At 38.2% G+C, this 288,358-nt stretch overlaps 1 protein-coding gene across 4 annotated transcripts; it reads left to right on the forward strand.

Annotated features, from left to right (window-relative positions):
- Window positions 1-37,939: 37,939 nt before the first annotated feature.
- Window positions 37,940-236,127, forward strand: PDGFC (platelet derived growth factor C). Of its 4 annotated transcripts, none has more exons than XM_041738030.1 (7): window positions 37,940-38,900; window positions 150,926-151,121; window positions 182,764-182,944; window positions 224,007-224,214; window positions 229,096-229,124; window positions 229,210-229,313; window positions 234,550-236,127. In XM_041738030.1, the coding sequence occupies exons 1-7, from the start codon at window positions 38,783-38,785 to the stop codon at window positions 234,560-234,562; spliced, it is 849 nt and encodes a 282-aa protein (XP_041593964.1). In that variant the 5' UTR covers window positions 37,940-38,782; the 3' UTR covers window positions 234,563-236,127. The 4 variants fall into 4 exon arrangements, with proteins under 4 accessions (XP_041593964.1, XP_041593962.1, XP_041593961.1 ...); XM_041738028.1 differs by having other exon boundaries at window positions 37,945-38,369; window positions 38,560-38,900; window positions 229,096-229,313; XM_041738029.1 differs by having other exon boundaries at window positions 37,954-38,102; window positions 38,560-38,900; window positions 229,096-229,313.
- Window positions 236,128-288,358: the final 52,231 nt, after the last annotated feature.

Raw genomic sequence — 288,358 nt, forward strand, 5'->3', positions numbered from 1 at the left:
GTCTTAAAGAAATCTGCGATTGTCACAGCCTTGCCTTGTTTTTGCCCCCAGGCTATGTCATGAGTATCAATTAGCATTTTGGCTCAAGAGATTTCTCATTTTCATCTTGACTACCTACAGATGAGAAACCATTTCATTCTCTAGTCCTCTAGATTTCCTTTGACTCTCTATGTTCCCTTGCAAACCACAGAGATCCTTTCTCAGCTTATTCTTTCTTATAGCAGTTTTATAAGCGTATCAAATGACAACCCGCTCCAAACACTAAATATCTTAAGTACATTCTCAGCCTCCTAGCTATTTTCATTCAACAGTTTAGCTAAATATTTCCTTATTGCATAACATGGGTGGCCATTTTTCTGGATTCCTATAAATTTCCTTGCCACACACCAATGAGACCCAAGCCAATGCTAGAACTATTTATGTATTTGTTGTTATTGTGGAAAATGGTTCACTTCTAAGTGCTGATACCTCCATTTTTAGCTTCAAGAATATTATGTTCCATTGTAAAAAAAAGGAAAAGAAAAATTTCAAAATCTTAATGACTTACACTACAAATACTCAGACTTTGTTCATATTGCTTGTTGTTGGCTGCAGGCTGTGTCCTAAAGCTGTGTTTCAGGTTGTGAATTGGATTTAGATGTGCTTCACAAGTTGGTGGAAACTTGTCTTTTAAAGTCCAGAATTGTCAAAATGGCGCTCCTACCATATTCTATTAGTTAAAGCGAGCTACACAATCAGACCCAGAACTCACAGGGTATAGAAATACATTTCTCTCAGTGGCAAGAGAAAAGACTGAATATTTGTGGAAAAAGAATATAATTCACCACAGTTAGTAAACATTTATTGGCCTTACTATGATGTGAATCAAGGAAAGGAAAGGATGATGTCTAAGCAATCATACTATATAACTAATGATTAGATGGAACAAATACCCTCAATGTGTCTGGTATTTACAAAATAGCTTTAACACACTAGCTTTAATTTTGAAAACAAGCTGAAACATCTCCTTCTTGCTCTCTTCTTCTGTACATATCCGCAGTAAGTGAGCATGCTCTAAGGATATTTAGATCTAGTACTAAACAAGCTATGTGTGACTTATAATTAAATTATGAAAAGTGTCAGTAATTTCTTTATCTATAACGTCAAAACATATAAAAGTGAATTTATGACCCCTTTGGATAAACTTCAATATCATTAAATCACCAGGGAGCTGCACTGAAGTATATTTAGCAAATAAGTTGGCTTCTAGTACTATCATAACATTGTCAGTTGGCCTGTCAGCCAGGTTTACCCCAGCTTTCCATTTGAAAAATAAGAAAAAAAAAAGTTTTTCTATAACATGACCAAGCAGGCATAAAGGAAAACATCTACCACCCATTCTCCATCTTCTCCTCTCAGCATCAGTAGTGGAGAAGCGGTTGGAAATTTTCAGAATTGCGTGAATTTTTGACCTTTATCTTTCAAATAATATTTACATATGAAGGTCAAGCTTAGAGCAGTCATCCTGAAGCTTATGCCAAAAGGGAAGTGTGAACCACGGTAGAATGTGCTTTTGTGGTGAGGAATTTAGCTTATCCATTCTCAGCACGTTTAAAAATCTCACTCAGCACCTGATAGTCATTGCAGAATGTTAACAGATCTCGGGTGCTCTGCAATAAGCAACTGTATCACTGTCCCTAGCTTTGTGCCTGTGTCCTAATATTTAGTCATTCTATGACCATTATGCATCCGTGTGTCAGAACTCCCAGCTGCAGGGATGAGAGTAGAAGATTCAGTGCATCTAAAGGAGTTTTAGGCCAGCTGCTAATGCCCATTTCCCACCTGCTTATTTTATAACAAGCTCAAATTTATAAGCAGGGTTATTATGTACAACTACTTTCAGGGCCAAGAGTGGGGCCATTTGTTCCAGAGTCGAGACTGTCTCCTCAGTGTCATTTCATTCAGTCATCACAGAAGTTCGACCTGCACTTGAATGTAGGTCAGAAGATACTGGAGTGAGTGAAGGATAAAATAAATGGCATAGAATTTTAATTCTCAGGAGGCATGTTTTCCACCCAAAGTCTCCTTTTGTTCATAAACTAAAGTTGAGTCTAACACTTAAGGGATCTAAGACCCACATAAATTAAGCCTGGATTCTCAGGTGTAGACCTCAATTCCCTACTATTTTCCTATTTTTACATTAAAAATAAATGAAAGAGGGTATCCCTGGATGGCTCAGCGGTTTAGTGCCTGCCTTTGGCCCAGCGCGTGATCCTGGAGTCCCACGTCGGGCTCCCTGTGTGGAGCCTGCTTCTCCCTCTGCCTGTGTCTCGACCTCTCTTTGTGTATCTATCATGAATAAATTAAAAATCTTAAATAAATAAATAAATAAATAAATAAATAAATAAATAATAAATAAATGAAATAATTAAGTGCCATGAAGTAAAAATTTAAGAACCATGACATGCCTATTAGTATGGCTAAAATCCAAAGCACAGACATCCCCAAATGTTGATAAGAATGTGGACCAAAAGGAACTCTCATTTGTTGCTGATGGGAATGCAAAATGGTACAGCCACTCTGGAGAACAGTTTGGCGGTTTTCTTAACATATGATCCAGTAATCTCACTCCTTTGTGTACCTGAATGAGTTAATTTATGTCCATGCAAAATCTGCACATGAATATTTAAAGCAGATTTATTCATAATTGTCAAAATATGGAGTAAATCAAGGTGTCCTTTAATGGGTAAATGGATAAATAAATGGTGATACATCCATACATTGAAATATCATTTGGTGATAAAAAGAAGTGAGTTATCAAGCAATGAAAAGACATGAAGAAAACTTAAATGCATATTGCTAAGTAGAAGAAACCATCTGAAAAGACTACGTACTGCATGATTCCACCTATATGAGATTCTGGAAAAGGCAAAACTATGGAGACAGTAAAAAGATCAGTGGTTGCCAGAGCTTCAGAAGGAAGGAGGAAAGAGGAGATGGAATTTTTGGAGCAATAAAAATATTCTATCTAATCTTGTAATGGTGGCTGCGTGTCATCATACATTTACAACACGTCACAATAAAGAACCCAAAAGTAAACCCTAATATAAAGTATTGAGTTTAGTTAGTAATAATGTGCCAAGATTGGCTAATCAATTACAACAAAAAATTAAACACATCTTGCACAATGTAAAGTCGTGTACACTAACACAAAATGTTAATAATAGGAAAACCTGAGGAAGAAAGAGTTATAAGCAAGCTCTCTGAATTTTCTACTCAATTTTCCAGTAGACATAAAACTGCTTTAAAAATTAAATCACATAATAAATTAAAGAGTTAATTAGGTTACGACATATGGCATCACAAATTAAAATTAATCAAACTGACTCCAAAACTTGTACATGAAACTAATTTCATTTTGCATTGCTTCTCACTGATAACAATCCCAGATACACTCAGAAAAGTTTTTAAAAAGGTGTGAATACTGACACAGTATTTGCTGTGTGTTTAAAAGCCATATACTTTTAAAATATAGCTTGTTTTCTGAAGAACTGCATATTCAAGAAAGTCAGCATTCTCTTTTAAGATAATTTTGCAACCGAAGACATCTTTTTTTTTTTTTTTTAATTGAAGTATAGTTGACACACAATGTTACATTAATTCCAGGTGTATACAACAGTGGTCTGATAAGTCTATAGACTTGCTATACTCACCGCAAGTGTGGCTACCACCTGTCACCATGCAATGAATGCTATTACAATACCGTCAACTATTCAACTATATCCCCGATGCTGTGCCCGTCATCCCTGTGACTTATTCATTCTATACCTGGAAGCCTGTACTTCCCACTCCCCTTCATCCACGAAGATCTCTGTAAATAGATACGCCTGTACTACTTCCTGTCAATGCCTCAGTTAAAGGTACCTCTTAATCTCTTGTCTAGAATACTCATTTATTTATTTGTTCACCATATCTTGAATACTTAATAGATGTTAGGCATTGTCCCAGATATTACGGTAAATATCTAGAGATGGAGATAAGTAAAATAAGACCTCTGAGTTCAGGGAGCGTGCACAATCTAATGAGACAAAGTGGGTTTGATTCTATAATAAACAGTATCAAAATCACAGCAGCTTAACATAATGAAGGTTAATTTCCAGCCTCTATCACAGCCTCATATGGATCAATATGTGTGTGGTAGGGGAGGGGAATTGTTGACCGTGAGAGTTTTCTGGGCAGTGACTCAGAAATTCAGGCTCTTTCTATTTAGTGGCTCCATTAACTTCAGTGTGTGATCTTTAAAATCGCCATAAAAGAGGAAAAGGAAGATAGAATGTGGAAAACTGTATAGGGGGTTTTATAAGCAAGCCTACTAGTTATATACATCATTTGGTCCCAACCTAATGATAAAGAAGGATGGAAAATAGAATCTACTTGGCCAGAAAAAATGAAATGGGCAGAAAAAGCACATAGTGTTCTCTCTGTCACACAGACATACTTGAAAATATTTATAATACAATGTTGGTAAGTGATATAACAAAGATATGTGTAGACGGTTATATTTTATTTAAAAGGAAGTTTCCAAAGACTATAAATTAAAACTCACATAATTCAGCTAATTTTCCCGTAAAAAAAAATGTAAGTTAGAGAAAGTGTCTTCTTAAATATTGCAACTCTCCAACTATTTTGTCACCTTTTAGCTTGAAATTTCCTTTTCATATTCTCAAACAATGTCCAATATTTTAAAGTTTCCTCTATTAAATGAGTTAGCAAGATAGGCTGTGCAGTTTGGCCTTCTCCAAATTTCCCCCATCCAAATTTCATTCCAGAGTTTGGGGACACATTACTCAGCGAATGCAGTAATGCACGACTATAGATGACCTCTATTTGACACTGATAAAGAATACAAAAATATCCTACATAATCATTTTATATGATAAAATACCACCCTGTAACCCCATATCAGCCATAGACAGTCTGAGGCCCATAAACAAATTCATATAATAGTGGCTAAATATGTGTGAAAAACATCTTTTTACCCAGCCAAATTGGTGCCACTGTGTGGCAATGTTAACAGATTTATAATTACCTCCATCTGATAGCTTTCAAAGTAAAAGATCTTGATGAATATTTAAATTTTTTTAAAGATTCTCAGTAACTCAAAGTTTATTATAAGTTTATTAGCTCAAACTTTATCAATATTTTAACTATTTAAAAATCACATGATAAAGCTTGTAAACAACGTGACCAAATTTATGAACTTTGTTTTTTTTTTTCAATAGCCTTATAAGTTACAGACCCATCTGTTATAGCATTTCTATCCTTAGCCCTTTCCAACTCTTCCCCAAGTTATCCTTGGAGAATTATAAAGGAAAAACACAAATCTCATTGTGTTATTCCCTTAAGAAGCCTTTAATTGTTCTTCGCTCGCTCCACTGGCTCCACCTCTACAAGAAGACAAAGACCAAACACCACAGATTTTAAATACTATTTCATGACAAACATTTAATGAAAATCTACTAGATGCCAAGTATTTGGGAGAAGCAGAACTTTAAAACTCTTTACAATCTTTACAAAACACACTCTTTCATCTGTATTTTCTGCCACTAAAAGCATCTTTGGCTCCAACATACCTAGCAGCTAGTCACTCCCTGACCGCAAGATTTTTGCTCATATCTCCTCGCCTTTGAACATGCTGTATCAGCCAGGGTTTAGTGTGGTAGAAAGATATTTCAAGCAGAAAGGGATTTCATGCAGGAAATTAAATGCTTACAAAGTGATTAGAAGGGGTGGCAGAGTAGAGTCACAGGTCTGCTACCGGAGTGATGAGTTCAAAGGCACACGATGCTGGTAACTAGAACCAGGTATGCTGATTCTCTAACTGCCTTTAGATCTACCAGACGCTTGGATATTAAGTCTAGCTGCTACAGACCTTTCTTTTTTTTTTTTCAAGATTTATTTATTTATTTTAGAGAGAAGGAGAGAGAGAAAGAGTGGGTTGGGGGGGGAGGAGGAGGGAGAGGCTGAGGGAGAAGGAGAGAACCTCCAGCAGACTCCCTGCTGAGTATAGAGCCCTATGCAGGGACCTCAGGACCCTGAGATCATGACCTGAACTGAAATCAAGACTCGGACGCTCAACTGGTTGAGCCACCCAGGTGCCCCTTCGACTCTCTTTATAAACTCTAACATCTCTATGACACTATTTGCTAGTTAAAATAACAGCAAGAAAATGGCTTTTACTAGAAGAGCCACATTCCAAATTTCTAATGAATGCATCTAATTAGCATAACCTAATTGCATTCAGACGAGGCTACCAGGAGGTCTAGGAAACGGGTTTTAGCTCTCTCTCCCTGTAATTCAGGCATGCACATAGAAGGAAGGAGGAAGGGATGCCGAGTCAAATCCAGAATGAACGATGTCTACTGTCTGGATTGCATTCCACCCCTCTTCTTTGCTGACCACAGTTCCCACTCCCACATCCAGCTCTAGTATTTCCTTCCGTGTGATGAGATACGAGGCTATAAGTCAGGACCAGAGCACTGCTCAAGTCCTCAGGGTACCATTTTCAAACAAGGTGCTGAATACAAAGAACATACAGAAAGAATGTGCAGGGTCTGAGTCAATGGTGCCTCCTGAAATTGTTCACCACAGTAGCTCTGCTATGAACCTGACTCTTGTCTGTACAAAGATGATTTTGTTGTGACGTTTTGCTCTCTGTTGACCCCTCTAGACTGTATTTTCAGAAAATAACACCTGTATCTTGCTTTTATTTTAATATTCCCCCTTTTTTCATACCCAGAGTATAAAAGGCACCTTAAGAAATGTTGTTTGAAGGAGCGAGTGACTAAATAAGCAAACAAAAAACATTTTCGTCATAGATTTTTTTTTTTTTTATGTGATTTCTGATGCCATCAGGACAAAAAGAAACTTCTGGCAACCTTTGTGGAGGAAATGTTTTGTGACATCTTAAAACAAGTAAAAGGTCCCTTTTGATCACTTATTTTCAATGAGTTCAAGATGATTATCTGATAACAATACATATACACATAATTTGAATTTTAAGAGTAATCGACTGTAAGTTGTGTTTGTGATTTTTTTACTCTATGTGATCTATTAACTACTCAGGGTTTTTTTTCCTATTGAGGGTTCAGAATTAACCCTTAACAGGAAACAAAGGAGGTACCTTAACGTCATTGGTATATGTTCTCTGTAGAGTTTTGTCATTGTTGTAAGGAACATAAACTCATGCAAACAATTTAATGAGAACTGAGTCTCACTGTGGGAACGGGCATGGACAGGAAAGGAAACTGAAGGGGGCAACAGTCAGGAGACCATGCAGCTCCGAGGATGATCTACGCTCTGGCTCTCCCTCCCTTTCTCTCAGGCCAAGCGGCTTCATTGCTTCTCTCTTACCCTCTGTGCATTTACACTTTTCCTCTTCCAACTTTTCATAGAGTAGCTCTCCTTCTATCTCTCTACTGGCATTTTTCTTCCTCAGAAGTTTGACTTGCCTGAGATTTCCCAGCTCTGACTAGATCCTAGTAGCACCTCTCATTGTCGGGTCCAGGCAGTAGCTACTGCGGTCAGGTTCTCTTTCCCAATCAGCATCCTTGGACAAAGACTTCGATTGGTCCCACTTACCTCTTACTGCCAGGCCGCAACATAGGAAGTTTCTACATCTGAGTTTTGAGTTGGCTTCTCTTAGAGCTGCTGCTAAAAACATTCTAAGTATTCCAGGAGTGTTGGCCTATCCCAAACCAATTGGAAGATTTCTTGTAACTCCTTAGGCTGTCATGAGTTATTTCCCGCATAAGGAGGTTACTCCATTTATTTGTTCCTGGTGATTTGGGGTGTATACAAGTGTTTTACTTCTATATGGCAGACAGTATTGAGGTCTCCAAATTGTAGTAGCTACCAAGAATTGGGAAGGGTTTGAGATTGTACCTTGCAAGCGAAGTTAGATTGCCACAGTTTCGTAGATGCACAGAAGACACTACTCACTACCCTGAATCAGAGTGAGGGCAACTTGATTACTCACACCAATAGCAATAACCCGAGCATCAGCATTCCTTTGCACCAGTTCCACAGACCCCAGTTACCGCAGGGCTTCTTGATGCCCATACACACAGGGGGGTGTGTTACAGGAAAGGGTTCTCTGGCTTAGCACACTCTAATCTTGTGTAAGATTACAAGCAAATCTACACACAACCTTTGCTCAGGAGAGAGACATTATCTTCATTGTTATAGTAGACAATAAACAAACCAGCCCTCTGTCCCAGAGGGAGACAGTATCTCTATATTCCAAGGCTGTTTGCTATACAAATATCTGTGGAAAGATAACCTAAAACAAAAGCAGTCAGTGCCTCTGCTTATGAGGTACTCAAAACCTTGAGAGATGAAAGAGAGAATTTTCTCATGTCAGTAGCTTACTCCTTCAACCCCAAAAAGGAATGATTTCTCATCAAAATTCACGCAATCAACTCACAAGCTCAAGTACATTTTATTTTTTAATTGTTATCAACAGGCATTGCTCACTTTTTTCTGGAGTTGGTAATAAGTTATAATTATAAGCTGATTGCTATGAGATCAAATTATTATTGTATTCATCAATATTCCATTCAATAGAAAATATAGATTTGCATTGAAATCTTTCTCTTTTTTGGACAATTTTTACAATGTCTTTGGATGAATGTTTATTAATCAATGTGTTATATGAGTTTAAGTTTACATTTTGTTTTTTATTCCAGGATTTTGCCAGACTTCTTGGAAATATATTAAATTAAATGAGACTAATCTATAGTACTGGCTTACATGGTCCATAAAAATAAAATTTCATTCTTAAGTTGTTTTTTTCAATGCAACAATGTCTGATCTTGCCTGATGCAATAAGTATTGCCACTGATTCATATTAGCATTTTGCTATAGTTCATTGCCAGAATGTAGTCACTTGGCCCTAACTAGCTGCGAGGAAGGAAGAATGTCCTTACTTTTTCCCTAAATCACAATGTATCCAATGAACATTAAGGTTGTTATTACTAAGACAGTAAGGGTGGAATAGATATCAGAATACTACTAGGGATCTCCACATTAGTGCCTTCACTTTATTTTCTAAGCTATTGCGATTATTTTCCTTAGTTTCCAAGAATTTGTTTAGGCACCAGCCCTCTAGTTTTTTCCTGGTTTCTACTCCATTACCTCAACCTGTTTTTTTCTGTTTCAGAAGAGAATTTCTGGTGATTCTTTTGGACATCTGCCTACTTCTGTTCTGGCTTCTTCCCAAGACTGCCTCTCAAATCACAGTCTCAACTTGGCTCAGCCACTTAGGCCTATAGTCAAGTGATCTAGGCCCCCAACCCTAACTCAGTCAGTTTCTATTCAGACCTCAACTTAACACTCTGACTCCGTCCCTTTCCAAGAGGAAAGATTATCTACTAATCATCTAAGCTTTTATATTATTAACTAGAGTCTTCTTTCTTAAGCCTTTTCTAAATTTTTCACAGGGAGAGGGTTTTACTCTTCAGACTAGTTGCTCAGTGACTACATTTCATTCATTCCCTTTTTACCAAAAATTTATAGAGTACCTTCCATGAGATGGGTATTGAATAGCAAAGGATTCTTTTTCCTCCATATTGACATGTGTGGTTTTTTGTTGTTTTTTTTTTTTGTTTTGTTTTGTTTTTTGTTTGTTTGTTTTTTTACAAAACACACAGTTAGGATCCAGCAGCGAAAGTGGGTTAATAATAGATAACTTTTTGCCTATAAGAGACACTTTGCCACATAAAACAAGGGATCACTGTGTACTTTCACAAAGTTTCCTGGTCTAATATTTCAATATTTCAAGACAGTTATAGCATATTTCCTTATTTATCTCCCTAAGTCTTTCAACTCCTAAGTTTCAGTTGTTGGCAGGTATACTCTGGCACTTTCCAGTGGATATTCTTACACACCTTCCAGCAGGAATTGCTTCAAAGAATTAGCCTATTTATTGTTACTGATTATGCAACACATCATTTTTGACAGCTAACACTACTTCCTGGAATTATGAGAACACATTGTACTTAACTGGCAACTGGTGGAAAAGTATAAAAACAATTGCCCAAGAAAAGAGTGTATGATAAATTAAGAACAATTTAAAGTATTTCTTATATAAATGATACCTAAATATATTTCAACAATCCAGAGGATCCAGTGTCAGAAAATATTTTTGGAAAGAATAAGTTGACTTAATATAGGCCCTTGGTTTCAATAAGATCAAATTCCTGGCAATGAGGTCAAATTCTTGGCAAATCACCAAATGTGTGAATTTTGATATGATTTTACAACCAAACATGGGGAACAGAAGGTAACAAGTGGCATTATCTGCTAAAAGAGGTTTAATTTTATGATCAGAAAATCTAAAAAGTTAATTTGTAATTTCGTAATGCTGCTCTATGATACAAATTTTAGAAAATTAGAGTATCAAAGTGTACATCATTTAGAACCTTGAGAATTCTTTTTCCTCCTTTGCTTCATCATCGAAGCTCTTCAGATGATAATTTTTACTTTTTTAGCTACTTTTCCATCACTTGTTTATTTTTGTCATTCTTATAATTTGGCATATAATGAAGCACCTGACTGTTCAGTGGGTAGAGCATGTAACTCTTGATCTTGAGGTCATGAGGTCAAGCCTCACATTGCGTGTGGAGCCTATTTAAGAAACAAACAACACAAACAAACAAACAAACAAACAAAAACCACTTTGGCATATAGTTTTACTACAAGTATCAGCCAGAGTAAGATAAGCTTTGTTAAAAAAATAAAATACCCAAACTGTGATGGATTCACACACATACACACAATGTATTTCTTCTCTGTTGAAAGCCCAGTGGTTCTCAGAGAAACTTCCTTCAAATGAGTCAGGGATCCAGTCTGGTCCTATCTAGGGGCTCCAGATTCCCAGTGTACCGCCCCCACAGTCACAGTAGTTGAAAAGGTATGAGTTGGAGAATCATGCAACAGACTATCATTGTCTCAGCCCAAAAGATACATGTAGAAGTTATTGACGTTATTTCTCCTCACAGTTCGTTTATCATAATTAGTCACATAGTTTTGCCTATTTGTAAGAAGGCTGGGAAGTAGAGTACTCCACAAATTCAGAAAGATGATAATTGGATACTGAGAAACTTTAGCAAGGTCTACTAAATATACCACATTATTGAAACAAACTTCACTGTTTGCTATTAAATACAACTAGCTTTCCTAATGCCTTTTATTTTTATTATCATTTTTTTCCTATATTTATTACTTGTGTTTCAAACTCTGGAAACTCAGAAATCTTATCCTTGTCTTTCTTTCTTTTCTTTCTTTCCTGCTTGCTTGCTTGCTTGCTTGCTTGCTTGCTTTTTTAAGTAGGCTCCACGCCCAGCATGGTGCCTAACACGGGGCTTGAATCCACAGCACTGAGATCAAGACCCAAGTTGAGATGAAGATTTGGCTGCTTAACCAACTGAGCCACCAGGTGCCCCAAATTACTTTTTAACCCTTGACAAGGTTAAATACATCTTTAAAAAAGAAGAAAAGAAAAAGAAAAAAAAACACCTAGTTGTTTGGCCTTTATGGTCTGCATGTGAAGGAACTCCTCTAGATTCTCTTTCTGACTCCTTATCCTAAATCTGCTCACTGTGACTTGGTGTCTCTACTGTGAAGCTATCTACTCTCGTATTCAGAAAGGTCACCGAGAACAGAAACAGCTCACTGTCTACATTATTAAAAATGTGCTATTTCTCAAAAAAAGAAAAAAAAAGGTGCTATTTGTTTCATTATCTTCATTAGCATTTTACTTTCTCTGTAGACTCTTACCCAGATAAATGATGGGCTTATTCACTACAAAAATTTTCTATCGTCTTTCCAATGGAAAGCATTAAATGTTTGAACCCTAGGATTCTTTGAATTTCTCTTTTCAAAAATCCTAATCTTGCTGTTTCTGGCAATCCTGGACTGTCATAGGTGATTCCTACCCAGACCTAATCAAGTCCTTGTGTTGAAAGACCCATCTTAAGCCAACTTCCCATTGTCAATAAACTCTGACCTTACCTCCACCCCCCCGCCCCCCGTACCCCGGTCTGAGACACTACCAAAGCTCTGTGGGGGCAGTGCTCTTCCTTACATAGTAAGTAATGAACTCAATAGCTCATTTTGGTAGTATTTGGGGAGCCAGGAAACTATTTCTTATCTGGTTTCTTTCCTTTATTTCATGAATGTAGACTGAATATCTGTTTTAAAATGTCTTATATTTTTTATAATTTTAACTTTGCTGCTGACTCCATCTATCATCATCATCATCATCATCATCATCATCATCATCATCATTATCATCTTTGGCTCTACATTTTGAGCCAAGAGTCAGTCTACTCCAACACCTACCATTCCACCACTCTGGCTGTCAGAACTCTAACTCGAATCTACCTTCTTAGAAACCTGCTTTTCCAAGAGGACAGGGCAAAACATTTATTTGCATTTAATATCCTATCTTTCTCCAGGTTATCTGTGATGGATTGAATAACGTCTCCCCAAAATGCATGTCTACCTGGAACCTCACAGAATGTCACCTTATTTGGAAGTAAGTTATTTTGCAAATATTGAAGGATCATGAGAACTGGATCAGGGTGGACCCTCAAGTCCAATGTCATAAAAAGAGAAGGAGGTGCTCAGAGACACAGAAGAAAAACAAAGCAGAGGTGACAAGAAGACAGAGGCAGAAATCAGAGTGATGTACTCATAAGCCATGGAACACCAAGGATTGCCAAGAGCCACTGGAATCTAGGAAGAAGCTAGAACAGAGTCCATCCAGTCTTTAGAGGGAACATGGTTCTGATGATACCTTGATTTGGGACTTCTGACCTCCAAACAGTGAAAGAATTTTTTTCTAGCTTACCAAGTTTGTGGTAATTTCTTAAGGCAGCCCTGGGAATCTAATACAGATTTTTACCTAAATCAGAAAACTTGTATTTATCTTCCTTTTTTTTTCTCTTCCTTATCCATTTTCACCCCTAACTTACTTCCATGGCAAAAAATTGCTACCAAGTCCTATAAATTTTACTTCCTAGTGGCATCGTCTCTTCAGTCTTTGCCTTTTATAGTCTTTCTCGTAGCTCTGCCGGAATAAATCACAATATTGTTCTTATCATGTAAATAAAAGTTTCAAGAACTTCCCATTATTCTCTTTTGCTTATGAGTTACATAAAAATCCTTCAGCTTGACGTTCAAGACTCTTGAGTGACCTAGCAATATTTCTAACCATTTTAATCTAGGATCCATTCTTTTTGCTTCCTTTTCCAAGAGTATTCTGTAGCCTGTCACAGTTTCTGGGAAGGCAATCTTCCCATTGAGTTGTTCTTTATTCTTCTGACCTAAAATATTAGCTCACTGGAAACATTCCAGTTTAATTTTTGCCTATAAATGAGTTATATTTTGTCTTGTAGATGTATTCATACACATCTTCCCCTTACCCTGTCCAACCCAAATATAACTTCTCCTCAAACAAATGTACACTTTTATTTACTCTTATTTGTCATGGTTAAGGCTTATGAATTAAGTCGGCATTTGTTGAATTCCCTTGAATTTTTTAATGAGTTTGGAGCTGATAAATCCAGAGACTACGTAAGGTTGAAACCTTTTTTTTAAACAATTTTATTTATTTATTCATGAGAGACACCGAGAGAGAGGCAGAGACATAGGCAGAGGGAGAAGCAGGCTCCATGCAGGGAGCACGATGTGGGACTCGATCTCAGGACTCCCCCACCCACCACCACCACCACACCCTGTGCCGAGGGCAGATGCTCAACCACCGAGCCACCCAAGGGTCCCTGTAAGGTTGAAAACTTGATGGGGTGGGGGCAAACTGCTAACATCAACCTCATTTGGATACCCATAGAAGGGCAAACATGGTTTTGATCTTACTTTTTTTTCTTAAGTAAACTAAGGCTAACTTACTTCAGTGTTTATTGAGATTTCCTATCAATCCTTGTAAACATGAAAAAAAAACTTCTTAAAAAGCTGTGTGGTAGTTCTCTGATGATATAAATGTTAAGTTCTATATCATTATTTTCCTTAATTAAAAAAGAATAGTATCTAGAGCATGAGAAGGGTAGGCAAAAATTTGTGTTTCAGTTGGAAAAATCTGCATTGCTGAGATTCTAGAGGACAACCTCTGGGTTATCTGATTCTGATCCTAGAGAAACTATGAAAGTTATTTTACAGCTCCATAAGTTGCAGATAACTGATAGCAATGTAAAATCATTTTTGTCTATATACATGCAAGTTCTGTCCTGTCCAGCAGGAATTCAATTGACAATCCTCCACCATTATGGGAAATTTTGCTTTCACTTGCACAATCATTTCAATATTCCTGATCTATAAATGTGTCCAGTCTTTGTTTTTTGTTTTTTGTTTCTTTTCTTTTGAGCTAGTTATATCTGCCTGGTTTCCTCACTGCTTCTGAGTTTTTAAAAAATATTTTATTTATTTATTTATGAGAGAGAGAGGCAGAGACACAGGCAGAGGGAGAAGCAGACTCCATGCAGGGAGCCTGACGTGGGACTCAATCCCAGGTCTCCAGGATCACGCCCTGGGCTGAAGGCAGCAATAAACCGCTGAGCCACTCGGGCTGCCCTGATTCTGAGTTTAACGAAATCTTTAACATGTACTCATCTTTATATCTGCATGAGAGTCATGATGTTTCTCTTGTTTGAAAATTAACGTTTAAAGGAAACAAGTCCCTGTTTCATCCTCCCTAATGCTGTCATAAATTCCAGCCCCCATACTATAAACAGGATATTGAATAAATGGGAACTAACAGAGAAGGGACACCAAAATAATAAGGGAATTTCAAGACCTGCCATACAGCAGACATTTGAAATATTTGGGAAAAATTTAGGTTGGAGAAGAGAAATCTAAAAGGGAAATGATCATTCTTCCCCTAAAACTAAATGGCTACCTTGTGGTAAAATGACTGGTCAGGTTCTATGAGTTTTCAGAGGATAAATCTGAAACGTGGAGTGAAATTCACATGGAGGTCAAGTTTAACTTAAGGTAAATCCAAACTGGCCAATTATAGAATTATACAGAAATGGGGTAGTCAGCTTTGAGATGTAGGGATTTCTTTGTCTCCAGGGATATTCAAGTAGAGTAAAAGGATTCTTTTACTATTAACTAAATTATTGGCTATAGAATTGGAGTTGATGTCCTAATGGAGAATTTCAACCCAGGGTCATTAATTTTGTGATTCGATTTGATCTTTTTTGTGTTTGTGGATTGAAGCTCCTGGAACCCTAGCACCATCCTAAATATGATCTCCTGAAGCCACCATCAATCATCTTTTTGTAGTAGGATGTTAAGGGAAGGTGAAGCTTTTCCTATTATCTGGGAGTTTGGGTTCAGGTCCCAAAGCTGAGGACAAAGCATAAGAACCCTTGATGTGGGTGGTTGAGAAACTTCTCTGTGAAGAATGAAGTGTTTGTCAGCTTGCCAGAAACATGGAAATATATCTCTGTAACCACCTGGGTGCTCACGAAGCTGCAGAAACTCAAACCTTCTTTCTGAGCACAGTGGCAAGGTCCTTGGAAGTATGTGATCCCTGTGGCTTGGGGGTGAGTGGTTGGTTGAGACAACGGTGATTGATTCCTCTCTGGGAGAGTCAAAATCTAGGACTGGAGTGACTTGAAAATCAGAGCAAGGATTGTGGCTGCCAGGGAAGTGGCCAGTCTGTAAAGAATTTGGTGGGCAAGAAAAGTGTAATATTTCTCAAAGCCAGAGGCAATAGCCTGGAAGGTAGCCAGGTGTGAGTCATAGGGAAAGAACATTACACCAGTGACTGCTCCTCTGTGAATACTGTTGGGGCAAGAGTCGAGTGGCAATTGTAAGGGAAACATTAGCCAAAAAATTCACTGCTTGAGTTAGGAAACAGTACAGTGTTGGGGAAGGGGGGTGGAGATGGGAATGTGGAGTTCTCAGGCCCAATAGGAGAGAAGCATAATTTGGGCATTTGCCATGACAGAAGGCCCACATTCCATATTGCAAGAGCAACAGTTCCTGAGGAATGTGTCCTTTTCTTCTCCTTCCTCCACCTCTCCTCATCCCGGGGAGCCATCAGCAAACATGGGAGAGGAAAGAGGGTAGTGGGGGGGGGCACACTGGGGTAAGTGTGAAGCAATCTGCCATCCCCCATGTTAAGCTGCCGAATTCCTGGGGCTGGTCTGAGCTGAGACAGGGAGGAGCTGTGACAGATCAAAATTATGACATTATTGGATTGGAGAAACATTTCCGTAACTAAAACTGAGATTGTAGTAATAGATGGAAGGCACCAAAAGGCCGAGGCCTCTGTCCAATATATGGCGCAGAAGCAGAAGAGAGGAGCCCAAAACGCAAGTCCATGGAGCTGAGGTGGAGGAGCAAAGTTGTTTCCGCTTGCACCCCATCAAGTATAACTAATTTTATGACCTGCTTTGGGTATCAAGGCAAAGTTTTCTGTCCGAACATAAGCTACCCTTTCTTGGTCACTCTTTGCAGGTCAGTATAGATCTGGTAATAAAATGTGCCATGCTATGATTTGAATTTCACAACAGATGATTAACACAACGTTCACAGATTTAAATTGTTGAGAAAATATCAACATCATAAAAGAATATTTTAAAAGATTGTTTGAAGAGGAAGGAAAGGGCAACACCTGTTTAGCAAAATCCTGGACAGCACATTGTTGAAGGTGTTCCAGACGGAGATTAAAATTTACTTTTGAAATCTGATTTTCTTTTAAATCGTCCATCTAGAATCGAGATGACTTTGAAATTCTCCGTTCTGACTCCTCTTCCACCTCCTCCCCCATCCTGGGAGGATCAAGGAGGAAGAGAGGAAGGGACAGCCAAAGGCCAAGAGGGCCACTAGTAAAGGAATTCACAGAACCTGAACCCACGGGAAAACAGATTGAAGGGGAGTTTCAAGAAAGGACTTGCTGTAAGTCATCCCCTCTCGAACAGAGCCCCCAGGCCTGGAAAATGTGAAAAGAAACTGGAGCACTCAAGAATCTGTGGATCTTTCTGGATTTTTGTATGGGCCGAAAGATCTCCCTGTTGCCCTTGATGGGTCTATGATTTAGTCTTCACATTGCGACTGGAGCACAGCATCTCCTCTTATCCAAGACCCCCAGTGGATGCCTGAAACCAGGGCTAGTACCAACCCCTAGATGTGCTATGTTGTTTCCTATACATACATACCTGTGACAAAGTTCAATTTGTCAGTTAAGCTCAGTAAGAGATTTATAACAAATAGAAAAACTAGAACAACATGCTGTAATAGAAGTTATGCGAATGTGTCTTCTCTATCAAAATATCTTATTGTGCCCTATTCCCCCTCCCTCTTGTAAAGATGTGAGTTGATAAAATGACTTCCTAACCAGATGAAGTGAGGTGAATGACATAGACGTTGTGATGTAGCGTTAGGATACTCTGGACCTTCTGATGATTTGGTCATCTGCTTCCAGACCCAAGTGTCTGCAGATAGCTGAAACCTCTGAAAGTGAAATTCAGGGTGGGTGGGTGGGTGGGTGGGGGGCGCTGCTATATCTTCCTAAAATACCATTTGAATCAGGTCATTTGTTCTACTCCTTCTTGCTCCGGGACAAAATCCCAACTCTAGATGAGTCATGCAAACCCTGCTTACTGCTCCACTTTAATGATGACCCCTCCCTTTCCTTAGTCTCCAAAAGCCAGTAATTCCACATATCTTTTTTTCAATTCCCTCAGTGAGCCATATTCCCTCTTGCCTCCAGGTCTTAACATATGATATTTCTTTCTGATCAGAATTCTCTCTTGCTCTATATTTACCTGAATATCTCCTGTGAGTTCTTGATATCCCTGCTTAAAAGTACCTCCCTCTGGGAAAGTCATCCTTGCCACCACCCCCGTCTAGGTTAAATTGCCTTTCTATATTCTATGGATGTTAGCTATTTCTATCAAAATTCGGTGCGTTATGCTACAGTGGCTTGTACACATGCTTGTGTGTTCCAAGTGCGCTCAGATTCTGTAAGAGCTGGGATTTTTGTCACTGGCTGATCCTTGGTTCCTAGCATATGCCTGGCACCTATTAGACACTCTGTAGAGCATCAGTAAATAGGTGAGTATCAAAGTTTACTGGGAGACACATTCAATTATTGAAACTAAAATTAAGAATTAAACTTATTGTCTTCTGAAATGGAACCAGTGTTGGTTTTCCAACCCTTCTACAATTCTAGAGTAGAGTTTGATCTCAATATTCTTTGGATCAGTTACAAGGACCTTCGTTGGCGTTCCAGCAGTTGTTCATATTTCTCTTTTACAGAACTTCAACATTTTGCTATAAAAATGTAATTATGAATGTGTTCCCCCATGAGTCTCTCAGTACATAAGAAACAACATATTTTCTTCATTTTAGTGTTGGGTGGCCCACATTATAAGCCTTCAATAAGTGCTTGCTAATGTTTAATGGAATCTCTTCCATAAAATAATCATTTCAGAGAAGTGATCCCTCTAGTGGCTAACCTACCTCAGTACATATTTTTATTTTAATGAACTTTTTAGTTATGAACCAACTGAGCACAATATGTAAAATGAGAACTACATTTTGATCTATCAGTCTTGTTATATATGATATTAGAATTACTTTATCTTTTGTACACCTCTTTGTTGGTAAGAAGGGAAAGATGTGGAAAGAACTTATTAGTATTTTTAAAATATGAATTCACTGCATTCTAACATTTACTGATTAATGTTCTTTTAATATATGCCTGATGAGCAATAATCTTCTTTAACAATTAACAAATGTTCGTAAGCATTCGTGGATATGTAAGTATGTATTGTAAAATAAAAAATATTTACCATCAAAAAATTAAACAAATGGCTTTCCCCACATTACCATGGATGGTAACAGGGAACATGATAGCTCAATGACATACACATCCTTGTTGGAATCTATTATATTTTGAACATTCATAGGATTTGGCCTATAACATTTGACTTGGTGCCATGAGCTTCCAAAAACACCATACTTTTAATCTTCTCCTATTTGTGTGAGTAAAACCCACCAATTATCATTTGATCCAAAGCTACTCTTTGCATTTTTTGCATCAGCTACACTGGGATCGAGGAGGTAATAAAACCCCAATTTGCATACTTGTTACATGTACTTTCAAGAAATGCTTTTCTAGTAGATTCATGACATAATAATAATTTACCTTCTAGTTTATACTTAATAATCTATGTTCAAAAGTGAATATGGCTAATTTAGGTTTTAATAGTCATCTACCCAAAAGTGCTCTGCTAGACTCAAAAGACCCGTTGGGATATCAATCACCTATACCCATAAGGCTGACGTTACTCAAAACATACTTTTTAAAGCATCATATTTGAATATTAGCTTACATGTGTATGCATTTATTCACTTAGCAAACATTTAATGAACATCTGCCATGTGCCTGGTTTTGTAACACAGTCTCTCTCTCTCAAAAATTTGGGGATTAGAGTGGGTGGTAAAAACATATAAAGAGATGATTATAACACAATGTGGTAAATGAAGAGATGGAAATGTTCACAAATCCTTGTGGGATTACAGAGGAGAGTCATCTCTCTCAACCCAAGGGTCCGTGAGAGTTTCTAGAGGGAGATCATGTCTGAGCTGTGACTTCATATATAAATGAACATGAGCTAGGGAGGAAAAAGGGCAATTAAAAGTTGGTAAGTAAAGGTATGAAGGGGACAAAGAACCTGATGCAATGGGAGAAAATGCATGCAGTTTGATATTGCTGGAACCTGAAGCCAAAGCAGCAGTGCTCAGAAAGGAAGCAAAACAGGCTGACAGTCTGATGGTGTAGATCATGCCACCATTTTGCAGCAATGAAGAAGAGCTGACTGGTTTTAGGAAGGGAAATGACGTGGTTAAATTTGGAAAGAAGTATGAATTTAAGGAAGTCCAGAAACAGCAAGATCAATTAAGAAGCAAGTGAAATAGCTCAGGCAAGGATCATGAAGCCTTAAATAGAACAATAATAATAGGACCGGAAAAGAGAGGATGAATTGGATAAATATTTAAAAGACCAAATTGGAAGTATCTGAGCTATGAGGGAGAGAAGAGAAATTGAGGTTGCTTTCTTAGACTCCAGCCTGGTGATAGATCAGCTATAAGAATTTATTTTACAAGTGATAGAAAACTCATTTCAAACTGATTTTAGAAAAACGAGACTAAAAATTTTAGAAGTAGTTCTTGCTTCAGGCACAAAGCTTTGGATGATATGTCACTGAGGTTTGGGCTCTTTGTCCTTCCCTCTGGCCTGTTTTGAGCCACACCCCTCAAGTGCATTGGCCAACCCACAGCTTTTCCAGGATCCCTTGGGCTTCTCCAAGATCCAGTAACAAAGATTTGCCCCTGGTCCAGCATGAGACCTCCATGAATCTGCTTCAGCACTATGGCCAATTTAGGTGCTGTACAAGTTGTTAAATATTTTGAATAGCCCCTTTTCATATAGGGCTCACGGCACATATTAATTTTATATTAGACATATGTAATAAAGAATGCTTTGTTATATAAGATGATACTGCTGATTAATCAGATTTGGTGAATAAGAATTGGCAAAAAACTCTGGATGCCCTAGTGAAAAACATGTGTGCCAGCCCAAAAAGCTTAAAGAGATTGTGGGCCTGGTGTGTTGGTGAAGTTTTAGGGATCCAGTGATCTGAGTCAGGCCATGATGTTCTCTCCGTGGTCCTGGAGATATTGTCATAGTCTCAATCCCCCTAGAAGCAAGCCCCAAAACAAGGGTTGAAGTGCAACGAATTTATTTGGAAAGTGATCCCAAGAAACACCAGTAAGGCAATAGAGATGTTAGACCTAATAAGGATATTTTACAAGCAAATTACCATTGTGTAAGTGGCTTAATTCCCTGAAACTCTAGCAAGGCGATACGTCTTGAACTCAAGCCTGTGTTGGTCCGCTCAAGAGGCAAAGGAACTGGATTGTTTATACGCCAGCTTCCACTAGTCATTGGTTAAGAATTGTTCCTGGGAGGGGAGCGGGGGGAAATTCCCCAGTACTTCTGGCTTTCAAGCAGTTCTGACCACACCGAAACAGTCAAAAAGTTGCAGATGCTGGCAGCTTGAAGTTCACCCTGCGAAGGCTAAGAGAAGAATGAGGCACGCCTGAGATCTACTCATGCCCCCGACAAGTTCATTCTGTCCTGTCACTACTTCTTCAATGTGGTGTCTGATGACAATTTATGTTAAAGAAAATTACAGCAGAAGGATTTGTAGAACCAAGTACAGTCCCATCTGCAACTCTCAGGATAAATGATTCAACTGATCTTTATCAACTACTTCCTTTACCTCTCATTCTAGATACCTCTCACCCACAACTCTCACCTCTGGTGATCCTGTTTGTTTTCCCTGTGGAAAGATCTCTGAGCCAGACCTCATCCTCAAGGGTTGGAGTCCCCTGGGGACTATTCCCTTGTCAAACGGTAGTTGCTGTAATTGCCTGTTCACTGCTATTATGGACCATGGAAGCAGAAAAAGGCATCAGAGTGTATCTTCTGAGTTCCAAACATCACCCCTCTTGTTCCATTATGGAGTAGCAATCCTATCTCCTTATGATAATTAGTGTCAATTACTCTACTTTTTCTTTATTCTTTTTTTTAAAAAATATTTTATTTATTTACTCATGCGAGACACACACACAGAGAGAGAAAGGCAGAGACACAGGCAGAGGGATAAGCAGGCTCCACACAGGGAGCACAATGTGGGACTCAATCCTGGGACTCCAGGATCACGCCCTGGGCCGAAGACAGGTGCTAAACCACTGAGCCATTCAGGGATCCCCTTTCCTTATTCTTAATATGTGGGCATGATGAACCCAAAAGAGATCAGGAGGTGGTTACACTTTTGCAGAACTCTTAATGTTGTCTCCAGTAGACTATTTCCCTTGGCCAAACACTCAAGAACCAATATCACTAATCCAACAGAGCCCCTCTTATTCCACCCTGGATTCTAAAACCATATAGTCTAGCTACTTGGGGACAAAGCTCCATATAATGGCCATAGTTTAAAGTATTCATGGCATCTTGAAGGTCACAGCCTCACCCCTACAGGATATCTAATTCAAAATAACACTGTAGCTACATCTTTATGAGATTTTTCCAATATTTTATCAGACCCAGAGCTTCCAGATTGTTCTATATATGGCAAAATCAGTGAATTCCAATATCGTATGTCTATTGTCTCACCTCATTTACCTCAAAAGGGGTCCCTTGGATGAGGGTGATGTTTTGTACAATGTTAGTAAACCAGACACTGTGAGGCCTTACTAGAATGACATGAAAATCAACAAGGATCTGAAGAAGGTCCAAATGATACTATCAATCACCTTAACTAATAACTACAATACTTCAATGCACTTCTCCAGTTTGAACATTCACCTACAGAGACCATTTCAGGAGGCCACTGTTGCATTAACACCAAATCTAGAAAAGATATTCCAAATAAAGAAAACTGCAGTTCACAGACACAAAATTTTTTAAACAAATTCTTTATAAATTTAGTATCATCCAACTAAAAGTGACAACACATAAAGAGAAAAATACAGCCTGACAAAGTAGGATTTATTCTTATAATGAAAAGTTTGGTTTAACATTTGAGGATTTATCACCATCTTAAAGGAACATAAGAGAAAAACTATGATTATCTAAATAGATGCATTTCATAAAATTCAATGGATTCTTAACAAATTCAGGATAGAAGAGAACTTCCTCTACCTGATAAAAACTCATAGCTAACATCATATGGTGAAAGTTCTGAATGCATATTCTCTGATTATGGTCATATAGGGTCAAGGCAAGAATGCACCTTCTCCTTACTTCTATTCCACATTTTACTGTAACAAGACAAGAGAAAGAAATAAAAGGCATAGAGATTAGAAAGAAATAAAACTAACTTTATTTATAGATGAATATTATTTTCCTAGGGTTGCTACCCCAAAGTACCACAAATCAGGTGGCTAAAGACAGCAAAAAATATTCTAAAGCCTAGAAGTCCAAAATCAAGGTGCATGGTCCCTCTGAAACTTCTAGAATGAGGATTCTATTTTGTCTGTTCCTAGATTCTGGTGATGTCGGTCAGTCCTTGACATTCATTTTCTTTCAACTCCAGTATCTGCTTCCATCTTCACATGGTGTTCTCTCAATATGTCTGTGTCTTTACATGGCCATTTCCTTATAAAGAATCAATTAGATTGGATTAAGGCTTACCCTAATGACCTTGTCTTAAATTAATTAAGTCTGCAAAGATCCAGTTTATATACAAGGTCACATTCCCAGGTACTAGGGGTTTAGACTCCAATCTATCTTTTGGGGGATGCATTCAACCCATAATAAGATGATATGGTGTGTACACAGAAAATCATAAGAAATTTACAAAAAATCTATTAGACTTCACAAGTGAATTTACCTAGGTCAATAAGATCAATAATCAACAATTAATATTTTATTTACTAGGAAATCAATTGGAAAAATAAATTAAAAATGCAATTCAATTTATAATCATATTCAAAAATTAGGAAATATTTAGGGGAAAATTTCACAAAATAAGTACCAAATCTATAGACTAAAAACTACCAAACATTGTTGAGAGTAATTAAAGATGTGGATAAATAGGAGGTAAAATGCTCATGGATTGAAAGACTCAATGTCATTAACATGTCAATGCTACTAAAATTTAGCTATAGATTTAAAGCAATCCTAATCCAAAATCCAGCAGGGTTTTTCAAAGAATTTGACCAATTGATTCAAATTATGTATAATGGTCAAAGCAATTTAAAAAAGAAAAAGACCAATTGAAGCACTTACACTACTAGACTTTAAGATTTGCTACAAAGCTGCAATAGTTAATAGTGTGGTGTTAGCAGGATAAAAATATAGATTTGGGGAACTAAATGAAGAATTTAGAACTAGACTCACACATATATGTTCAATTGATTGTCAACAAATGTCCAAGGCAATCCAATGGGAAAATAAAATCTTGCCAACAAATGGTTTTGGAACAATAAGATATTCATAGTGGGGGAAATTTTTTATTGTTTTTTTTTTTACCTTTGTGCCAAATGTTAACTTGATGTGGAACAAAGACCTAAAAATAAAAACCTAAGCTATAAAAGTTACCGAAGAAAACATATGAATTTTAGGGGGTGGGACACAGTTCAGCCCATAACATTTATGGAGATACTTCACAAAAAAAAAAAAAAAAAAAGGTATAAAGGGCCAATGAAAACTGATCAACATCATCAATCATTAGAGAAATCCAAATTAAGGCTACAGTAAGCTCTCACTACATCATCACTAAAATGCCTAAAATTAAGAATATTGACAATACCAATCATGGAGCAACAGGAACTCACACACTGATGGTGTTTTTATAAAATGGTACAACCACTTTGAAAAACTGCCAATTTCTTAAACAAATATAGATTTACCATGCAATCTAGCATTCCACTGGAACGTATTTTTCTAATAGAAATGGACATACATGGTTTAACAGAGAGTTTTAAAACATACATGGTTTAACAGAGAGTTTTAAGGAATGTTCCAAAATAAATAAATAAATAAAGGAATGTTCCATAGTAGCTTTATTATAGTAAAAAAAAAAAAAAAAAACCTAGGACTTTTCAAAATGCCCATCAATAGGTGAATGAATAGGAATAAATAATAAACAATACATAAATAAGTATAATGATGCAATAGAATATCATCAGCAATAAAAAGTAATAACCCCAAAAAAGTAATAAACCGCTACTTATAACAGCGTAGAGGAATTTTAGAAAATCATCAAGTAGAGTTCATGAAGCCATAAGCAAAAGAGTAAATACAGTATGATTCCGTTTATACAGAATTTTAAAGAATGTGAACTAATCCATAGTGACAGAAAGCAAGTCAGTGCTTACCTTGGAATTGGGATAAAGGTGATGGAAACATTTCATGTCATCAATGTATACATCTGACATGACTTACCTAATTGTATGCTGAAAATGCACGCACTAATTGTATATAAATTATGCTTCAATGGATTTTTTAATTTTTTAAAGGTTTTATTTATTTATTCATGAGAGACACAGAGAGAGCGAGGCAGGGACACAGGCAGAGGGAGAAGCAGGCTCCCCGCGGGGAGCCTGACGTGGGACTCCACCTTGGGTCTACAAGATCACACCCTGGGCTGAAGGCGGCTCTAAACTGCTGAGCCACCCAGGCTGCCCTCAATGGATTTTTTTTTTTTAAATTAAAAAGCAATCTACAATGAACTCTGCAGCTCATTCTATTCTATCTTCTGTCATTATTTTATCATCAAAACTGCTTTTGTCAAGGTCACTGAATTTCCTGTTTCCAAATTCAATAACTTCCATGTTTCCAAATACACTATACTCATTTTCTATTTTGACTATATTCTATCCGTTAGTTACATTCCTTACCTCTGGCCACTGAATGAGTTCTTTATTCTCAGCGCTGCTTGCATCTCTTGTTTTTTATTACATTTCAAAGAATTGGCTTTTCCTAGGCCCCTTTTTTCAATTGTTCTTTACCCGAAGTCTACATATTAGAGATTTGCAGGGCTTCACCTTGGGTCCTTTTCTTCTCTCAAGGCACTCCAGTTGTCTCTCAGAACCTAGCATAGTGCCTGATACTCATAGTTAATATGTGTTGACAAAAGGGGTAAATAAAAATACTGAAAATACAAGCTCAGAAAGTATCTGCATGAATACCATACTATGATTCATGATCCGGAAAGGAATATCTTCCTAAGATGTTAATAATGACACTTTAATCAAGTAGGTACTACAAGACAAATTTATTTGTCTCCTCATTCTAAAAGTGATTGTGGTCAGCATATTCAAATAAGATATATCCATTACATATTCCAATTTCTTTTTATGATTTTTTTTTAAGTTACAGATGACAGGAAAAATCAAATAAGTGGCAGAGCTATGACTCAGCCAGATCGAGCTGTCTCTAGTGCTTATGTACTTAGTAATGATTTAAATATTTTTAGAGAAAAACAGAAGTTGTGGTCTATTATCCTTAAAAACTCAGCTTTTTGTATTGTCATGACTATACATTTCTTGAGAAGAAAATTAGGAAGGATATGACTTTGAATGGATTTTAAAATTGGATATCTCATTCTCTACAATAATTATAAAAAAAAAGGTGGATGGTAATATTTTAAAACTATGCATACATGACGGTTGCTCTCCTTTAAAATATGTCTAATAGTTACCATAGTAACGGATGCGGAGTCTCCTCTATGTGCCTCCTGGTGTTATCAGTGTGAATAATAACACAATATTAGATTCATAGGAGGGCAAAGAACAAGTCCAAAGCAGCACATCATAAGTTTTAACTAGAGATTTTTTTTTTTGGTTTACATTTAAATATAGAGAATATTAACATTCATTATTATATTATTATATAATTATAAAGGAAACATACCCTTTTGTATCTAGAAAATATTCATATTAATGCAAACATAATTTGCATATGTATAGAAGAATAGACAGATCCATCAATCAATATCCTTTTACAGGGCTATGTGGGGTGCAAACAACATAGTCTTGCTCCTGCAGAACCACCAGTACAGGCCAAAACAGAAATTGGCCAATGTCATTTGGCAGCTCAAATTCGTATAAAAAGATGGTGAGCAAAGACAATATTAAAATCCTACCTTGTCAACAGTTGAAGAAAAATTTGGAAAATAGATTTTTCTAAACAAATGGAAATTTTAAGTATAAGAACTTTGTCTTCCTCCCTTGAGAGCTTCCTTCCTTTTTTCTTTTCCTTCCTCCTAAGTTTCTGTTTCTTTGTTTCAAAGATTTTAAGATCTTTTTAACCTCATCTACACTCTTTCTCTGGCCAGAAATGTCTTTTGAGCCCCAGATAGAAAGGTTTTTAAGAAATAAAAACTGCTTTAATGGGATATCCAGCTAAGTGGTACTTCTCTGGACTAAAGTTGTTTTTCTCCAAGGGAAAAAAAAAAAAAAAAAAAAGATTCTTTAAGAAGCAGTTCCCTTCCTACAAGAACAAATGTATGAGAATGTGTATATTTTTCTCTAGTAGAAATAAAAGAACCAGATTTGAATCAGAAAATGCTCAAAAGGGAAAAAATCGTGAAATCAGTCAGGTAAACTTTCATTTTTCTAGTTATGGAAGCTGAGGACCTGAAAAGTTAACTACTAAAGTTCCATGTCTAATTATAGTAGAATTTAGAATTTCTACTTGTGAGTTCTTATCATTGTATCATATGTCCTACAATAAATTTACGTTGAGGAACAGCAATGGCTGTGTCTTGAAATATTTTAAAGACTTTCAAATTAAATTACTAATGAAGGCTCATTTTTAGCTTCAGAAATTTATGCTGTCTTTCTTCTATGAAAATTTGTGCTTGCTCGATTTCATGAGGGACCTTTAAACGGAGCAGTGGTTGAAAACTATCGTGTCAGCTGCAAATGCATTTAAGCGTATGAAAAGTATCAGATGAACTCTACCAAGGATTAAGGAGATATCATAAACAGAATTTTTATAATCACAATAATTAGAAGCAATTTTATGAGCTTAAAGAATCATTCAACTAAATATCTTTGAGCTCATTAAGGAAGTTTATTACTATTGTGATATGAATTAAGTAATTTATTTCATAAGATAAAATCTCAGAATATATGCTGCTTTTGAAGTCATATATTGGTACCAGATAGGAGGGAAAAAAACATCCCACAAAGTGGCATGCTTGGTTCAGTCCATGGCAGTTTCTTTATTTTTTTATTTTATTTTTTTTAGTTTCTTTATTTTTTTATTTTATTTATTTTTTTTTAGTTTCTTTATTTTTTAAGATTTAACTGAGAGGTGAAGTCTCAGATTTCATAGCAAAAGTAATTGCCCAAAGCACATGAGATGAAAAATGAATTTTCATTTTATTAATTTACTTTATATATGAATATTCATAAAATAGCAATACTTCATATCCAGGCAGTAGCAGTCAGTGATTATTTCACGACCACATACTTTCACAAATACACATATTTTAAATCGTAGTATATACACTTTAAAAAGAAAAAAAAAAGATTATCATTTGACGTCATATTTTCAAATTATGAAGACGATACTTCATAGAAGTTATTTTCCAAAATGATGACATCTTGGATATAACAGATTGGCTGTTAAATAGACACAGGTTTGTGAACCATCTGTTAAGTAAAATTTCTCTATCAGAAAGAATTAACTCTATTTAAACCAGTCAGGCAACATGAATTTGGGCTGTTTGCCAGGCCTTGGAAATAACCTTGTAATATTGGAATGAATGTGACTATAGTATTCATGAAAAGACTGATTGTGCATTTCTCCCAGTTTGGAAAATGCCTACCTGGTCTTCTTTCCAGCTCATCAAACAAAACAAGTTATATGAATTTATTTTTACTTAGGTGTGAGTTTAGAGATTAATACAGCATGACTCCTGTTTTTCATAATTTAGTGCTTCCTTTTACAAGATCCCCAATTTTGACTGACAGCCAAGCAAGAAAATGAACTCCACATGGCTCCAGTCACCCTAATTATGTCAGAAGTAGCTGTTCTTCCTCTATTTTTCTTTTAGGAAGATTTATCTGCATTTGGGTGTATCCGCATGTGGGCACTTCACATTTTTGTTGATTTCGCTCACCACCCATTCAAAGATGTGTTAAACTTGAAAATCCACATATATAGTGTTAGATACGGCAGTGAGGAAGCAGGGCTGGGATGGTTAGCAGGTTTGTTTTTCTTTTTTAAAAGAGAATGCAAATTCCTGCCAACAAAGAGTTTATAATAAATTGCAAGGAAGGTATATCAACAAAACTAGAGAATGTAACCATTTATGTTGGACAGCGAGGTTTAAGATTTGTCTTGGAAAGTTTCTAGAAGGATGAGAGATGTATTCCTATGCTCTAGTTGGTGATGGCAAAAAAGGGAGAGATGATAGGTAAAGTCTTGTTTATTTAGTCAAAAAATGATTTAGTGTTATTTTCATTTTTAAGGCACCATTGAGTATAAAATTTCATATTGAAATAATAACCTTTTGGAGAGAAAAAAAAAGGATAGTTGCTAAGTTTCTTTTGACACTGAATATAAGACATGTCAGGAATGTTAAATAAACTGTATGCTGGGGTGGTGCAGTCTGTTACAGCGTCTGACTCTTGATTTCGGCTCAGGTCGAGACCTCAGGCTTGTGAGATCGATCCCCACAGGGCTGCATGCTCAGCCCAGAGTCTGCTTGAATTTCTCTCTCCCTCTCCCTCTGCTCCTTTCCTCCATGCTCACTCTTTCTCTCATTCTCTCTCTCAAATAAAATAAATAATCTTTTAAAAAAAGAAGAGGAAATAGTAAATAGAAAAAAAATTTAATTTCATAATTAAGAAAGTCAATGACATAATGGATGACAGGTGCTGCATGTTTAAAACATCCAGGGCATTTTACCAAAGGCTTTACACACTTTGTCTCATTTATTTCCCACAGATTCCTGAGGTAGATTCTATTAGTAGCTGTTTATAGTCCTAGTGATCTATTAGGTGACATTAGGGGACAGCAGTGAATATTAGGTCTGGCATACATTTCCTTAAATGTAATAGCTAAGATATTAGCTTATGTCTCTGACTTCAGTGCTTAGATAAGGACTGCGAGTCTATACCGCCTGCAAAAATTGGTTGAACACTATTAGAGGCAAAGTGATGGGCAGATGCATGGACTCCTGAGTTAGACTCCTCACAGTTCAAGTCCAGCTCTACCACTTTTCCACGCATACGGTCTTAGGCAAATTGCTTAGCCTCTGAGCATCTTACTTGGTTCTTCTATGAAATCTATTAAGTGTACCTACCCCCCATGTTCATTGTGAGGACAAAGGAATGAATAAACTTGAAATTCTGAAAATAGTGCCTGGCACCTGAGAAGAGTTAGCCGTTATTATTTGCTAAGTGCAGTATAAGTGTTGTGCTAAAGGGGACAAGAAGAAAGGTGACAAAGGGTAGAATAAGTGCTATATTGGGTTATGTATCACTGGGGAGGGAAAATTTAAAAAGAAGCAAAGACGGTAAGTACCAGTACATAAACTGTGGTGTCGGGAACTGCAAGATGCTCGAAGAGCGTGAGACCTGAGCACGTATGGAGGCCAGAGCCTGCCTAGAGGAGCATCGATCTTACCCTGCAGGCAAAGGACAGGGGGACGGGCTGTGCGCAAAACTTTGAGAACGGAGCATCAGCTTTGTGTGTTAAGCAGATCAAGTGGGTAATCAGTTGGAGGAGAGCTTGAAGGAGCTTAAGAGTAGACTAAGCAGAGGGCAGTGGGAAAGCTTCTGTGTGCCGGGTAGATAATTCCAGAAGAGAAGGATTACATTTGAGGTGGGAACAAATGCAAATGAAGATTGATGGGGTACACAAAATAAGGGGGAACCCCCTGAGTGCCGCAATAATGTATTTTCACTTTACTTTGTAACTTCTTGGGCCAGAGAGCATGCAATATGTTCCCGACATTAATGATGCTGTTTTGTAAAGTGCATGATAATCTCCAGGTTAGTGGTAACAGAAACTGTCTCCTATTTATAATTTTCACCTTCACCAAAAAATACCCAGTCATGTCACTAAGTGTGCTTCTCCCTATTATTGTCCTTCAGGAACTTATTTGAATACACGTTGCGTGCTTCTCTCATCAGAGGTTGTCAGAACCAGCAACACGTTAATGATCATTTTATGGCAAAGTTTTATTGCTAAGAAAAAGGGCAACAGATTATTTTTCCTTCGTATGGTTTCAGAAGATTCATTTCTCATTTCCATAGCCACTGAGAGGGGCATTCAGTCTGAGATGGGGTGACATTTTCATTGACTAAATGCTTAGTACGCTTGGGGCACCGTACAAACTCAGAATGATTTACTATTTGTTGTTGGCAATAGAATTTTAAGTTATGTATTTATGACCGGGATTGTGTGGAGTTCTAAAATAGACACCGAATGCTTAATATAAATGTAAATTTAATAAGTTTGAAATGCATTTTTTGAGACACTACAAATTTTGCGTTGCGCTAGATGAGATGGGGGGCATGGGAACATAAGGATTACGATGGGTTCTGTTAATATTTACTCAGAGAGTTGTTGCCGGTTGATTTATCAATTGTTTAATAAGCAGTACAGGATCTCATTGCAGACAACTTCCTTGTGAATATTCCAATTAAAAAAAAGTTAATAATGTGACATCAGCTCCACACGATGTAAAACAGAAGCAGGCAGGCTACTATAGTTCACAGAATAGCTGGCAGTTAATTCCTATAGCAGAATAGAGAGATTCTCGGGGATGAGAAATGTCTTTCCCTTGACAGGTCTGAGAATGTTGAAAACGGAAGTATACCGACCATGATAACAATCTTCAAACAGAAATCTAGGGAGGCAGAAAGAAAAAAGATATTAGGAAGTGCTTTGAATTCTTAAAATACTATTTTTTACGGATTCATAGTAGTATAATTTGCCTCAATAAATATGAATAATAGTAGTAATAGTAATAGTAGTAATAAGTAGTAATAGTAGTAATAACTTAATAATTAGCTGATTCTCACATTAATCTATTTTTATGTGTGTTTAAAAAGCAGTTTGTAAAAAAAAAAAAAAAAAAGAAGAAGTAATTTTTTTTCCTTCTTGCTATCCAGTGGAATAAAAATGACCACCAAGAGGGTCTTCCCACAAGGTATAGCCTTCAGCTACAAATAGAATTTATCTAAGGAATCAGAATTTCATTTGAAGACTTCTGCTTGCCTGAGGGCTTAGCAAGTCACTAGTTAGTTCTTGTGGCAATCTTTCTGCTTTGAATAACTCCAACTAATCTAAAAATACCGAGTAATATTATCAATGAAAACGCAAATTTGCCTCACCTTATGGCTGAAAAAAACAGCCACAGATCAGGAATTTTAAATTAGGAACACATGGAGGGATACATAGAGGAATTTTGTAAATAAGAGGGGCCTGGACTCTGAGGTCTCTGGTTAATCAGAAATTGATTCTTCAAAGGGAGCAAATGGGAAAAGTGTATTCCTTCCCACCCCTGATGCCTTAATTCAGTAGGAATCATGGGTAGGAAAGGAGGAATGGTAATTCATTCCCTTTGTCCTCAAAGACAGGGAGATGGATTCTCTAAATGACTGCCCACAGATGGTGCAGGACAAGGCGTTAGCTGGATGACTAACTTTGGCCAGGATAAGCAGGATGCTCACGCTAGCCCACGCTCTGGGTGGGCTTCCACCCCAGGGCTAGCTCCCGCTCCTTCAAGTGACCGGTATTCACTCTGGCTCAAATATATTTAACTTAGGCTGTCCCAGAAAGATAGCTGTGAGGTGTCAGTGTTCTCAAATTCATGGGAAAATTCATCTCCATACCCATCCTCTACCTCAAATGAAACGTAGGGGAAGACAGGGGCGCCTGGGTGGCTCAGTTGGTTAAACATCTGCCTTCAGCTCAAGTCATGATCTTGGGATCCTGGGATCCAGCCCTGAGTTGGGCTCCCTGCTCAGTGAGGGAGTCTGCTTCTCCCTCTGCCTCCTCCCCATCTCTGCCCTCTGCTCCTGCTCTCTCTCTCATTCCCTTAAAAAAAAAAACAAAAAAAACCAAAAACTTTAAACAACAACATAGGGGAAGGCAGCCATTGTGGAGAAAATGTAGAGGAGAAACATAAGAAAGCTTCGAATAAGAATGTTTTTGCCCCAAATCCAGGGCCTAAATGTGTCAAAAGCCCAGGAGCAGAACTGGAAGACCTGCACCAAACAGGAACTGTACTTGCCATTGACAGTGTCACTCTTGGAAAACTAGTCATCCTCTTGGAGCTTCAGTTTCTTTGCAATAAAATGGGATAACTCTGACCTTCCTCGAAGGGTTGGTGGGAAGATTAAATGAGAAAATAGATTTTAAGGTGTCAAACAGTTCCTGGGACGTGATAGGTGCTTCAGGAGTAAATATGAACCTGGATAATTCTCTCCTTGTTTTATTTTCCTTGGTTGGCTTTGGTTTAACTATGAGTCTTTCGAGCTGTCCGTACGATGGGAACATGCTTTTTACCCTTCGTGGAGGACGAGCGAAAGAAGATTCAGATGATGAGAAACGGGAGAAGGTGGTATCAGGGGGGCTAAGGAGAATGTCAAAGTAAATTGTGCTGATAAAAATAAAATCTGGGAATATAAAATGAAGCCTTACAACGTTGCAAGGTTTTAGGAAAGAAGAGGGCAAGCACTTTTCTAAGTGTAATACAGATCATAAAGAGCAAATAGTGATAATCATAAAAGAAAAGAGTAAGAATATCTCTTGAATTGTCTTGAATTTTAAAAACAATTCAGGGGGCATTCGGGTGGCTCGGTGGTTGAGCGTCTGCCTTTGGCTCAGGTCCTGGGATCGAGTCCCCCATCGGCCCCCCCCCCCCCCCCCGCAGGGAGCCTGCCTCTCCCTCTGCCTGTGTCTCCGCCTCTCTCTGTGTGTCTCACGAATAAATAAATAAAATGCTAAAAGTAATCAAATAAAAGCAATTGAGGGAACTTTTAATATTAGATTAGTTAAGCCACATTTTCCTTTCTGCTGACCACTGAAACTTTTAAACTGTTCCGTCAACTAGTGTATTGAAGCTCTCCACCTCTTTTGCAAAGTCTTGTGGTCAAGGAAAGGTCTGCATTCGAAACAATGATCACAAAGTGAAAGGATCCTTCTCCCATGACCTTTGAAATAAGAGGGTCACTATCTGAGAAAGGAGGATCTGTAACTGGGTCATGACCTCTTAACTATGATTTGTCGCAATGTGGACAGCAGCCTTCATATCCTGTGCATGATTTCAAGACAGGGAAAAACGACATCTTATCGAGTGGAGGATATGACCAGACATAGCGTTTGGTTGCTGCTCCCATTTTAGGGGATGCCCCTTGCTTTCAGGATGGTTTCACGTTCTACCAGCGTGACTCCACAGAGCAGTCGGAGACTGGCCATTGATTCTTGGCTAATTACTAATATTATTTCCTCATTATTTAAAACTCGCTTATATATGACCACTAGTTTTCCTTGCCTTGGAACCACACTTTGCATCTCTGGATGTTGTTATCATTATAAGAAACAAATATTACAAACTAAAATGTCGATATCTACACATAATTTACTTCGATTTCTTGAATTCAGTAAAACTCCGGATACTTACATCAGTTAGTGATTTCCAGACTCTTCTTTGGGCCCCTCTGTATATCAGTGCAACGTGGCTTTTCGAACTATAGCAATAACGGGTTATAGAGGACTACCTTGACTGGGCAAGTTTCGGGAGAAGGACTCTTTTTATCATCTCTAGCCAGCCACCAAGACATCTTTAGGTTGAGGCTAAGAAACAGTTGTCACAGAAGCACAATTCAGTTGAACAAGTTTTGCGATCACTACCTCTAATAGCTGGGAGAACCAAAGAGTTCTAAAATGGTAAGAGGATTGAGACAGAATCCAGTGTAAATTCATCAGGCAAAGAAAAGGGACAGAGAGGATTTCCAGATCAAGGTTGTACCGTTTGGTCATGGCAAAGCCAAACCAAGTCCTTGGTGTCGCATCTTCCAGTGAAACGATCTTTTGTTGTGGTGGTTCAAAGGTTCCCAGGGCTCGCCTTTCTTTGGGGCTGCTTCTGGCTACTTGCTCCCTCTGAATTCCGAGTCAGACAAGCACTTCTGAGATTTTGAAAAAAATCTTTGCAAGCTCGATCGTGATTTCAAAAAGGAAACAACAGCTTTACTTCAATGGGAAAAGCCCCAGAGGGTCACCTAAACGCCAGTTCTTGTCACCCGTTTCCTGTGGCCGCACACCTCTAACTTCCAACCTCCCAATTCCCTTCCCCAGAAAAGTCAAAATTAAAAAGAGTGGGGCCTTAGCACGACCCTGTTCCATTTGCCACAGCGAGTAAGTCTTTCTGAGTTTAACAATTGTTATACTGGGAGGTAAAGGGTGACTGTTCTAAAAGACTGGGATTTAATAAAGGTGTGCTTATGATTTTTTTTTTTTTAGGCTGGAAAACCAGAGTATTACTATATCCTGGATCTCTAGAGACAGCAAGAGCTATCTCTACCTAAGATGGGTAGTTGGAGAAAGTGGAGAGAGAAAGAGGATGACTGTAAGTGAGACTACTTTATTATTATTATTTTTTTCCAGAACAATCTTTATGTCTGTGTTGATCTGTGGCCAGTTACTCTCTTACTAACGCTACCTACCTCGAGCCCCTGGTCTCAGTTAAATGTATACGTAAGTGTCGCTTGTGAGCCATTCTGGAAACTTGGTGGGCATTTAGGTAGATCGGAGATTCCTGAACTTCGGAAACTCGTGCTCAGTTATCTGCCACGAACATGCTGAAAATTCAAGTTCTGGGAAAAGGTGTAAAATAAGGTTGTACCTATATCTCTGTGTACGTGAGTGTCTGTGTGTGAGTGTGTGTTAGGATTGACTCAGAAGACGAGAGAGCAAGAAAACTTGTGACAACTGATGTTCTGAGGCAAAAATCCATCCCCATGGTTCTGTCCTCCTGGGTGTTACGTGACTAGCCAAATGGGCAATTCGCTTTAAATCTTACTCCACTTAAACAAAATGAATAGCGACACCCCCCAACCCCCCTAATGATCACTGTTATTAACCAAGTACCTTCTACTGTGTTCTTCAACGGGAATTTGTAGGTACCACCGTTTCTGCGTTCAGCCTGAATGGGCACTCCTTCCTAAGGTTAAAGAAAACACGAAAACCACAAAGAATGTTTGCAATTATTTTCTCTTGGTTGGCGGAACAGATGCCTTTCCTTAAGGAAAATGCCTTAGGCCAAAACAAAGCCATATTCATTCAAAATATATTGTTTAGTAATTGTGCAGAGTCTGGATTACATAAAATTTACTTGCAGTGCAAGGGTCCCACTTTTTCTAGGAAAGGTTTATACCCAAAATGGAGCAGGAAGACAGGCAGAGGATAAAGTGTTAAAAGAATCGACGATGCCCAGGGCAAGTGCAGTTCAAGAAACGGCAATGCAAGTGCACTGAGAGGAAACCAGGCAATGCGACCGTGATTTTGTCTAGGGGTCACGCAGGAGCACCTGGCTGGCTTTATTTATAAGGTGATTGTCAAATCAATCTGTGGAATATGGATGAGGTGAAACGCAGGGGTAGGGTATTATTCTAGATCGTCTGTAACTTTTCAAATACAACCCTCATGCTCAAATTCCAGGGAGAACGTAAGCGACTCCAATAAAGAAACCTGCCAGTCACTGAAGAGTGTTTATTTATTATCCCCCTGAGCCAGGCACTGTTCTAGCCAATATGAAATGATAGAAAATAAAGAGTAGTCATCGCCCTTATAATCTCATGAGAGCAAATGGATTAGGTCCGCAGACACACACACACACACACACACACACCCTCTATGTGGGTGGTCAAGAAATGTCAACTCTAGGGACGTTTAACAGCCTCATTTAGAAAAGTCCTGATTGGAAAACCCAACTTACGGAATGAGAAAAACTGGGGAGTAATCAGTTTTATTGCAAATAGATTCAAACACGCTCATAAAGCCTGTCTTTTACATGACAAGCCTCCTTACCTTATTAAAATTGGGAACACCGCCCCTCTCCCTTACAGATCCCCCAAAACATTTCTGGAACATATTTATTGTGCAAATATGGATTCACACTGGTGTTGAGGAGTTGCCCAACAAGCCTCTGTCCGCTAACCTGTAGATTCTCTAAAGTCCAGGAGTGGGCCTTGTCCCACCGCCTTGCTCCCTCGCACTGTGAAGGTGGAAGTGGCAGAGGGGTGAGAAGGAAGGAGCAGGGTAGGTGAGCCAAGACGGGCTGTGCTTATCAGAGCTTTTGCGAGGCACAAGGAGAGGACCCAGGACCCAGGACCCAGGAGAGGTGTCGGTGGGGGTCCCGACGCAGCGGAGGGCTGGGCCTTCTCTGCAGGACTTGGGGCGCTCAGCTCCTGGCTGCGTTCAGCAGGAGTCGGTGCCTTTCCCCAGGGTCCCGGGCAGCTCCCCGCAGGGGGCCACGCGAGGCCGGCCCGGGGCAGCCCGGGGGGGGGGGGCGCTCGCGACCCCAGCGGGACCTCAGCTGTGCCCCGGGGCCGCCTGCTTTCTCCGCACCCCGTGGAGCCCCGGGAAGGCCCCGGTTGTCCGCGCGGGCTCCTTGCGCGGGAGGTCGGCGCTGCTTCTGCTCGGCTCGCCGGGGACCTGCCCGCGGTCGCGGTAACGCGGCCCGAGAGGAGGCGCAAGCCCGGCGAGCACCGAAGCTCTGCGCCCCCCTCCCGGCGCCCGGGCCCAGGGCGCAGCCCCAGGCGGCGGGAGCTCCCCGGGCCGCGCGCGCCGAGCCCAGCCCAGCCGGCCGGGGCCGGGGTCGGGGCCGGGGCCGGGGCCGGGGCCGGGGTCGGGGCCGGGGTCGGGGCCGGGGCCGGGCCGGGGGCTTTACTTTTGCTTTCTGCATCCCGCCTCGGGAGCCGCGGGCTGACCCTGGGCGACTCTCCCGTTCCTCGGGCGCAGAGGCTCCCGCCAAGCCTTCGGGGACGGGGATCCCCTCGGAAAGTGACGACAGTCCCGACCCCGGGGAGGGGGAGGGGGGGGTGGGGGTGGGGGTGGGGGTGGGGGCGCGGAGGGGGCGCCGCGGGAGCTCCGGGGCCCTCGGCCCGGCCCGGGCCGCACCCCCCGCCGCCCGCCCCGCTCGCTCTCCGGGGCCCGGGCCGCCCGCGCTCGGGGTCCCGCCGCGCCCCCCGCCCCCCGCCCCGCGGCACCTGCTGAACCGCGGGGCTGCCCCGCCCGCAGGCGCCGACCCCCGCCCCCGCCCCCGCCGCGCCCCGCCCCGCCCCGCGCGCTCCGCCCGGCCCGGCCCCGGCCCCCGCCCCCGCCCCCTCCTCGGCCGCCGCCGGCGGGGGAAGGTGGACGAGGGGAGGGGACGCGCCGCAGCCCGGGGCCGCCGGGCCTCCCGCCGTCGCTGCCCCGCGCCCAGACGCCGCGCCGGCCCCGGGTTTGCGCGGACCCGCGGCGCGGGGGGAGGGCCCGGCCCGACCAGGTGACCCGGGGGGCGGGCGGCTGCAGCCACGTGCCGCGCCCCGCGCCCCCGGAGCCCCCGCGCCCCCGCGCCCCCGCGCCCCCCGCCGCGCCGCCCCGCCCGCCGCTTGCCCTCCCCCCGGGGTGGGGCGGGGGACCGGGGCGCCCGCGGAGCGCATCCATTGGCGGCGCCGTCATTGATCCGAATCCGCTCGCCGCCCGCCCGGCCCCGACCCGGCTCCGCGCGACCCCGAGCCCCGGCGCCCCGGCCCGTGCCCCGAAGTGACAGGTGCTCCCGGCGAACTTGCGGCGACTCCGCGCCCTCCGCCGGCCGCCCCGCGCCCCACCCCGCCCCCTCCTCCCTCGCCTCCCCACCCCCACCCCCACCCCCACCCCCACCCACCCCCCCCCACCCCCACCCCACCCCCACCGCCGCGGCACGGCTCGGGATTTGTCTAAACCTTGGGAAACTGGTTCAGGTCCAGGTTTTGCTTTGATCCTTTGCAAAAACTGGAGACGCCGAAGAGGGCCCCGGGAGAAGGTCCGGGCGGGACGATGCGGGCCGCAGCCGGCGCGTCCCCGCGGCCACAGCAGGCTCGGCGCTCCCCCCGCGGCGCAGCCTTCCCCCGGCGGTGGTGAGACGGACTCGGAGTCGCCGCTTCCCCAGGGCCCGCCGCGCGCGAGCTCGCCCCGCTCGGCCCAATGCTCCTGCTCGGGCTTCTCCTGCTCACACCCGCCCTGGCCGGCCCCAGACTGGGGGCTCGGGCTGAGTCCAGCCTGAGCAGCAAACTGCAGCAGGCGAGCGGCAAGGAGCAGAACGGTGAGTCGGGCCCGCGCCCCTGCTCGCCCTGGCCCCGCGGGGTGCGCGAGTGTCCCGCGGGGGCCCGGGGCGCCGGGAGCTGCTCGCAGCCTGGGGAGCGGCCCCGGGCGGGACCGGGCGGGCCGGGCGGCGGGAGGGCTCGGCCGCCGCGGGGAGAGGGCGCCCCGGGCGCGACCGCGGGCGCCAGGACCCCCCGCTGCCCGGGTTCGGGGTTCAAGAACTGCCCCGGCCCTGAACCCGAAATGAATGAGTCTTGGCACGTTGCACTTTACTCCTTCTCTCTCTCTCTCTTTTTTTTTTTTCCCTTTTTCCCGTGGGGAGGGGAACAGGGGGGTGTTGGAGGGGATGTATCAGCCGCGTTCAGTGAAGCGCTCACCGTGGACGAGGCATCAATTAACCAGTGAGTAGGTAGGAAATAACAGAGGTCAGGAGGCCGCGTGGACCCCTCCAAGGGGAGTTAAGAAATGCATCTCTCTGGCGCGCTCTCTCTCTCTCTCCTTTTTTTTTTTTCCCCCCAAATGTGCCTTTGTACTCCCAAAGCCCTCACCTTTCTGGTGTGTGTTTTTGTATGTGTTGGTGAATGACTGCTATTTTGTGTGTGCTGGAAACGACCTAATCCTGCATAGGAAATGAGAATTACTTTCAGCTTTCAAGTGTACCTGAAATGTTTAGAAAACTCTCAGATGCGAGTTCCCCTGGGCTGGGATTGCACAGAGCTGGAGAAAGGCTCCTTTCATAAAGCCGGGGCAGCTTCAGGGTGTGTAATTTGCTTAGCCTCTGAACCCCATATGATTTACATCATTCAATTTCTAAACTCTTTTTCTCTTGATCTGCCATTATGAAGTCATTTTCGAGAATACTTTGTAAATAGAAATTTTATACTGCACACGAAACCACAATGTTAATGTAGGCTGTCTAAAATTAGAATATTAAATGCCCTGTTTACAAGCGGTGCTCTTAATGTGACTTGAAAAGCGATGTGCATGGTTTTCTTTTTTCTTTTCTTTTTCTTTTTGGCTGCTTTGTATGCCATCTACTCAGGATGCAAGAATGCTGTCACTTTATTAACCAGGGGGAACTGAACACAAGCAGCATACCTAGAAAATCAGAATGGTGTGTGTGCTGCGGCTTTAAGTCACAGCAACTTTTCCCTTCATGTATTGGGGCTGCGTTAAGGCTTCCACTTTGAATGTGAGCTCTCTGTTCATCCCGAAGAAAGCGCAGAAAGTTGTGAAGCGCAAGGATAGATTAAATAGGGACTCCCGGAACTTTTGTGGCCGTGATTTGGACGTGTTGTATGTGCAGCGGATACACATGATCACGTTTATCAGCCAGTATCCATGTAGTCGCTCCTTACAACTCGCTAATGTGATGGCACATGGCACCTGCAGGCTGCTTGAGCTGCTGATCAAAGGGCAGCCTGGGGATCTATCTCTAATCACAGGAGCTGCAGAGGACTGGGGGAGAGTGATCAAAGGAGCCCCAGCACCAGCTGTACCCTGGCAGGAAACAGATCAGACCAACCTTTGTTCTTTTTCACGTAAAATAAATGTCCAGCTCAAAATACTGCTTCTTCCTAGACAGGCTTCTCCAAAATGACGATGCACAATATTCGTGGCCGCACACTTCTCTGTTGTATTGTTCCTGTGCCATTATCATTTCTAACTTCTGCGCTGTTTTTATCAAGCCTGTCCTGGCTTCTGTCACTTTTCCCATTTGCGACTTGTGCCTCTGGTCGTCATACTTTCTTGTGATCCACCGACCGTCATCACTTTGTAATGGGCCCCCGAGAGAGCTCTCACCGGGTCATTGGCCACTTTACTGAGGAGGTTCACACCCTCCGGAGAGGTGAGTTCATTAAGCCAGGCCACACACACTCTGTTACCATCGGAGGCTGGGCCATTTCCATTCCTAAGTTGCCTGATGCTAAAAATAGCCTGGCTGTTTCCTAATCTGTGGGTAGAGGATTGGGCTATGTTTAGCTCTTGGGAGGGTTGGCAGCAGGAAGTAACTGGAGGTAGAGAACTACTCACCTTGTAGTTTTTAGCCTCAGGAGAAGTGGGACTATCCAACACCAGGGGGCACTATAGAGCTATTTTCCTGCACATGCTCAGGTTGATTTTTCTGCTTCAGGTTTCCAAGATTTGAGGATAACAGGTAGGTCCCAAGAAGATCCTGGAACTTCTTTATCTTCTTTTTTTTTTGGGGGGGGGGGTGGAGGAGTTCGAATTTTTCATTCCTTTATGTGGGATGTTTTTGCCCTTGTAATGAGTTCTGATTGATTTTTGATTGCACTCATGGTATTCTCAGTTTTGAAGATTGCCCGATTCTGGAAGTACAAACCCTTCTGGAGATGCCACACAGAAACGTCATTGGCCCAAATATGTGCATTGCATCGTTTTATGAAAGGTCTTCGAAGTGCCAAATGTCCAAATCGATCTGTTTATTGTGACTACTGGAAGTCATTCTGGATTTCAAAGACCTCTCCCCAGTGATACTGTCTTTTCTCTAGTAGTCTAAGTCCTCAGATATTGAGGCAGTCGGATGCCAGGACTGCCTCATTTCCCTACTAACTTGGTGTCCCAAGAGGAGCTGAGCTATGAATACATGGAAATTGATGGCTATAGCCAATGCTAGATATTTGGATTTCGGTTGGATCATGGGAAGGTGCTTCCAAATTCATCTTGAGGGATCAGTGTCATTTATCCTGTTGTTATTCATTACGTGGTTTTGGGCCTAATACTCTTTTGCAGTTCTTGCCGCTTTGCTGTGAGAATAGCTTTATCCTCCAATATTACATTACCTATGTGTCCTTCGTTCTTAACCTGAGTTCTAACCCCCAAGTCTCACATGTAAACCAAGGGTCTCCAGGTGTAACTTAAAGATGGAGATAAAAGATTAGCACACCGACTCATGTAGGGTTCCTGGCCTATACCTCCTGTATGACCATGGGAAAAATGGCTAGTATCTGTGTGCACGCCCTTAGAGGATACCGCCTGCCATAAGACCGGTAGGTTCTGGGATGGAGCTTCTGAGTTGTAGCGGAATGAATCAGACGCATCACAAAACCAAAAGAAGCAAAGCTTACTTTATCGATGGCACTTAGCCCATATAGACACCACTCCCAAAGTTGCTGATGGAGTTAGGCCTCATCCACACCGTATCATTGGTAGGTCATTTTAATTTATCCATAGAGCCGAAATGTGCTTACTGTTCTCATTTTTCTTTAACCATCTTGAGTGCAGACTTGGAATATTTCCCTATTACTTAGGGCTATCCTAATGAACATCATTTACCGTATGTGCTCTTTGACTCAAGAACTTTTGTGGCCCTGTAGGGCCATTTACCTTGGGGACAAATGGTCCTCTAGGAATGCCTTTCTGAATACACCTATCTTGTGTTTGTGGCTACGCTGTCTGTCTTTTCTTCTGGGGCCAGCTTGCTCCTCCTCCTGCCATGTGCCTATGCCTAACAAGCCTCTCCCCCTACCCTTTCTAGGGCATGGCTTCAAGAAGAGAATAGATAATCACGATCCTTCAAATGGTGTCCAAGAATAAATAGGATCTTATCCAGCGCTAAAGGGACTTCGACGAATTAGTCTATAAGTTGTAGTGCGTGACCTTTGTGATATTTATTTTGTTTAGGGGCTTTTTTTTTTTTAAAGAACTTCCTCCTTGTTCTCTGCTCAGTTTCAGACTGTTGAGGAAATTGAAGAAGTAAAGTGCCATTATGTAATGATGAACATTGTCTTTCACAGTGACAAAAAAGCCCCATTCTGTGTTTTGGTAACATTTCCCTCCTACCAAGTGTTATCTTTTACAGTTAACCTGATGTATTTTATATTCACCTTGAAAAGATGATGATCAGGTCTGTAGGAAGCTTTAGGGACTAGCACGTTATGTGTTAAAAAGTTTTAAACAGAGGCCAGGATCTGACACTAAGGGTTCCCCAGTGGTGGCACTTTGTAGACTTCTATCTCAGGCACCAACATCTTAGCTTTGTCTATTCTTATTTCATCCCTCCTGACACTTATTTTTTCAGATCTTCTTTATATTCCCTTCCGCTTCATGTTTTTTTTTTTCAACTTTTATAGTGCTAAAATTCTGTTTCATCTACAAACTTACACAGTTTTTCGTGGAAACAGAATTCTAATCATAATGCGATGTGTTAAGTAAATAAAAATGGAATCAATGCATTCATAACGTCCATACTGCCCCCCCACCAAAAGTTTCCAAAATTGCTAAAATTTTTCCCATAAGTTTTTATTTGTGTTAACCAAAATGATAGAAGTCGTAAAAGTCCTTTTATCTACTCCATCTAGGTTTGATGCTTCTGATTGTTTTATTTGGAAGTACCATACATAGCCAGAGTGTCTCTATACAATGCTGTGTGATTTCTATGTGACTCATTTATTAAACAGTCTCTCTGTGTTATTTTTCTCTACCACTGCCTCTGTGATTTTTTTTTTGTTTTTTTTTTGTTTTGTTTTTTTTGAATCTCTCTTATTTCCTGAGGACACCTCTAATGGTTGATTTTCAGTTGGTGTGTACCAGTACTACCATATAGATTGTTAAAATACTGAAATATTCCTGATGGGTTGGGAAGGAGCCAGTGCTACCCTTTTAGGACAAACTGACCATCATCTATGAATCAGAAACTACACAGTTAATGTTTGATAGGACATCCAGGATACTACTCAGGATACTACTCAGGATGTCCAGGATACTACTCCAGGATACTACTCAGGACGTCCAGGATACTACTTCCGCTCTGCTGGCCTCCTTCCTGGTTGATCCACATGCCTGCCATATTGATTGGTCACCATCTTCACACCTTTAGCCACTGACAATTTCAGTTATACTGAGGTCCAGCTCTTCTCTTTTCTCCTCCCTGCTTGGCAGCTGAGGCCAAGCTGAGGCTTAAAGGACACGGAGTAAGGAAAGGATGTGGCCTTTTTTAAAGCCTCCTTTTCGCAGCTTCTTTTGATCTATCTCGTCAAGGTTGGTGCCTGGGAAGTGTGACGAAGCAGGGGGATGCGACTCACATGGCCTGGGATTGCAAGCCTTGATCGGTTCTTGTTTCTGTGGGCAACACTCATGCATGGGCAGCAGCTAACTGTCATCTAAATTAAATGGATCATCTTCTCATGGATCTCCTTTTCTGACCCCTTGATCTGAATTAGCCAGCCCTCACTATCACATCAAGGTTAATTAACTGCATAGTACTTATTACCGCTCTTTGCTATTCTTCTTGATATTCTACAATCAATTAATTGTAAACCTACCCCACTCACCATTCCCAGAGTATATAAATTCCCTGAGAGTGTGGACCTTGTCCGTCTTGCTGTCTGTGGGAGCGTGAGCCCCTGGAACGGGATTGCACATAGTATGTGCTCAATAAATATTTGTTGGATGATTCTGGATGTCAGGCCTTATTAGAATAAGACTATGGTGTTGACTACAATAGTAGTAGAGCCATCCTTGAGGATGTCCTTTTTGGTCTTGGAACTTCTACACTGACATTTTTCATAGGAAGGTTAAACTGGTTTATTTATTGGTTGTGATGTGTTATGCTAATCGGAGTACTACCTTACAATCTTGGATAATATGCCATGCTGTCAGGTGAGCCTGTAACCAAGTAAGTGGGTATGTTTCCTAGAACGGGTGCTGGTCACTTTCTTAAAAGTGCCATTGCTGTGCATACATACCTCTGTGTTTTCTCAAGATGGGGTGCTGTGCGATATGAACCAAGGATCTGAAGAATGGTAGATTTTAGGTGGCTGAGATGCCTCCAAAAGCAGTGTGCCTTCTATCTTATGCTTGTGGCTCACAGTTGCATAGGCTAGACATTAGCAATAAATATGGTACGTGAAATGGTAGGACTAGAAGGATCCTGGGAGCCTTGTCCTCACCGATGTGCAAAGTGAGACCTGGAGAGCTGAAGTGACTCTGTCTAGGTCACCATTTAGTGCAGAACTATGAAACCACCAATGTGGTCATGTGTCTTCCCTTATGTAAAGAACCAACGGGCAGATGGAATTCTAGTTGTAACATTCTGATTCTTCGTATAAAAGCCATTCTTTATTATTTCTGGGGGTTGCATGCTTTGTGGGTTGTAAAGGGAGACGGGACACCCTTGATCCTGAAACACACTTATAAGAACATTAAGGAAACCAATCTCAAAATAATCACATTAATTAAATATAACAGATAATCTGACTGATATATATATATATATATACATATATATATATATTATAGTATATCTATTGGGAAAGAAATTGGAGAGTTTGGGAAATAACTTGAAATACTACCTTTCAACTTGTTACTATTACACGCCGAGACTTTATTTTAAGAAGGTATACTAGGTCCATAGATAGATGATGTTTACCCCAATAGTTTGGTTTATTAACTGATGATGATGAAGTGGATGGTTGACATTGGAATGCTTGGGTCCACAAGGGAGGTTTCTTTTAAAACAATGATTTTGAACATTTCATTTCACTGGTAAAAGTATCCTAGGAATGAGTAAATGAATGTGGCTCAGTGGGCTCCAGAAAGCACAACCTGTTATTTTTTTGACTGTATATAATGAGTGACCTTATTTTTGTATACATTATAATATATAGGATATTTTATTCAGAGGTTCAAATTTCTCTTCAAAGTCAAGAACATCAGGGAGGAAATTCATAGCTGTGAACTTGAATGGCTTGCCTAAAATAGGATTAAATGACCAAAATTTTATCTGTGAAGCTTCTAAATATGAGAACAAAAGGAGCTATAAAGATTATAAACCGGAGTTCTACTAATTACACTTATCATTAAAGTCATGTTATTAAGAGTGATTTTTTTTTTTTTTTGGTAGCATTAGCTCATTTTGTCTTTTACTTCAAGAGAATACATGTCAAATTGAGCTTAGCCAATTCTGTCTCTTACCTGACTTCACACTAGACTTCATATGCCATCTTCAAGCACTTATTTCCATTCTCCTGGTGACTGAACAGCCTCTTCCCTGGACATTTGACTTTTCTCTAAGCCAAGCCATCTTTGCCAGGCTGGCTTCACTAATTTTGCTTTCTTGTCAAACTATGTTTGTTTGTTTCTTCTTTCTTCTTTCTTTCTTTCTTTCTTTCTTTCTTTCTTTCTTTCTTTCTTTCTTTCTCTTTCTTTCTTCTTTCTTTCTTCTTTCTTTCTTTCTTTCTTTCTTTCTTTCTTTCTTTCTTTCTTTTCTTCTTTCTTCTTTCTTTTCTTCTTTCTCCTTCCTTCCTTCCTTCCTTTCTTCTTGTTTTTTTTTTTTTTTTTTTTTTTTTTACCCTATTGGAAGGTAGTTGAGCCATTTCTCAATCAAATGAGGTATGTATTGGGTTGTTGCAGGGAGGAGGGGATGGAGGGCCTGTGTTTCTGAGGGAAACCAATATCCCCCACAGCAAGAAGTACATTGATGGTAAATGCAAGGATCTAGATTTGCCCTGCTGCTGCTTGCGATGTGTTCTGATAAGATGCCAGTGAGAGCTCTCAGGAGAGACACAGGAAGGGAGGTATTGGGATGCCTTCTTTGTGGGTGGGTAGACGGGCCTAGAGATCTCTCCGTGGGTCTCTGGTTTTGTAGTGCTTAATAATGACACCCTAGGAGTGCCTGTTAGTTGCCACACTTGTGCTCAATGTTTGCACACAGCTTATCTTTATAACCTCCCCATGAGGTATAAGGGAAAACACCAAGGCTTCACTAGCTAAGTAGCTTAGCCAAGGTCTCAGAGCTGGTAAATGTTTGGACCTCGGTCAGACTCCAAGCCAGGACTCAGAGTCACATGCTTCTTCCTTCATGAGTTAAGTGGTCTAATGTTTTATTAGAACATTGTTTTTATTCAGCAAATATTTATACGCATCTGCTCTTGGCTAAGCTCTGCACTAGGTTCTGGATGCACAAGGAATAAGATGCAGTGCTGCCCTTGAGAAGCTCCATCCGAGAACGAGAATGATGACAGATCCTCCTTTTAATCTCATGGGCTGCTAGTGCTGTGCTCAAAGTGCTCTGGGAACGTGGAGTGCCTTCTTTCGCTTCAAAAATCCTCTGTTGATTGACTAAGTGGTTGACTCTGCCTGGAAGAGAAGAGCAAGGAGAAAAGTTCTCCCAGGGGAGGTGACATAGCTTGAAATGAGTCTGGGAGAGGAAGAGAGGGGAACGTTCTAGGCAGAGGGAACAGCCTGCACCAAAGAATAAGTACAGGCATGAAGGGGCATATCCTGTGGGAGACCAGAAGACTCTAGTGTTGAATATGAGCAGAGGCAAGAACATAGTGGAAAGGCCCCGATGCTGGTCGCAGTGGCACTTAACAAACAGAACAAAAGAAAAGGTGGTCTGTGTGTTTCTGAGCTAGTGAAAACCCTTTATTTTCAGTTTTTTTCGAAGCAGACATGTAGTAGAAGAGGCCTGCTCTGGGGTGTGTCGTTGACTGCTTCTTGGTGCAGTTTTGTCCCAGTCGTTAGGGGTGTTTGGCGGTTCAGAATTGGCTCCAAGGGCAGGCTGGACAGCCTCAGTTACACTCAAAGAAGCTAAGCCTGCGTCCACACTACTCTCCCCGGCCTTCTTTATGTAAACAAAGAGCTGTTTTCACACTTCATTCACAAAATGGAAGGCATGCGGAATGAGGCTGGGTGAGGGATCAGGAGATTGTGGTGAAAGAGGCAGCTCCCAGCACGCTGAATTAGTGTAAGGAAGCTATTACGTTGCAAGAGGCGAAGAAAACAGCCTTAACACTTTTAAGGGAAAGGCTTTCACATTTTGCGGAAAATTAATTCCTGTGAGGCTACCCTACGTTGAGTGACTGCATCATTTCTCTGGTGAGGCTCATTCTGGTCCCTTGTAGACAGAGCTAGGAATATTTTGTGGTATTTAAGGACTCGAGAAGAAGGAGTTTCCTTCGTGAATGTGCTTCCTAGATGCCATGGCATTTTTTTTTTTTTTGAAGCTATGCTGTTTGCATTCTAGGAAAGCCTTGTTTGTGAGTGGGTACTATTTTAGGCTTTTCAATGTTTGCAAGATGGAGATAGGCTTCTGTGCTTAAATATGCCCAGCTGGCCATTGCACCTGCCTTTTGAGTCACTCCAGAGATCAGAAACCATTAACAACAGAAGTTGGACTTACGTGGTACTTATCTCATGTTGTTTCTGGCAGTTATTTTTGCTGGGTATTTATAAGGACATCTGTCTTTTAAAGAGTCGTATTACTTATCCTTTTTTTTTTTTTTTTTTTTTTTTTTACCACTAAGGAATAAATCACAGCTTGTTTCCCATACTGCCACACACATTCATAGTCTGAGGTGATTGGAAATGCAAATTCAGAGTCGTTAAAGCATTATAATTTCTTTTCCTGTGGCATCAGGCGATATTTGAAATCAGTGTACTAGAAGGAACATTTGCTTAAAATGTGATTAAGATGCAAACAGATGAGAAGAAAGAAATATTCAGTTCCTTACTGGAAATTTCTTACTGGGCTTGGAAATAAAGGGAACCTGCGGTATGCATTTCAGATTTATCATACTTTAAACCAGAGATGTAACAAGTAGGGTGCACGTTGTTTAAGAACACAGGAAAACAGCTTCTGATGCTTTCAAATTACTCGATGGAAATATATACTGAAGACTCCTTACTAGACTGAGATTTACCATCAGATTACTCATTCAAAGGACAGAGCAAATTCAGCTGTATTTCTTGTAGTGGTTCTGGGATATGTAAATACTATAACAATGAGAAGAACAATTTGATAGTGGACGTATGAAAAGCATTGCTTTGCACATCCAGAGGCAGGGCACATCTCCTCCACTGGAACTATGTTTATGTTGCAATGGTAATAAAATGGGTTCCCATTACAGAAGCAGCGATGTCTCTGAAGCCTTTTGTTCCTGACTTTACGTTTATTTATAAACAAAAGTGCACTCTGTTTGTGGAGGTCTACATGAAAATGAATCGCCTCTACAAAACCGTGGACTAGACCTCATGGTGTTCTGCTGGTTTCAGATGCAGCTTTACGTATATGGAGATACCTATGATGGGCTCAGCTGTATCTTTACTTTGTGTTAGTCACTGCAGGCAAACTGTTTGGCTGTTTCTAGAAAAATCAATAGTCTAAAAATAGCAGGTGTTTCCCAGGCCAAAACCTGACTCAGATAGCGAGAGATGTTGACAGTCTAGATACCTTAACTGATAAATGCCAAACCTTGAAAAAGTAGTTTTCATCTGTTTTCTCGTGAGAGCATTAGCAGGCTTGGGGCTTAGAAGCAAGAAGAATGTAAAATAAGGAATCAAATGATGTCTATGTTTATTTTTTAGAGAAGCTTTGCTTTCACGGTATAAAATCTATCTTTAATCTGTGCTGATAACTTTTAATAGGCATCAGTTGGGTACCCCATTAAACTAACTGCTTTAAAATGGTTTCCTTTTAGAACCAGCATTTACATCCTAGGAAATCAATTAGAGCGTATGGATTTCACATTTCCCTTGCAATCTTCGTTTACAAGCATTTCTGAATGACCAACCTACCATAGCAAAACACTCAGAGGTGCAAATCTTCTGGACAAAGTGCAAATGCCACATTTACTTGGAAAAATGGAAAAAAAATAAGACTTGTTTAATATATCTGCCGAACATTTAAAACTGCAGAAAGTACAGGAAATACTTTTGGTGTATGGGAATGTGTGGTGTTTCCAAACTACAAACATTGTTTTGAAAATTTCCCCGGTAGTGGTGAATTATATGAGACCACGTCCATCTGAGGAGAGCTTGTTTAACTGGCTTGTGGTTCTGGGGCTCATTCAAACACTCTTAAACAAAATAAAGGGAATGGATGTAATAACTTCTTTATGGAAAGGCCGTAAAAAGGTACAGGGCCATGTAAACAAATTGGGTCATTTACTAGATGTTTTAAGTGATAGATTTGTAATCCAAATTCAGGGGTGTGTATTAGGTTTTATAGGACCGTGACCATAGTCTACTCTAAAAATGAGATAACAAACTTATTTGTTTGTTTGTGTGTTTGCTTTTCTTTAGTGCATGGAAACCCTCCATTGCCATGTTATACTATATTCTGAAAACATAAGATTTTGAGCACTTGTATTTATAAGTTTGTTCGACTTTGGAAAATAGTTAGAGAGCCATGCGTGAAAAGTTGAATTGACCTGTTTTTTGGTAGCACTGGGTTCTGTTCAAGGAAAATAAGATGATTGAAATTGAAATTTTCCTTCTGGGCTCAGACATGTCTAAACTAATTGTAAAATAATTGTTCTGGCTTACAAGAGTAGACTCATAACTACGACTATGTAAAGTAGAAATCCAACAACAGTTATGATTTACAGTGACTGTAACTCTGCCAATCTTGTAATAAAACCGCTATTATAACCAACCTACTGTGACATTCATTTGTCTTACTTGAGACGTAGGTTTAAAAAAAAAAAAAAGGCCTCTCTCAAGTTGTCTCCCTTTAGAGAGAGGGGCACTTTATTACTTTAGGTATCAATTTACTTTCTCTGAAATGGGTATAAGGGCTGTGCCAGAAAAGTCCAACAAAGCGAGGAGGGGGTGGGAATGTAAGCGTGCATGGTGCTGTCTGTGCATTGGTGGTGATGACTCGTGGTGGTGGAAGCCAGAAATAAATTTGGAAATTGAAGTGAGGGAAGGAGACGAAATAATTTCTATGTTGATACCATAACATTTATTCATTCTGTGACTTCTCTCAATCAGGGTTGGCTCACTTGGCCATAAAGGAAGTAGATTGTGTAAGAAACCTCAGTAAAACTCAATGAGCCTTTCTAAGTTTTGCAAACTGATGGCATCATACCCTACTGGCAACTTGTAAGTGTTACTGCTGGAAGTTTGGCAGCGGAAATAACTGCTCCAGCTTCACAAGCCTTAAAAAACAAGGGACAATGGTGGATATTATAGTTTCTGTGTAATTTGTGACTTGCTATTTCTTTCTTTCTTTCTTTTTTTTTAATGAGTAACTTAGGGCGAGGTGGCCTGAAGTCTATGAAAACCCTAAGCCCTGCTTTCAGTTGGGTTCCGTGTGACCTTAAAAACAACAATTCACATCTTTTTGCCTTAGTTACCCTCCCACCCCTTTTATATAGCACGGAGTTCTGTGTGGTTATATAGGACCTAAATGAAAATGCGTGGCACTGAGGTGAGTACCACAACGGGACACCAGTACCTGCCTGGCACCGTGAGGCGCACTGAGGGATGTGACACTGAATCAGACTCAGCAGTCACTGCCTTTGAGTAGTTTAGAGCGGAGTGGGGTGAGAAGACATGTAGCTCGCTGTAATACAGAATAAAACACACTGCTCCGTGGGAATTGAGGGAAAAGCAAGATTATGTACAGCAAAGCCATTAGAAAACACTTGGGAAAATTGTCAGGGGAGGCTTCTGTTCTGAGCAAAAGCGCCTGGAAAGATGAGTGACCCATGTGCATGCAGAATTGAGGGTACAGTGGGGTGGGTTGTAGGAGAAAGGGGGTAGAGGAGGGGAGTCTGGGAAGAGCCATGCGGTGAGCCCAGTGTGATGTGTTCTGAGCGAGACCTCAGAAACAGAGTCAGTGGGCAGGTGATGAGAAATCAGAGACACCACAGGAGGGGCACTGATGGAGTACTTAGCCTTGAGTAGCTAGGAGAGGGAGGGATTCTGCGTGCTTCAGTGTAGACGCCTTGTTGGACTTCCCACCCGGCGATTCGGGCACCCAAGCCATGGACAGAATCTGAGTCCTCAGGGTGTAAAGCAGGTGGAGACAGACTGAAGGTTGCTGAAGAGTGAAGAATACAGTTAGAAGGAAAAGGAAATCCCACCTTTGGGATTTCCAGAGCCATGAAGGTGGGGGTGAGGGGGGAAGCAAGAGAGAGAAATGACAGAAAAGAGGAAGAGGGGGAAGTAAGGAAAAAAACAGGAGCAGAACTTTAAGGTAGATGGAGGAGGGTGCTGAGGAAGGAGAGAGAAAAGTCAAAGAACCCGGCCTGCAGGGTGAAACACCACAGAGGTTCAAGACAGTGGGGGTCGATGGGTAAAGAGCTTCTGATTTCTCAATGTTGACCAAAGACAAAAACGAGAACATGGAACCTCTTGAGTGTAATGCGGGGCATGGGTGTGGGAGCAAGGATGGTGACGGAGGAAAGTGAAGAAGTGAGACATCGAGTTTTTAAGGCTTTGGGGTAGGTTTTGGTTTATGAGGGAAGGAGGCAACGGAGTGGCTCCAAACTGGAGGAAAAGAAAGAGGAAAGAAGCCCTTTTGTTTACTTGTTTTGATGGGTTCGAGAGAGCTCTAGAGGGGGCGACACGGCTAAACGTGTGACGAGAGATGAGGCTTCTGGGCTGGAAGTGTCCCTCCTTAGCTGCTGGAACAGCAGAGCATTGGCAGCATGGGCGGCGCGTGACAGGACTGAGCATCCCTGGCAAAGAAGTGGGAATTAAAATTTTGGAGGAAGTGAGCCTTGAGACGGATTTTGACCCAGTGGGAAAGTGATAGGAGAACAGGAAAGCTGGTAGCCGTGGCTCCCTGCGGGGGGCCGGAGAGGCCCCTGTGGTCACGTGCTGGCCCTGCCTGGCGAGGCCAAGCCTCGGTACCAGGAGACGCGCCGTGACCGAGGTGGTGTTTGTGCTGGGTCCGTCCACCTGGAGACGACGAGAAGGTAGGTTTTGGGATATGGAGAGGGACGAAAGAGTGGGGCCGGTAGGCCGAGATTTTTGGGGGCCCCCAGCAAACCCTAGTGATAGGGAGGGAGTGGCACGTGGAACACTGCGTGTTAACAAGACTCATCGAAGCCAGAGTCGGTAGCGACTTTTAACCTGTTCTCCAGCTGCAGGTGTGGAAAACAACCAGGGGGCTCCAATTAAATGGTCCTTTCAGTGGCCCTTCCTTTATCTCTCTGGTGCTGATGTCCCTCAAGTGTGCCCTGAAAACCCATAAAAGGTAAGGTGGGGGCACCTCTGCGCGCCTCTGGGATCTCTGCTGTGGGAGCTCCAGCATCTGCTGCTAGCCCTGCATGGGGGGGTTCGTTTTGTGTTGTTTCCAACAACTATTAAAGCCGCATAGAAAACTGTCGCAGGTGGGTTCAAGTTCCAGTTATCGCTTGCTCAAGAGAAGCACAGGCCTCAGTGTGTGGATTCCGCACTCCCCAGAGGGGCTGTGCTCCCAGGACGTTTGCAGGCTCAGTACTGTCAGGGGGATCTTCTGTGTTCCTGTGATCATTGGCAACATGGACCTGAAAGTGGTTTGTTGGAGAACCACGGCTATGGGGCCTTGATCAAAATACAACTTTCCTTTTGCTGCTTGTGAGTTTTATTGAGCAGGGGCGGTCTTCCCCTATCCCAGGACGGAGATTTCTGCACCGCATGGCTTTTCAGTTCACCCTTAGGAGACCCCGGGTTCTGGAGTGGTGTCAAGTGGGAACACCCTATGGTTCAGAATCAAGACTGCCCAGCCTTTTGGAAATTAAAGCTCCAGATGTGACAACTCTGGACCTCTTCGCCACCTCCTTACTGTCGCTTCGGTGTGAGGGTACCTGTCCTGTTTGGCCCGCGGTGCCATTCTAGCATCTAGTTGCCCGCGTTTCGAGAACTCCCTGTGCCTCACAGCTGGGCTTGCTTTCAGAGCTCCAAGTCTGAGAAGGCGACTTCAGATGGATAAGTCTTTGTTCTGCTTCAGCCTGATGCCTTCACAGACACTCCCAATGTGTGATGCAGAACATGAAACAAGCACAGAATTCTTGTCAAGCTAATGAGTGAGAACAGTTCTATTTTGTGAGTGGAATAATTATGTTTGTAGTTCCTGCATTCTCACTGCCATCACCCTAGGTCAGGTGCAGGTTACCTAAACTGTGGCACAGTGTCCTTATTCTCCCTTAGAAGGCTTTCCCCCACTCCCTCCCACCCCTGATAGATCATGTACCTCAACCCCCATGATGGAGGTTGAGGCGGAATAATCATCCTGTAGCAGAGCTCTGGTTGTGTTCCCTCAGTGCTTCTCAAACTTTAGTGTGTACACGCAGCATATCACTTGGGGGCTTTATTAAAATGCAGGTTCTGATTTTATGGTTGTTGGAGGGGCCAGAGAATTTGCATTTTAGCAAGCCCCCAGATGCTGCTGCTGGGCTGAGGAGTAACAGGACTTGGAGTAACAAGGGCCTGGCTGGGTGTTCTCAAGGTCGGCTATGATCTCACCTCAATCTTTCCAGTAAAGAGATTGCACAAAGCTGATCTCTTATCACCACAGAGATGACTCCCTGCCTCTCCCTGGCAGTTCTTCTAACCAAGGAGTCAGTGCAACCCAATAAACATCAAGCGCCTTGTGTTCTAGTTACCATGGCACATCCTGCAAACAGATCAACAAGATGTAGCTTTTTGAGTACTTGATGTCGACAAACCAATGTGGCTTTTCATACGCTAGAGATCTGCTTACGATGCTAAAGGAACCTAGAGATGTTCCGCATCCTGGTCATGAGAGGCTTCTCATGAGGCCATCACTTGAGTTGGGTCTTGAAGGAGAAGGAGAATTCCCTACAAAGGAAGAGGGTTCTAAGCAGAAGGCATAGACGTGTAAGAAAGCATGAAGTCTACTGAAAAATCAGCTCTGTTTGGTGGGAAATGCCATTGAAAAGATTATTCAGGGATTGTGAAGGACTCTGACATAAGAAGGGGAGTGTCTAGATGTCATGTTACAGGTCCTAGGGACGGCTACATGCTTTCCACACCAGCTCCTAATGCTCAGGGCCTGTCTCCCCCCCCCCCCAATTTTGTATTCTTGTGTCTGTCTGTGCCAGATCAGTAACTATCCACTGAATGATCCGATTTAGGTTTTGTATTTTTGCTTTCTTTGCTTTCAAAAAAAGAAAGAAAGAAAGAAAGAAAGAAAGAAGAAAGAAAGAAAGAAAGAAAGAAAGAAAGAAAGAAAGAAAGAAGAAAGAAAGAAGAAAGAAGAAAAAGAAAGAGAAAAAGAAAGAAGAAAGAGGTACATCGGGATGATCGTAAAATGCAGAGAAGCTGCAGGAGGCAAGGACACCCATTTGAAGGCCTTGGTGATAGCTCAGATGAGTACGTGGACCAGTTCCCTCATGTGTCCCTCCCTCCCCACGTTCCAAGCCCGCATGTACTCAAGGTCCGACAGGTGCCTCCTCCACCAGCCTTCAAGCTCTCCCATTCTGGCCTGCCGCCCTGGCCTGAACTCCCAGTGTGTTGCAGAATTTACCAGTCTCTCCCTTAAATTCTGGTTCTGGAGGTGTCTTTTCTGTCATAATTTTCAAGTGCCAGAGAGTAAAATGTTGACTCATCTTTAGCTTTAGTGTCCCATTAGGTGGTAGGACTTTTAAGTGAAGTGAAAACAGCTCACTTAGACCCAACACCGCCAGTTCTGTTGTAGTGTTGGCATCTGGTCTCACAGGCCCTCCGTGATAGGCTCTAAAGAAGTCATACGCTTTATTTCACAACCGAGGGATGTAACTGATGTCTGGCTTCATTTTGAGGAACTAGAAGGGAATACACTGGAAGGCCTCTTAATCTTTCTGCTTAGCCTGAGTAAAATGAACGTACAAAGAACCTTATTAGCAAAATTATAGTGATGACTGCTTAGAATGTTATTTCCTCAACAAGAAAAAGAAACGTACCATTTCCAGGAAAATTATTTTTAAACAGGGAACTTTATGATTAACGTTTATTACAGTCAGAAAAGCATGACTATCAGAAGCCCGTGTTCAATAGCTTTCACTTATTTTTGTTTCGAATGATTTCCTCCTTCTGTTCTTTCTAGTGAATGTGAGATTTATTCTCATGTGCCTTCTTATTTTCAGTTTGGTTTTCCTTTTTTTTTTTTTTTTTTCTTTTTTGCTTTGGGGTTTCGAGATTGACAACTGTGATTTCTCCCCTGGAAGGCAAAAATCTTGAAAAAGTCATTATTTCCAAAAATCACTCAAAGAATGTGTTTTTTTTTTTTCCCTTGGAAATAAAGTCGATTTTCTCAGCTCTGATCATATGAGATTATGGGCAAGTAGTCCTTAGTTCTGGCATGTGGACAAAACAGAAGCAGCCCCTGGAGAGAGAGAGTTCAAAATTCATGGCAGTAAGCACATGTTCAGTATGCCAATATTTATGGTGTCACAACCAAATTAAAACCATACCCTCTGCTATTTACATAAGGACGGTACCCAGACTGCACAGGGTTATTTATGCCCACGTTTCTCAGTAGATTTAAGGCAACAGAGTTGTTCGGGACTCTTAGAGGCCTGACTCTTTATTTTCACATTCATTTTATATGTCCCTGTGAGGGAGAGTGAGTTGTCTTCACTTATATTCCTTTTGAAGTCATCCAGAATTAGCAGGGGTGACGTTTAGCAGGGGTGAAGACTGACTTTGTGCTTCCAAATGCAGTGGATTTGCATCCTGGTATTAGTTGCTACACTGGGGGAGTTAGATGTATGGGTTCCTGACAGTGAACACTGATTGTTTCTTAGATAGAGGAGGGATTTTCAATCTTTCATTTCTAGTGTCTTACTCATGCTATCAGACAACCGGGGTTTCACCCATTTGGAAAAAAAAACCAGACATCATACTTTTGGTAAGAAGACATATTTTATGTCTTTTTTTTTTAATTTTATGTCTTTTTATGGCAGCTTTTAAAGTAGCACCATCTGGCAAGATTTTCAAGGACAATAAAGTTTCGGAAGCATTGTTGAATATACATCTCATTTCTCTGCTTTTACAAGACAAGGATTTCTAGAAATTTAAATCATAACACGTGATGCACTTGCACAGCAACGTAAGGGACAAAGATAATGCAAAAGCTACAGTGGGCAGCAGGTTTGGTAGGAGCCAATGAATCCCATTTGCTGGTGGATGTGACATCTGAGTGTGAATGCATTCTTAATGACCTTTTTGGAAGTCCTAGATTCTTGCCACATTCCTTCTGATTCTCCTTCAGCTGAGACTCTAGTCTAGCAGACAGTCTGGACAAGAAGCCAGTGTGCTAGATGTCTTTGGTAGATTGGCTGTTGGGCTTTTTGGGAGGTGGTCATACAACCATCAAGTAAGTCATCAAGTGGAAGTTTTCCACTACTGGTGACTGCAGGTGGCAATCTTTTGGGCAAAGCAGGAGGCTTTTCTCATTTATAGGATAAAATATATATATATATTTATGAGTAACTCTCACATGAGCAAATGAAGCTTGACTATGTAAATCTTTCTTTTAGGATGGGATGAAATCCAAGATATCTAAGAAGTTATTTTATTTTTTGAGTCCAGTAATTTAAACATTGTGCTTAGGCTCTGTTCTTGGTACTCCAAACATTTATTATTAAGATTTCCTTTGGTGTTTCCTTAAAAAGACAAAATTCACATGCTTTCTTTGCAAACTATTGTCTTAAACATACACAAAACAGAAAGCAAGCTTCACTATTTCTTTTTTTTTTCACTATTTCTTTTAGACGAATTATTCAGTTGTTTTTATGTCCACGAATTTTTAAGTGATCACAGATATTTTTTCACTAATGTTTTCATGTATTGTTTTGGTACTGGAAAAAAAAAACCTGTGTAAATCCTCTGTGTGTTTAAATCTAGGATTTAATTAGATTAATAAAAAATACTGAGGAAATTTCTTTGGTCGTATATTAGAAAGTTGAGGAAGATCACTGGCTTTTGCAGTTCATTAGTGGATCAATTTATTGAATGTTTAGCGTTAGGGATCTCATTTATCAGACAGTGCCTTGAGCATTGGGGAGAATTGGCGTATGCTGTTTACATTCTTGTCTTGCTGCCAAATTGATTTTTCCATTTTGTATGTGACTTAGGTCTTTGTACTGCAAGAGATGCCAGGTTAAAGAATAGTTTCTATCTTAAAACATGATTGGATTGTTCTAGCGCTTGTCAATAGTTTTGGTGAATAAACCAAAAATACACTTTCATTTAAATGTTCTCGAAGATATCTTTTTGATTCTCTGCGTAGTAATGAATGTTGGTGACTACCTCAGCGATAACTGACAATAAATACTGTATTTCCTAAGAAGCTTGGCAGTATCCTCGTATGTCTGTGTGTAATAACTAACCTATAATTTAGGCTAACTCCATCATTATCTTGTGACTTGAGATTCTTTGTTTTTGACTGTTTCATGATTCCTCTTATATTTTATGGAAAACACCTTGTTTATTTAAGGGCAAGTAGGATGTTGGTAAAATGAGCTATTTAGTAAAAGCCCTTAGGAAAAAAGTTTTAATTATTTGAAAACCCAGTATTTTAAAATCCAGCAGATTTGCCCTTTTGCCTAAATATATAATGTCTTATGTTGTAAACAGGGCATTTTTTGTTTCATTTCAGTGTGCATGTTAAAACAGGTTACACAGCAAATAAGCTAATGTGACCAATCATTGTCATTTTACTTTTTTTGGGGAAGGAAATCTGAAGCAGAAGAATATTCCTGGAGGAAGGATTTTTTTTTTCTACCAATTTAGATATTTCACTGACAGTCTCTTTGCCCCTAAAATTTGTGCTTGAAATGGCCCAAAGATTTTAAGTGTGGTGCATTTTAGGGGCCTGAGTACCTCTGTGGATTTAGGAATGATTCGCTTTGAACCTTGGTGCACTGAGCCTGCAGTAGAAACAAGGATTTTAATCTTTCCAATGAGACGGAGCCTGGATCTCCAGGCCCAGATTTTGGCTAAATTGAGAAAGACCTTTCTCTGACTGGATTAGCATCACAAAACTAAGGGGAGCATCAGGTATAGAGGCAGAAGGGTTGGCTTCTTTTTATTATCATATATCATTTGAGTTGTATATGATTGTATATGATAGGTTGATATCACGGTACTCAACCTGAAACCACTCAGGAGTCCTAGTTAACTTATGCCCATTTGTTATGACATATCAATCAACATTTTCATTTTGACATTTTTGCCAGTTTTTATCAGTTTCTGAATTTTTTGCATTTCACAGAATTGTGAAGTCATTTAGCAATTTAACAGTTATGCACATTTCGAAGATCTGTATATTTGTGAATGTTAGTGGGATTTTCCCAATTAAGCACTGCTTTTCAAATGTCCTATTAAATTGTAGGGGGGCAGGTTGGAGGGGGAGGCAAAAAACAAAACCAAACCAAACTTTCCCTCTATCCTTTTAGGTTCTGCTGTGTGTGAATTAAGCTGATGAAAGACAGATTAATAGGAGAAAAGGCACAGAGATTTTGTTAATATTTTAAATTTTATGTGCATAAGGGCTTTACAGAAGAAATGGAAAACCCAAAGTAGCAATTAGATTTGGGAGGTTTATATACCATTTTAGCAAAGGGCTTTAAATTGTGGGAAAAATCTATTGGCTGATAGATATAGGGGGGCCTGTGACTCTTGAGCTCAGTCGGTGGAGCCTTGTGCTCAGTCAGTGGAGCCTGTGACTCTTGAGCTCAGGGTTGTAAATTCGAGCTCTCCGTCGAGTGTAGAGATTACTTAAAAATAAAATCTTTAAAGAAAGAGAAATTTATGGGGGAAACTAATGGGAGATAAGAGTTATTTTAGTCAGGTCTGTTTATGCAGACTCGTCTCTCTGTCTCCGATGATAAGGGTACCTCTCCTCATCGTGGTACGGGAAAGGGGCAGGTGGGGGGCAGTTTATGCCACCTTTGCAAAAGGAAATTTATGCTCTGCTTTTAGGCAGATAAGAGGAGGGCAAAGAACTTTTCCTGCATTTGCTGATACTCAGTTGCCTTAGCTCAAAATAATCCTTGTGCCAAAGCGGCACATTTTGGGGTGGCATGCTCTATATCCCTTTGCAACCACTGGGTACAACAATTGGCTTTTTCTAATAGCATATGCGGCCCAGGAAAAGGGGCAGAGCGGGTGCTGGTGGCGGGTGGGATGCTGGTGCTCCTGCACCTCTGAGCAAAATTACTTTTGTGTTGTGATCGGCTCCAAACGTTACTTTTATTTTCTGATCCCCTCCTTCTCTTCCTGTAGGTAAAGCTGAGCGTTACAAACAGCATAGCTGCCGCCAGGACAGGACTGGATCTGTACCATCCCAGATCCTTCCCTACCCGTGGTGGGAAGGAGGGGCAAGGAGAAGCAGCTTCTCCATCCTCCTCCGTGGCATTCTTGATTCCCGTAGAAAATCAGAGGTCATTCTAGTAATACCCCGCTAGGAAATGTGCAGGGTTATGACTCATTTTATTTTGACTTAGCACAGTATAGAACATTTCTTGGCTAGCAAAGAATTCCTTTTCAAACTGCCAGTCCTCCCCAACACTTCTGAATAGGTAGTTCTCTCTTTGCACATTCTTCTGGGTTTAACTGCTGTGTAACCTCCTAACCCCTCATTAATAATTTCCTGAGGCTGGTTTGTTATAAAGAAACATTGCAGCATAGACAGTGTGTGAGTGAGTGTGTGTGTGTGTGTGTGTGTGTGTGTGTGTGTATGTGATTACTCCTTAATGACCAACTCAAATGGTAGTAATGCTCTGAAGGGAAAAACAAGTGAGTATTAGATTCCTTCCCATTAGTGTGCATGTAAATCAAGGAGATCACACCCTTAGGCAGAAGGTAATGAATGCGTTTAACTTCTCTTCATTATTCAAATTAAATGGCTCACTTTCTATATTGTACACACATTTAAATGGCTTGAGGATTTAAAGGAATCATCATGAATCTTTCAAAAGCTTCTTAATATTAGGATGCCAGAGAATAGATCTGTCTCCTTGTGCTTCTTAACAAGAACAAGAAATCACAGAGGAACTGAGTGTGTTTAGAGATGGGCATTTGGGTTTCCACTCCTCTACGCTGTAATCTGTTCTCACCTTTCTCAGATTTCAGCTGCACATACCATCAGTGAATTTAACACTGGTCCTGTGGTGGCCAGTAGACCAATAAACCTCCCATGTGAGAAATGCTGTGAATTATACAAAATTGTTGTTACTCATGGGATATAGGATGGTGATCAAAATGTTGTCTCCTCCTGGGAAAATGCTCAGTCCATACTGTTAAGTGAAAAAGTAGGGTGAAAGTAGCATTTTAAGTGTTTTTATGTATGCCCACAGAAATGTTTCCATGTATGTAGAAAGACTAGAGTAAAGTCTGCTAAAACGTTATTAGTATTTTATCTACAGGGGCTGTCGGGGAGCAGTGGGGGATGCGATATTTTACTCCCTAAAATGCATTTAGGATTTGCTAAATTTTCTATAATTATTTTCTATTACTGCTATGCTAGAAACAAAGCTGTGCAGTTTTTAAGCTTAATTTGAACAACGAGGAAGGGGGGCAAATGCAAACAATAGGTTTTTCTTCTGTTCTCAAGGAAAGCACCTAAAATGCAAGACTCGTTTTTAGGAGCCTAGGAGATGGTGTTCTGAAAGGTGGCCTTTTGGGGTTAAGATGTAAGGTTGGCTCTTAGTTTTATCCCAGAGGCTAGCTATGGACACACAGTCAAAGCAATAAGGCTGTTGCGGCCGTCGGTGAGGAGAGCCATCTCGACAATTATCTATGTTGTTTTTGGCACTTTGCAAGAAATGTTGTTTTCACAAGACCTAAGAGTTTTGTCTGGGAAGAAAGAAGATAGCTGCCAACATTTGGCACCATATGGGGTTTTCTTCTTCTCCCTCCCGCCCCCCCCCTTCTCTCTTTTAAAGCTTAGTGTATAGACTGTATATCCTGCTCTTAAGCCTTAAAGATCAAGAAAATATTATTATTTTTTTTTGTACACTTGTTGGAAACATCTGGACCATGCCATTAGGTTACACACCCCAGGGTTTGTTTACAGACAAGTGTGTGATATAAACCATGAAAAAACTCCCCAAATCAAACCCCTGCCTTCCTTTGCAGCTGCATTTCTATAGTGCCCTATGATCCAAGATCTGTATTGACCGTATAGACTCTTGCTAATCATATTAAGTCCGGTAGATTGAGAAACCACACATTACTTGCCTTTCTAAGTACAATGTGTCCTTCAGACATACCAGCAACTGGCCCCTTATTGAAATCCGGCAGCTTCCGCTGGTACTGCATTAACCCTGGGGCTGCGTGCTCTCTTGCTTTGCAGTATATAAACTCATCTGTTCTGTGACTGCCTTCTAGAAAATTAAGAATAAAAATTATTTCAGGGGCTCCTAGGTGGCTCATTTGGCTGAGCATCCGACTCTTGATTTTGGCTCAGGCCATCATCTTGGGGTCTTGAGGTTGAGCCCAGCGTTGGGCTCCACGCTCAGCTCAGGGAGAGTCAGCTTGAGATGCTCTCTCCCTATCCCCTTGCCCCTCTGTGCCCACCCCCACCCCCACACACGCTCTTGGGCTCATTCGCTCTCAAATAAATACATAAATCTTCAGAAAAAAATTATTTCAAACTCCAAGTATACAGCAGGTAGGAAATTCTCCTCTAAGGGATACTGTTTTGTTTTTGGAAGAAATACTGTATCTGTATTTATGAGACTACACTTTCAGTTAAGGGAATGGAAAAAAAAAGACAATAGAGAAGACTGGTTTTTATACCTGTGATTGAAATTATACCTCAGCTGAGGCTCTCTTTTGGGATATCACCCCTCATCAGTTCATCTCAAATATAAGTAATGAAATAAGTAATAAAAACCCAAATAAGTAAAAAACACAAAGTAACAGAAAGCTACATAAATGCTTTGTTTTCTGAATCTCAATTTTTTTTTCATACTGCCCTGATCCTTCTTTGTCATGCCTTCATTTAGATGTTCCATGTCTTATTAGAGTTCCATGTCTCAAGTGAAAACTTCTGTCTGCAGCGCCTGGAACCCCTCAAAGTGCATTGACCTCTGAGACTGGGGCCATCTCAAGGGAGAACTCTAAATAAAAGGGAGTTTTGAGTGGGGAAGTATATTTGGGGCTTCGAGTCGGGAAGGAAGTGCCGAAGCAAGGCTCTGTGCAAACCCTGAAGGGTAGGGGGTGCATCCCAGGTGGAGGATTGGCCAGGCTGCAACTGTGTGTCTACACAGATCCATAATAGGAGATCCCTAGTCAGGGGCTTGTGTGCGTTCCCGCAGTTTTTTTCCCCATTGGTCTTCTGTCCTGTTTACTTCCCAGTGGCAAGAATCCTCAGAAATCCAAAGGGCGATTCCTTTTGTCCATTCTGCTGACCTCCTTTCCTTACACAGTTTAAGATTCCTGATGATGACTCATTACCACTGTGCTACTAGGGAGTCTGAGCAGAGTGATGCACATGCACATTTCTGCTTCCAGCCTTCTCAGCGTTGGAACAGACGTTGTTCTGGCTTTCCACCCTCTTCACCAAAGTAACTCTAAACATTATTTCAAGCATTCGGAGATAAACCCAAATATGTCTTTTTAATACTTTTGTTCTGGAAATTTTCAGGGCTCACAGAGTCTTTAAAAATATGGGGAACATGCTCTGGGAGCAGGTTCAAAGTATGGTCTCCTGGAGCCCTTCTTGCCTTGTTTTCTCAGAGGTGAAGTCATTTTCTTAGTCATGTAGGTCTTGGCAGCAGGACTAGAACACAAGCGTAGCCCTCAGTTCTGGGCTCCGTTGGTCTCATCCTGGCATGCCTTGCAATTCAAGTTGTCTTGATGATAAATAGGTGAACTCTTGAGAAAAGGCAGGAGCTCTTCCTTCGGTGCCTTGGCAAGTTTTAAGGTCACTTGTTGCTCAGAAAAGGGATTTGTTGCTTTAAAGCATACCGTGCTCACTAAATGAAGAAATCATAGCAAGGCCATTTGTCAAAGCAGGTAAAAATCTTGCTCTGGCATACTCTAATTTTCATTGATAAACAAGTGAAATAATCTGGGGTGAAATACCGTAGAGTACACTTTATACATTTCTGATTTATACATTTTGTATTTCTGGGTGGTTGGTTTACCATATGCTGTGAAACCAGAGCTAGTATTTTTGCTTCAATCTGAGAACGTATCTGATACTCTAGATGGTAGATAAGGAAACGTTTCAGCATCCCACTTGAAACTTCTTGATTTTTGAAATTATTTTCTCTAGATCTTCTTGGTCAGAGGTGAAATAATATTAAGTAGTACTTTCTGCAGGACTCATAGCGTTCCTTTTTTGCATATTCTGCAGGCTGTTTTAATAGGTAGGACATGACCTATTTTATCCATTTCCCCATGAATTTAGCAAGTGTTGCATAGTTTACAAGAAGAAATATCAAAGCATCCTGTTGTTGGGATGATAAATATTACCAACCAACTATGAGAAGCAGTCAGAATATGAATTCTGATTTCTTGGTTTTTAGCAGTTGATTTGGGTTGGATGTGGCTAGCTTGTGGCAGAGGCCTGGAATCCTTCTGATAAGAGCTTAGGGGTTTCTGGAGTCCTATTGAACTCATGAGTGGTTATCATCACAGAGAGTGGGACAGTATTGGATTTTTCAGGTTAGAATTGAAACTAAACTGCTGAGTCTGTATGGTCATTAAAATTCTCAAGGTGCTTTTTGCAAGATTATGAGCTGTTAGGCATCCTCCTGGCCAAATGAGTAATTGCTCTGTCAGTCGGCCCCTGCAGTTTCAGCTGCACAAGGTCATTGCATCCACTCCTTGAACTGTACTGTCACATGAAGGGAGAATGGCCTCTTAAGGGAGATGGGACAGTCTCTTTCATTAACAAACTCATGAATTTATCAGGTTTTTTTCTCCCTGCTTTGAGAAAAGAGAGGGCAATTGTTTAGTTTCTATGAATTAGGTTTTTTTTTTTTTTAACTTTTCTTTTACATCTCTGGTTTCCATTTAGATTTTCTTTTTAATTTTTTTTACTTAAATTCAGTTTGCCAGCATATAGTATAACACCCAGTGCTCATCCCAGTAGATTTTTCCCAAAGGTTTTCTTTGTGTTTTTATTTTTTTATTTGTTTTTAAAGATTTTATTCACTTACTTGACAGAGAGAGAGAGAGAGAGAGAGAGAGAGAGAGAGATTAAGCACAAGCAGGGGGAGCTGCAGAGGGAGAGGGAGAGGGAGAGGGGAGGGCTCCCAACCAAGCAGGGAGCCCGCTGTGGCACTGGATCCCAGGACCCTGGGATCTTGATCTAAGCCAAAGACAGATGCTTAACCGACTGAGCCACCCAGGCGCCCCTCATTTATTCTTTCAACAAATATTTACTGAGCATCTATTACGTATGCAGCAGAATGCTAGACAGAGGGGACAGCAACGAACAGAACGTCCAAGCCTCTGTCCTCCTCGAGTTTACATTCTAGCTGACAAAGCATACATAAATAAGGTATTGGTATGATAGGACATGATCCTGTGTCTTGGGAGAATAGGGGGTGGTGTGGGGGGAGAATACTGTTGCAGTTTAAAACAAGTCCTGGAGGGGCACTAGGTGACCTCTTTGAGGCGGTTGACATCTTTATGGCTTTGGAAGTGGTGGGGGGCAGGTGCTCAGGAGCTCTTGGTGGGGCGGCCCACTTCCTCTTCACATCACAGGCTTCTGGCCGCAGAGGATGGTGCAGGTCTGGGTGGTCCCTGTGCCTGGGGATCCTTTGCCAGATGCTGCAGGGGGGCGGGGAGGGGGGCGGCATTCTTGTAGACAGTGGCCCTCTGGTAGGAGGTGGTGGCTTTGGCTGATGGGCTCCCTGCCTGCTCCATCAGCCCATTGGAGCCTCCGGTCAGGGTCAGGGCCTGGGCTGTTGCCTGCCTGTCCTCTGCAGGGGGTAATCCTACGCGCAGAGAGAGTGCACCCAGGTGACTCTGCACCTGGGGCTGAGGAGCTGGGGTAGAAGGCCTTCCAGGCAGGGCCGGGGGGAGCCACCAGCCCTCGGGGGGGTGCCCCCTGGATCCAGGGCAGCTGGGTAGCTGGATGAGGCAGGCAGAGGAGCCTTGCATTTTATAGGGATGATGATCTCGCTTGCTTGGGGTTAGTCCTTGGGAAGGGAACAGGTGCCACCAGACTGGCTTGGACCGGCTTGGAGTGGGTAAGTGGGCAGATTCGGGCTATGTTCTGCAGTTGTCAGAAGTGCTGGCGGACCAGATATCAGGAATGGGGAGTGGATCGTATGGAGCAGGCCCCAAACTCTCACCTGCAGGTCTGGACGGGCGTCTTGGTCTTTCTCTTGTTGTTTATGTCTTGAAAGTCTTCAGGCTGCCGTCCCCTGTTCTAACCAGGCACCAGTAGACGTATGAATGGATTGTGACAGGGAAAGGCTGCAAAAGATGTAAGTTGCTGATGGATTTAATTGTTCACTTTGAATAATGATAAGCGGTCAATGTATGTGGGTTTAAGATCAATAAAAGGGAAGGAAGCAAATGTTGTATTGATTTGGAACAATATTACCAACTGCTTAGCTAAGTGGAAGAATGGCTTTAGAAAACAAACAAAAACAAAGGCAGGTTATACTACAAGAAGAAATTCCATTTAATAATAAATATAGTTAACACTTAAGTGCTTACTCTACACCAGACCTGCATTAATGTATGCTTTACGTATATTAACTCCTTTAATCCTCACAAAAAAACCTATGAGGGCAATTACTGGTATTATTCCCAGTTGAAGGAGAATGTAAGCCATTTGCCAAGGTCAAGTGGCTGATCAGGGGTTCCAACAAAGGCTGTCTGGTTGCAAGGTGCATGCCCTTAATCGTTACATTATACTGCTTCCAATAGCTGCTTTAATTTGTTAGAAATATAGCTCTAATTTGGTTAGATGCTGAGCAGGCTTGCTTAGCCGAGGGTCACTTCTTAAATATAGAGAAGTAAACGAGGGCTCTCTGAGTACCCTGGAGTTTTTGTCTTGCTAACACCACATGTTTATTTTAAGGGGAAGTCTGGGTGTTTGGGATGAAAAGAATCCATAGAGGAAGAAAAGGCAGAGTGTGAAAATATGACTTACTGAAGTCTGCAAATGAGGCTTTTAAAATTTTTTTTCAAGATTTTATTTATTTATACATGAGAGGCACAGAGAGAGAGAGGCAGAGACACACAGGCAGAGGGAGAAGCAGGCTTCCCGTGGGGAGCCCGATGCAGGACTTGATCCCAGGACCCGGGGATCACGCCCTGGGCCAAAGGCAGATGCTCAACCGCTGAGCCACCAGGTGCCCCTGGAACTGGCTTTAAATCCTGGTTTACCTACTTGTTAGTTACAGTATCTTAACTTAGTCACTCAACCTTTCTGAGCACCTACGTCTCCAATTTGTAGAATTTTGAAACCAAGAGCTACCTACCTCCTAGCACAATGTCCGGCCTACTTCATAAATTTTACTTTCTTCACCCATCTCTCCCTCCAGATTAGCTAAAAATTTACACAGGGGTTTCTTAAAAGAAATTGCATAGGATGAAAAATAGAAAAAACTTAACGTAGGGAGGCTAGCAAAATAATATGATGTGCCTCCGCAAGAGAACATTGAAGAGATAATCTGCGTGCATTTACTTTGATCAGTGCTTGTCAGACTTGAATGTTTATTTGAACCTTCTGGGATCCTGTTAAAATACAAAGTCTGCTTCAGCAGGCTTGGGGTGGGGCCTGAGCGTGTGCACGTCTCCCATGCTCATGTGATGCTGATGCTGCTAGTCTGTGGATCACACTTTGACCAGCAAGATTTATCAAAATAGACTTACGAAGCCTGATGGGAAGTTAAAGTGACCAACATCCACGTCAGTATGGGTGCAACAGTTAGCCTGAGCTGTTCAGAGATGAAGTAAGGGAGCTGTGTCCCAGGTGTATTGCAGTCCCTGCTGGGCTGTGCTGTTGATCCATCCAGCCCCCGGAGGTTGAGCCAGACTTGCATTTCATCTTACCCACTGCTGCCAATTAACCTGAAATAGAAGTGGGTAGAGCTCTGAAGCATTATTGGTTAGAAAGGTTCCTGGGGGAAGTGATTGAGTCTCTCTGGACTAAGCACAGGTGGTTTTAGGGGGGAATTCACTCACTGCGAGGAGGATCAGAGTAGATGACTGGTAATGTTCACTTTAGCCTTATGATGACTATTTTATGTCAAACACTTAGGGCGATGATCTGAGATCTTTAGGGTGTGTGTCTAACCCATGTTACTAAGTAGGAATATAGGAATTTCTTAAGAGTTTTAGAAAGAAGCCATTCTTCACTGTTTTCACAGGCATATTCACTTGTTTGTTCTGTACTCATAATAGAGTAATTATTCACACACACACACACGCACGCACGCACACATACCAGGTATTGTACCTGCACTGTGCTGTTCCTTTAATTCATTGCTACCAGCAGTTTTTTGGGCCCGAAATGGTCACGGTAATTTGTGCACTTCTGTTTCTCAGACATTTTCAAACTTTTGCCTTCTAAGTTACTAAGAAATGTAAACAGATAGGGCATTGTTATTGACCACAGATACGTTCTTCTTTATTCCTCAGCTTTCAAACAGCTGTAATGTTACTAGAAAAAAAGTGCCTATTTATGGAAATGTGTTTTCTCTCCTCCTGCTGAAACTTAAAGGCTTATTTTAAAGTATTTCTAGAGCTGCCACCTGTTAAATGATAGGGATCTTATGCTTTGTAGATATTTTTATCACGAAAGAAGAGAAGCTAGAAAACTAAAGTACATTCGATGTTGGAAAATGTCATAGACTTTTTGAATCCTGTCTGCATGGAGCCCGTGGGCCCTCCTATTCTGGCCAGCCTTCAGGAGTGCCTGTGAGCACAAAGGAATGGCATGTATTTATACTTGTGTAAATAAGATCCTGTATACTTTCCACTGAGAACATGCAGGCAGCCCTTTTATGGTCATCAAGGGGTTTTCCCTCTGGCCTTTAGGCAGACCACAGGGCTAGGTGCTCAAGAGTGTATTTTTGATATCGTACAGAAGAATGATTTCACAGCCGGTTTCCCCTTATACAGTCTTAGAAATGATTTTGTCATACATGTCTTTATTCATTAAGAAATCATCCAGGAAAGTATGAAGGGTTTTTATAGAAAATGTCCAAGTTTTCTTTTTTAAGTTACCTCTAGGTTCAAATTTTAGTTTTCTTTAAGGAATATATGGTATCTTATTTTGTCACATAAGCAGCATCAAAATTTGTCTTTGATGGAGAGGCTCGTGCATTCACCTACCCCAGAAATTATTAACTAATCTGAAAGTTGAAAGAAGGGTAATAAGTGGGTCGTTTTAGAAAACAGCATTGAGGTGCACCTGGGTGTCTCAGTCATTTAAGCATCCGACTCTTGATTTTGGTTCAGGTCATGATCTCAGGGTCGTGAGATCGAGCCCTACATGGGTCTCTGCACTGAGCGCGCAGCCTGTTTAAGATTAAGATTCTCGGTCTCCCTCTCCCTCCTCCCCTCTCCCCTCCACACCTGCACATGCACTCTCTTTCTCTCTTTCAAAAAAAAAAAAATCTAAAAAAAGAAAAGAAAACATCATTGAGCAAACACATATTTGATATTCTGTTTTTTTTTTAAGATTTTAAAGTTCTCTCCATACCCAACATGGGGCTACAATTTAGAACCCCAAGATCAAGAGTCAGACACCTCTCTGATTGAGTCAGCCCTTAGCACAGTTCTCATGAAAGATGGTTGGATGTCCAGCTTTGAATCCAAGATTTTCTCTAGAACTACAGAATAGAGTCTGTTGAGAGGCATTAATTTTTCATGGCTTTTGGCCCTCATCCATTTTCTCATTTGTAAGAAAACAACTTCATTTTTAGTCATTGTCCATAAGTTGTTCAACTACTTGGAAAACATTTTAAATAGCACTATTTGTAAACTTGTCTTTCACTCATCTCAAAGCCCTCTGTCCATCCCTTCAGGTCTTGGCTCCCTGTTAAGTCACTATTCGGTGTTCCTTGCGGGCCAACTAAGTGCTCTGCTGTTTGTCTTCAGTCTTCTTGGTCTCAAGATCCTTTTCCTGTGAAAACAATTGAAGATACCAAAGAGCTTTTGTTTGTGTGGATTATGTATCTATTAGTACTTATCACATTAGAAATTAAAACTGAGGAAGTGTAAACATAATTATTTATTAATTCATTTAGAAATAGCAAACTCATTTAGAAATAGTGATAAACGTATTAACATTAACATAGTTTATGAAACAATTATATTTTCTGGAATAAAAACAATTAGAACAGTGGCATTGTTTCACATTTTTTGAAAACCTCTTTAGTGTCCGGTTTATTGGAAGACAGATAAATTCTCATCTCTGCTTCTGTGCTCCCTCTACTGTGATATCACATACTAAGTAATCTCAGTAAAACTCGACTGCATACCTATGGGAAAATAGTTTTGATCTCAGAAACCCCCACCCAAAGGTATTGTGGACAGACTCCCAGAGGTTCCTAGAGCACACCTTCAGAACCTCTAGTCTACGGTGTAGACCAGTGTACAAAATGACACCAGACCTGTCCTTTGGGAGCTGGAGTTTGTTCTCAGTACTGAGCAATTTTCCTTCTTAATTAGAACTTCTAACGCTTTTACTCAGTGAAGTCTCCAAAGGGCAGAGTTTCTTTGTTTTTATTTCTTACTCATTGGTTTATTTTTCTGGTTTACCCTATTAAACATTTATTGAATGGATAAAATGACCTGTTCATAATGCTGAATATATGTTTTTTTTTAATCCTGTGTACTAGCATAGACATGATGAGATTCCGAAATCTTAAGGAAGGCTGGCTCTAGTCTCCCAGGATTAGATGCATACTTTTTGAACTTTTTCAGGGTACCTGGGGATATAGACTGAAGTACTTATTTAGGAAAGAAAGGCTAGCTTCAGACCAGAAGTTAGTTGATTTGATGTAATAATGTCATGGCTTCTGTTGCAGTTTAGTGACTGCAAATCGATAATTTGACTCTTTAAATGTGTATTTTTAGTTCTTTACACTATTCATCCCTATAAAGGCCTTTCATATGTGAAGTAACTATCTTAATTGTTGTTAATTGTTTTAGATATAATGAGGGAATGAGAAAATCAGTTATTTTTCAATGGGATTGTAAGTAGGGAACGGTGCTTCTAGAAAGTAGTGTTGCAGAGCAACTGCAAGTGTTTACCAGTTTGCAGTAAGCTACTTTCTTTCCGGTAAGCCACCAAAAGCTTTATAAGTTGTAAATCCTAGTAGCAGTACTATCTTTATTCTGTTTTCTGTCAATATGAAACTGGGACCCATGTTAACAGTGTTATATCATATTGGTAATATCTAAGAAGTAAACTTTGTAGTGGCAGGATCAGAGTTAGGAATCAAAATTATTATTTAATAAGTGCCTGAATTAATATTTCTTAGAAGGAGTGTCAGTTCCATTTCTTCTGAAGATATGTTGATGTCATAACATATTTTTGAAAGGTAATTTATTTTAAAAAGCTACAATTTAAATATGCAGTGATAACACATTTTCTTCATATATTTCACTTGGCTCATAAGACAGCTCTGAAGTGAATTCCTCATTGCTATTTAAATGAAAAATATCTTTTCTGATACATGAGGTTTGTACAGACTCATCTTTTCAAGCCCTCTTTTATAAGCCTAATTTTATTTTTTAGGTTTATGAAGGAAGATCCAGTAAGTGAGAATAAGACCTTGCTGATTATAGGATTATTTTTCATGTAGGGCTGAACTTACTTGTTATTTCTTGTTTCTATATATGACTCATTGAGTTATTTTCCTAGTGAACTCACATTGTTCATGATGTCATAATATTACAAGTTTATGCACATGTTGTTTGTTGTATAGTATAATTTAAGACAATACTTGGAACCAGAAAACAAATGTAACTTTAAGTGGTGATGTGGTAACGACAGTAGAGATTGGAGTAGTGTGTGTGACTTGGTGTATATTTGAGCTTAAATAATGATATACAAATTAAATATCAAGTGATCTTTAATTAATTAATTTTGTAGGCCTAGACTTCATTCATCCAAAGGCTGAAGGAAAGGCCATTATATGACTTGGGTAAATTTGTGGGCCGTACTGAATTACAAATCCCAGATCCTGAGGGGGTGGTATTCTGTACTGTTTTTGACATTTATTTAATAGAAAATCTAATATTTGATAGTAATGCAATCGTTACTTCAAATCAAATTTGGCCAAAAAATTTAAAACCCATTATATCTATTCTAGTGTCTAGAATATTTTTCTAAGCAAAAAGTATCATCAAATAAACTATACTTATGTTAATAGTTTACTTATCTCATTTATAATTCCATTTTTTTCTTTTAAATAAAAATGTCTAAAATGTACTTACAATAACTACTTTTAATACTTTGTTACATAGGATTTTTTAAAAGATTTTATTTATTCATGAGAGAGAGAGAGAGAGAGAAAGGAGCAGAGACACAGGCAGAGTGAGAAGCAGGCTCCATGCAGGGAGCCTGACATGGGACTCGATTCTGGGACTCCAGGATCACGCCCTGGGCCAAAGGCAGGCGCTGAGCGGCTGAGACACCCCAGGATCCCCTGGGTTACATAGCTTTTGTAACTTATTCTGTATATTAGTATTTATGCATTTCAAATTATTTTTTTACAAAAATGAGACCTCACATCTTTGTTATTTTTCTAATTGAAGTATAGTTGACACACAACGTTATATTTGTTTCAGGTGTACAATGTAGTGATTTGGCAAGTTTATATCTTACGCCATGCTCACCGCGAGTGTTCCCACCATCTATGGCTATACAACACTATTATAATACATTGACTGTATTCTCTCTACTTTTTATCCCTGGAACTTACTCATTCCCTAAGTGGAAACCTGTATCTCCTGCTCCCCTTCACCCATATTGCCCACCGTCCCCACCCCCCAACTTCCCTATGCCTTGGTCCCCATCAGCTTGTTCTCTATATTTATGGGTCATTTCTGCTTTCTGTTTATTCATCTTTTTTTAAGATTCCATATATAAGTAAAATCATATGGTATTTGTCTTTCTCTGACTTATTCCACTTAGCATAATACTCTCTAGGTCCATCTATGTTGTCACAAATAGCAAGGCCTCATCCTTTTTATGGCTGACTCATACTCCATTGTATGTATATGTACATATATACACCACATCTTCTTTATTCATCTCTTAATGGACACGTCTAACAATTGGTTAATATCCAAAATATATAAAGAACGTATATAACATCACACCAAATAATAAGTAATTCAATAAAAAAATGGGCAGAGGAACTGAATAAACATTTTTCCAAAGAAGACAGATGGCCAACAGACACATGAAAAGATGCTCACTAATCATCAGGGAAATGCAAATCAAAACCACAATGAGATATCACCTTATACCTGTCAGAATGACTGGAATCCAAAAGACGAGAAATTGGCAAGGATATGGAGAAATAGGAACCCTTGTGTACTGTTGGTAGGAATATGCAGCCACTGTAGAAGGCAGTGTGGAGATACCTCAAAAAATCAAAAATAGAAATACCATATGATCCAGTAATTTCCACTACTGGGTGTTTACCCAAAGTAATGAAAACACTAATAATATAAAATATTAATTAACACCCATATGTTTATATCAGCATTATTTACAACAGCCAAGGTATGGAAGCAACCCAAGTGTCCAGATGTTATTTTTTAACCTGCTTTTTTTTTTCACTCTAAAAAATATTGTCAGTGTCTTTCTGTATAAATATTTGCTTGTGATTATCAGTGATTCTTCAAATCTTTTGGTTATATATAGCTCATTGAGATTCTACAGAAATCTGTGGAATCTTTCTTTCCCTCATAAGAATGCATATAGAAGAAATTTTCATATAAAGTTGTAGGGATCTCAAGGTCATGAATCTCTGATTAAGAAACATTGATCATCCTGTTCTTAACTCCTTCACAGGATTCCTACTAGTGGAATACAGTGAAAGAAGTGCCATAGTGTTGGACTTTAATTATTTTAAATTTGACTCTTACAGGCTACTCTACAATGAACACTTTGATTATTTTATATATATATATATATATATATATATATATATATATATTTCTATTTTATTGGAATGACTTCCTAGAAAGTTGAGCTATTGGATCAAAGTTTTGTTTTTTTCAACGTTTGAAATTTTTTTACACTATGGCTTAAAAAAAGTTATAAACATGTCTTAAGAACTATGTAAGAATACCATTCTACTTTATTTGGAATAATGCCTTTAATATTTGCCAACCTGATATGCTAATATAATATATTAATTTAAAATTAGTGAATGTAGTATATTAATGTTAATTGCAGTATTAAAGTTTAGAAGAATTTTCACACCCTGGTTTTGTTACCAGGTAGTCAATTGTAAAATTCCTTGGTCCTTGTCTTCCCAAAAGAAAGAATTCACTTGAGAGGGCCCAAAGGACCCTAAGGAAGGGGCACCCCCGGTGGGAGAAGGCGAGGGCAAAACTGCAATGCCAATGATGTTATGTTGTTATAACAGCCTTGGGGTTACTAGCTGAGAATGTTTTCTGTAAGTGTGGACGCTCCAAAGTTGAGCAAGTCCCTGTGATCTGTGTCATTTGCTTACAGGTTGTGCTAAAACACAAATGGGGTTGGTCTAACAGGGTTAGGTGGTCTCTGGACAAAGACTGCCAGTCCCTGGCAATTTCCCATCTGCTATCCCCCTTTCTCTCTTAGTTTTCTTAATTATTCTCTAGAAGTTTATATTAGGTGACTTTTTCCCCACCAGGAATAAAATTGCTAAAGAAACTAATGACTTTACATAAATATTAGAGATTGTGGGGTCATAGCAAATTCAGAAAATTATTCAGAGATTTCATATACTTTAAAAATCTATTTTGCCCATCATGTTCCAATAGGTGAATATGTCTTTCTTATTTTAAACTAAGTGATTTCTTGCATTCTTGCCTTTGGGTTTTATTGTAGGAATATGCAGAAGAAATAGCTCATAATGGGTTTGTGATGGAAAGGCTGTAGCACTTTATCCAGCTCTGCAAAGAATCTTATGCACACTGATTCTTGAGAAACCAGAATCAAAAGCTTTAAATGATGATGTCTCCAAGAATTGCTTCCCTGACCCTCCTCTTTTACTGTAACCTTTTCTTGGGAAATTTCTTCCATGATTGTGGCTTCAGTAACCATATATTTATTGATAATTTTCAGATGTGTATTTTCTGTACACAACTTGCTTTTGTCATTCAGACTCACATTTTCAGATGCCTGGTGGTCATAACTACTTGGATGTTTCCTTTATACCTCAATTTCAGCATATTCAAAAGTGCTCTTAACTCCCATTCTTAATTCTTGTCAAAAATTCCATCATATAGGAATGTCTTAGTCCATTTGTGCTGCTGTAACAGAAGTACCATAGACCGAGTGGCTTATACAAACATTTATTTCTCACAGTTCTGGAGGCTGTGAAGTGCAAGATCAAGTACCCGCGAGATTATGTATTCAGTGCAGCTGCCTCTTCACTATAGCCTCACATGGCCGATGGGGCATGGGAAAACTCTCATAGGGCACTAATACTGTCTATAAGGGCTCCACCCTCATGCCTTAGGTCCCACCTCATGCTAAAATCACTTTGGAGATTAGTTTTCAATATGTGGATTCTGGGGGGAAACATTCAGTCCCTAACAAAGGGAATAATAACACTTTTCATCAAATTGTTTAATTCCGAAATCTGAATTCCTCATTCCTGTCTCTATCCTTATATTTCGGTGTTTTCCAAGGTCTCCTGTTTCTACTTCCTAGCTATTTCTTAAATAGTCCTTTCCATCACCTCTGCTGCAGCTTGAGTTTTAAACAACATCATAGTCTCCTGGATTATACAGGGGCCTCTAACTTGCCATTTCCTTTCCCTTCATGTAGTCCATTCCATATGTCTTCTACACTGCTGTCAGAAACATCAATCTCTTAAAATTCCTCTGTCTTTGGGGGTCCCTTCCCTGCCTCTGTGCTGACCTCAATTCTTGAGTTTGGTCAAGAAAGAATTCAGAGCCAAACTCTCAAGTAAGCAAGAGTTTAATAGCAGTTAAAGGGAACATACACTTTCAAGATGGGAGAGTGGGCATGCTCAGAGGTGGGAACTGCACTGGGGTAGGGGTATGGGTTATGGGTCATAGCTAGGGCAGTCTCCTGTTGAGGTTGTTTCCAGTCATCTAAGGGACTCCTCCAACCAGTGGGAAGGGGAACTTCTTGGCCCTATATGGTGCTCGTCAGAACTGTCATGACAGCTCTCTCCCCTGCCCCCCCCCATTTGTGTGTGCGTGTGCATGTGTGTGTGTGTGTGTATGTGTAAACCTCAGGGTAAGTGTATTCTAATGTGATTATAGGTTATTGTAGAGTAACAGTTATAGGGAAGATCCCATGCATGCCCCCGGGGGCTCTTTCCAGCAGTTTGTGTTCTAGGGGTTGTTGGTGGTTTCTTGGTTTTTATCTTTTTAATGGTTCAACAAGTCCCATTTCCTGCTCATATCTAACTGTCTATTCTACTTTTCCAACAGCTCCCCTTGGCTTTTTGATAAAATCCAAGTTTGTTAGTGTGGCTTTCAAATCTTTTAATCCAGTCTTTCAAAGTCTTCCACCCTCAACCCCTCATTTTACCTCATGGCCCTACCACACAAAACAAACGGCAGACTTGGAATATCATGCCTTCCCATAGCTCTGTGTGTGCCCTGACATCTTCCTGGCACATCCTTTGTCATTGTTATTCATTTGTCATTGTGATAGCCTTAATTCTGGCCCCGGTTCTGTGTTGCCTTGTCCATGAAGCCTTCCCTAGATCTTTTAGGGTATGTTATGTGCTTCTCCTTCCTTTCATGAATCTTGGTCACAGGTTCAGTAAGGCTAAATGTTGGTGTGTAACCTTCCATCTTTTTTGTTGTATATACTGAAATTTCTATTTTTACAAAAATGGAATCATATGGCACATCCTCTTTATAATGTGATTTTTTTCAGTAGATAATAAAATACTATGGGTATTAAATATGAGTCAAGAGCATTATTTTGTTCATGGGATGTTGCTGTTCCTTTTAATTCATGTTCTGTAATTTCTTCTTTACTGCTCCTGTCTTTAGGAGTAAAATTTGATGGATTTTATTTTTGTTAATAGACAGTTGGTAATTAAAATGATTATGATTATATATAAATTGTCATTAAGTCCAGACTCATTTGTTGAAGTGTTCGATGAAGTTCAGCAGGGCCACTGAATTCATTGTATACTCTCTTCAGACTGTAACTCTCTAAACCTCTCTTATTAGCACTTTTGGATAAAAAACATCTTTGTACCGCTCCTGTCTTCCCTGATTGATAAGGCGTATACCCAACTGAAAACTTAGTGTTAACCAAAGTAACAGCTTTGCTAAAGGTTGGAGCATCATGCAATAACTGCTAAATACAGGGTGGTCAGGCAAATCATGTTGAAGGACAGAACTTGATTCTGAGACCAAAATGAAATTATCACTTTCATAACTGGGTCTCTAAGGCCTAAACTGATTTACCCATCATCAAGTCAGAATGGTGGGCCTTTATAAGGGGTTGGAAAGGAGATGCTCAGTGTGGCAGAAAGGGTCCTGACAGGAAACAGGTGGAACCTTAATAATGAAGAAACTTTTTAAGAGTAACAATATATCCATTACGTGTTAACCTAAATAACATAATTTTATTAAAACAATAATCCTATTTTTCAAGAAGAACTTTATTGATAATGGTGGCATTGTTTTAATTTAATTAATTAATTAACTCATTGATTTTAGAGCGAGTGAGATCTCAGGATCCTGAGCCAAAATCAAGAGTTGGACACTTAACCTACTGAGCCACCCAGCCAGGTGCCCCTGTTTTTACACTTTTGCAAATTTCCTTAATGTCTCATATAATGGAAGACGGTTGGATCTTCATTTCCTTTTCTTTTTTTTTTTAAGATTATATTCCTTTATTTATTTGAGGGGGTGGGTGGGAGAAGCAGAGGGAGAGTGACAAGCAGACTCCGTGCTGAGCGTGGAGCCCAACACAGAACTCGATCTCACAACCCTGAGATCATGACCTGGGCTGAAACCATAGGGTTGGATCTTCATTTCCTTTTCTTTTTTTTTTTTAAGATTATATTCCTTTATTTATTTGAGGGGGTGGGTGGGAGGAGCAGAGGGAGAGTGACAAGCAGACTCCGTGCTGAGCGTGGAGCCCAACACAGAACTCGATCTCACAACCCTGAGATCATGACCTGGGCTGAAACCAAGAGTTGGACACTTAACTGACTGAGCCACCCAGGTGCCTTGGTGGATGTTTATTACTGCTTCTGCATTGAGTCTGTTGTGATATCATGTCATTTTGACATTGACAGACTTCACTGTACCTTCAAGAGAGAATGAGTATCCAAAAGGCAAAATAATTTTGATGTCATGGACCTTTTGGAAGGGCCTTGGGGACACCAAGGGGTCCCTGACTCATACTTTGAGAGTCGTTAAGGACAGGGGTTTGGAGGAAGAGGTCACCTGACTAGAGAATAAATGCACCTCACAACTGGAGTGGGACAGGGAGTAGAGGAAATAAATGGCTCAATATTTCTCTCCTTTTGTCCTCTGAACTTCAGCCAGTGCTTCCCATTGGGCAAACGCAGCTAGATGCTGGAGGGAGGGGAGCCTGGTCTGGTAGACTGTCAAGGTCATGCCCTGAGGTCACAGAAGGAGGCACGGAAGGAGTCCGAGAAGAGTGCCCAATGATGAAGGGAACAACCGACACATTCTCTGCCTTTCTTTGTCTGTTGTACCATAGGATAAAATAAAGAACAAAAAGCTGAGTGCTGGTATTGGTAGATCATGGAGAAATGACGGAAGCTGTTTTTGTTGTTGTTGTTGTTGTTGTTGTTATTGTTTTGAACAAGCAAGCACAGCAAGTTGTTTGTTAGACCAATTAAGAATATTAGTTCCTGGGATGCCTGGGTGGCTCAGCGGTTAAGCGCCTGCCTTTGTCAGGGCATGATCCTGCAGTCCCAGGATCGAGTCCCACGTCGGGCTTCCTGCATGGAGCCTGCTTCTCCCTCTGCCTATGTCTCTGCCTCTCTCTTTGTGTGTCTCTCATGAATAAATAAATAAAATAAAAAAAAAATTATTGTAATAAAGAATATTAGTTCCTATGAGCATGTGGTGATTAAAATGAAAACTCAAAAAAAAAAACCCAGAGTATTAGTTCCTTCCCCTCTCATGGATGGATAAGTGTCAACTGGGGAGGAGGACACAAGTGGAGGTTGTGAGGAAGAGAGAGACCTGAGGTGTGGTGGAAATTGTCCACCTTCCCGGTTCTCATGTCCCTAAGTTCTGACTTATTCTTAAGATGCAGTCAAGGCTTGAAGTTCAAATACTCAAGGGAAACAATTCATATCCTATACAAGCTAAAGACAGATACTTTTGAATCTCAGCCTATGGAGATGATGGGCATGTATGGATTTAGCTAATAAGATGTATCAGACTGCGATAGATAAAGAAGTCATATAGCTAACGGATAAGCCAAAAAAATAGAGTGGTAGGTTATATATTAATATTAATCTCCAATGACCCATGGTTATATTTTTTTACCTAATAGGAAAAGGAACGATACTGATTTGTAACTACACCTTGCTGGTCATATTTCTATTCTAGCAATCGTGAGTTTGTATTTTAAAGTTTTACAAAGCGAGTTCCTGCCATTTTTAATTTCTTCAAAAGCAAGACTTGCATTCTTAAATTGTCTGTTACTGTTGTTTAAGAAATTCAGCACATACAGGCAGTTCTTGTTATTCATTGTTGTTCCACTCTACAAAATCATTACAAACATGGAATTAGTGAATGCGGAGCAATTGCTCCCAGGGGAAATACAGGAGGATCATGTTTTTTTTTTTTTTTTTTTTTTTTTGAGCCCTTACTCACATTTTCATCACCTGATAAATAGATTAACTTGTACGTATTTCTGTTCAGAGACACCTTATTTAATATATATTGTTGAATCATTAACACTGAATTCATGGCCAACAGCGCTGTAACTCATGCGTGAATGAAGCTTATCTCACACACGTGTTTTGTCCATAAGGCACAACAAGAAGAATCAGGAAGTTACGGAGCTTTCCCAGGGTCTTACAATAGGGTATGAAGTGGCAGGCCTGTCTGAGTCTACCAGTGATGATTACGATCAAATATTAACTCATTCCACCTTCTTCTTCACTCTTTGAGTGCAAATATGGTGTGCCATTTCTGGGTTCACTTCCTTTAATGAGATAAAGTAAATATTAACCTTGCCTGGATATCTGAAAGCTAAACCTAAGTGCGTTCATTTATAAATTGTTAAAAATTGTTGCCCTTAGAAAATGTAAATTGTAGGAAATGGGAAGTCCAGTTTAACACAATTAGACTCCTGTTCAAAACAGATTCTTTGGCATATTAAAAGTCCCTGATAATAGATTAAATTAGCATAACATTAGTAAGTGAACATACCCTTGTAGCTTCTTTTACTCATACATTTTCTAAACCTTTGAGCTATTTTTTAAAAAAAGATTTTATTTATTTATTTATTTGAGAGAGAGAATGAGCAAGAGAGAACACAAGTGGGGGGAGAGGCAGAGGGACAGACAGACTCCCCACTGAGCAGGGAGCCCGACCCCGGGATCATAACCTGAGCCGAAGGCGGATGCTTAACCGACTGAGCCATCCAGGTGCCCCACTTTGAGCTATTTTTAAACTGCATTATATACATTATATACTATTTTTAAACCACATTATATATAATACTTGGACATTATATACCGCAATATGTACTATACTTGTCATGACTGGGTATTGTAAGTGCTTTTTAAATGTTGCTGTAATATACTTTTTATGAGGAACGTATGGACCAATTTTCAGGGGAAAGAAGGTTCTTAAAAAAATGTGAAGCACACTGTGTTACCTGAGAGTTTTGTATTCAACGGATACGGTTTTCTTAGAAAATAAAAAAAACTCCTATAAACATAATATTCAAAATACATATGAAGATATGTTCCACTATAAGTGTAAACCATAATTCTGAATAAATATCTGCACTTTAGTGTAAGAGGATGGTTAGCATAGTGAATGTCTGGGTGGTCAAGACTTCATGAGGACAGAGCAGGCTAGGGAGTAAGGGCCAGTAGCTTCATTTCTAAGAGTAACAGCCTTACCTTTGGCCATTGTCGTGGCCTTAATTGTCCCAACTCCACTAAACAGTTAAGGTGTGATGTGCATCACAATTACCTCGGGACATTTTTTCCTGGATAGCAGTGGAGGAGAATCACTATCGACCCTCCTCCCCCACAGTCACCCAGCCCTGTGATTGGCAAGTGTCCTAAGGCATATGCCCTAACCAAAGAGGTTAACGTGATCCGGGGCGACTTCAGCCTTCCTGGACCTCTGCCCATAATTTAAGTGTCCTTCTCGCTAGAAATATAATACTCTCTGCCCTGTAGCTTAGAGGCACCCTTAACAATCTTTTTATTGTCACTGTGCAGTTATCTTTTCAGAAGCTCTACATTAGTCTTGGGAAGATAATCCAAAAATGTTTTAATAACAGGAAATATTTGCCATTTTTACAAAAGAGTTCATGTGTATTGGGGAGCTGAGTCATACATCTGGTTTCAAGTTCTAAAGGTCAGAATGCTGAGGCTGTCACATCCTTTGTTTTCACAATTCTTGTCAATTTTGTCTATTCAGAACAACTCTGCTGCATTCCACACTTAGCACTCCCCCCCCCCCCCATAGGTAGCAGGGAGAGAAAATGAAAATACAGTTACAGGATTGCCGGACAGGGAGATTAGAACCAGTAATAAGTTGATAAGTGAAAGGAAATGAGGTTGAATTTCATTTACAATAAAAATATAAATCCAGATTCTTAATTGTGATCTTTATTACAAAGAATCTCAGCTTTATAATGGGATTTCATTTTTGTTTACAATTATAGGACTATTGTGGTAATGTCTTACTTAAATAGAATTTCTTTTAGGGTAGGGTAAACAATTTACTCTGTAAGGTGCCTCCCTCCTCCCTGGCCCACCCCATCTAATAATAGGATTTCCTATTCTACAAATCCTTCATTGATCAAGCTCTGAGGTCTTATGGTGACTTCATCCATCCACTTTCGATAGCTTAAGTTCAGCTCTTCAGAAATCCTTTGAGTTCCTTTGATGGTTCTTCCACAATTTTGTGCGTACTCTTTCTTCTCAGTGTCTGAAATTCTTTTTCCACTTGTCTGCCTAAAACAGTCATGCAGCAATAAGGGTAAGCAATGCACAATTTTTTTTTTGGTTAAATCTGCCTTTCAATAAGATTATTTTTAAAAATGCAATTTTTCTTAAAGTGCAGTTTTAAGGAATATGTGCAGCCAGTCTACGTTAAGTTAGCCAGTGTTCACACGGAGGCGCACACTGGTGAGGTGAAAATTAAAGTGTGCTTTTGGGAGGATGGAAATGGGAGCCTAATGACAAATGACTTCAGTTAGTAACCAAGTTGATTTAGTTAAAATACAAAATCAAATGACAACCCATTTGCTGTTCTAGCATCTGGTATATTACCATCTGTGAACCCAGATTTTTTTCAACATTTCTACTTGTGTGGGCCTTCTGAACAGGGCTGTGCACTTCTCAGGACACTACAAGTTCTGACCTGTCAACACAGATATCTTGAAAGGGCCATTTGAAAGTAGGAGAGGTAACTTGATGTGAAAGCAAGTTTTTAAAAATGTTATCAACCGTTTCTAATATCCAGAAGCCAGTCTAGGATAAATAATCAGGGGATATTTCCTATTCTGCTTTGCATAGAGGATGAGCACTAGGTCCCCTTTCTTTCTTTCTTTTCTTTTCTTTTTTCTTTTCTTTTCTTTTCTTTTCTTTTCTTTTCTTTTCTTTTCTTTTCTTTTCTTTTCTTTTCTTTTCTTTTCTTCTTTTCTTTTCTTTTTCTTTCTTTTCTTTTCTTTTCTTTCTTTCTTTCTTTCTTTCTTTCTTTCTTTCTTTCTTTCTTTTTTTCTTCTTTCTTCTTTTTCTCTCGTTGACCTAAGTTAACCTTTATTGAACAGTAAATCATTCATTGAAGGACGTGAGGAGGGGGAAGAAGAAAGATTGTGTCTCTTTGGATAATTCTTCTGTATTTTTATGCTTTCCAGAAGGCTGGAAGAATTGGAATTATATGTGCAGATGCCATGGGATGAAAATCAGTTTTATTTTTTTAACTGGAGAATAGTTCTATACTGACCTTTTTTGGAATGAAAAATTGATTTTATTTACCATAAAATTATTTTTATAAGATGCTACTTACAACCCCCACCCTTTATTTCCTTCTTCTCCTCTCTCTTCCCTCAACTTGTATTTTGCCTACCAGTGAAATAGCTCAGGACATAGAATTTATAGTATTTTCATACTTTCTAAGTTTTGAACAATGATAAATTTTCTTTGGAAGTACACAGATATTTACCTACTGGATTATGACTTTATTTACATAGTTTTATTTTTATTCAGTCACTTTATAAAAGGTTGACTGACATTTTATCTTCTTGCTGGTTGCCATTTTGCACATTTTTTTTTAAACTAAGATTTTCTAAATTTTGAGTGTCTATAAATTGTCTGTATAGGGGAGTCACTGCTTTCTTCTCTGCCCTTTCTAGCTGACACTCCCAAATTTCCTCTCATGGATTCATTTATTGCAGTTGTTTCTACTCATTTTTTTATTGTTGATAGAGTTCCTGCACTTTTTTGCATTTATCGCTTCTTTGCCCTGTTGCGTTGTCTTTTTTTGTTTAGCTCTCTTGTACACATAATCATGTATTGTTAGCATGACAGTCCTCTTGAGAACCTCCATAGAGATAAACACTTGGTCCTTCAGTAATTATAAACTTTATTCTTATGACAAGCAATATGAGAAAAAGTGGAACATCTTGTAATCAGTATTTTTCAGAAAGTCCTTTATGGCTAAATTATGTTTTTTAGGAGCTGTGTATGAAGAAGTCTTCAAAGGCGACCATAAAAGGATGTTTCTCATAGTCTTTTGAAGAATGGCAAAAAAGAAACTGAACTGATGGGTTTAAAATGTAGGCTATCTAATACGATTCTTGTTCTTGGGGTTGCGAGTTCGAACCCCACGTTGGATGTAAAGATGACTTAAAAAAAGAAAGGCTATCTAAAGAAATGAGTTTAGAGCATGGAAATAACTCTTTGCAGTCTGTAAATTTGCTCATCCCTTCCACTGGCCATTTGTGGCTCAGTTGTTCTTCCCACCAGCATGTTCCCTGGTTCTGTTTACTCTTCTGAGCCTGTGTTTCATCTTCTCCTTACCCAGCCCATGTGTTTTCCTTTTCCTTTACACTGACTAGTTTATAATGCATGAGTTTTCTCTTTTAATGGTAAAGTTAGGTAGATGGAAAAGGTGCTATTAAATGATTAAATAAGGAAAAATATAACCAAAATGGACAGTAGAAGTGAGAAGTGAATTTCTGTGTGCACAATGATTGCTCGTGGTACGTTAGTACAATTGAAAACAGCATTTTATAAAACTGAAGTGAAATGAACTTATGGCCTTTAAGATTTTTTTCTTAAGCCCAACCAAATATATGTTTGGCACCATGGGAAGTGAATTTTTTTTTTTTTTACGTGGAATACTTTAGAGATGTCTTTAACCAATCTGGTATTCTAGAAATATTCACCCCCTATCCCATTCATGTATTTTATCATGTAGCAAATTGCACTATCAGAATTATCCTCCCTCCAATGTCTCTGTGGTTTTATTCTTTAAGTCTCTTACTCTTGAAATTCATCCACTTCTAAAGTGTTTACAGGGCAAGTTCTACAAATTTGAAAAGGCCTTAAGCCCCAGCTTAACTGCTATTTTCCACTCAAAACCTTTTATGATTTTGCCAGGTGGAAATAATCTCTTTCTCCTGAGTTTCCATGGTTCTTTCTCTGTATCTCTCTCAGAACAATTACCACAGTCAGTCTTTTTAATCTGTAAGGGTTTGTAGATCCTGAGCCCTTAGAGATGAGGATTAATACATGATATATTTTAAATTTCTTGCAGTTCTCCACATAAGGCCCTAAGTGTATTTTAAATTCAATAAATATTGAATGAACGAATGAAAGAATGCATTGCTGTGATTACTGAGGTATGTTTTACTGCGATATAATAAAAGATTATTGACAGATGTATTATTTGCAATGTAAAAGTCAATCTTTGGAGCCCATTTCTTCTTTGTATATAATACAGCCCCTAATCTCATCTCTTGCCTTCCAGTGCTATATATATATGTGGACGATTCCCTTATATCTGTATCTGATGGGCTTCCTAACTTTAACTGAAACAAACTTCACTTTTTTTCACAATACACTTCTCACCTCGTCTTCTTCCTCGTTGGTAAAAGAGACCTCTGCCCCTACGGTACACAGAGTCACTAATGAAGGAAGTGTGAAGGATTCTTGATCCCACCTCTCCCCCACTCTCTTTTGCACATCCAGCTCACTCACCAGCAGGTCAGCTTTCTTCCTGTCTCCTGCCTCTGCGGCGGTGTCCTGCATTTCTTGTTTCTACTCCTGACCCACTCTTCACTTGCACCAGAGTAGTGATCTTTTAAAAATATAGGTATGATCCTGCCAAACCTGTGCTTCCTCACCTTTGTCTTCCCAGCATGAAGAATGAACTCCAGGCATTTTATCGGGGCTTCAGAGCCCATGGTAATCTGACTTTTATCTGCTTTTCTGACCAGATTTTGCCTCTCTCCTCCTTTGCTCCATACTTCCTATCCAGCTGACCTCTTTTTTTTTTTTTTTTTAAGTATGCCGAGCTTGATCTTGTTCTGGCAATTTTTTTCCAACTGGAAATCTTTTACCCCAGACCCCTCTGCATTTAGATTCCAGCCTCTGTGTCGCCTCTGCCACGAGGCTTCCTGCAGGCCTGCCCAGAGACTCTGCTTTGCCTACTTCACAGCAACCTGCCTTTCGCACCTGCCTTTTAGGGTCTACATGATGTCTTTCCCCAAGTGAGCCTCCCTTTACTGCCCAGAGAGACACACACGCTGGGGAATTGGGTCTCTCTCCCATCAGCTCTCAAACAAGGATTGATAGGATATGGTAGATAAATACCCCAACCCCTCAGCCCTCAGATGGGAAACTCAGAAGCATGTGTGTGTTCACTGGGTCCCAGAGTTTACCCAGTGAGATTAACTGAAGTTGCCCACAGTGCAGCTGTCCTGGTAAGGAATCCTACAAAGGCTACTTGATCTCCTGGTCTCAGTTTCCCCTTCCTCCTGATGTTTCACTACCCCTCTGAACTGAACATTTTGCACCTAAATCCTTCCCCCAACTACTTCTGGGGGAATCAGAACTCAAGACACCTGTGACCACCAACAGATTCATCGTGTCTCTCTCACATCACACCATTTTAATTCTCCACATAGCACATATCACTACTTGATAGTATTTTTCTTGTTACTTTAGATAAGGTTTTTCTAAAATTTTTTCCTTCCTGCTGGATTTTAAGAACTAGCAGTTTTATTCTCTAATACACCTGAGTGTATGATTGTGATAGGAGTGCTGGTCCCCTTGACTAAGAAAGATCAGGGGAGAAGTATAGTTGCGGAAAAAATGAAGTTTGTTTAGTTATGTTAAAAGTAAGGTGTCTATCAGATGCCTGCAGATCAGGGGCGCCTGCGTGGCTCAGTTGGTTAAGCATTGACACTTGGTTTCTGCTCAGTCCTGATCTCAGGGCCCTGGGATTGTTGGGCTTCACGCTCAGCAGGTGTCTGCTTGAGAATTTCTGTTTCTCCCTCCCTCTGCCCCTTCCTCTCTCTGTTTCTAACATAAATGAATAAATCTTTAGAAAAAATAGTTTGGCATCGGAGAAACCTCAGAAGTAGTTACATACCCACTTCAGGATACCCAGCCACTAAAAGAATGCCTTATGCATCGTGGGTTCTCAGGAAATAACTGATGGAGATGTGGGTACTGATTTTATACAGAAAGAAAGGGCCTGGATTCAGGAATAAAAGTTGTCAGTTCAAACTGTTCAGCTCTTCATGAATAGACACTTGACTACACGCTAATGAAGTTTTGAACTTTTATATGGACCAGCTTTGCAGAGAGAGAAAAAACCTGGCTATTCATTTGGCCAACATTTGCTGAGTAGCTCTCCAGTGCATTTTAGGCTGGGCTACTTGGCTGGGGTGGAGTAGTAAGCAGATCCAGGAAAGAATAATATTTCAACTGCGGTAGCTAGGCATGGGGTTGCAGCATTTCATTTTTAGGGCTAGGCGTCAGCATTTCCCCACTGCACATCTTTTCTTCCGTTTACCCTGCCCTCCCACCCAGCTGCCGCTGTGCCCCCTTGGTCTCTGCAACCCCCCACCTACATCCAGGTTTGCTGCCTTTCTGTCCTGAGTCTTCCTCCAGCCCATGAGGTGCAAAATCGCAGGAACCAACTTTTTTCTCAGCTCTTTGTCCTCTGTTTCTTCCACATATTAGTAAACAATGAATCCATATTTGCTGACTGATTAGCTGTTGTGTCTGTTGGCGTGTGAGTTTGTGTCAAGTTCTCTTTTTTCAAGAATTAATACAGGTTATTTGAAAAGAAGTTAGTAGCGATTGTTGGCCATTCTAATGACATTCAATGGAATTCAGAAAAAGCATCTTTCCTTTTTTTTTTTTTTTCATTTAGAAAGATGGCTTGAAGAAAACGTCTTTTGAGTTTTCTTTGAAACTACTACTTTACTTACAAATTAATGGGCTTTCTGTAGCATTTCCCTTTAATGCTGGTAATTAAAAGTATTTAAAAATAATTAGTAACCACATCCAGTCCTGATTTTTAAAGTCTCTGCTTTGGATAGCATTGAATAGTGCAATTATTTTCTTTTAATTTTTTTTGAGCTAGTTTTCTTAGCTGTTTTTGTTGGTGGTGGTTATTTTTGGTTTTATCTTTTGAGGCTCACAGAGCATTGAGTTTGATTCATAGGTTTAAGATAGTCCTCATTTCCTTCCAGGTGGTGTATAACTAGTTCTAGCCTTTTTTAATAGGATACTATAATTGTGAGAGAATGTGAGTTACAGATAGATATAATGAATAATTGTATATTTTTATGAATATATGTTAATTTTCCCCATGAACTTTTATTTTCTATAAGGAAGAAATTAATTACTCTGTAACCTCTTTTAGTCACCTGACTTATTTCTAAAAACAATGGAATACACACATACTGGGACATTTTATTAATTTATTTTTTGAGAGAAAGAGGAGGGCACAAGCCAGCAGGTGGATGGTGAGGGGCAGAGGGAGAGGCAGAGAGTCTCAAGCAGACTCTGCACTCATGAGGGCTGCATGGGGAGGGCTTGACTTCACCACCCCAAGATCAAAATCAAGAGTAGGATGCTTAACTGGCTGAGCCACTCAGGTGACCCAATTCTGGGTCATTTTAAACAAAGATTTTACAAAGTCAAACAGATAGGAGTGGTCTCTGGAGTTTTATGTCTGGAATTTTCATCACTACATTCTGTAAGCCATTCTTAGGTCTTTTTTATGTAAAAATCTAGGAAATTGAGAGCTCCATTTGACATTTCGTCATTAGCAAATGCCATTCTTCAGGACTGACTTAAACTATTATTAAGAAAAAGAAAATGAGTAGGCTTTGCTTTTGGAGACATTTTTAAATTATACTTTTTATGCATTTATTGTTACATTATTTGTTACTTTTGTCAAACATTACTAGCATGGCTTAATATGATGTTCTTTCTGTACTTTTGTATTATGAATACCATCTAATTATAACTTAATAAATATAATAACAATAAATCTGATTGATGGGACTATAATAATTTATTGCACCTTTAGTGAACGTTAGTATTTCCTTGATTCTAAGATGCTCGATTTGTATAATTCTCCATTTGCTAAAGTTGTAATATATCTTATAATTGGAAAACATTTAATGTCCTCTTTCCTTTTTCTTTGAAGCTGTGATGTGTCTTAAAGTCAGTGACATCTTAGGCATACTAATTATATATAAAGGGTAACCCTTTTAAAGTGTGACATATAATGATTTAAACATATATATTTGAGATGGAAAAGACCTTAAGGTATCAAATGGTCCACTAATGCACAATTATTTATTTTACTGTCAAGGTAGCTGAGGTCCAGAGAAATTAAAAGTATTGAAGGTCAAACAGCTAATACATTTATGAGTGGAATAAGGGGATTTCAGTGATAATGTTTATTATTTAATCCTTTAGAAATAATATGTTATTTTAACTATCCTTCTAGGTTAGTGTGTTAGTGGGACAGAAGGAGATAATACCATTTCTTTTATACCAGCTTCTATTAGTGAGTACTAAGACGAGAGCTACAGCCTAATTGTGTTGTCCAGCTCAGTGGCCACTATGCACATGTGGTTATACAGATTCAAATGAATTAAAATTAAATAAAATTTGAATTAAATTAAAAATTCATTCCTCCATTGCTATAGTCACCTTCAAGTGTTTAATTATAAATGGTTAGTGCCTATGTTATTAGAGAATGCAGTTATTTCTATATCCCAGAAATTTCTTTCGGACAGCGCCAACTAACTGAAGAGAAATCTATAGTGGGGTCATATCTTTAGGTCATCACTTTTGAAGCTTAAAAACCATCTAGGAAAATGGGTTTTTATTAAGGCATAATGCGAACTGGGGCACCTGACTCATGTGACTTCTGATCTCAGACTCATGAGTTTGAGCCCCGCTTTGGGAGTAGAGTTTACGTAATTTTTTTGAAGACGTAATGTGAATGAAGCTCTATCCATACCCTGGGAAACTTGTCTCTATTTATTAATTTTGACTTTGATAGCAAAATCTTTTTAACACTTCAAGGGGGTCATTAGAAAGGATTCTTCATATGTGGGAGATTGCTTCTCTTATGAGACACTTTCACTGTCTTACATACTTAGCTTCAGAAGGTTGTATTTGCTTAGATGCATGGCTGGAGAGTCCTGGAAGCCTCTACCTGCCCTGAATCTTCTTTCTGTGGATTTGCTGTGATGGCTTTTCCTTCCTGAGGGGCGTGAAATCCCTAACATTAAGACATGTCACTACATTAGAAATCAAAGAACTCTGTTTCTGGAAGGCTGCCTGTGATATTTCTTCAAAGATTGGAAAGAGGAGGTAGTTTTCTGCAGCAATTTTCTGGAGTATAAAATATTAATGAGGTATTAACTGTGTCTGCAAAGTTGTGCTCACAGCTCAATAGATGCTTGAAAATGGAAAGGGATTGAAGGAAAGAATTAGATGACTGGATAATGTTGATGTTGGATGATTCGATAGTTGAACCACAGCTCTGGTAACAGTGACACCCTGGTTTGTTAGCCCATTTAGTAGCAATTGATTGCACTTCTGTTGTATGCCAGGCGCCCTTAGGCAAGAGGGGCATGTTGTGTTCAGCTACTCAATTGATGATTAGTACCTTGCTGAGGCTGATTTTGCTGCCCTTGCTTCCCTCCTCTTAATCCTGTGTCATGAAAATCTCATTTCCTGGGAGTATCAGTACAGTTCTTGCTTCCTCATGGGCTTTAATTTCAGTCTGAGGGTATTAAAATTTTTTTCCTCTATATTCTAATACTCTAGTTGCCTTTGAACTTCACTCCTGTGTCATCTCATGTTTGTCTCGTATTCAGGTTTCATTGAGTATGTCACCGATTCAGCAAACCTTTCTACCTGCCTTCTCATTAGTTGTCCTCCTCTGGGCCTATGCCTTTCTCAGGTCCTCCACTGGCCCGTGCCCGGCACCCCTTCCCTAAGGCCATACCATAAGGACTCTGGCTCTTTCACCTTCATCCACTCCCATAAATGTTCCCTCCACCTTCTTCCATGAAGTGGCTCATCTCTATTGCCACTCAGTCTCCCACATCTCTGCGTGAAAACGTGAAACCATAGTCATTAGTATCCAAGGACACTTCCTACTTAATTCAGTCATTAGTGTTTTGAGGTTAATGCCATTTCATCATAGATGACATGTGCATGATGTCATTCATCATGATGACACTTAATCATACCGTGTATTATTTATATACTCCTTTTTTACATTTGTGATATATTGAAATTTCTAGAAGAAGGAACCTGGGTGCATTTTGTTCAATGTCGTGTTGTCAATGCCTTTTTTTTTTATTTTTTTTGTCAATGCCTTTTATATTATTTGGAGATGTAAGGCACTGAGTGATTAATGAATGCACTTTCTAGATTGGAAGTGGGAGTGAAACAAGATTCTGTCCTTCAGAATTCAGTACCTGTGGACAGTATGTCACTGAATTCATACTTTGTACAGGAGCCAGAAACACACACACATACACACACCACCCCCGAAAGGGTAGATTTCTGGGAGATAGGTACAACAGCCCTGCGGGGGCCTCTCCTCTGGGCCCCTTATAATATATTTTGTGATAGCCCTCATTATAGCGATTGTCATTTTTTAGTTTCTCACTCAGCAGGGGCTCCACACAGGCCGGGCCTGGGCACGGTTCTCCCCATACCTAGTGTCACAATAGTTAGCAGTTTATTGCATCAGTTGGCAGTTACAACAATCCCATTGCTCGGAGTATAAAGACAGTGTGTATCTCTGTGTGTGTGACACATGTCAAGAGTTGCTGGGGAGGCAGTAGCTTATGTGTCAGAGAAAAATTAGAAATATGAACCAAGGCAACTCAAATGAGTAGAAATAGTTACCTGTATTTTTTTACTGAGAGAGTTCCCTAACAGGCTTATAAGGATTGAGAGTCTTTTTCTTAAATTACTTTTTTTTTTTTTTGGTGATAAGCCTCCAAAAATAAGTAGCAGAGAGATAAGAATATCGGAATTAGGATCAGGAGAATTGTCAGTAAAGAGCTGTAAGACATTGGCAGGTGCTTGGTTTGGAAATCTCTTTCCGCTTTGGTAAAATGGAAGGACTGAACCAAATGAACTCTGAGGACTTCCAGCTCTAAGATATCCTGATCTTTGATCACAGAAGGGAGATTAGTTTATGTTACCATTCTAGGTTTCAAAATTCAGCATCAGGAACACTGGGTGGCTCAGTGGTTGAGCATCTGCCTTCAGCCCAGGTTGTGACCTCGGGGTCACAGGATCGAGTCCCACATCGGGCTCCCTGCATGGAGCCTGCTTCTCCCTCTGCCCGTGTGTCTGCCTCTCTCTCTCTCTCTCTCTGTATGTGTCTCTCATAAATAAATAAATAAAATCTTTCAAAAAATATTCAGTATCACACTGGAAACATCTTTCTGTCCCTTGGCTTGATCACCAAGGGAATAAAACTTCTAGTTCAGTGGTTGTCTCTTTTCTTTTCCTCTCTTTTTCTTTTTCTTTCCTTCCTCTTTTCTCTTTGCTTCCTCCCTCTGACTCCTTCTGTCCTTCCTTCTCTTTTCTTTCCTCTTTCCTTCCTTTTTTCTTCCTTCCTTCCTTTCCTCTTGCCCCTCCCTCCCTCTTCTTCTTTTTGAAAATTCGTACTTATCCACCAAATTCTCTTGACTTCTGGGATTACATTCCCTTAACACCCAAACATATCCCATCCCATTTATGTGGGCAGCTTAGCATCATCTCAGTATTTTTGAAGTTAGGGTCTGAGTACTTATTCTCTGGATATCTGTTGTTCTGAATATGTGCTTGCATCTTGATTGCGTTCTTGATCACCACTCCTTCTCTCCTGGCCATCGTGCCTTCTGTGCTCTGCTGCACATCTGGGACACTTCCTCTCTTCTTGCACAAAGTTGTTATGTAGTACAGACTTTAATTGCAGCCTTGGGGATAAGTAAGGAAGGCAGACTCAGCATGGTGAGGGAAGAACACTTAAAATTGCTTAGGAACTTTAAGTTTTCTGCTCCTCTCATGGCGATTATCTTATTGGTTGTCTTGTTCTGTAGGCCTGGCTTCCAGTTACGTTCTTCAGGTTTGAGGGGCCTGTTCTCTTTTTTAACACCTCTTCCATCTCACTTCTGTCTCCCTAAGTTACACATTTTTGTTATTTTGTTATGCAGAGAAATTTAACTTTCATTCCCTAACCACTAGACTCCAACATACCTTGGCATATACAACTGTTCGTTATATTTTCCCAAACAGAAGAACCATCTACCAGACCATACGCTTTTAGAGTGAGAAAAAAAGTTAGGAAAAGGTTTGCAATTACAGTTTCATTTAAGTTGGGCCAGAGCAAATTCTTAGGCAGAACAGCTCCCCACTCACAAGACAGACTATAGGGTGCGTGTGTGTGTGTGTGTGTGTGTGTGTGTGAGAGAGAGAGAGAGAGAGAGAGAGAGAGAGAGAGAGAGAGTTTTCCCTTCCTTTTTAATCTTTCCTAAAGCAGAATTTACTCATATTACTAAAATACAAATACTGGGACACCTGGCTTAGTGGCTGAACGGCTACCGTTGGCTCCGGGCGTGATCTCCCTACATGGAGCCTGCTTCTCCCTCTGCCTGTGTCTCTGCCTCTCTCTGAGTCTCTCATGAATAAATAAATAAAATATTTAAAGATACAATAAAATACAAATACTTTCTCAGATTATTTGATTATTCTTTTAACTGATTTAAGCTTGCTTAACAATTACTTGAAGCTAAAGACACTTTTCTTGAGCTAGGGACGATGTTTGGAGAGCTAGATTTTTCTGTATTCAGACTCCCATCTACCATTTTTTAGTGATTTAACCTGTAGCCTCAATGTTTCCATCTATAGAAACAGTGATCATATGATCCACCTCACAAAATTGTTACAGGGACTGAAGGAGACAATTTTTAGGCAGAGGCCTACTTCCCTATGTAACATACTGCTTAGATATATTAAAATTTTAAAATAGAGAAGCTGATCCTAGGCTTATACATTAGTAAGAAGAGTTACATTTCTAGAGGTAAGATACTTTGACATTCGAGTGAAGTTTCATACGGGTAACCATGTCCAAGTCCATACCGCCTGGCCGCTCTTCAGATGGCTACAGGGAGCCACAGCAGTGACAGGTGGACATGGCTGCTCCGTGTCCAGTGTGCACTGCCAGGCTGGTGACACATCCTGGGGAGCCTTCCCTCTTGTCTGCAGCTTCTCTCCTCATCCTCTGTGCTCCCTGCCAAGGACAGAGCCCAGGTAGGCAGCTCCCTCAGGGGGATTTGCAGTCCGATGAGCAGGATCTCAGGAAAGGAGAAAGACAAAGAGGAACAGAACGGTTGGTGTGTGAGGAAATGGGACCAGACCATCCCTGGGGCTGTTCCCTTCACTGGGATGACTCTCCCTCTTCACTTGGGGTTTCAGAAAACTTCTACATAAGCTCTTTGGATTGGTCCATTATTCATACCAACAGGTTCTCTGAATAGAGTAAAATGATGAAATTTGGTGGTCGTTGAAGAAAGTGAGTGATTACCTCTGGGTAGAAAGAAGTGTGTGTACTTTTCTCTATTGAATTGTTAGCTTTTCCTTTTAGATTTGTAAGGAGATAAGTGAGAAAATAATGTGTTAAGCAGGCCTGCTTTATTTTTTTATTTTTATTTTTTAAAGATTTTATTTATTTGAGTAAGAGAGAGAGAGACAGAGGGAGAGGGCATGAGCCGGGGGAGAGGGGAGAGGGAGAGGATGAAGCAGGCTCCCCATGAGCAGGGAGCCTGAAGCGGGGCTCTGTCCCAGGACCCTGGGACTATGACCTGTGCCTAAGGTAGATGCTTACCTGACAGAGCCACTCAGGTGCCCCATGATTATAATTTCTTGGAATAAATTCCTGATGAATAGTTATATCTAAGAAGAATCATAACTTTAAGAATAACCAAATAGAAAAATGCCTCTAAGACAAAAAAAAATAACAAAATGCATTAAATTATGACTTAAAGATGATGTAGCAGCAGTGTTTGATTTATGTAGCAATGTCAATTTTGTAAAGCAGATCAGTATCGAAAACTAAATGCCCTCAAGCAGGCATCTAAATTTTGTAAAGCTCCCCCCCACCCATTAATGAACTTAATCACATTGGAAACAAATTAAAACTCTTCCAAATGTTGGAACAGACAAGTGGTCTGAAGTGTGGATCTATTTGAGAATCTAATGAAAACAAAAAAAGTATTATTTATACTACATGCAGAATTCTTTTAACATTCTGGAATACTGAAAAGCTAAAAACTCCGTATATATAAGCAAAATGTTCCATTGAACATAACTCATGTCAGTTAGGTGAGTTAAAGATGGATTAACTTAATTCGGTAAGGATTTTGCCAAATAAATCTTTTGAGGTACGGATTTTACAGCCCCACTTAAGAGATTTTTCTGTATCTATCTTTTTTTTTTTTAATATATAAGTGAAAGATCAGACTCAGGACCTGAAATAGAACTCTACCTTGTGTTTAAGTTTTAGCATTGTTGTTACTCAAGTGTGAGAACATGAAGATGATTCAAAAGCGCTTTTCAAATTATATTTACTGGAACCTCTTCTGCAGTGCTAATGTTTCAGCCTGGGTGTGGAAAGGGGATTTGACAATTTTCTCTTGTGTCTATAATAGTTTTATTGTGTAGTAAGCATGAGGCTTTTTGTGTACCTGGGTGTTATGGTGGCACAGGGGAGAGACTTGAGAGCAAGCCTCCTTGAGTTTGGCCAGTCTTCAGCCCGCTGAGTCTCAACCTTGAAGCTCAGATGTTCAAACTAAGTTTTAAAAAATTAGGAGAAGTTGGTTTCATATGTGCTGCTGTTTATAGGCATCAGCTAGTTAGATACTTTTTGGGGGAAGGACAGTATTTTCAGAGCTTGTTGATCTGATATTTTAAGAAATGATAAAAATAATTGGTAGTTTTTAAAAAGTAAACTAAAATGATGGCAACCTGGTACTAATGCCAACTTAGGTAAAATTTCTTGAGTGACACAACTGTGAATATATATGAAAACCATTGAATTATGCACTTCATGTGGGTGAATTGTATGGTTTCAAATTATGCCTTAATAAAGCTATTCCAAAATATGAATTATTGACTCTTGAGCTCCAGAAGGCCTGTGGCTTAGCTGGAGGATCGAAGTAGGAACTGAAATTGGGACATGTTTGATACGTAAATGCCAGGTGGTACCCAGGGTAGGGTGTCTGTGAAATCTTTCAGGATCTCGGTTACTCCTGGAAAAAGCTGGATACAAAGCAGACTCGCTTTTGAGAGGCAGATTTCTTAGACCTAAACTCTACCTTGGGGTTTTTTTTTTTGTTAGTGGGTCATGAGAGGCTGTAAGCCTGCATCTAAAATGTAAGCACGGCTGGACGTGGGTTGTGTCTCAAAAGACTATAATCATAAAAATGAAGAGGAAAATACCTCTTAAAGCTTCCCCCCCCTTTTAACCCTCCCAATCTTTTAGCAACATTCTTTTTATTTTAGTCTATAATTAAAAAAAATTATGGGTAGACTGTGTGGTATCCTGTTGTGTAGGACACTGAAAATCTGAGTACCTCCAATGTAGAATAAAAAGTTTAACATAAAATACTGACATTATATAATTCTTGAGTTTGCCTCTTTTCCCCCTTATGATTATGATTGATTTCTTTCATTAAAATTCCTCTTTCTGTGCAATCTTATTGGAGTAGACAAATGATGGACACGCACGTCTCCATATAATTCCCTTACCTACCAGAAAGAGAGGAAGGAAGGAGGGGGAAAGAGGAGAAGGGAAGGAGGGAGCCACATTACGGGAAGGGCAGAGGGACATTTTATAAGGACATGTGCCTTGAGTGCAGTGACCACTTCCAAACAACACAAAGCTAATATTAACAAACATCTGAATGTTTGAGTATCTACTATATACAAGGGACTGAGTTGTAGCAGATTTAATGTTGAAAAACTCAGGATGCCTGGCCTTGGAGGAGTTTTACCAGCTTGTTTCTCAGGTGGCAAATTCAGCCAAATGAAATATATGAAGAGTTCAGCTATTTTCAATTTTGGTGATATCCTTAGGATTTACCTTGTTCAATTTCATTTTTTTCCTTCCAGCTTGCTAAGCATTGGATACCCACTTCTTACACTAGAATCCCTTTTCCTGACCTCCAGGAAAAAAAAAAAAAAAAACAATTTCCAAGTTGTGTACTAAATTCTCTCTCATCTCTTTACTTATTGCCTAAATCCTTACAAAACTCTCCTTATCCTCTCAAATCCAGACTCTATAATACAGTCCTCTTTTTTATATTAAAACTTTTATCCAGAATCGTTTAATGTCTGCTAACGAATACAAATATTTGTTACTTAACTGTAATTAGTTAATTTTTTATTTAACTATAACTAGTAATAATCATCATAGTATCGTATACAAATCATATCCCTAACCACCAGTAGGAAATATCACTTTTACTTACCCTTGCATGGCACATTGACTATGTGGACATATTTTCAAATATCCCATGTCTTACCACTTGCCTATTTAGCTGTCCATTTAGAATAATTATATGTGTATGGTGCTTAAGGAATTCTGGAGTTAGACAAAATTGGATTCATTTCTCATCTCTGTCACTTTGTAGGTGTTTGTGTCTCCCTGAATTCATATGTTGAAGTCCTAACTCCCAATGTGATGGTGCTGGGAGGTGTAAAATGATATAAAATGATCTGGGAAATAGTTTGGCAGTTTCTTATAAAACTAAACATGTACTTACTGTATGAACCAGAGATTGCACTCTTGGGCACTGATTCCAGATAGATGAGAGCTGAAAATCTGCAGATGAATTTTCATAGCTTTATTGATAACTTGGATGAGTCCTAAGGGTATTATGCTTAATGAAAAAGCCAGTTTTATAAGGGTATATGATATATGATTCCATTTATATAATATCCTCTAAATGACCAGACTATAGAGATAGAAATTGATTTGTGGTTGTCAAAGGACAGGCCAGGGGTGGAGGATGAGAAATAACAGAATGGCAGGAGGGAATTCCTTTGTGGCCCTGGAACACCTGACTGCATTGGTAGAAGAATCAATACATGGGATCAAATTATACAGATGCAGCAGACACACATACACACTCACACATGCAGACACACACAAATGAGTACGTGTGGAGAACTGAATAAAGTCTATAGTACAGTTAACAGTGTCATTCCCATGCAGTTTCCTGGTTCTGATATTTTACGGGGCGCTGTTTAATGCATTACAACGACCAAGAACAAAGGAAAAGAAAATCATCCATAATTTCATTTTCCAAAGACTGTTTTTATATTGGAATATATTCGTGTATGGATATTTATGGAGAAATACTCCTGCGTAAAAATGAAATCGTATTATATCCAGTGTTTTATATTTTTCTTTTCTTATTTGGCTTTGTATCATGAGCATTTTTCCAGGTCAACGGTAGTTCATTGAATGACATGTAATTATCAGCATACAAATAATTGTGAATTACACTGTGCCAAATATGTTTGAACCTCTGGCTCACTTGTCTGAATTTTTTTCCTTTGAATTTTCTTTTATGGTCATACGGTTTGCAATACTAAGAGCGAGTTCTGCGTGTTTCGACTTTGGAGATGTTTAATAGATGAACTTATGACAGTGCTGTTTGTATGTAACAGGAATTTTCACTTCATTTTAAGCATTGATTTTTTTTATAACAGCCTTTTTGAAATATAATTCACCTATTTAAAGTGTAAAATTGAAGTGTTTGTAGTATATTCAGAGTTGTGCAACCATCAACACAAAGAACTTTAGAATATTTTCATCACCTCAAGAAGAAATTGGTACACCTTCGCTGTTAATCCTCTTACCTCTTCATCCCCCATCCTTAAGCCAAGTACTGATATATTTTCTGTCTGTAGAGATTTGCCTATTCTGGACATTTTATATCAATAATGTATATATAATTATGATTGGTTTGGATTATACATATAATTATGAAAAAAGAAATTTTATATATAAGCATATACGAAATGGGTTTTTTTTCAAGGTTCATCTATTTGGTATAGCATATTTCCGTATCACTTCATTTTTATGGCCAAATAACATTCCATTATATAGATATACCATGTTGTGTTTAAGCATTCAACTGGATTGTTTTCAACTTTTGGTTTTTATGAATAATGCTGCTGTACTTGTCTAGTTGTTACCTAAGGCTATTGAAACTATAATTTCAAGCACAGGTCCCCTTGCACAATAACTGGCGTGGGTGGGGAATTAAATATATGGTGGGTTTAGGGAGCCAGAAATCTGCATAAAGTTATTGGATGGGAAGGAGGTCATTCAAAGGATTGGGGTTTGCCAAGAAAGGATGTCATCACGTTATTACTAAAATTTGTTACTTTGTTTTAATGTTCTTATGATGACAGTGTCTCAGTTTTTGTACTTTTTATGACTTAAAATAAGGAAAAAATGCCATACTTTTGTGCTTCTAATTAAAAGTACTTCTGTCGTGCTATTTAGCAGCTGGCATCATTTATATAAATATTTTAATTCTAAATTAGATCTTCTAAATTGAAATAAAATCATATTTACATGAATGAAGAGGATTAAGAAAGTTAAATTGTTTAGTAAATTGCCTTTAATGAGATATTATATATTTCAGCAGCTATTATAGATAATTAGAATTTCATGATGAAAACAGAATAAATGCACTGTAAATCTTTTCATATTTTATTATGAATCTGTTAATATTTTATTATCGCCTTAAAGCTAAGCTTTCTTTTTGTGAAATGAGATATAAGAAAATGAAATATTCAGACACTGAGATTGATTAAAAGATGCAAAGTGAAGAAAACAAAGTGTTCATTTCATCTGTTTTAGAGTGCAAAACCCTAAACCTTTATGTTACGTTTCTCTGGTACAGATTCCTTAAAGTAAGCTTTAGACAGCCTTAAATTTTCTTTTGTTTGCATTTTTCGCTTGCACTTAATATTATAAAATTTCACTCAGAAGCAAATGCGTAGTTTTTGTTTTTAAAAATATTTTATGTATCTTAGAGAGAGAGAGCGTTGGGGGAGCACCAGAAGGAGAGAGAGAGAATCTCAAGTAGCCTCTTTTAAAGCCCAGCACAGGGCTCCATCTGAGAATCCTGAGATCATGACCTGAGCTGAAATCAAGAGGGGATGCTGAACTGAATGTGCCACCCAGGCGCCCCAGCAAATGTGTAGTTTATGATTAGAATTAAGCTGCTCGTTTAAGACAATCTGATGGGCATGTCTGGTGGCCCAAAAGGTTAAGCAGCTGCCTTCGGATCAGGTTATGATCTCAGGATCCTGGGATTGAGCCCCACATGGGCTCCCTGCTCAGCAGGGAGTCTGCGTCTCCCTCTGCACCCCTCATGCTCTCTTGCTCTCAAATAAAAAAATAAAATCTTAAAGAAAAAGAAACTCTGGTGATAAAATAAAAATGTATAAAAAGATAAAATGGTTTTATTTTTCACATTATGAAAACGTTAAATACATGTTACTTAAGAAATCATGCATCTTTTTAATCTCTAAAATTGCTTTAAAAATGTGTTGTTAATCTCTTTTTGGTCCATACTTATTTTTAAGTCTTTGTAGTAGTAAATTCTCATAGTGTACGGTAGTGGGCTCCAAACATGCATATGCTCTGGAGCAACATAAATATAGTTAATAAGCAATATGATTGGTTGGTTGTTTATTGGACAGACAAAGAAGTACATTTTTTTCCTTAAGTAGAGACTTAATTTCTTTCGTAACAGATGTTCAGCTACACCCACATCAGTTTTTTGATGCACAGTGTAGTGGATGGCACAGAAGTGATGTCGCAGGTGTCTTCATTTGCTGGGGCTGCCATAACAAGATACCACAGACAGGGGGGCTTAAACACTAGGAATCTTTTTTTCTCACAGTTCTGGAGGCTGGGAATTCCAAGATCAAGGTTCCAATTGATTTGGTCTCCGGTCAGAGCTCTCTTTCTGGTTTGCAGACAGCTCCCTTCTCACTGTGTCCTCACGTGGCTTGGTAAGAAAGAGCTCTGAACTCGCTCCCTCTTGTCAGGACTCTAATGCCATCATTATAACAAGTGTGGCATAGGAACATTAAGATGTTAAACGTAGGGAAACAAGGCTTTGGATTTATGGATATTCTATACTATTTTCACAGCTTTTCTATTAATCTAAAACTTTTCTAAAATAAAAAAAAAAGTTTATTTAAAACTTACATGTAATTAGGACAAAAATCCCAGTTGCCAAATTTAATTGAGCTTTATAAGTAGAGCCTACTATGTCTCTTTTCCTTAAGACTCTGTCAGAACAATGCAGAGGATAGTCAGAAACCCACAACTGCAAAGAGGAAATTATAAGAGCATTATGAATCAGAAGTCTCCTTCCACTTTAATTATATCCCCAAACTTCAAAGACAAACTTTTTGTCTGTACTCAGAATTTTTTTAAAGTACATCATAAATCTTTTTTTTAACTGTCCCCCTAAGCTACCTTCCAAGAATTAATAATTAACAACACAGTGAAAAAACAGGAAGTTAACTCTCATTATTCATCTGTCTACTCTTAAAGTTACGGTTTTACATTCCGTTGTATCACATGTTCTACAAGTGATTGTAAAAAAATACAGTATATCAAAGGGAGAAAGTGGTTGTTCCTACTTTACATTACACAAGAGTAGGCCAAACCACCTGTCACCAGGAGTCATAAACACTGCAGAATTTTAAGCAAAGAAATAGAAAATGAATTTCAATTACCATCTTTAACAAAAGATGTAGTTTTGATGAAAAGAGCAGAAAAAGCTTAAATTTACCATTTTCCAAATTTAGGACATTAAGAAATGTAAGCAAGCAGTACTTTTAAGTGATTTGTATTGTTTGGGTAAAATGAGCATATGAAATATTCCATTTGTTTTTTAAATTTCTGATGTTATGGCTGCAGAAGTGCCAGCATGGAAAGTGTATTTTGTACATGTATTGCATGTATCCATATGGACATAAACATAAATGCATGTGTTGATTATAAATGCATGTCTCTCTGCGTACTTACACACACACACACACACACACATACACAAAGCAGGCAGACAAAGAGGAGCATCTTTCTCCCCAAAATACTGGGTGTCATGCATTACCTTTGGTCCCCAACACATTTGAATGGTGGGGATGTAAACAGAGCCAAGAATATATGTTTGAGGTGTTATATCTGCAATATGTAAGTGTGAGACAGTATATAGGACAGTTATGTTTCTTTATTCCATCTCAGAGATAGAACGTGTGCTTTGAATACCCCTTGGATAATACAGAAGCCTTTTCTAATGTAATTAAAATGAAGCTGAGCTCTTTAAACTCTAAATTGATTTACTTTGGTGTCTGAGCAAATAGTATTTCTCTGGGAGTGAATCTGAGATTGGATGCAGCTATTTCTAAATGGTTGACGAGGGGAGAGCTAGATAGATATATTTTCTATTATAAGTTGAACCACTTGATAGTTTAGAAGAGCTCCTTTATAAAAATTTAGGGTGGGCATTTAATATTTTAGACAGATTAAGAAGCTTTGAAGCTTAGGTTTGGGTGTGAATCCTGACTCTGGTTCCTAAGTGTCCATGTTATTTGGATAAATGTTACTAATCTCTTGAGTCACATTTTCAGCTTACACATCTGTAATTTATGGGCAACTATCTTGTCTTTGAGAAATAAGCATACGACTAAGTGAAGAGCCCTAGCAAGGTGTGTTTTGCACATGAGTAGAATTCAAGGGTGATACTGAAGCCACTTAGGATTTTAGTGAGAATTCAATGAAATAATAACTATAAAAAAATCTAAAACAATGTCTGGCATGTACTAGCCACTCAGAATACGGTCATTGTTGTTGAGCAGGTGCTTTCAAATTGCCATACTTTTATTCACCAAAGAATTATGTTTAATTCATTTAGTAAGTTTTGAAGGTTACATTTGAAATCAGTGTTTACTTCAGGTTCTAAGCAAGCCTATTCCAAGATTTTGCCATCTCCAGCATCTCGATCTTTTTTTATATTTCATATATCTAAAAAAGAGCCCAGAATCTGATTCTGGTACCCCCACGGTACAAGACACTAGTGTTGCTAAGATATGGGAATCTAAGCAAGGTTCATTTTCCTCTCCCAATGTTCCATTTGCTCTAAAGATAATTTCCCTTTTAAGAGTTGTCTCTAGGCAATTTTCTTAACTGATGCCTTTTTTCAGCAAATACTTGTGCAGCTGTTATGCCAGCAGTTCTGCAGTAAACAACCCAGATGAAGCCTCTGCTCTCCTAGAACTTACATTCCAGTGGGGATAGGTAACCAATAGACATGTGAATGTAGGCATGTCAAGAGTTAAGACATTCTAAGAGGAAAAATCAAGCAAGAGGAGTAGAGAGAGACAGATCGATATGCTGGATTGGCAGTTGCTGTTTTCAGTAGTCAGGGAAGGCCTCGTGGAGGCGCTACCTCTGAGCTCCTGGTTGGAGTCAGAACAACCAACTATAAAGCATATGAACACAGATACACAGAGGACATTTTTTGAAAGCTTGTTCATATCCCCCAAACTTTATACCACATAAAGATCTCAAGAGATAATTCTTATTTGGATCTTCTAAATAATGGAGCTAGTGTTTTGAGAGATAGATAAATAGTGGCTGTTTTTACTAAGGAAAGGACAAATGTTTAATATGCAAGGGAACCAATAAATACAGGACACTTTCAATGTGTTATCTCATGTAACGTTCACAGTTTAAGAAGGTATCATTAGCCCTGTTCCAGAGGTCATAGAGGTTCAGTAAAGTTAAGTAATTTGCCTAAAGTCACTATTAATGACTGATGGAAAAAGGATTTCAGGCATGATCTCTTTCCTTTACCTGAGCTTTCACTGACCATTACTTCACGTGATAAATTAGGAATACTTCGGGGATGAAAATCTCAGTCAGTTGATAAAGAACTCAGTTCTCTGTTCAAAGAAAGAAGAACAGTCCTCTCCTAACTCCACCATTCCATTTTACTCCAATTTTACCTATAAGTTGTGTGTTGTCATTTCATCTTAACAGTAATGACCAATAAAGTTCACTTTCATATACAAATTCAATTATTACATTTTTTTTGCAGTTATTTTAAGTTTTTAGGTGACTTTGTTTTGGATTACCAGCAAGGCATGATTGAATTAGGGTTCTCAAAGGCTGCTATCATTTTGAGCATTAGATCACAATGGTGAGATTAAAATTGGCCTAAAAAATTTGCATCATCTTCACTTCTGGAGTCTTGCTTTCCTTCTTCCTGCCAAACCCTTGTAATTGTTTATGTTCTCGACCTATACTTCGCTATATTTTTAAATTAAACTTGAAACCATGTCCAGGGAGCTTACTGAATTATTTTTCTTACGAAAATGGATTGCCTCGTCTGTTTGATGGTCTTTGGTAAGGCACATTATTCATGTAGTTGGCTTTATTTCTACTTCTATGATTTTACAAGTCTATTGTCTTGAATTACCATGTCTGTTCAATTAGTTTTACCAATCAAAACTCATTCCTTTATTTTTGAGTCACTTTCATTCTTATTATCTGAACTTGTTATCTGTTTTTTTTTTTTTTTTAGTTTTAAATTTTGGATATAGTTTTCTGTTGTTCATAGCTGTCATGTTTACTTGCTAGTGTGTAATATCTGTAATAAGTATAGATGTAGAAGCAGTACTTCATTTTACTGTTTTGAAACATAAATTTTTGTGACGAGCTCTTTTATCACCTTTGCTTAGTTTGGTGTGGTCTTCTAATAGTTTTCATTGATACTGTACTCAACCATTAAGACTTACATGTGTATGCATACATACATAGGGCTCATTAATGCATCATTTTATTATGGAAAGTTGATGTTTAATTTTTTCTATAAATTACTTTATTTCATAGTCATCTTCCTTCTGTTGACTTGTAGGTTTAATATATTTTCTCTCTAAAAACTTAAGATTTCGGGATCCCTGGGTGGCGCAGTGGTTTAGCGCCTGCCTTTGGCCCAGGGCGCGATCCTGGAGACCCATGATCGAATCCCACGTTGGGCTCCTGGTGCATGGAGCCTGCTTCTCCCTCTGCCTGTGTCTCTGCCTCTCTCTCTCTCGCTGTGTGATTATCATAAATAAATAAAAAAAAATTAAAAAATAAAAAAAAAATAAAAACTTAAGATTTCTTTTTTTTAAACTTAAGATTTCATTAAATAACTGCCCTTTCACACAGTAACGTATATACACACATATGATGCGTACACATCTGTGTGTGTTATACACACAAAGACACACTTCTTGTTATTGTTGTGTTGTTGTTCTCTTTCTTCACCATTAGTGCCAGGAGTGTAGGATGTATTTGAAACCACTTCATGATAGTCTAACAGCTAAAACCTGGTAGGGACTAAAGGAACTAAAGGAACTAAAGACCCTTGATTCACTCAATAAATAATGATCGAGTGCCTCGATCATTTTTTATCCCATAGTTGAAAGACAGAGAAATGTGAAGGAAGCCAAATAGGAAAAAAATATTGTGTGCTAATATTCTAACAATGCAAATGCCGGAAAGAGTATTTGAGGTAAAGAGATGAAATGAGCCAAGGCAAGATGTCAGTACACCTGTCAATGTCAGGTACCACAAGTGGTTGGTTTGCCTGGAGCATGGAACGTAAATAGATTGTTACCACCTACAAGCCCATCAAGGGAAATTGAATGAATAACCTGTGGTAACTTTGTACAGTGTACTATACAGCAATTAAAGTAAATAATCGAGAGTCCTTTTTATGTGGATAAACCTCAAAAACATAAAATTGAATTTAAAAAAGTGAAGTGCAGGTGATCCTTATGGTTTGATAGAATTTATGTAAAGTGTAGAAACATGCAAAGCTACACATGTTTATGAATATACACATATTGGGGAGATTATGAAACGTGCAAAAAATGGCGAAAACCAAATTCAGGATAAAAGTTATCTCTCAGGAGGGAAGGAGAATATGGGAATATGAAAAGGGACACAGAATCTTCAACTGTTTTTTTTAATATTTTATTTATTCATTCATGAGAGACACAGAGAGAGAGACAGGCAGAGACACAGGCAGATGGGGGAAGCAGGCTCCATGCAGGGAGCCCGACGTGGGACTCGATCCTGGGTCTCCAGGATTGCACCCTGGGCTGAAGTGGCACTAAACCGCTGAGCCACCCGGGCTGCCCTTCAACTGTTTTCAAGAACTAATTTCTTTTAAAGATTCTGAAGCAAATTTGGCAGAATGTTAAACTTTGCCAAAGCTGAATAGTAGATACTAATTTTTTCTTATAGTATTTTCTGAACTTTTCTTTTTGAGATACTTTGTGACAAAAATCACAAATACATTTTATGACAAGAAACGGTGCTAGACAGTTAAAAAACAAGAAGTTGAAGAAGTGGTCAGGAGTTAGATTATGAAGTGTCTTATGCGGCATGCAGAATTTTTGGACTTCCTGTACAAGTGTCTCTAGTACTGTGGTCTTCGTTACTCATCTTTTCGTTGATGACTCTGAAATTACTGAGCATGACCCAACCCAGCCTCTTCTATGCGTGTCAGATTTCTGCATCCTACTGCCCTTGTCCTGGTATCACTGTGAATGTAGCATGTCCCAAACTAGACATCTTTTGCTTTATTCTAGATACCTGGTTGTTATTCTTATGTCTCCCTCACCGCCAGTACACAATTGTTCCCTTACTCCTGCCTATTTCTTCCTTCCAGAGATTTAGAGTTTGGGATTTCTTTCCACTTTTGCCATCATTTGCTGGGTCTGGGCTCTCAGTTTCTCTTTCCTCGCTGGCTGCAGTGCCCTTGCTGTTCTCCCTTTCCTGGGCTTAATCTCATTTTTATTTTAATTTTATTTATTTATTTTAGTGACAGAGTGGGGGAGGGACAGAGAGAGAGGGAGGGAGAGAATTCCAAGCAGGCTCTACACCCAGTCTGGAGACTGATGAGGGGCTCGATCCCATGACCCTGACATCATGACCTGAGCCAAAATCAAGAGTTGGACGTTTAACTGACTGAGTCCCCGAGGCACCCCGGGCTTACTCTCTTATTAAATCCTTCACATAGTTTCTGGAAAGACTTGCCAAAAGCAAATCTGACCATTATGTGTGCTTGCGGAGAAACCTTTCATGACTTCCTATTATCCCTAAGAACATTTTATGTGATCCAAGGATCTCTCAGTATCAAAACCACCTGTGGTCCTTGTTAAAAATGCAAATTCCCTGGCATAGACTCTGATCTGATGAATTCGAATTTCTAGGAATGGGCCCCCGAGGAGTATTTATAAGAAACACCCCGGATGATTTATGTGCGTAACACAATTTGAGAATCATCAGTTTTAAGAAAGATTCAAACTTTTTAACTAGGTATGGAAAGCCCATTCTTCACTCTTCAGTCTAATCTGTTTTCATTATCTTCCCTCTTCCTTCACCTCCCTGGCCTTTCCTTAGTTAGTTCGTTCTTACTTATTTTTTAAGAGCAGTCGCTTCTCATCTCCAAGTCTCACGTGTCAACATCCTCCAATGCCTCATGTTTATCTCTATCGGTCTATCTTTCCTAGTTTCTCAGCCCCTCCCATCCTTTAAATAATGATGGTTCTGTGGCTAGAAGATTCCAGTTTACACAACATTCAATAAGGTATTTGGCATAAGATGGGCCTTTTGAAAAGATTGTTAAATAAATGACATTGCTCTTTAGTTGACAGGATGTCAAGTACAAAATTTGAGCCTGCATTTTAGGTAGGTCACTCAAGAGTTATATGAAAAAGAGACCAAAACTGGAGGTGAATTCTAACAAGAATTTATAAAAGTAAGTGTTTAGAAGATCAAGACTGAAGAAGGTGGTGAGATGTAAGTAGAGATGACATCTGAGAACAGTAGCCAAGTGGATGGAGAGGACAAAGCTGTAAGTTTTACACATATTTGGTTCAAGTGTTCTGTTTATTTCTTTAATAAAGATAATCACTATTTATTTAGAAATACAAGGCCATGATCTTAAGTCTAGAAATGAACTATTTGGAAGATAGCAGCCAAGTTGGTGTGGTTGAGGCAATGAGATAAGATTGTTATTTACAGTAAGGAATACAAAGCATAAGATGTGACTTACAGAGGATACCAGTACTGAAAGACACTCTGAGAATAAGGACTTTAGAGAAGAGTAACCAGATAGTAGGAGTAGAGAGAAGAGGGGGGTGTTATGGAGCTAGGAAGCTGTCAGCTGTGTGAAATGCTGCAGAAAAGGTCAAGTGAACTGTATCTGAGGACTGAAAAGTATCTTTCGGATTTTGCACTTAGGACGTCAGTAGGCACCGTAAGTAAAATGATTTTAGTGGGGTGGTGGGAGTGGAAGCCATTGGGTTAGTCAGTGAATGGCTAATGAAGATATATTGACAATGGGGATCAATTACATGTTCAGGAAACTTCAAACGAGGTCAGTAGGACAGGAAGGCAAATAATACAGTAAATAATACTGTATTTTACTGGTTTGGTTTTGTTGGGTTTTAAGTAGAATAGGTGTAACTCGAGCAAGTAAATGCCAAAGAGATGGAATTCGTAGAAAAAAAGTTCGTCAAGAACAGGGAAGGATTGGGTATTATTGATATGAAGAGGAATGGGAAGGTAGATCATATTCTGAGCATAAACAGAGGAACTTTAACTTAGTAGGGGAACAAAGGCCTCTTCCTCTGGAGAGAGAAGGAAGGAGAAACACAACTGCAGCTGGAGTGAAGAAGTGGAAAATAGCAAGGAGTGTAGGATCTGGAAGGTTTTTTCTGTACCAAACTCATTTATCTGATCCTCAGTTATAGGTCTTGATAACTTTCAATGGTGTATTCAGCTCGTTTATTAAGATACCACAAAGCTTCATCTCATCGTCTGGGGCAGAGCAACAGCTTTATGGTAGGAGGCATATAATTCACTAAGTGAGACTTGCTTTATTTTTGGGTCAAACACCTTTCTGTTTACCTCAATAAAAGCTTAACAAAATTAATCTCAGTGCCTCTGAATCTCCAGATAAGTTTCTCTTGTACTCCCTTATTTTGCATAGAAGTCTGTACATTGGAAGATTTTTTTTTTGTATTACTGCAGAGAGGTATTGACTGACTTTCTTATTGTAGATATTAAATTATACTTCTCATAAAGTGAGTGAGATCATTTCTGCCAAAAATGATACCATCATTTTAGCAGATGGTCGATAGACACATTGTTAGTATCTTCTCGGCTCAATTTCAAATCTTAATGGAATATCTGTCTTACAAAAAAAAAAAATCTATTTCCAGACATGGTGCTTGGTGGACTTAAAGCTTAAACAGTTTTCTCATGAAGTGTCTTTCAGTGGCCGCTCTTGTTTTTTTGAGCTTCATGTACCTGAATGGTTGAATAACTTTCTACTTTCTACCCGCTTTGGTTGCTATAGTAACTTCCTGTTCAGATAGCACAGTGGAATCTGCATGATTTTCTTTTCATTTTCACCTCCCAGTGCACATTTCATGTGTTATATGTATCACTTTTTAAAATATATAACTGAATTTTTTATTTGTTCATATTCAATGTTATATCACTCTATTAATTAAAATTTGCCAGTTTAAAATTGTGATACTAGTTTGTCTAGCTCTGTTGTAAGTAGTAGCTATGATTTAGGACCAGAGGGGTCCGTGTCAGTAGCATTTCTCTTTATAGTCTAGCCTATCGACCTGTGTGACCAGGAACATGGAAAACTCCTTGATCCTTGGGTTTCTAATTTGTAAAATGAAGAAATCACCTCTCGGGGTTGTCTTGGGGAAATGAGAATGCATGAAAGCATCTACCACTCTTCGAGTCATAGATTAGATACTCATAAATGTTGGTGAAGTGTTGTTGATCCTCAAAAACTTGACAATTATGATTTTTAAATCTAATCTTTAAACACTACAAAGTTATTAAGTATTTCTGAATTATGCCAATAAAGATTAAATTATGCCCTATATACTTGATTAAAAGGTACATTATATTTGATATATTGTCTGGATTAACATTTAATTAATCTGAATTTTTTAATCCTGGTGTTGCATTTTCATTATTACACATTTTCTTTGATATCTATAGTTGAAATGCTATAATCATTTCTAATCTTACCCAATTTTTGTGGAGACTTAGCTGAGGTGTCTTTTTTTGGCTTAGTCAATGGCTGTGGATTAATTATTATTATAGCAGCATTAATGTTTAATATATTAGTTGAGTTTGTTTTCTTAGTAAATGAACATTTTCAGCTCTTCAGCTACTTTACTAACTTTTCTGCTTCAGTATTTTATTCTTCCCTGTTTACTTACTGTCTTGCCTTTCTGTGTTTACGATTTTCTGTAACACTACATAGGCATTTTACATAAATATTGTACTATATATACACAAGCATGTAGACAAAAAAAATATTTTACATCTCTTTGAAGAGTACAGGAAAAATTTTTATGACACCTGTACTTTTTTCTATTCATTTGTTATCCTACATCAGACATAAAAATATTTAAGTTTTGTGTATTTTATAGTACTTTTGTACTATTGTATATTTTTTTAAGAGAAAGATTTTGAGAAGAAGCTTGTTTGGTCTTTTGTCTAAAATGAGTGACGAGCCTCTTGCTTGGATTTTGTTCATTTATCTGTTAACTTTCACAGATAACACTGTCTTCTGAGTTATTAACCATAGAGTCCTTGTCATTTCCTATTTGGTGTAATCCCAATTACTCTGCAACCTCATGGTGTCTATTGTATCTTCTGTTTAAACACATTTCCCGTTTACAACCTGGCTCTGAACTAGAGACCTAATCAGTTTTGGATACAGGATTTTGGAGGTTGCATGATCACTAAACATTTGTTCAGATTAATTGATTAGTTTCTAAATGTTTTTTTTTTTTTTTAGAGATTTTATTTATGAGAGACAGAGAGAGAGAGACAGAGACATAGGCTGAGGGAGAAGCAGGCTCCCTGCAAGGAGCCTGATGTGGGACTCGAGCCCGGATCCTGGGATCACGCCCTGAGCTGAAGGCAGATACTCCACCGCTGAGCCACCCAGGCCTCCCAGTTTCTAAATTTTTTAATGTCTGTTTAAACACCTCTTGTACACATTGCAATATTGATGGGTTCAGCCTTCCTGGAGCAGATTGTTACTAATAAGCCGAACCATAAAATACCATCGTCATGGTCTGTGACCCAGTGATGCAGGCACTTAGCACCTAGGCTTCAGTGTTAATATGAGGGAGAACTAGATCATTTAATTGCCCATTTAGGACATTAGAGTGGCAATCTAAGCTATGAGGTTTTATGTTATGTATTTAGACTACAGTTAGGCTACTTCTTTCTCTGAAGATTTTTAAAATGGCCTTCAATTAAAAAGTCAAGCTTATTAAAGTAAAATATAGTTAATCAGAATTGTGAAGTTAATATACCAGAATTGTTGCTAATAATTTAGGGTGATAAGGTAATAAATTTGGGCATGCATGTCCTCTCAGGTGTGGCAAAATGGATGTGAATAAATGATTAATAGTTCACCATTTATTTTTTGAGGCCCCGTTGTATGTATCAGGCACCTTACATATTAGGAATAAAAAGTGAATGATAAAAAGTTGTGAACTTCAAGGGATGCACAATCTAGAGGGAGGCTTCAAAGTCTAGTTTTATGAGAGAAAAAAAAATGCTAAAGAGAAAAAAGTTATGCGACCGTTGGTATGCTTTACACGGATGACTTTAAAACATAATATTTATATATATTTTTATTTATGTTTTCTATCTGAGATGTCAAAGCACTTTGAGTTTCTAAATTAGATTTGTTTTTCTTGCTCCTTGAGTTTCTTAGTGTACCTCCCTGCTGGTTAACCTCGTGTAGAAACCAACAGACCGTTGAGAGCAGTAATTGTCCTCGCTGTTGCTGCATCAAGAATTATTTTTTTCTTTGATGGTGATGAATGATTTCATAAATAGGTCTGATAGAGCTCTTTTTCTTTGCTGTATGCAGAGGAGCCTTCTTACCTTTAAGTCACAGGACTGAAGTTTAAAGCATTTATTGCTGCCAGATGTAATGAACAGCATAGCTCTGTTCACGTTAAGAGAACTAGACTCTCTTCATAACTTAACCAACTTTTTCCCCACTAAAATTCTTTGGTAGGCTTGCAACACATTTTAAAAGAATTATGACAGGTACTGTTATTCTATTTTTAAATGGACAATATTGCAGTATAAAATCCCGAGATGTTACAAGGTTCTTTTAAGACTTAGTTGTTGGGGGACCTGGACAGCTCAGCTGATTAAGCATCTGCCTTTGGTTCAGGTCGTGATTTCAAGATCCTGGGATCGAGCCCTGCATTGGGCTCCCTGCTCAGTGGGGACCCTGCTTCTCCCTCTCCCTCTGTCTGCTGCTCCCCATGCTTGTGCTCTCTCTGTCAAATAAATAAATAAAATCTTTAAAAAAAACAAAGAAAAAGAAAAAAGATTGTGCCTTGCTATTAACCTGTGTGGTGGAGGGAGTAGTAAGGACTTCATCAGGCATGAGCCAGGTATCTCTGTAGTCCTTCCATGGCATTCAGGAGGGCAGGTCCTCTGGCCCCACCAGCAGGGCCATAGCTGTGGGAGCCCAGAGCCCTGGGCTAGACTTGACACAGGAAGGAGACAGCTGGAGTGACAATACTGCAGTCATCTGTGCCTGTGCAGTTCAATTTCTATCATCTGTATCATCATCAGATGAGAAATTAGGAATCTGGCTGAAGAGTTCACTTATGCAATTCATTTATAGGTTTTGTCCAGCTCTCCCCACCATAATAGTCCCTTGCGATTTTTATTCCCTTTTCTGGACTTCAAGTCTACCATTCATCAAGGATTAGGACATTATTCTGTTATGACTGTGCTTCGTTTTTGTTTGAGGGTTGTGGTAAGAGAAATGATGGTGCCATCAGGGAAAATGTAAAAACCGTTTAAAAACCAGCACAACAAAAATTAAAGATCAACCCCTGTCTAAGAACTGTCTGGGGGGAGACCCTTAATTCTGCATTAGACACATCGTGTTTAATTCTAGCAGGACTTCAAAGCTGAGCTGAGAAACATGTCCCTTTTGTTCATTGTGCCTCAACTTAGAGTGTACGTGGCTTAAAGGGAGTGACTATCATTTTTGTCGCCACTATTGATATGTCACTGGTTTTGGTGCTTTTATTGGTGCTTTACATATGTTTTCGCAGTCCTCTTGGGAGGCTGGTATTACTTGCCCCCATTTGCTAAACAGCTCCAAGAGTAGGGAATTTAAATGTTCCGGGTCATTTGGCTGGTAGAGCTGTCCCTTGAGTCCAGTCCTGATGGCGCTCAGAGCCTGTGGAAGACTTCTCTGTCCACACATAGTGCTGAGCAGTAGCCACTTTGATAGACAACCAGTGAGTGCTACCTGTCTAGCTAAATCAGGACACTGAATTCAGCATGACAGTGGTATGTAGAGGAAGAGTACTACTTTGTGCTTAAATTTTTCAATTATAAGAATCTTTAATTGTACATTGCCGCTGATGGAAAATTCACTTTTAGTGGGAAGTGATCGAACTTTTAATTAAAGCTTTCCCTTTTGTTATAAACGAGTGGTGAATTATTCAGCCATAAAGCTAGGTACCTTGGTCAATGCCACGTCTTAGGACACCTGCTAAAGAGAGGGGAAAGGTTTATATTGTTAGCCTGAATCTGCACTTATATTTAACTGAACACTATAAAAGTTTGCTGAAAGGTTAATCTGAGGTCATTTCAATTTGCCTTTGGCTATTGGCCAGGTGGAAATCACTTTTCCTAGAGGAATAGTGACTCTGAGGGTTAATGTCATAGGACTCTGAGAGTAATGTTTGCAGCCTTGCCAGTCCTCAGTGAGAGTGTAATGTGTATTATGCATAGGTATCAATAGATGAATATTTATGGGGCTACAGAAAAATTTAAACATTGGAATAATGTGTTAGGTAATAGATTTATAAAAGATATTCCTATTTGCTTTTGAGTTGCTTTACCAATACTTACATGCAGCATTGTACAGTTTATTAAGAGTTTTGTTTTTTTTTTTTTTGTTTTTTTTTTTGTACATCAGCCTTTTGGTCAACACATTTACTGAGCATCTGTGGACTCTGTGAGTCACAAGTTCTGAGCGATCTAGCTCCTGCTTTGAGGAGATCTCAGTTTAGTGACAACGACAGGGAAATAAACCAACAAAAGTGGGTTCATGGGCTTTGGTAGAATGAGAAAGAATGAGCCGTAACCCTCAGTTAAGTTCAGAATATATGCAGTGGTGGGGGCATGGGGGCTGCTTAGGGAAGGCTTTTCAGAAAAGCTGAGACTTTACCCAGCTCTGGAAGGCGAAGAGGAATTGGGTTAGGTGGAAGCAGCATGTGCCAGATGCCAAAGCCTGAGGCTAGGAGGTACACAGTCATCTGGCTCAGTTGGGTTGATGGGTACAGGAACTAGATCATCCCTTTCAGACTAGCAGAACCTCAGACCCCGAGGAAGAACGTGCTGTTCTTTGCAGTGGTCAGACCCTCTGCTCTCCTGGCCTCTCCACTCTCTGGGTGAGCACACAGGCTTCTTCCTTTGTAATCAGGTTCCCGGCTGCTTGTCTTTATGCTACTCCATGGGTCACTACTTGTAACTGACACCCCTCTTCCTGTGTGCTTCCGTCACCTCACTTGACACAGCTTCCAGAACAGTGCCCAGGGCCTCCCTTGTAACCCCAGGCACTCACAAAACCAAGAGCACTCAGTGTGTATTAAGTTAGACTTCCTGCTTAGGTAAAAATAAGTAAATAAATAAAAATTTTAATCAATGAATCAATCTAATGACTAGAAAACCCACACACCTACTTCCTTCCAGGCACCATATACTTGTTCCCCTGATAAACCAACACTTGGACCATTCCAGGCTTTAAAAATATCTATCTGTAAATTATCATTTTGTTAGACCTTTGTAAATTAAGCTTGTAAGGCTACTGTTTAGATATACTTATGAACTAGATTCTGTTCAGAGAAAGACAGTTAGTTGTTGCTGAAAATTGGACACATTCCAAGAGTAAAGTAAAACAAAACAATATCTGTGAGTGTCAGATCTCCATTCAGTTTTGAAGTTCACCGTACTGAGCTGGTCCATTTATGTCCCATGGAGTTATGTGGCCTGGATCTCTGCTGGCCTAAAAGCTTGTACTAGTGAATTAAAGGTTCAAGTTTTACATGTGAACTCCAAGGTACGATATTGGCATACTAGCCTTCTGGATGGGTGATGATGAATGTTATAGGCAAGATGGCCATTAAGAAGAGCATTGACCTTGGAAGTTAGACAAGTTAGCCTCCCAGTTTTAGCACTTGGGTAAGTTACTTAACTCTACTAAGCCTCAGTATTCTTGAATCTTCACTGGAAATAATACCTGTTTTTTTTTTTGTTGTTGTTGTTGTTGTTGTTGATTTTTCCAATAACCCTGGGACACTATGAGGATGAGATGACACCTTATATATATATATGTGTGTGCCTTAGAAAGTGTAACATGCATCATAAATTAGACTGGATATATACTATGAAGGTATGATGTTTAGAGAAACTACTAGATCTGTATGTGAAATTTTGTTATCACAACTGGATGTTTGAGTAGATGAAAAGATGAGGAAAAAAATGATAACCACGAACACAGGTAAGAAATCGTGGCTGAGGGGGGAATAGGCCTGTGTCTGGGCAAGCAAACTAGATTTCTGAAGATAATAGCTTTGAATGAAAAATGAGACGTTTGCCATCATCCACAATAATGAATGTCTGCATCCTTCCTCACACAGCAGTAGACACAAATAATGGTTTGTTCTCACAGAGTTCTGAGGGCAGCTCACAAAGGAATCCTTACACGCTATGTAGTTCACCATTGGACTACCCTCCAAGAATAACTCAAAACATTTAACAGATTGACTTTGAAGAAACTTGTTTATTTTTTCAAGCATGTAGTTCTTGGATGAACAGTTCTCCTCTCTCATTATCTGGGTTGTACATACCCTTTTTCTCCCAACATACTCTGAATCCTTCATGTCGGTAGCCACTGAAGGCTTGCATACAAATTGGTATGATTTATGATTGATCAGTCATAAATATACAGTATTGTGGGGAGAGGGCATTGGAAGAAAACGAGTGAAACACTAAGAAAGCATGATGTGAATTGCAAACAAAAGGAAAAGATGAAACAAGATTGAGGTTTGTGAGAGGAAACAAAAGCAACAGGTAAAGGAAATCAATAAGAAAGTTAAGCAGAATCTTCAGGAAAAGGACTTCTTAGGAAAGATTTCTGGGTGTAGACCAAGAAGAAAAAGCATCACCTAATGAGAGGTACTCTTGAGGGAATATTTTGATTTCAAACGTCATTTTATGTTGAACTTATAATCAGAAAAGATTTTTCTTTCCTTAAGGGCTCTCTCGAACTAGATTAAATTATAAACATTTAAATTATAAACATTTAGATAGTATAAACATGTACACGAAGCTGAATTCTATTTATTCATTTAAAATTTTTTTTTGAAAATTTTATTTTTAAGTAGGCTGCATGCCCAACGTGGAGCTTGAATTCATGACTCTGAGATCGAGAGTCACATACTTTACTGATTGAGCCAGCCAGTTGCCCCTAAAAGTTGAATTCTAGAAACAATGTTTGTGTAGTGGCCAATTGGCTAATTGCAAGCTTAACTGACTTATCATAATATTATTATATTATTATTACTACTATTATTATTTACATTATGCTCTAAAAGCCAGATAAGTAGATAAGTGCCATGTTTCTGTTAAAGTCATAATGAAAGAGACATTATACAATTGGGACTGGAGAGCAGGGCTGCATTTTCATAACTTAACCTCTAATGATGAAAACAAGTTCTGGGGATCCCTGGGTGGCGCAGCGGTTTGGCGCCTGCCTTTGGCCCAGGGCACGATCCTGGAGACCCCGGATCGAATCCCACGTCGGGCTCCCTGTGCATGGAGCCTGCTTCTCCCTTGCTGGGACCAACTGGGGGCCTCCTCATGGTCCCCCCCAAGTGTGACGTGCATTTAAGCTATTGTAAGCTCTATAAGCTGTTAGATCTGTGGTACACGTGTGCATTATAAGCATTTCCTGTTGATATTTACCAAGAAGGGATTTTAAAAAGGATATTATTTAGAAGAGAGATTCCTGTTATTTAGCTTTTTGAGCTATTTACAGGAGTGGGCTGTCAGTTTTCTGTTCTTCTGCTGCTAGTTTAATTTTGACACTCATTTGTCTATTTTTTACTATCAGCATGAACTCCTAAATTTTCTTTAACAACTGATTTGTCCTTTTCTTTTTGTTTTTTTGAAGAATATCATTACTTTTGTGACATTGTCGGTTAACTCAGTCTAAGAGTTAAAATATGTGATCTCAGAATATTAATGCTCATGTTAAATGATGACGCACATAACCTATTCTTCCTGAAAAAGAAATAAGAAGATTACAAATGGAGAATGGCACAGTAATATTGAAACGAGTAGCTCAGTATCTTCTCTGCCTTATTTATTATTAAATAGCAGAGCTAGGGGCACCTGGATGGCTCAGTGGTTGAGCATCTGCCTTCGGCTCAGGGTGTGATCCTGGGGTCCTGGGATCGAGTCCTGTATCAGGCTCCCTGTGGGGTCTCTGCCTCTCTCTTTCTCTCTCTGTCTTTCATGAATAACGAAATAAAATCTTAAAAAAAAAAAAAAAGCTAAATAGCAGAGCTAGAGGAAATCTTCCTGTCAAGTTAACAGACCTTTAAGTAAATTATTGCTATATATGTATTCCTAAATCAGGTTTTCACATCTACACTAAATTATAATGTTACTGAGTGTTTATGGTAATCTTCTTCCTCACATTTAATGAAATGTAATGTAATGAATGTTTGAATACAGAAATGCGTTTTTTTAAGAGTAGGTCATAGGACTTTGTTTCAGGATACACATTATAGTATATATACCTACAAAAATTCTAATGTGTCATCACTTTTGGATACTTCTAGCTGCACATATTAGAAGACTCAACTGATGGCTTAAATATTCAGTTTATTGCCTCCTCTAATGAGAAGTCTTGAGTTAGGGCATTTTCAGCCTAACTTAAGTCAAGGGATCAGTCACATCATCTTTTTTTGTCAATCATCCTTAGCCTGTCGACTTTAGTGAGACCTTCGGCTTGTCCCAGCATCACCTCCTTTACAGAGCTGGGTCCAGACACAGAGAAGGAGACTTCTCTGTGACGGAGTCTAAGTGCAACTTCCCCTTCATTGGCCAGGGGTGGGTCTCATTACTCTGTCTACAACAGTCACTAGCCAACGGGCAGTGACACCACTATTAATTGTATTAGTGCATTTGTGATTCACTGCTGGCCTGGGGAGGTATTCAGCCTCTCCTGAAGGACCTGGTCACTTTGAGGAAGAAGAATAAAATCCAGATTGGGTTAACAGAGATAGTGAGGCTAGGATGGCAGTTGTCTGCCAAATATCAGATCACAAGATTTTACATAATCCACTAAATAAGAAAGACCATTTTATTTTTTAGCCTAGAATTAAAAAAAAAAAGGTCTCAACTAAGCCGTAAGTCTTGTAGGAACAATCATTAAGGATGAAGTAGCAGTTAATGTTTTGTTCTTCTGTGAATACTCTACTCATTGCAAGGTAGCTTGGCATTTCATGCAGACAAATGAGGTCTCTCAAAAGTGGTACCAATATTGAAGCCTAAATCTTATTGCACAAAATAAAATGGCAGCAATTTGACAGTAGAGAATGAAATTTGTATTTTTATATGGTACTCATTTAAATTGTTAGAAATTTATTTATTTAAAAATTTTTATTTACTTAGAGCGAGCGAGAGAGAGAGAGATCACAGAGGGAGAGGGAGAAACAGAGCCTCACTGAGCAGGAAGCCTGATGTGGGGCTCAATTCCAAGACCCTGGGATCATGACCTGAATTGAAGGCAGATCCTTAACCGACTGAGCTACCTAGGTGCCTCAAATTGTTAGAATTTTAAAATGGTAAAGACACATCCTGCTGTGAAGAATTCACACATATTTTAAGCCTCACTAAAGAAATTTCAAGTAATTGTTATAGCCTGGAAACTGTTGAAACTTCATTTTCATTGTTCCGTTTATTAAATGCAATCCCAGTCATTTGTTTTAGGATATACGTGTAGGGCAAGATTTCATTGGATGCTTTTAAAATGGAAGAGACCAGATCAAATAAGCACATATGCATGCATGAATCCGTTTTTCGGCTTACGTTCTATTTCTGCTAAGGTTAGGATACTCATTTTGAAATGCCTAACTCAAAAAATATTATTATGGTCTCCCCAAATATGCAACACCTGAAGCAACAGTGCCAGTACTATTATGAACATATCTTTCATCTAAAAGTTTACAATATACATATCTAGACTGGAAAGATTCTTTTTATGAGAGGTTTGCCCAAGCCCCAGCCTGAACTCCCAGCAAGTTGAGGCCTACAGATCCCGTCCTTTTTTAAGGAGACATTGATAAGACTCTGCGTTTGTAGAATCCATTAGGTGATTTAGTGTGTTTTATGACACCAAGGTAATAATTTTGTACAAGTACATATGTAAAATCACTTTCACATAAAATATTTGCTGCAGAGAATTTAGATTCCCTGTTTGCTAAGCCTTGGCATGCCTGCTTTTGAGATTTGGATCAGATAAGCATCTCTCTAGCCTCTAACATGAAAGTGCTTGTCAAACTCAGCACGATTTTTTTCAGAGTTAAATCTGTGGGTTCTCTCATTTTCTGAGAGAATTGGATCTTTTAAATTAATCTGAAGTAGACATTATGTCCCTTAGAACAAAGCCATCTGTCATAGTCATTTTCTAAATACAAACACTAACTTTCTGTAGATGATAGACCTCTGATATTAAAACTCATCCATACGATATATGTATATATTTAAATCAGCTGCAGAAACAAATATTTAGGCCCAATAGAAATAATAGGATATGTATTTATGTATTCCTAGCTGTATATACATTTCAGATAATTATTACATTCTTTGATTTCATGACCTATTCTTATTACGTGGAAAAGGGGAAAAATAAGCATGGAGAACTCTTCAAACTTCACAAATGTTAAATACACAATATTTTAGGTGATTTTATCTAATTAACCTAAAGCAAGTAAATGTGACATTGTTGTGGATCTATATTTGAATGTAAAAAATAAAACAGCCATGAGAACTAGAGATTATTCACTAAACTCTGAAACTAATTCACTTGCTATTGTTTATAGAGATAAAAAGTTTTGATCTGTATTCCTTTACGGATGCCAAGACTGAATTTTGACTAGAGCCAAGAACTTAAAAGTTGAAAGAATGGGACTCAAAATGAGACCACACACACACACACACACACACGCACATGCACACACACAATTAAACATCTACCTATGCAAGTAATAACTATTATATAAATTATTGTATAAAATAAAAATTAGAAAAAGAAATTAAAGGGCAAAAGTGAGGAACTTAACAGCATAATGATTGGCTGTATCAGTTACTTTATATTATAGAAATAAAAATGAAGTCTGAAATGGATTGAATGCCATGTTACAATATGTTTATCATTGTTGAAACCTATTTGTAAAAGGGGATTGAAAATTGACCCATTGTGGAATAGACTCACATATTCATTAATCTGTTTATCTATTTAATAAAATGCCTTCCATTGAGCTAGTTTCCTAATGTGTATATGGTATGGGTATTTTTGGATATTAACAGATTGAATTACAAAATGTATTTTTTTTTTGAAGATTTTTATTTATTTATTCATGAGAGACACAGGGGAAAAGGCAGAGATATAGGTAGAGGGAGAAGCAGGCTCCCTCTAGGGAGCCCTATGTGGGACTTGATCCTGGGACCCCGGGATCAGGACCTGAGCTGAAGACAGATGCTCAACCACTGAGCCACCCAAGTGCCCTGCATAATGTGTTTTTCATTAAATATTAAAATTTCTCATCATGGTTATAAATAATTAGCAAATCAGTAAGTAAATATTTAAATTAAAGCACTGAGAAGATATTTATGTGGGCAAATAAAATTAGAAACAAACTGAAATTTCTAAATTCTTTTATTTCTGTAATCTTTTATGTAGGAAGTATTAAAGAGGCAATATCTAGTGGTTATTTTACTTTTTCTAATACAGAGACTCCTTTTGCTGGTTCTCATTAGTTTTATTATTGACTATTTAAAGTATTACATGTTAGAAAGAGAAATGGCCAGAAACTCCCGTCTGTGTTAGATTTTCCTTTAGCCTGGTCAAAATCTGACTGCCTCCCTGGCTAGGTTCTGTGTGATCTGTTAGCAGCAGGACACTTCGAGTAAAAGGCACCTTCTTTATTACCAGCCCACTGAGTTTCTGAGTGATGACTTAGTCTTTCCCACAAGCCTTAGGCTAGTGCTTGGATATGGGGTCTGTTTCTTGTCTCTTTTACCATGGGATCAGCCATGAACTCCGCCTTGAGGATTATCATTATAGCTGAGAGAGAAGGAAGTCAGATGAGAAGATAGGAACTGCCTTTCACAAATGAAAGCGACCCTTGCAGTGTTTACCTTCCCTTAGGTTCCTGCTTGATCTTGTTTAGCTTTCCTTCTTGGAGGCAGTCTCCAGGTAGGACATGACCTCTTAAAGAAAGAAAGTGATCTTTAGGGACCCTCAGAAGAATAAATGCTTTAATTCTTCTGCTGAAAGTCAGGGTGGGTTAATTCTAAATGGCTTATGATGGTGGAGATCCTCAAGTTTGGTGTGGGTACTATTTGCCAAAGGCGGCCCTTATGGGGTGTGTGTGTGTGTGTGTGTGCTTGGATGCAGGTCAGATACTCCTAGCAAGGGTGAAGGCCAGTTGAGAAGTAGCACAGATTTTTTACTTTGCAGATTACTGGAGGCTTTGAAGGAACTATGTTTATTTCTGGAAAGGAAAAACAGTGTGTTATTGTTGAAAATCAAAACAATGAAAATCGGCATGTTCTATTTAGTAGCTAGAAAATGTCCATAAAGCATGTTTCAGAATACTGGAATTTTGAGTAAAATGCTCCATTGTTTGTATTAAGGCCTAAACAGAAATCTGATCAGGAGCTTTATTCTTTTTTAGTAGTGTACTGTGTTTGCTAGTGACACCTTATTGTTTGGATTTTTGTGTGTGTGTACCTCTTTGGAGATACTTTTGTATCTTTGTCACTGTTAGGGTTTTTACTAAAGACAGGGATTCAAGAAAGTAAGCAACCGAACAGAGCAACAAGTGATTGGAATCTCTAACACTTTGCTTTCTCAGTCTGCTCTGCCTTTGCTGGAAAGGATCGGATGATTGATTTCATATCTTGGTAGATCATTTGTTATTTGTAAATGTAAAAGTAAGTCTCTCAAAATATCTTGTGGAGATAACAAAATTTAATAAGTTACTCTCATCAACCAGTAGGGACAAACCCTTCCTTTTTGTGATATCCAAAGAGAATGATTTTAAGGATTAAATTTTGTTGTGTTTTTCAAAGTATACTTTCAGGGCTCATCAACACTTTTCAACACAGAGCAGTAAGGAAGCCTCCAAAAGGAAGAAGAATGGGAAAAGAGGGAACTGATTTTTAAGCATATACTACATTTAGAACAGCCTATTAGGAAGCTAATATTATCTACATTTTTACATGAATTATCTGGGGCACAGAGAAGTAAATTAGTCATGATCACATAGTTAGCAAGTGGTTGGGAGGGTTCAAAAACAGACACATTTCAATTTTTTAGGACCCATAAGGTGTCAAGTGCCATGTTCACCTTTGTAAATGCAGAGATTGATTAGGCGTAGGAATGCTTTGTAGGAATTTCTTCTCATGGTAAAGTCACTGTTTGGTAATTCTAAAGTTCTAGCTGGAGATGGGACACATAGAGTGTGTGTAAAGCTTCTATCCCAGTTAGAGGGAATGAAAGCTGGAAGGTTTTGAATACTAGACCAGTGATTTTGTGTTATTTCATTCTGCACTGGGAAGCCATAAATGTTTTTGAGCAAAGGGATTACATAATTTAAACTGATTTGCCAATTATAATCTTAAAAATCATTGTCATATTGAATTGTATTGGTAATCTAATTCAGTCCGCCATATTTCACTTGTATCTTTCTTTCCTCCAGTATATCATGACCCTTAGGCACAAAACAATTGGAATAGACTGGACTTGACAGCCCCTCGCTCACATCCTCCCGGATGAATCTTAGTTTTACCACCTCTCCTTTCACGGAGAGCATTTATCTGCCCTACCCATCCACTCATTTACTAATTTCATAAGTATTTATTAAGTGTGTTCACAGGCAAGGCCCTGAGGTAAGCCCTGGAGTATAGTGGTGAATAAGACAAACTTAGTCCTGTACCTAGGGAATTTGTCTTCTAATTGGGTATGATGAAGTCTTGGAATTAGGTGAAGTTTGGTGGGGTGAGGCCTGGAGCTGACGACTAAGAAAGAATTCTTGAGACATCCTTGGTGCAAAATGGTGTTTTTATTAAAGCATGGGGTCAAGACCCGTGGGCAGGAAATGCTGCTAACCCAGAGCTTTTGAGGGGTGGCTGATTATATACCTGGGAGTTGGAAGGGGCTTGGGGATAGTGTGCTCTCTAAGGAATTTTGGAAGCAGGGTTTCCAGGACCTTGAGGGGGTTGGCTATTGTTGGGGAAAGGTCACTTATTACCATCTAATAAAGCCTGAGTCACGAGACCCTTCAGATGTATATTGGTGGGCCATGTGCTTGGGGAATGATTGCCAACATGTATCTTGGGGTTTAGAGATAAAGGAAATTTCTAAAGGAATTTTTATATGTTAAGGTAGACTTACAGGCCCCTGGGGGTAGGGCTAAGATTGCCTTTTGCCCTGAGCAAAGTATTAACATCGAGGCAGTTGAATCCATAGGGGCAGGTCCCTCTGCCTGTTGCAAGGACTTGTCAATGTGCTGTCCCAAGCTCGTGCTTTGTCCTCAGCTAGCCCTGTGTTCACCCATCAGGTAGGCAAACAGGAAACAACTAGTCTAAATGCATTTATGTTCTATGAAAGACAAGTTTAGGATGCTGGGAGAGCGTACTACAGTGAATCCTCTCCTAACATGGTAAATGAGAGAAAGTCACCATGAGCAAATGACATCAAATGACATTTATACTAAAATATAAAGGGTGAATAGAATTAATGAAAGAAAAAAAAAAGAGATATAGATTGTTGCAGTGGAGCTGGTTGGGGATACCCCAAAAGGATGATCTTAGAAAAGGAAACCGCATATTTCATTTTATTCCGCTTTTACTTCTTCTGAATTTTTTAACACTTTAGTGTTCCTATCAGACATTTAGATTCTATTAAATAAAAATACAAAGTAGTGTAGTGCATTACGCTTTGCCTTATTACTTCATGATTATACATGCACTTCCCAGATGATATTGCAATCTGCATTTTAACAACCACAATGCCTTGAATGATGCTTTACATACCGTATTTGTTCAACTGATATCTGATGTATTAATAGTTTTTGCAAAATGTGGGCTGGAATAAATAAAGAAGAAAGAATGTTTATTTTTTTAATATATTTTATTTATTTATTCATGAGAGACACACAGAGAGGCAGAGACACAGGCAGAGGGAGAAGCAGGCTCCATGCAGGGAGCCCGACGCGGGACTCGATCCCGGGTCTCCAGGATCACACCCTGGGCTGAAGGTGGTGCTAAACCACTGAGGCCACCTGGGCTGCCCAGAAAGAATGTTTATAAAAATAGCCTGTATGTGCATCACTTATGCCATTATAATTTTGTAATTTACCTAGAATGATTTGGTTATGGTCATTCGAAGATGCCCCTTCAAATTTGTTGCCAGTAATTTTTACAGAAAAAGAGAGTAGTGTTGAAAATGAAACTGCCCTATACCTAGAAAGCCATGTCATTATTATTATTTTTTGAAAGCTGTATCATTATCAAGTGAAACTGAAATGACTAATTTGAGATATTTGGATAAATGGACCACACTTTCTTAGATTACATATTATTTTTGATTGCTGGAAAGCACACTATAGATATATTTGATTTGTTAATTGAACGTCTGTTTCTTAGCTTGTATCCTAAGAGAGGGCAGGGTATTGTGTTTGGGAAGTGTGCTGCCATTTTTTATTTTGAGGGTGTTCCAACAAATGAAAATAAGCTATTTAAAAAATATAGTTATTTATTTATTCATTCATTCATTCATTCATTCATTCATTCATTCTGAGAGACACACAGAGAGAGAGGCAGAGACACAGGCAGAGGGAGAAGCAGGCTCCATGCGGGGATCCTGATGTAGGACTTGATCCCAGGACCTGGGATCACACCCTGAGCCAAAGGCAGACACTGGACTGCTGAGCCACCCAGACATCCCTGAAAATAAGCTATTAACAGAGAGAAACACTTCAAAGCTTTGTAGCTTTAAATAAAGATACTCTTCACTGATGATATGAAAAATAGCTTGTATTTTTATATTTGTATCATTCAGTACAACAAAATTTTCTCCAGAAATTTTATATTATGAAGAAAGGACTGATGTTACAGTCTCATCTTTAAAGAAGAGTTAAGCAAAGAAATAAGAAATCTTGGTAACAAAGATTCTCAGCAATGTGCATAGTGACTTAAGTTTTAAGAAGCTTTCTCAGTCTTCTTCCTATTACTACAGTATATAAACGTCGCCTTCACAGTCAGCTGTAATTCTCTGTGATTTAGTTCTCTCATCTGTGTGGTGGGAGACTAACTAGTCCCCATTTCAAAGCTCTGTTGGGGATACTAGAAAGAATAAGGAATCTGACGTTTACTTTGGTATTTTTTCCCCATATTTTTATGATGTAAAATTTTGTGAGGAAATGAGTGGGGATAGATTTTCTTTCATTAAGCTTGTGAAGGGGACAGGGAAACTTTTTATTTGCTTACTGAAGTCGTTTTGTTTCATTTGCAGGGTTTTTTTTTTTTTTTTTTTTTCCGGCACAATAAAATATTTGTGTTTGATTCTGTTCCAACTTTTATATTTTCTTCCTCAGGAGTATCTGTCATTCTTAGGTTGAATCGCCATTCTTGGTGTTTTTGGTTCACTTTGCCCACATCTCAAGGTTATTGGTCCCTTGACATTTCATGTGTAATGTAGAACAGTTTTCAAATTCTTTCCTAAGGTTTTCTGTGCTACATTGCTTTTGAGATACATTTTCTCTTCTGATTTATCAGGATAACATTACCTTTTGCTTATACCACAATATTTTTTTTATAACCTCCATATATGTATTTTTCCATTTACCTGGTTTGAATGAAGAGACATCTGGTGGACCTGGTTTTCAGTGGCAGGTGGAATGTGTGGGCTTCCTTTTAACGGCCCAGCATCTACTCCAGTGATGCTCACATTCTCTCTTCAGTTCTGAAACTAGAGGGAAGGTTGGTATGTTCAGACCTACACTCTGGTGAGGTGAGGTATCCTTAATCTGTATTGCCTCAGATTCTGTCATTCTGATCATCCAAAGGAGGACACTCTGAGCATCTGTAAATGGCCCTGTGCAGTCGAGGGCGGGTGTTCCTGCACGCACACTGGCCGCCACAGTCCACGTGCTCGACCGGAGTTCCAGTGTCTGCCTTCTGTCTTTCCTCCTTGCACTCACCAGTTAGTTTTGCTTTGCTTTCTCACAATTGCAGTACCTGAATGGTCATGCATGTAAAAGGCGGGGAATACACATAAAATGACTCTGGCTCTTATAAAAATAAGTCATAAAATAGAGGAACGGATATATTTAGTCTAGCATAAATTCAATGTTTTTGCCTAAGAGTCGGGTGAAAGGGAAAGTGCAGTATCTTTCTTCTCTCTTCTTCTTCAGATGGATCGCCTTTTGTTTGTTTCTTGAGCTAAATCATAGGTAAACTGCTGACTTACTTCTCATTTCACCTGCCTTGACTTTTATCCTTTGTGGCAATTCTCCCCAGATTGTGTAAGATCTGTTTTGTGAGGCTCAGTTTTCAGTTGTATGTCAGTTTGTATCATTTTCCAGGGTTTGTCTTAGAAACCACTCTAAAGTCATTGTTAGGTTGGAGTCTTCAAAGCTGGATGTTTAATAAATATTTTAAGTATTCAAATAAATATTGATATCCTGCCTATGGTCTCTAATATTTTACTTTTAAAGTTCTTTGAAGATGGCAACCTTTATGTCCTGTATTTTTTCTTCCTTGTTTATTATAGTCAAGACAATTTATTAACTATATAATTCACGGGTATACTTTGTTGTCAGGTTCTGTGAACGTTTCATAATCTAATATCTCTTATCACCTCTTATCACAGCTAACTGCTCGGAGGGCTGTTAGGCTCTTGATTTGACGTGGAAGGTACTGCATGCCTAGCATTTGGCCAGGCCACAGCCTGGTCAGTCCTGTAAGAGAGCCACTACTGCAAATGATGATATATGCATATGTAGTAAAAAAAAAAAAAAAACACCAAATTTGTTATATAGTTGTAATTGATGGATATGCCTGCACCCTCAGTGTTTTGACCAGGAATGACTTGTTGCAGACAATTTAATAAGTAACAAAAGATCTTTGGAGCAGTGGGACTTCAGTATCTTTGAATTACTCCTTGACATAGAGGACTGTCTTTTGCTCCATGCCAATATCTTTCATTTTTTTTTTGTTTTGTTTTAAATCAAGTGACAAGAGCTATCCACTAAATATGCTCTGCAAATGGATATTAAGAGTATAATAAGTCCAAAGACTGTTTGAGGCACTTGGTGTAAAATGAAGAACACACCAGCCTCGGTTCCATCCTCATGACCTGATAGCCTCTATCTTGAACTTCACCACATTTTCACAATTTTTACAAAATCATATTTACCTGCGCCACTATTCAATAAGTATTTTTTTATTATAATGAGAAACTTTTTTCTTAAAGTTCTAAAGGGAGCTCTAGGAAATGTATGTCCTTGGAAGCAAATATAATTTTTACATATGTAATATCTATTAAAATGAATTATCAATTGTTAAGTTAAAGAACACGTCCTTTTTATGTACTAACTAAAATCATATTAGAGTCACTAGTTTTTGGGGCACCTGGGTTCCTCAGTCGGTGATCCTCTTGAGTTCATGATCTCAGGGTCATTGAAATGGAGCCCTGCTCTGCACTCAGTAAGGAGTCTGCTTGGGATTCTCTCTCTCTCTCTCTCTCTCTCCCCCCGTCTGCCCCACCTGCCCCCATACATGTATGCTCTCTCTTGGTCTCTCTCACATAAATAAATAAATAAATAAATAAATAAATAAATAAATAAATAAAATATTTTTAAAAAAAGTACCACTAGTTACCACACTTTCAGAAATGGTGACCAGAGCAAGGATTCTGAACTAGACAGCCTGGATGGGGCTGGCTGTCATCATCACTTTGGGAATGGGGAGTGAGATGAGGTTACAAGTGCTGTGGTCAAACTATTCATCCTCAACCTGTCCTTAGGAAGTTAGTATTGATGTGTAAAAAAGTTGTTGGAAAAAACGAGCCTTGGAAGGGGAGACTTTGTAATAAATGATAATGTTTTTGTAGATTTAGCATTATATATGCCTTTAGTGTAAGAATTTTTATTTATTTTTATTTATTTATTTTTAAAGATTTTGTTTATTCATGAGAGACACAGGGAGAGAGGCAGAGACATAGGCAAAGGGAGAAGCAGGCTCCATGCAGGGAGACCAATGTAGGACTCCGTCCCAGGACCCAGGGGTCACGACCTGAGCCAAGGCAGATGCTCAACTGCTGAGCCACCCAGGTGTCCCCAGTGTAAGAATTTTTAATCAAAGAGTACAGATGAACTTTGTAATTCATAGCAATCCTAAAATGCATATACACTTAAATGCTTATTGTGCAGAAGCATTTTTTTAATCAAAGATCAAATCATTTGAAATTTTATATTCAGAGGCATTAGCATGGAATGTTGAAAGGAAACCATAATAAGATTTATTTTGTGGCTTTAACTGATTTTTCTGTCTAGTTAAGAGATAAAACTTAAACATATCTTTCAAGCCTTAAGCTTACTGCAAAATGTGTGAGTCTGACAGATGTGCCTCAGGAGTTCAGATGAGATGAGATCATTGTGTGCTATAGGTCTAGGGGCTTTGTGCAAGAAGTCAGACTCTGGCCAGCCCTTTGAAGCCTTGAGTCAACAGGGTATTCCAATTGGAGTGCATCAAAGCGATACCACCAATAATGTTTGGTAATGTATGTGCTAGAAAAAATAAATCCTTAATCAGTTTTTTTTGGATTTGAAGATCTAGTCTTGTTTGCATTTCTTCCAAGCCATAGACTCATTGCTCTGGTTACCCAGAAATTCACACCTGTGGTATATTGTTTTATATATGGGTTTATTGATGTGTGTGTTTATCTATGTATATATGTACAAATAAATCTCAGTAAATTATCATATATAATATAAGCACAGGAAATGTGATTATTGTGTTAAAGCGGTCCAGTTATAACCAGAGTGGATAAAACTATTACGTTTGATCTACAATGGTAAAGTAAGAATGATCTTATATTATGTGTGTTTTTTCTTAAGTGGTTTATTTTTGTGATCTTAGGTTAGTTTTCTTTTGTTATTTATTCTTTAATTTACTCTTTTTTCTTTTTAAAAATGCCATTGAATTATTGAGAACTAAAAAAATGTAGACTAATCAGAAAAACTATTTGAGAAATAGCCATCAGAGTTATATACTAGACAGTAGTACAAAATTATAAGTGTGAAATCAGTATATCCTTTGAGCCACCTTTGTCTTTCTGTGTACAACACATGATCGGTATTTTAATGTTTGTGTACAATAATCCTTAAGTGTTACAGGCTAGTCTAGAAGTTTCATAAATCACCCAAAGAATCCACTTAATTGGGAATAATATGTTTAAGTAGTTTTTATTTAAGTTCATGCCTAAAGTTCTTAAGCAGTATATTCTAAGCAGCATATATTCCTTAAAAAAATGATTTTCCTGGAGTCTCTCTTAATTTTCAATTGAATTTAGTTTTGTAAACACAGTTTATATTAATCCATAAGCAAAAACATTAATATGTCCATCCTAAGCAAGGATGATTGAAAGCATTAAAATAGATGGCGGTCTATTTAAAATAGCTGGAGGATGAGTTCTCTTATCCATGGCACATTTAAAAAATAAATATCTTCAATCATTTAACTTTTTTTTTATTATACCTTCATCATTCCTTATATTTGGTCATATTTGCAAATTAAAAACTCAGAATGACATATTAACTTTCGGGTTACACTCACTGGGTCCTTATTTGTTTGCTTATTTGATTATTTGTTTGCATTTTGCTGATTTCCATTCTTTGCCAGGAAAATAATTTTAAATCAGATACTTTTTAGACATGTTCATCTATAAATTGCCTGGATTTGTTCTTTCCATTTGTCTCCTTTTTTTTTTTTTGTGCTAATATTTGCAAGGAATTTCTTACACCACTTCCCATCATAAGCTGATTAAAACTCCTATGTTGGCATCTACTTAAGAGAAGTTGCAGCTGCCTACAAACTGAGCAGTTAATAGGAAGGATGGTGACCTTTTTCTTCCCACATTGATGTTCTTTGCACCATACATTATATACCAAATAAAACCCCCTGCCTGGGAACAATCATTCTGTTTACCTATAGGATTTTCCCTCTGCATTTACTTTTAGTATTTTGAATCACTCAGCAGTCGGTGTTCTCTGTTATCTCTTCGCCGTTACCTTTCCATTTGTACAGTTCCTTTAATGAAATTTCCAGCAGTTTTACAAAGCATAGTTTTTTTGTCATATAATGATAGCAGGGTATAATATACAAATAAATTGCAGTATAATTAATTGGGTTAAACTTTGGAACACTGTGTGAACATGTACTGATGAGAAAAGTTACTTAGTTACCTTTAGGAAATGACTCTGTATTAAAAGGTTTCTTAATCTGCCTGGCGTTTATGTATTGAAAATTGAACATTGTTTTGAAGCACTCATTCCATATTTCATTTCCAAAAAAAATAAATTTGGATTAATAAGCCTTGTGGAAACAACTTTGCAATATCAATGTATTTATAGATGAAGAGGACAAAAACCTTTATTTTTTTTTTAAGATTTTATGTATTTATTCATGAGAGACACACAGAGAGAGGCAGAGACACAGGCAGAGGGAGAAGCAGGCCCCATGCAGAGAGCCCGATGTGGGACTCGATCCCGGGTCCCCGGGATCATGCCCTGAGCTGAAGGCAGGTGCTCAACTGCTGAGCCAACCAGGTGTCCTGGATAAAAGCCTTTAAATGCAACAAGGATAACACCTTCTTCAAGAAGGTTATTAATTTAAGAGTTAATTTCCCAGAGACGACATACTCAGAGGGAAACTTTCTTAGAAGTAGAAGACAGTAATATGTCATGTGCTCATCTATTTATTCAAGATTTAAGACACAAACAATTTTTTTTTAAGTTCACTTCAGCCTTGTGGTTTTATAACACTATGTACAGTTTAGTCCTAATGAGATTCCTTTGGGTAAGATAAATGGATAGGAAGGAGAAGAGGACAAAGAAAATCCTATTATGGTAAAAGAAGAGGAAGAAAAGACTTGTTAATGTATAATCAATGTGCACAAAGAAGTGAAGGAAAGAAGAAATAGGAAGAAGCGTGAAAGGGGAAGTAAGTCCGTCAGTTTTGTTTGTTAGACTCTCCTAATTTATTACAACCTCCTGACTATGATTCTAGTTCTTTCAGTCCTCTTAATGGATGATAGGATTACAAAATCATAAAACCGTTAAGACAAACAGTCCAACTATTGTATAGTTACACTTCAGGCATAGCTTTAGATAGATATGAATATATTAACTCAACAAATGTGTATCACACACCTTCTTTTGGCAACATACTGTTGGAGCTGTTGGGAATGTGACAACAAACAATATGTGCATGATTTTTGCTTTTAAGGAACTTCTCTTCTGGAAGGGAGAGAAAGACAATAAAGCAAACACTATGTAATGATTTCAAAGAGTTTTAAGTGCTAAGGGAAAGCATATAAAGTGATGTGATGAAGAGCCTATGGTAAATACAGTGAAAAAACTGTCCTATTCGTGCCTACAAAATTGCTACCTTTGAATTCATCTTAAAAAAAAAGAAAGCCGGGATCCCTGGGTGGCGCAGCGGTTTGGCGCCTGCCTTTGGCCCAGGGCGCGATCCTGGAGACCCGGGATCGTATCCGACGTTGGGCTCCCATTGCATGGAGCCTGCTTCTCCCTCTGCCTATGTCTCTGCCTCTCTCTCTCTCTGTGTGTGACTATCATGAATAAATTAAAAAAATTTAAAAAAAGAAAGTCATGGAAGATCTTTGTGAAGATAGATAAAAGTCTACTGAAACAGAAGCTTGGGAACTGCTAAAGGCTGTGACTTAAACCAGGGTAGTGTTGTCTTTCAGTGAGGAGTAAGAGGACCAAGAATGAGAACATTTTAGCATCTGATGTGTTTGAGGAATAGAGCACTGATTACTTTTTCCGCTGTGCATCTGTAACATTACATAGCTTTAGTTTTGGCTTTTGGGATTTGTCACAATTTTGATAAGTGATTTGTCGCATTTTCCAACTGAGAAGTTTGCAGTGGGGTTGCTCTTGCTCGTTGTTATGGGCGGTTTTATTGTGTTTTCCTTTCTTTTCAGTAGCTATCTTTGGAATCATTCAAATAGTCTTCAAAAGAGAAAAAATACATAAAATGTAAATAAATGGACAGAAGAATACCGTATTCACTGGTGGGGGGGGATTTGATATTACAGTTATATAAAATATCCCCCAAATAATTTTAGACATTAAACATAATTTCAATGAAATTCTATAAGAACTTCATGGAACCTGATCTGCTAATCTGTAAACTGATGAAGAAAAGCAAAGGCCATGAATAGCTAAGGCATTAAAGCTTATTATAAAGACATAGTAACTAAATGGTGTTTTTGCAAAAGAATAGCCAAAGAATACAATGAAAAAGAATAAAAAGATCAGAAATTTATTCACACACATATATATATATATATATATATATAGTAATTTGATATATGAAACAAAGAATGGAGAAAGTCTGAACTATGTAATACATGATTTTTAGAATATTGGCCCTCCATATGTGAAAATATAAACAATTAAACATGACTCATGCCATAAACAACTTTTGTAAACATTCAGGAGTGAAATATTAAAGAATATCCTTTGACATTATAAGGTATGGTTTCTTAAATAAGGCACAAAAGACTTATAATTTGGCTATTAAAAATAGACTTTTGTGTATGTGTATATTACAAAAACCATACCACAGTTAAAAAAAAATAAGAACTAGTCTTCCTTTCCTTAGTCTAATAAAAGCAGGCATGGGTAGGCATATTTAGTTAAATATGTCTGGTTCCTAAATTTATTACTTAAGGAAATATGAGATTATCAGTATTCACTGTATTATAGGATATGTTTCACTTAAAGGTATATCTGAGTGGTACACACAATATATTATTGCTTGAAGATGGCAAAACTCTATTTGGTCAAAGGGCTAGAAAACTGAACCTTTCAGTTTCAGTTGAACTGAACCTTTCAGTTCAGTTTTCTCTTCTTAAAGAAGAGAAGATTGCTATGTGAGCAGACTGAGTAGTCTATATTGAAAACTGTTGCAAGAATAATAGTAACTATCTGTATTGAATGTTAACCACGTGCTGGAGCATGTTCTATTTAAGACTCATCTCAGTCCTATCAAACTGACCACATAAAATGTCATAACCAAAAGTAACAGTCAAAATGATGATATTTGGAGGCTGACTGGCTGGTTAAATGGTAATTCCATTAATAGAAATGCAAAAATCAAGTAGAAGAGAAACTAGCCCTCATACAAATGATCATGAGTTTGGAGTAGGATATATTGATTTAAAGGACCAATGAGACACTTGGGAATGTGATCTTTTGACTTGGAAGACAGTTCTGAGCTTTTGCTATAGACTTAAAGAGCATATGCTAATGTAAGGTATTTATTGAAATTCAGGTATTACTTGAGGTCACCAAAAATTTGAGAGTATAGAAAGAAGACTGAGGATAAAATCTTGGACAAGAACCAACTCCAGATACAAAAGGAGGCAGTGCTATAGAATCTAAGATAGTTAAGAGAGGAAAGGAAATAGAAAATGGTGCCAGGTAATATAATAAAAATGAAGCAGTCGGGATCCCTGGGTGGCGCAGCGGTTTGGCGCCTGCCTTTGGCCCGGGGCGCGATCCTGGAGACCCGGGATCGAATCCCACGTCGGGCTCCCGGTGCATGGAGCCTGCTTCTCCCTCTGCCTGTGTCTCTGCCTCTCTCTCTCTCTCTCTCTCTCTCTGACTATCATAAATAAATATAAAAAAAAATTAAAAAAAAAATGAAGCAGTCAATGGGCGCCTGGGTGGCTCAGTCGGTCAAGTGTCGGACTCCTGCTTTCAGCTAGGGTCGTGATCTCAAAATCCTGAAACTGAGCCCTGAAGTCAGCTCCATGCTGAGTGAGTGGGGAGCCCGCTTAAGATTCTCTCTCTCCCTCTCCCTCTCAGCTGTGCTACATGTCCACGTGCCGCCCCCCCAAGAAAAGGAAGCTGTCAGAAGATTAATTAGTAGCTATCATATCTTCCCATTCGTGGTTGGTGGTTCATTGATAGAAAACAATTTGAAAATCAGTCTCTGAAAATGTGTGTATTGCTTACTTTTCTATTTAAAAAATAGTTTGCTTCTAATTTCGTGAATTTTTTACATATCCACCCCCCCACCTTGGGTGTTTTTGTTCATCGTAATGCAGTATTAGATTGATCTTCTATCAGATGCTTTGATCCATCCTTTGCATTTTCAGCACTGGTTACAAATAATCCTCAAATAGCAATATTTGCATGGGAACCATTTTCAGAACCATTTATTTTTGCGGTGCTAAAATTTTATTTGCCTTTAAAGTGACATAAGAAAGATTTAGTCTCTAACTCAACAACTGATTGTACTTTAGATTAAAAAAAAAAAAAACACTTCATTTGACATTTTAAAAGGCTTCCCTTTCTTTTTAGTGACAGGTGTGACTGTCACAAAAACTTTCAGATGTACCCCAGTCATAGTATTTATTAATATACTGCCTTTTTGTCAAAAATATTTAATTTTCTCACATGACATTATTTTTGTCTGTGAATCAGATGATTTGATCTTTTTTGCTTGAATCTAACTTTCACATTTTTTTTTTTACACATGCATTGATTTTTAGCACTCCCATTGATTCCTTTGGGTTTATGGTTTTAATTTTTTAGGAACCCTGTTTAATATAGGAAAAGTATTAAACATCACATGGTTATGGGCAGCAAGAGAAGACAAATCATTTAAAATATGAACCTCATGAGGTTATGCTGAGTATTTTTCAGTTCTCTAAACCTCCTCTTGATGACTTGCTGCTTTTCTTAAGGTAACAGAAGAGTATGAGAGAACTGACGGATAACTTCACTTGAATTAAGTACATTAGAAATTGACAAGATTGGGATGCCTGGTGGCTCAGCGGTTGAGCATCTGCCTTTGGCTCAAGGCATGACCCTGGGGTCCTGGGATCGAGTCCCACATCGGGCTACCTGCATGGAGCCTGCTTCTCCCTCTGCCTGTGTCTCTGCCTCTCTCTCTCTCTGTGTCTCTCGTGAATAAATAAATAAATAAAATGTTTTTAAAAACATAAATTGAAAAGATTGTGAATATGAAGACTTACTGTATGCTTTTAAACGTCACTTAGTTCAAGAGGTAGAAGGGTCACCTAGCAATATTGTTGAGAGCTTTGCAGGTCAAGCAGATAACACTTGAGCCTGTGATGATGAGCCAGGGCACCACTCCCACAGCCTGGTTCATGCCTTATGCCTTTAACTCAACAGTCAGTCAGTGAATACTTGTTGACCTTGTTCTTTCGGCATCATTCTGAAATCTAATTCTACTTAGAATGTGTTCTATACATGATTTACTAAAGATTTCAGCTTAGTACAAATGCCAAAATACTTTATTCTTGACTGAGAGGTAAACTTTGAGTAAATCATATTTCTAAATTATACTTCACCCTTCTCTAGGGCTCTTATGATATTGGACCTTTTATATTGTGCTATTCTGTTACGCTGTGCTTTTTATGGAGAGACGGTACAGGAGAAAATAAGGAGATCACAGTTAATGACTGTCTTTTCTATCCCACTTACACTCTTCAATAACAAATAGAGATGGGATGATGCTTCTTGTCCATTACATGACCCTGAATCCATGATGATTTAAAAGGTACGCACTGTACACTATTTTACCGTAAATTCCTGGTACCATACTCATTGAAGGACTAAAGGAGAGAACCTACTTACGGTACAGTTGTTGAGAAAAAAAACTGTTTTAGTTAATATTGTTGAGTGAAAAATTTAATTACCTATACAGAATTTAAATATGTATCTGTAATATATACATATATATATATTATGTATAATTGCAATCTTTTTAAACTTTCTTTACTCTCCTTTATGAAATAGAAAGTCTGGTGAAGGCTTTAAATTCTATTATTACAACAGTTCTTTAAGATCCAAAAATAACAACATATACAATCCTTGTGTTAACTGCTTTTCCAACCTGACCAAACAGGCTTTTTGCTGTCTTAAAAAAAAAAAAAAAAAGGTAGGAGGAAATTTCTGATGTTATCTTAAGTATCTTATGAAAATGAATCACTATTAATCCCGTCACAAAGGAACTAGGATCAAGGGAGATGTATTTCATGCTATCTGACCCACCTACATGGCTCAGGAGAACCACCGCCTACTTAAAAAGTATGTGAACTGCTACTACTCATCAGGGGTATTGGTGCTGGCAGCTTGGAAAGAAAACAGCTTCGTCAGCAATCCTGCCTGCAGTTCAGAGCATCTTCCCTTGTTGCTGTTCACTGTGTTCTTGATGCTCTGGTCCAGTTAGAGGTTTACTCCTTGGTAGAGTGGCAGTGATCAAGTCTCTCACAGCGTTGCTGTGAGATCATCCATGTGAGTGCCTAACCGTCTCTCACCCGCTATTAGTGCTCAACAATTAGCAACTGCTCTCATCATTTGCACTTGAAAACCGTTACAGTAAATAAACTTTTCTTGTTGAAATGTAGAAGTGCAATGACATTATCTGCTATATTCTTTTACGTATACATGTCTTGATACCAGGTCTCTAAAATTTCCTTAGAAAAGAGAACACATTTTTTAGTGAATGTAAAGAGTTCTTCCTTTGTTTTTAAATTACATATTTTAGATACATTTTTCCAGAAAATATTTTAAATACTTTTCTACAGTTGCGTTGGAAGTCTGTGAACTATTGTCACTATTTTTACGTAAAAAAATACAATACCTACTATTTATACATATATTTTTTCCAGCTCATTCCAGAACTCATTAGTCCTTCAGAATGCATTTCTTTTTTAATGCCTAATTGCTAAATCATTTATTCTTTTACACTGATATTACTGAACCAAAAATGGCACTATTGAGCAACCTGATTCTGGAATGGAGAACTCATTGTTTTGCTTTATAATGGACAAGTTATTTTTGGAGAAAGTGTTCTTACCCTTGATTTCATAGATAAAGAGGTTTTTACAGAGGTTTTAGGGGCTAGATGAATTCTCTGAAATTGTATGCTATCGTGTGAATACTGTGAGAGTATGTCTTTAGTTATATAATTTTCTGGTTTGAGCACCCATATCTTTCATCAGATTCTCAAAACTTTCTCAAGCCATTGGCTTAAAAGGATAAAAAACACACACACACACACACACACACAACTAGTTCTTGTTTCTAAATACTTGGTTCAGAAGTTTAACATACTTGAGGAATTCTGAAGCCTACTTTTATAATTGGAGCAATTATAAAGAAACAGGATTATAGACATTATTTAGCGAATCACGTCAAGGATTTTGTCTCAGAAACGTCCTACGTTATTATTTTCTTCTGTCCAGATCATCCTCCTGGCATGCTCTTTACAATAATGGTGCTACTGTATTATTCCACTGTACCATAATACTTACATTCACTTCTAAATATTATTACCTTTATATCTGTCATCTGGCACAGAAAAATTAAAGCATAAAGCTAAGCAAAATAAATTTTGATCCTGGAATTGTGGTAAGAAAGGGAATTGTGAAGAGAAAAATTTCACATTTTTTCATTGCTCAGTATGTATGTATTTCCAAAGTCTGGCCAAGAGAATGGCGATGTTATTTTTAAAAGATACTTAACTTTTGATTTCAGAAAGGAATAATCATTTTTTTCCTTGAATATGATGCTCTTTAGATGAAACCTTGCAGTTGTGAGAGGTTTTATTTTAGAGATCATGATAAAGCAATTCCAAATATGAACTTAACATAACTTCATTCCATGGAAACGTATCTGATGACCTGACAAGAGCTGCTGATATCTGTTCAGATAATATGAAGGATTTTAGTAAATTCTTCTTAAGCCAGCAATCTCCAGAAAATAATGATAGGCTGGTAATCAAACCATATTTCATCTGTTTAATATTTTTTAAATAGATTTGCAGGTGAAACATGGACTTTATTCGGAGGCAGTTCAGCTAGTCAACAAATATTTATTGTATATTATGTGAGTCACTGTGTTATGCTTATGCAATATACCAGTAAAAAAAACAATTAAAACCAAACAAAACAGAGATGTAGGCAAAATATTTTAGAGTTTAATTAAATTACAGATACTTTAGAAACTAAATAATCAAATAAATTAATATACATGTGAGACTTGCATTCATTGTGAAGGATAAGCAGTTTTTATTTTTTAGTATAGTTTCATTTTCAATGACTTTCTTTTCTATGACTTTTAACACTAATCATGAAACATTTTTAAGATGATTCCTTATATTTTCTTTTTTTAAATGATTTTATTTATTTATTTATTTATTTATTTATTTATTTATTTAAGAGAGACAGAAAGACAGCACAAGCAGGAAGGCGGAGCAGGGGTTGAAGCAGACTCCCCACTAAGCAGGGAGCTGGACATGGGACTGGATCCCAGGACCCTAGATCATGACCTAGCTGAAGGTAGACACTTACCCGATTGAGCCACCCAGAAGCCCCAGTCTCTTATCTTTTCTAAGTTAATGTGGAATTTATCATTTTTAAGGAGTACCAAATTCTGGAAGAATGTTTACAATTAGGGTCGAATTAATATCAACCCTGTTGTTCTGAGCAATGGAATGGAGCCAGAATCCAGCAATCGGATAATAATTGGTCAAAATGTCTCCTGCTTCATTGGGAATATTAGAAACACCTCACAACTCATTAAAAAGCAGTTAAACAGAAAAGGCTTTAGAATTGCTGGTTTTGTTTTAACCTACTTTGAAATAAAGTCCTGTAAACATAATATTACCAAGTTTATGAAAACAAAAAGTTCTACTCAGTGCGCTAAGTTGAACAAGGATGCTAATAGGAAAGTATGTTTTTAAGAATTAATCACGTAGATGTTCCAGTTGAAAGATTTTCTAGAGTCGTATGGTAGAGTGGAAAGAGAATAGAATTTAGACTCAAAAGCTCTGGATTGAAGGTTGATGTTCTTATTTTTCATTAGGGTAGTCATATGTCCATGTTTTCTGGGGCCCATCATGGTTTACGTCTGCTGTCCTGACACAATTAATAATACCATCTTCTTTTATTCTTAAAAAATGTTTGGTTTGGACAAGAAATTATATGGTAAACTTACTGTGCCAACCAACATTATTTTCACAGTAATAGAGTTTGCATAATACATGTGGTTTTCAAGGTTGTGTGACCGCCAAAAAGAAAAATATGTAAAAGAAAGTGTTTTATAATCTGAAAATCATTATAAGAACTATAAAGAGGTGTATAAATACTACTTTATTTATTTGGGCAGAGTGATTAAGGTGACTATGTAAAAGTGAGTAGTTTTATTTTAATCCGTCATTCTTGAACGAATTGGCACTTCTTTTGTTCGAATAGTTAGGTAATACCTTATTTCCCCAAAGTGTGTTGTGTTGAAATAGAGTCACAAACCATGACTACTGGGAGTATTGAAACCTAGACTTTACTTATGATAAGGATCAGGGATATATTCTATTTAATTAAAATTTCCATGGGTTTATTAAACTGAGTGAGAAAAATGGAACCAATTATTTTATAATTTCACCAATATTCAATTAAGTTTTGAATGTTCTTCCAGTGTGTTTCTTTCTTTCTTTTTATTTTTTTTTTAATCTTCCAGTGTGTTTCTTTATCATCCTCAGGATGTACCTTTGTGTCCTCTAGTATCTTTAGGAAATGTTATTCATTTTACTATTTTTATAAGCCATTATTAGTAATCTAAAAATGTCAATGCTCATCCCTATGAATTTGATCTTAAGTGCACAATTTCTCAAAGAAAAAAATACTTCGTGAAGCACTTTTTCTGAATCCCATTTTATTTCAGATGATCCACTTAACCTCTGTAAAATGGCTGTACGTTAGCCTTTGCATTCCTGCTTAGAAGCTGTTAGAGGACTTGTATTAATTTGAAACGAAATAAAACATAGACAGTTTCTATCAATAGCGAGTGAGTTTTCAACAACTTCAAAGTCCCCTTTATCAGAAGGAGGAAGAAACTCATTCTCCCTAAATCTGAGAGGCAATTAACTGAACATCAGGAGGACTACAGAAACTTAGCATCAAGAGTCAGCTCACCATATGGAACTTTAAAAAATATGGTTTCTGGGACAAGATTTTGGGAGCTAATAATTACTTCTTCACAGGGTTGTTAGAAGCATTAAATAGGTAATGTGTATGAAAGCATCTGGCAAGTGACGTGCAAGCTACTCTTGAGTTCTATCCAATAGATATTTGTTGAGTAAATGAGCAAGCTCTGGGAAGAATGAAGAGTCAAGGGAATATATCCTACAAAATAATGCTCTTTCTTTTATTTTTTTCTATGCCAGCCAAGACCTTCTCCCTTAAAGATTGGTACAAATGACCATGAATAAAAGTTCATTTGACTGACTCATATAATAATTTTTACAAGCTTTATGTGTCTTTTCAATCATTCAAATTTTTTTACTTCCAAAATCTGAAATTGAAGATTCTGAACCACCTAGATTAGGATGCGAGGTCACCAAAAGACTCAATTTTACTATCTCCATCTACTGGCAGGGAGGAACTATACCCAAGCATCTGGACTGGCATAGAAAAGAGGAGAAAGAACATTTAAAAGGTAAGCAAAACATATATTTTTATTTACTCTGAATTATTAAACTTTTCTTATTGTGCACTCTAACGTACTCTCACATAATTAAGGTTGATGCGGTGAACCATATTACAGAAGAGGATTTGTTTAGGTAGTATAATATTTTTATCTGATTTTTCAACATGAACTAGTATAGATTCGAATGCCTTTCTTTCCTAATGGGAGTCTTTTTTGTCCTTGTACTTGTAAAGTTTTATCTGGTTGTTCCAACGCTCCTGTGTTATTTTTGTATTCCTAATGATCTCCAGACTGTAGTGTGCTTACTGAAATGTCGCTATTCTCATTTCTGTATTCTCTGATGTGTTAAAGGGTGATTTCCCCTGACATCTTATTTTGACTCTTGTGGTATAGAGAGAGTAGAAGTGCGTTTCTCAAATTGTAATGGATGATTCTGGTGTTTCTTAGATCCTTCATTAGTAAGTATTTTCTTTTGGCGGAAAGTACTTAATGAAAAGTTTCTTGTTAATAAGTAAAAGTTTTTATAGATATTTATATCAGGGTTTTTTTATGGTTTATTGGTATATTACTTCCTCAACAGAAATCTTTCATTTTGGTTTGATTTGTTTGTTTTGATTGACTTTTAACAATACAACATTGCAATTGAATTTTCAAATAGAGTGACTGCTATAAAATATTTGATAGTTTGTGTAGTTGTACAGAAATAGATGTGTGTAAATGTAAATCATGGATTTTAAATAATTGTTGTTGTTAAGGCTTGTGTTACACATATCTTTCTTCAAAAGCCCTATCTCAACTTGAGAATGAGAGTCATAGCCATTTGTCAAGATAAGTAGTACTGTTAAACTTGATGCGGTTCAATTAAGTTTTTGTTTTTTGTTTTTCGTTTTGTTTTCTGTTCCTTTCTCCTGCTCTTCTTGACCTCTGGGCATTTGTTTCTGTATCTTTGTTCCATTTTGGGGGACAGTGTTTTATTTCTCTCAGAAGAGGAATGGTTAGATCTATAGGGATTGTGGAGAATTTTCAACCTCAAAATTGGGTTTCATGAACAAGAATTTTCAAGGAAATGCTATGATCAAACAGGCCTGTTCATTTGTTGGAAGGTCATTAATACAGCTGGTCCATTTGCTGGCTGGAGGATTATGCTGTTATCAACAGTGCAAATACCATAAAGAAGGACTCTCAAATCTTCTTGTGGCATCTAACAGTGTCCAGTCTGACAAATACATCCTCAAAGTCTTCACTGAGATCAGAAGATAGGGAAGTAGGTATTTTTGAATACAGTTGAAGAAACTAGTGATAATGAGGTGTTGAAGAAGAATCACTCCTCACAAATGAAACTTCTGCTAGACTCTTTAAAGTCTGATTCAGTCTTTATTTTGAATACAAGTAGGTATCTCAAATCTGTTCTAACGTAGGTTCAACTTCTCTTTTTAGGCCTTTTCCCTCATATCTTTGATTTAATTTTGAAACTATTGTAATAAGGCTAGCTGTTGCTAAAGAATGCTGTTCATGGGCATATTCAAGCCAATTATAAATATTTTTGCTTTGAGAAGTAAAATTTAGGCAACCTATTTCCCTACCAAAATGATGTCTTTTATTATTAACTTTTATGGCTTTCATTTCTTTTAAAGGCTTCACATTTATATTTTATTATACTTTAACATTAATTCAAGACTGACAAGAGTTGCTGAGGTAGTGTGGGGTTGGGCGGGATGATGTTTTTCCAGCAGGGCAGAAAGGTAGAACATTCATGAGCATAGTTTAATTCACCTTTGAGGGGCAGTCATGTCCCAGTATAATTGCTCTTCATTTATTCTTGATGTTGTGATGTGGAATTACTGCCGAAACCGAAGATCTTACTACAAATATAATTTATAAATCTCAAATATTGTTTATGGAAATGTGAACACTTTATCACTTATCAACAGCATTTAATAACATTTAAAACATAAGATAGGAGGACATGATTTGTAAAGAAGTTATTGAATTTATTATTTTTACTGTCTTTTGTATTATTCAAAAGAGAATCATAAGCCTATTACTTATACATTATATGCATTCACCTGTGAACATGAAACACTAAATATAAGTGGAAAGCAGTAGTCTCATTTTCCAGCATAAATGATTGCTGAATGTATGAAGACTGAAACATATTCCTATTTTATTGTTTCTTAGGAATCATTTATTTTGCTTTATTGAAAGCTTAACCTGAATGAGACTTTTAGAGATATTTTAAATATTGACTAAAGGCATAAACTAATGGCCTTACTTGCATGTTTGCTGTGAAGGATTAAGTTTGTATTGATTACATTTCCATTATTATTTTCATTGATGAATTTTAAACATCTTCCCATCAGAATGTCAGTACTGTATCTAGCCATTGTGTGTTCACAAAGAAATAGGTAGCTACTTCCATATTTGAAACTGCTGGTAAACTCCAATCTGAATGTCGTAAGTTATATGTCCCATGTAGATAGAAAAGGGGCTGATGTTGAGTCTTCAAAACAGATGAGGGTCTTTAGTGAATGTGTTTTAAGTAAGCGTTTTTGTTATGTATTATGAATTTGTGCTTAATCATATTAGCTAGTTTTTGTTATAATATTATTTCATATAAATGTATTCAGCTTAAAATATTTCAGAGCTTCTAATATTTTATGTGAACTTTCTACATTGAATAATAGTTTTCATTCAATGAGAAAGTTGATTAAGTATTGAAAAGTGGAATCAATAGTGAATCTTTAAATTTTTTTTTAAATAGTGAATCTTTAAAGGGAATGTTTATTTTGTAATGTTAATTACTCCTAATTTATTTCTATTCTACATTCTGCTTTTGGCCTCTTTGGGGTATCTAAAATAAAAGGCAACTTAACACCGAATAAAAAATAATACCATTGCCTAAACATGGTTCACTCTAGTGGTGTGTGTATATAATCGTATTCATTACTAATTGGTGTGCAGTAAAAGCTTTACAGAGATTCTGTGTTTATATATACTTGGCTGTTTATCCTGTGACATAATAGGTAAGAAGATTATTGCCAGTTATCTTTCATAATTGAGCCTTAATTTGAAAATGTTGTATCCCATTGTGTAAAATCAAAATAAATTATTTTTACCATTCCTTAAGGCTAAAATACCGTGCTGTCAAATCTTTACCATTCTATATCTCATACCTCAATACCAGAAGAATTTTATAGACCTTACTTGCTGTGTTCTTTATGACACTAAATCAGATATTTTAGAGCGTGAAAAGGGAACACTAATAATAGCCATGCTGGGATAACAGGACTAAATGAAGGCCATCCCAGGCAAACTCAGACATGTTCACTATGTAATGATTTTGGTTGCAAATGTAAAAAATTATAACTCTAATTGGCTTAAGTAATAAAAAGTGATTTATTTAGTCATGTACCTGAGAAGCCCAGACATGGGAGGAACTTCTTGTGTGGTTTGAGCTGGGATCTAGCTTTACATTTGTGTACTATCATTTATCAACCTCGTTCTGTGCATTGACTTTTTCATCAGACTGGATTCTATTACAAGCTTAATGGCTACAGTAGTTCTGGATCTCACGTCTTCACCCAGAAGATCTCATTCCCAACTGTTGAAGAAAAGCCATTGGATTTGCTCTGATTGGTCTTTAAAATCATCCATGAATGAGAGAAATGGGCTTATATTGGTTTTCTAGGTATACTTCTGGGTAGGGACAATCCAGCCCTTCTACAGTGGCTGCTTCATAGTAGTGATGGGGATATTGGGGGTATGCTCACCATTTTAGCTTTTTCTCATTGCATATGTAATATATGCTATGAACTTCCTGAACAAAGACTCCCATTTCTTACTATCATTTATAATTAGATAGGTGGCTAATGGGTGAATTCTTGTGCTTCTCAGCAAATGCAAAGTAATTTAAGCCTTTATATGAAGATAGTGTCCAGTCAGGGACTTGGCAAAATTTCTACAAGCTGCTATTTTTCTCCTAATCAACCTATAGAATGAAATCAGAAATTTGAAATCCCCACCTAAACATCATTGTTTCTTGCTTAATTAATTTGATCTTTGCAAAGTTAGAATCTTTGTACACGTGACCAATTTTGCATTATCTTACATAGCAATCTCCTATTCACTGACATGAGAAAACTTGATACCTGATAGTAAATTTTCTCTCATTGTATTTAATTAGAACATTTTGGACAAAGTTTCTGCTTCACGTATGTGCTGACTTACAGTTATCAAGGTGATTAATTTATTTGGTTATTTCATTTAAACTTTAAAACAGTTTGTGATTATCTTTAGTTTATAAAAAGTAAACTCTGGTATCACGTGTCTTACCTAAAATAACAGCTTTTATCATCAGTCTATTCATATTTCAGAGTTAAGATAAAATAATGACTGTAATTATGGAATTCTTGGAGTGTGGTAAAATTATAGAACATGTTTTATTTTCTTAAAATAAGCAAGCATGTTAAGAAAATGGCAAATCTCAGTAATGAGTACTCTGTGACCTATCACCTTCAGCTGAAATATGTCTGTAGGTTATAATAGATGGACTTTGCCTAAGATAGCAAATATGAATTAAGGGGCTTTAATTAGAAGGAGTAAGAATTGTAAAATCTTCTTATCCTTAACATGTGCAGTCACTAGGATCTTGGGAATGAAGAATGAAACATTGAAATAACATATAAAATTGTTTTCTGCCGTGTTCTTGGGTGAGATATTGTTTTATTTTGTTTTATACTATCAATATGTATTAGGCAGTGCCATGGGCAAGGCACAGAGCTAGATGGTTGGTTAGTTTCTGGACTTGAGTAAAATGCCTTTATGTTTTAGGCATGAATAGTATGGTAGAAAGTAAGGAAGGTAAATCCATATATTAACATTAGAATATGCACTCCTAAAGGAATACACAACAGTAATCAAAATGGAATTCTTTTATGTATTTATTGAAATTCAACTTAATAACATATAGTGTATTATTAATTTCAGAGGCAGAATTTAGTGATTGATTCATCAGTTGTGTATAAAACCCAATGCTCATTCATTCCATCAAGTGCCCTCCTTAATGCCCATCACTTAGTTACCCCATCCCCCACCCTCCACCCCTCCAGCAACCCTGTTTGTTTCCTATAGTTAAGAGTCTCTTATGGTTTGTCTCCCTCTCTGTTTTCTTCAAAGATGGAATTCTAAAAGAGGAAACGTTCTGAAGTGGGTTTTGGTAGCTGAATATTAGATACTGTAAAGATAGTTTAGGAGTGATATTAATACATTCCTAGAGGTTGTCACGTTAAGAGGACAGGGCTTCGTTTTGTTTGTGATATTCCAAGCACCTGGAACAGAGCAGGAATCATAATAAGTTTCCAGTATATAAGTTTTGACTATTCATTCCCTTGAGGAATAAAGTGATCATCTTCTGGGATAAATTCAAGAACCTCAGTTGAGCATATCTTAAATAATTATATTTGTTTTATGGTTTACTTAATACAACAAACCCTCATTTTCTTTTCCTTAGTGAAAATGTAATTTGTGAACAGTTTGATGTAGACAGCACTACTGATTGTCTTAGTTTTATTTTGCTATTGTATTAAGCGTATGGGAAAGAGAAGATTGAGCCTATCTAGGGTATTATTGTATTTTAGGGCAATATAGTATAGTATTGTACTTTAGTATGAATAGTCAGAATTTTAAATATTAAACATAAGCATAGGGTACTTCTAAATAGATTGGAATTTATGTAGAGAGATTTCTTTGCACTATGGAGCTCAAGTCTGTCTTCTTTGTATGGCATCAAGTTGGATTAGGATGAGACTATTCTGGATTTTCTAGACAAAAAGTGTCAGTTCATGGAGTCAGTAAAACTGTGTGCATGTGTGTGTTTGTTTATCGTATGATTTTGACTGTTGTTAAAATTGAAATTTGTTAATTGAGAGTTGATGAGAGCAAAAGCAAAGATAACTATATAACCAAACAAAAAATAATGTAAAGAAGGATTATTACCGGCAAAAAGAAGAAAGACATAGTGAACAGAGTAAAGCGCAGATGAGACCAATGAAGATGTGTATCAAGTAAGGACTTAGAAATAGAAATGTTTTTTTAAAACATAATTTCAAAATAACTTATATTGGGAAGTAAACACATCAAAAATTTCACAGGGTATCTATGAAGTCTACCAGTTTACAGGTGGCATGTTGCTACAGTCTTGCCCACATGAAACAGGAACTGGAGGCCGTCAGAACTCCTAAAGCTCACCAATTTTGGAGACATTTCTTTTTGACCTAATTCTTAATCCAGGGGTGCCTGGGTAGATCAGTCGGTTAAGCATCTAAGTCTTGATCTCAGCTCAGGTCTTGATTTCTGGGTCATGAGTTCAAGGCTCACATTGGGCTCTATGCTGGGCATGGAGCCTACTTCAAAAAAGAAGATGACTTAGAAAGTAGAATGATTTTCATTTAAAACATTGTACTGGGATCCCTGGGTGGCTCAGCGGTTCATTTAAAACATTGTACCTGGGATCCCTGGGTGGCTCAGCGGTTTAGCGCCTGCCTTCAGCCCAGGGCATGATCCTGGAGATCCGGGATCAAGTCCCGCATCGGGCTCCCTGCATGGAGCCTGCTTCTCCCTCTGCCTATGTCTCTGCCTCTCTCTCTCTGTGTGTGTCTCTCATGAGTAAATAAATAAAATCTTAAAAAAAATAAAATAAAATAAAACATTGTACCTAATTCTTAATCCTACAGCCCTTTTCTGCAACAGTCGACCTAAAACATTAGTATTGAGAAAGGATATGGATTTATCTTTTCTAAAAAGTGATGTATTACCTAGAAACCTCTTTTTAGTGGTCTCTTTATTAATAATTCATTTTCAGGCATTATAATTTTTACTATTTTTATTTTTAAGTAATCTCTACACCCAATGTGGGCTTGAGCCTCTAACCCCGACATCAAGAGTTGCATGCTCTACTGTCTGAGTCTTATTCTTATCCTTTTTCGCTCATAGTAAATATATCTTTGGAGGGACTAATATTATGAAATGCATAGCAAATATTGTGACATTACTTTGACATAATGCTAAATTAATTGAATAATATAGTTACTTGATTCTGTGTAATTAAATTATATATGTACCTGTGTAGTCAACCATCTTACAGTATTTACATTGTTATTTTTATCAAGGTATAATTGATCTATAATATTATATTTGTTCCGGGTGCTCAGCATCATGGTTTGATATATGTATTGCAAAATGACCACCACAATAAGTCTAGTTAGCATCCATCATCACATGGTTAAAATTTGTGTGTGTGTGTGTCTAATAAACAAAAATTTATTAGATCCACTCTCAGCAAATTTCAAATGTGCAGTATAGTATTATTAACTGTAGTCATCATGTTGTATCTTACATTACATCCCCATGACTTATTTTGTAACTGTAAAATTGTTCCATTTGACCCCCTTCACCCATTTCACCCACCCTCCACTCTCCAACTCTGGCAATCAGCAGTCTGTTCTCTGTATCTATGAGCTCCTTTTATTTTTCATTAAGATTCCACATGTGAAGTCATACATTATTTGTCTTGTCTTTCCCTGTATGACTTATTTTAGTATAATGCCCTCAAAGTCTATTCATGTTGCTGCAAATGGCATTTTTTTATTTTATGGCTGAATAGTATTACGTTGTATATATAAAGTGCATTTCCTTTGTCCCTTCACCCATTGGTGGACACTTAGGTTGTTTGCATGTCTTGGCTGTTGTAAATAATGTTGCTCTGAACAGGAGAGGATGCAGATATCTTTTAGAGTTAGTGTTTTTGTTAGTATTACATTATTAATATCCCTTTTCCTTTTTTTTTTCTATTTTTGGTTCATTTTAGTTTTCAATATTTCCTCCTTAAGAGGATCTGGGCAAGATAATGTGAAAAGATAACTATTTTATAATTTTTTAAAATTCCATGTTTATATATGTTTTCGTTTCTCATGCTAAATTCATCATTTGAGATGAACCAAGATTTATTCTTCTTTAGAATACATGGCTAGGAGAATGTTGTAATGTTTTATGATTTGACTACAAACATTTATTTCGTTGCTATTTTTCTTTGGCTATACTGTCCACTGGACATAAGAAAAGCAAATATTCAATAAAATAGTCATAAAGTATATACTTGTCCTTTCCTTAAAAATACTAGTAAAGTTATATATTTAGAACTATGATTTTTTTTTAAACAACACAACTATAAATGTAGACCCTTAATTTGGTAGAACTTAATGTTTGTTGCTTCTTTTTTTTTCTGATTATAGGCCTAGTTGTTTGAGATTTACATAAAACTTTGACAATCATGTGTAAATCATATGTGTTTGGTGGCAAACCTCACTGCATTTAAAGACCAATTTTTGGGAACAGCAATTTCACTTAAAAGGAAATTTACAATTCTTTTACCACAAAGAAGGCCTACATGTTCAGTCTTTAAATTATGTTTAATTATAGCTTAATGGAATTGTGGACTATAAAAGAAAAAAGAAGATGTAAACACAATTTAAGTATATACATTTTAGCAATGAGCTTTTTTGATTGAAGCTGTAAAAATAGAATTCAGATCTTTTAGTAGCTATGTAGTTTTCTAGATTATATATGAGAAAATAAACAGTGCTGTATTTGTAGAGTGCCTTGGATTACCTGAGGCATTTTTTAGACGAAATGGGGCAAATAATAAATTTTAATAAATCTAATTGGAAAAATTAATTCATTAAAACGTATTAGTTGCTAAAATAAGAAGGACTCCTGATATAAACTACTGTCATAAACGCCTTTGAAATATGTAGGTTATTGGAAGAAAATTTAGAGAGTTGGGAAATATCCCAATTTTAAAGGAAATCTTTGAAAACAGGTCATTAATTTAATGTATCAGTAAATTTCCATCATTTTTAAAAGAGAATTTGTCAGTGTAGAGGAAAACTCATCTAACTTGATAGATCCTTCTGTGTTCTCAGGAGATATACTGGTGATAAATTATGTGCATAAAAGAAATATTGATTATTTCATGAGTTAATATAGCCAATAGTAGTATTAAATATTAGCATCCAACGAGAAGGATCATGTTTCTGAATAGGTTACTTGTAGCTGAGGACAAAATCAGGCACTGAGAAGAATGACACCATTAATTTATTTAATTTAAAAATTCTACAGAGTTAACAAATAATTTACTAATGTGATGATATTCCCCATATGTATTCAAAGGAACTTATATTTGTCTTTTGTCTTTACTCTGTCTTCCTAATTATAAGTTAGACCATATAAAATAATACCAGATTGATTGCTGAAATAGTCAAAGTTAGGAGAACGAAAAAGCTGCTTTAAGAATCATAACTACAACTTATTAAAATTACTTGAGGGTTTTTAAATAGTAAAACAGATTATTCTTAACCTAAATAACCTTCTAACTAATATATGGCCTTTGATATTCAGTCTTTTAAATTTAAGAAGTTTCTGAGAAGAGCATTCTTTTTTTTTTTTTTTTAAGATTTTATTTATCTGAGAGAGAGTGAGAGAGAGAACCAGCGCAGTCATAGAGAGGGGCAGTGGGAGAGCAACAAGCAGACTCCCTCTGAGCGGGAACCTGAAGTGGGGTCCAATCCCAGGACCCTGAGATCAGACCTGAACTGAAATCAAGAGTCGGACGCTCAACCAACTGAGCCACCAGGTGCCCCTAGAGCAGTATTCTTAAATTGCATTTTATCAATGAAATAATGTGATTTGAGTAACAAGTACTCTTTAAAAAGTTGATGCAATTGCTGTAGTTGTTGCTGAAGTATAGGGGAAAATTCACTCTTTGTATTATTTCTAGAAGTCCATGAGTTGGTAGTTCGACATTTTAGTAATTAAGAAAAGTAATGTGTTATGCTCCTTCGAGTATGAACGTACACAGGTTTTTATTTGGTAGTGTTAAAATAATCCTTTTTTTCTGTGTGAGTTTTGAAGAGAGTGGTACTTGGTTTATATTGTATGAGGCATACCCAACACTTGTTTAATTTAAAATACGGATGATTAAAAAAAAAACATTTATTTTGAAACCTGCAATTTTTGAGATATCTGTGCTAACTGTACGTCTCTTCCTATATTTTTGCTTTAGGAGTACAAGATCCCCAGCATGAGAGAATTATTACTGTGTCTACTAATGGAAGTATTCACAGCCCAAGATTTCCTCATACTTACCCAAGAAATATGGTCTTGGTATGGAGATTGGTAGCAGCAGAGGAAAATGTATGGATACAACTTACGTTTGATGAAAGATTTGGGCTTGAAGACCCAGAAGACGACATATGCAAGTAAGTTATACTTAAAATTGAAACAGAATGCAACTGTCCTACAAAGTCTTTCAAGTTGCTTCATTTTAATGATGTGATTTTAAATGGCATCTTTTGTTCTTTATATTTTTCTGATGATCCAAGAAATTTGCAACCTTATTTAAGCTATGTTTCTTTTAAAATCAGAAGACACACACTGTATGTGTGCATTCATCAGTTTTATCTACTTCTGAAAACAGTTCGAGGTAACTTATAGCACGAAGGACATAGAGAATCAAACGATCTGAAATAAGGGATAAAGAAAATCCAAATAAAGGAATGCAGTTGTGCCAGAAAATCTAAGTTATGAACAGTGCTAAAAATTTTACATTTCAGCTTCCTGACAGCCAGTCAGTAAAATAAACAATAATTATTTAAGAGAAAACACAATATTCATGGGTGCATACTACCTAGGTACACATACGGGTGCTCACACACCATGCACACAGGATTAAAGAAACTTGGGTATTTCATAACAAAAAAGAAATGCAATTCTGAAAGGAGACTTAGAAGTTTAAGCTAGCTATTGTGGTTTGCCAGGTAGAAATTCATCATAATTCTCCTAGAAGCATTCATGAACCAAAGTCAGCTGGAGTATTTCACCCACGCAAAAGACCACCTACTGTATGTCATACAAATATTACTCTTTAAATCCTGTGTGAATACACTTGTCAAGGTTGGGTGGTCTTATTGAAGACTTTTCACTTCAATGGCATTTGTATATCATGAAAATATTTTACTTAAGCTTCTTTGTGGGGTTGTGTTCTCTTTGATACATAAGTTAAAAGAGGATTTGCACTTTATGGTATATTACAGATAAATATTTCAATACAGATGAAATAAACTTTGTACTTACTGTCATCGCAGTTTGTATCTTTAACATTTGTATAATGACTTTTTTTTCCCCACATTTCTTCTTTCTGTGACTATGCATTTCATGTTATTTTTTTTCCCCTTACATCTGCAATCTTTGAGAACTAGAAGCTATCCTAGCTATCTCTAGAGACTGTGTTATTCAACCCTTCATTTTATAGGTAAGGGAACAGAGCAGAGAAGGAAAGCAGTGGCCCTAGATCTCATTCATATCTTATACCTAAACAAATGCTAAAATCCATTTTTCCTAACAGCCATGTAGATAGTTTTTCACCATGCTAGTATTCTTTTCATATGCAGTATTCCATGTTCTTATTAGAAATGATGGAGTCTTTAAGATTTTTGCCCTCCGCGCAAAGGAGCATGTTAACCTACCGCAGTTTTGTGCATGCTGGTCAAAGACAGGGGTCTCCTGGGTCAAAGACCCCAATAACAGAGTAGCCAAAGTATTAGCCCTTCTTGGGCCTCTTGCCTTACTTCCTGTTCCTACAGGTCATTGCCAAGAGGGCCACTGAACACCTGCACATCTAGTGGGTTGTGCTGTAGGAGAGACGTTCTATGTGTGTGTGTGTGTGTGTGTGCATAGTTATGTGTATATTTGTATAAAGTGTATTAGAAGTTAACACATCTGATTTCCTCTATAATTTTACCACATGTACATTTCCCTGTGTACTTTCCTATAAAAAGGAAGTTGGTTATTTTTTTTTTTGCCTGTTTCGAGATACAGATTAGTGGAATAATACTGTATTTGAACAGAACAATATGATGTTCTGAGGTCAGTTCATGTAGATACAGATAATTTATTTGATCATTTATTGTCCTTGATGCATAGTATTCCATTGTACAAATAGTCACCTTTCTTTTTTTTTTTTTTGTTTTACTTTTCTTTCTTTTTAAGATTTTATTTATTCATAAGAGACACACAGAGAGAGGCAGAGACATAGGTAGAGGGAGAAGCAGGCTCCTTGCAGGGAGCCCGATACAGAACTCAATCCCCAGACCCCGGGGAGCCACCCAGGCGACCCTTGTCCTGCTTGATGGACGTTTGGCTTATTCTCCTTGTCCAGAAGTGCAAGAAAAAAAATTGAGTCTTTATAAGAATCATTGCTGTCTTAACACATTTATCTTTTCAACTTTATTGGGTAGAGTTAAAATGATTTTAAAAGTGACCCAATTTACACTTCCATCAACCATATGCAAAAATTTCTATTGTACCACATTCTCAGCAACCTTTTGGTTGTCATTCTTTTAATTTTTGGTAGTATGCTAAGTGTAAAATTGTACCTCGATGTTAATTTTTATTTGTTTCCTGCCTACTAATGAGGTTGAGAAATTTTCATATTATTATTGGCTACTCGTATTTCCTCTTCTGTGTAATGTCTGCTCATGTCTTTTGCCCAGTTTTTATTAAGACTGGCGATTTAAATTTTGCTTTTCATATTTAAGTCTTTGATTCATCTGTAATTATTTTTGTGTGTGATGTGAGGTTTTTCCTTAGGGTATCCAGTAGTGTCCCAGCATCATGTACTAAATAATCACTGTTACCCCACCCAGTGATATGCAAAGCTACCTAATTCATAATAAGATTTCTGCATATGATCTGGTCTGTTCCAGGGCTCCTCGTTCTGTTACCTTGCTCAGTTGTGTCCATCTGTGTTCCAAAATGACGCTTTCTTAATTACACACATGTAGAAGCTATGTGATAGGGCAGTCTCACCTCATTTTCTTCCCCTTTTGGAGCATCCTTGGTATTTTTCTTTATTTTTTAAAAATAGGTTGTCAAGTTCCTTGAAAATTCCTGTTATTTCATTGCAACAGCATTGGTTGTATATATAGATCATTTTGAAGAGAATTGCCATCTTAATAGAAGTAACTTTCTATCTTTGAGAATTTTATGTTTCTTCATTTATTCGGGTTTTCTTTATTGGCTATACACTTTTCAAATGTTCTTCTCAGATATGTTATGCATAATTACTTAGATTTATTTCTATATTTTCTATAGACTTGCTAAGATCCCTTCTTGAAAAACACATTTCTAATTGTATATTGCTGGTACATAGAAATATAATCGATTTTTTAGTATTGATTTTTTTATCTGGCAAACTTGCTATAAGCTCTGTTATTTATTTTAATAATTATCCTGGGAATTATTTTGGATTGATGCAAAAAATCGTATAATTTGTGAAAGAAAATGATTTCTTTCTTCCTTTCAGTTCTTTTACTCTTTCTTTTACATCTCTTATTAAGTTTTTGATTGTAGCGCAGCCCGGGTGGCTCAGCGGTTTGGCACTGCCTTCAGCCCAGGGGGGATCCTGGAGACCCAGGATCGAGTCCCACATCAGGCTTCCTGCATGGAGCCTGTTTCTCCCTCTGCCTGTGTCTCTGCCTCTCTCTCTCTCTCTCTCTGTGTCTCATGAATAAATAAATAAATTATTTAAAAAAAAAAGTTTTTGATTGTATTAGTAGGTATCCTTGTCTTCCTTCTAAATTTAGAGTTTTTTTTTAATAAACTTTAAAATTTGGAATAACTTTAGATTTGCAGAATGTTGCAAAGATAGTGCAGAGTTTCCATATACTCTTACACAAGGTGCCTCCAGTGTTAACGTCTTTACATAACCATGCTACATTTGAGTAATTAAAAATTTGACATTCATGTAATACTACTAACTGTAGACTTGATTCAGATGCCAGCCATTTTCCCACTTTATGTCCTTTATCTCTTTTAAGATCTTTTTTTCCTGGATAAGCATATTCCACGTAGTGCTTAGTCTCTTTCAGTCTGTGACAGGCTCTCGTTCCTTGTATTTCGTGACCTCAACAGTTTTGAAGAGTATTGGTCAAGATATTTTGTAGAATGTCTCTCAATTTAGGTTTTTCAGATCTTACCTCATGACTACATTGAGGTTATGGGTTTTGGGGAAGGATTCCACATAGATATTATGCCCTTCTCCTCCAATCATATCGGAAGGTACATAGAATCCACCTCACTTATCACTGGTGGTGTTGACCTTGATCACTGAGAGTGAGTTGTTCTCTGGTAAGAAAATGTCCTTTCATTAGCTACTAATTGGAGGCATGCAACTAAGCCCAGCCCACATTCAAGGAGAGAGTGATTAAGTTCCACCTCCCAGGGGTGCCTGTGTGGCTTAATGGGTTAAGTGTCTGCCTTTGTTTGGCTCAAGACATGATCTCAGGGTCCTAGGATGGAGTCCTGTGTCAGGCTCCCTGCTTAGCCGGGAGTCTGCTTTCCTCTCTCTTTCTGACCCTACCCCCCTCATTCTCTCTCTCTCTCAAATAAATAAATAAAATCCTTTAAAAAAAAAGTTCCACCTCCTGGAAGGGGCATATGTAAATAAAATTTGTGTCTTCTCTTTCCTTCCCTTCTTCCCTCCCTCCTTCCTTTCATTCTTCCTTCCTTCTTGCTTCCATCATTTATATCAGTATAGACTCATGTATTTAATTTAATTTAATTTAATTTAATTTAATTTTATTTTATTTTATTTTATTTTATTTTATTCTTTCTATTGCAATCCATTGCTATCATTATTTACTTTGTAGTTGAAATTGTTCCATATTTGGCTCATGAGAGTAAAGAGTTTGCTGTTAATATATCAATATTGAGTATGATGATTAATGGAAAACTTTTTCTTTATTATTTCAAGTATTTCCTTTTTTGCTTCCCTAGGAGGCAATTTTTCCCTTTGGGAAAAATTTTTTATTCCTTTAATTTCTGCATTTAAAAATAAGTTACAGACACAATGACACTTTATACTTCTCCATAAATCACCTAAGAACAAGGATATTTCCTATGTAAATTCAATACCCTTTAACATGCAACAAATTTAGTATTAATCTGAAACTATTACCTAATATATAGTTGATTTTCTAATATTTCCCCTGATCCCAGAATGTTAACATTTATTTTATTTTATTTTTCTTATGTTTTGATTCAGTAACAAATCATTTAATTATATATTGCATTTGGATATTATAACTCTTGCCTTGCCTTTTCTTGGCTTTTATGATATTGATCTTTTTGAACAGTTGAGGCCATGTGTTCTACAGCATCTTAGTGTCAATTTATTTGAATATGTCTTATAATTAGGTCCTGCTTAAATATTTTGGCCAGAATATTCTCTAGGTGATGGGCACTTCTGATTGCTCAAGTTGTCAGTTTATTCCATTATCAGTGATGTGAGTTTGATTTCTCAATCCTCTTTTATAGGCATCCTACCAGTTTTGATAATATGGTATTTTTATTTTTGCCTATTTGAAGATTTTATTGTATCTATTGTTTCTTTTAAGCCATTGTCATGTAGAAGCATATTGTTCATTTTCTTTTTTTTTTTTTTTTTAAGATTTTAATTTATTTGGTAGACTGAGCACCATGAACATGCACACTCCTGCAAGGAGGCAGGGTGGCAGTCACAGGGAGAGGGACAAGCAGACTCCTTTTTGAGTAGGGAGTCCAATGTGGGGGTCCATCCCAGGACCCTGAGATCATGACCTGAGCCAAAGGCAGACACTTAATTGACTGAGCCACTCAGGCGCCCCTATTGTTCATTTTCTATATAAATGTATAAAGTTTCTAAATGCATTTTTTATTGTAGATTTCTACATTCACTTTATTTTGGGTAAAAAAAAAATATGGCCTGTTTGTGATTGTTTAAAATTTAAGACTTAGCTTTATTTGCTTCAGATTTTTACATTTTCCAAATGTACTGGAAAAGAGGGTGTATTCATCAGTTGTGGGGTTCAGTTCTATACATGTCCATTTTATCAGTTTGTACAGTTGTGCTGATCACAGCAACAGTATCTTTCCTGATTTTTTTTTTTTTTTTTGGTGATGTATCAGTTACTGAGAGAGAAGTGTTAAATCTTCCTACTGGAGGATAAATACAGTTTCCAGTTTCCACCTTGTAGGCCTATCATTTTTTGCTTTGTATGTTATTATTATTTTTTTAATGATGTTATTTACTTGAGAAAGAACATGTGTGTGCTCGAGCAGGGGGAGGGAGAAGCAGCCTTCTGGGAAGCCCAGCGTGAGGCTCAATCCCAGGACCCTGAGATCATGGCCTTGGCTGAAGTCAGATGCTTAACTGACTGAGCTGTCAGGCACCCCACTTTATATGTTTTTTAAATTATTTTAATCGTTGCACACAAGTTCACAGATCTGATGTCGTTTAACCTTTATTAATGTTTATTTTGCTTCAAAATATATTATGCTTTGGGGCACCTGGGTGGCAGTTGGTTAAATGACCAACTCTTGGTTTCAGCTTAGGTCCTGACCGTAAGGTCATGAGATCGAGCCCTCCATCGGGCTCCGTGCTCAGGGAGGAGTCTGCTCTGGATTCTCTCTCTTTCTCTCCCTTTGTACCTACCCTCCCTAAAATAAATAAGAAAATAAATCTTTTTTTTTTTTAAGTATATTATGCCTCATATTAGTAAAACGACATGAGGTAATTGTGATTCCTATTTGCCTGGCATTCTTTCCATTCTTTTACTTTCAACTTTCCTGTGTCCTCTTTTCCATGTTTGTGTGTTTGTGCATGTTAGCATGTATGTCTGTGTGTGTTTTGGTTTTCTCTTATGAAAGGAACATGAGTAGCATTAAAAAATTCAGTAAAAGCTTTATAGTTTACTTAGGGATTTAATCTAGTACAGTGAATCTTATTATGCATAGAATTTTGCATTCAGTGTTGCCATTTATTTTGTCATGTCCTTTGTGCTCATTTTTCTGTCTTCAGGTTCCTTTCTTGCATTCATGTAGTTTATCTTCTCATTTCATTTTTCTTTTCCGTGAATTTACAAAGATACATCAGTTGTCATTTTAAAATGTCTACCTTAGGGATCCCTGGGTGGCGCAGCAGTTTGGCGCCTGCCTTTGGCTCAGGGCGCGATCCTGGAGACCCGGGATCGAGTCCCACGTCGGGCTCCCGGTGCATAGAGCCTGCTTCTCCCTCTGCCTGTGTCTCTGCCTCTCTCTCTATTTCTCTGTGACTATCATAAATAAATTTTAAAAAAATTAAAAAAAAAATTAAAAAAAAATAAAATGTCTACCTTAGAAATGCCTACTTAATATCTAAAGCTAGTCAGGATTCACCTCCATCCCCAAAATATAAAATTCCCTGGGAACATGTTTAACTGCTGTGGAATGCTCACTCCCCAGCTATCACCACACTTTGTTGATAAGCCAGAGATGTGTTTACTGCTTACCATGATGACGGGGAAGGCCACCTCCATAGATTTAATAGTGTCTGGGGAGGAAAAGCAAAGCCAGACTTTGTTAGGACTTTGAAGTTTGATTTAAAATGGATCTTTCAGTGTGGAGATTTGATTAGGATTGGGAAAGGCTCATGATATAATAGTTTAGAATCTGTTGACATAAGCCAAGCGTTTTCAGGTGAGGAGTTCAGCAGTTCTGGACAGTGAACTCTTGCTGCTTTTAGTTGAAGGAGTTAATGGCTCTTTAGGGCAGTTTCTGTAATGAGCAGTAAACCATATTGCCTGAGCAATAATGAAGATAATAAAATAGTAATGTCTTGTTACTGTAACTAGCTAACTGGGTGGGGTAGATGATTTCATTCTTACTGTCAGAGCTGGTTTGGTTTTCACTACAGTTGCCCCGACTCCCGATTGGTATGTGGTAGTTATAACTCTGAGGATTTTAGTTTTGTATTTTTTAACTTTACAAGTAAGACATTGTTTTATTACATCGTATAAGCAGTGTTTCTCTGGCTATACCCATATGTCTACATTTGGTGCTAGCCATTTCTTCTTGCATTGCAGAATTTTTTTTGTAGAATTATTTTACTTCTTCCTTAAGTACAGTCTTTAAAAGTCTCTTAAGTGAAAGCCTGTTGGCAGTCAGGAGTACTTCAGTTCTTCTGTATTGAACATTTCTCTCTTTCATTTTCATTCTAAGTAGCTAGTTAGACTGGATTTAGAATTTATAGTTGTGCCTTTATTTATTTTTTTCTCAGTAGCTTGACCATACCTTCCCACTGTCTTGTGGCTACTGAGAGTGAGTCATCAGATCGTGGACATAGCCTTACGGTCTCCCATGGAGTGGTACCTGTTACAGAGGGAGACATGTACATAGCAGGGATGAGAGGGAAGGCTTGGGGTTAGGACCCAGCCCCAGGCTTCTTGTCCTATACTTCTTGTGGCAAATTATGCCCTAAACCTCTGCTCTCGTACACCAGAGCCGAGCAGATCCTCAGAGGATTCCAGAGCATATTTAACTCACTGAAATCTGAATTTCTTGTATTAATTTGTCTTCCAAAGAATTTTCTTATTCTCTTGACAGATCAGTATTTCTTTTAAAGATTTTATTTATTTATTCATGAGACACACACACACACACACACAGAGGCAGAGACACAGACAGAGGGAGAAGCAGGCTCCCCCAGGGAGCCCGATGTGGGACTCGATCCTGAATCCTGGGACCCTGGGATCACGCCCTAGGTCAAAGGCAGATGCTCAAACTGCTGAGCCACCCAGGCATCCTCAGTATATAGTTTTTTAAGATTTTATTTATTTTTTCATGAGAGACACACAGAGAGAGGCAGAGACACAGGCAAGAGGGAGAAGCAGGCTCCCCGCAAGGAGCCCGATGCAGGACTCGATCTCAGCACCCAGGGATCACACCCTGAGCTCCAAGACAGACGCTTAGCCACTGAGCCACCCAGGCGCCCCGACAGCTTAGTATTACATTAAAAACAGTTGTTTTCTTTCAGTCATTTATTCAGCAATTTTAGTTTTAATGTACCAAGAGGGTTTCTCTGCCTAATTTTATCCACCATGTGACGAGAATGTAGACTGTTACAAGTGGAATAAAGTTTTTCCTTAACCAGGCTTGGTACTCTCAAGTTCAAGTTTAATTTTCTTTTTTTTTTAATGACAACATTGACTTTTCTCCATTACTGTAGAACTAATACAAATGGTGGCCACCCAACTGCATTTAAGAATTTAACTGCCCCATTTTAAATATTTTCTCAAGTTGTGAAACATAGAAGAGTCTGGAAATTCTGAATCATTTAGAGTGTATCTTTAGGAGAGGAAAGACTCAGGTGAGATATTTGACTTTTTCCCCAGAGCACTACTGGCTCCTCAAATTTTCTTTTATAAAGAAAATTATAAGAGTGAGCTGTGTCTTTATGCTATTTAAGATTGATATTATTACAAGGAGTAAAACATGTCGGATGCAAATTAGAGTTTATTGCTGTAACAAAGTGGCAGGATATGCAGACAGTGTGGTGGAGGGTGTGAAGTGGAACAAGGAAGGGGAAGGGGAAATATGTGTGTAATTTGCTGTAAATAATGTCTTTCAGTGTTGTCTATGTGTGTGGCTCTTATGTTAATATATGTGGGGCACCTGGGAGACCCATTTCTAATGGAAAACTTCTTTCTCTTAATTATTTTTGTTTTTTCTTCTAAATAATCTCCTCATTACACATAAGATTTTACAAAGAGATGGACCATAATGAACAACATTTGAAAAAAGATAGGTTAGGGGTGCCTGGGTGGCTCAGTCGGTTAAGCATCTGCCTTTGGCTCAAGTCATGATCTCAGGGTCCTGGGATCGAACCCCATATCAGGCTCCCTGCTCAGTGGGGATGACCCTCTCTTGCTCTCTGTAAAATAAATAATTACAATCTTAAAAAAAAAGAAAGAAAAAAGCTATGTTAATCAGTCTCCCCAATTTAAAATAGTGCCTCTTCTTCACCAAAACAACTAAGTTTCTTTTGGAGGAACTATCATCCTCATCCAATTTGGAAAAATCTTAATGACAGAAATGCTAAATATGCTAAATGAAATAAACAGGTTCTTTTTCTAATTATTTAGAATTTAAAATGATCAAAATTGTTAGTTTTTCTAAAAATTTACTTACTTGAGACAGAGAGAGAGAGGGAGAGAGAGAAAATCTCCAGCAGACTCCCGCTGAGTGCAGAGCCTGAAGCAGGGCTCAATTCCAGGACTCTGAGATCCTGACCTGAGCGGAAATTGAGTCAGACGCCACAAGGCGCCCCAAAATTGTTAAGTTTTTTTAATTAAAAAATCATTTGGATATTTTCCTTTCTTCCTGCTGTTTATGATAGAGTTAATGTGATATTATTTGGTCATTTATGTACTCTTACATTCAAGGAGCACTTCTTGAGCACTGTGGGAGGTAATAGGGAGACATGGTGAATAGGAGATGGCTCATGCCCCCAAGGAGCTCACAGTCTGGGTAAAGAGACAGACAAGTAAATAGACAATTAAAATAAAATGCCACCAATTCCAGAATGGTAAACACAGAGTATGGTCATTACTGTAACTGGTTATGTTTAGATTGCTGTGTTGACCATGTTCTAGCTCATACCCTAACTGTGTATCTTACCAGCAAAGATCTATAAATAAATATTATTAATTTATCATGGAGAAATTGGGATGTGGGAGTTAACCCTGCCCTACAGACGTCAAAAACTCAAATACTCATTTTTTTGTGTGTTTTACTCTAGTAGATAACTTTCAAGGACAGTATAGATTCTCTATTTCAATTTTATAATGGCAGCACAAACTGTAATGAGAAAATTGTAAGGAAACAATTGTTTATGAAAATGATGTAAAAATATTGGTTAGTTCCATGGCCATACAGCTGAAGTTAAAGGAAGGCAATATGATTTATTTAGCTGATAATGTCTTCAAGGACCCGTAAGGGCATGATAAGAATTATTTTCCAAGCAGAATGTTTTCATGAACCCCTTAAGCGGATCCGAGAAAAAGAAAAAGGCACCAGTAGGGTTAGTAGTGCCACAAGCGATCTTAAGTTTTAGCACTGGGAGTTCCAACGGTGTCACATGAAGCTCCTTACCTACATAATTCCCAGCCCGTGGGAAGGTGCAGAACTGGGCCTGAGAATAAGTAGCTGGGTGTTGAACTAGAACTTAGAACTTCAGTCCTGTTCATGAGGGCAAGAAAAAGAGGTTAACCCGAAAAGTCAGGTACACTGTGGGTACCTTCCCATAAGAGCAGATAAGATTAACTTGGCATTACAGAGGTGGTTGGTTTGGCTCTTCTCTGTGATATGCTTCCTGCAACCACTGGTAAAGGGAAGAGGAACCAGACTGACTTAGAACATTCATTATGCATCTCCAGGACTTACTTTAGGGGCCCATCTATGCCAGAGCACATGCAGGTTGGTTACCTAAGTAAATCACTTTTTTTTTTTTTTTTTGTAAGGAGGAAGGGGAAGGTGTATCGGAGTGAGCTGTGTAGGCAAACAGCAGTGTCTGTTGTTGTCCTAACTAAACAGTGGTGTAAATATTACAGCGTAGAAAGATTAGGTATAGTCCAGAGAAGTATGGAAATACAGTGTGCATGAGGACTTGAAGCAGAGGTAAGCCTCCAGTGGCTGCCAGCACCTAGAAGGCCTCGGTAAAAGTTGATTAGAATAAAATAATAGATGTATTAAAGGGGAATGAGCACTCCACGTGGAGTCACCTGGTAGTCGCAGAAGCCTGGAACAATTATCAAATGATGAATTCCCCAGAGCTTGAGAGGCACTGGAGGTGTGGCAAGGGGAAGGCTGTCCTGTGGGTAGGATCACACTGTGAGGAATTTTGAATAGTGAGGGCATGGATTTGCCCTTCCTTTCTTCCTTTCTTACAGTGTCAGAGGCTAAGGGTTGTGTCCGATGTAGGTCATAGACTAGTATGTGTGCTAGGAAGAGGTTGCTGACAGAAGCACACCAACCAGATTGGAGAAGTGAGGGCACCTGGAATCATTAGGAAGCATTCTGTTATTTCTCACACACAAAACTTTACAATTACATACTCTCTCAGACCTACCTTTTGCCTAATTGTTTTCTCATTGATCCAATCATAGAAAGCATGTACTCTCTCACCATTCTTCTAACCACCTTCAGTATTAAAGCTCTGTGTGTGTGTGGGGGGGGGAGTGGGGGGGCTTGGTGCCCAGGCACATGTGTGTGAAGAAAATCTACAGATATACCAGTGCTTCTTATTGCAAAGATACCTTCTTTTTTGCCCCAGGCTCCAAGTCTGGGGAGGAACAAAATGACCAATTTCAACATTGCTGACATTGGAAATATTCATACTTAATGCAACCAAGGAAAAACTTAGAAGGTTAAACGATCATTTTATTATAGAGAGGAGATAGATGGCTTCCCTCCGGGTTAGGCCAAGTTTACGTGGGTTCTGAGAAGAACAGATGATACAGGCCGATATTGCTCAGTGTCTAGGAATAATATGACAACTCTGTGTTATACAGACCTAGAACTTTAAGACTCTTTTAGTTTCAAGTAACCACAAATAAGTAACCAGCTTAAAAAGGAAATATTTGGATTATGTTACTGCACATTTCAGGGATAGGCCTTATCCAGGTTCCGAACGATGCCATCAACTCTCTCTCTTTTTCTCTGCCTCTAAAGACTTGCTCCCTGCAATTGATTTCATTTTCAATCAATTTGTCTTCATAAAATGCAGAGGAAGCCAAAGAAGTGCCAAGATTTTAGTGCTTGCAATCTTTGAAGGATACAAACATTTTTCCTCTAAAAGTGCTCGGAGGAGTTTTGACTTGGTTTAAACCAAGTATCTATCCCTGGACCGATTAATATAGAAGGATCTAGAAGCATGCGTTACTGTGCTTGGCAGGATTTGGATTATGTGCCCATCCCAAAACCAACTGATGGACCATGATTGGTGGAAAAATGGTCCTGAAAGCAAAACTGTTTCTTTTTTTCCACCAGAAGGAGGAAGAGGTACTGGTGGTAGAAAAATAACAATCTCCACTCTCGGTACGAGGAACCACAAGGAGTTGAAGTGCAGCTTTCAAATTTACACTTCTTGTTTTTCCTACCTGCATTTCTGGCCACAGAGTAAAATTCTCTTCAGAGTGAATTTTGCCAGTGCCCTTTCCAGCAACTCTTTTGAGTGTAGTTAGCTCAATGCCATAATTTATAGTTTTGTTATCCTTTGACTTCTGTAGCAATTACTTTTGTAACTTAAAAAAAAAAAATCATTCCCAAGAGGGCTTAAAATGAAGGGTGGGGACGTGACCAAGTCTGAGATCAAGGGACTCTGCCCTTGGATAATGAGATGTTTTGGTTTTATGTTTTGAAATGTTCAAAATCAACATTTCAAGTAGAGAAAGAATGTGTCCTGTAACTCCCAAACTCGTGTCTGGCTCGCCCAGTGTCTTGTCTCTCTCTAGCCCTTTACCTTTTTTCCTGCATCTTATCCTTCCTCTTCTACTCCCAAAACCTCCTTCTCTTCTTCGACTTCCTTTTCCACCTTCTCTGCTTGATGATTGCCCAGATTCCACTTTCTTGAATTGCTTTAGAAAGAATTTTACAGTTTACACTCTGAGGATTAGGGAATATTGGAATGCCATTCTTTGTTCCATGTCTTCACTTTCAAGTGCAGTCTTGCTGCCATTGGGGTCATGGTGAGATCTCTCGTTTGAGTCATCCATTTGGCACAGCGGCTTAAGCAAGGACAACTTCTAGGACCAATGGAATACCCATATTACTAGCCAGCTAGCTAGTTCCCCATCTATACACTTCTATGCAAGAGAAACACTAAGCAAGAGCAGTAGAGCACATCATCAATAAAGGACTTGTACATGTGCAAGTCTATAATTCTGTACTTGCCTTTCTTTTCTCAGCTATTCCATGTTTTAGGCCTTGTATCTCCAATGTTAAATTACTAACATTATTTTGCCATGTGAACTTTCAAATAACACATTTTCTTCAATTTATCTGGCCCCCTTTTGGAGAGCTAGAATGTGTTCAGATCCCAGCTCTCATGGTGGAACAACCTCCCTTCTAAAGAAGCCAGTCTTTAAATAGGCTGTCTCCTCTGGATTTTACAATACAGGCAGGTGCTGACCTAGGATTTATTTTTAATTATTCAATGAAATTGATTCTAATTATTATTTGATTTCCTCTCTCAAGTTTTTTCCAGACTTGTAACTCCAAAACATCTAACTTTACACAAAAGGCTTATTGTTTTGCTGTGTAATTAACAAAGTTAGGTTAACATGCTTTTTAAAAATCTTTCCAGGTTAAAACTTAAAAGATTTCATTGCATCTGACTCACTTGTGAAGGTACAGAATAAAAATTAAAGACCACCTTCCCAGCTTCCTTGGCGGTATCGGGCATAGCTGTACCTCTATTTTCAGTAGCAGAAGTGATAGAACGAGAGTCCCCTATTCTGTGTGTACTGCAGGTGAGGTAGCATAATCATGAGTCCCAGTAGACTTCTGCAGTATTGGCCATAATGGATGCTTGGCCCCTGGCTTAAGAACAGTTGGCAAGACCTCTGTGTAGTCACAGATCTTCACCCAAAGGTGAGCAAGGAGGAGGGAGGAGACTAAGATTCCTGCCCCTGTAGAGTGAACTTTGCCTTCATGAATGCTCATTCAGAAGAGATAGCAGGTCATCTGGCGAGATGCTTATTTTTATGTACATATGGAAACATGCTCTTGCCCAGAGTAAGATGTACCTTCTTTATCTTCTATCAGTAGATATATTCAGGTCACTGATAATATAGAGGAGTGTGTTTTTATTCCATTATCAATGTCCTAGAGGAGACCACAAAGAGAGGAGATTTGTCTTCAACATATCAAGGTAATATCCTGAATGTATTTTTCAGTACACACAGTGTTAGGACTGCCAGTTTGGGAAATGAGAAAATCCAGTTGTGCTTTGCTCCATGTAGCATACTGATCACTTGGGTTTTTGGTAGGATGAATTGGCAATTTACTTAAATGAGAGACTAATCTAGGAAAAGCTCTACCTTGGAACACCTGACATGTTTCAGATTCAGCTCTGACACTTGCCACTGGCTATATGGCCTTGGTAAGTTTCTTAGCCTATTTAATAACTGTATCCTTAAATTATAATCAAAGTGGGAGATTGGGTTCCAGATGAAGATTCAAGTCATTTCCAACACTGAAAGACTTGTTTCCTTAGAATATTCGCAAATAGGGGCGGCTGGGTGGCTCAGCCACTGAGAGTCTGCCTTTGGAGGCATGATCCTGGAGACCCGGGATCAAGTCCCACACCGGGCTCCCTGCATGGAGCCTGCTTCTCCCTCTGCCTATCTCTCTCTCTCTCTCTCACGAAAAAATAAATAAAATCTTTAAATAAAAAAGAATATTCACAAATATATGGGGCTACTAATATTTGGTTTTACCTTTATCCAAACAGGTAATGGTTTTATAAAAGTTGTATGAAAATTTAAAGTTTAGGGTAATATTATAACTTTTCTGTTTCTGTGAAAAAAATCACTTCAGATTTTTCACAGTGTTCACTGATATATGATCCTTTGAATTAAAATTCATTTTTTAATTTGACATTGATTTTGTAGCAAATTCTTAAACTTCTGATAAACTCCATATCGTAATCACCTTAGTAAAAACAATTATTTGGAAATGCCACTACTTTAATATAGTCCTGAACATTCTCTTGCCATCCCATACCTTTCCTAAGTGAGTAATGTCACAGATTACCTTTTCTTTACCCAGCCCCATCCATTCTCATTTTTGAGCTTTAAGAATCTTCTTCCTTTAAATTAAATTGAATATGAGAAAAAAATTCAATGCTTAGAGGTCTCATAGGTGCTCGGTTGTTTCTTTTGTCATTTTTAAACTTTGAACTGAATAACTCAAGACTATGAAGAATCCCTAAATGTAATTGAGCCAGGAAGTTTTTGATTCACTGTGCAGCTGATAGTTATGAAGTAGTAAAGAACTTACTCATTGTACACAAGACATTTAAAACTTCACTGCCCAAGGGTTTTTCTTCCTCTAAAAAAGTTATTCCCCATAGCTGTTTCAAGCCCTTGAAAAATGTTTGAAAAAAATTTTAAATCTCAAGTACACTTTGCTCCCTGTCTGCTGAGACACACAGACTGTTTCCCCATATGGCAGCTGATTTAACCCCCCTAGGACTTTCTCACCAGAAACCCCACGCACTAACTTCAGAAACATCATCTACTTCTTGACCTTTCTATCTGTAGCTCTCCATCTCAGTCCGTCGGTTTGAATAAGCAAGCTAGTTCACGATATCAAAATATTTGTGTAAATGGAACCAGTCATAATTTATTGCTTCTAAAATTATTTCATGGGATTGTGGTAGGCACTGTTTTTGCTGAGGCATTGAGGTTAATCTCAGTGGAAATGAGGCCCGCACCTAATGTTATCCTAGGGTATTTTGAGAAAAAAATCTCTCTCATCACAGTTTACTTACTATTTGTCTAGATTAAGAACTTCCAAATAAGTGTTGATAACAGTTGGACATCATGCTGCAAATGATGATGCTCCTCTTCTGAGCTTAGCAAAATTCGGTGACTTGTTTATATTTCTCAAGAACTTTAATAGGAGGGATTTCTTAGAAGGGAAAGGGGAAGATTCAGAGATCTACTCAAGGTTTCCCATGTAGTATACGAAGAAGGGGAAGAGAGGAAAAGAGGGAAGAAAGAAAGAAGAGAGAAAAAGGAAGAAAGTAGAAAAGAAGGAAAGGAGGAAGATGACCAGAAAGCTGTAGGCTGAATGCAGACCGTGTTGCTTCTCTTATGCTCTCAATTACCGAGGCAGGTGGAGAAGCCCAGTGGATGGGTGCTGTGGAATAAATGCTACCATTTATTGAGCACCTGCTGTTTGCCATGCCCTGAACTAGATTAGTTACCTACGTGAACTCTAATCTTTCAGCACTCCTGTTTATGATAAATATCATCCCTGTTTTACAGAGGAAAACGGGCAGGGCACCAGGGTGGCTGAGTCAGTTAACTTTCTAACTCTTGGTTTCAGCTCAGGTCCTGATTTCTGGATCCTGAGATCGAGTTCCACATTGAGCCCTGCGTGGGGCTCCACGCTCAGTGCTGAGTCTGCCTGGGATTCTTTCCCTCTCTCTCTCCCCTGCCCTTCACTCTCACTCACTCACTCTCTCAAATAAATAAAATCTTAAAAAAAAAAAAAAAAGAAAAATAGGCTCTAAGCTGAGAGAAGTTATAAAAGTTGTTCAAATATGCAGAGCCAGAAAGTAGCAGTAGAGAGTATTCACACCTTTGTTCCAGGCTATGCTATTATATAAGAATAGGATCATCACTGTCTCTATGAGCTAGACAAGAACATCATTATCTATCTTTCCTGTTCATCATAAAACTAAATAAAAATGACACCTTGTAAAAGAGTGTAAATCGTTAGGTCATGCTGTCATGATCACAAGAACCATTTACTTCCTGTCTGATGATTTTCATAATAAAGTAGTTACCGGTTTACAACACATAATTCCATCCCTGTTTGCTGGCAATAGGAATTTATGGTCATCAATCTTTTACAGTTGGTGCAAAGTTCAAGTTTAATTGTGCTCCAGTGGCCTGTGCTGCGGTTAGGTGATGTGAGTTTACTGTCCTGTAATCAGAGATTTAATACAGGCTTATTGTATCCTCACCAAGTGTAAGGAGGCCTGAGTGACAGAGCAGGAGCAGTAACATAATCCTAGCCTTCAGGGAACATCCCAACTAGCCAGAGATACCTGGACTTAAAAGAAACACGGTAGTGTGAGATTTGGTGCTAAATTGTAAAGAATCGAATATATATGCTAAGTGTAGAAGCCCAGGCAGAAATGAACATTCTGGCAGAGGTCACCAAGGTGGCTGCACAAGAGCCACCAAAAGGTTGATATTTACCTTTGTGGACTCACCAAGAGAATGTGGCCTGTCGCCAAGATGACAAAATCTGATCTAAATATTGATTCTGTTGAACAGGGATCAGTTTCTCAATGGCAGTCTTAAATGAACCACACTCCCAAAATGCCAATCTATAATCCACAGTTAAATGTGTCACATTTAAATGAAAAATATAATGCTCAAAAGTCTGATTTGACAGAGAAGAAAACAAATAGCCATTGATGGTTTTGTATGTGGTGTATACAGCCTGCATGCCAGTGTGGGTTTAATGGAAGTGGCATGATAAAGTAAGTCCTGCTTTTAAGGTAGATAAGCCTCACAGTGGGTGGAGAAGTGTGTGTGTGGAAGGAGGAGGAAGAGTATGGGTGAGGCTAAAGTAATGAGATTTCAGGATGAAGAGAGAAAATAGACAAAAAGATTTTGGAATGGGGAAAAAAAAGATTTGAACTGACAATTTACAGGATGGGCTGTATGTGAGAAAGGAGAGGGGCTATCGACCACTTCATAATTCATTAATCTCCTCTTCCAAAAAGCAGGTGGGGGGAGAGTTAGAGGGAAAAACTCATCCTCAGTCCTGCTGGTTGGTTCCTTGAAAAAGGTAAACTGTTAAAAGTCAGAGAGAATGATTGATAATAAAAATACTGTTTTAGTTTACTTGAGAATATGTAATTAATACTACTTTTCCAGTCCTTTATTCGGTGTATTCACCACTAGGGAGGATGAGGTATACGTGTCCTCAGTTAGATCTGAAAATCCCTAGTTGGAGACAGATTTGAAAAAGGAGTGCCTGGTGGCTCAGTCAGGCAGGAGCTGGCTCTGGATTTCAGCTCAGGTCATGATCTCAAGGTCCTGGGATCCAGGTGAGCATGCGGGCTCCTTGCTCAGTGGGGAGTCTGCTTTGGATTCTCTCTCCCTCTCCCTCTGCTCTTACCCCCACTCTCTGTCTCTCTCAAATAAATAAATATATCTTAAAAAAGAAAAAGGGGGGGATCCGTGGGTGGCTCAGCAGTTTAGCACCGGCCTTTGGCCCAGGGTGTGATCCTGGAGACCCGGGATCGAGTCCCGCATCAGGTTCCCTGCATGGAGCCTGCTTCTCCCTGTGTCTCTGCCTCTCTCTCTCTCTCTCTCTCTCTCTCTGTCTCATGAATAAATAAATAAAATCTTTAAAAAAAAGAAGAAAAGAAAAAGGGTCAGTAAGATACCTAAACCATAGAGTTAAAACACAGCAAGTTGCATATCCAGCATTAAACTAGTGTGTCAGGTGTACACAGCAAATCAAAGTGTTCACCATGTAGTGGTTAGCATGAATTTATAAAAAATAGTGTCTAATTTATCACCCTGAATAAAGTCTGGTGTCCTGATTGTTAAAAAGTCACTTGCAGGGGATCCGTGGGTGGCTCAGCAGTTTGGCACCTGCCTTTGGCCCAAGGCACGATCCTGGAGTCCCGGGATCAAGTCCCGGGATCGAGTCCCGCGTCAGGCTCCCGGCATGGAGCCTGCTTCTCCCTCCTCCTGTGTGTCTGCCTCTCTCTCTCTCTCTCTATCATAAATAAATAAATAAATAAACAAACAAACAAACAAATAAATCTTTTTAAAAAAGTCACTTGCAGTTATTTTGAGAAAACTAGTCATTCTGATTTTCTGATTTGTGAATAGCCACAAATTTTCTCAAATTCTGTAGGGAAAAAAAAGAAAAAAATATTCAAGAGTATAAATATTAGTTATATAGGGATATTTCAACACCACACGTGAATCGTGACTATTTGGTAGCCTGCTCTGTCTGCATATATAAATATGTAGGTCAGCAAATTCTGTATCTACCATTTCCATCGATCTGTCCATCTCCCTCCCTCAAGAGCCATTTAGTCCCTGCTATATATAGACCAAATACTGTGCTAAATATTGGGAGTAGAGAGATTATTAGATGAGCCCCTGGCTTTCAGAAAGCATTGAAAAGTAAAGGGATAAGCATATAAAAATTATAATTCAAAATAGTAATGGGTGTGGTGGTGTGGACCATGCCGTGAAAACATCGCAGGACTCCCAGAAAGCTTCTCTGAGGAGGTCATACTCAGCCTGAAATCTGAAGGATCAGTGAAGATCTGCCAACTGATGTGGTGGAGGTAATGTTATTGGTAGTAAGAGGCATAATCAATCAGCTTTTGAAACACGGAGCATTTTAAAACAAAGGATTCCATGCTCAATATTTGAAAAATTGCCATTAGGCAATTTCTAAGTATATCCAATGAAATGTCCCGCTGTATGTGCTTGGAACCCATTAGTCATAACTTGGTGATATAAAGTACGTTCTTGACCTATGACAGGAATATTATTGCTGGAGTTGCTGTACTCACAAATGTGATCACATTTGCCATCTGGTGAAATAGCTGTCTCGCCCAGGTTGAGGTTCACAAATGACTAAAGCCCTAAGTAGCCCACGATTACTCAGTTGCCCAAAGGCCTACAAGTAGAATGGAAAGTTGTCTGTGTTTTATCAGATCCCTGGAGCTTAGAGTGGGGGCAGGGAGAAGAGGCACATTGCTTTCTCTTTTATTTTCCTTTGTAGTTTGAAGTACTTCGGGTTCCCACGTCAGCATAATTGAATGGGTCAGGGTTCATGTCCTGGTGTCATGCAATAGGTAGACCCTGGGGACATGATGCCTTAAAAAAAAAAAAAAAAAGAAAGAAAAGAAAAGAAAGAAAGAAAGAAAAATGTGGTCCCTGCCTTCAAAGTGCTTATATTCTAACTTTATTTTTAGATTGTTCTATGCTGTACAATATTTTAAAGACATAAAATAGTGTTTAGCTGAGTAATGTGAAGCCAGAGTACACAAAGGGGCTGCTTGTTGGACCTCAGTTTACCCATGTGTGTGATAGTTAACACGGCTTTTCAGGTAAGTTTCTGAGCTAATAAGATTTAATTTCTATTTGGTTCTATTAAATTATTAAAGTGATATTAATGGGAGATTTCTCACTCTGCCTCATGACTTGGCAATTGAGCTGTGTTTTTACTACTTTTTTGTCTATAAAATTAATAAAATAAAGTGAAATGCGTGATGGATTTTTGGCATCTTCAAGGAGGGAAATTGAAGCTCAGTGGAATAAATAGTTAGATAAAAATGTCTGTATATATGAATAGAAGTGATGAGATAATACCAAAAGAGAAAAAAAAAAAAGCTATCCTACCTCTTCTGTCAAAGAGTGAGAACTCTAAGAGAAAACATCTGGAGCAGAAGAGGAAATGAAGTGAGCGATACACTTGAAACTGTTAAAAACTGCTGAATTTTCTGGTAGCAGGGGAACCTATTAAAAGCTATGGTAGGAATCCTGGATATTCATGCACCTTGAAGGGGTAATTTTAACAGGATAAGGAAAGAAATAAATACAGGGCACAAGGCAAAAATTTAAAAGTGAGAAGAGGAAAATAAAACAAACCTAAGTCCAAAAAAACCCTGCCTAGGGATATTGCCCAGGAAGGTGGATTTAGCCAAGTGGGCACTAAGCCTAGTATTTCTTATTTCCCTTTTCATGCCGCAAAATATGAAGTAATCGCCTTAGCAGGACTTATTACAGTGATCAAATCACCTAACAATCTGAAATGTTTCCTTTAATATGAAGATCTTGTTTTGTTTTGTTTCTTAAGGGCAGTCTTGTTTTGTTTTGTTTTGCTTCAATCTATAATCAGGTTCTGTGGAAAATACAATTCCGTATATCCATAAATCTTTTGGTATTGGAAATGAAAGTGATGATCCTAGAAAAACTGAAAAGGCAAAAAGCTTTCATACTTTTAGCATGTAGTATGAATAGCACGGCTCGTTTCTCTAATTTCTGAAATTCAAAATTTCCCACGAAACAGGTTAAATTATTTTTCTTTTGTCAAGATTTGAAGTCTCAGAAAACGTAATTAATGTCTACATGTCACTATATTTTCATTAAGTAGTTTATTTTAGGCTCCACAGAATCTTGTTCTCTAGTGAAGATTGATTGTTTCAAGACTGCTAAGTGAATTTTCTACAAAAAAATATTTATACCAGCTCTACCTAAGTCTGTCTCTGGAGTCTATATATATATTTTTATGTTTTTAAAGTATTTCAAGAGACTAATTGCATGTATGGATAATGAACATTGTTAAAGTAAATACATACTTGGGGATAACATAAAAATGAATGTGATATAAGTAGAATTTTACCTTTTTTGACTGTATTTATACTGTATTTATACCCTAGACACACACACACACACACACACACACACACACATCTGTGTGCACATGTATGTGAATGGGCTTAACCCCCAGATGTATACACAGGTATTTACGTGTAGTCTATACTGGGGAAAAGATTGAAAGAGCAAACGTAATAGCAGTAACTGTTCTGTTAGTTGTTTGAAACATTGTCGTAACTTAAATTAGCTCAGGTGTGTAAAAGATTAGAAAGTTTAGAGATCCTGATAGAATTTATATAAGATGATGAAAATGCATTCCATTTATTAAGCATTTTCTTTATGCCAGACTCCATTCTATTATTCCTCCTTGGCACCACTCCAGTTGGTATTCTATCCAATAAGGGATAAGGGCTATATTTCTTATCAAAAAAGTCAGATGGCACCTGTGTCAAATGAATTCTGAAATGTACTTTTATGTTCTAAAGGCTGATGACCTTCTGAGGTGTGATTTGTGCTGTGCAGTAAATAAGAAAAAGGATTTGCCCTGTGGGACAGCACTTGGAGTCTACGGTGACTGTAGTCCTCCCTCACTTACCAGTGGGCACTTTGGAAGAGTTTTATAAAAGTGACATAATTAGGAAAAGGTATTATAGCATTTCTATTGGAGGCAGTCACTCTCCCTGATGGGCTTAGAGCTTCCCATGGTCAGAGGGTAGACCTTGCACAACACAGGATTCCACTGGGTAGTGCATTTGCTCGACCTCTCAACACTTATATTAGTAAATGTTTTTTTTTTTTCTCCTTTCATAATACATTGGTGTTTGTAGGTTGGTTTCCATGGATAGTGCCTGTAGACAGTTATGATATTTGGTGATAACAGTCTGTTTAGACCTTAGAAAACAATAAAATTTTCCAGAAATGTTGTAGGAGGTAATGTTCTAAAAACATGTTCTATGTATAATCGTGTATTTTGGGGGAGACTACATACACAAAAGGAAATGTAATTAGGTTCTTTTTTTTTTAAGATTTTATTTATTTACTCATGAGAGACACAGAGAGAGGCAGAGACACAGGCGGAGGGAAAAGCAGGCTCCTTGTGGGGAGCCCGTTGTGGGACTCAATCCCCGGACTCCGGGATCATGCCCTGAGCCAAAGGCAATCGCTCAGGTGTCCCTGTGATTAGGTTCTTAAGCAAGCGGGGGGGGGGGGGGGGGGGGGGGGGGCAAGATTTTTTTTTTTAAATGACCTTCTGTACTATCTAGTTTATTCTTTTATTTTGCCAAAGAGGAAACTGAATCCTAGAGCCATTTTATATTGAACACCTATTTCCTTGAAATAATCTTTACATCAACCTGGATTGAAATGCACTGCTCTTCCATTTGTGTTTGTTAAAGCACAAGTCTACATATCTGTTCTTAGATGTCAGATGTTGAATAATGAATTTTGCTGGGATGCCTAAAATTTCTTTTAAATTCTGAGAACATTTTTTCACATTCATTGATGAAAAATCATCTCATTGTAAAATATTCAATAAATATAAATGCTCAAAATAAATACTTAGAAGGTTCTTTTTAAACACTCATATTCAGGCAACTGTACCTAAAAATTCTCTGATACCCTAAAAGGACAGGTATTTCCATCTCCCTTTGATGTATTCCAAAACAAACTCATTTTACCATTTTCACAGACATCATCACCAAAAAAGTAAATTCATAAATCTAAACATACAAGCCTAAATGTCTTATGATGCTGATTAGCCATTTACATATTGTCTTTTAAAATCAGGACTGAAGTCACGATAATGCTTTGATAAACATAACACAGATCCTGTCCAAATTTTATGATCCCATGACTTAAATATCTCTCTTAGCCTTAGATAATTCCATATCTAGGGTACCTTGGTACTTGTACGTGTAGCAATGATACAGTATAGATAGAGACTGAAAGAACCAAGCCTATAGCAAAATCTTTAGAGATGTCTCGATTAATGATGTCATGGCCTCTTATAAATGCATTTAGGCAATGAAATTCAGTTGTTCAAAGAACATGCAGAAGGAGCAGCCCGTAGGTGCCTTTGGTAGTGGTTACTTGCAGGAACAAGGCCTGGAACTGTCTAGGTGTTAAGTAGATGAGAGAGTATATGCATAGCCCTTCTTCCTTCCTACCTTAAATTTTGATGCCCTTAAGGTAATTCTTTAAATGCACATTCCCATTTCGATATTCCTAAATATCCTAAATTCAGCTGGGAGGCTTTGGAGGAGGTCTTATTATTTTTTTTCTACACAGTGTGTTGATTTGATACACTTATATATTGCAATTTGATTACCACCAAGATTAGCTACCATCTTCATCCTGACACATAACTCCATTTCTTTTGTGTGATGAGAACATTTAAGATCTAATCCCTTAGCAACTTTATAACAGCAAGTATATAGTAAAGCGCTGTAAACTGTATCCGCAAAATTTAGGCTAGTTTATTTGATTATTAATTTAGGTAGATAGCTGCCATTTTCATATTTTTACAGGTGCTCATGTAACATTGAATTTATATATTTCCTTAAAGTCAGAACTCTCCTATAAACCCCATTTCATTGCATCTTTTTATTGACAAACATTTGATAATCTTTTCAGTTTCTTCTAGAACTATTAGGTCACTTTTTCTACTTCTGTCAACTTTGATAAGTTTCATTTTCCTGGTAAGTCATCCATTCATTTAGCTTTTTGGATTTCATTGGCATAAAGTTACATAAAACATACTTTAAAATTTTAAATATGTTTTTATCTGTGATTATATCTTCTTCCTCACTCCTAATATATAAATTCTTGATTTGTATTCTCTCTCTCTCTCCCTCCATCCCTCTTCCCCCGCCCGCCTCCCCCTTTCCTCACTCCCCATGTGTGTGTGTGTCTCTCTCTCTCTCCTTTTTAAGAACCAGCTTCTGATTTTCATTCTAAATTCTAATTTTGGTTTTGAATATATCTCTTATGGTTTCAGTCTTCATTGGTGTTCACCTTATAATTTTTGTGCTTAATTTTTCTACTTTATAGATTGAATTCATGAGTATGTTTGCACTGTTTTTATTTAGTAGTAAGATAAATTTAATTTGTTAATTTCTTATCATTTACGATCTACCATGTACAACATAACCATTTCCCACAGGTAGAACTACCATATTCGCATGAAAATTACTCCATCAGTGTGTCTTCAGCCCCCTGAAGCAAGCTCGGTGGTTTGACTGACACATATCCTATTCGATGTAGGTTTAAAACTATCAATAAAGAATTTAGAGTAGCTGAAAAGGAAGCACACTAGTACCCTCCTCATACCCGAGGTCATCTGAGGTCTGGAAGCAGATAATCCTCCCACCGTATCATCAGAAGCTCAATAGTACTTAACACTACTTCACAATGCCAGTGTCATTCCCCTCACTTCACCTCATCACAGGCGTTTTATCATCTCACATCATCACAAGAAGAAGACTGATGAGTACAGTACAATGAGATACTTTGAGAAAGAGGGAAAGACCACATTCACGTAGCTTTTATTACAGTATTTTGTTACGGTTGTTCTATTTTTAGTTGTAGTCGTTCATCTCTTACTGTGCCTCACTTATAAATTAAACTTTGTAAAAAAAAAAAATAAACTTTGTCACAGGCACACACGTGTAGGGAAGAAACAGTATATATATGGGGTTAGGTACTGTCTGAGGTTTCAGGCACCCACTGGCGATCTTGAAACCTATAAGGGGAACCACTGTATTACCAAATTAATTTAAATAAATATCTGTAAAGTTGATATTCCCAAATTACCAAGTCGACTGACCAGTTTTATTTGAATGGCCCTTAATGTCTCTCTGGCCATTGAATAAAAGCATTTAGCCGATTTGAATGAAGACACAGATTCTCTAGTTAGGCCTGAAAATAAAGCAAATATGATTATGTATACATGTTTGCAGTACATTACGCAGTGCACCTTAGAACTTAAGGGTTCTGGAGTTAGCCTGTGTGCTAGAGTTCAACTGCCAGTGTGGAGGCTTTGGCTCTGTATTTTGTTGCAATGTGACCTTGGCCAGGAACTTAGCTTTTCTATATTTTATAATAGATAAAACGAGCATAATAACAGTATCCACTTTTTGTGATTTTTGTAAGGATTAAATGAGCTAATGTATTTGAAAAAATGTAATTATTATTTTCTTATTTAAATTATTATTATTTTCAATATGTTAAAGTGTATGTAAACATTTTGGTGTCCAAAATAGGATCCCAGACTTCTCTTCTGCAGATGAGTGGCACTCTGCCAAACTGAAGTATAATCCAATAAGCACTGTAGGATAATTGGCATCTTACTAATTTTATTACCTTTCCCAACCAATTTAGGCTCCAGGTGACACTTCCAGAGCTGGGCCTTTTAAGATCCGCATTTATTTGTTGGCAGGGGTTCACACTACCGTCGGGTTCGATAATTCATGAGGCAGATTTAATTGACAGGATTTTAGTTAGTTTGAACTAGAAACAACCTACTTTGCAGGGTTGGTTTATTTTTGTTGAAGGAAGCTGGGTGTCTGACCATTATGTTTACTAGTGGATTTTTTCCTTTGGTTTACTCCTTACAGTTCTTGGTGGTAGGAAAGCAGTCCTCGTGCCCTCACGGTTGTTAAATTCCCACATGAGGATGAAAATTTTGTCTACAATGCCAGACTTGTTTGTTAAACATAAAAGAACATAAATCCTCCATGGGTCCCCAGGGGTATGTTAGAGAAAGGGAGTGATCGTTATAAACCACTTAGCGCTGTGTGCTCTGTATCATGTTGCCGTGAGAAAGTGATGTTTGATTGGCTCATAAAATAGGTTTAGTAAATCCTTTAAATACTGATGTGAGCAGTTGTGCATGTTGGAAACTAATACCTGAGAGTGTATTAGAAGGATTACCGTGTCTCCAGAACAGTCACCTGGGCATGCGTGGATTTCTGCATTTAAGGAAGATGATGTTTTGTGATTTCACTTTTATGTGTCAAAACGTTGCTTGGTTTTATCATCTTCTTTTCATTTGACTGAGGCCTGCAGACACCTTCCATCATCGTTTTCTCTATTCTTGATGTTTTGAGCAATGCTAGGGTATATAAACCAACCGATTTCCACAATGAATTCCACCTGCAAACGTCATTTTATCAGAAAACAAGAAAAACTTCAAGTTATTAGGAAGGCAACTGGATTTAATGCGCTGGTCTTTTTCCAACCACGTTCTGTGTATTTCTAACAATTTAAAGGAAATACGTAATTGTCAGTGATTTTTGTTTTCGTTTTTTTTTTTTCTATTTTGAAGATTAGGTAGCAATAATGAGACATGAGAATACTTTACAGGTAGATCTTCCCTGGGTTTGTTTTACATGATCTTGAACATGATTTTAAGTTTTTTTAAAAAATGCTATTTTTGTAACCGTATCCTTTAGCAAGAGGGTTTACTGTTTTGATGAGAGGGAAAACTAAGCCTTAGTAAATAATTATGTTATTGATACTTTTCAGTTCCATAGACATCTAAACAGTTGTTGAGGATCCACCATTAAAATTGAAGGTGGTGTAATTGAGTGAAATTGAGAATTATATTGTTATAGGACACTACTTCTGAAAAAAATCTTAAAAGTTTACTGTGAAAGAATTAGTGGCATATGTTAGATTCTGCTGTTTTATAGGCAAAGAACACAGTACTTTTTTAGATGTCCATTTAACCTTCATGGAATGCAAAACTGTAGATTTTTAAAGCACTGTGGTAAGTGTGTGCGTCAGACTTGTATGAGCATGTAAGAATTAATTGCCAGCTGTCTAACTGCAAATCCAGAAGTTGTTATAAAGATTAGTGGATTTTTTTAATGGCATCAAATTTAATAGAAAATCTTCATGAAAAAAAGAATAATAATGTGCTTCTAACTCTTATTTGCAGGACAGTGATTTTTATATCAGATGTAAATGAAGCCAAGGTTAAGACTTATGCATTCCTTAATAAATTCTTAACATTTATAATCCAGATATTTTTGTGTGGTTAAAAACTCCTTTCAAATACCTCTAAACAGCTTACACATCAGATAAATATGTAATAGTGTTTCTTAACAACTAAAAAAATATATAATAGTAAAAACACTTAGAATTTTTGCAGTTTTCTTGCATATGATCTTCTTTTCTCTTAAAATGCTTCTATTAGAGAGATAATAGGTATTTTGAAAATGAAGTAAATTTTTGACACTTTGTGTCCTGTCCAACCAGTTTATTGAAATGACTTCACAAGTGCCAGATCTGAGGAATGCCCTTTGGTTTTCATCTTCTTTGAGCTTTCCTTGGTATTCGGTACTGTGGGCACTGTCCACCACTTCTGCTCAGGTGGATATTTCCCTTCTCTTTTCGCTCCGTCCTGTGGCATCCCTCACAGTGGCTCTCCTCCTGTTCCTCCCACTGCTTCAGAATCAGGACGTTTTTGTTACAGGCTCTTTTCCTTCTACCCACGCTTGTAGTGTTTTTGTTAACTGGCATCCCTCCAATGCGTGGTGATTCTGTTCTCTGCCACTGTCACTCCCTCCCTGAAAGGGTCATGGCCACGCCTCCTATGCTGTAAGGGGGGCAAACTCAGATGCCCACGTGGGCGAGTACTGTAAATGATGATCTGGGTATTACAACAACAACAAGAGCATAGAAAGTAGATGGGGATCTTTAAGAACTTAGGAAGAACATGTCCCATCTAAAACTATTGCCCCTTGGTCCCAGCCTCAATTGCCATGAAGGAAACAAGGTCCAGTGTTCATTCCCTCCGTTCACCAAATACTGATAGAGCACTTTCTGTGTTCCTGGCACATAGGTGTTAGGGATACGGCAGGAAATTGAAGATACCCTCCTCCCCTGGGGCTGACACCAATTCCAGACACCTGGGGAGTCGTATTAGGGCTAATAATATTTAGTATTACCTGATCCTCAAATTTAAGAGTAATAATTTAAAAAGCCAGAAATCCAGACTTTTCTGTGAAATCCCACTTTTTAGAGCGTTGACTTAAATTCTTAAAAGCCACACAGAACCTCTTAAAGCTGCGCTTACCTCACCTGTTTGCAACATTGGCCCACAAAAGATTCTAACACCTGACTCTGAAGTACCCAAGGCCTCCCCAGCTCCTCCTATTTTTCCAGCTGGATCTTCATCTACTTCTTTGTCTCCCACCCTTCATTCACAGGCCACCGTGCCTGGCCCCCTCTTTCCTTGGTTGCATCTTACGCACCGTTGGGCTTCTCACTGTGGTGCGTCTCCACTTCCCCTCTCTTCACCCCTGGCAGGCAGTCCTCACTGACAACCCAAATGTTCCTTTGTAAACTGACCCTAATCCCACCGTATAGAATTACTCCCGCGCTGCCATTATTCCACAGTATTTCCTACATACCCGCATTAGAGCACTCACTCACCAAAGTGTTTTATGGGCCTTGAGCCCAAAGAAGCTATAGTTTCATCTTTGTATCCTAAGAATCCAGCAAGACACTTTGCACCAAGCCATTGCTCTATAAATGCTTACAGGATGATTGACCAGGTCTGAAGTCTGGCTCTCTTCAAACTTGGAGTGGTGGTAACCTACATTATATAGGTTTAGGTAACCACCCCCAATGCCCCCCTCCCCAAGCACAGAACAAACATGCTCTGTGAAGAAAAGCTTTGTTTTCCAGGTGAGCAATTTTGATGTAAAAAGTATCCTTTCATATAAAATGGTAGTTACCCACTTTTGTACCAAGTATACCTGAAATAACTACTCAGGTCTGCTCTATCCAGCTCCCCTGACTCCTGAGTGTACCCTTTTCTGTCCCATGACACACATACACAGAACTCCTAGATGGGGTATACTGATTGACTTACATATTTACCATTGATAACCCTATGGAATAGCAGATATTCCCCCCTTTGTATTTGAATTTTCTTATTTATTGTTTTCAAACTTGTATTTGAATTTTCTTATTTATTGTTTTCATATTAAAAGTTCATGTGGAGGTGGGAGCAAGGGACGTAGGATGGAGATAAAGGACAGCTTTATTGAATGGCAACTGTGTCCCAACAATGTTTTCAGTACTACGCATGTATCCTGTCTTAAAATATCCCTTTGAGCTAAGTAGCATTGCCCTCAATTTAAGGCCAAGGAAAATAAGGCTGAAACAGGTTAAGTTACATGTTGTAAGAGAGTTCCTGATACTTCTTCAAGACGAAGATGTATACATAGAATTGGCCTGTTATTCTTTCTGTATAATTTCACCAATATTTCAAACATAAATTCCAATGCACAAAATACATTATTTTTAGTTGTCTAGTATCTACTGAATTTAGAATTCTGAAAAAATCCACCAATGATTTGCAACCATGTCAGACCTACTACCCTTTAAGAAAACTTTTGAAAAAAAAAAAAAAGAAAGAAAACTTTTGAGTATCCTCTTTAGTACTCATAAATGAAGTTTACAGAAGTGTGGATAGTTGTTTAAAATGTAAACATAATGACACGTGTGCTATGGAAACCTGAAATAGCGAAGCAAGTTATATGAAAATAGTGGATGTAAATACATAAATACACATGCACAGTTACGCTAGGAAAATAAAAGGAGGTGGTCAGATGCATCTTTCAAGTAGACTCATTGCGGATATGACAGTTTTAGAAACAGACGAGTGTGTCTACTTTTAGTTGTTTTAATTGTGATGCAGATAGTATAAGCAATGTTCCTGTTCATGATATGTTTTTCCAAAACATAATTCTTGGTGAAGTTCCAAAACATGAAAACTGTCTTCAACTTATTTAATAGTTGAATTTCTGGAAAATTTGATTTTAACTAAAACTGCAAAACATATATGTGTTTATATGTGAGACAGTTATTAGTTTCCAGACTCAGATGAGCTATATCCAAAATTTTGCCTACATCAATGTCCAGTGAACTATTTGAAAGGCATGGAGAACCTGGGGCAAATACTCACTCCTAGGACTCCCCATGATGCAACAGCATCGCACCTTGCCCACCGTATGTTGTAGTGCCCTGCTCACCCTCAGTCTCAGTATAACCTAAAATGCCTCTACAGATTTCTGAAATATTTTCTTAACAGGCAGTACTGCTCTTGAGGAGTACCATGGATCCATGCCTTCCAAAACAAAAATTAACATTTGTTAGGAAGATATTAGTTATTCCTTATGTTTAAGAAGATACTGTGTGTCCTACAATGTAAACTCAAAGTATATAAAAATCAGTTCCTTTCTTCAAGTACATAATAGACTAAGAAAAAGGATCACTTGCCTATGTAGTGAATACTGAAAATACGTGTTTATCAAAAAGAGAAAGATGATGGTGAGCTGAGAACACCCAGAGAGGACTCACAGAGGCAGACGGGAACAAAGTGAGATTTGAAGGATATGTATGTAATGATGTGGCTCTAGAAAAGTTTGCATCAGAGATGAGGAAAAGGAGCCAAGGAGTCTGACCAGGGTGAAAGCGTTACTGTCAGAAAGTAATGGACAATGATAATAGCAATTAAGATTAGAGTAAAACTCTCATGTCCAAATGGAAATTAAATTGAGTAATTCACAAATTGAATATCAGATATGCTTGCTGCATACCAAATATTTAAGTGTTGAGATGACTGGTGAATTTGAAGTTCATTCACAGTAAAACTGGAAGGCTTAGAGTAGAAGAGAATGCACTTCTTTAATTGAGAATACATTTTCAGTTATGTCTCTTCTTTGGATAGTTTTATTATATTTATACAGTTAAATTTTGGAAGGGACTCCTGGCTATGGTCCATAGATAGATTCATTGTATCCATGATCATGGAATTTGAATTGCTGAAATAACATATCGTATGACCTTATGTCTCTTTTGTCTTTGTTTCTTGCAGGTATGATTTTGTAGAGGTTGAAGAACCCAGTGATGGAACTATATTAGGGCGCTGGTGTGGTTCTGGTACTGTGCCAGGAAAACAAATTTCTAAAGGAAATCAAATCAGGATAAGATTTGTATCTGATGAATATTTTCCTTCTGAACCGGGGTTCTGCATCCACTACAACATCGTCATGCCAGTAAGTACCACTTAGAGGTCTCCTTATTTAATTGGGTTAGTTGTTTATTTACCTAAAAAAAAAAAAAAAATGGTGAAAAACAAAAAAAAAATGCCCATAACATTTTTCTTTTTTTAGAGAAAGGTAAGCTTACTATTATTTTTAAAATCAATGTTTTGGTAAAATATATTTTTAAAAAACATATTTTAGTAAAATATATTTTAATATATAATATATTTTGGTAAAATATATTTTAAACTATTATAAATATATATTATAGTAGTTCTCAGTTTTTCCTACATATCCCAATGCTTATCCTGCTTAAATAATATTTCTGATTCTTTATGGTTCTAAAAAGAAGTTTTGAAATTCTCACTGGACTTTAAGAAATCTACTTTGTCTAATTATAATTATTACTATAATTTTAGTTATATACTGATTTCTTGTACCCTTTATGTATTATTTCAAACATTTGTATCTGTTTGTTGCATCACACCAAAAATATTGAAAACCCTTTTACTGTTTTTCTCATGTTGCTTATAGTAATGCTGAAGTACTCAAATAAATATGACAGTGTCAACCTAGTATGCTTTTTAAATATGACCAATAATACCACTATTTAAAATGATATAGAAGATGATGTCCTCAATGATTTTGATAGGAGATATAGCAAATCAGCAGGCACACTGGGAACATAACATAATTTGGGTTAAATGCATTAACCCTTGTGCTCTTACTGGGTATAAGAACAATGCATATGGGGATGCCTGGGTGGCTCAGTCCACATTGGGCTCCCTGCTTGATTGGGAGGCTCCCTCTCCCCAGCTGCTTGCATTCTCTCTCTTTCTCTCATTCTCTTTCTTTCAAATAAATAAATAAAATCTTTTTTTTTAATTTTTATTTATTTATGATAGTCACAGAGAGAGAAAGAGAGAGGTAGAGACATAGGCAGAGGGAGAAGCAGGCTCCATGCACCGGGAGCCCGACGTGGGACTCGATCCCGGGTCTCCAGGATCGCGCCCTGGGCCCAAGGCAGGCGCCAAACTGCTGCGCCACCCAAGGATCCCCAATAAATAAAATCTTTAAAAAAAAAAAGAAAGAAAGAAAGAACAATGCACACCACAAGCCAGCAGTCCACGAAGCCAATTAGAAAATATGGAATCAGTATCAAACTTTATGTACTATATTCACATTGTAATTAATGTCAAGTAGACATTTCCTTTTTTGGTTACCCAAACTCAAGTCTGTTGAGTTATTATTTGAGTTATTATTATTGAGTTATTATTTAAGCCTTTGATTAGGCTAAGAAATTTAAATATTGTTGGAGATATAGCTAAAGACAATAAAATGCAGACTGAAGTTTGAAAATGATCATTTATTCATTCAGCAACAGTAACATTTGCTGTGTGAAATCAAAGTTAAGGGAGATGGCTCTGATATATGCCATAAATTTATATGGTGAATCTTGATCAATTACCTTATAGAGATTATTTAACATATCCATACCTCTATTCCATTATGAAAACTTTTGCCAATAAAGATTCTCTACCATTTTTTGTTAATTTCCAAAACTTTTAATAATTTAATATTTTTATTTAAATTTAGTAAAATTGAAAAATTTTATCTAGAAATGAGAAGTGTTGGGACGCCTGGGTGGCTTAGCAATTGAGCACCTACCTTCAGCCCAGGTGATCCTGGAGTCCCGGGGTTGAGTTCCACATCGAGTTCCCTGCATGGAGCCTGCTTCTCCTTCCGCCTGTGTCTCTGCCTCTCTCTCTCTCTCTCTCTCTCTCTCTCTCTCTCTGTGTGTGTGTGTGTGTGTGTGTGTGTGTGTGTGTCTCATGAATAAATAAATAAATAAAATCTTAAAAAAAAAGAAAGAAATGAGAAGTGTTAATAGTAGACAAGAATGAGCTTTTTAAAGAACACTGTTGGGATGCCTGGGTGGCTCAGGGGTTGAGCGTCTGCTTTCGGCTTAGGTCATGATCTCCAGGTCCTGGGATCAAGTCTCACATTGAGCTCCCCATGGGGAGCCTGCTTCTCCCTCCGCATATGTCTCTGCCTCTCTCTCTGTGTTTCCCATAAATAAATAAATAAAATATTTTTTAAAAAATAAAAAATGCTATTGATAGGTAATACTTTGATATTGTGATGATTTGAGTAAAGCCACAAAGAGTCTGTTTAACGCATTTTCACAGTATCTTTCTTTTAGAGAATTTATGAATTTATTTTTCTTTAAGTCTGAGATGGCCTTCGGAGACATGACTACACTTTTACAAAGTTATACAATCCTTGTTTTCAGTTTGAGTTTTAGCACATTGTCGTGTTCTTAAATATTTAAAGATGAAACAAATTTTACTCTAAACATAATGGTGGGTCTTGTATCACAGCAAAGTTTTTGTTTATCCCAAATCTGTGACAAAAAGAAACTTGAAACTCGAAGATACTTGTATTTTCAATAACTGTTCTCTTCATATTATATTATTTTAAATATGTATAACTAGCAATCTACTTATGCTACTGAATAAGACATGAAAGCTAAAATATGCCACACCAAGGGTTTTTTTCTAATTTTCTAATTACATGGGTTGGTTCTATAACCCAAGGAGTTGTATGATTTAATAAAATAAAGATAAAAACATGGGAAATTTATACTGTTGTACTCAGTTCTGAGTGCATTATAGGTTTTTAATAAATACTTGAATGTTGAGTGGATCATACCATTCACTCACTCCGGCTTAACAGAAGATTCACTGACACCTGTTTTTTTATCTGTGAGAGTATATCAGGTTCCTGAGCCTTGAAATGAGATAAAGCATCAGAAGGGTCTGCAGTAAGTACCACCCATCCTCTTGACTCCAGAAAGGCCCTGCCACCTGGGTTTGACCTGCTACTAGAGATTTACTGTGATTAAGATCAGAAACTGCCTCTGAGAGGCTTTAGAAGAAGGGTGTGTCACCAGTTACATCGTTAAAATTAAACTCAGTGCATCTTTAAATAGTTATTGAAATCCTTTGATAAATTTGTAAATGTGGGCTTTGGTGGGCTGAGACTCGACATCCTCCCAGTATGTATGAAGCCACGTTTTGCATTGCACCTAAGTTGACCAGTGATGGGCTGCAGAAAATGGAGATATGTGGAGATATGACATAAGAGATTTTACATTAATTTGCCTTAGCAGCCATTGGACTGCAAGGGACAAGGAAATGTGACAGCATGGTCCTACATTGCCTAATAAGTGTCATTTGGTGATTTTAGTTTGGCCAGGTTGCTCTCCGGGGTGATTATTGATACACGATTTTTACAATTCTCCCAAGCTTCGGTTCTGTTGAATTTGAATTTATTTTGGCAATTTATCTGCCACTTCTTCACCTATCCTTTGTCTTGGTTCCACGTTTCTGTCTCTTCTCCCACACAGCCACACTCCTGCTCTCAATAATTTCCGCAGAAGGGTGAAATTTGGTTAGTGAAAATTTGACAAGTGCTTTTGCTGTTAAGCCTTCCAAAATGTTTTGAATTAGCATTGTGTATTGCTAAAAGACATCCCTCCCTCCATGCCTCTCCTCCCCACAACATTATTATTAGCAGAGTAACAATCCATCAAACTTATCTGTATATCGATGAATGAAAGCCTAAGGGAAGAAATTTTGCCTTTTCAAGAACAGACTTAAAAGTTCTTGTGGCATTTGCTCAAGGGCACATCACATGCCCCTGGAACCCCTGGATCATCTCTGATGCTTTTTTTTTTTCTTTTTTGTAAAGGATGAACTTCATAATTAGCACACCCAGCTTCCCCAGAGGCATTGATCTCATTGACTGCAAACCCACCATTGCAAAATAGGACCTTAGGGACCACTGGCCACAATGCTTTCTTAATTTTATAATGATAAAAATGATGCAAACCACAAGTCCTTAATGGGCTGTTACCACCCCAAATTGAGGTTTGCTACTGAGTGCCTAGCACAATGCCAGACACACTACAGCTGCTCCACTAGTATCTCATGGAAATTCAGCCCCTGTCCCTTAGAGTTGTCTAAACCTATGTGGAGCTGCACTAACTTCTCATTTACTATATGTTATCTTGGTTACTGTTGTATAATATTACTAATTCATAAACTAGAGCCCTGAAAAATCACAATAAGGACACCACGTGTTCTCCTGGTCATGATATATTAGAGAACTCCTTTCTTCCTCTCTCTTTCTCTTCTTTCTCTCTCTTTCTCTCATTTTGGTGGGGAGTTGAAGACAGTGGTGCATGCTTATGACATTATAACCATCAATGTGTATAATCATACTCAGCTGCTTTTTTATAATTAATATTTTGCATCTATTCACACACCTGCAGAAACTTTGAGTTTAATCATTTTTTTCTGGGAAAATTATGGAGAAAGTTTATTCTAATATTCTTTATTGAAGTTTGCAAGTAAGGGAGATCACTCTGCAGCCTTCTTTAGGAGCATGAATGGATATGTTTGATTCTAGCCAACCTTTAAGATTGGTTGATTCTATACCAACCTTAGACAATATGTCTTAGCAGTAGTCGTTTTAATACATTAGTTAAAATTTTCAGAAACAGTGTTGCCATTAAAATCTATGTCCAGCTTTGTAAGATGATTTACCCACTCTTTTCCTCAGTTAATGAGTGAGAGTACATACAGGTGTAAAAAAAAAAAAAAGGATTCCTTACTACTTTGAATAAAGTGATGTCGATTTAATATTTAAAGATTTTACATATTCTTTTATATGTAGTACTGTTCTTTGTAATATTAAGATTTTAGTATCATTTTCTTGATTCCTAGATATCTTAGAGTAAAACATAAATAAAATTTATCTTTCCATTTTACAATTTTAAACTGATATCATAGGCTAAGTTTTACCTTAGGAAAAACTTTGGCATGAGAGATTTAGCTAAAATTATAGCTAGTTGTTTATAGCTTTTTAAAAAAGTTCTGGATTTATTACATAAATTTAAAATGTATGCTTCAATGTTATTTTCAAGAATTATTTATGCAAATATATACTCCCCAATTATGCCCCGTTAATAAATAATGAAAAATAAATCCATGCAAATTGATGCCAAAACCATATATGTTCAGCTTTCATGACTGTGCATAAGGAGTTAATAATGTCTTTGATTTTTTTTTCCTTCATGCAAAAAAAAGGGGAGGGGGCTGGTAGATTAGCAGCGAGAGATTGTTTGGGAAGAAATGAAGCAAAACTGAAATAAAACAGTGCAAGCTTGTTTCTGTTTGGAGGCCACACACATTGAGAGCCCAGCACACATTTCAGGTCTCTTACAAAGAAAAGAAAATTTCTTGTTTAATTTTGGAGTAATTTATAATAGATTATGTATGTTTTACTCTGTGTACTATAGCATAAGCACCATTATTTAAAAGTGTTTTTTAAAAAAACCTACACAGGCTGAAAAATAGTATCTCTTCTTCTAGCATCAAAAGACCTTATTAAAAGTTTACTTGTTAAAAAATAAGCCTTTATATAAAAAGATTGCAGATTTTAATCAGTTACTTCAAAAAAAACTATTTGTAAAAAATGCAAATCCAAATATGAATATTTTTAGTGATTTTTATTAATACATAGAGAACTATTTCTTCTTGAGTATAATATTGTTTGTAACATATATACTTTAAAATGGTTATGAGATTTGAGGAATTTTTTCATTCTACAATCTGGTTAAAATTTTGAAGGATAATTAAAATAACACTGATTTCTTTTAAGACAGTGTTGCTGAACATTACATTTTTCAAGAGTTTTAATCTAAGCTTTCTGATGAGCAATAATAACATAATATTTTCAACAATTCATTTACTCTCATTTTTCATTTAATAAATGGATCGGTGTAGATTAAGAGAAATAGATGTTATAGCTTCTATACTAATTGACTCCATATATTTTTATCTTGCTTTGATTGCCTGAAAAGAGGAGCGTGGGGTGATGAATGTACTGAACGCTTCTTTAACTCACAACAATCCGTGAAACTCATCTTTTTTTAGGTTGCTTCTAAATTTTTCCTACTATTTCTTTCCTATTTTCTTTTGTCACTGACTAGCAACAGTTGGTTGGATCCCACACATTTTTTACTCTTTTTAGTAAAATAATACCTCGAGAGTAAATAATGCTAGAGAATGGCATGCAAGTATTGTAGCCACTTTATAATCCCAACTGTGGGTTTTCCTTAATAGTGATTTTGTAAATGACTTGTCCAGAGTTAAGTCAGTGCCTGGCCAGTGTGCACTATAGAAGGGTGTATGGTTTCTGTGGGGAAGGCTTAGAAGGACACTTGATGCCTGAGGTGCCATTAAGGAATGCATGACTGATTGCCAAAGTAGTTATTAATTATGCGGGATACAGAGAACAAAGCAGCTCAGTGAATATTGAAGTTAGAGGGAGAAAGGAGGAGGGGGATATTTTTTTCCGTCCCTTCTGGCATGTGCCAGTAGGTTATTTCACTGTTAATATCATGTAAAGAAAAGTCTTAACTAAAGGCCAAATTTGCTTTTATGTTCAGGTTAAGAAAAATTCCAAGTAGCTCTCAAACAAGGTATCAAATTCATTTTCTTAGGGGGGAAAAGCAGCATACCTGGAATAAAAATACTTAGAGCAATATCGTAACCCTAATCCCATAGGAAACGAATTCAGTGTTAGAATGTCAAGAGTTTTAAAAATTGCAAATCTTCGTAACCAATTGCACTGCGTCCCTGTATTACTGTATTAAACTGATCTTAATGAGTGGAAAAGTTTGGGCTTTAAACCTTTAAAATAAATTTGCATTTGCCTTAAGAGAGAATTAAAAGAAAAAGCTGGTCTTTGAATTTTTTTGTAGTATTTGGAGAACGAAAGAAGTTATTTCAAGTACTGCGTGTCTCTACTGTAGTCTGAAACACTTTTTGAGTGATTAGGTTTTTATTAAAATATACAATGTAATTGTATATTTATGCAGGGAGTCTAGAGATGACAGTATTTTATTACATCAAAGAAATTATACAATTGCTGCAGAGACGAAGCTTTTACTTGGCTAAGAGCTGTTTAATGTATTTTTCTACCAACTTCTACCCCACGGACACAGTGCTCTCTTTCATGTGGAGATCATGGTCTCTCTTCCATTTCTGCTGATTCTTTTTGTTCCAGTTAATTCCTAGCTATCTAAGAAAGAATTTCACAGATGGTATGATTTGTAGTCAGAAAGAAAAAGGCAGTTGGTGCTTCTGCAGGAATGGTAAAAGGCAGACAAACTACTCTAAGTTGAAATACAGGGGGTTATAAATAAGAATTTAGGAAGGCTTGAGGTTTGATTGACTCATATTTTATGTCTAAAGCCACAAAGATTTAAAAGCTTAGAGTTAATATGGCCCTAAACCTGCTGGAATTACTCTCTAGAAAGTTTGTTGCAATTGAAAATGTTAAAATAAATACTTTTGTCTTAGCATCCCCATCCATTTTCCTGTTAAGTCTTTCAACATCCATTGAAGAGTATTTGATGAAAATTTTTGTTGTGAGAAAATTTAAAAATGTATATGGTATTACCCTGGGTCTCTGAGAACTTACCTTATTTTTGGGGAAAATACACATACGCGCTCACACGCGCGTGCAAACACACACACACACACACCCCTTATACACCTATATAAATATACTACATAAATAAGTGTAATATAAATTGTTTAGAAAGATCTGAAGAAAGAGAGGCAATTGGTGGAGCAGAGGAATATTATAACTCTTAGACTAAAGGAAAAAAACAAGCAGTCAAACAAACAGAAATCCTGGAAGTGACTTGGTATAGGTTTCATATCAAATATATTATGAAAAATCTCTGAGGAGTTTATCCAGTACTATATCATCAGGTGTCAGAGATTATGATTCTCTTTATTTGGAGTGAAACCCAGTTATCTGCATTTTCATCAAACATGCTTAGTGATTCTGATATACGATGTTCTCACTTGAATTTGTGGGTGAGAAATTGCTCTAAACTATAAACTGAGCAGATGCAGAGAGTTTTTACTACAAGATGTTGGGGAAATACTTTTCGTTTTCAAATAAACATGAATATTTGTTGGAATAGACTGGAAATTCTGCATGAATATTTTATTGCTAACATACCCCATGTGTTCTCTATTTTTCAGGATTGCAAAAAAGTGAGCCTTTCTCATAGAATTAGATGGATAGATTTCAATTTTTTAATACTCGCATTTATTGTACTGACTTTTCTAAGCTATGTACTGAAGCTTATCAGTTTTGTCAACTGCCAGTATCTCTTACCCATGCAACTAGAATACATGACACCCCGCCTTCTTTTCTAGCTCAACACTAAGCTTTTCTGATAATTCACATAAGGCATAGCTCCATCACTGAGGCACAGTTCTAGACTAGATAGTCATTTGTTCTGCAGTGTAAGGCACTATTATTAGTAAAATAAGACAGTCTCAAGCCTCAAGAAATATTCTTTCAATCTCCTTATGTACTTTTTCACATCATTATTGTCTGAGTTACGGTGGCACATAGTTTTAAAAGGCAAATGTTTCTCTTAGGCTTGTTACAAAAATGGTAGTTGCTCTCACTTTCCTTTGTGCAAACTATTTTCCTGTACCTTGGAGGGGAGCACTTCCAGTTCTTTTAACTAATTTCTTGCAGAATTGACCTCTCTTCCTTCACCTAACATGCTTTTATCATCGCCTCTTGATTCTTTGGTTTCAAGAATTATCTATGATCTTCATCGACTCCACTCTCTGGAAGATGAGGCTTTCACTTTCTTCCACCCTCCTGCATCTACCGCACATGCAGACACATCCCATCATGTCTCCTCTAGAATATCCTGTTATATCAAGATCCAGATCCATCGTGTCCATTACAGTGGCCATGGAATCATTGTTCACAGCTGAGCCATGAAGTATTCTGTGACTGCATTTCCTTTCCTGCCTTGTCTTACTTTGTTTTCCCTAGGCTTGTGTTATTTTTTGGTATGCTTAGCTTTCTGTTTGCGTTTATCACTGATTCATCTCCAAATTGTTCTTCAAATTGTGTGAATCTCCTCTCAAATGCAATCAGACACATTCGCGTTTTCTAATAATTTTGTCGACCAGAAGAAATTTCTGCTGAAACAATCTGATCTGCTTCAATTTAGACCGATTACCCTTTAGACCTGCCACACAGCTGTCATCTGGGGAATTCCGCACCCCCACCCCACCATTATCCTGAGCATTCTCTTTGCCATTCTCTTGCATTAGATCCCTTGTTTGCAGGATCTTTTGTCTTCTCTCTTGTCTACTTCCTGTTTGGGAAGAGAGTAAAACCCTCATGAATTTCCCGAGAAAAAGGAGCATCAGAGATAAAGTTTTGTGGGCTTGAATAACTGAAACTTCCTTTATTTAACCCTCAACCCTAAATGAATACTTGACTAAGTCTAGAACGCTAGTTGGTCACTTAAAAACTGACTGGACATTCTGTGCCCGTGGATGGCCTTGCTGACTACCGTATTCACTGCATCGTGAGCTGGCCGGTCAGTTCCTTGAAAGCCCCCGGATTCCCCTAATCTCTTTTCTAAGGGTATAATCCTGGCTGCCAGTTCTCTGAAATGAGAGCTGAGTGGATTTAAAGACTGAGAGTCCCAGCATTAAATGTAAACACATTTCCTCAACCACCTCCATACCCGCATATTCACAATAGCATCACTGCTCTGACTCTGCTTGGGTTCCCCAGTCCATAAATCCTTGATTCTATTCTGTTCAGGGAAAAATTGGAACAGGGAATAAACTCATCTCTGACACAGTGGGGAAGTAGATTTGAAGGGTCGAACAGCTTCATGGCTTTGAACCAGCCTTGCTATTTTTAGCTCCAGTGTCCTTCCCACTTCCATAGGTACCTGATGCCAGCGGATCCCAGAGCTTTTTGGTTTCTTTTTCATGCAAGTCAGGTTGCTTCTTGATTTCCCCCCTGCTGAATTTTAGTCCACCAATTTAATGACTACACATCTACCTACATTTCAGTTTCCAAAACTTTATCACTATTGACTCCTTTCTGATTTTCTTTGGCCTTAAAGAATTATGCATTTAAAGAAATACCTTCAGAATTAATCATTTAAGGAAAGAATAGAGCTAAAATCATCATCTTTTTTGTTCCTCTGTTCATTTAGCAATGTCCTTATCAAACACCAAGTTGATGTTTGGTCACCAAAATACTCAGAAACTCTGTACAATATTTTGAGGGCATAGTATGTGCCAGGTGCCATGCTTTGTAATTGACTTTAAGGAACAACTCCATTATCTTTCCATGCCAGATAAAATATGCCTTCATAGCAGTTGCTTTGCATGATTATGCTATTACATTTCCTTTTTTAACGTCAGGGAGACATAGATAAGACTTGGTATTGATTAGCTATTTAACATATCCTGAACTCTGTTTTAATATTAATATTATGTCCAGGAGTATCCACTAGCATACCAATCATGGTTCACACATTGCACATGTTAGTTATAACTGAACAATCTACCATATGATCCTTACCTTTAAGACAATGCTATCCTTGTAAATAGTCTTCGAATATTTATCTTTTTGAGTAGTGCTATTAATGTATTTGAATGCTTTGAACATTAAAACTAGAGCTTTTAAAAAATTGTTTATTAATGGAAACACACAGAGAGAGGCAGTAGACGTAAGGGGAGGGAGAAGCAGCTGCCCTGCAGGGAGCCTGATGCAGGAATCGATGGATCCATGGATCCCAGGACATGGGATCACAACCTGAGCCAAAGGCGTCTAGACACTCAACTACTGAGCCACCCAGGCATCCCTAAAACTAGAGCTTTAAAGATTTTACTCATCTCTTTAAGATGACATAATTATAATTTTACTTTGAAATCACAAGAATCTGATTTTATATACAATATAACCATCAATGTTTACATCCTCTTAGAACAAAACTAAAAGATAAGTGCATATACTTTTGAAGAAGTTAATTTTTGAAAGTCAAGTATATAGTAAACATTTTTTGGAAAAGTACTTGATGATACCAACTTGGAAATAGTTGAAGTAGGCAAAAGGGAATGATGAACATATATTGAAAGAAATACTAGACTAGATGTGTGCTTTTCTATCATTTAATCCCCATAATGTTATCACCATTTTACAGATTAAAACTCAGAAAAGGTCACATACTTAGAAATGAGGGTATTAAGTAAGGCTTTCCTAATTCTATGTAAAGCCAGGCTGCCTCCGGACTGGTTTGAGAAAGCAAATGCAAGATTTTCTCTCCCCATCTTTGCTTCTTATTAAAACACCTAAGTAGGGTGCCTGGGTGACCCAGTTCATTAAGCGTCTGACTCGTTTCAGCTCAGGTCACGATCTCAGTCATGAGATCCAGCCCTGCGTCAGGCTCTACACTGGGCTTGGAGCCTGCTTAAGATTCTTTCTCTCCCTCTGCCTCTCCCCCCACTCACTCTGGTATGCACTCTTTCTCCAAAAAAAGTAAATAAAATTCTAAAGAAGGAAAACATTTAAATACTATTTTTGTTGATTATGATGTCATGGATGCTTTCGAACCTTGAGAAGTTGATGAACTAAATTAGAATTTACCTTTTTTTTAAATTGCAAACAAGACATAGTTCCTTTAAAAGTTACTTTCAAAGTAAACACGTGCCAGAAAAAAAGGTAAGAATGCACACGGAGTATTTTGCTGATTATACTTGACATAAGTCAAATTTCATCACTATTGAAAAATGACACAATTATCTGTGAGTATCCTCGCAGTCTTTTCAGCTCCAAAGAAATTTTCAGAATCGTGTCATTAAGGAAACTTTGGAGGCTAACATTTATACGAAGAAATAAGAAAGTGAAACTGGAAAACAAACCCAACAAGGAAAACAAGACTTAATTGGGTGTCCTCTATCAAGCCTGTCCTAAATGTGGTCACAGCAGAATAAGGAAGACCCTTGGCATTTTTAGCTTGAAATTAGGCAGATGGTGCACAGTGAAGGAAATATAATAGGCATTTGGTAATCTTTAGAATGAATGGGAAGGGAAACAGAAATCTTAAGGGCTAATATACAAGGGGAATGCCCTGTCCCAGCTGTTTGCAGGGCGAGGCCCGTAGGCCACCGAAGGCCCCAGTGAACCAAGGGAGGAAATTCCGGAACCAGGATGTCTTTGTGTCAGGGCCCCAGGGCATAGGTGTCTATCTGCCTAGGTGTTTCCACTCTACTTAAGTAAAGTCAGCTTTTGTTTAAGCATGAATAAAGCCGGTCTGGAAATACCTGCCTGGTACCTCTCCCTGAGTTTCTCTACTGCAAGTAGTTATTCAGAAGAAGGATTAAGGTTGTCATCTGTTGCCTTTAAGGACTGTATGAATTATCCTAAGTACTTCCAAAGCAGGTTTGCTTAAGAAAACCAAGTTTTTTTAAAAACCTGTACCCCCCTCTCCCTTTGGAAGAATAATAGGGAAAGGCATTGAGAGGTGACAGTTATCTAAGACTCTAAAATAAAATTTGAGATAGCAATTGGAAATAGGTGAGCATAGCTCCAGGTCAGCCTAGAGTCAGTATCTAATGCCTCCTCTGCTAAAGAGGAAATGCCTTTTTTTTTTTTTTTTTCCAGAGGAATAACATTCTGATAAGGTCAAAACAAAACAAAACCACTTTTCCTGCCGGGTGTGAGTTAATGAAATAGCATTAAGTGTAATTAGTTGTTTTAGGAAAAGACAAGTGAAAGACAGTGAATTGTTAGAGAGACAGAGACACTGCAAGCCAAAACTTGACTTCCAATACCTGAGAGAGGCGGTTTTAGAATATATGACACGTCCTTTGGAGCAGATTCTTTAGAAGTCATCTCAACATTCTGACACAAATATTTTCCTTTCTTTTTGGAATATGATGAGTGAGGCTTTGTGGCATTCTAGTCCCATTGCTGATAAAAATGATAAAAAGGACTCCCAAATCCACCCAGGCATACAGTGTTTTGTTTTAAAGACAAGGGATCCTTCTCAGACTTCTGCAGGGTACTGAGTTCCCTCTGAATTTCATGTTGACATGCTGCTTAGTCATCTTTTGGAACTCCAAAAAGGTTTAATATTTTATGATGACATGTCAAGAGGGGTACATAACACTGAATGGGAAGGTGTTTATTCCTACTGCACATTTAAATGGCGTTAAATGATGTGGGGATCGTGCTTTTCATTTATCCACAGTTTATGTTTTCTCTTCCAGTAGGATTTCTAATTACATAAAACGGCTTCACTGCTTCCTGTGGCTTGCCACAGTCTTTATTTGGCATGAATGTCAGGGCATAATTCCATGTCACTGAGTAATTTAAGGATCTTAACTCTTTATAATGATATATAGTCTTTTAGTAAGATTTTGGACTTTCTGCTGTGGTGCCTTTGCATTTGGTTTTTTCTCCTTTATATTGCAAGGCTGTGGCAAGATGCAATTTAGCTTAAGTAAGGATTCAGTCATTTGACTTGGCCGTACAGGTAATTTTATATTTTTAACTGGAAGTTTGTATTAAGCTGGAAAAAAAAAAAAACACCTACGTAAATAATAATAGTACACACCATTTCTTGAACATCTATTACTGTATCGGGTTCTTGATATATGTCATCTCATTTATTCAGTACGATAACTGAGAAATTATTGCCATCTTACCTAGAGGAAGTATTCTCAGAGAAGGAATGCAACTTGCCTATGGTTCAGAACAAATAAATATAAAATTGTAGTCAAATCATGAATTTCAACCATAGAATATAATATCTCCTAGTCAGCTTTTGTTCAGTAAGAACAAAACTTTTTAGCATTTTATTTTGAGATCATTGTAAATTGATGTTCATTAGTAAGAAAGATTCTGTATTTTCCCCAACGGTAATAACATCTTGCATAACTATATGTAGTGCAATATCACGACCTAGAAAGTGACTTTGATATAATCCACCAACCTCAAAAAGAAATTTTTGAATAAAAGTCCACAGTGCCATAGGATGTGTTAAATGAAAAGTGTTATATGAATAGACTTTCATAAATAAAAATTAGACCAGTACATAGCTTTTTAAAATGGCAAAATCAGGAGTATTAAGAGAAAAGATACATTTTTGTATTACAAAATGACTTCAGCACACCTATTTAGTGAGGAGGAAAATTTTTATTCTAAAGTGGGTAATCTCATAATCTGCATCTAAAATTCTGTGTGGTGCAGGACCACTTTTGCAGCCTAGAGTAGAACATCTATCATAGATTAAAGATTACAAAATCAAAAATAATTCCACAAATCACTCTTCTTGATGTGGGATTCAAAGTGAATGTGTGAAACATAAATAGTCACTATAAATAAATCCATGCATAAGGCTTTGCTGCCTCTGAGACAGAGATTAATGAAGTTTTAGGATGCTAAGAGCTCAAGATATAATCTATAACTTTAAACTGATGTCAAGATCGAGAATTGATTGCTTAAAAAGCCCTTCATTTCTCCAGAACAGATTGATGACTGAAGTGCTCCTAAATCTCCTCTCATGCAAAATTTATATAATTTGGTTTCAACAGGTATGGTATGTGTGGGTAGGGGGGGATTTACATATTAAATGTAACTGTATAATATATAAAAGTTTAGCTGTTTCAGAAGCAAAAGACAGTAATGTGTGTGATATTTTCAAGATAGTTTTAAATTTTGGAATTCAGTAGAAACCAGCTCATGACCTGTGGGAGCTGATAGTTGGCCTATTAGCTGATTGAAAATGATTCAGATGGAGAATCATGGAAACAATACACATACTCCATAAGCATTTAATTTTAATTTCACTACTCTTCCTTTAGGGGTTGAGATCTTTGCTTTAAGTGGGAATAAGCTGTTTGGAGTCCTGTTGTATTTCTTCCACAAATCATAGCCATAATGCCTTAATCATGACTTTCAGTTTGGGTTTCTTTAAGTAAAAATGGGAACTCGGAGATACCATTTAAAGTGATCTAAGTGCAGAATTCTTTTCGGATTTTATGAGGTTTTCCCTTCCTATATTTTATGTTTGTCTCTCTCATACCTACTTGAACAGCAGGTTGTTTATTGTTTTGGGGGGATTGTTTGTTTTTTGTTTTGTTTTGTTTTGTTTTGTTTTAGTAACTTTTTGTATGCAGTTCTTCCAAAGCATTCATCTAAGTCTTCAAAGAGGCAACAACTCATATTTAATTACAAAATATTTAAATAGGGATAATTTCAAAAGTAAGTACTACTGATATAAATGGCTTGAGGAACCAATACAACTCTCTCTTGGCAGGTGTAAAATTCGGCTAGGGGAAGCAGAAAGAACGCTGATAGCACTCAGTGAGCCATGGGTATCCTCAGCACCCAACTCCCCTTTGCACGCCTTGGGAAACCAGGGCAGTTAAGTGACACTCAGTCAAGGCAATGACTGTCATCCCTTGTTTATTTCACTATTGATACTGCCTGAGAGTGTGTCACTGGAATATTGTAAATAAAAGGTGTCTGTAAGCATATAAAATAATAAATCTATAAATATGTAATGTAATTTAAAATATGAGTGACCCTATTTGGTAATTGGCAACTGTATCTTGGTGTGGATATCGAAGTGGCTGGTAATATGCCATGGCACAGTGTAGACACTTAATGCATTTTTATCCTCCTCTATAATTCTTCCGGAGGAGATTCAGCTTTATTATTTTGCAAGCTGTAGAGAATGGTGTGGCAACCTGGAAGTCACTAGAGCTTGAAGGAGTGTTATCTAGTAGTGAGATATCCGTTATATAAAACTCCAGGTGAAGACGTATGAAGACATATTTTTGTCTTCTGAAAAAGCAAAATGGCCTACAGAAAATATTAGATATTCACCAAAGTATTGGAGGAGCAGTGTTCTCTGTTTTGTCTTTTCTCCCTCCCTTCCCCTTCCTACCTGCCTCCTCTCCTCCTTCCCTCCCTTCCTTCCTCCTCCTCCTTCATTTCTTCTCTCCCTCTTCCTTTCTTATTTTCCTAAGTGCTCCTGTAGCCTAAACTACTTCTTGACTTCTCTTATTTTCAAAGTCAATTTTCTAGAATTTTGTCTATACTTTACCACCCTGCGCTTTCTTAGGAAGAAGCTGTACTTCTTTGGTTTTTACATTTTTCTTTGAGTTGATTTCTCAGTTTAGATCAGCTCCTCTCCTTCCTAATATATGGTGTGTGCTTCTAATGGCGAGTGTGCTCGGATTTGATCATCTCCTTGTACTCAGGAAAAGGGGCAGTGGCATCTGAGTTATAAGCAACTAGGCCGCTTCAGTTTCTCCAGCCTCCCTGTGACCGTCAACAGATCAAGCTGAACAAACACACTTTAAAGTGAGCTCTGGTTTATTTTCCTTACAAGCTATCATTATCCACATAAACACATAGTCAGGAATGCTTGGATATAACGATGTTTTGTGATGCGAACTACATCATCCATATTAGCGTCCTGTTTACTCCTCTAAGTGCTCGGGCACTACTTAGCACCTTGGATACTGACCTTGACCGACATTCTTGACTGAGGCCTCACTGCAGAGGAGTTGTCTTCTTGTGACCTTGAGTGCCACAGATCTGGCTTGAATTCTCATTCTCCCACTAATCTACCTTTATAACCTTGGGAAAACTTTCCTGCCCACAGAATGTGAATGACGAAAGTTTCTGCCTTGTATAACATTGTTGTGAGGATTATTAGCTCAGTGCCTGGCATGCATAGTCAACAAATATGTGTTACTTTTATTTTAAAGGTCAGATGTTCCGATTGTAAGCCACTGTTTGCCTAAATCGGTGTTTTTAAAACTTTTTGGCCAAGACTGCACCATAAGAAAACATTTTAAAGCGTGATCACGCATGTGTGTGCGCACACACACAAGCACTTTTTCAAATATGATATGTAGGTATATGTACGTACTATGAAATAATACTTAACTTCAACACGTGAAATTAGTATTATGTTTTCTTTTCCGTTTGTTTGTTTGTTTCTTTCTTTTTTTTTTTTTTTTAAGAACCCTGGTCACCATGCACTAAGTTGATTTTACAATTCACTAAATATGTTACAGCTTAACTTTGAAAAATCTAATCTAGCTTGTAAAAGATGTTATCATTTATCAACAAAAGAATACACCTTTTTGGCATTTCACTTGCCTTTTGGGGAAAATATCATGTCCTAGTAAAATGTAAGCGTTCATTCTTACAGTCCCCAAGATTGATACCCGGAAACATTTTCCATTATAACCTGTAAAACCTGAGATAGACTTTAGAAAGTCTCCTATCTATGGAGACCTATTGAAAACTGACTCCATTTTAGGAAATTGGCCTTGATGATCACTTTTCAGAATGGTACTCATGGGACGCCTGGGTGGCCCAATCGTTGAGCATCTGCCTTTGGCTCAGGTCATGATCCCGGAGTCCTGGGATTGAGTCCTGCATCAGGCTTCCCACGGGGAGCCTGCTTCTCCCTCTGCCTGTGTCTCTGCCTCTCTCTGTGTGTCTCTCATGAATAAATAAATAAAATCTTTAATAATAAATTAAAAAAAGAATGGTACTCAGACTTTAATGATGATAGGAACTGCTTATTGAAGGCCTGCTTGCATTCTCTGGAACTAAGCGGACAACATGTTTGCAATAACACACTGTTGGTTTAATTTGTTTTCACACTTAGTTTTGAAAAGCTCATCAGTCTTTTAGTGTGGGGACCAACTTTTGGTTTTTGAACCAACAGTAGAGAGTCTCCTAGGCCCTAATAACTATTTGCCAGAGGCCAGGAGCACATGCAAAGGCGATCGCTTGCTTGGTGCCCTTCAACTATCTTATGTTTTCAGTGAAACCAAAGAAGAGGACAAAGCTACTATGTATGATAGCAGCCCCATGGAAGTTCTTGGGAAATGTGAGACTGTGAAATTCGTTCTCTGTGCTCTCCATGGTATGATTGGAAATACAGATTAAAGGTCTTGGACAGCACAGTTTTTCATTGTTTAGACAGGTCTCTAGGCTTCCTGAACTATGCACACTACATGCAGTGGGGCCTTTAGTGGTATTTACTCTTTATGTATGAATGGCATTTCTGCCTGAAGATAAAGCATTTTTGGTAAAAAAAAAAATAAAATAAAATAACCTGTCACTCAATCGAGACGTTTTGCTTGGAGATACCGTAGTTTCAAAACATTTCTCTGCTCATGCATGCTCCCGTTTCCCTGCTTCTTCTTCTTAAGCTTTCTGATCTTGACATGTTTGCTTTTGTTTTTAAAAATCTACTCTGTGAATTTTACCTTTGTATCACATCTATGTAAAGTTACCACTACGAACATGTCTTACTACTTTCAGAACAATTTCTTAGGGATATTTATAATGCTCAATAATTGAAGTGAAATATTTTTCATGGAGTGTGACTTTCAGATTTTAATTCAGTTCCTAATTGGCTCAAGCATCCCACAAACACACTCTCCTTTTCTTCTTATTATGAATAAATGGTATTCATAAATTGTATTTTCCTTCATATATTCAGACTGTGGCTCTAATAAAATCTGTATTTTTAAAAATTTTTTATCCATTTGTAAATCATACAGATACTAATACCTGTTTAATCATTTTTCTACTCACCTCCCCCCTTTACTCAGTGCTATACTTTTGAGAACATTAAGAATTTCAGTGTGTTGTTACATTTGTTTTAAGCATAGACAAAGACACTAGGCTTTTTCTTGACCCTTGGGATTAAGAAAAAATATTTACAGATGTTAACCGTGGTGAAACTACTTTTCATATATCCCTTTTGATCTCTATGAATAATAAACGGGAGGGTTTCATTAGGCATATCAAAGTTTCCAGGCCTTCCTAGAATAGATTTGAAAGTTGATGGCCAACTGGAGATTAGGCTTTTAAGGCCATCACGGGCAGGGTGTTACATTGTTGTTACCATACCTACATGTATTAGGCATGAATCCATGTTTTTATTTTGAGACTTGCCTTTGTATTGCATTTTTGTAAGGTTACTGCTACTAACATATTTTATTACTTTTAGAACAATTTTGTTGGGGTATACATAGTGCTAGATAAAGTTAAATAATTAATATGTAGAACTTTGTTTTTGAGTCTTATTTATATGCTATAAAATCTTTGTTTGCACTACTTTATATTTAACAGATTTTTCGTCAGTTAATATGTGAATCAGCTCTTTAGAATTTTTTGTTTACGTTGGTACACTTTTCACAGTTTTCTCTCTTTTGTTTCTTGATCTCATAAAGCTGTTGTTATTATAGTCTTTGATAAAAAAAAAGGGATCCCTGGGTGGCGCTGTGGTTTGGCGCCTGCCTTTGGCCCGGGGCGCGATCCTGGAGACCCGGGATCGAATCCCACATCAGGCTCCCGGTGCATGGAGCCTGCTTCTTCCTCCGCCTGTGTCTCTGCCTCTCTCTCTCTCTCTATGACTATCATAAATAAAAAAAAAAAGTAAATTCATGGGGCACCGGGTGGCACAGTGGTTGAGCTTCTGCCTTTGGCTCAGGTCGTGATCCAGCGGTCCCAGGATCGAGTCCTGCATTGGGCTCCCCGTGGGGAGCCTGCTTCTCCCTCTGGCTATGTCTCTGCCTCTCTGTGTGTGTCTCTCATGAATAAATAAAATCTTAAACAAGAAAAAAAAGAAAAAGATAAGGAAATTCATGGGGGCGCCTGGCTGGTTCAGTGGGTGGAGCATGCAACTTCTGATCTTGGGGCCATGAGTTCAAACCCCACATTGGGGGTAGATTACTTAAAAAAGAATTCATGAGGCCTCTTAGCTTGGATGTGCTAAAGGCATGTCAAACTTAATGTGATAATTTTTTGATTTGTAGGTTCTAAAAAAGTCTGTCATAAATTGAACCATAAATATTAACAATTATACTTTATTTTACAAATAATGTCTGCAGCTCATGGAGATCTTGCCATGCCAGATTTTGATTGACTATTGTATTCTCACTTCTTAGCAGAGCACCTGACATATAGTAAGCACTCCCAAATTTTAATGAATTTAAAATGAATGAATGAGTAATCTCATGAGTGCTCTGGTGGCAGATATTTCTGTGATGGCCAATAGCACAGTCATAAGTAGCACTGGCTGGAAAAATGCCTGCCTCTGGATTCTTTTGTGGTAAACCAAAGTCCTAAAGCCTGATGCCGAGGAACTGCAGCCTTGTGCCCAATATGGATGTTAATCCTGGAAAACCCTTAGTGGTTTGCCTGAGAAATTGTTGCCACCATTAAGATGTGAAATTGATGCTTCTGTAGGAACTAAAATTTAAAAGTGAGACAGGAAAAAAAGATTCAACTCATATAAAGTAACAAAAGATGTCCAGGTTCCCATCCCTAACTCTGCTAATTAATTGCATCACCCGTTTCTTAGTGCAGCATCATACTGTCTATACCTAAGTCTATGTCATGCCTTTCAAATTATGCAAATATTTTCACATGCATTAGCATCTTTATTTTAATAGGTAATTTTGATTTTTAAAAATCTCAAAAACAATTGATGCAAATTCCTGTGTTTACTTGAAGTTAATATTTTTATTTAGAAAATTCGGGGTAGGTAGAATTCGCAGAGAACAAATCATCAGATCCTGGTGGCCAGTTTAGGATGAAGATTGTCTTTGTATTATTAATATTTGAATATTTGGACTCTATCCTACCAAATTTATACAGTTTGAAGATTGGAAGAAACCTTTAAATTAGTTTTGCATATCTTCCATCTGATTCACAATCCCTTTGCTTCCCAAACAAAATGACTTTGTGACTTTGGCCCCAAATTCATGAATTCTTTATCTTTTAGCTGTTGCGGCCACTCCATTTTTAAGCAATATATATATATATTTTTTTTTAGAAATTTATTTCTTGTATTAAGCAAAAATCTCTCTTCTCTTAACTCTCCTACTGGTCCTAACCTTTCCTTTGAACTGTACGCAGAGATTTTAATGACTCTCCATTACTGGGAATGCATGATCACCTTGTATTTTACCTTGTAAAATATATTTATGCACATTATCTTATTAGAGCTTCAGAACAACCCAGTAAATTCAGTAGCTTATTTATTATTATCTTTGTCTTATAAATCCTCTAAAACATAGAGAAAAATAAGGGATTTGCCAGTGATCACACCCACAAAATAATAAATACTGTATCCGGGTCCATGCCCAGATCTTCTGATTCAGAATTCCATGTTTTTTCCATGAGACAGTGTTGTCTCAAAATACCCCATCCAGTTTTAAGTGATGTCTCATAATATTTTTACTTACCTCAGTCCATACTCCTCAAAGTTTCTTCAGTTTCTCAGCTTTGTCAGCCATTCCGCAAGTGGCCTAATTTTAAGAACAAGTGGATCTCGACTGGGCGTGTGCCATAGAGGCCCACGCAGGGCTTGAACAGGACTCTAGCCTGCTGGTTATATACAGAAAGCAGTTGGCAATGACAGGTAGCCGTCACTGTGCCACCATTCCACATGGATCCCTTTGCTTAATCTGAGTCCTTATGTCAAATTTTACCGAAGTATCCTCAAAAAACAAATGTATACACCATTTAGCATTTCAGACTGCATAGTTGTCCAGTGAAGAACTGTGGGCCTCACCCTCATTTTGTACATGACTGTTCAGTGAAATCAGAAAAACGATTCTCTGGGCAGCTGTTTAAGATTCATAAGTTTTCCTGTCCCTCTGGGTTTGGTTAAAGGGGAAACCTCACATCTTACCAGCTTCGTTCACTTTGGCTAGCACGGGCAAGAAGTGCTTTGGGGTTGGAGTGGTGGACTCAGAAAAACACAAGTATTTCCAGAGTTCACTGAGAAGCTGCTTTACGCAGTTGATACAGGATTATACTATGCTCGGAATATCAAAGAAAGAGGTTAGCTCAGTGTCAACAATTATAGGATTCTATACTTTAAACCCCCAAACAAAACTAACCGCATCCTAGATTGTGAACAGCAGTAGCGCAAGCTGAAACCACAGTTGATCAGAGCATCTAAAAACCACAGTGTCGCTGGTACTAGTATCTAATGATTTCCATATATTCTGCATAAAATCATCAGAAGCCAGAACCTATTTCCACACCAGTGAATGGGAAGGGCATTTAGAGAGAGGAATTATTTTAAAGTAACCATTTGTGAAAAACAGAAAATAAAAGTGGCATCAGATTCACTGCATGAATATTCATAATCTCAGACTTAAATATCTTTATTTTATTTTTTTAAGATTTTATTTATTCGTGATAGACATAGAGAGAGAGGCAGAGACACAGGCAGAGGGAGAAGCAGGCTCCATGCCGGGAGCCCGATGTAGGACTCAATCCCAGGACTCCAGGATCATGCCCTGGGCCAAAGGCAGGCGCCAAACCACTGAGTCACCCAGGGATCCCCTTAAATAAGTATCTTTAAAACTGATTAATGGGATGCCTGGGTGGCTTCGCGGTTGAGCGTCTGCCTTGGGCCCAGGGCGTGATCCCAGGATCCTGGGATCGAGTCCCGCATTGGGCCCCTTATGTGGAGCCTGCTTCTCCCTCTGCCTGGGTCTCTCTCTCTCTCTCTCTCTCTCTCTCTCTCTCTCTCTCTCTCTCGTAAATAAATAAAATATTTTAAAAAATATAATAAAAAAGTAAAACTAATTTGTCTGAAACTACACTGCTTATGCTGAACATTGCAGGTTCCTCGCCAAATTAATACTTTTGACCAAACACTCTTCTTTTAGGATAATTGGCTAGAAAGATGGTTAAAATTAGAATTTTAATTTTAGCATTTTTTTCACATCGAGTAAGAAGTAACATATTGAATTCAGCGTGATGTCTAAATTAGCCAAGTGCTTGATTCAAGTGGGGATTTGAGGCCTGGTTGCGTTTCTGATATTTAAATTTGCCCTTTTTACAGATTTTTGGTATCAGTTTGTCTTTAAAAAAAATCTCTAAAACTAGATTTGTATGGACTCTTGCTGAATCTCTCATAGTCAGGTTCTTACAGGGCCGCAGCAGCAACATTCTGGAAGTCATCAATCTCCCAACACATTGGAGGTTCTAGTGATTCTCTGGGGGCCCCATGACAGTCTTCCCTGAGCTCACCATTCCTTTGTCTTCCTTTGTGTTGAGTGTCTGCTCTCGGCTTTTCTCTGTCCCCATCACCACAGCGTTTGCCCATTGGGACTCCTTGTTTGTGAGTCTCCTCACCTGAGATTTTTGGCAAGCGCACCTGACTTAAGAAACTTCTGGAAATACCCCACACTATGAATGGTGTCCCCGAATGAAATCCTGTGGTCATTCTAGCTGAAATTACTTTTATTTTAGATTCAGGTGTTCTGTAGTGCTGCTGAACAGTCACCCTCAGTTGCCCTGCCCATCCTCTGACACCTCCCCACAACTGCCATTTTGCGGTTTATTCTCTCTTCAGGCCTCCAGCATCGTCTCTCCCATCCTTACTCTCAGATGAGAATTTTGCTTCCTGTTTCATAAGAATACAGGCAGTCAGAAGAGGACTTTCACAAGCTCTCCCCTAAGCTCTTTACCCATCTGCCTCGTCTGTACCATGAACACCTGGCCTTCCTGTGACCTTGGATGAACCTAGGAGAACTGGGGCGTCTGCTTAATCGCATCTCTTCCGTATCCTGTTGTCGACTTCTCCTCAAGAGGTGCACCCTCTCTCCCTCTCCAACCCCCATTTTGTTTCTGCACGCATGCACACTTGCTCCAACCATCTTTATTTTTTTTTTAAGATTTTATTTATTTACTCATGAGAGACACAGAGGCGGAGACATAGGCAGAGGGAGAAGCAGGCTTCCTGCGGGGAGCCTAATGCGGGACTTGATCCTAGGACCCCAGGATCACACCCTGAACCAAAGACAGATGCTCAACCACTGACCCACCCAGGTGCCCCCTGCACTAACCATCTCATTTTTTTTAACTTTCTATTGGTTCATTCCTCTCAGCATACAAACATGCTCCTCTTTCTCACGTCTTACGAGAAGTGTGTCGTTCTCTTGATCCCACATCCCCATCCAGCTACCAGAGCTGTTCTTGTCAGCAACTCCTTAGAACAGTTCCTTGTGTTTGCTGTCTCCGATTGCTCTCCTTTTATTGTCTTCTAACTTGTACTCAGCAAGCTTTTGGCCCCATCACTCTATCAAAGTTGCACCTGTTAAAGTCTCCTATGAATCCACATGGCCAAAGCCAGTGGAACTTTCCCTGTTCCCCTCCTAGACTGGTCAGCTTGTGACACAGCTGATCCTTATTTCCTTCTGCTGAACAGTTTGTCGCCTGGTTCTCAGCTCATCACACTCTCTGTTTTCCTCCTGCTTCCCTGACTGCCCCCTTCTCAGTCCCCTTTACTCCTCTCCTGACCTGGCATTATGGGAGCATCCATAGGGTCACTCCCTTTATGAATTAAGACCACATCATCCAGACTGGGAAACCATTGTACTCACCTCTTCCTCATCAACACCCCCTCATTTGGTGATCTCATCCAGTCTCATGGCCTTTGTGCTGTCTGTAAGCCGTCGGCTCCCAAATTTATATAGCCAGCCTCGACATCTAACCCAAAACCTCTCAAATATCCAGCTGCCTCCTCAACCTTTCCATTTGGATTATTGGAACAACCTCCTAAGTGCCTCCCTATTTCCACCTTTGCCTTCCTGTGGTCTCTTTTCAGCCCAGCAATATGATCCTCTACAAATATAAGTCAGATAATGTCACTCCTTTGCTTGAAACTCTCCAGTGGCTTCTTTCTAGGGTTACCGGAATTAGCAAATAAAAATATAGGGTGTCCAGTTAAGTGTTCATTTCAGCTAAACAATGAGTGCATAACTTTTGGGTCATGTTTACACTAAAAAAATCATTTGCTTTTTATCTGAAATTCAGATGTAACTGAGCATCCTGTATTTTATCTGGCAACTCTACCTCCAGCTCAGCTAGAAAAAACTCTCAATCCTTACAATGACCTACAAGGTCCCGTATTATCTGGCCCCTTCCTATCTCTGACCTCTCATCTAGCCACAGTGTCCCTTCCTTGCAGATCCTTGAATAGCCCAGACATACCTCCTGCCTCAGATTATTTGCCCTGCCGCTCCATATACCTAGATGACCTTCCCTAGATAGCGACGTGACTTACACCCTCTCCTCCTTTAAGTTTTGCTTCAGTGTCACCTTCTCACTGGAACCATCTCTGTTTCTTTGACCCCACCTCGGCTTTACTTTTTTCCTATAAGACATCTCACCATCCAGTGTTGTTTGTTTCATTTGTTGTATTTACGGTCTGTTTCTCTCCAGTAGAATGTGTGCTTCCCAAAGGCAGATATATTTATTTATTTCGTTTCTTGCTATATCCTCAGCATCTGGCATAGTGTCTGACTCATAATAGGTGCTCAATATGTCAAATAATGAGTGAATTTATATATCATTATCCATGACCCTTGGATAATTAAGAACCTACTACAGTCATGTGTTTTATCCCCTTGGTATCCAATACGAACCAGCTGAAGCAATGAGGATTTTTAGAAAGCAAGATAGGGGTGAGGAGAATAAAGATGCCTCCAGAGCATCAGGCATTTAGGGCAAGGGGTGACAAAGTAGAGGGGCAGGGTAAAAAGCAAGACTAAGAAAAAAAATATGGAAAGATGCCCTTAAATTGTCCTTGAACTTTGAATCTCCCAAGTATCCTAGCCCTCTCAACCCATGCATTAGATTCCTCATACAGAAAATGGTTGCTATTTTAATAATCCGTTTAGTTGATTCTAGTTGATAGAATTTTACCTTCTTTAAATATAGGAATGTTACATGTTTTGGAATCACAGCTCAATCTCACTTGTACTGACAAAGCTTCCAATAATCTCTTTACTTAATGCTGGCTGTTCCCTCTCAAGACTTAAGCAGCCAGTGGGTGCCCTGCATATCAGAGTGACATCTGAAGAATCTATTTTTAGACATTTATTAACCTTAAATTAGGGAACAATGAACAAGACGTTAGACAAGTGGTTGTTCAGTCTCTGTGCACAGTGTAAATGCAAGAATGCAAATCATCTGGCTGCTTTATAGTTTAGCTCAGTGGGAATTATATCACTAAGCCGTTAGGGCACATTTCTGCATTGTTCCAGAGTACACTAAAACTAGTGACAACGCAAAGGCCGTTGTATATACACATCCATACGTGATAATCACTTATTTAATGATCTTCCTTTTATAAACATTTAAGTTTTCATTTAATTTTTTCTCTTGTCTATTAATGCGACAAAGAATATCTCTAGAATATACCTCTGATTATTTTCTTAGGGTAAAATTCTAAATAGGAAATTATAAGATCTTAGAAAAAGGACAAATTTCTAAGGCTTGTGAAAAAATATTGTCAGATTGTCTTTCAGGAATGCTGTGACATTTTACTCTCCCACACAGTTTAGGAGGACGATATTCCTGCCCTATCTGTACCCGCAGTGGATATTAACTCTCCTCTGTCTTCAAATTCCTTTTCTTATTTTCTTCATGAAGCCTCTTCTTTACTGATTGCAAATGTATACAAATTTCTCCCCTCATTATAATAATCCTTTTTGTAATCTTCCTTCCGGCAAACCCATTAATCTATCTCCTTTATTTTTCTCACTGTCAAGCTTAATGAAGTATGTTCTATTCACTTTTTCTGTTTCTGCTCCTTTTTCCTTAATGGCTCTCTTTCTTCCTTAACTACTTGGATGAAACTCCTCTTTACCTGAGGGTATAGAAGGCCACCGATTTAATAGCTACAGTGGCTTATTTGTATCCCTGTTCCTCCTTGACCTTTCCATCACTTTGATGTTGCTCTCTGTCTCCAGTTCTCAAAACTGTCCTCTCCTCTGGCTGCAGAATCGCTGATGCCTCAGGGCCTGCAGGGTCTCTCCTAGCCTGGTCTTGGCTCTTGTGCCTTAGCCTGGCATCTGAATTTTGGGAATCCCAACTTCCTCCCTTCGATTATCTTCTCATTTAATTGTTCTCTTATTTGGTAGTTCAAACTAACAGGATATGTGTTGATGACTGAAAATCTCTATCCCTAGCCAGTCCTCAGTATTCAATTCCATGGAAGTATTTGCAGTTGTCCGTTGGACATGCCCATGCCAATGCTCCACAGCTCCTCTACTTAAAGTGACCCAACCCAAACGATTTCCTTCTCTCATCCTTACCTGTTTTGCCCATGTGGGATAATACTGTCACTCAGCTCATTCTCTCAAGTCAGACATATTCAATATCTTACTAGATTCTTCTTTTCCTTCCTCCCTAGTCCATCAGCTGCCAGTTTCTGATGGTTCTACCACAGTCACAGACTTTGAACCCTTCCCTTCATTTGTTTTCCTCAGTGGTGCTCATCAGATTATAAAGCATATTTTTTAAAATGTTTTGTTCATATTTTTTTTCTGCCAGATTTTAAAAGCTACTAGGGATCCAAATTATCCAGGAGATGTGAGACTTATCCTCTGCTCAGAAATACGTGGTGGGCAAGCGGGAGAGAGATGTGCAATGATTTCAGTTCAGTGTACTGAGAGGTGTTGAAGAGGATGAGGAAAAAGGCAACCAGCTTAGCAGTAGTGGTATGGAGAGAGAAGGGCGTGCTCCTGAAAGCCTCCTGGAGGGGCTGAATCTTTACCCATCAGTCACGAGTAGCGAAATGAAGGGAGAAAGGTAATTCCTAACAAAGGGAAACAGCAAAGGCAGAGGTTCCAGTTCCGAGGCTTGTTTATGGCTTCCACAGAGTCTTCACACCTTTTACCTGCATTCTAGAACACCTTCTCACGTAGAAGAGAAGTAGACAGCCACAAATATAAACTTGATTGTATCCCACCTTTCTTAAAATCGCTTTGGATTCTCCTGGTGCTTGAGGTTTAGATCCAAATTCCATCCCTTGGCACACACAGAGGCCTCCTAATCAATCCTAGGCCCTCCTAGCTCCCGCGGCCTCCCCTCCCAGCATCTGCCCTTCCTGCAGAGGCCGGGTGTCAGCCCCAGTCCTGCTCTGCCTGCTAACCCAGCACCCAGCTCTTTCTCCCAGCTCTGGCCCTTTGTTCAGAAGTGCTTCCCTCTGACCTGTGGGAGTACTTTCTTACTCTCTGAGCTCTAGATTAACTTTAACCTCTTCTTTGTAGCTTCCCCTTAAGTTCTCCAGGTGGAATGAGATGCTCTCACAGCAGTTAGTCATTAACCCCTGTGGTAGTCCTTACCCAAGGGGCACCGGTTTATACAGGGAGGGCTAATAGGAACAGCAGAATGGCGATTTCTTTTCATCACCTCGGTGGCAGCACATGATAGTCATATGACAGTTTGTGAGATGATTGCACTTTTATCTGCCCCCACTTTGAAAGTCTTATCTTGCTTATGTCAACAGAAGGAAAAGACGTCTCAGGTATGTTTGAGGATAATGACAACAACTCTTCACAAGAATATTCTGTGCTCTTTTTGGCCTTGGGTGATTTCTTTTGTTGTGCTCAGAATTCTGACCACGTGACACAGTTTCATTTTAGAGTGGTGACCGATGTGAAAGGACATAGAACATAAAAATGTTTACACTTTCCTTTTTTGGAGGTGTTCAGATCTGAGGATGAGCATTGAAGATTTTATGGCATAATAGGAATATCACAGAGTGATTAAAAATGTAAAAGGAATTACCTAGCACTTGCTAAGATAGTTGCCATCTATATCTTCTTCCATCTTTGATGTGAGCACTTTTGGCTAAATAGTTACTTTAAAGAAGTTTGTTTGTTTGTTTGTTTGTTTGTTTTGAGTGCTTTCAGACTTTTTTTAAAAAAAGATTTTATTTATTTATTCATGAGAGACACAGAGAGGCAGAGTCAGAAGCAAGTTCCTCTCGGAAAGCCTGATGCAGGAATTGATCCCAGGACCCCAGCATCATAACCTGAACAAAAGGCAGATGCTCAACCACTGAGCACCCAGGTGCCCCAAAGGAGTTTGTTTTAATTCAATCCCACACACTGTAGTTAAGGTAACAGTTACACAGTGGGCCTGATTAGTGAAATCCTACAATTTTGGTGAGGTTTTATTTGTTTAATTTCATATAATGGCTTTATAGGCAAGGAATAAGGATTCAGAAAGCTGAAATTAGAGATGTGAGCTAAGGACACTATTATATTTATTTATTTATTCAAGTTCCTCAGCGTAGAGCTGTTCATGGCTGTAAACATACCTAGACTTGCATTTACTGAACTTGCTGTTGTGAAATGTCTGTTTCTACCCTGAGAAGAGCTACTGAATATAAATCTGCTCTAACAGAGAAAGAAGTTTGAACAAGGATTTCCCCTCTGGGGCAGGACAAGCTCTGATTTGCCGTGTCAGTGTTATAAGAATGTTGGGTGGGGATGTCAGTGAACACTGACTAAATAAATAGGTAATGTCACTCCATACAGCACAAACCAACATAAATCATGACCTAATTTTTTTTTTAAATCATTGCTTATCTCAACTAAAGTTGATATAATGTGATTAATGAAATATATAATAAAAATGTGTGTATAATGCTCACCTTTTATAAACATTTTAAATTATACTATTTTACTCAATCCTTAAAACAGTTTTCTAAGGGAGCTGATAGTGTCTCTGCTTTGAACATTTGTCCCTGCAGACACACACATAACCAAGAGGTTCACCATGTGATTTCCAGAAACACCCAGTTCTCCTTGGCTGGTGGACATAGTGGTCCTACTCTGAAGAGAACATAATGTGCATCATCTGCAGTATGTGGGACAATTACTGGGGGCCTTCTGACCAGATAGAATGTGCTCCATGGCAGGGTGAATGGCAACTTTCAGAAGGCATAATGGGTTAAGGGAGGTTTGTAGAATCCATTACAAACTTCTTCCGTTGGGTTTTACTGTTGAATAACCAATAGAATGTTAAAAATAAAGCCATAATTAAAAAGTGTAAAGTTTAAAAGCAGATATGTATTTCTAGAAAAATTAAAATAATAAACATATAATGTGTACCTTTTGTGGTAGAATGTGCAAAGCTCTATTATTTAATTTAGTTGACAAGGCAAAGGCAAAAACTAGGAGGCCAGTTAAATTATTCCAGATGGTAGCTTGGATGATAAAATGGTAGCAGCGGAGGTGGCGAAAAGCGGTCAGATTCCACACGTAGTCTGGAGGTAGAACCAGGATAATTTGATGTGGGAGGTGAGGTGTCAGCAAAGGAGAGGTGCAGAGAATGACTCCAGATGATGGAGTTGCCATTTGCTGTGATAGCAGAATGGTGCAGGTTAGAAATAGGGATTTGATGGTAATCGGCCTGTGAATCACACATAATGCTTTGAAACTATGTGAGATCATTGAAGGAAAGCAGGTACACAAAACGGAAGCGGTCCAAGCAATGAGCCTTGGAACATTCCAGCATGTGGAGGCTAGATGATCGAGAGGAAGCATCAAAGTTAAGGAGAAGCATCTGTTGAGGTAGCAAGAAAACTTCCAAAACTGCTTGTAAATTAGGATGAAGACTGAGAAAATGGACCATTGGATTCAAGTGCTGAGTGTGTGGAGGTGGGCAGGGGTCACTGGTGACCTTTCTTCTTTACATACCTATGAACTACTTCCATTAGATTATCTTATTCCCCCATACACAGCCATCTCCTGAGGGATTTTTTTTTTTTATCACCATCTCCAATTTCATCTACATGCTCCACTCTTCTTATGCTGTCAAGAGATTTTATTTTATTGTTTTATTTTTTTTAAGATTGTATTTTAGAGAGAGGGAGAGGGAGAGAGAGCACATGCAGGGGGTAGGAGGAGAGGCAGAGAGAAAAGCAGACTCCTCCCTCGGAACCTATCTCAGGGCTCGATCCCAGGACCCTAGGATCATGAGCTAAGTGGAAAGCAGACGTTTAACCAACTGAGCCACCCAGGTGCCCCAGTCAAGAGATTTTAAAATACGTAACTCTGTGCCATTGTTTCTTACCCAAGAAGGGTCTTCCATCCATACAAAATTCAAATGAGGTTGAGGGTCCTATCTGACTATTAAATTTATTGAACACATAATTGAAAATATCTACCAATAGAAGGCATCATTTCTCAGCTAGATCTTCACAAAGCGCTCCAAAATTTTCTCCTATTGACTATGGAATGATACATTGAAATTGAACTATAAGAGAAATTTTCTGTAAGAAAGAGTCTTAGGGATTTGAGGTTGAGGTAGACATTAATTCCAGCGCTCAGTGAAAGTGTGTTTTTCTTCTCACAGTTCTTAGTTTACATTCTCTTTCATTTGAAGTTCCTTATTATTGATCATTTCTCAAGCACTGTAGGAAAGCAAACTTACAAGCATTCAATGTAATAAGATTAGGAAAAAAAGTCATGTGATACTTTGTTGTCAAACACTTGCAGCTGCTGGATGTTGTTTTCAGCTTTTTATGGACCGTCACATTTTTTGATTCAGAGGAATATTTTTTAAACTCCTAGTAGGGGAAAAAAAAGCCCTTAATTTTGGCTTCCCACAGATGCCATTGTGGAAAATGTGCTTGGGAGGATGTTATTTAGTTGTCCCCTGGGATCTTAGTTTTCAGTATAGATTATTACTTCTAATCCACAATTTTACCTAGGAAATGGAAAACTGTGTGTTGACTCTGATTCACCAGCCCGCAATCAGCCTGCCCCCTGCTAAAGGGTTGGCTCCTGTGAGGCCTTCCCATCGGAGGCGTTGGCATCAGGGTGAAATTCTTTAATTGGGGCGTCTGCAGGCCACAAACGCTCTGGGTGAGGAGGGGTTGAGGGTAACAGTGTCATAAGCTGTCAATTTAGTCGGAGGGTGGTAATTCTCAGGTTTTGTGCTGATAGGAAAATCGGGCCAATAGCAATCCTTTCATCCACTAATTTGGTAAGAAGCCGTGCTTATGAACATAAACATTATTTTTCTTAAGGCAGCATTTTCAGCAAAGCTAGTCGTCTCTTTTTCCATGTTCGGGCCCTGCTGCTGCCCAGGATTTGCCCGCAACCATGAGGCTCTTGGCATTTGAAGGTCAGTCTCAGGTTTGAGCCTTGAACTCCCTGCTTTTAAGTTCTGGATGATAAACATCTCTCACTTTTCACACTGGCCTGTCACTCCGATTGGTTTTATAGATATGTCAAGTTTTATTCAATTGCCGTGCTCTTTCAGTTAAGAACCTCTCAATATTAAAGACTGGATGTGAATACAACCGGCCACCTTCCCTAGGATTTCTCACTTAAATACATAATCTGCATTACCCACAGAGTATTAAAACATCTGTTCTCGAGTAGGAATGCAAGCATGTGCTTTTCTTTGCTGGCTTAAAAATAATTTAAAAACATAACCAAGATAGCTTTTGGGATGAATTCAGATAAGAGCAAGGGGAAGGGCAAAGAAGCATGTTTAAATGAATTGTTCCAGGGCATTCTTGTGTCTTTAGAGAACCTCCCGTCAGTTGTTCCTGGCAGGCATTTTTGTCTGCATGCCCTGTCTGCTTCCTAAGCTCTTTAAAAGTCAGACCTATATACATTATATCAGCTCGACATTCTGGAAATGTTACATCACTTCTTCAGGGTGACCTGAACCTTTTTTTTTTCTTCTTCTTCTCTTATAACACCTGGATTATTATTTTATTTGTTTAGTGACTGCAACAGTAATAAACCTAAGCAGCTTTCCTAACCCTTCTGTTGGGTATGAATGAAGTGCAAGGCTCCTTATCAGTTCGAAATATACGGTATGCAGTTGACGAAGAAAGCTGCAACATAAATCTTTGTAGGCCCTAAAAGTTTTGCAGTGGTTGCTATGCTACTCAGAGTAAACATTTGTATGTGTGTATTTGTCCAGGGAAGATTCATTGTAAATGTTATATTTTTAAAATTGCACTCGCCACAAAAATCCTAATAAAAAGACAAGCTATGGTTTTTTAGAGATACGTAACTATTTATTGTGAAATTATAAGCAATTCAGATGGTACTGTTCCAAACAGGAAGTCGGCTTTTCTTTTTCTATAAAAGGAAAAGATGATAATGAATGCATAAAATATTTAAAGTAGCCATGATAAAAATACAAAAACGCTAAAATGTTGATTTTTCAAAAGTTAACACTGGAGAAGTCAATAAGAGAACTTATTCTTGCAGCCAGACTTGCTGTGTTGAGCTAGTAACACTGATTCTCAGATGGCCATTGCTTCCGCCGAACACAGAGGCTACCAGTTATCTTTCAAAAATAAAAGTAGAAATATATTTGTTTTTCAGTTATTCTTTCATATTAAATCCACTTTTGGTGGTCTGCGCTCACTAGAATTTGACACTGTTGGGTTCCTTCTGTGATCACAGTAGCAGATTCTCAGTTTGGCTTTGTTTTGGCAAGTGAAAAATCACTCTTATGATAGGGAGGAGAAAATCTCTCCTATAAGAGGGAATATTTGGCTTAGAAAGATTAAACTTCACCAGGGCAAGTATTTTGGTCTGTTTTGTTTGCAGTGCCCGCCTCGTAGGCTTTTGAATAAATGTTGTGTGATTTAATGGATATAGTATAAAATTAATCTTTGCTGCTATAATAGGGAGTGAGAAGTCAACGACACCATGTGCTAGTTTGCTAGGGCTGCTCTTAAAATACACCATTGATTGATGGCTTACATAACAGGAACTTCTTTTCTCACAGTTCTTGATCAAGGTATCAACAGTAGTTTCCTCTGAGGCCTATCTCTTTGGCCTGTCGATGGCCTTTTTCTCCCTGTGGTCTTTACCCAGTAGTTCTTCTGTGTGTGTCTGTAAGCAGATATCCTCTTCTTCGAAAGACCAGTCATATTGGATTAGGGCCCTCCCAAATGATCTCGTTTTAACTGAATTACCTCTTTGAGGGCCCCACCTCTGAATACAGTCTCATTCGGAGGTACTGAAGACCTACAATACCAATATATGAATTTTAGGGGGACACAGTTCAGCTCACAATACAGCTTGTATCTATAGGTATTTAAAACATGCTGGTATCAATTCTCTAAACATGAACCTGTTTCCTTCCGATTTTTAGAGCCGCGTAGCTTCCATTCAGAAGCTAGATAGATATGTATGCCTTTCTAGGGATATTTGTATTCTTTTTTATTTTTTGTTTTTTAGTTTTTAAAGCACTTTTTATTTTAACTGAACATGTACATATATAAATCTATAGAACATGTGTTATATATATCATACTAGCAATCTGATAGCAAATTTAAGAGTGAATCAAAAATACATAAATTCATGGGACACCTGGGTGACTCAGTGGTTGAGCATCTGTCTTCAGCTCAGGTGATGAACCTGGGGACCTGGGATCAAGTCCCTCAACTGGGCTCCCTGCAGGGAGCTTGCCTCTCCCTCTTACCATGTCTCTGTCTCTCTCTGCCTCTCATGAATAAATAAATAAAAATAACATGTGTATTAAAAAAATAACATGTGTATATATATATGTATATTTATATATTCATGATCATAACAGTGTAAACTATATTCTGTAAATAATTGGATATACTTAATAGTTGCTTGGTTTGTGTTTTTAAAAATGTTGTCCAAAGCATGTAAAAGTAATAATTAGTTTTAAAAAAAAAATGAAAATAAGAGAAAAGGGGCCAGATCAGCCTGAACAAGCTAAAAATGAACTCCTGTATGTATGTGTCAGAAAACTTCAGTGTACTAAGATTGAAAGAAATCCTAATACCCTCCAGTTCATTTCTAGTGGCTGAGTAATATTCCATTGTATACATAAACCACATCTTCTTTATCCATTCATCTTTCGATGAGTGAAATAAGTCAATTAGAGAAGGACAAATATTATATGGTCTCATTCATTTGGGGAATATAAGAAATAGTGAAAGGGAATAAAGGGGAAAGGAGAAAAAATAAGTGGGAAATATCAGAAAGGGAGACAGAACATGAAAGACTCCTAACTCTGGGAAACGAACTAGGGGTGGTGGAAGGGGAGGAGGGCAGGGGGTGGGGGTGACTGGGTGACAGGCACTGAGGGGGGCACTTGATGGGATGAGCATTGGGCTGTTATTCTATATGTTGACAAATTAAACACCAATAAAAATAAATTTATTAAAAATAATAATAATAAAAATAAAAGAAATCCTAATACAAATTCCCCCTTTTAAAGTTGACCTAAAAACCAGATGAATTAAATGACTTGTCTAAAGACCATAAAAATCCATTGTAAGAGTTAGAAACAACCTTCAATTTTCACTACTGTCAATCTCGTTAAACATCATACACACTTCTCTATTATATAAGTTGTATGCAAAAGGACATTTGGTTTCTTTAAAGGCAGGATAACTTGTATGTACTCTCAGAACAGGAAAAAAGTGTCAAATTATGTTAGTTGTAGCATAGGGCACTGTCTCCCAAAATTTACTGATAATCTAATGTAACAAGGAAAACTGAAGGAAAAAAAAAAAAAAAAAGAGTTCCACCCCCATCCCATACTTACTAAGGAGTATGTTTTGTTTTTGAAGCTTCCCAAAATTTCACTAAAGCTGTATTGGACTCATCCTTTTTTTTTTTTTTTCTTTCTTCTTCTTCTGTTTTTTAAATCAAGATATAATTGACATGTAACATTGTGAGAATTTAACTTCTACAATGTGTAAATTTGAAACATTTATATACTGCAGTGTGATTCCCACCATAGCCTTAGCTAACTATCACATCACATAATGATTTTGTTTTTATAGTGAGAAGACTTAAGGTCTCCTAACATCTTTGAAGTATATACTACGGTATTGTTGACTATAATCACAGTGTTATATGTTCTCCAGCACTTATTAATTTTTAATTGCAAGTTTGTACCCTTTCACCAACACCTCCCCAATTCACTGGCCCCCCCAACCTGCCCCTGGTATCCATTCTTCTATTCTATTTCTACAAGTTCAGCTTTTTTTAGATTCTGTAAGTAAAATCATACAGTAGTTGTCTTTGTCTGAATGACTTCATATAGAGTAACTCCCTCAGGTTCCATCTGTGTTGTCACAAATGTTGATTTCCTTCTTTCTCATGGCTGAATAATATCCCATTGTAGACATACACCACATTTTTGTTATCCATTCGTCCATCGATGGATACTTAGGTTGTTTCCATATCTTGGCTATTGTGAATCATGCTGCAATAAGCATGGAATAAGCATATTTTTGGTGTTCTGTTTTCATTCCTTTGGATATATATATATATATATATATATATATATATCCAGAAATAGGATTGCTGGGTCATATGGTAGTTCTCTTTTAATTTTGTTACAGAGCATCCATACCGTTTTCCATAATAGCTGAATAAATTTACATTCCCAAAAACAGTGCCTAAGGACTTTTTGAAACAATACCCAGAAGCACAAGTAACAAAAGCAAAAATCAGCAAGTGAGACTATTTAAACTAAAAAGCTTCTGCACATCAGAGAAACAACCAAATGAAAACGCAACCTGTGGAATGGACAGAGCATTTGCAAACTATATATTGGATCAAGGGTTGATATCCAAAATATAGCAAGAATTCATACATTTTGATAACAAAACAATCTTATTTTAAAAATAGGCAGAGGATCTGAATAGACATGTTTTTTTTTTTTCAAAGCAAACATTCAAATGGCTAACAATACCTGAAAAGATGCTTAACATGACTAATCATCAGGGAAATGCAACTCAAAACCACAGTGAGATAACACCTGACACCTGTTAGAACTGTTAGAAGGGCTGTCATCAAGAAGACAAGAGATGGGTGTCGGCAAGGACGTGGAGAAAATGAACCGTCTTGTACCTGACAATTATATAGAATTCTTAAATTTAAAATCTGGAGAGACACTTAGAGGTGACAGAGTTGACCAGCCATTGCTTTCCAGAGGAGGAAACTGAGGTTCACAGGTTTACAGTCTCTGCCCAAATGCCCTTCTCTAAATGTGAGCAGCTCCAGGATTGGAGTCTAGACTCACTGACTCTTGATTAGGGCTCTTCTCTCACGTCGTGCTGTCATTCGGAATGACTTCCACCAAGAAATTCAAAAGACCTCATTTTGTTTAGAACTCTTCTTAGTACCTGGCACTGACGTTTTAGAAATGCGTCGTTTGACAGGACATTTCACTGCATAGAGAGTTCAGATCTCCTGCTCTTTCACCATGTGTCCTTTCAAGTAAGGTACCTGAACATCTAGGCTGGGACTAGTCACCAGGTGACAACTTCTGCATGGAAGGGCAGAAAAGCTTTTTTCAGGTTTACTAAGGGCTTTGATTTAGTTTATGTTACAGAACACCAAAAACATTGCTTTCCATTACTGACCATTTTCATCCACTAAACAGTCTTAGGGCAACCAGTAACTTAGTGATAAGTATCTCTTTTCATGGTGCGGGAAGAGTAGAGTACGAGAGTGGAGAAGAGCAGATCCAATTTAATTCAATGCACTCAGCCCTACAGAAGTATTTTTAAATACAAAAGGTATTGTTAGAATTCTTTAGACACTGGATCTTGGAGAAAAGGCTATGACTTAGGCGAAAAAGAGTAGTTTTGGGTTAGAGGAAAAATTAAAACCTAAGAAAACAGAAGACAGTATTCCCCAAACTTCTGTTTTCCACCACTCTCCCTTTCCTCTGAGAATCCCTTTAGACAACTTAAAAGCAGAATTACAAAAGTGAACAACTTGGTTGTTCCTCCAGTGGGTGTGGTTAAGAGTCATGAGAAAGCCCTTAAATGAAAGCACTGCTTCCTCTGTTCTTTCCAAAGATTGATTATTTGAATGCAGGGGAAGCAAGTTGATTAGCCCCTCCTGTTTTGGGGTGGGAACTGCTCTGTGTGTGTGTGTGTGTATTGTTATTGTTGTTTTAATGTTTATTTTATTTTAACGTAAATATTTAGACACTCAGAAGTTTGTGACATCAACCAATATATGCACGCAGTAATGTATGCTAAGTTGTGTTTTCCTAATCTTTGTCATTTCATGAGATTGATATTCTGATATTTCATTGAATCCAAGGTGTGCACATTTTGTTTCTTCTCTGTCACAGGCTTAGTTTGTTTTGCTTTCTTTTCTATAAATACTTCAAACTTTATCTCAGCAGTGTTGATTTCAGTTGGAACTTTTCATTACTTCAAAAGTAATGCTTTATGCAGAGTCTCAAATAAACGTGGAAACAAAATAAGCCAACCCATTCTTGGATTGTGGGCTAATTGAAAATAGCTTAAATCACAATTTGAAGTCATACCTAAAATATCCATCTGCACTCTGACATCTTAGTGAGGAATATATTTTTGTTTTAGCTTTCTACATTTACTCTCTGTGTGCAGATCATGACACCTTTGATTTGTTTTATATCGTCATAGTCATGAGTAATAGCCCAGTTATTCTTTGAGTCTTACTGACCCTTAATTTTCACTTTATATAAACATACATTTTGGCTTATATTTTAAAAATTTGCAAAACATTTGTATTAACCTTTTCACATTATAAATTTAACCAGCATTACCAAATTGGTTCAATTAACAATGAAAGCTTTTATTAGATAATTGTTTATTTATATCCATAATATAGTTATCAATTATAATAGTATTATCAAAGCAATTTTGCATTTCTTGGACAACTAAAAAAAAGTACTGGAAGTAAATAGAAATGTATTACATTTGGTTTCTACTCTCCAAAGTTGGATGGAATAATTGAAAACATCTTAGTGCTAATATTTTAGCCAGACTCTTGATATTATTGAAATTAGATCTTTAAGAATGAAATCAGTGTTGACCCAAGACTGCCACATTCATTTCTGCTGATTATGCTCTATAAAAATGCCCCCCTTCCTGGCAGAGAAGGCTCTGTACCCATAAAGCTATGAGCTCAAGCAGGGGATATGCCTGTCCCAGAGACTAGTGGTCTTCTGCTTTTTTTTTTTTTTTAATCCTTTTTCTAATTTATTAGAGCAGCTTCTGCTTTTCAAGCCATGTGCCCACAGAATAGCCTAGAAAGGTGATCTTTTTCAAATTGACCCAATTGAGATATATGGCCAACAATGACTCTGTTATTAATGAAATTTTCATGGATGAATCGTGTTTCAAGAAAGAGCATTATAAATGGTAGAGATTTACTGTGTGGATCACAGGAGGGAGGGTAGTGCATACGGGGGAAGGAGAGCAGTATTTGGCATGGCTCTGCGATGAATATGACATGTGCAGTAGTTAGTGAAGAGACTGGATTGATTGGAACAAAATGTGCATGTCTTTGATGAGTAGAGGATTAGATGGGAAAGGTGAGCAGAGGTCAGATGGTGAGGATCCTGAGCGCAGGGTAAGGAATTTGAATTTTATCCTCTAGATGAGAAATCACTCTAGGCATTTGTCCAAATTCATCACATGATCAGTGATAACTTATTTTAGGTAGATTAACCCAGGGTTATGCAGCACAGAATAAAGGAAATAAGGAAAGATTGAAGACAAGGAGACCAAGTCAGCTGCTGCTATAAATAGTACATGGTTTCCAGTATCTGGCCCAGGATCCAAGTAATCTGGATGAAAAGGAAGAGCTAATGTGACAGTTTTTTAAATTATCATAACAAATGTTAAAACTTTTACTGGATCTCTAAAAGGAATATATATTTATTCTTAAAATGTTAAAAATATGGGCATGTCTTGTATATATGTATGCATATTGAATCGAGGTCTATTTATATATATAGCTTGGGGATTCTTTCTGTCACTTACCACATTGTAGGTGTTTCTTTTATTAATAAAAATTCTTAGAGGGCCTAATTTTTAATGACTGTACACCGTTTCAGTCTGAGAACAGTACAAGTAACTATTCCAGTATTATAAATTTAGATTTGTTATCTACTTTCTGTTATTGTAAATAGTACTGTAATGAACATCAATTGACATGTTTTATTCCATGCTCTTCCTCTCCCCTCCTGAGCAAAAATAATAATAAATAAAAAATAATAAAATAATTTGAGCATGTGTTCATGTATTTATTTTACCTATTTTGATTTTAGTTCCGATCTACCCCTCCTTCCCTTTAGTACGCTTTAAAAATTGGTGGTTTCGGGGACACGTTTGTTACTGAATTTCTACTGAAATGACTGCCTCATTTGTTGCTCACCATTTAAAATGATGTATTTTAATCCATTCCTCTATACCTGGGCTTTTAGATTATTTTGAATTTTTCTCGATTTCAAACAACACTGTGATGAGTATCATAGCACATAATTCCATGTGCACAAATAAAAGAATATAAACCTCAAAAGTGGATATCAGGGACATGGGTCATATAAGTCTTTTGTTCTAATATCCTGTATACATCCATTAAATCAACTGAAGTGGTTGTACCAGTTTACACATACTTTTGCAGGCGGAACAGAGAAATTCCAACTTACCCACATCCTTGGCAATCCTTTCTTTTAAATCCTTGCCAATCTCATGTACATGAAATAGTATCTCCTTTTTTGTATGTAAAATAATACTCACTTTGTTTTGCATTTCTCTGATAACTAATGAATTTTAACATGCTTTTATATGTCTGTTGGTCATTCAGGCCTCTTCTCTGGAATTCACCCATTCTCTATTGAGTTGTTGGGTTTTTTTTTGTATATTCTGGACACTAATCCTGTGACAGTTAGGACATTTATCAGGCTGTTCGTGCAGTGTCTGTCTTTTAATCCTGTCTATTAAAAACAGTACGGGCAGATTTATCAAAGTTATTTTTATGGTTTGGGTGTTCTCTATCTTGGCTAACAAGTTCTCCAATGTGAAAGGCTTTTTGCCTGTGTTTTGTTCTTATTCTTCATGAGGTAATTGTCTGATACTCATTTGCATGACTGCCTGGTGATTTTCCAGATTGAGGAAAAGTGAAACACAAAAGAAAAATTTGGTCAAGTGTATTATAGTTTCCATTGTAAGTCCCTAACTGAACCGTAAAGACATTTTCCTTTCTATTTAAGCAACAGATATCCACATCCACCATGGTTTGCGGTCATGAAGGTTGATGCCTTTCTCATTGACTGCACAGAAAATTTGTTGGAATTCATTGACATGAAGTCTTTGCAAAGCAATTGCTTATAATTTGGGTTGAATAGTTTCCACTTCCCTTACATTTTCAGCCCTAGTTTACCTGACTTCATGCCTAAGTCCAGAAGAAATACATCATTGTCCTTTTTAAAACAGTTAACATAAGATTTATTTTACTTTCAGCAATTCACAGAGACTGTGAGCCCTTCCGTGTTACCCCCGTCAGCTTTGCCACTGGATCTCCTTAATAACGCTGTCACTGCCTTTAGTACTTTGGAAGATCTTATTCGGTATCTTGAACCAGACAGATGGCAGTTGGACTTGGAAGATCTATATAGGCCAACTTGGCAACTTCTTGGCAAGGCTTTTGTTTTTGGAAGAAAATCCAGAGGTAAGTTCTCACTTAAGATTAGAATCTCATTAAATTTTCTTAGCAGTTTTAATGTTCCAGAATCTTCTGTAGCTTCTAAGGAGTAGAGTTTAAAATTCTACCATGATGTATGTAGGTAACCCATCTTTGTAACATTTAAGCATATTTACACACTAAATAATGCGTACAAAAAGAAGCAATTATAATTCAGTAGGTTTAGAAGATTAAAAGGGATCATTTTGCCAAAAATTCTTGTTATTTCTTTAATTCAAAAATATCATTTTGATGAAGTCCTCTCTTAGATCTCAAGAGAATCATTGCTTATTCAAATCTAATATTTGGGGTATTTTGATTTAGAGATTCAAGAGAGATTAGCTGCTTAGCTGCTAAACCAGATTTGGGCCTAGAAAAGAGAGAGAAATAAAAATCAGTACCCATGTCCCTGTGGGCCGGGATTATATAAATTTCCATCTCCTAAACCTACAAACTTCTATAAATAATATGGACAATAACAGTGGCTCATCATAAAATAGAACGGGTAGTTTCCAAGACAGGATTCAGAGCAAGAAAAGAATGACTGAAGGGAATCCGCAATATGATGATTTTTCTGTCTATAAATTTGCCTCTGAAATGATCACATGACCCTATGAACATATCTCCCTTCACCGTTGATAACTAGATTTAATTCCACATAGTTGAGAAATTAGAAATAATATTAATAGAGTCTTCCCTAAGGTTAGCTAATTTTCCTCATAACATTAGGATTGGAAAGTCTCCATATCAGGCACAAATGTGAAACAGTAATAGAAATAACTGGCTGATTATAATGCACTCAAAAAATCTGTTGCAGGCTCTCAGAAACATTGAAGTCTACCCAGGGTCACTCTAGAGGATGGAATGACAGTCTGGAGAATTTATATGGAAGGAACAATGTTTAGTTAGTTTGAGCAATTCACAAGGGCAGATTGCACCAGACTTGTTCTTCTAAATCTTGTCAGAAAGAAACCCGATTCCTGCCCTTTCCTGCTAAGAGTTGCAGCCCTTCTGGATCAAGAGCTTTAATCTCAGCAGGTCATGTCCAGACTTGCCCAACCATGGTATTTTGCTATGCCAACAGACGTGGTTTCCTTTCAGCAATATTTGAAATCGGTGTTCAAGTGCAAGGGCAGCCGAATCCTGTCCAGATGCTGGAAGCTGTTGCATATTTATAAGATTTGATCTTGATGAATAACTTGATGAATAACTTATGAACACTTCCCTTCCCTCCCACTTAGGAACAGGAAAATGAGGATCTGCAAGGCTGGCTGAAACCCTTGTGAATAGAGCCTTTGTTAGATTTGAAGTAGATTATCATGTTGATCTGGAAAAAAGCAAAGGGAGTAAACCAGGTTCTAAGCTCAGATCTTGTTTTTGACAGCTTATCTCAGGATTCGAGCCTAAAAATCTCCCTTCTAGCCATGCCTTTACGCCTGTACCTCTCCACCTGGTGTTCAGCGAAGATTTGGCCAGAGGCTAGCGTTGTATTTAAAAGCATCCAGCACTGAACCAGATCTTTCAAATATTCATTTAGCACTTTCCAAATTGAAGCCCTTTGCAGTTTGCCAAAACTATTAACTTTTTAAGCGTACAGTAAGTGTGAGAAAAGCAGTGTATATTTTTGGAACTCTACATAAACTAAAATGCAGGTGTGGGATAACATCTATATAGACAAAACCAACTCCCCTCCCAAGAGTCTTTCTACAAAGGAACAAGGAGTAAAACGTTTAAAAGCTTCTAATTAGACATCGAAAGTGATTTTCCACAGAATAAACATATCACAGTGTTACCACATTCATCTTAGAAAGACCACCCTCAGATTTCATCACAGTAATAGAATTTCCTTGAGTTGAATATCTTGAAAGAATGAGCAACAAAGGAGTAAAGTGTATCCGTGATTTTTTTAACAGTCCGTACTATCTTTTTAGTAAAACTTGCAATATTGGTGAATCTCAATAAGAAAATCTGCATTAGGATAAATGACTTTAACTGGTGCCATACTCAAAGTCTTCATTCTTGAGAAGGACAAACTAATGCATGTGTGTCTCAGGAAGTAGCTAGAGAAAGGAAATACAGAACCCAAACATTGATTTTTATTCTTCAAATATTTTGCAGAGGGAAACCTCCATAGGACTAAAATTATAAAAAAAAATATGTGTTGGATGTGATCCTTCACTCCCTTCTTTTCTCTTTCTTTCTTTTTCTTTCTTTCTTCTCTTTCTTTCTTTCTTTCTTTCTTCTCTTTCTTCTCTTTCTTCTTTCTTTTTTTCATTTTTCTTTCCCAGAAGTTCTGCGTAGTGTTTGGAGACTTATTTTAATGAAGCTTAGGTGAGCTGGGAGCCTTAGTTAGGAGTAGGAAGCATAAATTTCAAATAAGATATGCCAAATTGAAAATCCTTAATTGTATTTGTAGTGTACACTGCATTAAGGTTTTTCTGGAGGGTTTTTGTTTTTTTGTTTTTGTTTATGTTTTTGTGGGGTTTTTTTGGTTTCTGTTGTTTTCTTCCCCTAGCTTAGGGTTTTCATGCATACCTTGCTACTGCAGAAAAAGAAAATATCTTATTTTCTAAATCAGGCTTACCCAGTACTTAAAAAGGGCTTTTGACTGTTGTGTCAAATATGATAAATGAGTGGAAGCTAAGTTGCAAGTGTGTTTAAATTTTCACATTGTAGCAGGTATCATAACTCAGTTCACTTGGGAAATCTATCTAACCTTTTATTGTGGTTAAGTAAACATTTTAAAGTGAACTTATACAGTCTCATTTTCTAGTTCCATGAAATACTGTGTTTAAAACTGAGGTAGGTGAATATCCTTTGAAAGCTGAGAGCTTCATTCACATTCTAAAGAGGTATAAATCTTGAGCACTGAAAATTTTGGCAACTGGCTTTTGTTTTGTGTGTATGTGCATGTTTTCAACTTTCTAAACCCTTCTGGCCTACATAGTAACTTCTAGAGAAAAGATTCAGATAAACTCATATACAGCTTTAACAATGAAAGAGCAGTATGTACATACACTATTAGTTCATCAGAATGAAGTCAGGTGAAATACGTGATGTCATTTAACTCAATTATCTCATTACTTTTATTAGCGGTAAGTTGGTCTTTTATGGCACTCAAAAGAATGAACTCATTTCCTCTTAAATATTTAAAAGCTTTCCTTTCACAGGATCATTTTTCAGATGAAAGGGAAATCTTTAAATACTCAAAACAGTGATTTTTTTCTATTGAGTCGGAAAAAAAATCATTTTTTAGCTAAATGAGATGTTGAAATGAACTTTTGGAATTAGTATCCTCTTGGCATTTCCCTATACTTGACCAAGGATTTAGTCAATCATATAGTTTATGTGTGCTTATAATTTACAATTGCCTATGCATGATTTATAATGTATTTCTTGAAAATACTTATATTGGCTTCCTTTGATGTTTCAGAAGGTGATCACATGTACAAGTCAATATAGAATCATAAACATGCAACACGAAAACAAGCATTTAATGCTTTATCACCTTGTCATTTTAAAGTCATTTTAAAATTATTGGCACTTTTTAAAACTGGAATACATAGTGATTATTATTAGTTGAAACCATCTTTAACCAGGAAATTTGTTTCTTCTTTTCAATTCTTTTATATAATGTTTCCCAGATTGGTGAAAAGATATTTAACCAGATTTATTCTATTTAGATAACACTCCAAGTTTTAATAAAACCTTTATTTTGAAGAAAAAGATCTGATGAGTTGTATGTTATCCAAAACTCTTCAATTTTATTGGAATTGCTATTGGAATATTTCTAGGGGGATAAAAGGCAAAGGTACAGAGCAGAAATTAAAATTATATTAGAGATGCTTATACTAATAAGTACTATTTGTGTTCATATAAAATCATCTTAAATATGACATGCTATTTTGATATAATTTAGCTGAGGCAAAGTATCATTTTGTAGCTAAAAACAATGATTCTTTGAGAATTTACTACAAGAATCTGATGAAAGAATATTTTTGTTTGGTCTTCACAAGTAGGTATTCTTTTAAAGAATAAAACACTACATAGTTAACCAACTTACTTAAAGAATAGAGACAGTCGTTATCAATTAGACCTCTTTTCCCTCCTTTAGACGGAGAACAGAAATCTGAAGGAGTCTAGTTAAACTGAATTTCAAACACTATGAATTACTCAGTGCGCGAGAAGCAGGGATTTTGAGCAACCTCAGCCTTTTTAAATGTATCATTGTTTTTTTTTACTCATGGTTTACTCAGTTGTCCTCAAAAATTCATCTTCTTCACGCCCTTTTTATGAGTCTTATTGCCAGAAAAATTATATAAAGCTCTAGTTGCAAGTTTCTGTATGTTGTTTCTCATTAATTACAAGAGCTTCTAATCCTTTTAAAAATTGCATTTGTTTTTTAATCCAAGCATTCATCGTTTTACATTCTATTCTTCCCTCCAATGCTCTCCTTGTTTATTTTCTTATGAGGTTAAAAGGTGTAGCCCTCTTTTTCTCTATTAAGTTTCCTATTTATAGCTCTCAACTGTTTTGTTGGCTCTGTTCTTAATATTGCACAATGGCATCTCTTTAATGGTCAGTAAGTCATAATGAAGCTTTGTTTACTCTAAAAGAAAAGTCCAACTTGCCAGCTGCGTAGCCGTAAAACCTAGTGAAAATAAGAAGGGATCTTGTTGGGGGTATTGTTGGTGAAATAGATTTCTCTATGAAAAGAGCTTGATGGAAAATAAATTCAAGCTCAAAGCATGAACGTGTATTTTTCTTTGCTTTCTTTTATGCCACTATATGAAAAGAGCTTGATGGAAAATAAATTCAAGCTCAAAGCATGAACATGTATTTTTCTTTGCTTTCTTTTATGCCATGTAGTGGTGGACCTGAACCTTCTAAAAGAGGAGGTAAGACTATACAGCTGCACACCTCGTAACTTCTCGGTGTCCATAAGGGAAGAACTAAAGAGAACCGATACCATTTTCTGGCCAGGTTGTCTCCTGGTTAAACGCTGTGGTGGGAACTGTGCCTGCTGTCTGCACAACTGCAATGAGTGTCAATGCGTCCCAAGCAAAGTCACTAAAAAATACCATGAGGTGAGTATATCATTTTCTTTTGGGGTTCCTTTGTGTCTTAACAAATAATAAAACCATAAATCTGATATGAATTTTTGTTTGGAAGGGAGAGGTAGCCTTCATGGGAGAAGAATGAATAAGGTGTACAAAATAGTTCATGTTTTCATTTTTTTTTATTGGGACCTTTAACTCAAAAACTCAGGTATTAAAGGCTTGGAAAGCTTGTCTTCCAGTTGTACAACACGGGTAGTCAGTGAAGGTTTTATCTGTCATACAAAAAAGCAAACGTGTTCTGCAGGGGAAAAAAATGGGTGGAACTTTTCAACATTACACTTTTCAAAATATGAAAGGAAAATATTTTAAAGACAGACTGGGAGACAAATTATTGTCTCTGTTGGAGAAAGGAGATCTTTGATATTTATTTTTCCATTCAGGGCAATATGGGAACATAAGTCCCAGGAAGACATATTCATAATTATACCAATCTTCCCAATATTCACGTTGCCCCAAATAGCACGTTAAACCTCATATGGTTTCCTTTCATCCCTTTATTCTGTGGAATTAAGGAAAATATAGATATTAAACATTAGTAATTATTGTTTTTCAGAGCCTTGAGAGCCTTAGAACTTACTCCAAATTTTTGTTAGTGCTAGACTAGCCCCAGTGATACCCATCCTTTCTCCAGCAGCATCGTGTAGTGTCCATACATCAGCAAGCAAAACATTCTTGATGGGTCAACCTTCATTTTTACAAAACGTTTACATTACACCAAACCAAAAATCTGCCCTCCTGCCTTCATTTCAGTATATCATCACTTCATGACTTTTAATCTTTGCCACTAAACCAGAGAATAAATAATCTGCTTAGTAAGTAAGATGAATTTTCATGTGCATAAGGACATCAATAAAACAATAAAATTTAAATAACAGGTTATTTAAATATGCCCCGTATCATAAACTGTGCTTTATATGACAGGGCCGAGCCGCCCTCCACAAGCCGCCCTCCACCACGTTCTGTATTACAGCTGATGAGTGGGACAAAGCGCTGGATTCCGATGGACAAGGAATCCTGTTTCCATCCTAGATCTACTATCTGTAGATCTGTCTGTACACACGTACCAGTAAGGATGTTTATCTAATTGTATGACCACCTAGTACAAGTTTCCCACAACTCTCTCTGATGCACGTGTGTGTGGAAGTATAATTATATGGTTACCTACTCCACATTTCCCACAAATATCTCCAGAACAATCATGTCTTAATTTTTTTATTAAAATGCTCAGTGGGAATCATTAATTTTTCTGCCATAGGTTTTTGTTAACAAATTACCTTCTGGGGGAAAAAAAAAGACGGTTTGTCTGTTTGGTGTAACTCATCATTTCTGAGGCCTAAATTTTTCTCAGTCCTCTATTTTGGAAATAAGTTTGGAGTTTAATACTATTCCTAAATAAGTGAAATTATTTTTAAACATAATTTCACAGAGTTTGAAAACCATTAAGTCATTGAATACCATTACTGTGAATCTAGCGACTTAACTCCCTTAAAGTGAAGCCCATCTCAGGCCTTTCGGTGACTACTGTTCCAGTTTTCAGTTTGGAGATTATTCTACCCCAGGGAGAGGGAAGAAGCAAAGACAGAGTTTCGACGTTCTGATTTTTCTCTCCTTCATCTACTACCTCTTCTATAGGGTAGGCTCCTACCTACTAAGGAGGCTACTATGCCAGCCTCCCTAACTATTAAGCTGAATTATATCCCTTGTGTTACTACTCTATAAGTTATCCCCTGTTTGGTTCCTTTACCATTTTCAGTGGGTTTTGTTCAACCATTGAACCAGAAAATAAGTTCAGAAAATTGAAAGGCTCGTAATATATAGGATGATATTATTGTTCCATGTTAGGATATTATAGTGTAATCTTATTACTAAGGAGAGTCTTATTGCTTCTGTATCGATTACCAGATACTATTTATTGGAACCCATTTTTGCTCTTCCAAAATGGTTTTTCTATCTCCCAAATAGGATTTTTCAGAAAGCAAGACAGGAGCTTTACATAAGTATGAACTTAGATGTCACCTCTTCCTTGAAACACTTCCTACGTCCCTGCCAGTCGTAGCATAACGAGTTCATCTTCTGTGCCGCGTGTAGAACTTGAGAGATGTCTCGATTAGAGAATTTTTGCTATTTCATAATTATTACTTATTTTTATTTGTTTTTACCAAATTGAGAACTAGGAAAGAACAAAGATCACATTGCAGTGTAGCACTAACAAAACACACTCCCAGGTCAGACATCCAGGGTTTGAAGCTGTTTGGCTTTGAGCAAATGACTCAGTCCCCTGCACCTCCCATCTCCTGGTGTGTAAAGTGGACATCTAGCTCCATTGTGAGGATTCAAGGAACTGACAAAACACTTAGAACCAGGTCTGGTACATTCCAAGCCCATAATATGGAAAGAGCCAATAGCTGCTCTCTCACTCACCTCTATCCCCCCTGTGGCTTTGATGATGGCAAATGATCAATAAAGATTTAATGAACTATGCCCAGAAGAGTATGCTCTTTCAGGGAAAAATATCTGTAGGATCCTCTGACAACAGAATTGTATTTGTTCCTCTCTCCCATTCCTAATTAGCCTGACATTCATCTTGCTTATATAATTTTTTTTTTTTGCAACATGAAGTACAGACTTACTTCTCTTGCATAGATCTGTTTTGAGTACAAAGTAGAGACCTCAGCAGCCTTCCTCAAGTACTGAGTCCCACCCCCCAAGGTCCTGCGGCACCCAAAATTTAATGGCACTCAGTTTACACAGTGTAGGTAGTGGTACATGTTCATCCCTTTCTTTCTGTACCTCATCTAATCTCTCCCACAGTCTCTGATTTTAGCTTTTTCCCCGGATTATTCAAAGGTTTGTAATTTTAGTTTGAACCTCTCTTTCAAAACTGTGTGAGATGGCATGCTCCTACCTTCTTTCTTTTACAGTGTCATAAACTTTGTCCTGAAAACTGTCTTCTTTAACATTATCTGGGACTTGTTGGTTATTTTCCAAGTCCTTTTCTTCCAAAGTCAAAACTTTGGAAAAGAAATTCAGAAGGAAAGCACTAATTAAGCCCCGTCCTGTGTATTAGAATTTCTTATCTAAGATTCAGTATAACTAGAACATTATGAGATTCTTCTACTCTTTGTAAATCTCCACAAACACCAGGGGATGAAGACTGGGGGTGTGGTAAGGGGGGTGCTTTTATTTGGTGACTGCATCTTGACGTAAGCACTTGTAGAAGAAAGAACGATTGTAGGATTGTAGCCTGGCATGGCTGCCTGTTAGGACTGTATATGGTAGCTTCTCTAACCCTTACCTTTTATAGTAATTTTTTTCCCCCTACTAACTGGGAAAATGTATCCAAGCAGAGATAGGAATTAAAGACATTGGCTACACCAGTACTGCAGTTTATCTAGCCACTCAACCTCATTCCAGAAACAGTTCTTAACAGAAGTTTGATAAGGTATAGCACCAGTATCTTAAGAGTAGTTAGTTTTGATGCCACATTAAGTTGTTCAAAATACTGACACATAAAATAGTATTCAATCGTTTCATGTTAAAATAATATAGTCTCAGTGATTTGTATTCTAGAATTCCAAACGTAATAGAAAATCTGCTTTAAAAGTCTCCTATTTCTCTTAGTTATTCCAAGACTTTGCAGCTTATCTCTTTAGAAAGTTACTAAGTAAGTGGAATATATGGCTAATTATATATTCTGAGTCTTTATAAAATCATCACCTATCACTCTAATAATTCATCTTTGGCTAAAGTATGAATACCGGCCATGTCCCTATTCTCTCTAAAGCTTCTGTTCACTCATGTGTAAAATAGGGGTAATAATTGTAAATTACTTCATAGGATTCTTGTGAGTCAAAGTATGTAAAAACTTTATTACAGTGCCTGGCACCCAGTAAGCATTCAAAAAATGTTAGCTGATTAACCTTTGATATGGCCACATACTCCAAGTGAGGTATACATTCTCTGCGTTTCTCTTTTAAATCTTCAAATGGAACAGTCATAAGATTTTACTTGTGCCTTTTTGGATTAACGAACATTTTCCAGGAAGGATATCTTTTAGAAGTTGCTCTATGAAGTTATCTGTGTCCTACCCAGAGGGCAGAGAAACTAGGCCGCTTCATTCATAATCCGAACAAACACAATTCCTGAAACTTTATTTCTAATAGGAGAAGTCCAGATACACATTGAATAGGTGGTTCTTATCAAATTCTTCAGATAATCTTTCGTCGAACACATAGCTGTGCCCTCCTGTCACAGTGTCAAAAAGAAACACCTTTAGTATCCGTGTCTATTTTGCAGTATTTTTGTATTAAAAAGCCAGACTGCAAATTAACTTCCTGTGATAGAGGCATCACTGTTATTATCACCCAACCTCCATATACTGCACAGTAGGATCCAGCTGCACGAAGTTAGCTGTGACGAAGGCTGATGTCTATGAAGTACATCTAATCCATCTCATCAAGTTTATAGAGGACTTGAAGCGTAGCCAAGAAAATTAATGAGTGGCATAATTGAGCAAACTCAGCTGTAGAGCGATCGTGTTTCCTTCCACGGTATTGCAGTGCTTGTATCCCTTCAAGTATAAATATTTGTTACACGTGTGAAAAAATGAATGCGTGAAAGCAACCGACAAACAGAAAAAAGGCCTGGGCGGTAGGGGTTTCAGAATAGTGAACCAAGGTAAAATTCTCTGTGATATCGTCAGGGGAGTAAAATAAAGAGGGTGCAGTGGGTCTTTCAACATAAAGACTGTTCTGTATGTGGGGGCAGCGTCCTTCCAAGTGGCCGGTATTAAAATGTCCTTTCTGTTGTGAAAGGATGATCATTTAGAATTTCTCCCTTTTTTAAAAGATTTTATTTTATTTTTTTCATGAGAGACACAGGCAGAGAAGCAGGCTCCCTGGGCGGGGGCGGGGCAGGGGAGCCTGATGCAGGACTCGATCTCAGGACCCGGTGATCCCGCCCTGAGCCAAAAGCAGATGCTCAACCACTGAGCCACCCAGGCGCCCCTAGGATCTCTCTGCAGGGTCGGGGAATGTTTTCCTGATGCCTTCACTAGGAAAAAAAAAGAAAAAAAGAAAAAATCAAAATTCTATCAGTCTTCATTGGGCTGCAAGATTCTTCTCTGAAATTTTGCTTGTCCATGAAATCAAAAGTGGTAGACATCGTTTGACTTTAAAGATGACATCTACGTTGTTCCTTTCAGGTCCTTCAGTTGAGACCAAAGAGTGGTGTCCGGGGATTGCATAAATCTCTCACGGACGTGGCCTTGGAGCACCACGAGGAGTGTGACTGCGTGTGCAGAGGACACACGGGAGGATAACCACATCGGCACGCGCAGCCTCTCCCAGCGCAGCGCGGCTCCGTGGCTGACCTGTTCTAGAACTTGCGCATTATCTCCATCCATAATCTCAGTTGTTTGCTTCAGGGACCTTTCATCTTCAGGATTTTACAGTGAGTGTTCTAAGAGAGGAGACACCAGACGGAATTAGAAGTGGTGCAACAGCTCTCTCTTGAGAGGAGGCCCAGATGACAGGAGAAAAGGTTTGGGGTTGCAAGGGGAGAAACAGAACAAAACAACAGAGAACTGTTGTCCATCACTAGCCAGTGGCAGAGTTAGCATGTCCTTCCTCCGCTCGCTGGGCTGTGGACTCCAGCTGTCTCCATACGGCGTAGGCTAAAGTCAGTCCAGGAAAGAACTGTGTGCAAATGAGCACCTGATTCTGTTGCCTTGCTTAACTCTAAAGCTGCGTGTTCTGGGCTCGCGATCGCAGAAATCTGGAATCGTTTCCTTATATTCACATATATAAGCCAGAGTGTTCTATGTTCTACAAACTTGGTTCTTACGAAGGAACGATGTTTCTATGAATCAAACTTGTCTCGTGCTGATAGGAAAGACTGGATTTTCCATGTTTCTTACTAAAATTTCTACCATTTAGAAGAAGAGAACTACAGTCATGGTTTGGAAGAGACAAACCTGCAAAAAGAAGAGTGGCCTTATCTTCACTTTATCTATAAGTTGGTTTATTTGTTTTATTGTGTACATTTTTATATTCTCCTTTTGACATTATAACTGTTTGCTTTTCTAATCTTGTTAAATATATCTATTTTTACCAAAGGTATTTAATATTCTTTTTTTTTTATGACAACCTAGATCAACTATTTTTAGCGTGGTAAATTTTTCTAAACAGAATTGTTATAGCCAGAGGAACAAAGATGATATGAAATATTGTTGCTCTGACAAAAAATACATGTATTTCGTTCTCATACGGTGCTAGAGCTTAGAGTAATCTGCATTTTAAAATACTGAAGTGGGAAATCAGTAGAATTTGGTAAGTCGCGAAGACTTTTTGAAAATAAGTGATATCTTTCCCCCCTGTTATTGGAGATGCAAATAAAAAGCAACATGGGAACGTAGGCATTCAGATCCGGCCGTGACTAAACCCTAGCCCTTCTTTTGGGGAGTGTGAGCCTAGCTCAGAAGAAAAAAAGCACCTTGTGAAAAGACTGGACAGCTTCCTGACAAAGCGTGCTCTGCTGTCCTGTAGGAACACATCCTATTTATTGTGATGTTCTGGTTTCTTATCTTTAAACTCTGTTCCATACCTTTGTATAAATACATGGATATTTTTATGTACAGAAGTATATCCTTTAACCAATTCACTTATTGTACTCCTTGGCAATTGAGATGAAAATCAGTAAAATACTTCGCTTGTACAATGCTTAATATTGTGCCTAGGTTATGTGGTGACTATTTGAATTAAAAATGTATTGAATCACCAAATAAAAAAAAAATGTGGCTATTTTGGGGAGAAATGGAGTTGTGTGTGTGTGTGTGTGTGTGTGTGTGAGCGCGTGCGCACGCACAATATTTGTCTCTTTAACTCCAGGACAGTGAAAGAGATCGGATTTCGCGTTAACCGTGGTTCCCATTACGCAAGGCCTGTGTTAGTTCAAAAGACAGGTAGAAAAGCCTTGAGGCTTCCCTGTCTCTTGTCTCTGGTGTTTTGGAGTGGTTTTCATTTCCTCACGGATTTCTGAGAACTGAAATTGCACCTGACTTGAAAGCTGTTAACGTGATTTATGAATTGCTTAGCAATCGATTAGATGGCGGTACGAAACTGAAAAAAAAAAATCCTATGAATTCCCACCATCTTCATTTTCAGGGGTAGGTACTAAGTGACTCAGTGGGGTGACCATGAATCGATTGGGGACACACAGACTAAATGTGCCTTGAATAGCACACTCCAGGGTGTGGATAGTCACCTTCAGGTGTAGATTTCCATTCAGGCCCTGTGGGTTGGTTATCTCTGCCTTTCTACCAGGCCCAGAGCCCTGCTGTCTTCCTCCTCCAGGTCTGGCCCGTACCCTTTCTGGGTACTTTTCCATCCAGCAGCCCTACCCAGCGCCCAACCACATGGAGAACAAATAAAATGAACATACACATGCTGTGTTATTGACTTACCTTTCCATGCGTGTGCCCCAGGCCTGTGGGGAGGTCTACCAGATGTCTGTGCTCCGCTGCGGATGCAGTGCAGTGTGTCTCCGTCTTGGCAATTTACGGCTCACCTTGGCATAGCAGACTCTACTATGTCTTAGAGTAAATGATCCGTGTAACTGTGTATGATCCAGCGTCTCCAACCATTGAATGGAACACCTTTTTTCCCTCTTATTTTCGAATATTTATTTTGTGTTTACTTCTAAAATACTAAGAGCCAAAACAAATCGCTCGGTGAAGGTAGTCCCACATGCTGCTGCCAGTGAGTGGGAAGAGGGTGAGGGCTAACTGCTTTATGCTTATCCAGTCATAGGCCTTACTGTGTATTTGACCCAAAGAGAAAAAAGTCAACTCAGGTTTTAATGGCACAGGTGACCATAATTTTTCAGAATTCCAGAAAAATATTGTCTTTGCTGACCGCAACTGTGTCAAATGTGATATCTTTGATTTGTGCCCTTTGTTCCTTGAGACAGACTGTTTTGCTACCTTGTGGTTTTTATTAAAATAAATGAACGATCCTTAATTGGCACGAGGCAGGCTTTCATGTCTACAGTTTTCATTTCTATATCTCATTCCCTTTCTCATCCAGCAATAAGCGTATGTACTTTAGAAAGGTACAAATGACAAAGTAATGAGAATTTACACTGAAAACACCCTGGCTTGATTTTGTTATTCTCGGTACATCCCTCTCTCCAGGTGCATTTACTTAAGCTTGTGATTGGGTTTAAGGAAAGGCAGGAAGTGCAAGTCTCACTGAACATCATATATTTAATAATAATGAAATACCCTTACCTCCAAAAAGGTTCTGACATTTTAATCTATTTTAATTATATTTTATAAATGCATTTAAACTTACAAATCATCACTCTTTTATGTTCGTGCGAAGGAATAGAAAATTGAAAATATAATCGATCTCTTGCTTTATATCCTCTTTTTCCCTCCTGCTTCATATGTAATCAATCAGCAAGTCCCATTGGCTTTACCTGTTCAAAAATCTCTGTTGTGTTTGCCTCTACCTCTCCATCTCTGCAGCTGCTGCTCCGATTTAGAGCCACATGGCTCACCCCCACTATGCTGCCCACTGTCCCCAGTTTTCTGGCCCCTGGTCACACTCCCCTCTGATCTGCCCTTCACACTATTGGGTGGAGGGGCATGGTTCTTCTAACAAATCTGATTATGTCACTGGGGTGGAAAATTTACAATTGAACTTTATGAGATTAAATTGTAATTCTTTGCATGGTACTCAGAATTTATTATAATCTCATTGTTTCTGCTCATTTTGCACCATCAAGCCTAACATACAGTTCCAGTGAATGAACACCTAACAGTTTCATGAAAATACCAGTACATGTCCACACCTCTGGGCTGGCTCATGCTGTGCTCTCCTTGAAACATTGTTCCTGTGCTTACTATATCTCATTAGCTTCTTCTCAAGCCTCAGCTCAAATGCCACTCCTCAGCAAAGCTTTTCTTCCTTGACTCTACTAGAATTAAGCCATGTCTCCTATGCTCCCAGGAATATTGCAATTATTAATATTGCCCTACTGATTATAATTACCTGCCCTCCTTTTGATTTCTCAGACTCCTAGTCTAACAAATAAATAAGTGTTTTTTTTTTTAATATAGTAATGAATGTGACATCAGGACCCCTGAAGATTCTAAATATCTTGGAATATCAGCTCCTAATCTGTATAATAAAGGAGTTAGTACCTAGGAGCTAGATACTTCTTAGTTATAATCGATCCAGTCCACTGGTTATGTTGGGGTACCTGTCTCCATAACAGTGTGTAGACAAAAACGTTCTTTGTCACTTAAAGGGACATAATGATTTTCTTCTTTAGCAGTGCTTTGAAACTACATGTTTGGTTTTCCTGTTAATGAGTTTTCTACCCACCGTATCTCAGGTATCACTTTTATTCAAGTTAAGGACATTTAATAAATCATATGTATTATTCATATTTTGGAGACCTTCTACAGAATGATTAATTTTGTGAGTCAGAATTTAAAAGTCTTTAGGATGTGAAATACAGACATCAACAACTGATGACTCATAATCTCTACACCTCCTTTGACTTATTTTGCATCATCAAACCCAATTCTAATGAATACTCAGTTTCCTGTAATCACCAATTAATATTCCTGCATATGCTAGTACAGCTGTGTTCTCTTCTTCAAACACTGTTCCTGCACTTACCTATTTTAATGACTCCCTCTCCTATCTGTCAAAATGTTAATTATATACTTTTGTACCCTACCTCAGAAAGCATATGCACCTATACCAAATCCAATTTCTTTCATAACCACCAAGCCCTTGCAGTGAATCTTAGTAGATGTCTAGGTAAAGTTTAAGGAAGAAACTTAGGATTTTGGTGGGAAGCTTATTTTAAGTTTAATAACTATCATTCAAAAAATTCTATATTCAATCCCAACTGGTTTTTTAACAGAAATTTGGAAATCTGACCTTAAAATTCATTTGGAAATGCAAAATACTCAAAAAAAAAAAAAAGTGAAAAAAATCTTGAAAAACAACCATAGAGTTGGAAGGTTCACACTTCCTGATTTCAAAAGTTACTACAAAGCTATAGGATTGCTGTGTTAAATTTAATAAGTTTAGATTTACGAAGCAATGGAATGGAATTGATAGTCCAGAAGTAAACTTTCACATTTATGGTTAACTGATTTTGACAAGGATGTCAAGATAATTCAGTGGTGAAAGAGTATTCTTTTCAACAAATGTGCTAGGACAACAGGATATCCACATGCAAAATAATGAATTTGACTTTACCTCATACCATATATAAAAAATTAACTCAAAACATAGCAAAGAGCTAAGTGTAAGTCACAAAACTATGAAACCCAGACACATAGGAAAACATTTTGATGACCTTAAATTAGGCAGTCGTTTCTCAGATATGCACCAAGAAGCATAAACAACAAAAGAAAATATCAAGTGAACATCATCAAAATCAAGACTTTTGTGCTTCAAAGGACACAATAAAAATAACAGTTGACTTACATAATAAGAAAAATATTTGCAATTCATTTATCTGACTAGGGTCTTTTTCTAGAATTTATAAAAAACTCTTAAATTCAACAATAAAAAGATCATCAACCCAATTGAAAAATCAGTAAAGGACTTGAATACATATTTCTTAAAAAAAAAAAAAGGCATACAAACAGACAATAAGCACATGAAGAGACAGTCAACATCATCAGTCATTAGGGAAATGCAAATCAAAACCACAGTGAAATACAGCTACCAGGATGGTTAGAATCAAAAAGATAGACAATAATTAGTGTTGGTGACAATGTGGAGAAATTAGAACCTTTATGAATTGCTGGTGGGATTATAAAATGTGGCCATGCAGGAAAATGGTTATGCAGTTCTTTAAAGGGTTAAACATAGAATTAACACATGAAGCTGTGAAGCTGTATTCCACCCCTAGGTATATCCTCGAGAGAATTGAAAATCCTGCATACCAGAGTCCATAAGAATATTTTTCATAATAGTCAAAAAATGGAAACCACCAACTAATAAGTGGATAAGCAACATGTGGTATATCCATACAATTGAACATTACTAGACAATAGAATGGAATAAAGTACTATACCTGCTATAATACCTGCTGAGAACGCAGTGCTGAGTAAAACAAGCCATTTGCAAAAGACCACCTAAGATATATAGAATTCTGTTCATATGAAACGTTCAGGATAGATAATCCTTAAAGAAGAATAGTATACAGTATTTGTTAGGAAAGGGATAAATGAGCAGTCACTACAAATGGACCCAGGTTTCCTTTTTGCAGTGATAAAAAGACTGAAATTAGTGGTATAATTGTATGATTAAAAACCACAGAGTTCTACTCCTCAAAGGGTAGATTTTTTGGTGTTTGAATTACATCTCAATAAAGCTGCTTTTTTAAAAAAATTATAGATGCTCGGGCACTTGGATAGCTCTGTCCGTTAAGCATCAACTCTTGATTTCGGCTCAGGTCATGATCTCAGGGTCATGAGATCAAGCCCCACAGCAGGCTCTGGGCTCAGCTCAGGATTCTCTCTCTCTTCCTCTGCCTCTCTGACCGCTCACTTGTACCCTCTCTCATTCTCTCTCTCAAAGAAACCTTTAAAATTATAAATGCATACGCTGCAATATTTTAGAAATACTCCCCCAAAAGAGAACAAAAAAAAATACTCCCCCAAAAGAGAACAAAATAAAACAAACAGAAAAACAGAAAAGAAGTCATCTACAGTTCTAACACACTAGTGCAAATCATTTCTATTTATGCCTATAGGTATGTGGATAAATGAATGGGTGGTGTGATTCGTGGAATTGCTGGTCTCCATTCCAGCCCCTATAGTAGTAGTCAACATTGACACCTCCGCCCTAGCTTAAGGTAGTGGGAGTATATTTTCACATTTGAATTTGGTCTTTGCCACGTGTTTGCCCTAAGCAACAGGGTAAAAGTGCCCGTGATACAACAGGCTTCAAATGTGCTTGCATGGCCAGGTTTGCTTCTCTTTGATTCCTGCCATCACCACAGGCATATGCTCCAGAGAGCTCACTAGTCCAAAAAGACACTGGGTGCAGATTTAAACCCAGTCAGTGCCACGGAGTTCAAGTGCTGCGGAATCCAGGCAACCCACAAGGGCAAAACCCACAGGGGCTGGGGCAAGACATGAATGAGTTTTGTTTTAAGCCACAGTGATTTTGAGAGTATTTGATATGCAACAGTATTTGGCAATAGCTTAGTAATAAATACATATTATTTCATTTCAATGAGGTCATACATGCTATGTTTTAGTAAAACTGTCATATATACCTTTACTTGGCATATATATATATATATATATATATATACATATATATATAGACAAAAAAGTGGAAATGGAACAAAAAATACTTTGGAAAATGTTCCCCCAACACAAAATGTTTCCAAACAGTCCCTTTAAAGTGAAAAAAAAAATGTTATTGAAAACATTAAAAGCACGGGACCATTTGCTAAGCACTTGCTTTGATTTCAATCATTATCTGCTAATATACTGTTAAAAAAAGAAGAAGAAATAAGCTGACAGTTCATCCCAACTCTTCCACAACCGTGCTCATTTGTGTTAATTCTATTATTTGCTTTATGTTTTAATAAACATTTAATATAAAAACATTTGGTAATAATGTTTTATATTTACATTGTAATAAACTCTTCTATCATGAAGCACTTTGGGAAACTCTCATGTTTTTTAGGTGACCGTTCTTTCCAAAATTTTGTTGGTTCTCTCTTTCTCTTCCCCTCTCCCTCCATTACCCTCCTCCTCCCTCTCCTACCTCCCTCCTTTCCTTCCTTCCTGTATTTTGTTAAATATAAGATTATTTGCATAATTTCCATGCCTTTAATTTTTTTTCTAATCATTTACATAATGCATAGCTTGCATCCAGACTACTGTTTCCTCTGATGTGGCAAAAGTGAATTCTGGGTTCCATTTTTACTTTTCTAAAACTTGCTTGCCAAAAGGAACCACGGCTCGAGGATTAAATATTATATTCTATTTACTTTTGTTTCTTTTGGAGGAAGGAGGTTGTGAGCACTTGGAATGTGCAACCTTTGATGAAGGAGCTCTGCTCAGCCCTCTCGCAAAGTGTCTTTTTGCTGAGATTCACTCTGGCAGCAGCATGTATCCATTCTTCTTCCGGTGGGACAAGGGGACAGATGGAATAGGTTTCAGATCTTACTCATCAGTCAGTGTGAAGACCTCGAGGCTGTGCTGTGATCTGAGGGCATCAGTCTCTACTTTCCAATTTCCGTGTTTCATCGAAATCTCCCCAGAAACAATTTCCCCTTGCCCTTCTGCTCACAGCAAAGAGAGCACTTACCTCTTCTGACTGCTACTCTTCAGAGGGGGCTCTATTCCTGACTATGCGCAGACCCAGATTTCAGAGAGAGGAACTGGAATGGGAATTACCCTAAACCTCACCATCAAGCTGCTCTTTTATTCTTAAACCCTCATCCTCTGAAGTTTATAGCATCTCTCACTGGATGCTGTTAGCAAATGGATTTTTTTGTTGGACTTACATCTGCAATCCAACTCTCTTCCCCTGCTGTATCCTGATGTTGGATAATATTTCAAGATGGCAAATTGTTACGATCCCAGCAATAATTTAATGTTTCCTTAAATCTTGGTTCTTTGTTACTGCAATAAGCTATTTCCATTTTTCTACCTTTTAACTAAATACTGTATGACCCCGTAAAAGCTTTGTATTTTGTATTTAAATGCTTCTACAGATTTAATTTTAAAAGGTATTAATGCTACTGAGTACTAGGTGGTTGTGCATGTTCTGTCCATTTGTAGAGAAAACTGAGATTTTACTCTATTCTCTTGTTTTTGTGAGAGAAGGTCTTCCACAAAACTAAGGGGGAAAGTACAATAATTTTATTAGCTGAATTTAAGACAGTTTTGTCCTAATCTGCTGTTTAGAAAAAAAATATTATAAATTTTAGAATGGTCTTAATTCCATTTAATAAGTAAATATTTTACTAAGAAGTAAAAAATTTTGTTCTTTTAAAAGAGTTTAGGATTAAGCCCTTAACTAACTCCGATAGAAGTCAAATATATGACAGCTCACTAAATATTACTTAAGTTTTCTGTTAACCAAGAGAGATCCTACAAAAAATATCATCACTTTCAGTACAGTTATTCCATACGTTCCTGCTCGGCTTACTGACACGCAACCAGCCCCAGTGGCATTCCCAGGTAGAATGATGTAAATAAAATATCTTTTCTACAAAATAACTTCGTGTCTGACTGAACTAAAATGTCTATATACTTAATAATAATAAGCAACAGATAAATTTTGAGAAGAAATTCACTCCAAAATCTGAAAAATAAGATGTAGTCCTATTGCACCATGTTAACTTGAACAAGGAATAACATTAATATCTCTGAATCCAGATGCTAATTATGTTTTAAAGATAGTCCTAAGGTAGTGATTACCTTCCAAATTTCCTGCCTGGCATCCTTAACTTGAGATAAGTATTCATAGATCAACAGCTACAGGCCATACATATCATCAGGAAGGAAATCTATTACAAAGGGAGTAAGAATTACATGAATAATTCATTGGCTAGAGTTTGATTTGCTTTGTTTTTAATCCTAAAGCTGTGATCTGAAAATTTGATTTGCCAGCATTTGAACAGAAGTATCAGGGAAGAAGCCCAGTGTGCTTCTTCCAGTTTAGCTTATCAATACTCTGGTGCCTGAGGGGCTACTATACTTTACCACTGGGAGAAGCACCTGGCCTTGAGCAAAAAGTAGAAAATGAAAAGGCTTAAATTGACCAATTTGATGTTGACTATCTTTAGAAGTCTCCTGAAAGACACAGTAATGTAATCAGTGGATTTTGGTGGCCACCATACATTTTAATAGCATAGCATGAATGATTGGCTCAGCCAAAATCTACGTAAGCCTTATCTATTTTGTCAATGCATTGTATCATCGTTGTGGAATAAATGCATACAAATTGTTAACAAGACGTAAGTGCTGTTGCAGTCCTAACTGGCACGGTAATAAATCATAGTGATTTGTTTTTAAACTACTTTTTATCCAAAGATACTTAAATACTTTGCAATGATTACTTTTGTGGAAAGTTTTCATCTTAATTTTTGCAGCTGGAATAGAGTCAGGAAGTGAGAATGTGACATGACTGAATAATTGCTCGGCATCACACACAGGCATGTAAAAACATTTGAAGAAAATCACGAGGTTCATATTCGGTTTCCATTCATGGGAAAGGCAAAGTACTCTGCATGCACATGCATCTGCTTTTAAAATTAGCCTTGAATAAACAAAGCCTATGTTCTTTCTATAAAGCAAGCTCCATTTTTCATCTTGGACTGTATCAAAGGTATTTCCCGATATCTATTCAAAAAACCCTAAACCATAGATGCCCAGCAAAATCCTGGAATCAAAGCAGGTCATGAAATCTTCTGCCTTCAATATTCAGACTGTTGCTACTCCCAGCAGGTATGATGATGGATGCATAAAGTCACTAACATGCCAGCTCGCCCCACCATAATTACAGCTCATCAGCTTTTAGTCCAAAGATACTTAAATACTTTGACAAGGAATGGCTCGACCCTCTCAGTCCAGCCCTCAAGTTTCATAGGCAGCCATCAGTTCCACACTCATCTCATAAAAAATAAATTCAGCAATAATCCCAATAACCAGCCTTACCACACCTAGTAATTTCTCCAAGAATTTCAAACAAATATACGTGGATGTCAATATGTGAATTAATTTTCTGATATCTTTCAAGCCCTCATTTGGTCAGTGAGATGATTTGCAGCTGTTGAATGGTGTGTAACCCATGGTGAGGTACCTGGAGAGTGTCCTGATACAGATGCAAGTTCCTGATAGGCCTCTGAAACTCCCACCTCCAAGAAAAAAAAAGCATTAAATTCCCTTTTCATCTGCTTAACAAATTGACTATCAAATTGGTCTCTAGAATTAATATTTACATGTAATTGTTCCAGTTTAGGAATGTAAAAGGTATTTACAGTGAAAAAAAAGAAATGGTTGAGGTCATCAGCTCTTCGATGCATTAACCAGTTAACACAGCATAACCTGTGTGTTACATATAAACCTCAACCTCTTCATCTGTTAAATCACTGAGTAGTTTAGATGATCTTCGAGATTTCTCCCAATGCTTAACATTTAAAGCTTTGTTTGAAAACACTACTCACTGGGTCAGGATCCTGCAGAGCAGTTCGAACAACAAATGTGCCTCCCTATAACTTCCATTCATCAGTCCAGGTTCCGAGCTGTGAAACAACTAAAATGATCTCCTTCAAATATTGGAAAACAACGTACAGATTTCCCCTATGTGTTTCCTTCTGCAAGTAAAGCTAACCAACGCTCATACCAAACTCCACGTGACACGGCGTGATTATTGCGTTCACGACTTGTCTTACAATTGCATCACAAATCGCCAAGAACACTGTGACCAGAAGCTCCTTTGATCTGGGTATGGTGCTCCTATGAAAGCAGCCTATGTTGCATTAGCCAGTCTAACACTCTGTAATCAGGTGGAGTTCCTGTGCTGCGAGCATCACCCGGGCCTTGTTGGACATGCAGAGTTTGGGGCCCCACGACAGACCTACTGACTTAGATTTTATGTTTTAACGTGCCGCACTATGATTCACGTCCACATTCAAGTTTAAGAAGCACTGACAGGGTGGAGTTACCCAAGGGTTGGTGTACACTGAGCTCATCATCAACTGCAAACCACAAGCTATTTTACAAGTCAGAACTCTGAAACCCTGGGCTGATGCAACCGACTTCTGAAAAAGAAAAGTGTATTACACTGTATCGCTGCCGGTAGATATATGTGATGGTACTCTTTCTTTTTTTTTTTTAAGATTTTATTTATTTATTCATGAGAGACAGAAAGAGAGAGGCAGAGACACAGGCAGAGGGAGAAGCAGGCTCCATGCAAGGGGCCTGACGTGGGACTCGATCCCAGGACCCCCGGATCAAGCCAGACGCTCAACCGCTGAGCCACCCAGGCATCCCAACCACCCTCTTTCTTGAAACTCTTCCTTTTTCTTGTTTCATCCTTATCCTTGTCCGTGTACTTCCTAATATGTCTTTATTCTTGCCCATGATGGGAGCACTGCATCTTGGCATCTCCTGTGCTGATTTTTGTCTACTCACTCTTCATTCTTTATAGGCTTTTCCTGACTCAACCCCTGCATCCATGACTTCAGCTGCCATCCATATGCTGCTCACTATACACTCCATACCTCCAGCCTTGCTCTCCTGAGTTCCAGTTCAGTTCAACTGAACCATCCACCTGAGTGTTTTGTAGGGACCCCTTAAATGGAATTCACCTTAACTGCTCTCTCGTCTCACATTTTCTTCTTTTGTTTCCATTCGTTAAGGGTATCTACCATGCTATTAACTTGCAGAGCATCCTAAACCCTTCCTTCTCCAAACACCCTGTACATCTACCAACCACCTAGCACCATCAAGTTCATCATTGAATCCAGTCGTTCTGTACTGACTATCACCACTTCAGCTTGGACTACATTGTCTTTCAAGCCTTATCATCAATGTCTAGATTTTTTTCTCTCCTGCCCATTGCTACTCTCTCTGCACTACCTTTGTTTCTTTCCCAGCATCCCCTTCTGCCAAACACACAAAGAACTTTTTATTTCTGTTAAGAAGCATCTAAAACATAGATCCCTCCTACCTTAAAAATCTCCTAGGTCATATCAGGCAATAGAGCTAATACAGCTTTATGATGATTCTGGCCCCAACACTCCACTAAACCTATTCTTTCTCTCTCTTGCTTCTTTTTTTTTCTTTCAAGATTTTATTTACCTATTCACGAGAGACACACACAGAGAGAAGCAGAGACACAGGCAGAAAGAGAAGCAGGCTCCATGCAGGGAGCCTGATGTGGGACTCGATCCTGGATCCCGGGATCACACCCTGAACCAGAGGCAGATGCTCAACCGCTGAGCCAACCCAGGCGTCCCTCTGTTGCTTCTTCCACTATGCTTTGCCTCAGCTTGGTACCTTCGTAAATGTCATTTATTCTGACATAAATGCCTTTCTCCTTTTCTTTTATTGCAAAAGCCTATGCCTCCTTCTAGACCTCATTCAAATATCACTTACCCTGAAATGCCTTCACAGATTTGTAATGCTTCTATTAAGTGCACGCTTCATAGATTGCTTTATACAACAGTTCCATTGGGTTGTTTTGCAAGGACTTTCATGTTAACCTGGTTCTGGCACTAACCACATGACTTTTAGCCATTTATTAATCATTTTGATTTCTTATTTTGCTCAAATGTAACTCAGAGATCAGAATACCCCTAATGAAAGTTAGATTACATAGGTAAAATATTAAGCAAGGTGGCTGGCACACAATAGGTGTTAAGCAATCATTTGTGCCTTAAAAATACAATCATTTTGTTTGACTTAATCTCCCCTTAGCAGATTGTGGACAGCTGCAAGGAGTCACTGGTCTACTTGATGTACAATGTTTGCAGCTAGTTCTGAGCCTACCACAGAATAGGCACTCAGTGTACAGTTGCTAAATTGAGATCCTCCTCAACCATTACATTTTGTCTCAGTGCCCATTTCATAATCCGCATAAGGAAAAAAATTCCCAAACCCCTTAGATGACACAACATCATCCAGCAATATATTTTTTAAGATTTATTTATTTATTTATTTATTTATTTATTTATTTATTTATTTATGAGAGAGCCCAGGGACGGGAGGTACAGAGGGAGGGAGAGAGAGAATCTCAAGCAGACTTTCCGCTGATCATGAACCTGATTGCGGAGGCTGGATCTCACCACCCTAAGATCATGACCCGAGCCAAAATCAAGAGTTGGATACTTAGTTGACTGAACCACCCAGGCACTCCTCCAGTGACATTTTTAAGTGTTCCTTTCTTTACTCAAATATTCTCCTTTTTTTTTTTTTTTTGCTTCTTTAAACAGAGTATATCCTTGCATTTCCATGCTCATCTTATCAGTATCATTGCACTCATTTCTGTCACTCATAAAATTGTGTTTCTCAATCCATAAGTATTTCAATCCTCATTTTATTCATTGACCATATTCTCTAATTATGTACAAATATCTCAGTCAAAAAGGTACTCTTACCTGAGTTCTCGGACACTTGCTCCACTGAGGTTCTTTCTAAGGCATCCCCGTACTTTCAAAGTATCCTATTTAATTTCCTGTGGTCTCAATCTGCAAGCCACTCAACAGTGTTGACAAACCACCCGCCCCAAATCCCTCCTATGCATGTAGGTAAATATCTACATGTACTTCGAGATGGGTTTCCTTGGAACTATCACAATGAAGATAAACAAACTCAATTTTGGTTCAAAAATGCATGGAGAATTTTTGCATTAAGATAAATTTCCCCATCCTGTATCTCAACAGGGTTTTTAATTTATTGCTTATTGTTATGTGGTATTTAAACATTACTTTTTTAAGATTTAATTTGTTTATTCATGAGAGACACAGGGAGAGAGAGAGAGGCAGAGACACAGGCAGAGGGAGAAGCAGGCTCCATGCAGGGAGCCCGATGGGGGACTAGATCCCGGGTCTCCAGGATCACGCCCTGGGCCAAAGGCAGTGCTAAATCACTGAGCCACCCGGGCTGCCCAAAACTTTACTGCTGTTTTCTGTTTTCCAGGGATGTTTGTATGTGGTGTCATTTTATTATAGCTCTCAAAAAAAAAAAAAAAAGTCTTTAAATACGCAACTCTGAAATTGCCATGTAGGTGAATGGGAAACAGAATTCTGTTACGGGATTTTCTCAGAAAGTCAGCATAGCTCTCAATGTAAATGTGTCCTCACTCTAAAATTCTATTATAGAAATCTGTTTACATACTTCAGTACTTAGAGCAAGACCTCTTAGACCTAGGTCCTTGGGCATACTTGAAATGACTGTGAACCTCATGACATTGTATGTAGACGTTTTGTAGACACATGTATCATCACATTTCTAACCCCATCAAAAGACTTGATGCAAAAAAAGCTTAGGAATCACTGTCATCACAGAGAGAGCTAGAAAACAACGTACTGGTAGTGATTCTTTAGACCCTAAATTTCTGAAGAATAGAGATGATAAGAAGTACTGTATCTGTAGGTAAAGTATGCTCTAGACTTACCTGTTACAAAAGGCCACACAACGAGAATTGGGATATTTTACTTAGAGATCATTTTCTTTCAGCAGCACTGCAGTTGTTAACTTGTATTTTGGTTCCAGTGAAAGCAGTTCCTACAAATCCGGTGGGAACCAGATTGGGGAACCCGGAATCTGGTGGGAACCAGGCTAGCCGCCCAACCGCATTTAAAATGTAAAGTTCAAGAGATGCTTCAGGGTAAGGTGAGTTTGGCTTCCAGAACCACAGGAAGAGTCTCATGGATTAAGTTGCCAGATGTACGTCAGTGATAATTACTGAGAAAGAAAACAGAGCCCTCTTTGGTGATATTATGGGAGAGAGGACAGAAAGCCCAACAGAAGCTTAAGCCCATTAACCTCTGGTCAATTTTGGACTCACCTCAACGTTGACCACCTAATTTTCACATGTTTGGACACAGAGGCCCTCTCCTCCCCAGCCTCCCCAGACCCTGCTAAAGTAACCATTGCCCTGTGATTAGGGAAAAGCCACATGGCTCAGGCAATACAGCCCAGATCTAGAATAGAACCAACTAGGAAAAAATTCTTGCCTGGAACGTGGCCTAATAGGTTTCTAACTTGTCAGGAAATAGCGTCCTTGATATGGTATCTTCGACTTCGAACTTGGTTTCATATTTGTTTCAAGAGGCACACACACGTCCTTCAAGCCACGCAGACACAAAATGTACATGCGATGTTTCATTTTTCAACATATGAAGCGTATGTGACCACAGCATGAAGAAACTGTTGAGAAAGCCTAGCACTGAGATTTCAGAAGAGTGTTGATTAGATTTCTATTAATAAAATATTTTCCCTAATGTTTACTCTTGACATGGCATGATTCTTTCCCATTATCCCTTACACATTCGGTTTCATGGTGTGAATCCTTTTCTCCAGTCTTTTGCTATTCATATTGCATGATGAACACTTTCCCAATGTCTTTAAAGTCTTGTAATTTAATTGAATGGTTTGGTCACATTCCGGTGGATGGCTATACCGATATTTATTTTTACCTTCCCCTTCTGTAAAAATTTTGTTTCTAATTTCTTGTTTTGGGTGCACATCCTTAAATCTACTGACGAATAGATTCCTATGATAAACATGATGGTGGTCGGCTAATATTCTAAATCCATTATGAATAAATCACAATGAAACATATGAGTGTTACTTATTGGTAGTGGTGATACAAATCATGCAGGTTGTTTTTGGAGAGGAGGGTGTCCTTTGTTTCACGTTGTGTTTTCTCAGTCCAAGCAATATTCTACATGGGCAGAAATCTTTTTTCAACAACTTGAATCATACACATTATCAGGACAGTATCAAGGAGGCAATAAAATAAAGTTGTTTAATTTCTTTTGAGGGTCTTTATTGCAGAAATAGTCCATTTACAGTGGAAGTTAGTTTTTAAAAATACATTTCTAATACATGCATGATCCACAGGTTTCTTGCCTGCAGAGTGTTACTTCCATTAAATGATTTTCTTCATCTCTTAGAAATTGCTTCAGTTTAAGTATGGAGTCCATTAAGCTTCAGGTTTCTTTCTTGTCTTTTAGTTTGAAAAATTTCATTATCATTTTAATAAAATCAGGCTAATTAAGTTTTCTGGCAATGTGGATCATCTATATCATGGAGTTGTAATCAGATACTTGTCATTGATACAGGAGCACAACTACATGTATTTTCCCTAAAGTTTATTGAAGATTTTTTTCTCTTTATATGTCATGTAAGGAATTGATTCTGTATTTCTGCAGCTTTTGTAGCAATGGATAGACTTAATCTAGGCGGTAATACTAAAGACCCACAACATAAACTTAAAAAGACCATCACAGCTTAAGAGAAAATTGTAAAACCTCAAAGAGAATGAGAAAAATGACCGTTTAAATCACAATGAGAAACAGGTGCTGGCCATGAAGAATTCCCTTAAAAAACCTTGGCGATTTGGCATTCACAGGTTTTTGGTTTTTTTAATGACGAGGTAATCTCAGTATTTTGTACAAGCAGCAGTGAGGAATAAAAAACGGCTTTATGGCCTTGGGGATTTACTAACATTCCATTTATAGAATAAGAGCCCATGTACCCCCCCACCCCCCCACACACCCTCACACATACACACAGCATGCACCTCCGTGTGCACCAGAGCAAAATGTGCAAATGTGAAGTTTAGAAAGAAGAGATTCAATATAGAATGTTGTTTTCTTTTTAAAGATGTTATTTATTTATTCATGAGAGACACAGAGAGAGGCAGAGACACAGGCAGAGGGAGAAGCAGGTTCCCTGCTGGGAGCCCGATAAGGGACTGGAACCCAGGACCCCGGGATCACGACCTGAGCCAATGGCAGACACTCAACTACTGAACCACCCAGATGCCCCTAGAATGTTGTTTTCCAAAAATGCTGAATAGATTTTGGAGCTCTGTCTGACAATGGGTACTCAATATTCGTTGCTGACTGGTTGAATAGATAATTTAATTGAATAAATACATGCAAATACTAGCATCAAACAAGAATATTACTTGAGTTTAAAATTTTATATGCCCAAAGTGAATAGATTAAATGTTTTCAAATATTTACATTTAAAAAAGGCAGGCAGGAGGAAACTTCTGGAGCTGGTGGATATGTTTATCACCTTAATTGTGGTGATGGTTATGGGGCATACGTATATATCCAAATTCATTGAATTTCCATGTCCATTAAATATGTGCAGTTTTTTGTATGTCGATTATACATCAAAAAAGCTGTTAACAAGGTAAAATTTTAAATACTCAAAGTAAGTTTAATGCTCTAAGAAATTCATGTTAATGCTACTTTGAGAAAAACCTTCTAGAATCTGTGTTTTATCTTGAGGAACAAGATTAGATCAGTGTTCAAGCTAGGTGTTGCATGGAGGGTATTATGCTGAGTGAAATAAGCCAATCGGAGAAAGACAATCATCATATGGTTTCACTCCCATGTGGAATATAAGAAATAGTGGAAAGGACCATAAGGGAAGGAGGGAAACTGGGTGGGGAAAAATTAGAGAGGGAGACAAACCATGAGAGACTCCTAACTCTGGGGAACAAACAAAGGGTTGCAGAAGGGGAGGTGGGTGGGGGATGGGGTGACTGGGTGACGGGCCCTGAGGTGGGCACTTGATGGGATGAGCACTGGGTGTTATACTATATGTTGGCAAATTGAATTTAAATAAAATATCTAAAAAAGGACAGGTGTTGCATATAAGACTCATCTCTCTGCCATTTTTCATGTCGTTGCATCCCACCGTACATAACTTTTTCCCTTCCTATGATGTATCTAGATCCTAACTTAGGTAAAACCTGCAAGCACATTCTGATTCTAAGACCTAAAAGAGCAATTATAAAAGTTTTGAATCCATTAGCTTCTTTTATTTCTGCTTCTCAATGCTATCGTATGAGGAGGGACGCTTTCTAATTAGGAAAAATTGATGTGTGTTTTTTTTTTTTTTCCAGTATAGCAGTTCATTATTGTACATTACCATGGGGAGTTAAATGAATAATACTGGTTTTCTAAGAGAATTTCCTTTTCTCCTTTGTACCTAAATGAGACATGGGATTGCTTCATCTCCCTTGACAAAAATTTGGAAGCCTGAAAGAGCCTCTGTTAAACAGTTTTCAGCTCTGAAATCTTCATTTCATATGTTAAGCTACCTTCATAAAGCACTTTCATGAATGAATTGAGTTCTCTGTCTCACTTCTATCCAAAGGCTAATGCTTTTCTAAAACTCATTTCTAGTATCTGCCTATATGTTGCTACTACCTCATGACTGTATTTCTGAGAATTTGTTTCTTGTATTAATTTCTGCATCCCAAGAAGATATTTTTTTTTTAAAAAAAAGATTTATTTATTTTAGAAAGAGAGAGAGAGAGAGCGAGCAGTGGGGAGGGGCGGAGGCAGAGGAAGAGAGAATCTCCAGCAGGCTCCTCCTCCCCTCTGAGCTCAGAGCCCCACTCCGGACTCGATCTCATGACCCTGAAATCATGACCTGAGCTGAAACAAAGAGTTGGACAGTCAATTGACTGAGCCACTCAGGTGCCCCCCGGGGAGGATATTTCTGTTGACAGTCCTTAAAGCCATTGTGAAAGTCAATAAAACCTAATGGTTTATAAGGAGGACTCTAGGGTCAAAGAGAACATGGTTCAAATCCCAGTGACACTAGTTATCAGTCATGTTACCTTGAGGAGGCCACTGACCCTCTCTGCCTGAAAGTCCTCAACAAAAACAAGGAAATAAATAGCAACAATACCTATCTTTTCCTTTCTTTCTTTCTTTCTTTCTTCTTTCTTTCTTTCTTTCTTTCTTTCTTTCTTTCTTTCTTCTTCTTTTTTTAATACCTACCTTTTTCAATGGTTTCAAGGATTAAATAAGAAAATCCGCAAGAGCCACTTGGTCTAGTTCCTAGAATGCTGTATGCACACAGTAAACATGAGCTATTTATGTTTTTATTATTAATCAGATTCAAATTTCTATATTCATTTTGCTACCTGACTTTGTAATGATCCTTAAAATTCTAGTTTTTCATGACTGCTTACTTCATTGCTTGCTCTCCTCACTGTGAACTGCAAGCGTTATTGAGCTCTTATGTCCCCGTGTCTATAATGCTGATGCCTCTACGCTTCACATTCTTTTTTGTTTGTTTGTTTGTTTGTTTGTTTGTTTGTTTTTATGCTTCACATTCTTAGAAGGAATTTCTTCTAATCACAAATGGTGAGACGCCAGCACAAGCTATCTGCCTCTATCTGCACCTCTCCGTGGTTGATGGGATGGTGAAAGTCTGACATAACTGAATCTTCATTTTAGGATTTTTAAAGAGGGATTTATCTAATATTAGGGTATAATCAGTTGTATTCAAGTAGCCATAAAACCCTGTGGTCATGTCATTCAGAAGACAAGCCAAGGGATACCAAGGGTGGCTCAGTGGTTGAGTGTCTGCCTTCAGCTCAGGACGTGATCCCGGAGTCCCGGGATCCAGTTCTGCTTGGGGTCTCTGCGGAGAGCCTGCTTCTCTCTCTGCCTATGTCTCTGCCCCCTCTCAGTGTCTCTAATGAATAGACAAATAAATTAATTTAAAAAAAGCCAAGCCAAATGGGTGATTTGAAGAGAGAAATGAGGCCTGATGGCTTATGAGATATAGGTACAAGTATATTTGTTGAGAGGGGAGAAGACTGTACAGGATGATGAGCCCTTGAGCGATCTAAGAAATAGTTGTAAGACTACTAAATGGGTAGAGAAAGCCTAGCTGTGGTTCACAGAAGGGATGAGGGAGATGTGAGAGGCTAAAAAACCCAGAAATTAGTAATACTACCAGGCTTGCAATGCTTAATGCTTGGCTTCCTTGAGAACCTTTATACTTGCCCAACTCATTTGAAAAATCACCGCTTTAAACATTATATCTTATTACTTTCTGATATTGAAACATAGACATCCCAGGACAGAGAATTTAGGGTACATAAAAGAAAATGTCAAAAAGGCTTATATTTCCAAAAATAAGAAAGAGTCAAGCAGAAAAAAAAAGCAGTATAAATATTTCTAGGTGAAAATTGTGTGTTTTAACTTGCCTGATCTTTCACTCTTCTATGAGGCAACAGAGAATGATTTTTGTGACCCCATTTTCCCTTTAATACATTCCATGACAATCAGTTGTTTTCTGGATGTATCCCTTACTAGATTAAAAGTTTCATAAAAAGAATTACTTGGTCTTATTCCCAGGATGCAAACCCTAGGGCCTGAAACATAACAGTTAGTAAATATTAAAACAATACAAAAAAAAACACCCTGAAATCATACTTTGAGGTTTAGGTGTTTTTTTTTTCTTTTTTCCCAGCAATTCTATACATTTCTCAGTGCTCATCAAGCTAAGTTTACTCTCCATCCTTTTTATCTATTTCACTCATCACCTCCATTGACCTCCCCTCTGGCATCTACCAGTTTGTTCTCTAAGAATTTTGGTCTCTTCTTTGCTTTGTTTTTTTCCTTTGTTTTATTTCCTAAATTCCACATGAGTGAAATCAGTTGTATTTGTCTCTGAGGGACTTATTTCACATAACATTATACTCTCGAGATTCATCCATGTTGTGGTAATGGCAAGATTTCATTCTTTTTTATGGCTGAGTAATATTTCACCATGTATATACACCACATCTTCTTTATCCATTCATCTATCAATGGACGTAGGTTGACTATTGCAAATAATACTGTAATAAACAAAGGGGTGCATATATTTTTTTTCAAATTAGTGTTTTCATTTTCTCTGACTGAATACCCAAAAGTGGAATTACTAGATTACGTGGTAATTCTATTTTTTATTTTTGTGGAAACTCCACACTGTTTTCCACAATGGCTGCACCAATTTGCGTTCCTCCAGTGTAACAGGATTCCTTTATCTCTACATCTTCACCAACATTTGTATTTTTGATTCTAGACATTTTGACAGGTGTGAGGTGATATCTCATTGCAGTTTAGATTTGCATTTCCCTGATGTTGAGTGATATGGAGCATCTTTTTATGCGTTTCTTGGTCATCTGTATATCTTCCTTGGGAAAATGTCTATTCAGATCCTCTGCCCATTTTTTATTGGATTATTGGGGGTGGGAGGATTGATGTTGAGTTGCATGAGTTATTTATATATTTTGTTATTAACCCTTATTGAAGATGTCATTTGCAAATATTTTTCCTGCAATAGGCTGCCTTTTTCTTTTGTTGATAGTTTCCTTTGCTGTGCAAAAGCTTTTTATTTTGATGTAGTCCTAATAGTTTAATTTTGCTTTTGTTCCCTTTGCCAGAGGAGACATATCTAGAAAAATGTTTCTATGGTTGACATCAAAGAACTTACTATGTTCTTACTATGTTTTTGTCTAGGAATTTTGTGGTTTCAGGTCTCACATGTAGGTCTTAATCCATTTTGAGATCATTTTTGTGTATGGTGTAAGAAACTGGTTCAGTTTTATTCTTTATTCTTTTGCACATAGCTATCCAGTTTTCCCACACCATTAATCGAAGAGACTCTCTTTTCCCCATGATATATTCTCAGATCCTTTGCCGTAGATTAATCGACCATAAATTACATGGATTCATTTCTGGATTCTCTATTCTGTTCTGTTGATCTATGTGTCTATTCTTGTGCCAGTACGATAATGCTTTGATTACCACAGCTTTGTAACATAACTTAAAATCCAGGATTCTGATACCTCTGGCTTTGTTCTTCCTTCTCAAGTCTGGTGCTCAACTAGTAGTACCTTAGCACCTTACTCTGGTGCAAGTCTACAATATCTTTTTAGAAATACTTTGAGCCCAATAGTTTTTAAATACAGAATATTTTGGATGTTAGGGAGGTAAAATGATGGAACATATTCTGGATATTGCAAAATGTCCTCACTGGGGATGCCCAGGTGGTTCAGTGGTTGAGCATCTGCCTTTGGCTTGGAGTGTGATCCCTGGGTCTTGGGATTGAGTCCTGCTCAGGCTCCCCAGAGGGAGAGCCTGTGTCTCTGCCTCTGTGTGTGTGTGTCTCTCATGAATAAATAAATAAAATCTTTCAAAAAAATCCTCACTGGCCTCTGGGGAGCATGTTAAGATTTTAGGAGAATCAAGCATGTTAAGATTTTAGGAGCAAAATGTATAATTAAGTATAAATGCATACATACTAAAATAATATGTCAGTTCAGGTTATGTGTGTTTACCCATTAAGCTAAGTTCAAGTCAGGTTTTATGGTCAAATGAATTTAAAACGGCTTCTGGGCTTCAGACATTTTGGATTTAGGAACTGAAGATAATGGTTTATAGACTTAGACTAACTTCTTTTGCATAGCTCTTTCTTCTTTTTCAAATATTTCTTTCCCACAATTAGTGTTTCTCAATTATAAGTAGATCCAGTGCTTGTTTTTGAATGTAAATAACTTACAACATTCTCTTTATACTCCTAAAATAAAGCACAGAGATAATACGATGTATCTAAAGGAATAAGTTTTAAAGGAATTAATATAAAATCCTAATATACAAAACAGAAATTTTAAAATGCATAATAATATATGTGACAACATGTATATGTTTATGCATATATTAGGTTTGTGGAAATGTGGATTAAGTGGGCAAAGGTTCTAACTCGGGCAAACATAATGAAGTAGTCCAATAATTTTACCTGTGGTTAGAATCACTATGATTGTGCCGCTGCAAATGTAGGCAAAGTGTGATTTATCCGCTATGCGCATATCTAGAGTAGTGTTCCCAAGGGCATGACTTACAAAATGCTAAACAAGCCTTGGAAAATTATGTATATTTATATACAGACATATGTATATATATAATAGTATATATGTGCATCCATATACATACATATACATGCACACATATATATGTATATATATTTGGTGATAGCTGTTTTCCCGAAAAATTTATTTCATAAATCAGTTAAAAAAAAATTGGCAATTATCTACAAAATGCTCTAAGACCAGATAATTATAAGCTGGCTTTCCCTCTAAAATGAGGGGCAGGATATTGGAAAGTTTGCGGCATCTGAGCAGTTGTGGCGCCCTGCAGGACTGCTCTGTCCCTCACACCACCAGACAGCTCTCATCCCTGGCTCTCCTCACTAAATGTCAGCAGTGCTCCACTAATCATGTTGACAACAAAAGCTGCCCCCACACATTTGCCAAATGCCCTCCGCCTCCCATGAGAATCACTGACCCATCTCATCCTCGCGACCACCCAGTCAACTGATCTTCTTATTCTCACTGTGTTAGATGAAGCCACTGAGGGACAGAAAAACTTGGCAGACCGTTATTACTGACTTTCAAAGCAGGACTCTACCTGACAGACATCCTAACCTCTAGCTCAGCTGTCTCTCCACCGCACTGGCCAATCCTTACGGGGCTATAAGTATTGTTGCTTCTCATTTTCCACATGTTTGGGAGCTAACTCTGTTGCCTTGTGCTTTCTATCCTCTTCCTGCAAGTCCTTAAGTTCTAATGGTTTTGGGGTGGAGAAGGAATTGGTTCCTGACTGTCAGTTACAAGGAGAGTGAGACTCAGTTGTATTTTTGAGGTGTCATTCTAGTCTTGCACTTCTGCTACATTCTGTTTGAAAATAAATGATCTAGCACTTTTCACGTAAAAAAAAGCCAGGTCTATCAACAGGAGACTGAGTGGTTGTATTAATTATCTATTCCAATGTGACGGGTCACCCTTAACACTTGGTATCTTAAAACAATTAGCATTTTTTTATTTCAATAGGTTTCTGGGGGGGCAGGAATCCAGGGGAGGCTCCGTTGGGTAGCTTTGGTTTAGGGTCTCCTCATAAGATTTCAGCCAGGATATAGGCTCCAGCTGCATCATCTCAAGTAAGCAGGCCCAGAGGATTCACTTCCAAGCCCATTCTCACGGCTGTTGGCAGAAGCCCTCCGGTCCTCACCATGTGGGCCTCTCTTGATTATGACAGGATAGCTGGCTTCCTCACAACAGATCATCTGAGAGAGAAAAAGAGAGAGCAAGAGAGAGAGAGGATGCAGGAAGTCATTTTTGCTTTTTATGCCCTCATCTCCAATTCACAAACAATCACTTCTACTGTATTTGTTGGAAAAGAGCCACCAGTTCCAGCCTATACTCAGGTGAGAGGAATTAAAATGTGTTTCTTGAAAGAAGGATTAGCAACAATTGTAGATATATCTTTTTTTTTTTTGTAACATATCTTTTTTTTTTTTTAAACCACGGTAGAGGTCATTCCAGTTTTGAGACTCTTGTCTGGTACTTGGTTGCGGTTGGGAAACAGTTCTACTCATGACACCTCACCTAGAATCCCTCAGTCCTTTTCCCTAGTTTTGTGCACCCAAACTCCAGCTTCCTGTTCCACTGCCAAAGGCGAGCATTTGTCATGCTGGGAGGTTTGAGCTTGACCACTGAATCGCCTCACACATTTGGAAAGGCAGAACAGTGAAGTCTCTCCATGTCCCAAGGACACACACACACACACACACACACACACACACTCACTGTAACCGGTGGCTGACTGGGATAAACCTAACAAAGCCCAGCTGCTCTCCTCTGAGGCAGAGAATAACCTCTAAGACGACTTTCCTTTCTACCACTCCCCCTGAGAGCAGGCAAAATCTGGGACTTCATCTACGGTTGCACTTGGCCTCACTCTTTCCTCTTCCCCAGTCTGCTTCCCTCTAGCCTGGACTATCTTCTCCTGAGAGATTATCTTTCATAAATTACTTGCAAGGGTTCAGGGTTTGCTTCTGATCCACAGAGAGAGCATGTAGTATTTTGTTTGCCTAGAGCTTTGCAAAAATTTTAAACTCTATGTTTATGTTATGGATGGTATTTTATTCAGAGCTATACTGTTAGCAAAAAAAAAGAAAAAAAGAAAAGAAAAGGAAAGAAAAGAAACAGATTCAGGTTAGCTCAAGGAAAGAGCAGAGTTCTTTAGCTATATGATCTCACAGATATTTGGGGAAGATATTTAATGTCAGCATGGAATCACGGGGACTTAACATGGAAAAGAGACTTTCCGTCTCTCAGGGGACATATGACCTCTCCCATCACTGCCCTCCTGGTGGATATTCCATCATTCTCTTTTCTAAAAATGGCTTTTCAGCTTCTTTTCCTTAAACGTGGTTTGATGCAGCTATTCCATGCCTCTCTCCATTTTCATGAACTCTGTTCCATTATCCATCATAAAGTTCCTATTTCTTGCTTTGTTTCATGTTTCAAATTAAGAAAAATCCAAAAAAAAAAAATTAAAAAGTCCTAACTGAAGTTTCTCACCCCCCCCCACCCCCGCCATAGCCCAACCTGAGTGTGCTGGTGGTGCTGCCCACCCAACAGTCAATTGCTTGTGCGTCACCCACCAGCTCTGTAGAGGGGATGTGGACAGGACTGATCTCTTAGAAGATTGGTTCGAGGGAGATCTCTTTGAGTGGGGGAAAGAGTGAAACTATGGCCAATAATGCTAGTGATAGTTTGATAGAAACTGAGAAAATAGTTTATGAAATACAAATTATTTTTCTGTGGTGTTTTAGGAGTCATCACATGTGTACACCAGTTAGCTTTAAGTGAAGTTCTATAAATTTAGGAGCTGGTGGTAGTAATCACACAAGTTGCCCCACGTCAACTTAGACACTCCTCATTCTGTAAGAACACCCTTGAGTACTTGAGTTAAAGCCACATAAGTCAGAGCAATGTTTTGCTGATCTAAGATGAAAAGGATCTCTAATGCGATAGTGTCTTTGGTGTTTGCTCCTTTAAAACATACTAATGCATATGTTTGCCCCCGTGAAAATGTAAAGCAAAAATGTTTGTTTAAAATACTCTGTAATTCCCTTTACCACCATTTTAAGATGGCACTTAAAGAAGTAAGTGCAACATTCCTTCTAGTACAAAAGCCATGAACAAGACTCACTATATAAATATTTTGCTCCATGGCACAAGCATTAACATATCATGGCTATAAAAACAACACTCAATCATAGTGCCAGACTTTGGGTACCGTCTTAAATGTGGTAGCTGAGGTTTAAATGCTTGTAAACACAAAAGGATTCCCTTGAATGATGTCTGGAAAGGTAGAGCTTCAATGGACTTGCCTTCTTCATTCTCCTTATTGGGGAGGAAAAAAAGAGAAGCAAGTAAATGAAACGCTTCCACGTGCCTATCCAACGGGCCCCACTATGCTCTGAGTGGCCAGACCTACATATATTCTGGGATCTCACGGAGGGTGTGTGTCAGTCACGGTTGTCGCTTGCCAACCACAGAATCCTTTCTGACTAGTGTAAAAAAAAAAAAAAAAAAGAAGAATGGAATGAAAGAATATTAGGTTGTTTACAAACTCTCTGCGAGGGCCAGAGATTCATGTTCTATTCGCTACTTGCTTTTCTTGTCATCTTTTCTCTCTACGGTTAGTCTGTGGTGAGGGTGGTGGTGGAACCAATCAGCAAGAAAAGTGTACTTGAGTTATTAAATGAGAGACTTATTTTAATTGAATTTATGATATTAAAGCAAGTATTGAATGCAAAGCACAAGGGCAACTATTCAAAGTATCCCCTCCGCAAACATGATGCTTTATTTGACTCATTTATTTTTGCCACATATTTTTCAGATAATATCCAGATAGCTGCTCTCTTAAACATTGTGTAACTTCTAAATTGTAATAAGTTTTACTGGATTAATTTAAAATGAATATTTCCAACATATTGTAATTCTTTTTTTTTTTGTCAACATATTGTAATTCTTACTACATTTTCTCTTTTCCACGAACATTTTAATGTTTCTTTTGTCTTATAAAATGAAATGTAAAAATGAAAAATGTGGAAAAATAAAAATAAAATTTTATCCGTTTCAATCATCAATCATTGTCAATTTTCAATTTCTCTCTTTCTTTAATCTTTCTTCTTTCCTTCTGTTCTTCCTTCCTTCCTTCTCTCTTTCTTCCCTTATGTAAGTCAGTCAGCCTTTTAATAAAGACTTATTGGTTACCTACCATGTACCAGGCTACATGGTCTGTGCCAGGAATTGCAGAAATAACTCGTTGCCCTGGGAATAAAGGGCCTCATAGTCTGTTGGAAGAAATATCCCTCTGTAATGTAGTATTTCACCATAGTTTTTTGTTGTGGTGAACATCTGTTATTTACTCCCCAGAAATCAATCCCCCCTTCTTTATGATGACAGTAATTCAAATTTATTTTGGGGAATATTCCTTCCCCATCTAAGTTTCAAGGTTTGGATGGAAGTGATATCAATCACAGATCCAAAAGTGGACTTAGCTTATAATTGGCATCCAAAGAGAGGATGAAGGCAACAGAGGGAGGAAACAAGCCTTAGTGATGGACGTGGGTGCTATTGCTTACAAACCGATTTAAGCCAAAAAGCTTTGCCTTAAGCCAGAACTATATCGTGACTTTCTTCCTCTCTATCTCTCGCAATGACAGGTAACAGTAGAGGTCATTGCTTCTCCATCAACATATTCCACAAGCAAGATGCATCAGAAGGACGATGCAGAGCAGAGTTCCCAGCCAACCCGTTGTATATTGTAACACAAATGAGAAAGAAATATTTGTAGCTTTGAGCCAGAGAGATTTGGGGGTTGCTTATTACAGCAGCATAACCTACTGATCCCGATTGATACAAGGTAGATAGAGATTGAGATTACTGAGGGACAGGATCAAAAATTAATCTGCAAGGGAACATTCTAATTCATGGAGTTCTTACAGAATACAAAATTATTGCTTTCCAGGCACATTTACTAGTGTCATTAACATTTACACTATGTTTATGAAATTTTACATGCATCTGTTGCCATAAATAGTTGCCACAAATTTTTGTTTCTTTGGCCCTAACAACTCCCTTTCTTTTCTTAATTCTTTCTCTCTTTCTTTCCCTTCACTCTCTCCTTCTTTCCTTTCTTCCTTCCCATTTGCAGCTGATTAGTTCAATTAGCTTGTCTACCTTTGCATGTACCTTTTTATTTTGAAATAATTATACATTCAGAGGAAGTAGCAAAAATAGTAAAGACGGGTCCCCTATACACTTCACCCAGTTTCTCTCAATGATTGCATCTTATTTCATTGTAGTTTGATATCAAACCAGGAAATTGGCTTTGGTACAATGGGTGTGATGGTTGGATGTAATTTTAGGTGGAGATTTATGTAACCACAAGAGAGAGAACAGTCAAGATAGAGAACTATTCCATCTCCTCAAGATCTCCCTTTTAACAGTAAGCCTTGCACCTCCTTTCTATCATCTCTCTAACCCCTGACAACAACAATCTATTCTTGATCTCTATAATTTTGACATTTGGAGATTTGTAGTGTCTCAGACTGCATTTTTTTCTATAGCTTTTTTTAGTGGTTGCTATAGGGTTTTTTGGCTCAACTTATCAGTGTCTATTGGTGTCAACACTTTACCAGCTCAAGTGAAGTGTAGAAACTTACCTGTCTTTATATTTGATTTTCCCCTTTTGTAATAGTCTTAAGTATTCCTTCTACGTACCCTGAAAAACTACATTAGGTAGTGTGATAATTTTTGTTTCAACCATCAAATACAACTTAGAAAACTCGAGAGAAGAGAAAGTTCTAGAAGGTACCCATATTTTTGCTTTTTCCATTTTTCTTTTTTTCTTCCTGCTGTTTCAAAGATTCTGCCTTCCATAATTTTATTTCTGGTTAGAGAATTTCCTTTAGGCATTCTTTTTGGGTAGGTGTGCTGGTAATGGTTTTAGTTTTAGTCCTTAGTTTTCCTTTATCTGGGGAAGGAGGATTCTTTCAGTTCTGAAGGATGTTTTTGAGAATATAGGATTCTTTTTTTTTAAAAAAGATTTTATTTATTTATTCATGAGAGACACACAGAGATAGGCAGAGACTTAGGCAGAGAGAGAAGCAGGCCCCTGTAGGGAGCCCAATGCGCAACTCGATCCTAGGACCCAGGGATCACGACCTGGGCCAAAGGCAGACGCTCAACCACTAAGCCACCCAGGTGTCTGGAGAATATAGGATTCTGAATGAATAGTTCTTTTCTTTTGGTGCTTGAAAAATACTGGACTACTTTTTTTCTGGTTTCCATGCACTCACATGAGAAATCTGCTATCATTCAATTGTTGTGGGCCTATATGTAATGTATCGTTTCTCTCTACTTTAAGACTTTTCTCTTTGTTTTTAAGTTTCCAGAAGTTTGACTGTGATGTGTCTTGGTATGGATTTCTTTGAATTTATTTTGTTTAGTTTTTACTTAGCTTCTTGAATCTTTAAGCTTATGTCTTTTGCCAAATTTGGAAAATTTTCAGACATTTTTTTTTTATTTGAGTAACTTTTAGCTCCATCCCCTTTCTCCTCTGCTTCTGGGAACTCACATGACATAAAAGTTAGATGTTCTGTTACATTCTCCTGGGTCTTCTCAATCCATTTGATCTCCTAGTTGCTCAGAATGGATAATTTCTGTTGCTTTATTAAGGGTTTTTATTTCAGGTTTTGTAGTTTTCAATTCTAAAATTTCAATTTGCTTCTTCCTTCTACCTTCTATTTCTTTGTTAAAACATACTATTTTCAAAATTTATTTTAAGTATGTTCATAATTGCTTGTGGAAGTATTTTTTATGAAGGCTCCTGGAAATCCTTATCAGATGATTCTAACATCTGTGCTGTTTGGATGTTAGTGTGCATTGATTGTCTTTTCTCAGTAGTTGACATCTTCTTGGTTCTTTGTAAGATGAGCGGCTTTTCATTTAAATTTGGACAGTTTTAGTATAATACTATGAGATCTTATTTAAATCATGTATTTAAAAAAAATCATGTATTTTTGCAGGCTTCTCTTGATACCTCTTTGGCAAAGGAAGTGAATGCTACTTTGTTACCGTCCTGTGGGAGTAGAAGTCTAGGTTCACCACCTGGCCTCACTGACAGGGGAAGTAGGGGCTCTTTGTTACTAATGGGTGGAAGTGGAGTTCAGGCTTCCTGAAGACCTCCATCTATAACACTCTGGCTAAAAGGGAAAGAGTGCATCATTATTGCCCTTCATGTGGTCTCTCCTAACACTGTGGGGGGTGGTTCTGTTATTGCTGAGTGATGGTATAAGGAACAACTTTCCTCCATTGGGCCTCCTGTACATTACTCTAGCTAGGATGAAGAAGTGGGTGCTTTCTTCATCACTACTGGATAGGATGAAAGTCCAGGCATAGACTTAAGTCCAGGCATAAACTTCTTATTTTTCTTTGATTACAATCAATTGTGCTTTATTTAGTACCCTAATTCTGTCTAAATTAGCCTTACAAATGAAGCATGCAAAATGTAGGCTTTCAAAAACTAAGCCAAGAGTAAGTTGGCACTGTTATGATGAGCGTGATGTTAGCACTTGGACACCCAGGATCATGAGAATTATAGAAGAAACGAACGGAAAGACTTGTAACAGTATTAACCTGTCTTTGGAGAAGCTGACTTCATGATTCATTTCAGACCATTGTTTCTAGTAATCATGTAAGCTTTTATGGAACAAATTTATACATTTGCATTTTATTTTTACTACCAAAGTAGTGTTGTCTTTGAGGTAAGTTAAATTTTTAATTTTCTAGCAAACTGAATCTGTTTCCTTTTAATAACATTACAGTAAGCTGTTTAACAGAGACTAACTAAGCTCCCAGATCTTCTGATAAAATGCACACATGGAAAAAGAGAGAAATATACCATATTTGGTGGGGGTAATAAAAGTGGGAGAAAATACAATTATTTGGTTTTCAAAAAGTATTTTAATAAGACAATTATTTCACTTGTTACAGATTTCCATTACAATATGGTTGCCAATTCTTTAGTAAAAAATCCTAAGTATTACCTACCTCTTGTTCAACGAATGTGTAGTGATGCCCTATACAGGCAAAGCATTGTATTATATGCAGTATGGAGTAGGGACAGAGAAATACAGAAAATGATCCACACTTTGTACACTGTTCTCATAAAAAAAAAAAACACGAAGTCTGATTCAAGAGGCAAGATATACATCCTTGAAAATGGTGATAAAAGAAAGTTTTTAAAATGTCAAATGAATTGTAATAACCAAATGCTGGGACATCTGTTGGATGAAATAGAAAATTCAGAGGAAACTGAATTGATTGGGAGGTCAGGGTAGCAGCATAAATGGAAAGCAATAGAATCAGTGTGAACAACGTTGAAGTGGTAAAGCATAAGTGCTATGGGTCCAGACACTGGGCCATGAAGTGTGTTGGGTAGATAATGGAAATCAAGAGGGAAGGAGCGCTTTAAAAAAGAGATGTTCTGTAGAGCCATGGAAGAGATGGAAAAGTGACTTGGTGTCAGATTTCATACCTTGAAAGATTTGGAAATTTGGTAGAGAAGTTTCTACAACAGACTCAGATAAAAAGGCAAATAAATGATCCCAGTAGGAGGTTACATACTGCAGGAGTGTTATTCTATCTATTGGAAAAGTGGAAGAGGCACCAGTGAAAGATTAGGATGGCAAAATCAGTTTTGAACCCATCAAGCTTAGTGATTCCAGTAGAAATAAAAAAGAAATGTGAGTATGAAAGAACTCTCAAAGATCTTGATTCCTGGACTGTTAGCAGGTGGGAAAGGTGGGAGGAAGAGAGGGATGGAAGGGCCAGGAATCAGGAAGAACCAACAAGACTCTAAACATCTTTTGTTGTTATTGTTGGAAACCAATTTGTAGGTTGTTTCAAATGTTTGATAAAAAACATGGAGGTCACATTTTCAGAATACCTCTGTAAGATATTGTCAGAGGAAAGAAATAGAGAAATAAGATGATCATAAAAGTGAAGGTCGGTACATATGTTTGTTGGTCAAGTGGAGGGGGTCAAATAAAGCAGAGAAGAAGTTATTTAATGGGAATAATTGAACACAAGGGCTAGACACTATGGAATGAGAAGAAAATTGAGAGATATAGGATCAACATTTGACGTGGATGGATAGGTTGGGGAGCAGAGATGGCCATTGGAAAGGAAACATATAAACTTTTTCTCCAAGGTGGGAAAGAATAAAGAGAAGATGGGTGATGGAAGATGGACATATTTTGAAAAACAGTTTATGTAACCCGTGGTCAGTGTCCCGGGGTTGGGACTTGAGTTCACTTTCCTTCCAACTAGTTCTGTAACCTTAAGAAAATACTTATCTTTCCAATTTTCAGGACTTCCCAAAACTAGAGATACTAGTAATACCTCTCTGGTTGGGTTATTGTAAGGGATACGTGAGATAAATTATATAAAATATTAGCACAATATCTGGTACATTGCAATCTAAGAAATGATAATATTGTTGTTATTTCAGATCAATTATTTTGAGTTGGAGATGGGCTCATGAAACTTTGTGCTTGAAATAGCATATAGATAATTTAGCTATTTCAGCCAATTTTTCCTTTGCCTTCAGGGCTCTACTCAGAAAGTTAATCCACCCAGAGAATATTTGCATTTTAATAAGGGCCTTCAAGCCTAGGGGGAGAGGATGTAAGAGAAAAGGAGCTTTTCTGCTTCTCAAGTAACATCACATAAATGAACATTTTTATGCCTGTCTTTGTGTAAACTGATCCTGCTCTGCACCACATTTGTAATAGGATTTTTGAAAAATTTTCTAGTTAGTTTCACCTAGTTAAAGATGTATTTAATAATATGTTTAGCTTTAAATCATTTATAAATTCCCTTAAAGTCACATAGCGCTGGTCGGGTTGGATTTCATTACAGCATAGGATTAAACTCCTGTAATACTGGGCCTCTGAACAGAGCACCTGTCACTTCTTTTGTCATCCCTGCGTTGCTTTTCTGGAAGGGTGAGCTCTCAGACGCCTGCACCTGTGGATGTACCTATGCCTCGGTGATAGAATTCACCAGAAGATTGTATCTTTTAAAAAGGGAAGATAAATCAGAGAACGATTTATACATTTGATTGGTGCTTTCTTGGTTTTGAATTAGTATAAATCAACACCAAAGATTATTTGTGAGAAACAAATATTTACCAAAATTGGTAAATACATTTGGAGCTTAAGCTCCTTTTACAATATCCGTTCACTGGCATAAGCACATGTTTTATTTTATAGTCACTTATGTATATGTGTTAAGATGGCAAATACTGGAGAAAATTCATGTAATATTTCAAAATGTTTTTGAAAAATAAAGGTTTTGGATTGGATTTAGAAAATAAATTGAGAGTTGTGCTCTCCTCGGAACCCAAATGACTTAGAGGAATTTATTAATGTCAGTACTTACAGCCTGGACGCTGAAGACAATTATTCAGAAATCTCAGTGAAAACAGTAAATATTCTGCTCGATATTGAATCAGTGGTAAAAAATTGAATTACATATAGTTGGGGTTAATTTCTTTTGTGGGAGTTAAATTTAGGAAATGGGAAATTCTACAAATTAGGATATTGCATAAAAACATATTAATTTACTTCTCTGCATCTCAGGGCAATGTTGTGCAATTAAGACAAGTGAAAACACAGAGAATTTGGCACAGTCATTACCAAGAACCGGGTAGTGATGGTGTACTTGATGAATGAGCTCACACCTGGTTCATATCCATAGCTAGACTCAGCAGTCGTGACTGCTTCTCTGAGCCGGCAAATGCAACAGGTTTCAACTGAAACATGGAACACGTCCTATTCCTCAGTGATAACAGATCAATTACCATCAAAGACAAGATTGGCATTTTGATGGCAATATTTCATATCCTGCTTCTCCCCGAAGCACAGAAAAATCCAAGTATAGATTAAAAAAAAAAACTGATTTGACATCTTCTTTTTTAATCCCCCTGCAATCCAAATTTTAAGGAATTCATTAATATCAAAGCTTTGTTTCCAAAGATAAAAAAATCAAGCTAGTTTATTCTTTCTCTAAATGGAATGTTAGCTCTAACAATGAAGATATTTCTGTATGCATTTTTCGTTTTGGCTCTCATAAACTAAATTATCTCTCTGATCCACAGTTTCTTATACTTGCCAAACCTATGGCTCTCTGCTCATTACATAATTTAAATAAATAAGCGTAATTTTCTCATTAAGCTATTTCCATTTTTGTGAATGCTTTTGAAAATGACACTAACTTTTCCAGCCAGGGTAATATTACCAGCAAATTTCTTCATTTATTAGATATTTTGGACTAGGAGAATCTTTAGGTCTGGTTCCCTGAAGTGCAGACTAAGAGGTATAGATTAACAGGTAGACAGTTTATTAGGGAAACGAGTTTGGGTTCAATACCTAAGTGGCAAGGACAGGAAGCATGACTGGGCTGAGGACGATCATGAGCTGTAAGATGGTCTTTTTGGTTTTAGTTTAGTTTTGTTTTCTTTTATCAAGATTCTATTTATTCATGAGAGACACTGAGAGGGAGGCAGAGACATAGGCAGAGGGAGAGGCAGGCTCCCTGTGGGGAGCTTGATGTAGGATTCGATCCCAGGACCCCTGGATCATGACCTGAGCCAAAGGCAGATCCTCACCCACTGAACCACCCAGGTGCCCCTGTAAGGCAGTCTTAAGTAATGCTTCCTTCCACTTTGTGGGAAGCGCTGGAGTTGGGACGGCCCTTCAGAGTGATAGAGTAGGTAGTTAGCTAGATTTGGGCAGGGAACAAGTCCTTTCCCACTGATAAGATGATGGAGGCCCAGTTCTAAACAGTTGGGACAGATCCCAGGGGATGCCACAGGAGCTCTTCCCTACTGCCCAACAGTAACCGATAGCTTCATTATGATACATGTACACTGTGGTCTCTCTCCCCACCCCCCAACAGACAATGGCTGCCATGACAGTTCCCACAAGGATCATATAGGGCCAAGCCTCCCTATCCTAATTCCTTAGACGATTGGCTGCAACCTTAGTCAGAAACCGCCCTAGCTATGACCCGTGGCCTATCCAAAAATAAGAGGAAAAGACAACCCTGACCCCCTCCCCCCCCAGTTCAGCTGTCACCTCTGGGCCTGCCTACGCTCCCATCTCGAGAGTGTACTTTCGTTTAAACTGCTATTAAACCTTTGCTTGCTTAAGAGTTTGGCTCTGAATTCTTTCTTGGCTGAATACAAGAACCAAGACCAGGGAACAGGACATGCTGTTGACAAGAGTAGTCCTAAATTGGGACACTGTAGGTGCTAGGCTGATATTCTCCTGCACTGAACAGTCATTGGACAGAGTCTACCCCCAGAAAGTAAGCATGGCCTACCCCATCATGGGGCAATTTCTGGAGAGGGCTGACATCTATGGACCAGAGCCCGGCTTTACCCCTTGAACTGCAGAATAGTCCTTCACACCTGGGGGAAAAGGGGCTGCACTGGGTATCTTGGTATCCCCTATAAAGAACTAGCACCATTAAAAAAATGTGTAGCCTAAAGGATTTCAGACTGTAATCATCTTAGAGAAATGAATTTAGTGAAGTGGTGTTAAAAAAGTACAAATTGTTAAAAAAATGAAAATAAATTATATTAATTGTTGAGATGATCACAAATTCTATCTCTCACACAGATTTATTATATTAGTGTATTCTCTACCCACCCCCCTCTAGCTTTCCTTTTTTTTTTTTTTTTTCAAAATAGTTTTCGGAAGCAAAGTTGTAGACAAAAGCAACATGGACTCTGGAGTTAGACTTGACAGTGTGCACACTTAGGTTTTACTACTCACTAAGTGCCCAATCTTGGACAATAACATCTTGGAACCTCTGTTTTCTTGTTTTTACAAAATGACTACAATTGTGGGGGGAAAATTAAGTGAGATGACATTTTTAATAGAGTCCACTTTAATGCTTTTGACTTAGAAGTAGCTTACAAAAAATGTAGCTGAGAGTTTTGTTTTTCCCCTATTATAAGTCTAAAGCCATTGCATTAAATTTTTTAAAAGATTTATTTATTTATTCATGAGAGACACGGGGGGCGGGGGGGGGGAACAGAGACATAGGCAGAGAGAGAAGCAGGCTCCCTGCAGGAAGCTTGACGTGGGACTCAATCCTGGGTCCCCCAGGATCACGCCCTGGGCCGAAGGCAACGTTAAACCACTGAGCCACCCGGGCTGCCCTGCATTAAAAATTAATATCAATATTAGGAATTTTGTATTCCATTGTTAACTTGGAAATCATTCTTCTGTTTCGGGTGATGACATTCTTCTTCTTTGGTGACATTAATGCATCCCCAAAGAAATTTCAGCCTGCAGGAAAGAAGTGTAAGTAAGGGTGCCAAAATATACTGGTGACTGTCACCACACTGAAGACTTAGTGTCTCTTTCAAAATAGTTGGTTAGAAAACAATACTTGCACAACAAAATATGGCCGGCTGTTTTGTCAATCTTTTTCATGGTCATTAACTTTTTATCTCTTCCAATTAACATCTCAATTTTCAAAGACTTCACAGAACTAAAGTGAATTTATTTCAAAATAATTTACCGAACTAAAAGTTCTCTCAGAAGACGATGGTTGACATTCTACTTTTAGCTACTCCCACCATCCATAAGAAGGGATGAGATAGCTAGAAATAGTGCCACTGTAAGGAAGAATGATGCCAGTGGTGGCTTGTCTGTACTTATTAGATCTCTGTATTTTCTTTTTCGGTTCTGATATTTAAATTCCCTCTGACTGTTTGGGTGGCTTGGCAATACGATCTAGCTTTCCATTCCTCGTCTGCTAAAATGTACCTTTCCTCTCTCCCTCACTCCTTCAAGTTCTTTTATGCTCAGTATGTCTTGAGCTTGAGTCTAACCAAACCATTGATTTAGAGAGTGAAGCCTCTATAGCTAACTTAATGGGTAAATCCTTTGTAGAGAGGATATGTGCTTGCTAACTCAGCACCCCTTAAAGCGAATTTGTGGGAGAAGAGATCAGACCAGCGAGGGAGGCTGGATCATGGAAGGTCTCCTATGCAGTGCTGAAGAGTTTAGATTTCTTCCTACGTGTGATGGAGCCAGTTAAAAATTTAGGGGCAGGGAAATGGAATGATTAAATTATATGATGGATAATTAAAGATAGAATCAGATTAGGCTTGTTTTGTTCAAAGTTCTAGTATCTAAAAATTAATGACATGCAAAGGTTTTCTGATCCTCAATATTGTTAGTGGACTCCCTACTCTATAAATGAGCCTGATATGATCAGATTAAGCTCTCCTTGATGCTAGGATACATCCTCGGAAGCTAAAAGTGTTTTATTTCATTTAATACCCACTGAAGATGGACTAGTCTTACTCAAATACTAACAATGTATTCTAAATTGAAGATGACAATGCTACTTCACTGAGAAGAAAAAACCCTTCAATTCCTTCCCATGCATTACAGTTTCTATTTTTAACTAGACCCGCATTTTCAATATATTGCTGGACATTTCTGTACATGTGTGCTGCTCTCCTCTCTCTATATGATGCAAACCAGCTTGTTTCTCTGACCCCTAGCTTCACCACTTACTAACTTCTGCTGCTGCATTTCACTTCCAATCAGTTAGAGAGCCCTTGATTGTTTACTTCAAAATTAGTCTCAAATATTTGCCCTTTCCCCCCATATCCATTGTTTTTACACTGGTCCAGACCCTTATCATTTTCATTCTGAACTGTTAAAATAGTCCCTGGACTTTGACTCTGTCTCTAATTTCTCATCTCTCAATGCTCTCAGTGTGCTACTATCATAATTATGTCTCCAAAGCACAACTTGGATAATGTCACTTCCCTGGAGGGCCTTCTGTGTTCTCCCAGGATCAAGTCTAAGCTTTCTAGCATTCAAAGTCAGTCACAATCTACCCATATTCTTTCTTCCGTAAGAACTACGAAAAAGGAACTCTGATCCATTTGGAGTAAATTTGCTCATGAATGTAAAAATTAAAAGAAAAAAAATTTGAACAGAGGATGAAAGGTTAAAATTGCCCTGTGGTAGCACGTTTTTTGACCCTTGGGTAGAAAGAAGGGATTGGTTATCTAGGTGTGGGTGCAAACTGGTGCTGGATGAAAGGGTCTCTTGAGATCCACTAAGTTTAAGATTTAGGGAGCAGTCACTCTGACATCTGAAAAATCCAGTGGAACAGCGAGAAAAGCAGCTGCTTGAAATGGTTGATGGCAAAGCTCTGACAGCGATGTCCTTTGGGAGGTAACAGTGACAGCCAAAGAATTAGAAAAGAGAGACTGGGGTGACTTTTTAGTGGCCAGAATCCTAGGAGAAAAATAATTCTTTTGGAGACAAACCTATGAATTCCCTGCCCACCGAAAAATGGAGTGAATATTTTTTACAAGTTGAAAAGAACTGAATTAACGAGTTTTGCTGGAAACCAGAATTTCAGCTCGTCATGGTCAGATAGAAATATCTCTTAACGTTTTGCTGGCCTTGTCTTCCAGAACATGCTCTTCCCTTCTATCCACTATGCAGCCTCTCCTGAGTCACACTTGCTTGTCCATTGTTGACTTTGTGGGCCTCTGGCCTCTCGCATGATTGGTTTCCTGGTCAAATTCCCTTTCTTTCCCTGCTGATCAAAATTCCAAAGATCTGTATTGAGAACCAGTTTAAGCCACTTTCTGTGTTCTTTTTGGTAGACAGCATTACCCACAGGAAACTTTGAGGTGATAGAGAGTCTAATACTCTCCCCACCCTCACATTTAGACTTTAATGAATATACATCTCAGACCAAATGCTGTCTCTCACATATACTTACACACACACACACACACACACACACACACACACTTAATAAGCAAACTGTTAAAAAACAGTACGTATATCCTGTTTTCCCAGTTCAGGGCTCCATAAATTCCTGGATGTAAGAAGTCCTTAGAAATCATATAGCTCTGGGTTAAACTTTAGCTCCATGACTTAGCTGTTGAATGACCTCAGACATGTTACTTAGCTTTTCTGATTCTCTCTTTCTTCATCTATGAATTAGGGTAATGATCCAGCCATGTAGATATCCTATAAACAAAATATCTACAAGTGTGCAGGGGTTGTCGTGGAGGAGATTTCAAGAGTTTATGAGACAGTTGTTAACATAATCATCTAAAAAATCAAATTATATAAACTTACAGTATATAAATTATAATTACAGTAAATAAGTTATATAATAAACAAAGGCAAGCAACATTAAAAATTATGACTTCCTAATTGACCACATTTTACTATTTTTCTATGTTTTTATGCTACTTATGTTTACAGTATAATGTGCTGCTGCAAATCTCTTCTCAAGGTTGTTTTCACTGACGTGATGTAGCTTGGGAGCTGGCAATCAGACATGCTGGGAGTATTACACCAAGGAAGTCAGCAAGCACTAAAAATCAGAGTTGGATCTGTCCTTTGGTTGATTGTCTCTAGACTCAAAAAATCATGAGGGAAGTGTCAATAATGTGAATTAAACTCGAAGGTATGTCATGCTTGTGGTTTTTAGATAGCAAATAGCCCCCCAAAATGAAGAAATATATTCTTAGTATTCAAAAACTATCATCAATTCTATAAACTTGACACACTATTAAAGTTCCAACATTGGACATTTGCAATTGTGTTCATTTTTTAATTGCAAACATAGACTGTCTATAGACACAGGAGGTTAGCAACAATCAATGAATACTGTGAGAATCTGTCTATATGGAAATTACAATAAAAATTATAGTATATCTTATTATTTGTAAATTGTGTGCTAAATATGTTTATATCATTAATTTTTATAATAAAATTAGGCATATAGGGATCCCTGGGTGGCGCAGCGGTTTGGCGCCTGCCTTTGGCCCAGGGCGCGATCCTGGAGACCCGGGATCGAATCCCACGTCAGGCTCCCGGTGCATGGAGCCTGCTTCTCCCTCTGCCTATGTCTCTGCCTCTCTCTCTCTCTGTGACTATAATAAATAAATAAAAATAAATAAATAAAAAATAAAATTAGGCATATATATATACCTATATACACGTATATATTTTTTCAGATAGTTGTTAAGATTTTGTCAGCACCCTTTTGCGTATATCCTTCTCTTGAGTTTCTACTCAAATGTCATATTCTCCATGAAATCCTTTTGGATCTTGCCTAAATCAGTATTAAATGTACCTTCTGCCTTCCATAGCAACTTGAGACCTAATTAAAATGCTTTTTATAAAAAAAAAATGCTTTTTACCTAAAGAGTAATTAGTTTTACGCATATATCTATTTACCTCTCTGTCTGGTAACCTCCTAGAAAATAAAAGAAAAAGTGTTATAGATCTTAATCATGGCATGCAGCTTAACATTTAGCATGAAACTATACTGTAAGACTCTCAGGAAATATTTGTCAAAAAATCAAATATTTCACAGGGTTTGATTTAGATGGCATTATAAAATAGAGTTTCCTTTTTCCAGTGGATTCTAGATGTCTTCTCATTGCCTGCGAGGAGATCAGCTGACAATAGAGTGGATTTGAAGTAAAAGAAATTGAATTAATATTTTTCTTTCACCACATTAGTGAAATGTAACACATTAGTAAATCTCTTAGAATTAATTTATTGATTAATTTTAAGAAAAACCAATCTTCCTTCTTCACAAAATATTCTTACTAAATAAGAAGAATTGGGGTCAGGATAAAATTAATAGGTACTGAGCCAGCTTTTTCTTTCCTGCATTTTTCTTGGTCTAAGATTCTTTACCCAGCTTTTACCTGATAATAATATCAATAATAATAACAGTTAATGCTTTTATGTGCCTCCTGTGCTCCAAGTGCTTCACATATTTATCAAATACTCATCACATTTCTATAAGGTAAGTAGTATATGTATTATTTAACATGTATAATTTACTATATATGTATGTACAAACACACAGGGAAATTGAGTACCAGAGCATTTAAATAACCGTAAAACTAGTAAGTGACAGAGCTGGAATTTGAACCCTGGCAGTCTAGCCTCAGAGTTAAATTTGACAAAGCAGTTTTCATATCTTAGAGAGAGACTATCTTATAAAAAAAAAAAAAACAATGAAATTTTTGTGTTCTTAAAAAATAAGAGCCTGAAAGAATCGGAGCATATAATTTATCCATAAACCATAATTTTGGGAAGAATTCATGAAACTATAAGTGGCAGATTTCCTCCCAAAAAGAGATAACAGAGGCACCTGGGTGGCTCAGTCAATTAAGCGTCTGCATTCTGCTTGGGTCATGACCCCTCATTGGGCTCTGTTCAGCAGGGAGTCTGCTTCTCCCTCTCCTTCTCCCCCCCCGCCCCAACCGCTCATGCTCTTGCTCTCTCTCTCAAATAAATAAATAAAATATTTAAAAACAAACAAACAAAACCAAAGGAGATAACATTTCACTGTCTGAGAGAGGAAAGGTTAACAAGAGGAAAGCTAACCACTGCAGGGTTAGATACTAGTGTGGTCTCAGAAAAGATGGTGCTAAAGATGGTGCTAAAAGATGGTCATCTCTGCCAGGTTGGCAGGGAAAAGGGGCAATATCCCCAGATAGGTTTGGGGGGATCCAAGAACAGAGAGGATCCAGGTCTTCCCAGTAGACTACAGCTGGGAGAGAAACAGCCTTCCAGAGGAAGCCTAGACCAGAGCTGTGCCCAGCTGGGCAGACAAATGGTGGCCAGGATGGTCTACTGGAGAGGAGACCTAGGAAAGCTCCAGGAGACTCTGGAGTCCCCGGGATGCTAGAAGAGCAATTCAACAATTTCCCATACCTATAGAGGTATGAGAGGATTGAAAGGGTCCTACAGTCACAATGAAGCCATGCCGTCTGCAGATCTCCCTCAGGTACAGGGATATTCAAAGACCAGACAGAAAGAATGAAAGGCCACAGAAGCAATATGATAGGAAGCACTTTCCAGATTTAAATTCAGAGCTAACTGATTTTTAACCTGGAGTTATAGAGTAATTTCTAATTTCACTGACTTTACCTGAGGGATGATTAAATAAATGCATTGGAGAGAATAGGGATTTAGACAAAGTATTAGATTAAATTACAGAAACTAAATTTAGAATTCTCATAAACTAGAGTTAGAAACTATGAAATTCAAACTGGTTGTATACTCTCCTCATAGGTGTATATGTCCATTTAAGAGATAATAACTGAAATGTAATAGAGAATTAATGTCCTAACAGACATCTTTTCATTTAATATATATGTGTATGTATTTGTACATGTGCGTGTATAACAAACATATACACACATTTACCCTTTGACTGACTATGACTGATTTATAGATTATTTATCTGTCTGTTTATAGAACACCATCACTGGGATGTACAGTTAACTTTTTGAAGATGTCACAGTAGTTAAGAGTTCAGGTCTGGAGAGGTGCTTGGGTCAGTCAGTTAAGTGTCTGCCTTCCAGCCCACCTCAGGCTCTCTGCTCAGTGGGGAGTCTGCTTCTCCTTTTCTCTTTCCCTCAGCACCCTCTCTGCCCCCTCCCTCTTCTTGCACGTGCATGCCCTCTTTCTCAAATAAATAAATAAACAAAATCTTTAAAAAACAAAGAGTATAGGTCTAAGGGCCAGACTCCTAGAGTTTATACCCTGACTGCTTCATACTCCATGTGAAACCTTGAGTAAGTTATTTGACCTGTTGCAGATATAGTTTCCTCATCTGTAAGTCTTCACAGGGTTGTTGGGAAAATCCCATGTGTTAATAGTCCTAATGTATAGAAAGGTGGGGGTGCCTTTGTAAGTCCTCAGAAATGTTAGCCACAGGCATTTCATATGGTCTTCAGTCAGCATGACTGGGGGTCATGTTCAAACTTCTTTCCTTGTTTTCATATCGGTGAACTAGGCCATGCAGTCATTGGCAGTGGGCATGACCTCCACGCTCTTCAGTCTCCTGTGGAATCTGGAGCATCACTTGGAGAAGCTTGGACTCTTCCCAGGTGCACTTCTTCTGAGTGTGCTGCAACCTACCATATGTGAGTCCAGCCCCTTCAGTCTCTTACCTACCTTTGTACATTTCAGCCTTTTTATGGGAAAGGGAAGCCATCTTTGAAGACAGTAGAAGAGCAATTATCTCTTCTTTTATCTCTTCTGGAGGAAGATAATCATGGAAATCACCTTTTAAAAAATTACTATTAAAAATGTGAGTGTTGAATAAAGAGAATGCTTTTAGTTATAAAAACTCATGTTTCCTTTGTGTTCATTTAAATTGATATCATAGATGATATTGTGTTTTCTGTCTTTTCATCTTATTCTTCAGTGTCTAGGTCACAGATTAGTGCTTCTAGGGAATGATTTTGCTGCCAATGTGTTGAAGTCATGAATCCATTTTCTGATCTGCTGGTTTTAGAGTTTTGGTTTTTTTTGTTTTGTTTTGTTTTTAAAGAAAGAGGTTTGCCCTTTTTTTATTTAGATTCTTGCATGAATTTGTTAGCATTTAATGAGTATTTACTTTTCTGTTAAAATACATGAGTTATGGGACACCTGGGTGGCTCAGTGGTTGAGCATCTGCTTTTGGCTCAGGGCATGATCCCTGGGTCCAGGATCGAGTCCCGCACCGGGCTCCCTGCGTGGAGCCTGCTTCTCCCTCTGCCTGTATCTCTGCGTCTCATGAATAAATAAATAAAATCTTAAAAAAAAAGTTATCAGTACTTGGATGATTATTTCTGTTTATCGACATGTCACCACCAAAGCCTCCAGTTTCAAGAGTGACTTTAATAGAGAGGCCAGCAAAAACATGTAATGAACAGTGATTTTAAGAAAACAGGCTTACCTGGTTGACTAATACTACCTCCAAGAAGAGGAGCAGCAAATAGCTTGTTTCTTGTGCTTAGATTCTATTGTTAGTAAGTTATCAAAATAATACTGATCAAAATTTGAATCTAAATTGAAGTTAAACTGTGAAACCAAGACGATCAATCTGCCTTGAAGGTGGCAAATGGAGATTTAGTTTCTGTTCTTTCATTTAATGGAGGTTTAGAATAGTTTTGAAAATATTATTGTGATTTTTTTGTCATGAGACTTACAGAATAATTCCAAATCTGAAGTGGCAAGTACATGAAATTACTTTAGTGTTTTTTTTTAATACTCGTGAGAACTTTTTAAAGCCAACTCAAAGACTATACATTCTGAAATATTCCAGAGAAGTAAATTTTGAGGTAAATTGACATAAAGTTGTCTTAAAATTCTGGAGGCACATGGGTGGTTCAATGGTTGAGCATCTGCCTTTGGCTCAGAGTGTGATCCTGGAATCCCAGGATCGAGTCCCGTAACGGGCTCCTTGCATGGAGCCTGCTTCTCCCTCTGCCTATGTCTCTGCCTCTCTCTCTGTGTCTCACATGAATACATAAATAAATTCTTCAGAACAAAAGAAAATTTGAGAACATAAGCTAATATTACACATTAATTTTTTTAAAGCCAAAAGAATTTCTTTGCTTTTTTTTCCTTACAAATTTAAAGTTATTCATAGTTTTAAGGAAATAGAAGACTGAAATATAATTGAAGTTGTATATTTAGTAGTATAGACTCTAATATTTTGTCTTTTAACATTTGATTTTGTGTTCTTGTCAGTGAACCATTAGGTAAAAAAAAAATGAGGAAATAAGGCACTATTTTCCTTACTCTTTACTAGGAGTAAGTGTTCTTAGGCTGACATTGAGTAAAATTCTGAAAATCAAGAAAATGTGACATGGTTTCTTGGGAAGTCTGAGAAATCATTGAAAACATTATATTGTATAATTAAGTCACTTACCTTCTGACTAGTCAAAATGCCAATCCTAGATCTTTTCAAGAAAGAAAACTTGAAATTGCATATCTCGCTGGGAACTGTGAAACTTTTGCATGAGACACATCTGGTCTAAGACAGACCTTGGGGTCCCAGGTTTCTCATGTGTAAGGTGACGTTTCTTAGATTATCCACCTCGCTCTAATATTCTTCATTTTCTTAAAACTCTAAGTGAAAAATAAGCAAACGTGATTCCAAAAGAAAATGTTTATCAAAGACACTTCTAATGATTTTTCTACCTGTATTTCCACCTGAGTAATTACAGAATTAACATAAAGTGAGTAGGTAATAGCAGCTACTTAGCTTGTTGCTACCAGATTAGTTTCAGGCCACTGCATTCCATGGTGAAACTTCAGAGTTCCGCAGCGTTTAGCATACAATCCACCATAGTACTGGAGGTGTGACCTTGAAATTTGGGAAAACACTAGGGATTGAAGCCCACCTGGAATAATCTACTAGTAGTTTCCACGGTTAAAAAAAATAAAATAAAAACAAAACAAAACCTAAATGACCTCATTAGTTTCTAATTTCCAAGATGCCCAAATTGCCTTGCCCAAGAAAAATGCTACATTTTATTTCATCCACAATCTGTGGTACTTGATATCATTGTTGTTCTCTGCATATGTGTATTCATTTCAGGAATATCTCAGTTCTTGATATAAAGTCTCATTTCTTTCCTTAATGCAGATTCCGTCAGGTTTTACTAACTCTCAGTACCTCTGCAAACCTGAGAAAAGTTCAGTGGGAGGAAATGATTCTCCATAAAATTCTTGTAGCTGTTTCAGCAATGAAAAATACACATGCATTTCAAATAATTAAAATTGGAAGACAATGTGGTTGTGTGTTCTCAGTTGCTCAGTCCCTTAGTTTCCTGTGATATATGTATTTTTTCTCCAAAAAAATTGGTATTATTGTGCTTTAAGCTAGAAATATCAATGAAATTGGCACTCTTGGATAAAGCTTTTTAACAAATAAATCTTCCATAGAGTGACACCAGCATCACTGAGAAGTTCAGTAACGTCTGTCCTTATCTAGGCCAGGGCTGATAGTAGGATGTGCTGTCGTAGAAATGGGCTCCTTTCCAGCAATGCTGACAATAGGATTCCAAAGTAATAAAGGTCAGGTGGTGGTGCAAGGTGTGTGTGATTATTACAATCAGTGGCACCCCATTCGGGGTGGTGGCCAAGAAAGCTCACCCTTCAGAGAGGTACAGAGATGGTATTCCACAGACAAGGGCAGAGGGCGGTCCGTAAGGGTACTATTTAATTTATACAACCAAGAAAAATCAAGGATGGATAAGCAGGAGATGGAAGATGGCTACCCCAGTAAACAGTTGTGATTCCTTAGTTTCTGTACCTGAGCCAATTCTCAGAGCTGGAACCCATTAACTGAAGGAGAAACCAAATTCCTATGAGGATAGACCCTGCGACAGTGCAACAAGTGTATTCAGTTCCAATTCCCTAGTTTTGTTTCTAAAGTGAATTATAAACATTAACTCTTGTAAATGTGCATGGGGAGAAGGAATTACCCAGATCTGTAGAAGATTACTGGACAATGCATCTAAATGAATGTCATTGCTCGAGGACTCAAAGTGCCAACTTGGCCTCCTATTAGCTTGGGGGTGTGTGGTGGCCAGGTAATAGGTGGCATCCTGGCCCAGGTCCCAGCCACGAACCTACCCTGTGGTCATTTCTCCAATGCAAAACTGGAATGTGCATACTTGGTAGTTGACGGAGAATCCTCAAGTAATTCTTGATGTTTGGGGTATCAGCTATTATAGGGGAGAAGGCCAGCTAGAAGCCTCTGAATCGTTTTCTTTCCAATATAGTTAAATCAATACTGTGTCTTGGGACTGAATGACAGAGATTAGTATCATGCTAACAGAAGAGAGGATGGTCTCTATGATATTCCTGCTAAATGAACCAACCTGGGCTTTAGAGAAGTATGATTGATCATGAGGGATGACAGTGAAATTCCATAAAGTTAAACAATTAGTAGCTTCAATTGCAGCTGTTATACTGCATGTGATATTTTCACTAGTATAGATTAACAAAAATTCTGATATACAATATACTGTCTTTGAGCTGATAAAAGCCTTCCATCCCATCCATGTCAGGAAAGTGATTTGCACTTATGTAACACAGACAGTATTAAACATTTCCTGTGTTGCCCCAAGTCCGTGTTAAAACCCCATACTGTCTGCCATAATGTCATCAAAAAGGAGCCTGGACTGATACCCTGTGGTATATCACATTGGTCTAATAAAAACATCGTGCGAATAGAACCAGATGAGCACAAAGTATGTGTGTTGTGTTAAGACCCATGCATTCCTAGGGTAGGAGACAAACTGTGAAGATTCGGGAGCCTACCTATATGAAATGCTTAGTGGGGTTAGGGCCTGGGGAATTTACAACATCCTTCTAAAGTAAAAGATAAATTCTATTGTATCTCACCTCACACCACAAAGAGAAAGAAACACAATTCTTGGGTGTTTTGTTTTGTTTTATTTAGATCTGGGGACAGCATATTATACATTTGGAAATTCTCTTCTAACTCTTATATATACTGGTCGTGTGAAAGGCCGCCAGCTTTGAGTGGGGCCCTAAGCAAGAAAGAGGTCTGGAGCAGATCCAGGCAGTAGCAAACTATCTATCATTCAGAAAGTTGTGACTGTAATGTCATTGGTCCTTTGTAGAGACCTGACCATGGAACATCAAGTCACCAGTCTAATGTGGTCACAGATGGCCTTCTTTAGTAAGATTTTGCTGACCCCCCAAGTCATAATAAGCTCCGGCAAGCTGAGCAGTCATCCAGTATAAATGGAAGTGATTCCACAAGTTCCAAGCACAGACAGGACCAGATGGCACCAGTAAAAACCTTCTTATGATTTATTTTTAAAGATTTTATTTATTTATTCATGATAGACCCAAAGAGAGAGACAGAAAGAGAGAGAGAGAGAGAGAGAGAGAGGCAGAGGGAGAAACAGGATCCCTGCAGGGAGCCCGATGTGGGACTCCATCCCAGGACCCCAGGATCACAACCTGAGCTGATGGCAGTTGCTCAGCCACTGAGACACCCAGGTGCCCCAACCCTCTTATCATCTTATCTAGCACTTCTCACCCCTGGCTTTATGTGGGTGTTGGGGTCCCTTATGACCATCTTATTGAGGAGGAAGAGGCCGGCTAGGTTGATTAAGAAGTTGGCTTAGTTTATTAGTGACAGCTGAAGATGAACTGTTGCTCTCTATTCCACTTACTCAGGACAGCCCTGAAAAAAAGTGGTGACAGGAACTCCTTCCACAGAGCAGAGTTCTGGGTGGTGCACTCAGTCATCTACTTTGTGTGAATAGGAAAATGAAACAAAATAAGAATAGACAGGGGCTCATGGGTGTTGGCACTGATCGAACAGGGACCAGAAAGGGAAAGACTGGAAGTTCTGGCTGAGGAGGTCTTGGGAAAAGGCATGGAAACGGATCTGCAGGGATTGCCATGCAGTATGATGTTCTTGCCCTGGTATCCGATGTAAACACCCACTGAAAACATTCACCATTGAAACGATATTAAACAAACAAGTAGGGGCACCTGGGTGGCTCAGTGGTTGAGCATCTGCCTTTGACTCAGATCGTGATCCTGGGGTCCTTGAATCGAGTTCCTCATCAGGCTCCCCTCAGGGAGCCTGCTTCTCCCTCTGCCTTGCCCACCACCTCTTGTGCTTCTGTGTTCTCTCTCCCTCTCTCAAACAAACAATCAAATAAATAAATAAATAAATAAATAAATAAATAAATAAATAAACAAGTGGACAGAATGACTTGGCCAGTTGATCTCAGTTAGGCTCTGTCATCAAGTACCTGAAAACCAGCATACTAGTCGACCTGATGGACAGTAGTCATGGAAGTGGAGATGGGCCTGATAGCATGGCCTCCGACTCATCAAGTCTGGGCTAGCTATCGCCACTGCTGAATGTTTACCTTGCCAGCAATAGGACCCAATACTGAGCCCCTATATACCTGAGACCAACAAATCACTTGGAACAAACCAACTGTATTGGACCCTTTCACCTCGAGAGAACAATAAACACATTGGTCAGGACCGGCACCCGTTCTGAGTATGCGTTTGCCTCTTTTGCGCACAGGGCCTCAGCCAATGCCAGAATCAAAGAGTTTGTAGGTTCTTTGACCCACCAATAGAAGGTTCCAGATAGAACCATGTTATACTAAGGAACCTACCTCAGAGCCCACAGTGGGCATATGAACCTATCACATACTGTGCCACCTATAAGCTCCTAGCCTGACTGAGAAATAGAATGGTCTCTTAAAGATGCACCTGTCACCAGGTCTGAGAGAACAGACCTCTGGGTCTGTCATGAATAAATAAATAAAATCTTAAAAAAAAAAGATTGTAAGAAGGTTTTTACTGGTGCCATCTGGTCCTGTCTGTCCACCTGGAGAGGATGGGCATTTATATGATGCTGTGCCCCGAAAACTAGAATATATGGACCCAGGAAACAAAAGTGGAAGTATAGGGGTGCCTTGGTGGCTCATTCAGTTAAGCATCTGCCTTCAGCTCAGGTCATGATCCCAGGGTCCTGGGGTTGAGCTTCGTGTTGGGCTCCCTACTCAGTGGGGAACCTGCCTCTTCCTCTCCCTCTGCAGCTCCCCTTGCTTGTACTCTCTCTATCAAATAAATAAATAAAATCTTTTTGTTAAAAGTGGAAGTATAAATGATAGCATTACTTCTAGTGACTCATTTTGTGTTTCCAATATTGCTGAAGCCCTGTGGATATAGAGGTCCTTGTTCTCAAAGGGGGAATACATTTACGAGGGGACACAGTAAGATTCTCATCGACTTTTTTTTTTCTCTCATCGACTTTTAAGCAAAATATGTTGACCAATCACTTCAGGCTTTTCATACTAAGAGACCAGCAGGTGAGGAGATGAATTATCTTATTGACATTGGTAATTGAACTTGATTATCTGGAGAAAAGAGGGTCATTGTAGTACAACAGGGAGACCAGAGTCAGGTAATCCATTGAAGCATTTTTTGTTTTTCATGTTCACTTCGATGGTAAATGGATAATAGAACAACTGTGGCCTGAGAAAGGGCTAAGATTCATTAGGAATGAGGATCTGGGTCACCCCTGCAGGCAAGAGAACCTGAAATGCCAATCTAGCAATGCAAGAAATTCAGAATGTGTGCTGGAATAGAGGGCTGATGAGTAATACCTATGACCTTGAATTCAACTGCAGTGTCAGGGCTACAGTCCTACTGGTCTGTCCTACTGGTCTTTTCCTCTAAGGGCTTCAGGAAGCTCTTCCCTAGTGGGACAAGCTTATTCCAAGAAGCAAGCAGATCTAAGTAGAACAAGAGTGGATTGTAGGGGATACAATGGTGCTCTATTCCGATCCTTATTGTTATTATTATTATTATTATTATTATTATTATTATTATTAATCAGCTCTATTGAAGTATAACGGACTCAGGCCCATTCTTTAGGAGGGTTAATGTACTTACTGCTTTATCAGCTGCTGGTTTCTTACAACTGAGTCTCTCGCTTTAAACTGCCCTAGCTCCAAACAACTGCCTCTCTTCCAGTTACATTTCTTCCAGAGGGCGGATGAGGAGTGCACTACCAATGACTGGCTGATGTGGGTGGACCTACAAAGCCTGACCTTCTATCTTGTATTTGGGACAATTCTGAAGAACCATTACAGCACCGCAGGTCCCAGCAGAATTGTCAGAGGTCTCAACTAAAACCACTGTGTACTCAGTTTTTCCCTCTGCTAACCTTGCCTCCCTCACTTTTTTCCTAGGTATTTCTCAGAGCTGTCTCTAGGAACATTTCTGCACGCCACTTGCCAGCTCACAGTCTGTTTCCACGGAACGCAGTCTAAGACAGATGGAGATAACATTCAGATCGTTCATAAACCCAAGTAACTCGGGGAATGTTTTCAGTATTAAATTAAGAGCCACAAATTTTGAATAGTGGAAACAGAAATACTCCCCCATCTATTCTTTAACATGTTTCTGGATAATTTGAGCAAGGTATAGTCTATGTTCTATGCTCCAGTGAATTATTGTGACTTAAAAATAGATGCTATATTGGCAATTTCAAAGATTACTTTCTCTACTTTCTAAGTTTATTCTGCTCGTAGAGGTTAGCGTGCACATTATTTAGCATGTAAAATCCTATCCCATCATCACTTCAATTTATGTAAAATTAAAGCATGAATTTTCTTCTTATTAGATATATTTTCTCTTTTTTAACCCCAACATTAGAATTTTTTGACACAAATTCGTGTTAATTCAACTTCTCTAAAATGCATAGCATAATCCATATGTTCTTTTAACAGCCCCTCACACAAAAAGAAAATACTATTATCAAGTACATATCTGTGACTTAAACTTCTGATGCAGACATTTAGTAAATTCTTTCTGGTAATGCCATATGTGTCACAAAGTAATACAGTGCTGCAATGATAATTATGTGCTATAAACGTGCTTTTGCATGGGGATTCCGAACGAGTGTGTGAGGCCATATCCTCTTTGCTACTCACATAACATCGACGGTTCCTGTTTTGTCTGACTAAATCGACTCAATGTCTTACTGTTCTTTTTTTTTTTTTTTTTAATTTGGTGGTGAAAGTGAAGTCTTAGTTTTAAATACTGTGTATGCCCTACTCAAATTGAAATAAAAGACAGTCTTTTACATTGACCAACATGTCTATGTCTTAAAATACAAAAATGTTTGACATCCAATTTTCAAGACACTATTTATCAAAGTATTATTGAAAAAAAATTGAAAGGAAGTTTTGCTTGTTTCCAAAAAACCCCACAGAAACCCCTCCAAAAAAACCACCCCAAACTATAATGAACCCAAATTAAAACTAAAATGCACATTTCTTCACTATACCCTCTACATAGCTATACCCATACCCACACTCACCCACCCACCCTCACACACACACACACACGATACATCATCTTAGTCAACACTGCACAATTGCTGTAGTTCCTAAACCTTAGATAGCTTCAGAATTATTTGGAGAGCTTAGGAAAATTAGTCACGTTCTGGAAATTCTGATTCAATGGAGCTCACATAAGGCTTTGGCATATGAATTTTCTCCCAAATCTCTGGGTGATTCTAAGTTATGCCAAATTTGGGTCCAATTGAAATAAAAAGAAAGTTAAATGACATAAACTAGCTCTTAATAGTTTATACACAAATTGTATATGAGGAATTTAATGTCCACTTCTGGTAAGGTCAATACTGTTTATCTATCTATCATCTATCTATCAATCATCTATCATCTATCTATTAACTTAAAGACATTTGCTTTGGTGATAAAGCCAAGGCTCTAAGATAAACTGTATGAGAATATTTTTCACTTTGATCAGAATGAAATGTCCCTATGAATAATTTGGTATAATACTTGGGGTTTCTCAGACTATGTCTGTGTAAGAAGATTTTACAATAGTGAAAATGCCAGAAATAGCTGATTTTGTGACCCAGTGCATTCATATATAAGATTTTTTTCTAATTATGTAGGTCAACTTTGAATCAGGTAATCAAGAAATACATCCTCATACTCCCACTGGCATTTTGACTTCAAGAACTTCTTCCTTCCAGAGAATTTTAGAACAAATTTAAAGATTTAGTCGCCATTCTTCACTACTGAGCTGAGTAATCTAAACAAAATCACTCCACTTCCTTATTTATAATTTCCTCAGTGACAAATGAAGGATGATCCCGAGGGAGCCTTCTTTAACTCCATGTCTATGTTATATAGTTTGGAAAAGATGAAGGACAGGCTTTTCCCAGCAGCAACAAAAATAAAATTATAAAAATCAAGAGCTAATCGTGCTTGGGGGATAGGGGTTGGGGAAAGGGAAATAAACTATGGAGACTCTTTTTTTTTCCTTTGGAGGTTCAATTTTTCAGGTTGTTAATCATCTGCATTTCTCATATCTGTATACTCATTGCCTTCCTGGAGCAGAGAAAATTGAGGTAGTAAATGTATTTGGCTTCCTATTCCTTAAATCGTACACAATGGATTGGGAAAAAATTAAAAATTCAACTAAAAACAAATGAAGGTTTAAATTTGTCATTTTTCTAATTTATTGCAGAAGGGGAGCCATTCTTTGGGCTAAAATGTTATTTCTACCTTTAAAATTGGTATTCTTTTCTTAGTATGTATGAAGAAAGTATCTTGCCTAAGAAGACTATGAACTAAAAATAAAATTCACCTTCAATTTTACTCCTACAAAAATCTGACATCTATAATAAAGTCCTACTCAGAAAGACTCTAATTTATTATAGATGAGATTACCTGGAACATTCCACTTTGATTTTCAGTATTGTATGTAAGAACTGCCTTTAGGACATTTTCTGTAGGCTATCTATAATGGGATTCTCATTTTTCCTTAGAAGATGAATAATAATTTTTACTATCCCTTTGGCAAATTAAAGATTGATAATTTGAACAAGTCAATAAGGACATTTTTCTTTCTTAATATAGTGTCATTCAGAAAATTAAGGGCAGGTGAAAAATTTTGAAATAGAATGAATTAATTTAATAATATTAAAGGATAATTGGTATCAGCAGAAGTGTAAACTCTAAACAGATTTAGGATTGAGGGAGAGAATAGGAAACAGGTATTTTCCCTCTTTCTTTGTGGTTCAACATTGTCTGTGGCCATACAAATGAAGAAATATTATTGC

Source organism: Vulpes lagopus, chromosome 23 (assembly GCF_018345385.1).
Source record: "Vulpes lagopus strain Blue_001 chromosome 23, ASM1834538v1, whole genome shotgun sequence".
NCBI lineage: Eukaryota > Metazoa > Chordata > Mammalia > Carnivora > Canidae > Vulpes > Vulpes lagopus.

What these genes read in the sequence shown, in the direction of transcription:
- PDGFC (XM_041738027.1), top strand. Translation starts at nt 38,783, where the DNA reads ATGCTCCTGCTCGGGCTTCTCCTGCTCACACCCGCCCTGGCCGGCCCC. An exon ending in GAGCGGCAAGGAGCAGAACG is followed by an intron (nt 38,901 to 150,925) that starts GTGAGTCGGGCC and finishes TTTTTGCTTTAG; the next exon opens with GAGTACAAGATCCCCAGCAT. An exon ending in ACTACAACATCGTCATGCCA is followed by an intron (nt 182,945 to 224,006) that starts GTAAGTACCACT and finishes TTTTACTTTCAG; the next exon opens with CAATTCACAGAGACTGTGAG.